Genomic DNA, 250,045 nt, shown 5'->3' with positions numbered 1-250,045 from the left:
ATATTAACTCAGATTTTATTTATCAGCGATTCGTTTGGCCGATCTTACCCTTCTTCTCATGAACGGAGATAAGGTAAAAGATTTATTGGAATTTGTAAAGAAAAAGTTTTCTGGAGAAGAGCTGGACGTAAGTTTGGTGCAAAGGAAGCTTACCCTGGTGATGCTGAAGTTTCAGAAACTTTGGCGAGCAGCTGGAAGGAAACGTGAACGATTTTTGAAGATCAATGACGCTTGGCTTGGAGGAGAATTTATTGTCGATGTCCTTTCGCCCTCAAAATCATTCGTTGGTCGTCCTTCTAAGCCGTTCAAAGATGCACACAGAAAATCAAAGAAAAGCAGGGTTCAATCTCTTCTTAATCAATTTTCGGCAGAAGAAATTTCGTTTGCTGCAGAAACATCTGTAGCCTCCGCAGGGTTTCGTAAAGCCGGCAAATTGATAGGAAAAATAGCACAAAACCCCGAGACGGCAATCGAGCTACAGCGTTCAGCAGATCGATCAAAACACGGATTCGAAGCTCTTACAGCAGAGGAAGCTCTTGCATTCTTATGCAAAAACGAGTTTTCAAAGGCTCAGTACATGAACATCCGGGGGAGTGTTGTGTTGTCTACGCCCGTCGGTAACTAGAGCGTCGGTGCCCCCACTCGACGCCACATCACTGCGCGCCACACCTGGCACTGGCGAAGGGATCGGCTGCGATACCAAGGATAGACAACAAACCAATCAGACAAAAGAAGATACTAATTACATGATATAGTGAAGGTCTATTATTAAAATTTAAATTCGTCCTATAATCTAGTGCTAAAACCTAAGTTAATCTATCTAGTGTTTATACCTTGACCGTAAATACTAAATTCAAGGTAAGGTGAGGTGTACCCGCATAAGCGCGAACCATAAATTGACCTTACCGATAATGGTTATAAATTGTTTATAATCCCTGCTAAACTTCAACTGAAATGGTTATGGAACTTTACATGAACGTTTAGTGATAAAGTTTTAACCTTAAGTATTATAGTTTTTTGGAAGTGGACCTTACAAATAATGGGTTGTTAAGAACCATTACCATTCAAAATTCTTGTTTTCTCCATACATTTTCGGAAAGAAAACTATACTAAAACCTTTTAACTTATGGTTTGAGAACATTAATGGTAATGGTTATGGTAACCAGTAAGGTCCATGAATGGTTTTGTAACATCGATCAACTTTATGTGGAATATATCGCGAATTGGTTGCCTGTAAATTACTGATTACCAATTCAAGATATATTTCACGTAAAGTTGAGTGATAATACAAAACCATTAATGGACCTTACTGACTACCATAACCATAACCATTAATGTTCTCAAACCATAAGTAAAAACGTTCTAATATAGTTCTCTTTCCGAAAATGTATGGAGAAAACAAGAATTTGGAATGGTAATGGTTCTTAACAACCCATTATTTGTAAGGTCCGCTTCCAAAAAACTATAATACTTAAGGTTAAAACTTTATCATTAAACGTTCATGTAAAGTTCCATAACCATTTCAGTTGAAGTTTAGCATGGATTATAAACAATTTATAACCATTATCGGTAAGGTCATGTGATGGTTCGCGTTTATGCGGGTAGTGTATGGGAAAAGATCGATTTGCTAACAGATTAGTGTTCTTACAAATAGGTTACAACTACGGCTAGAAACTAAGGAGAAATTAGTGCTATACTATAAATACTACAAACTACTGCTAGATCTACACAAGTGAACGGTAAGAAACAAGCATTAAACCCGGGATCACCCGTTTACTTATAGTACTTTATTTACTTACCAGCTAAAGCTGCACATAGCTAGGGATGCTCAAGAAGCATTCGGAGTATTATGTGGAAGAGAAGTTGAATTGCTAAAAGTAGGTTGATTAGGGTAATTAATTTCACATATGTCTAATTTATTAATTAATTCCTCTAGGAATTTATAACCTCCCTATTACTCGGTAATAAACGTTAATGAATTCGGCAAATTCAGGCGACATCCGCAACTATTCTTCCAACAGTGTGTACTGTCAGAAATTGACATCTTCCCGGTGATTCCGGATATCCAAAGGACCGTTTTCTGGCCACCTGGTAGCAGAATCAAATGGAGATGGAATATTTCATCTATGCTTATGATTGTATGCAATTTAGAAAAATGTGCGGATCTCTAGGTCTACTTTCAAGAATAGGCCACCCGGTACCAGAATCGATATGATCATGGCATATTCCCTCTATGCTCATTATTGCATGCAATTTAGAAAAAATCTCTTGGTCTACTTTGAGGAATCTTAATTTTCATAGAGCCAGCTATCACGGGTTTTCCCGTTCCGCTTGGCCAACTACAGATCCAATCGGTTCACTGTCTGTTCTGTTTGAAAGTAGATAGTCATACAATAATCTTAAAATTTGGTAACCTAATTGCTGAGAACCAGTCATGTCAACATGCATCGACACGCATTTTGCTCAGGGCTTTTCCGTATTTATCGGTTCCGGCTGGCCAACCACAGGTCTAATCGGGTTTCTTCCTGTAGATAGCCAGACTTTGTGTATGGTGGCTGAATCATAACGATTGATCATTGCATTGTCGAGAACCAGCCATTTCAACATGATGCTTGCAGGCTTGGGTTTGGACAATTTTGCCAGAATCCAAGTGACAAATACAGTAGCACTGCGCTTGAGCGAAAGTGGAAGCAACGCATAGAAAAATGAGAAAATACAAAACCATTTTTCTCCTGAGATTGGAATCTTTGCTATCCTCATAGCGGTCGTACGGGAAAACGGAAGAGTTGCCAATCTTTTTTTATATGTTGTCTTGAATCATACCTAACATTACAAATGTCATTTGTTATGGTACTTACCACAGATTCAATGAGATAATCTTCGTTGAACTGGTTGTACCCCGAACTGCTAACGACTTGTCCAAGGATATCGTGGGCCATTTTCATGATCTGCGCATCTATATGAAGCACTGAAGCATACTCTGCTCTTCCATTCATGTCCTCCGCACCCAGCGTAGAGTTTGCTTCGTTCACAATTGCGTCTAGCGCTTGAAGTGTGTCAGCCGAATCCGCCGTTTCCACCTGTCGGCTAACTTGGCATGCTTTTTCTATCAGTTGCTTGTATCGATGAATACGCTCCGAACGGCGTAATATTTTGGAAGTTTCTTGCTGATGCGCTAGAATTCTGCCGCTTCCCTCACCATGCTGGAAGCTCACAGAAGCAGATGTACTTGCTTCTACTTCGACGGTGGTTTCCACCGGAGCTGATTGTCGACTTATTATAGATGCATCCTTTTGTTGACTGCTTTTTTGATTACGCACTGAACGGGTCCCCTTTTTTGAAGCTTCTTGCTGATCCATAGCAATTTTGCCACTTCCCTCACCGTGCAGCAAGCTAGTAGAAGCTGATGCTTCTACTTCTTCAATGGTTTCCATCGCTTCCACCGGTGCTGATTGTCGGTTTGTTTTAGATGTTTCCTTTTGTTGACTGCTGTTTTGATTACGCACCTTTTTGGAACCTTTTTTCTGAGCCATTTCAATTCTACTGCTTCTCTTACCGTGCTGGAAGCTCGTAGAAGCGGATGTAATTGCTTCTACTTCTTCAGTGGTTTCCACCGGTGCAGATTGTCGGCTTGTTTTAGATGTTTCCTTTGGTTGACTGCTGTTTTGATTACGCACCGAACGGCGCACCTTTTTGAAAGCTTCTTGCTGGTACTTGGCCGTTCTTGCTTCTACCTCTTCGGACGTTTCCGTCGCTTCCACCGGTGCTATTTGCTGGTTTACTTGATCCATTACTTGATTCCTATTTTGGATACGAGTCAAATGGTGTACCTTTTTTGGGCGTATTTGATGTGATTTTGTGCAAATCTGTGAATGCTTCAGCATATGTAGGGAAACTAACGGGAACAAAGCAATTTTATTGATCGGTTTGCTATGATAAGCACATGTCTCGTTATCAAGTTGCAGCTGCACTTGAGTGTTGGTTTTGTTTGAACAAACTGTTTCATTTAATATCGCGTAGTTGTGGATTGTGCCGTAAAGTGCCGTAATTCTACACACCTACCAGTTTCACGCAGTCTTGGAAAAAATGTACAATGTGGATATCTTGAGCTGAGCTGAAAATGCCACTAGTGTAGGGAAAAATATAAATTTAGATATTATCTCAATACACTACAAAACAGTGATGGATCGCTCTTTTGGGACTTTTTCAATACTAAAATAAATAAAATTATAACTTAAAATCCAGTTGAATTTTCAGTTAATCCACCTTAAAAAGGTACTTTCTTATCAAAATCTAACATTTCCGCACTGTAGAGCCATATTCTGTGTTTTTACTAAAGGTTCACTCGAGACAGCTCTACGGGGCGGGAGTTTTGAGATAGGAAGATTAATAGCACTAAACTATCCAATTTGAGATGGGTTAGCTGAAATTGGATTTACCGTAAGCATTCTATATTAATAAGTAATGAAAAAGTCCCAAAAGAGCGATCCACTCCTGCTATAAAATGTGAGTAAAATGTGCGAAGTTAGGTGCTGCGTGAAATTAGGGCACTTCACGGTAACTATTCATCCTGAGTGCCATTCTTAACAGTATGTACCTAACTATGCGCGCAAGAATTGCACATGCACTCGATCAGAGCAAGATAAAATTGAATGAGCTCAACACTGTACCAAAACACCATCCTCTGTTCCAATGAAACCTCAGACCATTGAAATCGAAACATCGAAATCGGTTTTACGAATGATAGCTGCAAGCGGATGACGGTTGTTTTGTAACCATATCACCGGGTTATTCTGCGTGGCGAATGAGGTGAGACGACAATTGGGTTCTTTAAGGGTATTGAGGTAAATACATATTCGTAATCTGCATTAAAAATGGAACCCAAACCCAAAATTTTATCAATTTGGGTACACTGGAACTATTTTAAATAAGTACGATTACATTTTCAAAAATCACCTTATTAGCGCCCCTCGGTGTCACTTTGTATGGGAGCGAGCTGTCAGTTTGTTGGTTTAGCGTCAAACAGTGAAGTTGTTATTTTGCTTTAAATCTTAATTTAAAAATCGAGATGAAAGTGTGTGGGTTCGAAAAAAATATCGCTGTGCTCAGAAAACGAATCTCTTTCGGATGATGTATAAAAAACAATACATTTTTCAAAATTAAAGAACCCAATTGTCACCTCGCAGTCACATGACTCTTCTCACTCTATTCCGACAGTCGACTCGGGTGACGTGAGAGGTTCATTCTTAGGTGAGTTGCAAAGTGACTCGGTGTTCATTCGCCGAAATGGCAGTTTGCTTTATTTTTCGAAAAGGGCCTACGCAGTTTTTGTAGGTCCATTTATTAGTTTATTTTTTTATTATTTTCTTAAACATAATCCGCGTATGTTCGAAATCATGCATAAAAACATCATTAAAATGGATTGAAAATATTCGGACCGTGCTAGACCCTTTCAGTTTCAGCTGTTTGTTGTTTTCGATTGCGAGCGAAGATGTTTTTCCAATCGTGTTTTTTTTTTAATTAGGTTTCAGTGTAATCCTTCATTTACGAACCACACCAGCGGTTCGTAAATCGAAACAGACGTAAAAAAAAACATTATTTGGAATTTACTTCATAAAAAAGTTTTTGGAAAATTTTGTAATATGGGTATTTTTGGAATCCGGGTGACGTGTAACGACCGGAAAACCATGTCTGAGGGCCTTCTGAAGCTCAATATGGCGGCTTCCGGTTAGTGATAAACTGAGAAATACTCCCAAATTACCCACAATTTTGTTATTTTTGGAATCTTGGTGACGTGTTGTACCGGATATCGATGTCTGACGGCATTTTGATATTCAAGATGGCGGCTTCTGGTTGGAAAAATAAACCTGGAAATTCTGTCAAACACCCCACAAAATTGGTATTTTTGGAGGGACCTGACATCGATGTCTGAGCCGTTTTGAAATTCAATATGGCGGCTTCCGGTTTGGAGAAAAACTTGGAAATACTGCCAAATTACCCGCAATATGGGTATTTTTGAAATCGGGGTGACGTGTAGGAACCAGACATCGATGTCTGAGGCCGTTTTGAAATTCAAGATGGCGGCTTCCGGTTTGGAGAAAAACTTTAGGAACTCTGTCAAATTCCCCTCAATATGGGTATTTTTGGAATCTTGGTGACGTGTAGGGATCGGAAATCGATGTCAAATGCTTTTTTAAAATTCAATATGGCGGCTTGCGGTTAGAGAAAAACTGGGAAATACTGCCAAATTACCCACAATATGGGTATTTTTGGAATCGGGGTGACGTGTAGGGACCTGACATCGATGTCTGAGGCCGTTTTGAAATTCAAGATTGTGGCTTCCGGTTAGAGAAAAATTTGGGAATTCTGTCAAATTCCTCTCAATATGGGTATTTTTGGAATCATGGTAACGTGTAGAGATTTGAAACCCATGTCTGACACCTTTTTGAATTCAATATGGCGGCTTCCAGTTGAAGAAAACTGGGAAATACAGAGGGGCTGTCAACTTGTGTATTTTCGATTCATCTATCCGACTTGAAAATGTGTATTTTGTATTTTTTCGTATTTATGTATTTTTAAGTTTTGTGTATTTTTGTATTAAGGTTAATACACAATCATTAATAAATGTATTTTTTGTGTACAAAGTATTTTCGAGGTATTTTTAAGTATTTTTATTAGGGTATTTTAGATTCAGCGTGTTCACATTTACGAATTTTTTGTTTATTTTCCGATGTGTGTATTTACAATTCAGCTGATTTATGAAGTTGATCGCCCCTCGGGAAATACTGGAAAAATAACCACAATATGGGTATTTTTGGAATCTTGGTGACGTGTAGGAACCGGGCGAGGGGGACGACACATCTAAATCTTAATTCTAGATGCTCAAAAAATCTCACACTAGCGAATCAATCTTCGAAAAATCATCTTTCATTTCTCGCATCTACTTGTATCGTGCTTCATCTTTTTGCAGGAAATATTCAAAATCGACATAAATCTTCCTTCTATCTACTCAGCGTGCGTGCAGCTAGCCACAGCAAAACACAATCTTTTCTGCATCGTAGATAGAGTCGTCCCCCTCGGAACTGAACATAGATGTCTAAGGCCGTTTTGAAATTCAAGATGGCGGCTTCTGGCTAGAGGAAAGTTTTCGTAAAATACCTCTTACTATGGGTATTTTTGGAATCGGGGTGACGTGTAGTGACCAGAAATCCATGCCATTGATATCCAAGATGGCGGTTTCCGTTTAAATAAAAACTGGGATATTATGTCAAATATAGTATTTTAGGAATCTTGGTGACGTGTAGCGACCGGAAACTAATGTCTTTTTTAAATTCAAGATGGCGGCTTCCAGTTACATAAAAATTGAAAAATACTATGAAATACCCCTCAATATGGGTATTTTTGCAATCGTGATGATGTGTAGAGACCGGAAATCCATGACTGACGACATTTTTAAAGCCACCATACGTTAGAGAAAAACTTGGAAAGTCTGTCCAATACCCCTCAATATGGGTATTTTTGAAATCGGAGCGACGTGTATGGACGAAAAATCTGCCTGTATTTTTCTGTTTTTTTGTAACTGTAAGCCACCATATTGAATTTCAAAATAGCATCAGACATGGTTTCGGACCCTACATGTCACCCCGATTCCAAAAATACTCATATTGTGGTGTATTTAACAGTGTTTCCAAGTTTTTCTTCTACCGGAAGCCACCATATTGGATTTCAACATAGCGTCAGACATGAATTTCCGGTCTCTATATATCAACACGATTCCAAAAATACCCATATTGAAGGATATTTTACAGTATTTTTTATATTTTTCTCTAACTGGAAACCACCATTTGGATTTTGAAAAGGCGTCAGATATGGATTTCTAAACTCTACACGTCACCAAGATTCCAAAAATACCCATATTATCGAGGGGGCGACACATCTAAATCTCAATTATAGATGCTCAACATATCTCACACTCGCGAATCAATCTTCGAAAAAATTTCTTTCAATGCTCGCATTTACTTGCATCGCGCATCATCTTTTTGCAAGAAATCTTCAGAATCGGCATCAATCTTTTTTTTATCTACTCAGGGTGCGCGCAGCAAAATACAATTTTTCCTACATCGTAGAAAGAGTCGCCCCCCTCGCATATTGTCGAGTATTTGACGGAATTTTCAAGTCTTTCTCCAACCGGAAGCCACCATATTAAATTTCAAAATAGCCTCACACATCGATTTCTGGACCCTACACGTCACCAAGATTCCAAAAATACTTGACTATGGGTAATTTAGCAGGAATTCCCAGTTTTTTTCCAGCCGGAAGCTGCCATATTGGATTCAAAAAGGCGTCAGACATAAATTTCCGGTCCCTATACGTCACCCCAATTCTAGAAATATTCATATTGAGGGGTATTTGACAGAAAGTTTTTCTCCAACCGAAAGCCACCATCTTGAATTTAAACATGGCCTCAAATATCGATTTCCTGTTCCTATATCCTAATATCAGTTTTGTGGGGTATTTGACAGAATTTCCAATTTTTTCTCTAACCGGAAACCGCCATCTTGAATTTCAAAATGGCATCAGACATCGATTTCCGAACCCTACACGTCACCATGATTCCAAAAATACTCATACTGTGGGTAATTTGGCAGTAATTCCAAGTTTTTCTCACACCGGAAGCCGCCATATTAAATTCAAAATGGCCTCAGACATCGATGTCCAGTCCCTACACGTTACTTCTATTCTAAAAATACTCATACTGTGGGTAATTTGGCAGTAATTCCCAGTTTTTCTCACACCGGAAGCCGCCAAATTGAATTCCAAATGGCCTCAGACATCAATTTCCGGTCCCTACACGTCACCCCAACTCTAAAAATACCCATATTGAGGGATATTTGACAGAATTTTCAAGTTTTTCTTCAACCGGAAGCCGCCACATGTTATTAAAAATGGCGTTAGACATGGGTTTCCTGTCCCTACACGTCACCCCGAATTAAAAAATACCCATATTGAGGAAGCCGAAGAAATTATTGGCTGGAAACAATAAAAAAGTTGATTGAAACAAATTTAGAAGTAATAAATTACCGAAAACCGCAACCATCGCTTATATAACTCCAAGGTTTTCCATCCAGTCGATAGCAGCGGAGGTTACGACTCTTGTCACTTAAAATCGTCACTTCAGTACGACTTTTGTCACGACTGTGAGAATAATACCACAGACAGACATACAAATTAGTACCATAGAGGTAACTCTAAGACCACTGGGTCCCGAAGAAAATCATTATTATTTTTGGCTCACTCAGTACCAGAACAACGGTCCCAAGCAGTCCCAAGCTATTTCACTCACCCCTGCATGTTCTGCATGAATCCACACACCCCTGATGTTATCTGTCAAACTTTCATAGCGAATCAAAACAAACATAGTGTAGTAATAGAATTTCAACTAGAATAGGGTACGTTAATCGTTTGCTTGGGACCAATAGGCTACTAAAGTGGTGAGCCAATTTAAAATCGTTAGTTTCGTATTGATTGTTGTTAGTACCGTTGTACTTCTTTAATCTAGTACCTCAAAACGCACAGTTTGTGGTACTAGCTTAAAGCAGTACAACCAACAATCAATACGAAACTAACGATTTTAAATTGGCTCACTCCTTGACTAGCCTATTGGTCCCAAGCAAACTATTAACGTACCCCATTCTAGTCGAAATTCTACTACTACAAAATGTTTGTTTTGATTCGCTATGAAAGTTTTAAAGACAAAATGAGGGGTTAGTGGATTTTCCTATGTTTCGAGGGGTGAATCGATTAGCTTGGGACCGAAGAGAGTACTAGAGCTGAGCCAAAAAGTGGAGCACGTTTCTTCGGGACCTTCTGGTCTTAGAGTTACCTCTAAAGGGTGATACGGTCAAAATTTGGTCAAGGGAAAACGCGTGTAAATCGGTAAAATCGTTTATTTAAAAAATCAAATTAAATTTCTTTTTCAAGTTCAATTAGTATAAAATTCAGGAAAAATATTCAGTTAGGCTTCCGCTTTTCCAAATCCGAATTGCCGGGCCTTACGCTTGACCCCTGCCATCAGATTTTGTACAGCCACCTTGTCCACCTTCTTCGCCGCAGAAAGCCAGTTTGCCTTGAACTGCTGCTCGCCCTTAGCAGTTTTTTTGGTCTTCTTTAGGTTCCGCTTGACAATAGCCCAGTATTTCTCAATTGGGCGGAGCTCTGGCGTGTTGGGAGGGTTCTTGTCCTTGGGAACCACCTGCACGTTGTTGGCGGCGTACCACTCCATGGCCTTTTTACCGTAATGGCAAGATGCCAAATCCGGCCAAAACAGTACGGAACAACCGTGTTTCTTCAGGAAAGGCAGCAGACGTTTATTCAAACACGTCCTGGCTGTCGACAAACGTTCCCCAAACACTTTAATTACATTTTTAACGGTTGATTTGGCAATTTTTAGCGATTTTGCCAACTTTGCGTGCGAGTAGCTCGGATTTTCGCGATGCGCGAGCAAAATTTTGATACGCTGCTCTTCTTGCTTGGACGGCATTTTGACAACTGAAGAGTGAATTCCAAAATCAAAATAGGAGCAACATTCTACACACACACACCTTCAAAATGAGGGGTGTTCAGGTTTTTTTAAATGCAAAATTGAAAGAAATACGTCAAGTTGATATTGACCAAATTTTGACCGTATCACCCTTTATGGTACAACGGTAGTACAACAGCGAACTTTGTATGTCTGTACAAGGTATAAGGTGAGAGTTCATCGGGTTCATCCCAAGTGACTTTTCTCACCTCACTCGCCAGCTGAAATCGGGTGACACGAGTGACTTCAGTCACCTCACCTCATTCGCCACGCAGAATAACCAACAATCAATTCGAAACTAACGATTTTAAATTGGCTCACTACTTGACTAGCCTATTGGTCCCAAGCAAATCGATTAACTTACCCCATTCTAGTATAAATTCCAGTACTACACTATGTTTGTTTTGATTCGCTATGAAAGTTTGGCAGATAAAATGAGGGGTTCGTGGATTTTCCTATGTTTCGAGGGGTGCATCGATTAGCTTGGGACCGAAGATAGTACCAGAGCTGAGCCAAAAAGTTGAGCTCATTTCTACGGGACCTTCTGGTCTTGGAGTTACCACTATGGAATAACCCTGAATATTTGCTCCATGAGGCCGGTAAAGCACTCCTCGTATTTTCTCATGAAAATACGAGAGCTTCTAAGTGCTTTATCCTTAAGATCTTTTGTCATCACCTTTGAATGGGTCCCATCTCATTGCTCGATTACAGGCAATGACAAGGCGGACTAGATAATTTTACTGGAGGACGCCTAGGGAGGCCTGTGGCAATTTTTTGTTTTGATAAACTACGGTTAAATAGTAAATCTGGAACTGTCATTCAATCAAAAGGCGTCAAGACTATTTGTTAATTTATTTTCCTGCTGGATAGATTTCCACTACGTCCCATAAATACTGCAAATAATGGCGTACCTTACTATTATTTAATGAAAAGAAAGTTCTCATGCTAAAAAAATCATATATATCATCAACTAAATCTCAGACATACTTACTTACTTATCCTGGTCCGACATCCCTCAGGATTGCACCTGCATCACAATGTTACGCCAATTCACTCGGTCCGTGGCTGCTTGTCTCCAATTTCTTGACCGTCCCACACTTCCAAGATCCTGCTCCACTTGGTCTAACCACCTTGCTCGCTGTGCTCCTCTTCGTCTTGTACCGGCCGGATTCGAGGCAAACACCATTTTTACGGGATTGTTGTCCGGCATTCTTAAAACGTGTCCCGCCCATCGTACCCGTCCAGCTTTCGCAACTTTCTGGATACAGGGTTCGCCATAGAGTTGTGCCAGCTCGTGGTTCATCCTTCGCCTCCATACCCGCCAAAGATGGTCCTAAGTACTCGTCGTTCGAAAACACCCAGTGCTTGCAGGTCCTCCTCGAGCATCGTCCACGTCTCGTGCCCGTAGAGAACTACCGGTCTTATCAGCGTCTTGTACATGGTACATTTAGTACGGAGGTGAAGTTTACCCGACCTCAGGGTCTTGTGGAGTCCGTAGTAAGCACGACTTCCGGCAATAATACGCCGACGAATTTCTCTGCTGCTGTTGTTATCCGACGTCACCAATGATCCAAGGTACACAAATTCATCCACCACCTCGAACTCATACCCGTCGATTGTCACGTTTCTGCCTATGCGAGCCCTATTCCGCTCGGTTCCTCCAGCTAACAGATACTTTTTTCTTCGACGTATTCACCTTTAATCCAACCTTCTCTGCTTCACGTTTCAGCCTGGTGTACTGCTCCGCCACGGCATGAAACGTTCTTCCGACAATGTCCACGTCGTCAGCGAAGCAGATGAACTGGCTGGAGTTATTGAAGATCGTGCCCGCATGTTATAGCCCGCACGTTTCATAACACCTTCTAGCGCAAGGTTGAACAGGATGCAGGAAAGACCATCGCCTTGTCGAAGTCCTTTGCGAGTTTCAAAAGAGTCCGATAACGCACCCGATATCTTCACGCAGCACTGTACACCATCCATCGTAGCCCTGATCAGTCTGGTCAGATTCCCGGGAAAACCGTTCTCAGACATAGACAACATTAAATTCTAGGACTTTTAATTTAAATTTTTTAAACTTTCTGGCTTTGAAATATGGCTATGTGCACATAGAATAAATATATTTAAGACGTTGGGAAATGTTCAAAATATATGTCAATGAAGAATTCTTAAAATTCTGAAAGTTAAAACAAAAATAGTTTTGAGATCCCACACCCATATTTTTTTCAAGATTTTGTAACTAAACATAGATATCTCTTATACAGATTGTAAGTATAAATTCTTCGATTTCAAATTTAAATAAACGATCGCGTAATTTGATCAAATATCATAGTTTTAAGACTAAGAAAAAATTTCAGATCCTTCCTAGGCAGGGATACCTATTTTCACTGATTAAAAAAATATTTACGATTTGGTGATTGAACTACGTGAAATGCAGTCAAATCTTCTGAGAGACAAGGGGCTTTAAATATTCTCCCTACCCCCCCCCCCCCCCTATTATATTATTATTGTTTCTTAAAAATGGTAAAGCTTTTACAGAAAATAAAGGTCACGATTCAATTAGCGATCAACACTTTAAAAATTTTCTTTGATAAATACGTTACTATAGTCAACAATTGACATAAATTATTAGGTATATCATCCTTACCATTACACAGGAATTTCGGAAACAGTGAAGAGACAAGCTACAGTAGTACTTATTTCACAATAAGACTGAACATCTCATTTACTCCTTCGACGACAACGTTAACTAAAAACCGACTGACTCCGGAAAATACGTCACATGAAACAGCTCTGTCAGTATAACACGTATGCATAAAGCGCTGTTATTGTAGGTATTTGCTAGTTCTTCCTAGACACGGATTTCTCGTATAAGAAGCTTGAAAGACTGCTCAGATTAGACACAAATCGACATTCCTGTATCTGTCCATGTTGTTTTATCATTTTTTTTTCTAGTCACGATTCACACACACTTCTCTCCATTTAAATAGCATTATACACTCAGTTTCCTGATCCTGAATTTGATTTTGGTTTGATATCAGAATAGCCAAATATCCGTTTCGATCTTTTTTTATCGCATACAATCCCTTCATTTTACCTTCTCTGTAACTAAAAGATCACTATTGGGTAGCGTTCAGTCATTTGCCCTATGTTTTATAGTATGCGTCTATTTCGAGAGTAACATAAAATCTTGTAATAACTGAGAAAAGTACATTTTAGGTTTAGCGACTTTGTTTGGGTCTTAATACCATTGTTTGCTTGCTTCACATGCATAGTTTTATTGTATTACAAACACAATAAATAATAAATATTCATATGGATTTAAGTAGATTTCCGACGATAATTACACTCTGCCATCGTTCACACAAAATGATACTTCCCTAATTTATCTTTGTGTGTGTGTGTTTTCTGTATAATTAAAATGAAATTATAGATCTCATCAAGAAGGGCACAGCTACTAACAAATTACCACGCGGTATGCACAATTAGGTTAGCCTTAGGTTGTTTGGATCGTTATTTTTCTGGAGCTTCTTCTGGATCGCTGGGTACTTGTCCAGCACTTTGGTGAATTGTTCTGGAAAGTAAAAATTAAAGAAAACTGAATGAAACGCAAAGAGGGGCTTCAGCCAAAGTGCGACTTACCAAACGAAATTTCACCCAAATTTTCACTATCCGCCGTCATGAAGATGGCATCCACTTCTTGGGGATTGATCAGTACTAGGTACTTCAGTGTATCGTAGAAGGACTGTCGAGAGACCTTCCCACGATCGCCGTAAAGCTGGAAGCATTGAAATGGAATGGGTTAGTTATGATAAGAATGTAATTGTAAACTCTTTAAAGGCCGCTCGATCGTCTCCAGGGCTGTTCAATGCTATATACGGACTACCGCAGCGCAGCGACTTCGAATCGAAGAAATTGTCGGTTTGACGGCGAATGTAGTAAGTGGTAGTAGGAGAGGAACGCAGCAAGGGCCTATGGTACCGTATTAACAACAGACGAAAGTTCTACCTAGAGCAGCTGGCACAAAGGGTACAACCAAGAACCAAAAATCAAAAACCAAAATAACCATGAAAACACCACAATTACTTTAAAAAATCTATTAAAGCGACTTATAAAAGATGAAATTCATCCCATAGCGTCTATGAAGCTGACAGCACCCTCTAAGATTTCAATTAAACTTCCTGGGTTTAAAGACGTAGTCTACTTAGGCAACTTCGACATACTTGTTTGCAGACATGCCAAATTTGTTGATAGCAAAACTTGTTTTCTATAAAAGTGACCATCTTGCAATGTATGGACAACGCATTTGCTTGGCTCCACAATCCCAAGGCCACTCGAGAACCAGGTTGCGCAGTGCGTCCAGGCGTTAGATGCCTCCCCTTGTGCCGTCCCTCCAGAAGAACGGATTACAGAGGAACAAATTTGCTCAGCGCTGAAATACAGTAAGAACATGAAGGCTCCCGGGTTTGACGGAATATTCAAACTAGCGTTGAAAAATCTCAGCCCGAGGGTCCACTCGCTGCTGGCTGCCATCCTCAACAGATGCTTGGAGCTGCACTACTTTCCAAGCATTTGGAAGGTGGCAAAAATCATCCCGATCCGCAAACCTGGGAAAGACCCTTCACTACCGTCAAGCTACTGACCGATTAGCCTGCTCTCAGCGCTGAGCAAGCTGTTCGAAAAATTGATCCTCAGCCGACTGAACAAATGTGTGGAGGAACATGACATTCTTCTTCCGGAACAGTTCGGGTTCCGTAAGGGGCATTCCACCAATCATCAGCTAGTGCGGGTGATGAATAACATCCGAAGTAACAAAGCTGTATCCAAGTCCACAGCCATGGCCTTGTTAGACGTCGAAAAGGCGTTTGACAATGTCTGGCACGACGGACTTATTTACAAGCTTTGTAACTCCAACTTTCCACCATACCTTGTGAAAATCACCCGTAACTATCTCCAGCAAAGGTCGTTCAGGGTGTCGTTGAATAGTTCCCTTTCGGGACAATTTCCGATCCCAGCAGGTGTTCCGCAAAGGAGTCTGCTGAGACCACTGCTTTACAGCATCTACACGTCGGACATCCCTCCTCTAGGAGACGGTTGCGTGTTCTTCCTGTTTGCAGATGACACCGCGATAGCCGTCAAGGGTAGGATGCCTCGTGAAACTACGAACAAGCTCCAACGATGCCTTGACACCTTTACTGATTATGCCACCACGTGGAAAATCAAAATCAACGCCTCGAAAACCCAAGCGATCATGTTCCTTCACAGACAATCGCCAAAACTTAAACCGTCTCCCTCCTGTACCGTAATAATGGATGGTACAAGGGTCGAGTGGTCCGCTGATGTTACTTATCTCGGGATGTTGTTCGATGAGAAGCTCCTGTTCCGCTCGCACATAGAGAAAACCCTAGTTAAGTGCTCCGCGTTGGTTAGGTGTTTGTATCCGCTCATTTGCCGCAGATCCCGCCTCTCAAGGCAAAACAAACTGGCTGTCTACAAACAGATCATAGCCCCCGCGATCTTCTATGCCGCCCCGGTGTGGGAATCGTGCGCTCAGACCCACAGGAACAAAATCCAGGTTGCACAAAATAGAGTGTTGAGGATGATCCTAGATCGTCCATTCGACACAAGAATAGCAGACCTCCATCAAGAGGCAGAAATTCCCAAAGTAGATTCCAAAATTGAGGATATGACAACCAAATTTATCCAAAAATGCAATCTTTCTGAACATGCTTTAATAAGCAATTTGTACATAGTAGGTTAAGTGTATATAGTAGAGTAGGTTAGCGTCGTTCCATTTCGCTTTATTTCATTCCATGTGCTAAATGACGTTTGAGCAATTTTTAGTTTGCTTTGTTATGCCGATGTGTTTTAAGTTGCTGGATGAAGTATGCGACAAAACATTTCTTAGGCAGTAGAGACCTCTATGGTAGAGATGAACTAGCCTAAGGCTAAAAATCTCTTTAATAAAGATTAAAAAAAAATCTTAGGCAGCTGGATATTGAACTGGTATTGATTGTTCTAATAATCTTCTTTGTTGTTAGGTATATCAAACGGAATTTTCAGTTTAATTTTCGGAAATAAATTCGCGACGAACTATAAGCTATTTTACGTGACGTCTTGATGACAGTTCCTGGCGGGCCACTCGAACGCGCTCGAGGCATTTTTAATTGTTTACGTCTGATGTTTTTTTTTTGATTTTGGTCGTGGTATGTCAACAAATCGGCCCACTGGTAAACGTCAAAATAGGTAAACAGAAAAAAAAAACAGCTGACTCGAAACGTCTCGTAAAATGCCTTATTGTGCGTTGTATCTTGCTTGGGTTTTTATTTGCAACTGACAAAAACAAAAGAACATAATGCTCGGGAATTCACTTGCGCGAGAGACTGGTTGGTTGATGTACTCTAAATAAAACAATTTACTCTAAACAAACTCCCTAATTTGAGGCAGGAGCCTCAATATCTTAAGCTTTTGGCAGCGGTACCAACTTGTGGATCGGTCGTTGGTATTCAGACTATCCTCTGCGAAGTGTGACAGTCCTCAGAATACCTTGACGATCCGGATGGACCGCGATAATCCGGGCAAGCTCCAACTGTGCTGGTGGAGTGTTCTCATTCTTTACTAGAACAAGTCTGTTGATCTGCAGGTTATCCTCCATAGATTGCCACTTGGTTCGTGGTTGCAAAGATGAAACGTATTCATTTCTCCAGCGCTGCCAAATTTCTTCTAGCTGCTTCTGACATATCTGCCAAGAGTCGAGTCGATTAACGATTAACGGGTACGTCGGCTGCCGAATGATGAAATGCCCTGGAGTTGGAAATGGCACACAACGGTCTTGAATTTAGGCGGGCTTCTCCTTGGGAATAGTACACAGATATTCGAAGGTTTGCGGTCCACGACTGAGCACTGCGTTTTGACACTCTTCACTGCCACCTCCCACAAACCACACATGTGGGGTGCGGATGGTGGTATGAATGTCCACTTGATGCCTACGTTCGAAGAAAAGCGGCTTGCTTGAGCTCTAAATTCATCGGATTGGAAAAACTCCTGCATCTGGCGATCAGCACCGATGAAATTTGTCCCATATATTTTCCACTTTCGTGGGTGCGATGATAAACATTCTAGTACTATTGTTGAGTCCGACCAAGCATGCATCTGCAGATTGAGAGCAGAAGAGATCTTCTTCATCAGCGTCGTCAGGAGCACAGCAGCATTCAACTCGAGGCGTGGTAATGTAATTTGCTTGATAGGTGCTACCTTGGTTTTAGCGGCGATTAGTGTAACTCGTACTTCCCCGTTCGGATCTACCGAACGGCCATAGACTACTGCGGCATATGCGGACTCTGATGCGTCTGAGAACCCAACAAGCTGCATTCTTCCTTCGTGATTAACAATCCAACGGGTGAATATTGTTCTTAATTATTTTTTTTTTCAATTGCTGCGCGAAGTGGGTCATCCCAGGTCAAGTCGTACTACCAGAGCTGCTGGAACAGGATCTTGATTTTGACGATGCACGATGAAAGCCACCCGAAAGTATCGAACAGCTTCGATGCGTCCGTCAGAAGCTGCCGTTTGGTGTTGCTGCTATCAATGTGTAGATACACCTTGAAGTCAAACGAGTCTTCTCTGGGTGACCAACCTAAGGCTTTAACAGAATCCGAGTCATTTGTGAACTGCAAAGGAATTGGGCCATCTCTACTATCTGCAATGTCCTCGACGAGTTCTGGTATGCATGCTTGGCATGCACAGCTGTACACACCAACTGCTCATTTGTTAATAACTTTTCACTCAGTTGTTGAAATTTAATTTTCTTTAAAGTAATTGATAGATTAGGATCATAGTTTACTGTAGACATGCAAAAGAGCAGGTAAATCTTATCATTTGAATCAACACCAATGAATGTTTACTCTTGAAGTCCGAGATGTACAGCGAGCTTTTTTCACTTCATTTTTGCAATGCAAAATCAAATACAGTTTATTAGGGTTTTTGATCTAATTTCCGTCCTACTAAGGACATCGCGCACTTTACTACGCTTTTTGGAAAGGGTTTGAACAAAACACGGAATGTTTTCATCAAAGATAACTTCTAAATTTATCCACCTTTCCATACGTACCGTTGGATTTGATAAAGAGTCAAACATTGTTGAGATATTATTAAAAATCTAACACTGCTTCTTGCTTCTAAATTCGTCCTACGCGTTTCAATTCCGTCCAAACGCATTGAAACGCCATTAGATTTTCTTCGTCCTACGGATAAACGGAGTAAAAGGGGATGCGCTAGGAGCGCTTCTTTTGTTTTGAGAACAATGAGCATAAATATGCATACAATGCGCTCTAATAGGATTTATGTTGTAGCTAATGAACTAACGCATCGGAACAAACGTATTATTGTTTTGTGCATTGTGAAATCATTAATATTATTGATGATTTTTGCTCGATAGAACGGAAATAGGCGATTACGACGAAGTAGCGCTCTTCCCTACTAGAATAAAAATCTCCTTTTTACAAATCTATAAGAAGCTTAAACTCTATTCTATCGACTGCTTTAAACAGAACTATGTTTCGTCAACTCTGTGAAAAGTTATTAGCAAATGAGCAGTTCGCGAGCAAAACTGTGTATGCCAAGCATCCTGGTATGTTCGACGACCATTTCCTAAGGACAAAAATCCAGCATGGCTTAGAATTGTTGAGATTTCGGTGACTAATTGCTTTGCTTCTTCTAGAGTGTCAGCACCAGACATCAAATCATCTACATTAAAGCCTTTGAGGATTCTTTCAGCAGCAACCGGGAAATTTGCAGCACTATCTCGAGCGGCTTGTCGAAGAGATTCTGCAGCTAGATATGCATCACATGATGTCCCATACGTAACGGTAAGCAGGCGAAAGTGTTGCATGGGATCTTCGGGATTCTTCCTAAACACCACTCGAAGGTAGCCCACTTGATTATCAGCTACCCATACTTGTCTATACATCTTCTCTGCATCGCTTATGAACACTACTGGATAACTACGAAAGCGAGATAATACATCCAGCAAGTTTTCAGTGTTATTAGGTCCAATAAGCAATCGATCGTTGAGTGAGATTCCCGATGAACTAACACATGAACCGGCAAAAACGACAGTCGTTGAGCTATCTTCATTGTGCACAGCGTGCGATAAATAGAAACATTCGTTCGGCGGCTTGTCGATTTCTTCGTCCGGGACAGGTTCCATGTGGCCCAAACGCAAATACTCCGACATAAAGTGTTCGTACTGCTGCTTAAACGTCGGATTCACCAAAATTTTTCGCTCCATGGCATGGAACCTCTTGACGGCTGCTACTAGCGATTCTCCTAGCGCAGTTAACGTTTCGTCAAATGGTAGCCGAACCACAAATCTGCCAGTTTCATCTCGGTTGTGAGTCGTTTTGAAAATCTCAGTAGCACGGATCTCATCAGCTGTGAGCACCTTCTGCGACGGAATTTCTTCACTCTCCCAAAACATTCGCAGCGATTTGTCGATGTTGACATCGGAGTCGACATTGAGGGACATACAATGTGTTTGAATACAAGCCCCACCTTCAAATCGTCCAGCTACCAGTCAGCCAAACACCGAGTTCTGTGCTACTGACAATCCATCTTCATCGGTAATTTGACCCATTCGGAACATAGATAGGAACAACTCTACTCCGAGAATGACGTCAATTTCTCCTGGTTTCCAAAAGTTCGGATCAGCTAACGGGATCGCTTGCAAGAACATCATTCGCTTTACGTCGAAAGTCTGACATGGCATAGTTGTAGTCAAAACATCCAGAAAGTATGCTTGGGTAGTCAGGATTACTTCATCGTTGAATCGAGATGACAGTTCCACATGTACTATCCCCTTGGTAGTACCAGCTGCGTCACCTGCCACCCCAGTGACAGCGAACCTGGCATTGCTTCGGTTGAGTCCGAGACGCGTCATACAAGCTTCACTGATCAGCGACGCACCGGAGCAGGAATCGATCATGGCTCTCACTATCTGAAAATAACCACTCTTACCTCGAATCGTAATGAGTGCCGTAGGTAGCACCGCAACATTGGTAGGCGGCTGTGTCGGAAGTACATCCGCTTTGAAGCTCGAGACCTCATTGGTTGAGCGAACTTCCTATACCGCTGGCTCTGAGGCCGGTGAGCTGCATGCCGATTGGATTGACGGCGCTTGCACTAAACGCACTGAGCCATTGACTTCACTGAGGCAGTTGAAGCACAGCCTTGACTTCTGCACTAACTCCCTACGGTCAGCGACGCTTAAGGCTTTGAAGGAGTTACACTGATAGATCTGATACTGTTTCGAAGAGCACTTCGGGGACAGCTGGGGTGCGATGTGAAAGCTTTGAAACTTCTTCTCTATCGGCTTCGCTTGATCCTTCCGAATTTCCTCTTTCGTAGCTTCCGGATTCGTAAAGATCTTCCGCGTGAACGAGGAACATGTCTCAAGGGCATCAGAATGGTTTTCGAGGAATTTCAGGAACTCTTGAAACGTAGGATTCTGCATATCGACGATTTTTGTGGCCCACTGAGAACGTGTTTCCTTGTCGATTTTTTATTTCCAAAATGAGGTGAATGAGCCACGGGTCACGCGATTCGTTCTTGGCACCCATAGCACTCAGTTGTCTAATAACTTCGTCGGATGTCGTTACTAGTTTCCGAAGGCTGCTCGGGTACGTAGATGACACGACTTGTGATTCCACTAACTTGTCCCACACTTGGTTGTAATTCGCATCCGTGATCGCAAACGAGCTCACCAATGCCTTAGCTTCACCGTCAAGGTATGGAACGAGATACTTCAGCTTTTGTGAGTCACGCATTGTCTCCTTGTCGTGAATGGTACCAACAAAAAGGTCCTTAAAAGAGCGCCAGTCCTTGCGGTCACCCTTAAAGATAGGAATGTTGATTGGAGGGAGTCGTACGTTGAGCATTGGTTCAGCTACAGTGGCACGAAGTGATGCGCTTGTCAAAAGTCCCCTAGCTGGGCAGTTACATACTCGTTTCGCTTTCTGCAGCTTGGTTCGACAGGAGCAATCGTTGCGTTTCCAGCAGTGCCGAAACTGCATGCCGTAGATTATTGGTTGGTTCCTCAAACGTGTCATCACTACCAACAGAACCTTCCTCCATCTGCGAGTAGGTACATTTGGCTTCATAATATAACTCCTCAAATTCAGTCCGGTAGTTGAAAACCGATGAAACTGCTTCCAATGACGGCGTTTTGTCTTCGATTTCACTCAGCACGTCAAAAAAATTGTTTCCGACCTGTTGCAGCCGATCGACGCGTTCCCCAACCTTACAAAGTGGAGGGCTCCGGCTATGGACGCGTTTCGCCGTATTTAGCTCTTACTTCATCTTCTCGAAGAGCGAGTTCCGCTTAATCGTCAGTTCTTCCATTGTCAACCGTTAAATCGTGACATCCGGAACCGAAGGACCCTAAAATGTTGTTGCATCAAACGCAATTTTTAGTTTAATTTTCGGAAATAAATTCGCGACGAACTATGTTGCGTTGTATCTTGTTTGGGTTTTTATTTGCAACTGACAAAAACAAAGGAACATAATGCGCGGGAATTCACTTGCGCGAGGGAGTGGTTGGTTGATGTACTCTAAAACAATTTACTCTAAACATTCTTACACGACTGTAAGAAGATTATTAGAAAGATGCTGTACTGCAGATTGATCAAGGATAATGCTTCTCATCATCAGCATAATCCAAGGAATCACAAATGTGATATCGGACTTGTTAGTGTTTTCCATGGACTTGAGTGAGAATTTAGAACTGGTCAGCAAATCGCTGGGTCCCGTTGAAGAGTAAAAAAAGACAGTTGACACCGTTTTCAACCAGAGGTTTCACAGACTGAACACTAGACAACAGACAATACACAAGACCCAGTAGACCAGTAGGGAAATGTTGGGGTTGCGAAAAGTTCCACCGGCTGGAGCGGGAATCGAACCCTCACTTCGTGGCACTCACAATCAGAATTGGTAACAGTCAGTTGGGTCAGTGACGTTTGACGAAAACCAAAAATAAATTGTATCGATAAAAACATCATCTTTTTCATACACCTTCGTCAGTGACGAAGAGAGTCCGACAGTAATCACTAAAAATATCTTACGTACTCTTCAACGAGTCCCAGCGATTTGCCAACCAGTCGAAAACACTCACTCTTAAATCACAAACAACTCCTCACCCATAAGTCAATCACTAACAAGTCCGATATCACCCAACGACTCCCCATCGTCTCCAAACTATTCATCGTCGCAAACCAACGGTGCTCCGTATTTTCCAACATATTCATATTCACCCATAGCTCGCTCGTACTTTCCAAGCTCCCCCAACTATTCACGAAATGTCCTCTGCATACCGAGTAGCAAAACTTACTTTCTTTATAAGTTCAATCGTTTAATTTCCCATAAAGTCCGTGATTCATGATTCATGACTTCAAATAGCTTCAGTAGAGCTCTCTAAATTACACTAAACATATCCGAACTGTTCTGCATACATCAAATAAGTTCAGAGAAAAGTACAGATAACTTCAGAGAAGTTCTGCGAACTTCAGCAAAGCTCTGCTATCCTTAGAAAAGTCGTATGCGTTCTGATGAAGTCTGCCCTACTTCAGAGCGGTTTTACAAACTTTCGAGTACTTGTACCAATTTCCTGTAAACTTCAGAGAGGCGGTGCATAATGCAGATATGTCTTAATGTGACATGTGAAGTGACATGTCACCTCAACCTTAGACATGATACTTGAAGGTCACTAGATTAAACACAAAGGTCGCAATATTCTGAGATGTTCTCAAAAATGGTTGACTTTCGAAGAACTTCTTTAGAGTTTACAATACTTCCTTGAAGATCGCAGAACTACTGCGAAGGAACTTTAAAGAGTTGCTATGCAATTTATGAATGATCTGATAACTTCAACGGAAGTTTTTTGATCTTAAAAAGCAGTTCTCTGAACTTCAAGCGAAGTTCTCTGCAGTTCAGGCGAAATTCTCTGAACTTAAAGGGAAGTTCACAGAAGCTCACAGTCCAATGAAAGATTCACAGAACACATAATTTCCGGTAAAAAAAAATCTGAGAACTTCCGACGAAAAGTTTACAGATCTTCCCTGAAGTTCAAAGTACTTAAAAAAATTCTTAAGTTTCACTGAACTTTCCTAAAGTTCAACGAAAACTTCAGAGAACTTCCGACAAGAAGTTGGGAGAATTTCCGGTGGGAGGTTCAGAGAACTTCTTGCGAGAAGTTTAGAGATCTTCCGACGATCAGTTCAGAGAACTTCTGATGAGATGTACAGAGATCTTCCGAGGAGAAGATCAAAGGACTTCCGGCGAGAAGTTCAAAGCTTCCGAGGAGAAGTTCTGAGGACATCCGACGAAAATTTCAGAGAACTTCCGATGAGAACAAAATTTTCGACGAGAGGTTCAGAGAACTTCAGAGAAGGCATTTACAGAATCTCCGAGAAGAGCAGAGAACATTCGACGAGAAATGTAGACAAATTTTGTGAACTACTGACCATACATACCGAGAACTTCCAACTACGTTCACAGTACGTCCGATGAGAAGTTCACCCAAAAGAGCAGCATAATCACAAGCATATTCCATGCCGAATAGGCAACAAGTTTCTTGGCAAATATGGAACATGCAATAGGTATAAAGAGAGAGAGAAAGATTAGTAATTTCCATTTAATTCAACTACCTTATTTGCTTATCCTTGACAGATACGCGTATTTCGTCTACAATGTGCAGACTTCTTCAGTGTCTTGTACTGAAGAGTATTAGTACAAGACACTGAAGAAGTATGCACATTGTAGACGAAATACGCGTATCTGTCAAGGATAAGCAAATAAGGTAGTGGAATTAAATGGAAATTACTAATCTTTCTCTCTCTCTTTATACGCCCACATTCATCAGGATGCAATAGGTGATAATATTGGATGCTGCGGAAGAGTCCGTTGTGGTATATCATATTCTTGCCGACACTTTCAATCACTTGCTGCTTACTCCCGAATAAGTTGCGTGTAACTTTTCCAAGGAAATAATGGGCCCGCGGAAGGACGTTCCTATTGGGACTTCTTCTTCTTCATTCCTTTATTTAACGTCGGTCTCTGTTCCGCAATCTAGTGCCAATCACCGACGGACATCGATTGCCATCCATTGACGGCAATCGAATGTGCGGGAAGGCAACTTCCACACCTGCGTAGGATATCGCACCCATTCAAACACACATGTGCCGGGAATAACGGCTTTACTTCCCTTCCGAAGGAAGACGTGACCAGAGATTTTTATGCCTCAGAAAAATCCCACCGACCCCGGTGGGATTGAACCCAGACCCATTGGGGTGTTAGAAAGCAGTCACGCTTACCACTACACCACCGGCACCGGCCTCCTATTGGGACCAAACCGTAACAAACCTTATGGTAGCTGCAGTCGGAACAGCTGCAGCGAATCGAATTCCACAAACATAAACAGAAGAATGCCAGAACTATAAGACCAGATTTTTGGTACCAAGCAAATCGGTTAACGTACCCCATTCTAGTAAAAATTCTAGTACTACACAATGTTTGTTTTGATTCGCTATGAAAGTTTGACAGATAAAATGAGGGGTTAGCGGAATTTCCTATGTTTCGAGGGGTGAATCGATTAGCTTGGGACCGAAGATAGTACCAGAGCTGAGCCAAAAACTAGAGCTCGTTTCTTCGGAACCTACTAGTCTTAGAGTTACCTCTATGATAATACTTAGCAGCTTAGCAAAATCGAGGATAATTCGAAATTGGCGTATTATACTCGATGGAGGGAATGAGTGAATTATCAAAGTAGTGAAAACATACACCAATGTAGAAGATTTCTAACCCAGCAAAAAAAAAATCAAAATCCAGGAAAACTGGTTTTTAAAAACTTTAACACAGTTTAGGACATTTTGACAGTGAGCATGCAAAAGGGCCTAACTTCGATGATCGATTCTCTTCAACGATTTTCTCTTTAAATTGCTACAGCTAAGGGAAGCAATTTTCTGAAATTTATCCAATACAGTTCTGTAACACGTTGTATTGACTATCAAAAGCAAAATCAAACGCACCGAGAATTGTTAATACAAGCAAGTTATTAACAAAAGAGAAAACTGACGAAGATAATCCATCCGCCCTCAAGCATGCTCAGTGCTCACTGTCAATTTGTGACTTGGTCAGGCTGAGATTTGACCTTTAGCGTGTGAGGAGACATGAAGGCTATCCACTAGACTGGACACATCCTGCATTTTCATTTCCATTGGCACACATACCTCGGTTGCCAGAGAGCGTCAGACGGTGGGATCAAGAGCGACATAGGAGTACGAATCAAGAAGACCTGGGCCTGCTTTTGTGAGTTTACGAAACATTCGGAAATCAAACCGGACTGGTCAACGCACCAAAATCCGAACCTGTGAGACCGTGGAAAAAACACGTACCTGGAACAATGCTCTGACATAGTTCAACTTTGGTGAATACAGTGTGATGAGGAACAACGTCATCAGCAGATACTCCCTAACATCGATCACGTCCATGCTGCGTTCAGGCTAAAATGATAGAACATACGATCACCATCAGCAAGTTCTGTTGCATTTAATGCTTAGCATCCACAACATACCTTAACAAATATTCGGAAGAGCTTTTTCGTCGAATCGTTATCGACTGCAACGTTCAACCGTCTGGAAAACTCCTCTATCGTCAGGTAACTATTCTCGTCTGTAAATTTGGTATCGTCTGCTAGTATTTGCTCTTCGATGTGAAGCTTATTTAATCTGAAATTTAAAATTTTGTAAACACCACGCTGCTGTTACGCCTTAACATTATCATAAGAACCTACCCTAGTTCCTTCCTTAGTTTATCGATGTCGGTACTAAATGCTGCATATGGCATGTTAACATTCTTGACGAACGTCATCAGCTTACAATCGTCGAACGTGTAGTCGGAAACGGGAATGCCCAACTCCCGAGCCATCAGATTCCGTACGTTTCGTGCGTACAGTTTGGGATCCTTCTTTTCCTCCTCGCTGGGGTGATAAACGGGCATGAATTCAATCTCGCAGAATGTGTGAAATTGCGTTAGCGTTCGCCACAGCAGTTGTAACCTGTCGAACAAATGTAAAACATCACTAAACAATCCTATAGCGACCCTGCGAAGAGCTCTTCTTACGCGTCCGGTCCCTCCCAGGTCCATGTTACGGTGTCAATCTTGTTTGGGTACCGCACCAGTACCGGTTGAATAGGAACGCCCGGATAGAAGGCACCCGGTTTGAACTGGATCAGCGACGTCCGATTGGTGCAGGTTCCCTCGGGGAAGATCAAGATCTGAGGCCAGTCTTCCTTGGAGTTGGCACGTTCGATAATCTCCTTGATGGTGGTCTGCCGAGAATTTGGGTCCTCACGGCACACGTAGATGGGCTGCGCGTAGTCGATTAGCTCTGAGAAGTTTTGGGGTTTGAGATTGTGTTTGTGTGAGAAGAAAGAGGTACATTAGAATTCAATCTGTAGAGGTCAGGGGTGTCGCTTAATCTCGCTTTTTACCTGTGAACAAAAGTCAAAATCTGATCAATGTTTCTATTCAAATCGCAAATCGAAATAAATGCAAAATTCACATAAATTTCTAGATTTATTGATATCTTGTCGCTACAAGCAATAATCGGAGATTCATTAACGATTTGAGACTTAGTTCCTAGATAGATTGAGGATAGGGCGACGCCACTGGTTTGCATGAGGTAGGAATAATAGGAATACAAGAATCTAGCGGGCAATTTTAGCGATGATTTTTTAGGGAATACTTATTACATGGTTAGAGAAAGCTTCCCGTTCTTTTCAGATGAAATTTACGGAATGCTAATTGATAGTAACCTTTCGGTTTCTATTACCATTTAGAACCATTTCGAGAACACCATCGAGGACTGCTATTTGATTAATTACTTGGGATGAATGGTAATTTGGTGTTCTGAAAGCTGAAATTCATTTTTTTTCCGCTGGACCGTCGCTACACTCCTCTAATTAGAAAAAAAGCACAGATATAAACCGAAGTAGCTACGCAACGGGATAAAATGGCAAAATCAAACTTCAAACTTACAAGGTATGTATTGTTAACTTTTAAAACAAATCGAATGGAGATTCAAGTTTGAAGGCTCCGCAGAAGTCTTTTGCGATGGCAGGACACGCTCCAAAGCTCTTCAAGAGTTTATCAAGAGTTTTTCAAAGGATTTCTGGAGACAATCCACAGGACTTCCAGTGTAAGTCTACAACACACATAAAGTGAGTCCAGAGCACTGCTGTTATTTTTCGTATCATTCAATTTACCGCGATCCGACAGATCCGTCCAATCGATTTTATTCAACGTATTTTTTCATCCCCATGAATTGAAGATTCGTGCTTAATAAATAAATGCCCCAAATAAGTTTATTGCTACAATACTGAGGCACAAATGTATGTGGTTATTTCAGGAAAAACCTTCCAGATCATTAGCATACGTATTTTCAACTTTATTCGATGTAATCTTCTCCAAACTCTGATCCGTAGTTTCATGCTATTAAATATTTGTTTAGGCTATTCAGGCTGTATTCCATTTTGTGAATTTTCACTTAAATTTGACAGATAGAAAATGTTTATTTAAACCTGCTATAACCCGAGGGGGGCGACTTTATCTGCGATGTAGGAAAAATTGTATTTATTTTGCTGTGATTAGTTGCGCGCACGCTGAGTAGATATAAAGAAGATTGATGATGATTCTGAAGATTTCTTGCAAAAAGATGATGCGCGATACAAGTAGATGCGAGAAATGACAGAAATTTTTCGAAGATTGATTCGCTAGTGTGAGATATGTTGAGCATCTAGAATTGAGATTTAGATGTGTCGCCATCCTCGGTATAACCAGACTTAAATTTGACCGACAAGGAATCAATTTTTATAAACATCTTTTCGAAAATCGAACGATCAACAACAGAGGGATTTTCGAACATAATAATTTATTTTCGAAGTGTCAAATTTAAGTGAAAATTATCCTAATGAAACACAGCCTTTTCTCACCCCAATGGGTCTGGGTTCAATCCCAGCCGAGGTCGGTGGGATTTTTCTGAGGCATAAAAATCTCTGGTCACGTCTTCCTTCGGAAGGGAAGTAAAGCCGTTGGTCCCGGCCTTTGAGTGTTGCATGAATGGGTGCGACATCTTACGCAGGTGTGGAAGCTGCCTTCCTGCACATTCGATTGCCGTCAATGGATGGCAATCGATGTCCGTCGGTGATTGGTATTAGATTGCGGAACAGAGACCGACGTTAAATAAACACACTTAGAAAAAATCACCGACTTCGGTAATTCATTTACCGAATTCTCAACAGCTGAACGGTCGATAATGTTTTTGGTAATCGAGAACATTACTGAAAAATCTGTAAACTGGATCAGCAAAATTAGCTGTCAAATTTACCGAACGATCGGTAACGTTTACCGATGTGCATTGCTTAATTTGTAGTCGATTTTACCGGAGAACTGTAATTTTGAGGACGATATGCAAATCGAAAATTACCGAGTGATCTGTAATTTTTTAAAAAAGGTCACCGACTCAACAGTAATTTGCTTTACACACTTAGAAAAAATCACCGACTTCGGTAATTCATTTACCGAATTCTCAACAGCTGAACGGTCGATAATGTTTTCGGTAATCGAGAACATTACTGAAAAATCTGTAAACTGGATCAGCAAAATTAGCTGTCAAATTTACCGAACGATCGGTAACGTTTACCGATGTGCATTGCTTAATTTGTAGTCGATTTTACCGGAGAACTGTAATTTTGAGGACGATATGCAAATCGAAAATTACCGAGTGATCTGTAATTTTTTAAAAAAGGTCACCGACTCAACAGTAATTTGCTTTACACACTTAGAAAAAATCACCGACTTCGGTAATTCATTTACCGAATTCTCAACAGCTGAACGGTCGATAATGTTTTCGGTAATCGAGAACATTACTGAAAAATCTGTAAACTGGATCAGCAAAATTAGCTGTCAAATTTACCGAACGATCGGTAACGTTTACCGATGTGCATTGCTTAATTTGTAGTCGATTTTACCGGAGAACTGTAATTTTGAGGACGATATGCAAATCGAAAATTACCGAGTGATCTGTAATTTTTTAAAAAGGTCACCGACTCAACAGTAATTTGCTTTAATATTGTTCCAAGGTGGCGGTCACTGCAACCCATGCAAAAATTTGGCTGCAGTCGTGATCAATAAGCTAGTGTTGCAAATTGCACCACCAATGAATAAAACCGTTGGCGACGATCTGAAAACTTCAGTTTTTGTCGGAAAGATTCGGCGCTACACTGAAAACAAGGAAGCATTGGAAGATCGTCGCCAACGGGAATGGAACTTGGACCGACAGAAAAAAAAAACAAGCAACAACATCGGCCATCTGTAATCGGTATTTATTTAGATAACGAAAATTAATTATTTACGGAAAATATCTACGATTCGCTCATCTTGGTGTTGCATAACAGCCTCCATAATTTCACCTTTTTTATTTTTCACAAGCATGAACGCTTTTAATGTCGATCGAAAATAACAATATGGTGGATTTGACGTTTACCTAGACCGTTACCGAACTCAGTAACGGAACGCTTTGTTTACCGAAACTTCAGTAAAATATTTCACCGAAGTCAGTGATGAAGCTGATTTACAGATCTGCCGGTAAAAATGTTTACCTTTTTCGGTAAATTAAAATAAAATTACCGAAATTCGGTCATTTCATTTACAGTTTTCAGCAATAAAGCGAGAAAATACCGAAACATCTGTAATTTTTAGCATTACCGATCTAAGACGGAAATTTTTTTTTACCGAACTCAGGGTCTCTGTTTAAGTGTGAAGGAAATCAGAAGAAGAAGAAGAAGAAGAAGAAGAACACAGTCTCAAACTGTGTTCCATTTGGTAAATTTTCACTTAAATTTGACACTTCGAAAATAACCTATAATGTTCGAAAATCCCTCAATTGTTGATCTTCCGATTTTCTAATAGGTGTTTGTCAAAATTGATTCCTTGTCGGTCAGAAATAATTCTGGTTCAATAGTAGGTTTATTTGAAAATTTTCCATCTGTCAAATTTAGGTGTAAATTCACCAAATGGAGCACAGCCTCAGAAAGAAGTCGTCCTTGTTTTGGTGATAAAACATGTCTTTTAGGTATGATATCAGTATTGAGTCGTTCCACGCCAAATGACGAAGCGATCAGATACGATATTCTCCAATTTGCTTGAAACACATTTGTGCTAAAATTTCGTCATTTTGAATCATGCAACTTTTCATAATGGCCTATTTGACATTTTTCAATAAATCGTAGCACGGAAACATCACTTCAAATCGAATTGACGTCTGAGACAAAGTTGTAAGAAAAAATACATTCTTCTCGGAAAAATATCCACGGTTATTTTTTTTTTCAGTAATTTTGAGTAGAAAATAAAAAAAAGTTATGAAAACTTAGATCACACATTTTTTTTTGTTCAATATGTTTTATTATTTTTAAATGAAAAATGCAAACTTTTTAAGTATTGATAATCTTGGACAGTTGAAATTTGTTATCAAAAGTTGTTGCTCTACGATTTATGTCAATTTTTATAAAAAAAAACAGAAATAGTGAACAAGGACATTTTTTGGTATGTATTTTTTTCTCAGAATTACAAAAAAAAATACCGTGTTTATTTTTTCTAGAAGCACTTTATTTTTCCATACAACTTTGTGCCATGCGTCATTTCGATTAGGAGTGACGTTTTCGAGCTACGATTTATTGAAAAATGTCACATACGCCATTTTTAACAAATTTGCAAGACTCAAAATGACCGAATTTTAGCACAAATGTGAATGATTGCTCATAACAAACAATTATGAAAGTTTCATGCAATCGGAGAAGGACGAGTCAAACATTGAGTTCTGTTTGCTCTTTAGTCTGGAATTGCTCGACTCATACATCAAAACCTCTGAACTAGTCTCAACAGATCCCACTAGTCCCAGATGTTCCCAACGAGACCCATGATCTCAATGACTAGCAAGACCCCAAGAGCCCTCTGGACTTACCCCATAATGCATCTGAACATGTTTCACACGTCTATTGAACTTGTCCCATAAGACCTCTGGAGTTGATCTACAAGGTCGATTTAGTTTATCTGTGTGGTTTGTATGATCCATAAGGCTTCCATGCAAACAAACAAATCGATGAAGATGATTCATGAAAACATAGGAATTGCAAATTAACCTATGAGGCTTCTGCAAGATCTCCGTAGTTACATAGGTACATTAGGTTTTCAAAGTCGATCTATAAAATCTCTGAAGCTAACACATAAGGCCTCTAAAGCTAACTTATAAGCCAAAGTTGAAACAACAGATCGCTAGAGTTTGCTCGAATAAGCAGATAGTCAATAAGATCTCTGAATATAATATACAAGGCTTCGATCCAAATATTCCTTTGCAAACCAAAGATGATGATAATAATGCTCTTGAATCTCTGACTACTTCTATAGTTGAAGCAAGAGCTGCCTCAGTACCAAAATGCGAGGTTAAATTCGATTCAATTATAATAGGCGACGATCTTCAGCTCTTGATCCGTTTGAAAAATGTCCGTATGAGGCAATATCAAAGAACACGCGATCCTGCCATGAAAGTTATCTGGTGGGATTTGCAAAAACAAATTAAAGCGTGATTCTCTGCCTTGAGGAACAAAACCTTGTGGAAGCCCACAAAAAATAAAAAATAAAAACCCTCAAAAGCCTATTCCAACGCTTAAAGAAGGTGGTCAAATTTAGATCACAAATTCGGTAAAAAGATCAGAAGCTTGCTAAGCAATTCGAGAGTTCCCATAATTTCAGTTTGGGTCTTACTAGACCTATTGAGAAGCAGGTTGCTCGGGATTATCTGAATATTTTCTCCCGGGAAAATATTTTTGATGATTACTGGGGGACTGATTTGGGGACTAAAAAGTTTCAAGATATGAAAGCTCCAGATGATGGTGGAATTTTCTATATTCTCATAAAAAAAAAACTCTCACAAAGTACTTAGTCTTTCTTGGTAAACTATTTAACAGATGTTCCAATATGACATACTTTCCTGATAAATGGAAAAATGCAAAAGTTGTTCCGATTTTGAAGCCGGATAAAAATCCAACAGAAGCTTCTAGTTACCGTCCAATAAGTTTGCTTTCTTCAATAAATAAACTTCGCTTCGCATCAATACGAACTCGATTTTTGCAGATGAGCAGTTTGGATTTCGCCATGGGCATTCAATTACTCATCAACTCTTAAGAGTTACCAATATAATTCGTTCAAACAAATGTGAAGGCTGATCAATTGAAGTTGCTCTTCTAGGCATACAAAAGACATTCGACAATGTTTGACATAAAGGTTTGATTGCAAAATTGAACAAGTTTAATTTTCCACTCTATATTATGAATTTAGTTCAAAATTATTTAACTGACCAAATCTGATCGACTACCTGTTAAAGCTGGAGTTCCTCAGGGTAGCATTCTTGGGCCTATATTGTATAACATTTTCAGTTCGGACCTCCCGGATTTGCCTCAGGGTTGCCACAAATCTTTGTTCGCTGATGACACAGGCATTTCCGCTGAAGGAAGAAGTCTTCGTGTTATTTGCAGTAGACTGCAGAAAAATTGAGATATTTTCTGATAAATTGATTCATCTGAGATGCTGCAAAACCTGATCTTCAGTTGAAAAATTTAATTTTTTATCCTGTTTGGCGCACAGGAATATTTTTGTTGAGAAAAATGGAAAAATAGAATAATGCTTTAGTGGTTATGATCTTCCGGATTTCTTATGTGTGACTGGTTTAGATGCAAATCAGATCTGTGGAAAATTGTTGAATAAGACAATTACCGATGGAAATTGGTAAATATGTTTTATTATTTTTAAATGAAAAATGCAAACTTTTTAAGTATTGATAATCTTGGACAGTTGAAATTTGTTATCAAAAGTTGTTGCTCTACGATTTATGTCAATTTTTATAAAAAAAACAGAAATAGTGAACAAGGACATTTTTTGGTATGTATTTTTTTCTCAGAATTACAAAAAAAAATACCGTGTTTATTTTTTCTAGAAGCACTTTATTTTTCCATACAACTTTGTGCCATGCGTCATTTCGATTAGGAGTGACGTTTTCGAGCTACGATTTATTGAAAAATGTCACATACGCCATTTTTAACAAATTTGCAAGACTCAAAATGACCGAATTTTAGCACAAATGTGAATGATTGCTCATAACAAACAATTATGAAAGTTTCATGCAATCGGAGAAGGACGAGTCAAACATTGAGTTCTGTTTGCTCTTTAGTCTGGAATTGCTCGACTCATACATCAAAACCTCTGAACTAGTCTCAACAGATCCCACTAGTCCCAGATGTTCCCAACGAGACCCATGATCTCAATGACTAGCAAGACCCCAAGAGCCCTCTGGACTTACCCCATAATGCATCTGAACATGTTTCACACGTCTATTGAACTTGTCCCATAAGACCTCTGGAGTTGATCTACAAGGTCGATTTAGTTTATCTGTGTGGTTTGTATGATCCATAAGGCTTCCATGCAAACAAACAAATCGATGAAGATGATTCATGAAAACATAGGAATTGCAAATTAACCTATGAGGCTTCTGCAAGATCTCCGTAGTTACATAGGTACATTAGGTTTTCAAAGTCGATCTATAAAATCTCTGAAGCTAACACATAAGGCCTCTAAAGCTAACTTATAAGCCAAAGTTGAAACAACAGATCGCTAGAGTTTGCTCGAATAAGCAGATAGTCAATAAGATCTCTGAATATAATATACAAGGCTTCGATCCAAATATTCCTTTGCAAACCAAAGATGATGATAATAATGCTCTTGAATCTCTGACTACTTCTATAGTTGAAGCAAGAGCTGCCTCAGTACCAAAATGCGAGGTTAAATTCGATTCAATTATAATAGGCGACGATCTTCAGCTCTTGATCCGTTTGAAAAATGTCCGTAGGAGGCAATATCAAAGAACACGCGATCCTGCCATGAAAGTTATCTGGTGGGATTTGCAAAAACAAATTAAAGCGTGATTCTCTGCCTTGAGGAACAAAACCTTGTGGAAGCCCACAAAAAATAAAAAATAAAAACCCTCAAAAGCCTATTCCAACGCTTAAAGAAGGTGGTCAAATTTAGATCACAAATTCGGTAAAAAGATCAGAAGCTTGCTAAGCAATTCGAGAGTTCCCATAATTTCAGTTTGGGTCTTACTAGACCTATTGAGAAGCAGGTTGCTCGGGATTATCTGAATATTTTCTCCCGGGAAAATATTTTTGATGATTACTGGGGGACTGATTTGGGGACTAAAAAGTTTCAAGATATGAAAGCTCCAGATGATGGTGGAATTTTCTATATTCTCATAAAAAAAAAACTCTCACAAAGTACTTAGTCTTTCTTGGTAAACTATTTAACAGATGTTCCAATATGACATACTTTCCTGATAAATGGAAAAATGCAAAAGTTGTTCCGATTTTGAAGCCGGATAAAAATCCAACAGAAGCTTCTAGTTACCGTCCAATAAGTTTGCTTTCTTCAATAAATAAACTTCGCTTCGCATCAATACGAACTCGATTTTTGCAGATGAGCAGTTTGGATTTCGCCATGGGCATTCAATTACTCATCAACTCTTAAGAGTTACCAATATAATTCGTTCAAACAAATGTGAAGGCTGATCAATTGAAGTTGCTCTTCTAGGCATACAAAAGACATTCGACAATGTTTGACATAAAGGTTTGATTGCAAAATTGAACAAGTTTAATTTTCCACTCTATATTATGAATTTAGTTCAAAATTATTTAACTGACCAAATCTGATCGACTACCTGTTAAAGCTGGAGTTCCTCAGGGTAGCATTCTTGGGCCTATATTGTATAACATTTTCAGTTCGGACCTCCCGGATTTGCCTCAGGGTTGCCACAAATCTTTGTTCGCTGATGACACAGGCATTTCCGCTGAAGGAAGAAGTCTTCGTGTTATTTGCAGTAGACTGCAGAAAAATTGAGATATTTTCTGATAAATTGATTCATCTGAGATGCTGCAAAACCTGATCTTCAGTTGAAAAATTTAATTTTTTATCCTGTTTGGCGCACAGGAATATTTTTGTTGAGAAAAATGGAAAAATAGAATAATGCTTTAGTGGTTATGATCTTCCGGATTTCTTATGTGTGACTGGTTTAGATGCAAATCAGATCTGTGGAAAATTGTTGAATAAGACAATTACCGATGGAAATTGGTAAAATGTTCAATGACAAATTCTTTAATTTGCGTGTGTAAAATCTTTATTCTGATGGTGTCAAACGGTGTGGTTGACGTTTCCTCTCAAACTCACCTGGCGCCACGGGACTGACATCAAATGTTTCCACTATAGGATTTCACAAATTTGACAATACCCTCTTAACTGGTCTATAAATTTATGGCCCATAGCAAACTTGAACAACACATACAAACCAACCAGTGGAAACAAACGATTTTAAATTGGCTCCCTACTTGGCTAGCCTATTGGCATAGAGGTAACTCTAAGACTAGTAGGTCCCGAAGAAACGTGTTCAACTTTTTGGCTCAGCTCTGGTACTATTTTCGGTCCCAAGCTTATCGATGCACATCTCGAAGCATGGGAAAATCCACGAATTCCTTATTTTATCTGTCAAACTTTCATAGAGAATCAAAACAAACATAGTGTAGTACCAGAATTTTAACTAGAATGGGGTACGTTAATCGATTTGCTTAGGACCAATAGGCTAGTCAAGTAGTGAGCCAATTTCAAATCGATAGTTTCGTATTGATTGTTGCTATTGGTCACAAGTACATCTATAAGCGTACCCCATTCTAGTCTAAATTCTAGTACCACACTATGTTTGTTTTGATTAGCTATGAAAGTTTGGCAGATAAAATGAGGGTTCGGGGTTCGTGGATTTTCCTATGTTTCGAGGGGTGCATCGATTAGCTTGGAACCGAAGATAGTACCAGAGCTGAGCCAAAACTTTGAGCACGTTTCTTCGGGACCTTCTGGTCTTAGAGTTACCTCTATGGTGTTATGCCTTGTTCAAACTACAGAGTTATAACAACCGGTGGAAACTAACGATTTTAAATTGGCTCACTACTTGATTAGCCTATTGGTCGCAAGCAAATCGATTGACGTACCCCATTCTAGTAGTTTCCACCGGTTGATACACTGCTAACGTACCGCAATAATAGGATTGTTTCCCCTATAGACCTTTCTGACGTTTATAACACGCACACTTGCGTAATTCCATTTTCAAGTGTGAAGTTTGTTATCCTCACTTTCGCTTCAGCCAAAAATGTTGGTTGTTATTGTTATCCTCACTTTCGGAACATCAATACTCGTGCGCATTGAATGGACTATGGATAGATTTGTCTGTCATAGAATACAGGATAATTAGTGCTCTAGATCACACTGTTGGTAGTAGCAATACGGATAGGAGCCTAGCTAGACAATACTCGTCGAAACTACGGGAACTATTGGCATAGAAATACACACGCACGCACCAGCGCGCACACTTACTTCCCAGATTGGCATCCGCATTCCGAACCAACGGGCAAGTCAGTCCGGTCAGATAGATGATGACAGCGTCCAGAAAGGAGCTGTGCGGCGAAACCACCAGAACCGGGGCTTCCGAACGGGTGGCCTTCCGTCCGCGGATCGCAATGCCGAGACCCGCAAACGAGTACATTGCAATCGCACACTGGCTCAGTAGTTGTTTTATTCGTCTGTTTTACATACACGGGTTCATGTCCATGTTGATGGTTGACGTTCAGGTCGTCCAGGTCCGGTTGGTTGGTGGATGGTCCAAGATGAAGTATGACGTGTTTTGGTTTATTATTATTTTATCATGGTGCATAATTGGATTTCGAGGTTAATTTCGATTTCAGAAGGATGGAAAATTAGAAAGAAAGAAAAAGAATAAGAACAGTGATCATGATTGAGCAGACAATGGTATTCATGGGGATAGATTTTGATCAGAAGTAATGGATACATTCAGAAGCGGGAAACTCTGCAAAGCTTGCTGGGAAGGAACGGAAGGAATTGGTATTTGTACAGAGGTAGAAAGTATTATGTTTCTTTAAAGGGAATGTTAAGAAATAAAACAAATAAACGCAATTGATACAATGAAAGAAAGTTTTACGTAATTGGAACAACAAAGGGGAAATTTGCAACGAATCGGGAAAAAAAAGGCCAATAGATGGAAGGAAAGACTCGCGAATCAGCGGTATTTACAGATATGCAAATGATTTGCAGAGGAAGCCGAGAATAGGAGAAAATACTTTGTCTTTTCAGGGTAACCTGATAAGGACGATGCAAATAGAAAAGTAGGAGAAGTGAAATTGCAATAAATCACAATGACTAACGGAATGTTAGTAGTGCTATGCAATCCTGTTTGCGAGGTATGTATGCAATGGAAAGTGTATGCTCGTATGTCCGCAATGTTCTCGTTCTAGTTACGTATATGATGGCTTCGATATGTGGTGTTGGGTGGGGATAGCGTCGTTTCATAATTGAGGAAATCGTGGTACGGGTCAGTTGTGCAATTTAATGCAGTTATACCGCTTCTTCCTGCTCAATAATGAGGTCGTTAACAGGCTACTAGAGATCATAAAAGTCAAAAAATTGCTGTGTTCTTTCAGTGGAAAGTAGTCGTTTTAGTCAACCTTCGTCACAGTTTTAGTGTACATGCACCGTTCCATACTCCAGTCAGTCACCATCAGGTCCGTCTTAAACTAGTATCAAAATAAATAAACTCAAAATAATAACTGTACCTCATAGATTAGTCACACTGGCGATCGTTGGTAATTGTTTATATGTACAGGATGATCATTCCGAATGGATGATCGTCAATCGCTTTACCAAAATATATACAATGATAAGTACCATAATTTCATAAATAATGTCTGTAATTGATCGTGTATCATCGTGATGACCGGTAGTTCGAACATTACTCGCTCAATTTCATCCTAAAATGACCTAAAATTGCCCACCGTTCGTTCTGTAATATTTTCCACCTAAGAGCTAACGCTATCAAAGCGCGCAGCAGCAACCTACTTCCAAAGAATGGGAGCGAAGCGGTTTCGTACTTGGCCACCACTGCCGACGGCCCGAACAGGATCACGCAAATCGAATCGTAGAACGCGGTGTGTGGCGCCACGCAAATCACCGGAGCCTCCTTTGGCGATGCCCGTTCGCCCTTTGTCCGGATGAGGTTGAACGAACCGAACAGGAACAGTGCTCGCATCACTACCGCGGTTACGTGGCGTAGCTCTCTAGAATGGGGATAGATAGCGATAACATTGCACAACATTAGGGGAGCTTGGTGGAGCTTGGTTTTGATGATTGGTAATGAGCGACTTAATCCTAATCGAATGAGTTGCTTATTTTATCCATTGATTGTTTTGTGTACAACTCATACTTTAGTCATGTCTAGTTTCCTGAAGCACAGTTGGGTATAATTAGGTTTTCTGAAAAAAAGCTGTCTGACATCGGGTGAAGATTGTGATGCGGTGGCATATTTCTAAGCTTAAATTAACATTAACCTGATCTAATTCACATAAAATTTATCAGCAGACGTATTTATATCAGAACTACTATTCAATCTTGGTTAATTCAACTGTTTGATCCTACGTATAACTTGGAAATGTATCTCCTACTATGGCAACTATTTTAAATTCCAAATATGGGAAAGATTTACTCAAGTGTATCGAAAACAGGTTAGCATTCGTCGTAATTGATTAATTAACTGCTAAAAAAGTAAGCTAACTTAGCATAATAAAGCATACTCGCTCTTAGTGGTATTTACCTGTGACATTGTGTTTAGTACGCTTTGAAGAATATGTAAAGCCTGGTTAAAAGTCGCATTCTGCGAGATTTAAGCTGACTTTGGCGTGAAAGGAATGGATGCTAACCAATACGCCGGGGCCGTCCCCGAGCAAATATAGTATGCGAAAAAGTTTAAGCGAAATTCGAAGGATGTATTTTGACGGATGGTGAAACATACATCAAAATAAATTATCTGGCAACTGGTTGTGAGGAGGTCCCCTCAAAATAAAAAAATAATTTTTGCAAAGAAACTTATTATTTATGATTTGGCAAGAAATCTGAAGCTTTTGACTCAAAACCAAGGTTTTCATCGCATATTGCACTATAACGTCGAATAACTACATGCAAAGAGTTCGCAAAATAGGATTTTACCGTTCATAAGACAGCACAAGTGCGAAGTTATGTGTTAGCGTGTGATATAGCCAGTTGGGGGGCCATGCATTAATTATTCCCCCTTGAAGCGTGACATAATAGATGCATTACCCCTTGTCACTACCGAAAACCAGTGCTAGAATAGTGATTGGTGATGTCTATTTGAAAGCTTGCTGAAAACATAACTTGGACGCATTTAAATGCTGCATAAAGGAATAAGATAAACGTTTTGGCAGTCTTGAAAGCAGATCACGAGGGATTCCCCTGGTGTTTGTGCAAAATGAATTTTCTTATTTCATGTATCATGGCCTACAACTTTGAAACGCATTGATCAAGATATATCGAAACTGTGTTATCTGAAAAAAAAAACAAAAAAAAAAACAGAAATACAGTCATTTCTTCGATTTCCTATGGGATTTTTGTCCTATAACTCAATAGTTCAAACACTCGATGGTCCGATATCGAATTGTGGAGAGTTCACTGGATTTAGTATATTAATTGAAAAATCTTTAATCGTTTTTCCTAAAAATTACCAGTAATATGAAAGTTTCCGCTATTTTCGTGATTGAATATTTAAATCCGCGACAAACCCGCGAAAATCGCGAAATCCACACCTGTTGTAACAGTCCTGTAAGTGTTTTAGTGTTTCTCTCTGTTTATCCTTAATGAAGGATATAATTTCATACTTAACGTTCGTGATTCATCATTCACGTTCAGATTCGAGTAGAAGAAATGTAACAAATTTACAAAATAACCGAGAGATTCCAGATCTGAGAGGGCATAGTATATAAGGTCTAAACATACAAATTCACCCTTCCAAGGACTAGTGGAATCGTAGCTTAATAGAATAGAAAATTAGGCAGAAGTACGATCTTGAAAGGGATATGTAAAATCCTGGACGAACCAAATAAAAGTTTTACATAATTATAAGTTGCTAATGCAACGCGTAGACGTAAGATCACTTTGTACAAATCAGTGTTGGCAAAATCATCAATCAAATAATAATTTTCCGCTCTCATAAGCTCTCAATATCACGTGTGACATGTATGTATGTATGTAAGGTAGCCACCATCCCTTCGAAGATCTTGTCTTGTATGCAGCTCCACTTAATAGCAAGATCAATTTGAGCTACCGATCTGAATTCACAATATCGCTGTATGAAGGGCCAAAAACGGTGGGGTGGACCCGTAAGCAGAGACACTTACGCGAAATCCACGGGAATTTAAGAATCTCCTTCCAACGATACGATTCAACAAATCGAATAACGCAATTCGCAATACTTATTAAGCTTCCTACAGGATGGTTTGTTAAGAAGGGCGCGTCAATCTCACTGAAACTGTTGGAGTAGAATTCACACCATCACAATCGAATCGGTAGGATAAAGAAAATGATAGTGTTTATTCCCTCCTAGACTCCGGTTGTCATACCACTCCAATCGTCCAGTTTCAGGTCAAATGATACCCTGATGCTCCCTCCCAACCCAGTATTTATTTATATATATAGTAAACATATGTAATGGAGAAATGAAATATATCAGAACATTAAAATACGTAATAATGAAAATACATTTATATGGATAAAAAAAGCTCTCAATATCACGTGTGACATTTGAACAAAATATAATGCTTGATATTGATTTTACATGCTCCTTTGATATTGCAGACTATTCACTACTTGCAAAAATCAAGCTGAGAGTTCACTCGACACAAACATTATTCCGTTCCACATCGTTTTCTTAGAAAGAGAAAGTATAGTTTGCTATCTCTTTTTAATGTTCACCGATGGCAAACACGAAGGGACTGCTGCCAGCCGTGATGGAAGTTTCGGCTCCATTCGGGTGTAAAGCAAAAATCATTAAACTCAATCTCACCGCAGTTTGGTGAGATTTGCAGTTGTTGAATTTTGTTAGCTTGATATTCCGAGCCGCGATATCACAGCTTGCAAAATCAACCGCAGATGTTTGCTTGTTAATTTTTGTCTACGAAAATCAAGCGTGATCTTGGGCATTGGTGAGATTTGGTTTTTTGATATTTTTCCAACACTGGTACAAATTATGGGGATACAATTAAGTTCGAAGCTTACTCCAGGTTCTTCATTGAATCCGAAAAGACTATCGATATCTAGAAATCATCCCCCTACTTATCAACACACATTATCGATCTCAGTTGATGTACATATTTATGGTTCCATCTGAGACTCGAGTAGTGCAGGCTGAGGCTCGCTCAGTCGAGTTGTTCGAGTTGCGCGTTTGTTCGCGTCGTAGTGTCGGTCGCATCGTGTGATGGGAAGGCAGCGCTCCCGGAGCAAGCTCCGAAAGTGGAGAACAGTGGTGAAGGTAGCTCGTGCGTACCTATCACAAATAGGTACGCTACTCTTCCCACCGATGTTGGGAATGCCCCACCAGCGGAGGTGAAGCGAACGAAGAAAAGGAAGAAGAATCAGGGCCAGTCCGACGGTGCGAGTGGCCGCGACACCGTGACGGAAGTCAGCAACATCGGTGATTTCGGCGTTACCGTCGATGATGAAAATTCTGCCGTCCCGAGTGCTCCACTGGTAGTGATGAAAGTGACACTCAGCACGCTCATTGGATCTCACATCGCTGGGCGTTGCAGCTAAATGCAAGCTGAGCAGGATCGGCACCAAGCTGATGCTGTGTACCAAAGCGGAGTATGAAGCAACCGTGAAGTACCTGAAGGAATCCAGGGCGGAATACTTTACACATGACAACCCCGGTGAGAAGCCCTTCAAGGTAGTCATCAGGGGCTTACCTAACTTCGGCCCTAAGTTGATCGAAGAAGAACTCAAGGGCCGTTACAAGCTAGCCCCAATCGCAGTCTTCCGGATGACGAGGCGAGACGAAAACGTGAAAACGAACCCGGATTACCTTTTCCTGGTGCATTTTCAGAAGGGTACGGTGACGCTCAATGCGTTGAAGGCCATCCGCTCCATACCGTGGCGGCCGTCACGACATCACCCAGTGTCAGCGTTGCCTGTATTTAGGGCACGGCACCCGAAACTGCTACATCAAACCGCGCTGTGGAAAATGCGCCCAAAACCATGTCTCCTCCGAGTGCGTTGTCGACGAGTCGGAAACGTGCAAAAGCGCCAACTGTAGTAGAGCTCATCAAGGGTCCGAAAACAGTGCCGCAAACGCGAGGATTTCAAGCGGATCCAAAAGCAGGCGTCCACAAGAAGCCAACCAGGACAGAAGAAAGAAAACACTCCGGCATTCAGGGTGGAGGACTTCCTGCCACTTTGTGCTACGCAACACGGTCAAGCAAATCCACGGGTGCAATCCGGCCCCCGTCAAGAAACGTCTGTTGCCTCACCTGGACAAAGCTCTCCATCCCCTGGATTCTGGAGACAACTCGATCCCGATCTCTTCTCTGCGGATGAGCTGATGAAGATTTTCGTTGACATGACCAGCGCTCTTCGTCAGTACCGCAATAAGCCCGAACAAATCCAAGTGCTCGTTCTCATTCAGTATGGCGTCTAAACCATTAGCTATCGTCACTTGGAACGCTTCCTCTCTGCGAGCTAAAAATTTCGAGCTTGCTCACTTCCTCCGCAAGCACAATATCGCCATGGGCCTCCTAACAGAGACCCATCTCAAATCCGGCGACAGCTTTTGGTTGCCTGATCACAACACTATCCAACTTGATCGCACCGACTCCAGGGGGTGGTGTTGCCGTCATCATCAAGAAGGGGATCAAGTTTCACACCCTGCCCAACATCCGCACTTCTATCATCGAGGCCCTTAGTGTGGAGCTGGAATCACCAACCGGAAACGTCCTGTTCATAGGCGTGTATTGTCCTCGCCAGTGTGCGACCAGTAACGGACTAATGATGAAACTCAAGAACGACCTCACCACTATCACTCGCACGAGCTCCCGATTCATTGTTGGGGGCGATCTGAATGTTCGTCACGAAGCATGGCGCAACTACCAATGGAACCAGAACGGTAGCCTATTATTTGACCACTCGCAGCATGGGCTGTATATAGTGAAATTTCCGAATGAACCGACATTCATCTCTCCGACGAGAAACCTTTCCAAGCCGGTGGCAATCAACGATTTAAGCTCCAACCACCAACCGGTGGTGGCTGAACTGGGCTACAACGTGGCCCTTGCTCCAAGCCGGCGCAAGGACTACCACCGCGCAAACTGGGCCTAGTTTGGACGCGTGGTATACAGACACATAACCCAGACAACCAGAATGCACGTATATTCAAAGTAGTTTCTGTGATATACAAACATATACACAAACAAACAAATCGTATAGAATGCAAAAAAAGGGCCTATACCTACAAAAGTGGAGGCCATATACGTGCCAATTTTAGTTTCTTTTTAAACGAGTTGATTTGACATTATACACCATTTAATCTGTAATAACAAATTAAATTTGAAAAGCCTTACGATGTAATCCGATTTAATTTGTGATACAGTACGATGGAAAAATGATTCATCGCACATAAGTCGGAAATTTGCATTCTATACGATTTAACTTATACACAATGCGATGTATGTCATACTTATATGCGATGTTGACTTAAACTCTAGTTATTTACGATACTGTCTGTACATTGTTATACGACTTCTGGTTGTCTGGGAATTGACAACCCGCCGCTTGACACCGTGGAGTACATCGACCGAGCGTTGGAGGGACTCCACCAAGCCATAACCGTGGCTGACGAGGCGTGCGCCCGAGGAGTTCCTGTGAGGGGTAAGTTTATTGCCTTTGATTCCCACACTAAACTCTTCATTCGCCTGAGAAATGGTCGTAGTCATCAGTCCCAAAGAACCGGAGATTCATATTTAAAGATTGCTTCCAGAATGGCCTCACTCCAAAACAAAAGTTTCGGGCGGCTCGTCCAGAATCTGCTCCAGACCATTCTGGAAAGTTGTCAAGGTCCTAAAGACGCACCCCAAACCCATTCCACCACTCAAAGATGAATATGATGACGATCGGCTCATAATCACCCCTCAGGAGAAAGCAAATGCTTGGCTCTAACATCCAAAGTCCGCTCGAAGTTCAGGTTGAGCAATGCGTACTCAACCTTGACTCCTCCTTTTGTGCTATTCCTCCGGAGGATAGAATCACAGTGGAACAGATTTGCTCAGCGCTGAAATCCACCAAAAGCATGAGAGCCCCCTGGTTCGACTGAATATTCAACCTAGTGTTGAAAAATCTCAGCATGAAGGTTCACTCTCTGCTGGCCGCTGTCTTCAACAGATGCTTGGAACTGCACTACGTTCCAAGTATCTGGAAGACAGCGAAAATCATACCTATCTGCAAACCCGGGAAGGACCCAACGCTAGCTTCAAGCTACAAACCGATCAGCCTCCTTTCAGCGCTGAGCAAATTGTTCGAGAAACTTATTCTCAATCGTTTGCTCAATTTTGTCGAGGAACACAACATTCTCTTACCGGAACAGTTCGGGTTCAGGAAGGGGCCCTCCACAAATCATCAGCTAGTACGGGTGATGAATAACGTCCGAAGTAACAAGGCTGTATCCAAGTCCACAGCGATGGCATTGTTAGACGTTGAGAAAGCGTATACAATGGCCTTGTATACAAGCTTTGTAACTTCAACTCAAAGTTGCAAAATCTCACGATTGTCACGAGAGCGTACCAAATCCCGACTGGCTTGTTGAGCTATCTGACAATCCTTCGAAAGAGTGACGTTCATATCTGACATTCGGAACCTGAGTGTTTACTGAGTAACTAGATGATGCGACGTCAAGACTGAGTGTGACACAGACAACAAGTAATGATTGTTGTTGTTTGGATGATCGTGAGCATCGTTTTTTTTTTAACAAATTGGAGAACTTTGAGATTTGGACGTATTTACTTTTGTAACTAAACACGCCAATCACCGATTTCTCGCAAATAAAATCACAATCTCGAAACCATACACCTTAATCAGGTAGAGGAATGATTCCTATATCGTGTGGTATTGTCTCCTTGCGAGATATACGTGGAGGCGAACCAGCCTAAGGCTGAAAGCCTCCTAAATAAAGTTAAATAATAATAATCCTTGCGAGACAAAACTTTTATTTGCGAGAAATCGGTGATTCACGTGTTTGGTTACAAAATCAAATACCGTAACTTTAATAGTATAATGTAAAGATTAAATTTACTCGCTGCGCTTTTTCCAAATTAGAAACATTGGTTCCATAATGTAGCTTAGGGTATTTCCGTTGATACCGTATGTAGTTTTTATATAATATGTGTTACATATTTTAAAAACATATTTATAAACAATTTTCATGTTTTTTACCTGTTTGAAAAAGAACTCAAACCATCACATATGAAATGTATTATTGATATTGCCATCACACATTCAATGTTGTATTCTTATTGCTTAAGATGTTTTCTGATTATATACTCATTCAAAGTTTCATATTTAAAGAACTAAATTGTTTGAGTTACACCCATTGTTTTCTACATTCATCGAGAATTATCAAAGTAACCCCAAATCAAAAAACTGAAGTTCGGTCACAAAACTAAAAATATAGTACAAATGCTATAATTTCCGTTTAACATATTACTAACGAATTGACTCTTCGATCTTCAGTACTTGTTTTAAAATAAAAAAAAAAATGAAAAACATTCATTGCTGTAAAAAATATTTAGAATATACTTCAAAAAAACTATCAATGTTACCCCGTTTTACGGTATGTCCAATTATTGACACAAAAACGAACCAGGCTTCAAAATTATCCGGATAGGCATGGATAATATAATTATCCGGATGGACCTATCCAGTGGATAGAAATAAACAGTCTATCCCTATGTACATTTCTTTCCCTCCGGATAATATCCAAGCAAACAATAATCTGGATAATTTTAACTTTTATCTATTATTTTTCTATCCGGATAGTATCCTGAGTACTCCGAACAGCTTATATTTGGAAAAGGGATGTTTGATATCAAATATGTACCCATAAGTATGGGTATTTTTGGAATCGGGGTGATATAAAGTATAGAGTCCGGAAATTGATATCCGACGCCATTTTTAAATCCATTTCGTTAAAAGAATGCCAAAAATTGATGTTTGACGCCATTTTGGAATCCAATATGGCGGTCATTGGGTTTCTGAAGAAGTGACAAATACCTATCAATATGGGTATTTTCGGAACGGGGACGACGTGTAGATGCCAAAAATTGATGTCCAACGCACTTTTCAAATTAAATATGGCGGCCATTGGGTTCAGAAAAAGTGGTAGATACGCTACAGTATGTGTATTTTCGGAACGGGGACGTCGAGTAAATAACGAAAATTGATGTCCGACGCCATTTCGGCCATTGATTTTAGAAAAAAGTGGCTAATATCCTACAATATGGGTATGTTCGGAACGGGAACGATCGGTAGATGCTGAAAATAGATGTCCCGACGCCATTTTGGAATCTAATATGGCGGACATTGGGATGAGAAAAAGTGGAAAAAAAATCCCCCAAATTATATAGTATTTTTGGAACGGGGACAACGTGTGGATGCCAAAAATTGATGTCACACGCCTATTTGGAATCCAGAATGGCGACCATATCGTATAATATTTTACACTTTTTTTCTAAAATAGATGGCCACCATCTTGCATTCCAAAATGGCGCCGAACATCGATTTTCGGCCTTCACGAGTCGTCCCCGCTACGTTAATACCCATATTGTAGGGCATTTCACAGGTTTTTAAAAACCAATAGCCGCCATCTTGGACTTCAATCGGACATCGATTTTAAGCCTCTAAACATCTTCTCTTATCCAAAAATATTCATATTAGGGTGTTTGAATTTTTTCAAAACCAATGGCTACCATAATGGATTTCAAAATGGCGCCAGGCATTGATTTTCGGCATCTACACGTCGTCCCCGTTCCGAAAATACCCATATTGTAGCGTATTGCCCACGTTTCGTTAACAAAATGGCCACCATAATGGATTTCAAAATGGCGTCGGTTATCAATTTCCAGACTCTATACTATACATCACCCCGATTCCAAAAATACCCATATTTATGGGTACATATTTGATATCAAACATCCCTATTCTAAACATAAGCTATTCGGACATCCGGATAGGAAAAAATAATGGATATTATCCCTGTCCACATTTTTTTTTTGCTATCCGAATAATTATATAACTTTTCTATCCGGATAATTTCAACTCGAATATTATCCGTTTTAAAATTTCCGGATAAGGATAGGTAGAATATTCAATGATAGATTGGATAAAGGATAATGGATAGGGATAATTTAGATGCCTCAGCAACTCAGCGCTGCACGACCTGATCAAAGGCTCCCCTGCGTTTAAAGACACCCCGTTTTACGGTAACTTTTTCTAATAACCATTGATAAAGCAGAATCCTTCAGGAGATATTTTTTTTTTGTTAATTACTTTATTTGTACAGGCTCAATCGAATAAACTGGGAGATATTAATCAATGAAATTTATATTTTCCTTCAGTTTCTTCGTGGGAAGGCCACACAAACTCTGCGCTAGAACCGGAGACTACTACTGGAAAAATGAATGTCACGATTATAATCAATGATAGGTAAACGAATGTCAACAATACTACTGCTGAGATGACACTCACTAAATTGAAAAAAAAAATTTGCTGCTGAGATGACACTCACTATGAAGAAGAGTGTGTGCTGTTTACTGATTGAGTGGAACGGTGAGCGACCAACTTTCATTGTCAACTGTCAAAAGCAACTAGGTACGTTGCTTGAGTGAGCATCCTATTCGAGATTGATACAATAAAAAAGGTGACTACGATCAGTCTTTTCGTGAGTACTACAGTGACAGGTTTCAAGACTGCTTTAACTTTCCTTTGCATCTTGTTAAAATCACCCGTAACTACCTTCAGCAAAGGTTGTTCAGGGTATCGTTGAATGGCTGCCTTTCAAACACGTTCTCCATCCCAGCAGGTGTTCCGCAAGGAAGTCTGTTGGGTCTTTTGCTATACAGCATCTACACTTCCGAAATTCCTCCCTTGGGCAACGGTTGCGTGTTATTCCTGTTCGCAGATGATACCGCAATAACCGTCAAGGATGCCTCGCTCCAACGATGCTTTGACGACTTTACTGATTATGCCACCACGTGGAAAATCAAAATCAATGCCTCCAAAACACAAACAATCATGTTCGTCCATCGGCAATCACCCAAACAAAAACCAGCTCCCTCTTGTACTGTAATCTTGGATAGCACGGGTTGAGTGGTCCGCCGAAGTAACATATCTTGGTATATTATTTGATGAGAAGCTCCTTTTCCGCTCGCACATAGATAGGGCAGTGGTTAAGTGTTCCAATTAAGTTAGGTGCCTGTATCCGCTAATTTGCCGCAGATCTCGGCTCTCTAGGGTGAACAAACTGGCTGTTTAAAAACAAATCATTGCACCTGCGATCTTCTACACAGCTCCGGTGTGGGAATCATGTGCACAAACTCACAGGAACAAAATACAGGTAGCGCAGAACAGAGTATTGAGAATTATCCTTGATCGTCCTTTGGATACCCGTATTTCCTACCTCCATCAAGAGGCTAACAATCCGAAAGTAGATATTCAAATTAACGAAATACGGAACAAATTTATGCAGAAATGCAATACAGAACATGCTTTGATAAGAAATTTGTATAATATAGTAGTTTAGGTGTATATAGTAGTTGTAGATTATTTGTAAATAATAGTTTTAAGTAGTCTCCTTTTTCAATTTCAAACAAACCAATCCCACCAAGGTGATCATTCTCTAAACAGTTCTGATAGGACTAGAAACTGTAATTAATAATGATTGAAATTGCAAAATAACAAAAGATGAAAAGACGCATCTGTGTCACTTGATAAATCATACATGTAAACCATACAAATACAAGAAATAAAGATCATTTAAAGTGAAAAGGATACAATTAAGTTTGAAGCTTACGCCAGGTTCTTCATTGAATCCGAAAAGACTATCGATATCTAGAAGTTAACACTTCTCTCTTTGACCGGAGAGAAACGTAGCTCCTAGGCGTGTTTTTAGAAACGTGTCTCAGAAAGCAAAAGACTCTCTAAACCACAGAAGAAAGTAGCTTTTGGCAGCAACACATTCCAAAAGTTTGCCTTTTTCATAAGCATTTTTTAACGAGAGTGAGAGCAATGAGGACTCAAGAGTTACGATGTGAACTGCAAAGTAAAGTTGTATTATTGTCATATTATTTAATTATTTAAAAAAAATGTGAACTCGCAAACAAAATTGTGTTTGAGTGTCGGCATTAAGAAAAAGGCTGTCTTAAGAATGCAATTGTTTTAATATTGATTATAGAACCTCGTATAAAACTGCTTGCTGTACTATTGCGGTGGACACTACCGGCAACAAATTAATCCATTTTATTTGCTTTTATTTTAATCAATCTATGTAGATAAAAGTGATGTGATATTCAATTCTTATAGTTTGAGTTATAGTTTTGTTAGAAAAAGGTAACAACAGAGACTGAAAAAAAAACTAAATTTGTATGCTTTACTCGATGTTTCCTAGTAGCAATAAAACAAAATTCTTTTCCATTATTCCTGGTAGAGTTTGCCATTCTACATTCAAAAATTTTCCTAATAAAAGTCCTGATTTCAATGTTGCCTGTATCTTTTTTGTGGATATTTATTGCTTTCAATAATTTCTAATTATAGTGATCAACAATACAACTGTTTTTATTCTCCTGATACGTACACACAATGTCACAGTTAATGTTCCAGTTCCTAACCGGAAAAGTCAATTGGAAATCTTATTTCAGAAGACAATCTAAAGGCAAAAGCGCAATTTGACCTCACGCTTTCATTTTCTATCGCTATTCAGAAAAGAAAAACAGAAGAAAGTAAAAGTCGAACGACATCTTGACCAGTGTGAAAAAAAGTTAGGCAAAACACAAAGAAAAGAACATACAAAGTAACACAAAAACAAGCCAAGCAAGCCAGTATTAGTAAACACAACACCCGCTGAAAACTGTTAGTAACGGTAAAGAAATTAGCGGAACGGATTAAAGGGTTTTTGATCGAGAAATAATGTTAGTATAAAAAGGAACAAAATGCAAAAATCACTTTCAAGAGGGGAGGCAGCAGAAGGTATGTAGGTGTAAATATAAGCGTAACAAAGGAGAGATTTGAATCATGACGGCAGCTCAAAAGTGCTTCAATAAAGAAAGTTATGCTCTTTGATCTTTGTCTCCTGCTCGCGAAGGCAAACGGTGAAAATGCATCCCCGTCTCCGGTGTCGATAATCGAATGTCGGCGCCAGAGATAAGACTCTGATGGCTCAGGTGGAAGTCTTCTGTATGTACTTTGTTATCAGCTGTGTAGTGGCGGTGAATAGGGCAATTAACCGCGAGCTCCGCGAATCGTGATAAGAGGTTTGTGTACCGAATGAAGCAATGCACTTCAATGGATTAACAAATGTCACGGTGAAAGTGTTACTAATATGTTTGCGGAGTCAATCGAGAAAATTCCTAGTCACCGATAGATAAGTATTTTAACGCCTCATTGTTGATGCAATAAAAAAAGAGTCTTATCACGAGTCGGCGTGAGCTGATAAAAGTTCGTCACAACATAAACGGAATATCAGCCGTCCTTATCTCGCAAAGCAAATCCGCATTTTGGGCTAACACGTTTTTCCGCTAATCAAATTATGACGCCAAAAGTTGACTAACCCGGGTCGTCAACCTTTGGACCGAGCGAGTTTGGCGTGTTTCTCAGCTCAACGGAAGGTAAAGGAAATTGCCACAAAAAAAAACAAAAATAAAATATGTGTTCACACTACCATATGGTATACTTTACCAGGATGTATCCACGTTTTTGCCTGATTTTTTAACAGTGTTTGTACTTTATCTGAAAAAAAAAATTAAACATAACCCCCGAATATTATTGCAGATTTGAAAAGTGTGATACATTTCCTATAAGAATTGATCAAGAGTTTATGATTTGAGTAGCCCAAAATGATAACGTTTTGTACTTCTAAACTACTCTACTCAATAACTACTCACCAAAACTCTTGAATAATTATTATAGGGAATTTAACACACTTTCCAAATCTGCATCCAGTTATAGTACAAAAACTGGCCAAAAAATATTCAAAAATCGTGGCAACGTCACATAATACTGTATCTATTATACAGCCCATCACACAACAAACTCATCGCTAGCTCCCATTTATTCACCATCCACATTGGACGTTATCGATTGCGTTTGAAAAAAAAAAACTTCACACGAGTTACGTCGTTCGGTCGAAAAAAATTTCAAGTTCAACCTTTGATCAACGATCTGGCCACGCGTTTCTGTCTGTTTATTATACCCCATGACGCGAATTTGGCACCACGAGCGACGCTACCATTTGGTTGTTGTCGTTCACGGTCGATGAGATTTTCGCAGAGAGAGCGTCACTTCTACTCAGATGAAAGAAAAAAAAATTAAAAAACCCAGTTTTTAGAAATTTTTCTTTCGTCTGAGTAGAAGTGACTCTCTCTCTCTCTTTCTGAGATATACACAGCAAAAAATTCTGAATTTCACGTAAACTTGTATTTCAATTCAAGCAAACGATTTATGATGCAAACTTATATGATATGTGACGCTTCATTTATGTGCATCACATTGAACGGAAATTTACACTACTTTTCGAACTGTGTTGGTTTTATTTGAACGTTGGAAAAAGGAAAATAAGACCACTAAAAAAGGGTTTAGTGTAAGCGAATTCGCCATTAGTCTCATCGGCCGTGTTGTCTTCATTCAAATGCCTTTATTATCAACATGCCATTTTCGATGTGTGGTTTCGCTTCTGACTACATTCGAATCCCAACCCTCTCTCTAATACGGAATAGACGTATATGTATTTCGACAGCACCCATGAGAAGAGCAAGCAATTGGTTCAGTGTGTTGGAAGCGCGCGATCACGCCACATAATGAGCTGGCTTTGTATTAAGGGAATGCGCGACCTACGCCGCAAACGAATTTCGGGCTTTTTTCTAATTTCATTCATCCACATCAACAGAGCTGGGCATGATTTGGGATCAGATGAGTCATGGCAGGGGAAGTGCAGCATTTCTGGCCGCCGAGGTCGTTTTTGTTGGATGATTAAATGAGTGCAGAACTGCAGACTGCGTACAAAGTGCATTGCTCTTGTTTGTTTGGCTGAGTTGAAAATATAACAATAGGGTTACGGTATGTAATGTGGGTCTAGTCCTTTCATTCGGCCTATCACGCAAATAAATAATTAATTAAGGAATATTACACAAAAAATAAGGAAAATATTGATCACTGATGATTGATAAATGTGTACCACACACAAATCAATTTATATCACAACATTTCAATACATTTTCAGCTCTCGTAAGTAATAAAACTGGTTGAGAATATCACTCTGTTCGGAGTTTTTAGCCGCCATGACTTCTAAGGTTAAGATGGGAAGGTTGCACTGACGATCATCAAATGGCCTGATTATGGCATTTATTGAATGGAATTACCTGATAATACACACTAGACGTAAAACTCACAGTTACTGTTTGAATATTTTATGTTTATTTTAATTGTTTAACAACGTTTTCACAAGTAAATCATGGACCCAACTTTAGGGACACATTTCTTTTCTATGTTCCTAACTTTGGCCCATGAAATTCATTTGACAGCATATAGCAATAAGAGTAACGTCAACAATGTGGTTTGCATTTGGATGATAAGGAACGAACAGGAAGGGAGATTTTTTCTGCCAAATCTGTATAATGAACATCACAATGTTTTGATTTAGATATTCTGCGGTCGAAAGACGATAAGCGAAATTTTTAATTTTTAATTTTTAACTTGAGTGATTTAATGTAGTTTTCGTAAAATTTTCTCTAAGAAATGTTTTGAGGAATGAAGAGTATTAAGTTAACAGTGATAGTGATAAAAAAAAATACATAGAGCATTTCTAGCTCAAATCGTTAAAAAAAATGTCAATTTTGTCTCGACCCCTTCTGATTTGAATGAAACATTGCTCACGTGTTCGCTGCTACTAATGGTTGCATTTTTCATTTAAATATGATTTTTTCCTCCAGAGTAACTTTTGAAAAGGGCGTATAAAAAAATGGATTATTTTTTTTTCAAAAAATCATAACTTGAAAATTATTGATCTGATCAAAATGGCATATGAGAAAAAGTTTTAGGTAGTTAAATTATCTTTGCGAAAAAAAATACACTGAAAGAAAAACTTAGTAAATTAGTATTTAAAAAACGTAAAACGATGATTATCTCAAAACACCCCCCCTTCGATCTTCATAATTTTTTTTTTCAAGAAAATTGATGGAATACCCTTAAATTTCGTGAAAAGTGTATGCTGGTAACTTCCTTAAAAAGAAATCTATAATTTTTTAAATTTTTGTTGATTTTTACAAGTTGATGAAAATGCATATTTTTTTGAAAAATAATAACTTATTTGAATTCTACGCATAATTTTCAATAACTTTGCATATAAAAACTTTTTTCCTAAGTCCAGCCGTTCTCAAGTTAATGCGAATTAAAAAAATATAATTATAACAATTTTCAACATTTTAGGCCATTTTCAAATGTTCGTTGAGATGTCTAGCAACGAGATTTTATTTCATGATTGTATATTAAAAAACAAACAATTCATTCTCAGATATGGTAGCTGTCAGACTTACCCGTTTCTATCTAGAGGCAGCGGAAGAGAAGCACGTTGATGTGGTCAAATGAAAGATTTGTTGAGATAAAAAACAGTATATATTTATTATTTTATTTTACAACTCATATTATTTGAATACATTGAATAATTTGGGTGTATCGTTTGAATTAGAGAATATTTTTACTGCAATTTGGTTGTTTGAAACTGGAATATAGCAATGATATTTTCGAGTTCCAGGAATTGGTTTCACTTTCTTAAAAATTGGATTAAATTCCGTGTCAGCCTTTTTGTATTCTTCCGTAGAAACATAACAAAATGACATTTTTGTTTGAAGATCTTCTTTACGACTATTTGCCCAGTTGTTTAGGGTTCGTTATAGGGTGCTCGTGTTGCTTAGCTATACTTGCTCTGGTTGCCATTCTCTTAAGGGTACCGCCAATCGCATCACAAGGACCTTTGCCGTGTGAAGTTGCAAAAAAATGCCATTCAATTTCTACATCTACATCTACATCTGACATAAAAATACACTTTTGGACTGTTATTTGCAACTTTAAAAATTCTAATAATTTTGAGATAAACAACTGAACTGCTACTGTGTCATGCTTTGAAATTGATTTAGGTAGAGGTTTACAACACTTGAAATTGTTATCCATCGTAAAAAAACTACTTGCTTTTTAACTTGAAACGCTAAGAGAGATGAACTGAATGGAACAGGTGAAGATCGTCCCAATATATATATATATATATATGTAGCAGAATAATTACAATGTTGACATTATACCTATCTTCATTAGGTACAATTGATTATAGCAAACTTTTTTAGGTGTGAGTGTAAGAAGCCTCCACGGGGTGCTTTTTTATGTAGTTGTGATATCGCGGGATGAGATCTTAAGGCACAATATGGTATACGTCAGAGAAGTACCTAGATAATTTACCTCAATTACAGGTTTAATAACATATTTGTTTACCTGTTTATGTTTTGAGCCTCTGTTATGACATACACAATTCTATCCAGGTAAACAACTAATAGAGGACAGAAAAAAGGCACATGAGTGGGTTTGTTGATTATTTGGGTATATTTGAGAGTATTTACTTATAAACTTGTTTCTTTTCCGCTGCGTCTAAATAGAAACGGGTAAGTCTGACAGCTACCATATTTGAGAATGAATTGTCTGTTTTTTAATATATATTCATGGAAAAACATCTCGTTGCTGGACATCACGACTAACATTTGAAAATGGCCCAAAATGTAGAAAATTATCATAATTATTTTTTTTAAATTGCATTAACTTGAGAACGGCTGGACTTAGGAAAAAAGTTTCTTTATACAAAGTTTTTGAAAATTATGCGTAAATTCCAAATAAATTACTATTTTACTAAAAAATATGCAATTTCACCAACTTGTAAAAACCAACAAAAATTTCAAAAATTATAATTTTTTTTTTAAGAAAGTTACCAGCATACACTCTTTACCAAATATTAGGGCATTTTTTCAGTTTTCTTGAAAAAAAAAATTATGAAGATCGAAGGGGGGGTGTTTTGAGATAATCATCGTTTTACGTTTTTTAAATACTAATTTACTAAGTTTTTCTTTCAGTGTATTTTTTTCCGCAAAGATAATTTAACTACCTAAAACTTTTTCTCATATGCCATTTTGATCAGATCAACAATTTTCAAGTTATGATTTTTTGAAAAAAAAAATAATCCATTTTTTTATACGCCCTTTTCAAAAGTTACTCTGGAGAAAAAAATCTAATTTAAATGAAAAATTCAACCATTAGTAGCAGCGAACACGTGAGAAATGTTTCATTCAAATCGGAAACACTCATGACCAACCGGTTTGCGTTTTGGGCTGGAAATGCTCCATAAGAAAACGTTACCAAGAGCGTTTTTTTTGAGAATCAAACAGGATAGGACGAAGTTGCATCCATAAATAGACCCAATTTGGGGACAATAGACCGATATTACATACATTTCCCTGGTGAGTTTTTGTCTTAAAAAAAGTAAGTTTTTCAACTTTTTGCGGTTCCTGATAGCAAACGACATGATAAGCATATCTAAGCATACCATTTAGCAGTAGAATATCGTTTGCAGGTAAATTAATTGATGAGTTATGATTAAAAACGTAATCTATGGCTGCATATTAGACCGAGGTTAGGGACGTATACCCTATAATAACAATATATATTTCCTCAAGACATCACAAGTCTAAATGCGAGATTCACGAGATAATGACGTTTGACTGTCTTTTCACAGTTCTGGACCACTGTGCGCGTCGTGACTTTTATCATTTCACCAGTCAACTCTCGGAATAACCCCGAATAATATCTCAGGAACTACGAAAATAACTTTTGTCGTTGAGTCGTTATTATGTAAAAAATGACGGGGAACACGATGGTACCATCAAATTGAAAATTAAAATATACTCAATCTAAGAAAGTTGTGTTTGAAGTTTTCAATGTTTTCGTTAGTTAAAAATATTTGGCAAAACTGTTTTTTATTTTTTTTATTTTATTATAATCACTTTAACGCTCTTGGGTCATTCGTGACTTGTCCGGGAGTGAGATTTGAACTCGTAACTTTGACGTGAGAGGTATGGATGCTTACCATTACGCCGGGGTCGCCCCCAGCAACACTGTATAGTTGCATACATAGATTTCTTTACTAATTCTCGTATGAAAACTGTACCCATTGCTATCCGTAGCATCATCCATCCGGAGATATTAACAAAAGAATGAACTGCATTAATGAAAATCACGAAATTAGAAAATGCTCCCCTTGACCGAGGGGTACTCCGATCATCACGAAAATTCTATTTTTAAAATATGGAGTTGAATAAACTTCCCCTCCGAATGTGGTCCAAATTGGAAGAGGTTAATTTAAATTTTGCATTTTTTTTTCCGGTCACTTGACGCGGAATGACCCATATAGAGTACATTTTAAGAGTTTCCTGAAAGGAATTCCTAAGTGGTATGCAGACAATTAAGGAGACTGTTATGAACTAAAAAAAAACCACCAGAATCGTAATATTAGTCAGGGGAATTTTGGTAGCAACTCTGAACACATCTTGGGATAATTTTAAGCAAATTCTTGAGAAATTTATTATTAATACATAATTTTCCAAGTCTCATTCCTCATTGTGGTGGTCATGGTCACGCCGTGATCCACCTTTAGCCGCTTTCTTGGTCCTGCTTGCTGCAGGGACCAAGTGCCACGCCATCCGAAGCAATAATGAGCAGAGGCAGGAAAGCAGCGCTGTTTTATATATTTTCTGGTTCAAGCAGAATTATGTGCAACCATGTGGTATTCGTTTATGATGACTGGGTTTGGGGAAAACGTTCAATTCATGAAAACAGTGATAAAACTATCATTTGCGCATTTTTCAAAAGTTTTTTGATTAAAAATTGAAAAAGAATTTATTTCAGCAGATTTGTTAAGTAATATCCTCTCGATTGGCGTATTTGGAATTTAATTTTATCTATAAATGACAAAGTTACAAGCTTTCAAAACCTAACACTATTTAACCATAGCGGCACCGGTGGTGTAGTGGTAAACGTGATTACGTCTCACCCCCAGCAGGCCTGGGTTCAATCCCAGTCGGCACCGCCGGGATGTTCTGAGGCATAACATCTCTGATCACGCCTTCCTTCGGAAGGGAAGTAAAGCCGTTGGTCCCCGATTCATGAGTTGATGGGTCGATATGTAGGGTCCAGGTGTGAGAGCTGCCTCCCTGGCGTCGGTAGCATTGGTGCTCAGCACGGAAAACAAGATCGACGGAAAATAAATCAAGGAAAAAAAAAACTATTTAACCACACATATTTTTTCATTTGCACCCCAATATAGTCGACAAAGACGTAGTTCTACGCCAAAAATATATACATTTTTTTTGGTTTTGGAACATGCACTTAAGCACATAATTTGAACTAGCTCTGGACCTAACAGCTATAATACTTTAAGAAATTTTCAAGAATCTGGTGTCAAATTCCATGCACAGTTTTAAATACTCGAGGAATTTTATTATAATTTCTAAGGACTCATCCATGGCAAAAAAAATCATTCGGAAAAACATCAAATGTAATCGGCTTTCGAGGTAGTTTTGAGGAATTTTAGATTTCATGAGAAGCCTTAGTTTTGAGTAGAATTAAAAGAAACCCTGAATTGAGTTAAAAGTAAATTTAAAGGAAAAATGGTAGCACACTTCTTGTGAACTTCACCGGAAAATTCCAGGGGCATTCTGAGGATAATTTCATAAAGTTTGTGGGAAAAAAATAATACGGAGCACAAGTCCTTGGAATTTTTTGAAAATACTAAAAGGAGGATTACAATTAAATGTGAGAATAACTCCAGAACATCTTCAAAAGGATTCGGAAAATGAATTCAGGAGAGTTTGCCAAACAAATTATGAGAAGAAATCTAAGGAATTTCTGAGGAGAAATGCCTATAAATTGTTAGGAGGCTTCTGTTCTTTTCTGAAATTCTCAAAACATTTCTAAAGTTTTTGCAGTTATCATGAAGCTTGTTGTACTGCGCTGAATTTAATTAAAACGTCCTAAAAATGTTCAAGCTTCAGTGAACTTCTGAACTTGTGCGAAGACATCAAATGATCTGAAAGTTATCGGGAAATCTGGGAACTGCTTTAAATTCCCGACTAATTTTCTTAAACTAATGGAAATGACCTCCCCTGAAATTCCTCCAATTTTCGGAGCTTACTAAACTTTTTTCAAATGCTTCCGCATTTTGCTAATGTTCATAAAATTTCCTGAAGTTCGCGGATCTCATCTTAAGCTCCATAGATTTCTATGAAGTAATGTTTCTGAAGACCACGGTCCTTCTGTGAAGTTTCCGACATTTTTTTAAATTTCTGGAACTTTTGTGGTCCCGCAATTTTTATGGAATTAGAACGAAATATTTAATATAGTTCTATGATTTTCACTGAAATTCTCAAGATTTTTCTGAAGTTCATAAACTTTCCTTAAATTATCGACACTAATTTAAAACTTCTTCAATAGTATAGACTTTTCTGGTACCTAAACGATTACTGAATGTCTTTTAAGTTCTCTAGACTGCCCTGAATTTATCAGTAGTTTTTAAGAACATGCAACATTACTGAAATTAATTGATTTGCCTTGAAGTTTCCCTGAACTTATCTATGCTTATCTGAAGTTCTCTACATTTGTTTAATAATCCAGCAAATTTTCTGATAGGGTAGAGAACTACTTCGGCATAATCGCTTATTTTGGGCCTATCGAGCAGAAAACTTCGAATAAATCCATGATTTCAGAATTAACAAGTCAATTATGCGTTTGGTACGATACTTTAGTTAATAAGCTACGGAACGAAGCCAATGATATGAAGGTTTGCACCCATTATTCCAAAAACAAAAGAAGCGCTCCGACCGAATCAATTTTTATCTTCATCCGATAGGCCGAAGTGAATTCATAAGCGTTTCAATGCGTTAGGCCGAGTTTAGAATCCGTAGGCCGAGTTTGGCGTCAAGAAGCAGTGTTAGGCTTTTGACAATATCTCAACGATTGATTTCTCTTAATCAAATATTACGGTACATACGGAAAGGTAAATAAATTTGAAAGCCATCAGTAATAATAACATTCCGTTTGGTGCTAAACTGCGCTAGATTAAGCAAAACTAAGTACGGGTTGTGCTTAATAGGCCGGAAATGGGGTAGTTAACCCTATATATTCATAATTCCCTGACGCTTCTGACGTTTTTGGATCAATCATAGAATTCTTGGAATACCCTATAATTCCACGGAACTTCTTGTTAGTCGCTGCAAATTTGCTTAAGTTAATGGGATTATTCTGAAGCTATCTGATCGTCCTCGAAGTACTCGGAACTTCGATGAATATCATTAAACTATCTAAAAATATCTAAATTTAGTTCTCTGGATTTTTTATAATTTTTTTCAATATCTTGAACTTGTACATGGAATACGAAACTTCACGACATTGAATATTTTTAAATCTTGGACTTTCTTACTTGGAAGACTTAGGTAATTTTATGCAGAAAAATGTGTAGTCATCCTGTATATAGAGAAAGACGATTAAACGTCACAATGCAAAGAATAATCAATCTTAAATTCACGCTAAAAAAGTTGAAAATAGTGACTTATTACAAGAAAAAGTGACTTAATGACTTGGCTTTGAAAAAAGAGACTTTTTAGTGACTGACTTGAAAAAAGTTACCAAGTCACTAAAAAGTGACTTGCTACCAGCCCTGTTAATGCTAAATTTCAACTCTTAAAAATTTTAAAACCAAAACAAATCTTTAAAAGCTGGGTTAACAATTGTTTTTTTGCAGCTGAATTCCGGACATAAATTTTATCGAAGAAAAGGAAATTTCTACATATACCTAAATATGTAGATTTTCTGCTGCTGGTCTTAATTTCGATCAAGTAGCAGATTTTTTGTTTTCAGAATATCCGACCCTCGAATCATGCAAAAAAATCCTCGGTTCCGAAATCTGTAAAATTTGGCCCAGCTCTTGAAGGTCCTATTTCGTTTACAAGTGTATGAATCTTAAGATTAACCTAATTCCCTACAGCTTGGTAACCAGTAAATTCCGATTAGCAATTTCCCGGTTTTTCCCAAAATTTTGGAAATATCCCCGGTGGTGCATTATACACTAAAATTAAGCACAAATCCGAGAGACGAAGATATAAATAGGTTAAGTGGGTCATTACTAAGACAGCAGCATATGTCCTGGGTTTTGGGTTTGAATCTGGGCTCGAATTTTTCCAAATTTGTCTATGTTTTAATTACCTTTACAGGATTTTATTAGAATATTCTTAAGCATTTGCTTTGGAATCATTTCCTTCATTGAGTTTGTTTCAAAATTCTTCTAAAATAAGTTTGAGGTTCTCTTGTGGATTCCCTAAAAAATGAATTTATAGCAGTTTATAAATTCTCTAAGGTTTAATTAAAATTTGCCGAACTCTATTTATAATTCCCAAACATAAAAATTTCAAAAAAAAAAAAAATCTCTAGAAATTCGATTTGTAATGCCCTTTGAATTATCATTGAAATTCCCATAAAATTATTCTCAGAATTCCTTTGGAATTGTACCCTCAAAACTCGATTGTCTTGGTATTTTTTACGGATCCTGGGACCTTCTTCACAATCGACTTGGCATTTTCCACAGAGCTACTTAAAAATTCTACTCTGAACTCACACAAGTGACTTGGAGTTAAGGTCTAAAATCTCTTAGAGTTCTTTCCAAAACTCCATTTAATTTTCTCTGAAATACCTTGGTGTTATTTATTTATTTATACATCACCGTCTTCGACTAGCCGTACAGACTGAACTATTTTACTTATAAACTAGAAATTACTACTAATCCTATTTCTGAAAACGTTTTTAGTCAAGTTAAAATCGAATTCGTCACAGACAACATTGAACAAGCGAAGACACAAATCAAAAGGGTTGTTGTAGCCGTAGTTTGTTCTGTGGTATGGGACTGCTATTAAAGCTGAGCTCCGAAACCGTCGAGTATCCTGTTGAGCGGGATCTGTGCGAGAATGACATCGAAAATAAATAGCCGCTGCATCGTTACTCGTCTGACAGATAGTGGTTCCAATCCTATGAACTTGCATCGGTCAGAATAAGGAGGAAGATTGGTCGGATCGTTTCAAGGAAGTTGTCTCAGTGCAAACCGTAAGATCCTTTTCTGCACCCGTTCGATCGCGAGAACATCGGAGCAGCGTACTCCAGAATGCTACGAACCAACGAGCAATAGAGAGTTTTTAAAGCGTGGATGTCGGTGAACTCGGAAGCGTGGCGACGGATGAATCCCAGCACAGAAAAAGCTTTGGCAGTGGTAATGCTCACGTGTTCGTTGAATCTGAGCCTCGAATCGATGGTAACGCCAAGGTCACAGATGGACGACATACGTTCCAATGATGCAGTTTCCATTCTGTATTGATGAAGAATGGGGTTATTGCAGCGAATGAAGGTAATAACTTTGCACAGGTCATTTATAAAAATGTTGAATATTAATGGTCCCAGAACGCTTCCTTGGGGTACACCAGACGTGATTTTGAAAGTGCGGGATCGAGTTGAGTGGACCGCAACATATGCAGTACGATCGCACAAGTACGAATATATCCACTCTGTAATCCAATCTGGAAAACATATGTGCTTCAGTTTTTCCACGGCTAGAATGTGCGGTACAGTATCGAAGGCTTTCGCAAAGTCAACATACACCGCGTCAACATGCCGCCTCTCTTCTACTTCGCGGGACAGTGCGGTGACGTAACAAATGAGGTTCGTTGTTGTAGAACGATACTTCATAAAGCCATGCTGACCATCAAATATGATGGGAGACGCTACGTTGTATAGAACGTTGTGCACCAGTCTGTCAAACACTTTGCTGAGACAGCAAAGTATAGATACGCCGCGATAATTTGTCACCTGATTACAGTTGCCAGATTTGTGAATAGGAACGATGCAAGCAGGTTTCCAAGATGTCGGAAAGGTACTTTCGTGAAGTGACCGGTTGAATAAGCGAGCAATTGGGTTCGCTAGTTCTCTTGAACAGTTTTTCAGCAACAGGGGTGGTATTCCGTCCGTTCCAGGTCCTTTTTTGATGTCAAGCTCATCGATGACTTCTACTACTTCATTTTCGGAAAACTGAATAACGGGTAGGTTGATGTTGTGCGAAGGAACGAGAGCAAAACAATCACGCCTTGGTACAGGTGACACTTTACTAAAAACGCTCTCGAAGAAGACGGCGAAAAGGTTTGCAGCATCCACATTTGTATTAGCCTGGGCATCATTGAAGGTAAGGTTGCATGGGATGCGAGAAAATGCTTGCCGCTTTTTCACGACATCCCAGAAGCACGATGGGTTTTGTTTTACGCTGTCCTGGATCCTGAGTAAGTAGTTATCGTACGTGGATAATAGAATTGTTTTGTACTGCAGCTCTACTTCGCGAAAGTAATTACGGTCGCTCTCAGACTTCGAAAGGAAGAAACGGTGACGTGCTTTCTTTAGGATGTTACAAAGATGCCGTAGTTCGGAGGTCCACCATATCTCTGACATTTAGTTCAAAATCTAAAAATTCCTTTGAAAAAAAATCTAGTCTAGTCCAAGAGTCTTAAAAATGTCAAAGATCCAAAATCTTATTTTTTCTTCTGAAAAATACATTAAGTAACGGTTTACTGGGGCCTCCCTTAGCTCAGTCGGTAAAGGCACAGCTACAAAGCAAGACCATGCTTGTCAGTTCCAACTTTGTTTACTCAATTTTGGGCAGCCCTACTTTTGACGGATATGAGTAGATCCTACTCAAATTTGTTTAGAAATAGCGTGCAGCTTCTATCGTTGTCAGTAGCTAGTAGAGCAATTCCCTACGAATTCGCAAATCGGTTTATTTTTGTATTTTTTGATTTGGTTGAAAATTTGCGGAAACGTTCCTTATGACCGGCAATGCCATTTTGGATTTTCATATCGCCAATTTGAATCCAACCTTATTTTTTAAAAGGGCATATAGAAAAATATCAAGTTTATCTTCCGAAAATTTTTACTTGAAAACTGTTTGTCCGATCGGTTTGGTGTCTTGGGCAATAATACAGGGAATAGATGAGACTATTTGAAAAAAATATACACTCTAAAAAAATTTACCCAATTGTTTTTTTTATTTGAAATAAAGTTTTAATAACATTTTTTATCAAAAAAAGGATTTTTTGTATTTTTTTTTGTTGATATGTTTTAGGGGACAAAAATGACATCTATCGCACTATAGGTCAAGATGGAGAAATGATGGACAAAAAAGTTCTGATTTATAAAAAAACTCAAGTTTTTGGAAAAATATCCAAAACTTGGTTCAATTACTGTTCCGACTTTATATATTAAAAGTACACCAAATTTACAATAAAAAACACCTGGGTAAAATTTTGCTAAGTCGCACCGTTTTCGAGATGCAGCGGTTTGAAAGTAGATATTTTTAAAATGTTGGTAGTTTTTGGCCATTTTTAAATGTATTTCGCGGTTCTCTGGTTCCGAAAATATTTTTTTTCCGAAAGATCAGAAAATTTAACAATGAAAATGCTTTTCTGATCTTCTCAAAAAAAAAAATTGTCGGAACTGGAGAACCACGAAATACATTTAAAAATGACCAAAAACTACCAACATTTTAAAAATATCTACTTTAGGACCGCTACATCTCGAAGACGGTACAACTTTGGAAAAATTTACTCGAGTGTTTTTTATTGTAAATTTGGTGCAATTTCACTATATAAAGTCGAAAAAGTAATTGGACCAAGAATTGGATATTTTTACAAAAACTTGAGTTTGAAAAGAAACAACATAACTTTTTTGTCCATCATTTCTCCATCTTGAGCTATAGTGCAATAGATGACATTTTTTTGTCCCCTAAAACATAAAAATAATTAAAAAAAAAATACAAAAAAATCTTTTGTGAGAAAAATAGTTTTTAAGATTTTATTTGAAATTAAAAAAAAAAAGTTGAGTAATTTTTTTTAGAGTGCATATGTTTTTTTTTTTCAAATAGTCTCATCCATTATCTGCAATATTGCCCAAGACACCAAACCTATCGGGCAAACAGTTTTCGAGTAAAAGTTTTCTAAAAATAAGCTTGATATTTTTTTTCTATAGGCCCTTTTCAAAAATAAGGCTGGAATCAAATTGGCGATATGAAGATGCAACATGGGATAGTCGGTCATAAGGAACATTTCTGGAAATTTTCAACCAAATTAAAAAATACAAAAATAAAACTATTTGCGAATTCGAAGATTTCATTTTGACGTAAGAGGAAGATGAGACAATAGGGGGACTTTTGTGAACCAATTTTCTGTCAAACGCGAACCAGCGCCTGATTGGTCGGGCAAACGTAACTATTTTCTTTTATTTTGACAGTCGACTGCGTCGCCTATAATGAAATAGTTTTCGTACGATCGTTTCAGCGAGAGAAGAAGAACATGTCACAGACAAAAAGAAGCCAGTTGTCTCCTCTTCCTCTTAGATTTTGACATATTTTCTGCTTTCCGCGTTGCAAACGTTTAGACGCAGTAGATGTTTGTTTATCACCATTTTACGTAAAGTTTGTAATACATCTGCATTGAAGCGAGCGTTGAAGTAAGTCTCCTCTTTCTTATTTTTGCAGTACATGTCATTGATTTTGATTTTTCCAGACATGGGAAGGGCAAAACGATTGGACGATGTCGAAAATGGCCAAATCCGGGTTCTAGCAGATTCTGGTCAATCTCATCGTGAGATTGCTCGGAATTATCTGAAAAATCCAAAGGAATGTGGTTTCAAGGTACGGAACAAGGGGAATTCAAAATTGACAGCCAGACAAAAAGGCGAAATTCGGATCGAAGCACTGCAAAATCACTTGAGTTGCCGCCAGATTATTACCAAACTCGATCTTCCAGTGCACAAAAGTACCGTTAGTCGCGTACTCAATGCGTTTTCGTACATAAAATGAACAAAACCGAAATTTACATCCCAGCATAAAGCCAATCGATTGAAATTTGCACAGAACCACATGCACTGGACTAATGAATGGAACCACGTATTTTTTTTCTGATGAGAAAAAGTTCAACTTGGACGGTCCTGATCAGTCTTGTAAGTGGTCACCGTAGTCGACATATTTTCTGTGATAATCGACTGCCTTTGTTTCCGACACTTGCGAAACAAGCTATCAAACTACAGTACCAAACTAAAATGTCATATGATAGACTCTGTCATACGACACTGTTGCCGAAGACCGTCACGAATGTATGTATTTTAGTTTTTCTCATAATAAGAGCTGCGGATGTTGTGCTTGTGTGAATTCTGAAAATAGCAAGCAACGATGACCTAGTAACAACATTTCTGATCAGAAATGGTTTAATTTACACTAAATTGAGGAATTAGAAGGAAATCACACATGTTATATGATAGTAATTTGAAAATTTTCTTTTTGCTCGAATGTTGTTCTACCGTTTGTGTTAGGTAAGAGAGACGACGGTAGAGCATAAGAGTACGAATAAAAACAGACTGTCGCGCATGACAACGAAGCGAGCGTCGTAAAAAACGTCACCAGTGTCAACCCCTGGTCCTGATTGCTACAGCCATTATTGGCACGATTTAAGGGATAAAAAGGCCATCTGATCCAAGAGAAATTTTGGAGGAGGAACGATAATGGTATGGGGTGCATTTTCCTACTTACTGCGAGCTCCTGGAACAAGTTTGGATTCCGTATTTGAAGGATTATCTGGAGGATTCGGCTGATTTCAGCAGGATAAAGCCTCAATCCATGCATTACGCTAAACAAAGGCCAGCTTGTAGTCCGGATTGTAACCCTATCGAGAACCTTTGGGAATAATGGCATCAAAGGTTTATGCAAATGGACGCCAGTTCAACACCGTGAAGGACCTAAAAGCGTGCATAAGAGAATGCTGGGAGCATATCGACGCTCAGATAATCCAGAATCTTGTAACCTAAATGCCCAAGTGAATCTTCGATATAATTAGGAACAAAGGAGGAGTAGGGTTTTGATCTAATTTCTGTCCTACTAAGCACAACCCGCGCTTTACCTCTCTTTGCTGAACGAGTTTAAACAAAAAATGGAATATTTCTGTCAAAGATGACTTCTAAATTTATTCACCTTTCCATTTGATTTGATTTGGATTTGATAAAGAATCATAAGTTGTTGAGATATTGTTTAATATCTAATACTACTTCTTGATTCTAAATCCGACCTACGAGTTTCGATTCCGTCCAAACGCATAGAAACGCCATTAGATTTTCTTCGTCCTACGGATAAACGTAGAAAAGGGGATTCGCTAGGAGCGCTTCTTTTGTTTTGAGAATAATGAGCGTAAATATTCATACAACGCCTCTAACAGGATTTATGTTGTAGCTAATGAGCTAGCGCATCGAAACAAACCTATTATTGATTTGTGCACGGTGAAATCATTGATATTATTGATCTTTTCTGATCGATAGAACGGAAATGGGCGATTACGACGAAGTAGCGCTATACCCTACTAAAGAATCAACAGCTCATGAAAAATTTGAATTTATTTTACTTTTTCGAAAGTGCGGCTAAACGAATGCAACACTTTGTTTATTTTTTTATTTTTTGTTATGAACTTTTCAAGAAGAACTATTTTTGAAGAAACTATGTGACTTGTTTGAGCTTGAAGAGAGAAATAAAATAAAGAAAATCCGAAGCGACTTGGATTTAATTTCAAAGAGAAGTTGGTGCGGCTAAACGAATGTATCGCATGGTATAAACGTTTTCCTTTCAAGCGTTCCGATCAAGCTATTGTCACGCCACCACTTAACTGATGTTCGCAGGTCCAAGTTGCGACTTCCGACGTTAACATCTCCACTGGCGACATAGGAAACTCAAGTGTTGCCAGCGAAAACGTCGCAGCAGGTTTCAGTCGCATGCACAATTTATCGCAAGCGGTTTTTTCTTAATTGCTGGCTGCTTTCTGTGTTTGGATTCCCCACTCATAAGACATAGGGGAAATGCAGGTAACGTCGGCCTAAGTGTCCCTAATTTGGGCCCATACATAAATTCAGAAATTGACTAAATTTTCAATAGCAACCAAAAATATCCATTAGTAACCAATAACGCGTTCATCTAGATAAAATTGATAAATAGCAGATTTTTAGCGATGGGCCCAATCTTAGATCCATAGGCCAACATTAGAGACATTTCCCCTACTTATTTTAGTTGCTATGCTAAAATCTTCCTATCAAAGGCTTGATTTTGTAAGTACCGTTTCAACACCAGGAAACTAGAAAAATATAATCCCAAGCAAACAATAAGCATCTATCTAGCGCTACGTTCAACACAACCTTCCCAAAACAACCCCGCCGCTAAACTGTTCCATTCTTGACATTGACACTGCATTTAGTCGTTTTCAATGCTAGGGACACCAGCACGCTAAAAAGTTGAGAAATTACAATGCAGCACCACAAGCACTAACTTGTTGCTCAGTTTTACTCAGAGAACAAAAGTCAACGCCGGGAGAACGTTATCGTAGCGTCTACCTTATACAGAGAAACACATGCTGCTCAGCTCAACCCTGCCGCAGCGAGCGTATCGGCCGATTGTGATACTGGGCCGCTTTGAATGCATTGGATGTGCTGTAGAAGAGAGTCAAAGGTTCGTTCGAACGCATGGCGTGACGACCGTACGATCGTGCTATAACTGCCGCAAACTCGTTTACGGTTACCTACATGTGTGTTTATAATTCGTTTAACAAACTAAGTGTGACTGATAGGAGAGTCAGATGACCTGCGGTCTCAGGCGGGGACAAATTGGTTTCACAACAATGAACAAACGAAACCATAATGATCAATGAGAATTTTGAGTTTCGCACGTTTCTTGTTTTGGCAAATTTGAGCTGCTGTCATTATCATATTGGGGAGCACCAGTTGAGTGGGTTAATGACGGGGTTAAGTATTAGTAGTAGCATAAAACATAACAAGTTATGTGAAAGAAACAGTTTACTAAAAAATACTGAAAATCTTCGGAAAGGAAATGATTGAACTTATAGCAAGATGGCAAAAATTACTCACCGTCTCCATCCGGACAGAGGTTTCGTCATTAACTCTTCACGGGTTACTCCGTATAGTCCAATTGTTGCTAAAGTCCACGCTATCACTAGACAGACTATGATGAGTATCACTCGAAATGGCAACAGGAATACTGTGAGGAAGGCGGTCTGCAAAAAAATAAAAGAAACAGTACGATGAATCCATCAATCAATTTAAAAATAAGTTAAATTCATACCAAATATTAAAACAACCTCAAACAGGTGTAATATAGAAAATGTTTTAAACTAGATCAAGCAATACCACAATGCACAGTGGTCCAGAATGCAGATTTAGGTGGAATGATATGTTTTGAGCCTGAAATTGGAACTTTAGACTAAAAGTCTTTTCTACAAAATTGTTCCTTATAGTTAGGGCCTCATTTTTATGACAATGAATTCTAGGGTGGTTCCTATTATCATTAAAATAAAAAATCTAACTTTTTTGTTTGAATAAATTAAGGTATACATTCTTGGGCAAAGTTATAGCTGAGCTAATTTCAAGCAACTTTGTTGAAAATAACTTTTTTGTATCTCTTAAATTGGCCGGTTTAGAGCTATTTTCTTGAATTGAGTTAGGGTGGCTCTTAAAAAATGTACTAGCACATTTTATATAAATTTGTCATTAGAGTGGTCCTATGAAATCCATCTTTTGCCAATAACTTTTTTATTTGAAAATTCTCATGAAAATCATCTTCTAGAGACTTTTAAAACTCTTTAAGACGAATGTTTTATACCTGGATTTGTTGCCTGTATCTCTTCTAATAAAAAAGATATATCCAAATATAGTAAAAAATATGAATAAATTCAAATTGATTTTATACGAGTTTAAAAAATAACATACCTCCATTTTTTTTTCATATTATTGAGAATAACAAACACCCTTTCATATGCTGCAAAAAAACTTTTTTTTTTGTTTGCCCTAACCAGAGATATTAATATTTGAAAAGTGCATATTTTTAGTATACAAACGTCAATAACTCTTGATCGGCGAAAGATATTGACAAGCTTTGTGCAGCAAAAATTTGCGCCTTCTTAAGATCTAAAAGTTATCTGAAGACACATTTGCTGAGAAATTCGAAATAAGAAAAATAGAGCAAAAAAACTGTTTTTTTAAGAGCCACTCTAACTCAATTCCAGAAAATAGCTCTAAATAGGCCAATTTAAGAGATACAAAAAAGTTATTTTCAACAAAGTTGCTTGAAATTAGCTCAGCTATAACTTTGCCCAAGAATGTATACCTTAATTTATTCAAACAAAAAAGTTAGATTTTTGATTTTAATGATAATAGGAACCACCCTAGAATTCATTGTCATAAAAATGAGGCCCTAACTATAAGGAACAACTTTGTAGAAGAGACTTTTAGTCTAAAGTTTCAATTTCAGGCTCAAAACATATCATTCCACCTAAATCTGCATTCTGTACCACTGTGCAATGGTAAGTGCGGATGATACTAAGAAAGTCTTGAAAAACCTAGAGACCAAAATCAAGTACTGATACTGGAGTAGCTCTAGAGAATTCTTAGACTTAATTCAGCAAACCAAACACAAGTTTAATTTCCAATGAATAAACGACTGAATCTAAAAGCATAACCAAAAGTACCGACCGATCCAATTCTAGGTACTGAATTGTGAGGTCTGTGAAAGGGAAAGCATTATTTTTCCACGACAGAAACGCCCCGTTTTCTTATGCAAAATAATCTTATGCACGAGCACAAAACGCACGAATTTTGTTTTATCGCAATTGGGGAATTTACGTATGTTTGTCAATCTAAGCAGCGTCCACACTCCAGTTAGAAATTGACTCAGCGTCACGCACACATACACTGTGTTTATTAATTTACATATATTTGCTGCTTACTGTTCAATCCATTACAATCGACGTAATTGTCCAAATATGGTTTAAAACGTTTTTACAAAGCTCTCAACTTCTCAAGTGAGTGTGACTTTCGTGTATTCTCGCGTTGAGTAGTGACGCTCTCGCTGAACCTGCCATGGGTAAAAAATCAAGCGGTGGCGCGATTGCCGGCAATCCCGGGAAACTGTCTAGGCCTGAAGACAACAGTAACAGTGCGACAGCTGCGAAGAAGCTGATTGACAACAATCGGTTCTCCGTTCTGAAGGACGGTGCCGAGCCGGTGACGGAAACAACAGGACCGCTGAAGAAGGACAGAATGCCACCCTTCTACGTTAAGGGCTTCCCTCCCGGATTGCGGAAAAAAACAAACTTCTACATCACGAAGGGGATCTGGTGCACCATCAAGCTGTGCACGGAAGGATACAAACAACATTACAAGGCCATGCAGACCACGCTGGACAAAGCACAGGTGGAGTACTTCTCCCACGACATCGAGGCTGTTAAGCCGCTCAAGTTGGTCCTGCGAGGACTATATGCCATGGACACAGCCGATCAGCTGCGGATTCAACCAATGCTCGAAGTACCTGCTGTTCGGGCATGGAACAAAGAATTGCCGTATGGCCAGCCGCTGCACCAAGTGTGGCAAGCAACACAAAACCGACACATGCGATGAAGTCCTGCCCGAAGCGCGCCAAGTACATCGAGATCCGGAAGAAAGCATCGACGAGAAACCAGCCCGGCCGCAAGAAGCTGCCGGAAATGAATGACCAGAACTTCCCACCGGTTCCACGACTACCGATTATAGTAGTGCTGGCACCACTGCCACTCAATAAACGATTGGCTGCTGCTCACCGTCGCTTAAGTTCAAACCGACGGAGCCCCTGCAAACTCAGGTCAACAGACGACAGCTGCTCCACAGCCGTCACTGGCGTCAGGATCGCCCGTCTCTACCGCAGCCCGAAATCAACGATGGTTCTTGGTTCACCGCAGCGGAACTAATGATCATCTTCCTCAAGATGCACGACATTGCCAACACCATCTAGAAAAAATCCGACCAACTCCAAGCTGTGGCCATGCTTGGCATAAACAGTTTTGGTCACGGCTCATTTGCTAATAACTTTACACAGAGTTGACGAAACATAGTTCTTTTTGAAGCAGTAGATAGAGTTTGAGCTTGTTATAAATACATAAAACAAAGTAGATTTTAATCCTAGTAAAAAACTGTATTTGTTTTTGCGTTGTAAAAATTAAGTCAAGAACAACATGTGAAAAGGGCATACAAGCTTTTTGTTAACAGGCCCTCTTGTAGGCCCTCTTCTCGCCAACCGAGAGTCTCCCACGCAAACTAACAATATCATCGGAAAGGGGAAACCTCCCCCTATCCGACGATGTTGATGGTTTGCGTTGGTGTCATATGGGTGGCGAGAAAAGGGCATAAGAATGTTTGTTGCCGGCTGCTACCCAGTTTCCAGCTGAAAATGATTGAAGCATTGGGAGTGGAAGTCTCCACACCCGTCGGTCCCGTCACCATCATTGCTGCCTACTGCCTGAAACAAGCCAACGCTAGGGATGGATCCGCTGCAGACCTGCGGAGGGATATTATCAAGACAACACGACGCCGTGGAAAGTTCATCATCGCTGGCGATCTGGACGCCAAACATCAAGCTTGCGGTAACCAAAGGCGAAATCAGAACGGCACCATCCAGAACGACGACCTGCAAGAGGCCCAGTACACCATCCTGGACCCGGACGCTCCAACTCGGCTGAGCCGGTCTGACGTGCACTCCATCATCGACATCTTCGTCAGCAACATGGAGAACATCTCCCAATCGGTAGCCCATCAAGAGTTAAGCTCGGACCACTTTCCGATGGTGCCGAGGTGGGCTCCTCTGTTAATCGAGGTTATGCTTCTCGTCGGAATTACCATCGGGTAAGCTGGGATCGGTTCCAACAAGCCATCGATTTCGGCGCCCCACTGGGACAACTAATGACATCGATAGATCTCTGTGCGCCGTCGAGGACGCGATATTCCAGGAACAACGCGTGCCAGCTTCCAGACGGGTGAGTAATTCTCTGAACCTTGATCAGAATACTAAAAGCCTAATCAGACTCCGTAACGCCATGCGTAGGCAGTACCGTCTAACTGAACTTATAATTCAAAAATAGTGGAACTCAGAAATGAGAACTTTGCCAATAACATCCGTACCCTCCCAGATTGTGCAAAATCCTTTTGGAAACTAACAAAAGTCCTCAAAACTAAACCGAGGCCTATTCCAACGCTGGTTCCACTGAATTGTCCCGACGGTTCAGTGGTTCACCTGATAGCACCTTAAGAGAAGACTGCCGTCAACATTTCGTCAGATCCCACAATCTCCCACAATCTCACCATCCCTCACGAAGCTAAGGTTGCTGAAAATGTAACCAATCTCCACCAGGTTCCTCACATGTTTCCCGAGAAATCCGAGATCACGGCTGACGAACTGTTATGGTTTATATCAAAACTTCCAAAAACTTGAAGGCCCCAGGTTTCGATAACATTCTGAATCTGGAGTTCAAGTACTTGAGTTCCAGATTCTACAACCATCTGACTTGGCTACTTCCCCTCGCGCTTGAAGTTAGCTAAAGTCGTCCCCATTCGGAAACCTGGGAAGGATCCTTCCTCTCCTTCAAGTTACCGACCCATCAGCCTTCTCTCAGGGTTATCCATGCTGTTCGAAAGATCTCAACTTGTTACTCGAGGAATAGTTTGGCTTCCGGAAAGGTCGCTCGACCGTCCACCAGATGACTCGAATGACACACATTTTCCGACGGAACAAGTCTGTTTCGAATTGGATGTGTAAAAAGCATTCGACAATGTTTGGCACGATGCGAATGGTCTATAAATGGCAGCAGTATGGTCTTCCAATCTTCCTAGTGAAGATAATTAAAAACTACCTCTCGGACAGGACATTCAAAGTCTCTCTCAATAGCATCACATAGGATGCTTTACCCATCGGTGCGGGGTTCCACAGGGAAGCATCCTTGGCCCCATATTATTCACCTTCTGTTCACCTCCGATATGCCGGCCGGATAGGGAGACCTGATGGTGGATCGCTGTCTCTGTTCGCAGATGACACATCCATCATATTTAAGGTTAGGGTCAGCGGAGCTGTGATCGCCAAACTTCAGAGAGGCCTAAATGTCCTGTCAGTATATTTCAACAGCTGGAAGATCCGTATCAACGTAGCAAAGGCCCATGTCATCATCTTTCCTCAAACCAAATCACCCAGACTTGTTCCGTCTGAGAATAATAACATCAACTTGAACGGCACAGTGATGGAATAGTCAAAAGAGTTAGTGTACCTCGGCCTTACTCTCGACAGCAAGCTGCTTTTCAGGGAACACATTGACAAAACAAAAACCAAATGTAACATCATTTGCCGAAACAATCCTAGTCGAGGAGCAACACCGCGCATCAGACTTTTATTTTTCAATAATTTCACATAACTGTTATTCCAAATCTTTCTCATTCATTTTCAAGATGGATGTGTAAGGTATGCTTTGGTGCAATAAAACCACTGAAAAAGCGCGTAGAACTTTAGAAAATGTTTTCAAAAAGGAAGCTGACAAAATCGGGTCATTACTGTAATATATTTAGGTAATATATTTTTTGTATTTATATAATTGGCGCAAATATTTTTAAAAAATATTGTATTTTGACAGGATGACGGCATTCCCTCGTCCAAAGATGTCCATGTCAAATGCGACATCTATACACTTAGAAATTATTAACGACGTTCGGTAAAACTTTAACCCTCATTTCAAAAGCTGTTTCACTAAATTTTAATTTCAGAACACTCTCAGTCTTGTTTAAATAATCGAGTCTAGCCATTGCGTTGAAGTTTTCCTTGTTTTGAAGTCAGTTAAAATGCCAGATTTTTACCGAACAGTTCAGCTGTTGAAAGTTCGGTAAACATTATCGAAGTCGGTAATCATTTCTAAGGGTGTATGCAGACAACTGCGATGGCTACATCGTTTTCAAGAATTGGAGCATGTGTATTAACGGTGATTACGAGTACTGCTTCCGTGTGTTGGTTGAGTCGTATCCGGTGCTAAATGTCAGTTGTCGCCCTTGCGACAGCTTTTTTATTTATTTATTTGCTTCCGCTTTGATGGGTATCGGAACACTTACGACGACCGGTGAAAAATTATGCGCAGTCTTAAATATTTGTTTCTTTGTTATCCTTTCGGTTGCACAACTTGCAATAAGTTTGAAAGAATTACCTTCGCTCGTTGGATAGACAGATTGACGTGTAATAAAAATCGATCAAATTGCATTTAATAAAGGATATAAACATCAATTGATTCTGTTAACGGACCAGTTCCCTACATTTCACTGTTTTTCAGTAAAAACTACCGAAAGAACTGTAATTCTTGGCAGCTGACGACGCTTCTATTCTTACACCCTCCCCATGGACATGGAGGTTGACGGTACTGAAGCAAAGGGTTATGTTTAATTTCTTTATATTTGCAACGATGATGATTTCCTATAGTGACACATATCACCTTCTTAATGCTTCAGTATGCCTCAAACGATTAATTCTTGGTTGTTAATAGAACTTCCTTGATGCAATCGGCTGCATTATGCAGACTGAGCAATTCTGATTATAGTATCAGATTTGTTCTGTATACAGAGGGACTGGGAGGGCTTATTAAAAACTTCTCACTAATAAAGTAATGATCTTCTTGTAAATTTTGCATATAATTTTATTAATATATTATTTTATTTAAGCATAGTATTTTTGTTACAGTCAATTTGCATTAGCATATGATACAAGAGATTTAATATTACTTGCTCATTTTCGCGCAAAATAATCAATATTTATTTTACTTGTAATTACCTTTGAAAGTTTTTTTTCAAGTTTTTTTTTTTTATCTGAAAATTTACCCAGTTTGGTTAGAAGTTTCGAAGCTAACGCATGTCCACAGGCCTAATAGAAAGATAGGCAGAACAAGTGTATCATTAAGAATGGTTGCATGCAGGGTTGCTTCCACTCACTTGCTATAGATGAGTGATTTTCGGAGTTTTGAATTCGTTAGATGTTGTAATGGAGATTTGTGCTGTTGGATGCGGGTGGAGATTGGAGGGCGGGTGTTTGACGCATAGAGCCTGTCAATTTCGCTTTCAGAGTGTCGCAGTCAGCGGTTTTATGATTCGTGAGCGCTCGCGATTCGTAGAATCGTTGATTGTGACTACAAGTGGATTTGACGGGTTTTGTGTGTCGGACGCTTGCTTTTTGGCCTCTTCTTGTGTCTAATATGTGCAGAGTATCATTATAACGTCTAATGGTTTTGAGATTCCTGGTGGCGTGAAATATATTTGTGAGAATATCTTTTTGAGATTTTAGCAGTCACGTTTTGTTTGTAGTTTATATTTTATTTATTTCATGTAATTATCGTAAATTATAGTTATTCAAAGCGCTGTGGATTATAAGATGCTCGATGACCCTCGAGGGATCGATTTTGCTTACTGAGCAGAAAATCATGGATTTAACCCCAAGCTCTTCCACAGCACAATAAATCGCCACCATCATTTGTATATTTTATATTGAACATTAACCTCGGAAACTATTTGCATATCAAGCGAAAACGTAGTCCTGTATAGTGTATTGTCGCGAAGCGTTATGGTTCTGAGATGCTCGATGTCCCTGAGGGATCGTTTTTGTTTACTGAGCAGAAAATCATGGGTTTAATCCCAAGCTCTCCATCATGACTCTTAAAATTCCTTATCACTAAACAAAATTAATATGTTCTTTCGATAGCCGGCTATCGAGAGATTAAATAAACAACAAATAAACAATACATACTTTTGGTTGCATCGCCAACTTGAGGTGAATCCTAACCGAATACCCTACCCAACCCTCCAACTCCGTAGCACTTATGAGGGTGTCGCTAAGTCGGTGGCCTCTCGTTAAGTAAGTACTACATCAACATTTCCTTCCCTATCCCTAGTTATGGTAAAGATGGGCGTGGCCGGGAATAGCGACAGTCATGCTTCTGTTACTCTTGTTTAGATTGGAACCAATGTTTACTCCTCAGCATTATTCCTGAAAGTAGTCTACCTGAGAATTTCAGAAGAGACGTGAGTGTCGCTAGTATCCAATCTACGAAGTATATCATAACAACGCTAACGCTAACGCTAACGCTAACGCTAACGCTGACGACGCTTCTATTCTTACAGATGTTTTACAGTACAATAAGTTTTACCGATCTTCGGTATTTAGTGATGAGCTAGTTGGTATTTTTTGACAGTTGAGTGTACATTGCATGTTTGCCGATCGTTCAGTAAACCAAACTTTTACCGAACTGATTACCGAGTGTCCAGCTGTTTGAAAGTCAGTAAAATGTTTACCGACAACTGTAAAAAAAAACTTGGTTTGTATCAAGCCGTTCCATTGCATAATTTTTCAAGTAGGAGGGACTTACAATGCTAATCGTAAAGCATAAATAGTCTAGTTTTTTTCCAGTGCTAGGTTCTGAAATTTGTAATCTGTTATAGATAGGGGAATTACTTTTTTTTCCAAAAGACATAAAACGCAAATCTTTAAACAAAACAGTGATAGGGGAAATGGTTCTAATGTTGGCTAATCGCTAAAAATCTGCTATTTATCAATTAACGCGTACTAATGGATATTGTTGGTCGCTATTGAACATTTAGTCGATTACTGAATTTATGTATGGGCCCAAATTAGGAGCATTTAGGCCAACATTACATCCATTTCCTCTATTTATTAATTTTCTTTTTGCTCAATCGGTAGACGAAAGCAGGGTTGCCATTGAATTTTCATTTTAAAATTCCCGGTATTCCCGGTTCAAATCTCAAAATATTCCCGGTTTTTAATATTTAGTAGCTGCAATATCTTGTTATTTTTGAATTACTTACAATCAATTTGAATATTTTTTTTAGACTCGAGTGTAAAGCGCCAGAATATACAAATTACCAGAGTCATGGATTTTTTAAAGTCGTATAGCCGAACGCTATCGGACTGAATGGGTCATTATACTGACAGAGAGATTATATTAAGAAATTGTTTTAAAAATCTTGAACTTAGCTTAGCAAGCTTATTTTTTAAAGTTTCGTGATCTGTACTAATATAAATCTTAAAAACAAATTAAATTTTAAAATCAATTTTAATTTCTACACAGATAAAAATTCTGAATTTTAATAGTGATGTAATTCATTCACGTAAACTTGTATATCATTTCACGCAATCGTGCAACTTGTAAACAATGCTGTTTACAACAATAAGCTTTTATATACAATATTTGCTACATTGCATGAAATGTCTCAGATCTTTACATGATATATAATTTAAACTTATATGATATGTGACGCTCCATTTATGTGCATCATACTGAACAGAAATTTACACTACTTTTTCGAACTGTGTATGATTCTAAGACTTTGACGTGTGTAAGAGTCTTGTATCTTATAAAAATATATCCTAGATTTAGCATAAAAACGAAGACAACACATCAAGAAGACTGGCAAATCTTCCATGTTCTCATGCAAACGCTATGAGACAGGTACAATCGCGTAATGTGCCGCTCAAAGGTAAATGCTTCGAACGAATTTGATAGCAAAGATTACAACCTCAGAAGAAGGGTTTGTGTATTTGCTCATTTTTCTATGCATTGCTTCCACCTTCACTCAAGTGCAACGCTACTGTATCTGTCGCTTGGATTCTGGCAAAGTTGCCAGTCTTCTAGATTTGTTATCTTCGATAAAAAGCCATTTTTTTCCAACAACGAACTGAGAAAAACAGTCGAAATGTAGGATTTTGAAAAAAAAATTCATATGTTTTAGGTTTTTTATTTTCAAGATTCCAGATTTGGAAAAATACAGTCGCTGGAAAATTGTGTGGTCTTTGAAAAATGTTCAGGGTTCTAATAAGAAGATTTTTTTATAGAATTTTGAAAATTCAAGACAAGAATCCTGAATTAATTCGAGGATTAAGTCCTGGCGAACTCTTAGAAAATTTACAAGATAGTTGTGGGGAGAACTTCAAGGAGAACTTCAAGGAGAATTCCTCGGTGATTCTGAAGAGAATTGTATGCGGATTGTGAGGAGAATAGCAGTTGAATTTTAAGGAAAATTTAATAAAGAACATGGATTTCTGATAAAAATTTCAAAGGAATACTGAGAAAGATTCACAAGACAACAAAAAGCAAGACCCGAGAAAAATTTAGAAGAAATCGTGTTCTGAGGTAAAAAAAAAAGAAAAATGCTGAAAATTTTTAAATTAATTTCTTATGAAAGTTTTACGAAATAACGCTTCAAGAAATCACCTGAAGAAAGCCATACCTTCATATCTGATTGCAATTTAGGTATTCGCATTTTTATGAGGTCCTGAATTCAACCAAGTTCTACGAAGTATGAAATCCAAACATATCACGAATAATGCACGAGAATTAGCGGCGCCGGTGGTGTAGTGGTAAGCGAGATTACCTCTCAATATCTCAAGAAATAATTTCTAATCCCAACAGCTCTACTTTCAATTACCATAGAGCTGATTGGGAGCAATATCGAACATTTATAGAATATACCTTTGATCCAAATATGATGTTAATTGTGCTCTTGAATCCCTAAAAATTTCAATAGAGCTTCCACGGTACCAAAATGTGAGTTTAAATTCAATTCAATTGTAATAGACGACGATCTTCAGCTTTTGATCCGTCTGAAAAATGTCCGTAGGCGGCAATATAATAAAAACACGCGATCCTGCTCTGAAAGGTATGTGGTGGGATTTGCAAAACAAATTAAAAAGCGATACTCTGTCCTGAGGAACGAAAGTTTTGAAAATAATGTTTCGAAATTAGAGCCGAGTTCCAAACCCTTTTGGAAACTCACAAAATTAAAAAAAAAACACAAAAGCCTATTCCACACTGTAGTCTTTTTTTTATATTCTTTTGAAGTTTCACTTATGGAACACTAAAAAAAAGTTTAACTTAAAGAAAAAAATCAATTTCATTGAAAAAAAAAAGTGGCAAAAGAGTGCCCACTTCATTTTGGCTCCAGAAAAAATAAATTAAAGTAAAAGAAAAGTTAATTATTGTGTCCTCTTTTAGCCTTCAGGACCTAATGCAGGAGCTTCGGCATACTCTCCACCAGGTTCTAATCTACCTCATCCCAGGTGCGCTGCAGGGCTTCAAAATAGTTATTTTAATTGGTAACACCAGTTTTGTCAACCCTGGCATCGAAAATCATCCACAAATTGTCGATGGGGTTGATTTCCGGGCTTTGTGGAGGCCATTGATGGGACAAGACTGGAAGAAAAACTTGGTCTTCGTGGCACTATGCTTCGTGTCGTTGCCCTGCTGAAATACGAACTTCTCTTCAAGGCCCGTCTGGATCAGCGAAACCTCTAGACTTTCCTGCAGGTTGTTGATGTAGGAATCTGTCGCCATCATCCCGTCGATTTTCACGAGGCTTCCCACTCCACGCCACGAAAAACATCCCCAGACCATCACATTTCCTACTCCATGCTTCACCGTGCCTTGGATGTGGCGCTCCTGAAGCTCCTCACCCGATCTGCACCACACACGAACCCACCGCTTTCGGTTAAACAGTCCGAATTTTAAAACAGCAAAAAAAAATGTTATCTTCCATTTAATTCCACTTAATTAATATTGGTTTCCATGACAGAATCATATTTCGACTACAATGTGCATTCTTCATCAGTGTCATTCAATTTTGATTCGTCCGTCCAGAGAACCGTTTTCCAGAACTCTAGGAGCTTATCAGCATGCTCCTTAGCAAACTTCAGCCGTTTGCCTTTGTTTACCTTGCTGATAAATGGGCGCTTCCGGGCAACTTTGCTATTCAACCCCTGTGCCAGTCCGACCGGAAACTGATAGCTGAAGGGTTTCCTGGATCTCGCAGACAGTTACCTTCGGGTTCTTCTTGCCTTTGCGTATGATCTTGGTGTCCGTTCTCGCATCCGTTTTGCGCTTCCTCCTGCCACCAGGGCTGGAGTGTAGTGTTAGAATTTCGACTAGAATGGGGTACACTTATAGATGTACTTGGGATCTCGGATCAATAGGCTAGTCAAGTAGTGAGTCAATTCTAAATCGTTAGTTTCCACCATTTGGTCGAGCTGTTTGCTTCAAAACATGTCAATGGAAATGGATGTAATGTCGGCCTAAATGCCCCTAATTTCGGCCCATATATAAATTCAGCAATCGACTAAATTTTCCATAGCAACCAAAAATATCTATTAGTACCATCAAAATGACGCGTTCATCTAGATAAAATTGATAAATAGCTGATTTTTAGCAATGCGCCCAATCTTAGATCCATAGGCTCCATAGGATCCATAGCCATATCAAAAAAGGCTACAGTGTGTTTACTTTTATTTGAACCAAATAAATGAGAGAAATTTAAAACATGATGTAGTGGGCACTTTATTTTGCCTATCAGTGTACATTTGTCCGGTACTGTATAGGGTAAACGCTTCTATAGTTGCGGTACATCATAACCGTTAGGTTCCTATAGTTGTGTATGGAGAGTCCATTCACAAGTATGGGAACCTAACGCTTCTAACGTACTGCAACTATAGGAGCGCTTACCCTATGTATTAATTCATCCAACCGGCGACTGAACGGAGTAAAAGTTGTTAACTTTAAATTCAAATATTATTCGTTTACATTTGCAGTTCTTCTTCCATACCTAGCACCGGCGATACAACGTGGATCGCATTTAAAATAAGAAGATGCTTTTGTCTTGCCTTCCCCCAAAATAGATTCCACATCACTTCAGTAAACACCGAACACGTATCGTTCCCGTTAACTCGAACGGCATATGATGGATGATTTCATTCTTAGCGATACTGATGATTTTTGTATGCAATCAAATGATTATTGAACCTTAAGGGGTAATTTCACTCATAGGTAGCAGATCTTCAAAGTGTTAAGGCTTTAATTACTTTTTATTTAGTTGATATGGATAACACAAAACCACACTACTACACATCAGTCATTGTTATTCTACAAGCAGAAATATAAACAACAAACAGCAACTAACAGAGGAGATTAACCTTCACTGCTTGCTGTGTCAAGAGGAACAAGAGAAAGTGTTTCACAGTCTCATGCACTTTGCATACTACAATTTTTGGCGTATGCGTTTTACGTAATACTTATAAACATTGCCTGGTTGAGCCACCCAGCAATTGCTTATTTAGATAGCTTTTTTGTCATTGCATACTGTACATATTAGCCATGGGCATCGCTGGTGGTGGTAGTAGTTGGTAACAATGTTTTACATTTTAATATGGTGTGCGGAGGGTTGCCTGTTTTGAAACGCGCGCGAAATACAACCGACTGTACGGTTGGGTGCATTTTGTCCGATTGACACTTTTTGCCTACACCAAGAAGTGACCAGTGGTGAACTGCCTTTCTTGCGAAATATGCTGCAGCAAGCATATCCATCTCACGTTCATTTTAAATTGCATCATATTTCAATAATATGATGATTGTTGATGTCGATTCAAACCAACAGCAGACATTTTAAACGTGTTACTGATGTGTTTTCCATGTAATTCAGCATTTTTTTGCCCCTGAAGGTCCTCGGAGTCCTTATAGAGCTTTACAATATATGTTTTGCTTCAATTAATTTCACCAGAAAGGTCTCTAGACATGACTTTAAAAATCACTGAACTTCACAATGATGCTGCACCGCCATAGTATTCGAGTAGTATGTAGCAATGTAGCATCTTCGAAACGTGTCGTAAAGTGAATCAGTTTTATGGTTCGATTTAATGGTTCGAATGAATATGAATCATACATCAGTTTAAAACAGAATCAATACCTTAATCCATATCACATCCATGCAGTAAAAAAATCTTGCCGAGCGACCTAATTCAATCTAGATGTTAACACTTTAAAATAAACATAGGATTGTTATAGCAGTGTGGGAGGTCACAGCTCATATAAAACTTCAGCAGCAATCGTTCATAACGTGCGCAAAAAAAAAAGGTTTTTAGAGACACCATAAAATGTGCTCCAAATGACTCTGCAGTTGGACACAATTGCTGCATTTTCCGCAGAACGGAACATGAAACCCTCCTGTAGTTTGCCCGGCACCAGAGGATGGTATAGAGAAGAGGAAAAATAAACAAAAGTCTCTTTGATTCTCAAACGCTTCTACAGTTAGCACAGCAGGGTGCAGCATGTTGGTAAAAGATCCGAATGACTCTTAAGAAAGCCCTTTTGCTTCTTATTCAGAGTTGGGAATTACCGGCAGGTTTAACAAAACCGGTAACACGATGCATGGAAAATCAAAGCCATTAAAAGATAATGATACTTTCGGTATGAAAATTGATATTAGTTCTATAGTTACGTATACTTAGCTCATTTAATATAAACATAATTTTATTTCACTTCATTTTTCGAGCACCCAAATCATATTTATATAATACGGCTATCCCGGCGGAATGCCAGTTTACCAGCCCTACCAACCAATCAGATGGTGCACCTTGCACGTCTTCATAACGTGTATATTTATTATACAGTTTGACTCATTTCTGTGCTGAGCTGGGCTGGAGTGGAGCTCTTTGAGTACACATGCACTCATGCGGTTGTGTTGAACCGTTCAAGAGAGCTGTTGACGGATGTGTATTTCGCAATTTCGGCGAAAACCAGACCTTGACATGGCTGTATTCTGCTCTCTGTTCGTGTGTACTAATCAGGGATGCCAGATTTGAAGACATTTCATGTTTTGTGAAGTCATTGAAGACATATGTGCACACAATTGATGTTTCTTTTTTACAAGATAACATTTTGACTTCGCATTTCAAATAGCTTTTTAAACACGGTAAGCAAAATCGTAGCCTGGTTTCAAAATAGATCGAGGAATTTTATTTTTATTTTTATTACCCAAAAGTGACGGTCATTCGTGACTGGTCCGGGTGAGATTTGAACTCACCGGCGCCGGTGGTGTAGTGGTAAGCGTGACTGCTTTCTCACCCCAATAGATCTGGGTTCAATCCCAGCCGAGTTCGGTGGGATTTTTCTGAGGCATAAAATTTTCTGAGGCATGGTCACGTCTTCCTTCGCAAGGGAAGTAAAGCCGTTGGTCCCGGCCCATGTGTGTTAGAATGGGTGCGATATCCTACGCAGGTGTGGAAGCTGCCTTCTTGCACATTCGATTACCGTCAATGGATGGCAATCGATGTCCGTCGGTGATTGGCACTAGATTGCGGAACAGAGACCGACGTTAAATTGTAACCTGCGTGTTACAATTTATCCCGTTTTGTGTAGTTTTGCCGCCGAGTGTAATATTGTCGTATTTTACACGAGTGTGTGCCGTGTTTGTTATGCTTTGTTTTTGTTGTCATCGCACGGCCGGCGACATACTCACCACTATGCCTTCGTGAATAATTTTAACTTGTAAATTTTGCGCGTTATTTTATTTATTTTTTGTTGTTTGTAGTTTAGTTAGATAGGAAAAAAATTATTGTTTTAGAATGTAGCGTGTCTCAAATAAAATTAGGTCCCGTTTCTCCTCCCGCTGCAAAAGAAGGCGAATCAGATCAACAGCATAAAAAGTCGAGCGCGGTTGCAGGAGCGATGGCGGTTTTGTTTTGGTGTTGTGACGCTGTGAAAAAAAGGAGGAACAGTTCGAACCACGTAAGGAACACGACGCGTTTTTGCCCCGTCCGGTGATTTTCCGCGAAAAAGGAAATTTGTGCCGTTAACCGTGGCGCGCGTCAGCTGGTCGATGTATTCCCAGCACCGTCGGGAGTGAAACAAGTGGAGTTCCCCCGAAAAGTGCCGGCCGTGGTATCGGAACGAGGAACAGTAGAGTGTAGGATCGCCTTTGCTGGGAAGCTAATCATTAAGGATCTTTTCGCTTCCCCGGCTAAACGACAAGGATCCGGAATACGCTCGCCGTTCTCGCAACAAAGGGTAAGCCGAACGAGCCAGACTCCCCTTTGTTGCTAATAGTCAAGGAGAGCGAGGCAGGTGGAACCGAAGGAGCGTTCCCCTGGATAGTCCACTGCGGTGGCTATCAGGACCGTCTGCGTGGAGTAGATCGGTTCGGTGATTCGTCACCATCGTCGCCGGGGGGGGGTTCCGAAAAAGGAGCCTAGCTCATCCCCCCCGCTAAAAGTAAAGGACGGCTGCTAGGCAGCCAAAAGTGAAGAAGAAGAGGGTACGTTGGCACAGTCCGTGCCGACGTGAACGTGCTTTGTAGCAGCAGAACCGCCGCCATACCGTCGAAGGGCCCCACCGACCAGCAGCAGCAACAGCGAGGAGGAGAAGATAAGTAGCGAATAGACGTCTAAAATTGCATTTCCTTTTGTTGTTTTGTCCCACCCAAATCCGAACGTCTTTGGGGGAAGTACCCTTGCTCGAGGTCGCCCCGCCGGGGTAAAATCGGGCCAGCTATAGGCTGGCAGGTAAGCCGTAGCTTACAAAATAAAGGAAAGAAAAAAATATACATTCGTCCCAGTAGTCAACTCGACACCTACAACAGCTTCTTGAAATGGCAGGCCTCATGATACGACTTTAGTTATGGGTGATTACAACCGATGAGGATGTCTCATGATTATTACATTTCAATGCTTCATCTGAACAGGAACTTGCTGTAGTCGAGTCCTTACTGTCTACAGGACTTAAGGAAATCAGCAACCTTCTCGACCTAGTGCTGGTCAGTGATTCAGATCCTATTGAGCTATTTGAACCACATCTGCCATTTTGTAAGTTGATCGACATCATAAGCCGTTAGTTTTGCAAGTTGCTCCAGGGCTGCTGAAAACAAGTATAGTGCGCAGCTTGCAGAAGCCGAGTACAACAGTTTGCATGTAGTTTGCTTTCGTGAGTATATCGATAACCTCCAGAGTGGCTTCAAAGAAAACGCATCTGGACTTTCGTAAACGCTCGCAAAAGATCAGCTGGTATTCCGGCTAACGTCACCAACTGTAATCGAAGCCCCTCCACTGATGCCACTTTTGCAAACATCTTCGCTGATTTTTTCCGAAGCGTTTTCGAACTCGATCAAACTCCTCCACAGCAGCAGTACATAGACCAGTTACCGAACTACAACGTTGGTCTGCAGCAGCTTAACTTCAGTCATGATGCTATTTTCAAAGCCCTTTGCTCGGTGGATGCGTCGAAATGCCCCGGTCCGGATCGTATTCCATCGTATTTCATCAAAAATTGTTCAACATAGATTAGAATCCCAATTGATGTGTTAGTTGTTGGCGAAACGTGGCTAAAATCAAATAATTGTGTTTTATACAAAATATTAGGATATAACTCTGTATTTTCTTGTCGTGATACGTCGTCTGGTGGCTTCGCTATTTATGTGAAAGATGGATTGAGTTTTAATGTGTTGAAAGACGTTACAACTGACGGCTTTCATCTTCTACATCTTGAAGTTAAGAGAAATGGATTTTATTATGAAGTGGTTGGTTTATACAGACCGCCATCTTTTGATTTTAACCGGTTCCATGATGAATTTGAAAACATATTGTCGGTTCAAAACACGCGTTCTCGTTTCTTCGTTGGTGATATGAATATTCCCATCAATTTATCAACTAACAATGTTGTCGTTCGGTATAAAACCCTATTAGAATCCTATGATTATGTTTGTTCAAATACATTTGCAACTCGACCAATTAGTAAAAACATCTTGGATCATTTTGTATGTAGTAATGATGATTTGGGAAGCATAAGAAATGATACTATATTTACCGATGTGAGTGATCACTTGCTAGTAGTTTCTTCCCTCAAAATTAAAAGACCTAAAGAATGTATTGTTTTGACTAGAAAAATTGTTGAGAAAATCAAGCTAAATGATCTTTTCCCTCGTTTTTTGAACGATTTCGTTTGCAGTGATGATGTGAATGAATCAATCAACACTTTAACAAATGCATACAATGAATCACAATGTACGAAAACTAAAAGTGAACAAGTCAAAATGAAATCTAAACATTGTCCTTGGCTCAATTACTACGTATGGCAATGGATAAAACTTAAACACAAATGTCTTAAAAAAGTTAAATAGTATCCTCACAATAACAACTTAAATAATTTGTTGAAACATTTGTCTAAAAGAACAGATGATGCCAAAAATTGATGTAAAATAGATTATTATAAAAATTTGTTAGAGAGTACTTGTCATGCCAAATTGTGGAAAAATTTAAACGAGATTATGGGACGTTAAAAACCAGTGTCTCGTTTTGAACTTAATAACAATGGTTCAAAAATACCCTCCCCTTGGCTAGTTTTTGCACCTTGCTGTTGGTGGGCGGGCTTAATTTCATGCTTTATAGTGGAGTGTTGGAGACGGTCGGTTTATGGTCGGCGTTGCTGGCTCATGCCGCGATAGAATGGCGCCATGGGCAGGCAATGAGGATTACTAAGCTTCCCCTCTCTGATAAACCACTGCATGAGAGAACCAAAGATCTAGTCCAGCAGTGATAGTATCACACTTGTTACTCCTTTAATTGAGAACCGCGTCGTAGTACGCTTACGTATAGGCACTGACGTTGGGTGTGATACTGGCGGGTTTTGCCCCAAATCACTCTTAATTTATTTAGTTTTTACGCAGATAGATTTATTTGGGTTTGCAAAGGAATTATACTATTGAAATATTTCAAAAAGTGCCCAACGGTGCTCCTTCTATTTGCGTGACAAGCTTTCATTGTTGTTTTCATTGAAACAATGTTAAACATCATTTTTGTACATGGTATTGTAACTAATCTTATATGTGCTTCATTCTGATTTGGGATAAGTGTTTGAACTAGGGTTCGGGATTTCCACTGTGGCGTGCTTCTATTGTGACATACCCATACGTATTTTGTGGCGCGACATAGTGGAAGCGTGTGAGCATAGTTGGAGCATATACCCTATATAATTTAAAAAATCAGCTAGGAAACTAACTTCAAAATGAAGCATTTTATTCACATGAAGGTGTTACCTGGGTCGAACTAAGATATAATAAGAAGGTATAGGCTTAAATCAAAAGTACTTGAAACACGTTTAATTTTAGATTACAAGCACAAGTGCAGGTTCTTAATAAAGCATGGGTTATGATTGATTAGGTGAATTAGAGCTTTTAATAATTTATTAAATTAGACTAATGAGATATCATAATCATCAAATGAACTTAAATAAGAAACATCAGAAAGTCTAATGACATTAAGTAGATTAACAAAAGAATTAGGATACCCGGGTCCGCTTAGGGAGGCAACAAACCTTTAAAGATGTAAAATAAATCTTCTTATTTAGTCTTGAACTTTAAAAAGAAAACGCAGGCAGACCAATAGCATTAAGCAGATTAACAAGAAGATGAATAGTTTAGGAAATTAGTAAAAGTAGAGGTATGTGACAATTAATAGCTTTTAAACTTTTGGAGGTGTTGTATTCCCCTGAGCTTGTTGTACTCGATTACTATATTATTCTATCAATACGCGAAATCTCTTATATATGCGGTTAAAGCACTTGAGTTAACTTATTTCTTAGTGTTCAAATACTTACATTTGTAAACAGCAGTCAATGTTAATCTATGAATTAAACCCTACGTACAATCGATCTTTCCTTATGTGATATTAACGCATGTTTAACTTTTCGCGGCTGTCGGAATCAACGCGCCTACGTCTACGGAGCTTACGCAGAAGTGATTCGCAATGCGGTAGAGCTAACCAAAAGTTTTTTTGAGCTTCTGTAGTATAGAATTTGTTCGGTACGGTCGCGAAATCTTGAAATGATTGATACGTGCGGTAAAATAACTAAATTGAAACAAAGCTCAACAGTAAAATAAGTAGAATATTTAGTGAGGAAACCAAAATTAATCAACTTGCAAACATAGGCTATCACATTTATTTTGCTGGCACTCTTTAAATGCCTTTTTTTCTCGCTTCGGTTGTCTCGCACGGCTTTCGGAATTCGCGCGGTTTTCGTAACTTACATAATTTAGATATTTCGTTCGAAACGGATTTACTTATTCAATCGGTTTACTACGCGGATGTATCTACGCGCACACGTCACAGCATTTTTTCTATTACTATCTTGAATCAATACATACGGAATCCAGTGTTCAAGCGGCCAACATAAGCCAGTCCTTCTGCCGTATTGTCAAAGAGAGAAGCAAAATTTATTCAAATGGGTCAAGTCTTGAAAACTAAACTTTTACGCAACTCCAGGTTGATACCCAAAAAAAAACCAACGGTTCAAAAATATCTAAAAATTCTGAAGTTTGTGAAATTTTCAATAATTTCTTTTCCCAAATTGGAACCAACCTTGCTGATAAAATACCCAAAAATAACTTTAATCCTTTGAACAACGTTACTCGATTGGAACGTTCTGTCTTTGTGAGACTTGCAAATGTGAATGAACTGACAGGAATTATAAACGTGCTGAATGTAAAAAAAAGCAGTGGACCTGATAATTTTCCTGCTAGTGTCATAAAAAGTAATGCAACTAAATTTTCAGACATTCTTGTTCACCTTTTCAATCAAATACTAGTACAAGGTACATATCCTGAGTGTTTCAAAATAGCAAAGGTAACTACTATATTCAAATCCGGTGACTCGTCTGATCCCTGTAATTTTCGACCTATCTCTACTCTTTCTGTTAATTTTATGAATCAATATGATATTCTTTACAAATTTCAATACGGTTTCAGAAAGGGATGTAGCACTTCTACAGCCATAGTAGAACTGGTAGAGTACCTATCTAGTAAAATTGACAGTAAATGCGTTGTTGGTGGCCTCTTTATTGATCTAAAAAAAGCGGTTGATACTGTGAACCATAGCATTCTTTTGCAAAAATTAGAATACTATGGATTACGAGGTGCAGCAAATGGCATTATTCGAAGTTATTTAACTAATAGGCAGCAATATGTAGCTATCGAGGATTCAAGAAGCTCTTTGCGAACGTTTAATATTGGTGTCCCTCAAGGCAGTAATATTGGCCCTCTTTTATTCCTTATTTACATAAACGATCTTGGGAATCTGTCTCTTATAGGAATACCAAGGCTATTCGCTGATGATACAGCAATCTTCTACCCAAGTCAAGATACTTCTTCCATGATTTCTAGCATAAGTGATGATTTGCGAATTCTCATGAGGTTTCTTGATTCAAATTTATTATCTTTAAATTTGATAAAGACTAAATACATGTTATTCCATTCTCCACGGAAAAAAATTCCTCCAAACTCGAATCCGTCTGTTGGACAGACAATTGTCGAAAAGTGTTAAAACTCAAATATCTTGGTCTAGTTTTAGATCCTGTGCTCTCTTGGGGAAGTCATATTGAACACATTCAAAGTAAAGTTTCATCACTTTGTGGTTTAATGTACCGAGTTAGACATTTTGTTCCTCGTGGTGCAATCCTTAAATTTTATTTTGGGTGCATACACTCGCATCTGCTCATTGTATGGGGCCATGCCTGCAAATATAAACTTAAAAAACTGTAAATTTTGCAAAACAGATGTTTAAAAATTGTTTATTCACTTTCACGGTTATATTCTACACTACTTCTATACACTAACGTCATGCAAAACGCTTTACCAATACGAGGGTTGTTTGAGCTACAAACATGTTTATTTATTTATGATATAATGAAAAATCCAAACATCCATCATAATTCGATTTTACCTTTCAATTCTGATGGTCACAACACGTGATATGCAAATAATTTAGTGAGAACTAGATGTTTCAGTAGTATTGGTCAAATGCGAATATCTTTTTACGGTCCTTTTGTATATAACACACTGCCAGAGCGATTGAAATTGATCAACAACAGAATGTTATTCAAAACCAGTTTAAAACAGTAATCTGTAGTACCAATGCGTTATTAATCTAAATTTGTATCAACCGCAAAAAAAAATCAATTACACTCTATAAATGTTATACACGTTATTTTAAATATTGTTAAATAGTAAATGTAACCATCTAAAAAAAGTATTTTATTTTCGTTTTTCTGGGATCCCTTTAAAGGAACATAGTTCCATTGCCCCGTAACGTGGGTAGATCACCTTTTCGTGGTACGTTACGGGATGTAAGATCTGCCACCGATTCCTAGTCCTGACTACTTCAAACTAGGGGAACAGGATTTTTCAGTAATCCAAGGAACACATCTTAGTCCTTGTTACTTTTTTATGCCTTGTTGATAGTGACAAGACTCGGCTTTGTCTACCGAGGATGATCTTGGAACAAGGCAAACAAATGAGTTAGTTGTCTTCATATATGTGATTCCTAATCTTCTCTTCGTTGTTCCCTAGTTTGAAGTGGTTAAGACTAGGGTTCTGATGCATGGTCATTATCGGTGTCATACCTTAATTTTGTTGCTAAGGAATTCAATTTTGACTGACAAAGGGGCGCGCCTTTGGAGGGTGTTTCAACACTCCGAAGAGTATAAATAGCGGGACCTTTCAATTAGAGTCGGATCCTTGCGATAAATGCAAGAGTGGCAACTGTAAAAAAAAATCGAATACTTCATAATTTCTCAATAGTGATGGAGTAATACGACATGCACTAAACTAAGGACACGGGATATACTACAATAGATCACCAGTAACGCAGTAGTGTTAGGTCCCGAACAGAAGAAAAAAAAACATAGTTCCACTGGGCTTCCCTTCTTTATTTAGTTTTTGTTTAGCGTTCATCACTTTCGTGCACACACCAATGAAACATATGTTTATTTGATTGTAGGTATTACTATTATTTTTTTGTATGCCTTACTTTATGTTTGAGATGAGTCCACTACCAGGGGGCTCAAAAGAGCTTTTTGGTGTGGGGGTTAGTGGTGGGCCATTATTAAAAAAAAGCATCCCTATAAAATAGTGTAATTTCATGTTTTTTTTTTGTGGTCCTTCGAAAATGTCGAACAGCAGAATTGCAACCAGATAGTGTAACCCATGAACCAAAAGCGGTGCGATCCTAATTTTCATTGCCATTATTGGATTCTTAGAAGCTTGCAACAATTATACCGATCATCTTCAAGTCAGGAAACATTCACAGCGTGAAAACTACCGACCTATCTCGATCCTTAATTGTTTGGCCAAAATTCTTGAAAGTCTTCTGCATGACAAGCTGTATCTAGCGGTGCAATCAATAATCTCGGAGTTCCAGCATGGATTCATGAAAAAGTGCTCGACGATGTCGAACTTGATGTTCTACACAAACACTCTTATTGGTAGCATAGAAAAGCGTCAGCAAGTAGATGTCGTTTACATTGACTTCTCTAAGGCTTTCGACAAAGTCCCTCGTGACATCGCTATCGCAAAACTGAGCCGCCGTGGGTCGTTTGCTGTTTATAATCATATCTACGAGACGAGTTGATTCTATTTAAGATCTTGGACTTATCTTGGATAGCAAACTTAAATTCAACAAGCTAATATGTACTGCTCCTTGGTTCGTAGCGTTCTTGAATATGGAGTACAAATCTGAGCTCCATATCATGCTGTGCACATATGCGCATCGAAAGAATCCAGAAACGTTTTGTCAGATTCGCCTACCACCATACGAACACATTTGTGCGCTTATTGGACTGCAAACACTATCGAGTCGCCGAATGTTCCTGCAGCAGTGGCGTCACGTGAGAAAATTCACTAGTTGTGCACCTATTTTATTTATATTTTGTCTGTAACAGTAGAAGCCAATTTTGACGTATTTGTTGGATCGTATCGTTGGAAGGAGATTCTTAAATTCCCGTGGATTTCGCGTAAGTGTCTCTGCTTACGGGTCCACCCCTCCGTTTTTGGCCCTTCATACAGCGATATTGTGAATTCAGATCGATAGCTCAAATTGATCTTGCTATTAAGTGGAGCTGCATACAAGACAAGATCTTTGAAGGGATGGTGGCTACCTTACATACATACATACATACAACAGTAGAAGCCAATTTTGATGCATAATAAAAAAAATGGGATACCTCGGAATGGGCGTGACCCTCCAGACATTCTGAAATGGGTTGCTGGATCTGCAATAGAGCTATCACCTTCTAACTCCCGGACTAAAGCTGTCTACAATGACCATAAATGCGACATTGTAGAGAGAGTTCTTCCATAATAACACTGCCGGCCAGTGGGGGTTAGATTGAATACACACATAATAAAAAAATGGGATACAAATCTTTCGACGGGGGTACCTGCATAAAAAAATAAACAAAATGATAATGGAAAACAGTTCTGCTACCAGTTTTGCTTACTCTTGCATAGAAACATTGATTTTCTTTTTAAGTCTCATGGTTATGATATTTGTCATCGTTACTCACTGTTTCCTAAGCAGTAGCGTAGAGTTGACGCCAATTGCGATTTCCTCGAAATGCTCCACTTGCCGCGCAATTTCCTCGAGCATGTCACAACCAACAATTTCCACTTGTCCATTTTCGGCAAAGTTCCGCGTTATGATTTTACCATTTCTTTTACATGTCGTTTTCAAGTTGTCGTGGGACGTCCATTCTCGCAATAAGCATTTATTCCTCCATGGATCTTCTGACAAACGGTCTTTTCAGGAGGTCATCAACAATATCCTGTTCCATGATTCCTATTTAATTTTGCACTATGCCATGAACAATATTCCATCAATGCGCTGAGGCTACTGAATGAAACGCAGACATGGTAGTGAGAAAATTTAAAAATTTAAAAATTCGATGTGTGCGTGTAGGTAGGTATACATCGAATGACGGCTCTCCAAGATTCAATCAATTCAGAGAGAAACTCAATTGCGACGTTGCCTATACGTGCCAATTTATTCTCTTCTCTTTAAACTGTGCAAAGATAGAAGTGCACAAAATAAACACTAACACAGCGGTAATTATGTTTACAGGACTTCAATACATATACAACTGATCTGGTTGTAAATACGAGCGTTTCTGGTGCACAGGCATAAGTGCTCAGATTGGGAGCAGGGCATCTGATCGTTCCTTTTTTCTAGCGAACGGCAGCAGCAGTATGAATTCAATTTCACCACTCCCTTATGTGCGGTACTTTGTATACCATTCAATACCCCCACACTACGCTTTGCATTCATACATGCCGATGCACAGTAAAGCGAATAGATACCAAAAAGCATTCCCACTTTCTCTTCTTCAAAATCCTCTCCCGTACAGTCGCTCCCTTTCGCTCTGGTTTCATTCCCATTTTGATTTCATTCGGGTTCCTTTTTTCGTTTTGGGTTGGGAATGTCCGAAAAAACAGTCAATGAACGGCATTCATCGAGCAAAGTGGTTGGTGTTTGATGCTAAAAAATAATATGTTGGTTTGAAAGAACAATGTTTGGTTTTTGACTAACAACATTCAAGAATCAATATGATTTTTGTTTATCAGAATGAGAGTATTTGAATGAATCTCTAGTGCCTTTTCATATAGGATTGTTTAATAAATTTTATTTTTATTAAATTGTCAACCTATTAACTTCTACCTTTTAGAAATTCATCATAAATACATTCGCACGGATTTCAGACCTTGCACTCAGCATGCCACGTTTACTGAGCCAGCTGTTCAACAGGATGAACTGGACAGTTTTTTAGCGGACATGTTTGGAGGCTGTCTAGCAGGTTCAAGCGGAGACCCGAAATGTATCCCAAACAAAACGCTTCCAGAACAGTTAAGTTGGATGTGTTGGATGTTGGATTGCGACAATCACACCATGTCAACGTTTGGGAGTACTGGGTACAGAAGAAAATCATGCAAAAGGATCTCTTTGAAGCAGCTGCTGTAATTTAGGCCGTTCCATCGATGCAAGTATCAGTGGAACGTGCTTTCAGTGCTCTGGCGTTAACGATTTTAGATCAGCGCACATCCTTGGGTGAAAACACTCTAGAAGATTTGCTCACTATCAAAATAAACCAACCAACTCAAATAACAGAAGTAATGGAATGGTGATGATTTAATGAACTTCAAGGCAACGTGCAATCATTTTTTAACAAGCAGAGACATAAAAACCTAAGTCTACTCTACTTAGGTTTTTTTATTTCTATGCTTGTTAAAAATGATTGCACGTTGCCTTGAAGTTCATTAAATCATCACCCTTCCATTACTTCTATTATTTGAGTTCAACAAGTAGTAGAGTAGATGTTTGGGGCCTCCCTTAGCTCAGTCAATAAGGAGCAGCTACAAAGCAAGATCATGCTGGAGGTGGCTGGGTTCGATTCCCGGTCTAGTCTAGGAATTATTCGGGTTGGAAAATTTCTCGACTTTCCTGGGCATAGAGTATGATTGGACTTGCCACACAATTATACTACTGCAAAAATGGTACAGGCATCGGAAGCGCTCAATTAATAACTGTGGAAGTGCATCTAGAACACTAAGTTGAGAGCACGAAATAAGCTAATATGCGATAAGCAATAAGCTTGAAATGCGAAGAAGAAGAAGAGTAGATTTTTTGACTTATTAGTGTCATGCCGAGTTCTTATATATCATCATCGTATGACATTTGACGAGTTTAGTCACGTTAGCTCCGTAAATATTAATATTTTAATAGATTTCTTGAGTTCTAAAATGGTATCAAACATCCATTTCCGACTTCTATAAGTTGCGCTGTTTCCGGAAATATCCATGTTGTATGGTATTTGCAGATTCATAGTGTTCTAGTACATCGGAAGTCGTTATCTTGTATTCCAAAATGGCGTCGAAGATCCATTTCTGGCATCTACATTCTGCACCGGTTCCAAAAATATCCATATTGTATGGTATTTGACGAGTATTCATAGTGTTCTAGCATATCGGAGGTCACCATCTTGGATTTCAAAATGGCATCGAACATCCATTTCTGGCATCTACATTCCACACCGGTTCCGGAAATATCCATATTGTAAGGTTTTTGACGAGTATTTATAGTATTCTAGCATACCTGAAGTCGCCATCTTGGATTCCAAAATGGCGTCAAACACCCATTTCTGGCATCTAAATTCCGCACCGGTTCCGGAAATATCCATATTGTATGATATTTATCCAGTATTCATAGTATTCTAGAATATCGGAAGTCACCATCTTGAATTCCAAAATGGCGTCGAACATACATTTCTGGCATCTACATTCCGCACCAGTTCCGGAAATACCCATATTGCATAATGTTTGACGAGTTTTCACAGTTTTATAGCAAACATAGGTAGCCATCTTGGATTCCAAAATGGCGTCAAACTTCCATTTCCTGCATCTACATGTCACACCGGTTCCAAAAATACTCATATTGTGTGGTATTTGACAAGTTTAATTGTTTGCCTAATCGTGCGGGAGTCCTTCATTTACGCGAAATCCGCGTCGCGGATCGCTGTTTTCCAACGCTTAACCCGCGTCGCGGATCGCTGTTTTCCAACGCTTAACCCGCTTAATATGACTGCCGATATATAAAAAAAGATATCATCGAGATGAATCGTATCATACGTATATATTCCAAGCGCTGCTATTTCACACTGGAAAGGAAAATAATGTGTGTGCGAAATGCTTCCGTGCGGTAGCCGATAGGTAATCCGTCTGAATTTACAGCTCCCGCAGTTGGCGATCAACTTGACCAAAGCAGAAGGAATGAATTTAAAAATCGGCATCTGCAAAGCAACTGCACAAAGCACAATGCAGCGTAGAAAGGAAATCTGACTGTTTTTAGATCCCATTCAGTGCGACTGTTTTTTCATCAGGTTCAGTGAATGCCGATCACTGCGAATGATGAATGCGAAAAATGTACAAGTTCATGCAGTCACAGGCAGAATGCGTTCCCTCTTCAAGCCCTGATTGGGAGAACTAAGCATGCGGTGGCTTTGGTAGAACGAAGGCATATTTTCCTTGCTTGTTTTGTGTCGCTCATTCGCCATAGAAGCCCAAAAAGAGTGTTGTCTGCACGTGATAAAATCCCAGCGTGCCCAGCAACAAGATCGCTATGCCTCGCTTCTGTTTTACGTACATTTCTTTCAGTGGTAGGTAAAACAGAGGTTGAGCAGCGATGTGGTAAACAATTCAGCTACTATCCAGTGATGTGGTGGATGATTCAGTTACTATCCATATGAAACCAATAAATAGGGCGGACAAAAATGGTTTTAATTGAGTATTAAATTTTTACCTCTTAATTATTATGAAATATAAATTTTACTTTTTGAAAATTCGAGACTGTGCAGTGCACGAGGTGCACATATGGACGAGACGCCACTGTCCTGCAGAGATTTTTTAATTATTTTTGACATGATTAGTAATCATATTGACTGCAGTAGTGTGCTGCGGGATATCAACTTCCACGCTCCAGTTTGTCGTCTCCGCAATACGAACCTCTTGTGGACTCCTGGACACCGTACTGCTTATGGCTATAATAATCCACTCGACAAATGTTGCACACTGTTCAGTGATGTGTGTGATACTTTTGATTTTATTATTAGTAAACTCCAATATCAAAGATAGTGATAAATAAATAAATAATATTTATATAGGCCGCCCTCCGATTCAAATACCCAAAAATATGAGCCCGTGCAAAAAATGGTAAAGATTGATGAAGGCTTAAACGTCGCGGGAATTGTTTAAAATTTGAATGGGAATTACTTTGGAGGGTTTTTTAAAAATCACTTATATCGCCCTAGCGTTAGTTCTACTGGTTCAAATTTTGTGGAAATGTAATTTGTTGTTGCTATGACAATGACCAAAAAGCCTGTTATTGTTACGATCAGCATATCAAGAAAGATATAAATGCGAAAAAAAATACTAAATAGGGTACATGGACAGATGAAATGTGCAAGACAATAGCACCAATTTCATCACAACAATAACAGGCTTGTTGAGTGTTCACTCGGCTGTCGACAGAAGCAGACCACTCTCTGTGTGTTACGCGATCGTCTGTTTACTCGGCAGCAACCATTGTGTGCTCCTCCCCATTGTTGTTCATCAGCAGTTCTTTCAGTCGATGCGTCGTCGATTTTGGAAAGGAACCGTTTCGTGATGAATGTGTGACTGCTGACCTCATTTTGCGTCCATTGCTGCAATGGAAGCGCTCTGACCCCCGTTGGCGAATTTGCCATACAATGAAACCACTGGAAGCGGCTCCCGTTCTGGTGGAGGAGGCTTATTTGTTTTGTACCTTTTGACTATAGTTATAAAATGTATTGTAAAGTGAACAAGAATCCTCGGCCCTGTAAAGTTAATTCGGTTGAGCCTTATCAAATAAATTAATAAACAAAAAAATAACAGGCTTGTTAATCATTGTCATAACATATCAAATTTTGCCGTCGTTTGGAAAACTACAACCAAAGTTGTAGCAATATAAGGGAAACTCAATAATTTCCCATAGCAATTCACCAAAATCTCCATACAAACTTCAATCCGTTGGTGCGACCTCTAAACCTTCATCAACCTTTACCATTTTTTTGTATATACTCATATTTTGGGGTATTGAATGGAACTAGAGGATGGTTTATAAGAAATGTCATGCATAACATTTAATAACGGCACAAAAGCATTTGTAAACAAATTTTCTAAGGCCCTATACGAGCGAACCAAAGTACGCCCATCGTTTGTAATATTTATATACAGGGTGAATGGTAATTCGTGTTACACCCGAAAAGAGGTGAAAGTAGACCACATTTGGTCGAGAAATTATTCCTTACCAAGTTATTGAGCAATTAACTGATTAAAAGTGCCTCGTTTTGTTCAGTTATTCATAAGCTATCTAGCAATACCTTTCGTTTGATATTTTGATCTTTGAAATCGGCCCAGTGGTTCAAAAGTTATGAATGTTTTACACCGCGTCCCTGCGCTGACTACATAGTTTATCGACACTGGGTCCCACCCTCCACTCACACCGATATTTGAAGATGTTTTTTTCCTACATTGATGAGATGAAGCCGTTTCCTAAAAGCTTCTGGCACCCCTGCTACTAATGGTACGATTCATTTTTTAATCTATGCTATGACTGGTTGACGATTATGACGACGATGGAAAAGCGGAGAGTCTTGAGACAAGGCGTTCAAGCAATGAACGGCAATTCTCCAGAGCGAACGGAGATGATGCGCATGGAGACTCTTCTTGTTGTGACGGAAGCACATACACATTGAAACGTGCGTTGCTTTGCACTGCTGCTGCGGAATGAAATACGCAAAACAGCTGCTGAATCTGTAGCTGGTTGGTTGTTGTTATTGTAGTCAACGGTGTCTGGTTTTGTTTTGAGATCCACTGTATCCGCTCCGTTGTTTCTCCTCTTATAATGTTATATATGTAGGGCAGTGTACTGGAAGGGTGTTGTATTTCTGCAACAAAATTATACAGCGGCCCGTCTACGCCCATCCCATCCGATTGGATTGATCGGTGGCACTACTGGGGAAAATGTATGCAATAGAGTGCTTCCCATTGGATGGGGGAAGGAGGTGGGGTATTGTTTGCGAACGGTAAGTTGGGGCTCACGCGATCGGAAACGGCGTCGTCCAAGTTTTTGCGTTGCGTGTTATTATGTGTGGATGTACGTACAACGCATATATTTGATGGCGAAGGGGTGCAGCTGATCTAATAAATTGGCGGACCGACACATTCATTTTTAGAAATAATGACTAGATTCAACGTTTTTTTTTGCCAGTTTGCAGATTAATCATGTTATCACTTTTCACTGTTTTGTAACGTGTACTAAAAAGGAGTTTCAAAACTTCTAGCACTTGGAAAATTTTCAGAATTTATACATGTTTGTTTTTCATTACTTGGATCTCCAGCGGTTACAATTCTGACACTCATGAACATTTTCGAGACATACACACTTTTTTTTTTGCGGAATCACGGCATTTCTTTATCTTTCTTTCTTTAAATTTTAATTTAGTTATCCAATAAAAGAAATATATAGCACAGACAAACAGACATAACACATTGAATATTTCTCACTGTAAAACTTCGTCGCTAAAACATTACCGCCATCTGTTGAGTACACTGTGGTGGTCAGTACGCTGAACAGATGACGGTAGTGTGTAAACGTCAAACGCAAGGATATTGACTGTGGTGGTACTACCAACTAGAAACCATTTAAATTGAACGTTAAATGCGTGTTCGATGAACAACTTGCGAGTGTTATGTCTGTTTGTCTGTTATATTGTATATTGATCTGCTTATTCAATCGCATTTTATTTACATCCTACTTGGATTGGATGTAAATGAAAATGCGGTTGAATAAATAGATCAATACACAATATATTGATAGACAAAAATGGAAATTAGTTGCAAGTAAGCAGAACTTTATAAACTCTGTTCCAGTTAGTATTTGGGCGTTCCTTTCAATTACTGTAGCGTTTCTAGTTGTCGTCGTAGCAAGAAACTATTGACAGCGTTTTGAGGTGGAGGCGAGGGGGACAAAAGTTCCAGATTTATTCAAATTTTGCCCAAAATTACTCTAAAGTTTGATTTATTGATTTTTAGTCGGAGAAATCCATTTTATCGGATTCATCCGATATAATCGTGCTGAAATCTCTAAAAACAAATAATATCGATTTGTATCGGTCACATCTCTTATCGGATCACATCTCTATAAGTATCATGACATGTAAAGATGACAGCCGTTTGTTAATAAGAAAGGAACGTCGTGAAATCTCAACCAACAATTCAAAAAGGCAGATCAGCTTTTGTAATTAAATCTTGTAATGATCTTTTCGCAAATCGAAGCTCGCTTTGCCAAATCAACAACACCGTCGGCTTGGGAAAATTCACTCCTATCCGATGGTGGAATTGGTTTGCGTATGGGGTGCTTCAGTTTGCAAGATAAGGTCATTACAAGTTTGCTGATCCACTCTTTAGTATTGTTGGTTGATAAATCTGTTCGAAAATCGTATGTTCAAAAATCATTTATGGTCATTCCTCGAAGAGTCCACAAATTGCCTGATGATGGCTGAGATGCCCTATCACTTCAAGTGCTCTAGAACACAAATTTCGGGCACAGTTGTGACATCACTCATGAAATCGGAACTCCCTGTTTGCTGCATCAAATGTGAAGTTCCAATTTCTTGTATGTTGTATGATTTGTGGCAGCTGTGCTCTTGAAATTGTGAGGTGATAGTATAGCGCATTGCACACATTATAGGGAATGCGGAAACGCCTATGTCACGAATGGGAATTCTCGGATATCTCCAAGGTCATTACTGATTTCCATCACTACCTCAACAGACCTCCCCAATCTTAGGCATCCGGTGAAGATCAGCATCGATGGCACCTATCGTTTGGTCACATTTGGCCATCAATTCTTTTACCAAATCTCCGGGCAAATAACATTGCTTCCAGAGTTTGAACATGCAACAATCACAAAAGCAGATGCTCAAGAAAGTGACAGTTCACATCACATAGCACACTAAAAACAACATCAGCATAATGCTCGATAATTCTACCACATTCAAGATTATCGATCAATAGTGTATGAAATCGGATAATATCGGCAAGTGCTTGTTATTATTCATTACGAGTAGAATTTAACTTAAAACATCGAAATTTTGAAGCAAATTTTATAGAAATCCGTTACATGAAATGTAAAGCGGATTGCTTTCGTCCTCCTTGGCTGGAGGGATTGTTTATTCAGTTGTGAAAATTCCATCACTTCATTCAACACGCACTCACGTTGAAAACGTACGAAGAGTTGATGATTTGGCAAGGCATCTGCAGTTGTGGAAAGAAAACAAAGGTTTTCATCTCTGGAGTGACTATAAATGGACAACTTTACAAGGAGGAATGTCTCCAGAAGAGTAGTACCGTAAAGTTCTGGTCCGACTTAGCCAGCTGCCATTACAGCAGGGATGTAATTGAATGTTATACGCAGAATAATTTCGATTTTATTGAACAAATATCAATCCACCAAATTCTCCAGATTTTCGTATCATCGAAAAATTTTGGGCATTTATCAAGCATAAATTGAAGATATTTGGCAAAACAATCATAACACTATCTGATTTGTAGAAGTCGTGGAAAAAGATGGCGGATATGGTTGCCAGTTCTACTGTGCAAGACATAATGAGAGGTATTTAGCGAATAGTTTAAAAAAATCTTCCTATTTTTCCCTTAAATCTAAATATCTAAAAAAAAACGTACAAAATGATACCCTTAGAGATTTTGTACATCATTTCCTCTCGGATAAATGACCCATTTTATGCCACCAAATTCTAAACGGAACAGACTTTAGTTTCTACGACCTTCGTCTGTGGCAACAAGGTGTCTGTCAAAAATCAACAAATTCGTAGCAAGGCTACTTTAATTATTGCTTCTACTGTTATTGGACAAGGTTTTTTTTTATCCAATACGTTAATTTAGTAAAAATGATGTCTCAAGTGAACAGTTTTCCGAACAAGACGGAAAATCTAATTCATTTTTTTTGGTAAGAAAGGAATTGGAAATGCTTTTGCTTTAAATAGTAGTTGACATGATGCTGTAAGCCGTAATCATAACCTGGTACCTACTTGCAAAACAAGTAAATTATACTATTTTTAGGTCTTGAATGTGCATGAAACGAAAAAAAAAGAATCTTATGCAGGGTTTGCACCACTTGAATTTTTTACATCTTCTTCCACTTCAGTTGGCGATGTACTTCCTTCATTTTTGAAGTAGGACTTCGTCTGTGATTTCTATCTGGGGGTAAACTTTGTGAAAACCGAAAGTGAAACATGTAACGAAATTATGAAAGATTTTGAACGTTAATAATTCAGCTGCCCCAGCTGCCAATTTCAATAATTTTATCACCAAAGGATCAGAAATATGTCTACGTATCGAAAGTAGCTTACGATTGTTGATTTTCGACAAGAAACTGTTGTAAAAAGTGATAATGTCAAGCATTATCCAATGTATAAATAAACAATGATACTTTTATCACTGTTTTCATAAAATAAAGTTCTTCCCAAACCCAGTCGTCATAATCGAGTACCACTTGGGTGCATATCATTCTGATTTAACCTGAAAAGATATAAAAGAGCGCTGCTATTTAGCCTCAACTCATGTGACCCACCAGGAGCTTAAGGAGGAGTAGCTCCATTCGAAGGCAATACCAGCGTTCTGGCTTGCCTGTCTTGAAGACCCACTGTAAACGCCTAACAAAAACCATCCAAGCTAGGATGGTGGACCTCAGAAATCAAAACTTTGCTAACAGGATCCGCTTTCTCTCTCTCTCTCTTAGACTGGGCAAAACCCTTTTGGAAACTAACCAAAATCCTTAAAAATAAGCCAAGACCCCATTCCACCACTGACCCCACTGGATAGTCCCGGCGACCCAGTGGTTCATCTGATAACTCCTGAAGAGAAGGCTGCCGTGATAGGTCAACACTTCGTCAGCTCCCATAATCTCGGATAAAACATCGTCAGCCCTAACGAAGCTGAGGATGCTGTAAACGCAACCAACCTACATCAGATTCCTAATATTTTTCTCGAGGAATCCGACATTACGGCTGACGAACTGTTGGCCTATATCAAATCATCTAAAACATGAAGGCCCCAGGTTTCGACAACATCCTGAATCTGGAACTCAAACACTTTAGTTCCACATTCTACAAACATCTGGCACTGATTTTTAATCTGTGCCTCCGACATGGCTACTTCCCCTCGTGTTGGAAGTCAGCTAAAGTCATACCCATCCGGAAACCTGGGAAGGATCCGTCCTCTCCTGCAAGTTATCGACCAATCAGCCTTCACCGGCTCGGTTTTCGGAAAGGTCGTTCGACCGTCCACCAGCTGACTCGAGTAACAAACATTATAAGATGGAACAAGCATGTTTCGAAAACATCTGCCATAGCGTTGTTGGACGTTGAAAAAGCGTTCGACAATGTCTGGCATGATGGCCTGGTGTTCAAATTGCAGCAGTACGGTCTTCCAATCTTCCTAGTGAAGATAATAAATAACTATCTATCGGACAGGATGTTCCGAGTCTCTCTGAATGTTATCACATCGGATGCTTTCAATATCGGTGCCGGGGTTCCACAAGGAAGCATCCTTGGCCCCATTCTATTCAACCTGTTCACCTCTGAGACTGATATGCCAGCTCTCCCTCTGTTCGCAGATGACACATCCATAGCCTACAAGGAAAGGGTCATCGGAGCTCTGACTGCCAAACTTCAGAGAGGCTTGGACGTCCTGTGTGAATATTTCAACAGCTGGAAGATCCGTATCAACGCGGAAAAGACCCAGGTCATCATCTTTCCACACTTTAAATCTCCCAGACTTGGTCCGTCGGAGAATAATAAGATCTGTCTGAACGGCACAGTGGTGGAATGGTCGAAAGAGGTAGTCTATCTCGGCTTAACACTAGACAGCAAGCTGATTTTCATGGAGCACGTTGATAAAATGAAAACCAAGTGTAACATCTTGATAAGATCCCTGTATCCACTCATCAACAGGAGGTCTACCCTGTTCCTGAAAAATAAGCATACTGTCTACAAACAAATCATCCTTCCCTTAATTGAGTACGGTATGCCAATCTGGGAGAGTTGCGCCAAATGCCATCACCTCAAACTCCAAAGGATCCAGAACAAGATCCTTAGGATGATCCTGAACAGTCCCCCGCGAACTAGAAATTCTGAGATCCACCTCCTGGCTGGAAGTCAGACATAAGAAGAACGGAGAGTTTTTATCCTGTCTGAGATCAACTCATCAGATCATACGTGATCTAGCACGTTAGGCTAAGTTATACTCGTAGTCAGGTAGGTTATCACTTTTTTTTTCAATTCAAACATAGCACCCTCCCACCCGGTTGTGATTTACTAGCTAGAGCGCTGCACTGGATAATTGCGAATATTTGGGAGGAGGAGATATTGCCGGAGGAGTGGATGGAATCTACTAAAAGGGCGACAAGTTGGATTGCTGCAACTACCACGCGATCACACTGCTGAAATTCGCCGTAGCACGAAGTTGACTATCAGCTTTTGAACGGAGGTGTTGCGTAGCATCTACGGTGGAGTGTAGATGGATGACGGAACGTGGAAGAGGCGAATGAACCACGAATTACATCAGCTGCTGGGAGAACCATCCATCGTCCACATTGCAAAAATTGGGCGACTACGGTGGACTGGGCACGTCGTAAGAATGCTGGGCGACGACCCAGTGAAAACGGTTCTGGAAAGCGACCCAACAGGAATAAGAAGAAGAGACGAGCAGCGGGTTGGGTGGATCCATCAAGTAGAAGGCGACCTGTGGACCCTTCGCAGACTACGAGGCTGGTGGCGTGTGGCCATGGATCGAGTAGAGTTGAGACGACTTCTTCGGACAGCAGAGGACATTAAGGCCTTAGCCTGATTGGTAGGTAATTACTGTTCAATTCTCACGAATGCATATGGAAAATAATAATTATTGGCACACGGCTGGTTTTTTTTTCTATAATTGTTTATTGTTTATTGTTGTTTTACATCAACAGGCTGGATGAAGCCCCAATGATTTTAACCTTATCAACCATGGTAAAAAAAATACATTCAAGCATGGTCATAACATAAAAAAAAACATTAAAAAACGTATATCTTATAGTCAATATCTTAACTCCTGCCGGCGAAAAACAGAAGAAAACTTTCGACGAAGCACATCACGGGAGAGATGAAAGTCGAAAACAGATGCAACTCTGTTGAATGTTCTCTGCAGTCCGCAAATCGCACCGTACGCTCCATAATTTGTGCGACGTAGAGGCAGTCTTAGCATAAGGTTATTACGAAGCGGTCGGGGTTGATCATTCAGGTCAATTTGCCTCAGGATAACCTCACAATCTGTCCTTCCTTGTAGGATATCGGCCACGGTTAGGGCTCTGTTTGTGTTTCTTCTAGTCCGGAGAAGTACTAGGTCGATAAGTTGACAACGGCTTTCGTAACTTGGTAATCGAAACGGATCGTTCCAAGGCAATCTACGCAACGCAAAACGAAGAAAGCGACGTTGAACAGATTCAATTCTCTCGGCACCGTTGTTGTAGTTTGGGTTCCAAACCGCTGAACAATACTCAAGCGTCGATCGAACAAGCGAACAATAGAGAGATTTTAGACAGTAGATATCAGTGAAGTTTTTAGCTATCCTAAAAATGAACCCTAAAGTTCTTGACGCCTTATCAACAACATATGCACACGCAAACCAAAAATCTATTACAATGAATGTTAGTTCCGTTTCCTATCATCCTCTGTTCATGAACATCGCAACGAATGTTAGAAATTGACCATGCAGGCGATGTAATGGTTTTTTGTGTTTTTTATTTCGTGTTCCATCTACGCTTTCGACTATACCAGTAAGTTTGTAGAACGACGTACATTGTAGAACATTGTAGAACGACGCACACACTTGTCTCGAATCTCTCCAGCAGAAAAAGCATACGAAGTCGAGCATTTTTATTTCGGGTTCAATCTACGCTTTCGACGATACCAGTAAGCTTGTAGAACGACGCACACACTTGTCTCGAATCTCTCCAGCAGGAAAAGCATACGAAGTCGTGCATTTTTATTTCGTGTTGCATCTACGCTTTCGACTATAGGTACCAGAGGGTACCAGTAAGCTTGTAGAACGACGCACATTGTAGAACATTGTAGAACGACGCACACACTTATCTCGAATCTCTCCAGCAGAAAAAGCATACGAAGTCGAGCATGCGAGAAAATGAGCGCTTCATGTTTGCTTTTAGGCTGACCATATTCAGAAGCATGGAGAGAGCAGTGGAGAAAGCACAGGTCTGATAGTCGCAACGTCCGTGGTTCGAGTCCAGTCGCCAACCTTTTTTCTATTTTTTTCGACATAATTAATTTCACTCACTAATACAACTCCACATTTTTCGGTCTCCAATTTTCTTACATCGGACCGCAGCTAGGTATATCGCATCCTCGGTTCATGCGGTCTCCACTTACATCCTCTGATGATGAATCCCACATAATTGTAAGCGAATCTTACATCCACCGGTTGGGTGCAATGTGTTGCTTGAATGAAAGCTGCGAATCCAAGATCACACCCAAGTCTTTCACCTGATTCACGCGTTCGATGGTCGAGCCAAGCAGGTCATAGCTAAATATTATCGGTTGTTGTTTTCGTGAGAACGTAATAGCGGAGCATTTGGCTGGGTTCACTACCATTCTGTTTAACCTGCACCAACTAGCGAATACATTCAGTTGACGTTGAAGAAAGTGACAGTCAGCAATGGAGCAGATTCGTAGGAAGATTTTGAGGTCATCTGCATATGATAACCGAGGAGCTTCGATGACCAGATGCACGTCGTTGAAGTACAGTATAACAATTAACGGTCCCATGTGGCTTCCCTGAGGTATACCTGATGTGGCGAAGAAGCTAACTGATCTGCAATCTCCTATGGCAACTTTTAGTTGCCGACCGGTAAGATATGATCGAAACCAACTCAGAAGATTACCGCATACACCGAGCCTGCCGAGCTTAGCAATCGCAATAGCATGGTTCAACTTGTCGAATGCTGCGGATAGGTCTGAATAAATAACGTCCGTTTGAACCCAATCCGACATGCTTTCGGTTATATACGATGTGAGACACAGCAGATTGGTAGTTGTAGAGCGGCCGACAGTAAACCCATGTTGATCAGCACTCAAATACTGCTTGCAATGGGACAGCAACGGTTCCATAATCACTAGCTCGAATAGCTTCGAAACGGAACTTAACGATGTAATTCCTCGATAGTTATCCACAGCTCGTTTCCTTCCTTTTTTGTGGACGGGAAACATGTGCGCAAATTTCCAACAAGATGGAAATATGCCACCTGAGAGAGACATTCGGAACAGGCGAAGAAGCGGAATTAACAAGCTAGCAATATGTCTCTTCAAAAATACAGATGGAACTCCATCAGGTCCAGGGTTGAAGGATGACTTGAGCAGAGTCGCGGCCTTAGAAATCATTTCTGCATTAACATCAATTGCACCCAGCGTTTGATCGTTTACTGGAACGTTCCTGGCAGCCAGGTTAATATGGTCGTCAGTTAGTGTCTCATTAGTGAATACACTGGCAAACTTTTCGGAAAAAAGGTGGCATATATCCTGAACAGTGGCAGCAACTTCTCCGTTGAATTCCATAGACGATGGGAGGCCGGATTCCCTGCGTTGCTCGTTCACGTAGTTCCAAAAGGATTTCGAGTGTAGCTTAAGTTTGCGCTGGATGCCTCGTTGGAAACTTGAAAAGCATTCACGACTGACTCGCTGGTACATGTGATTCAGCCTCACATAATGTAGTTTCAGAGGAAGCGTGCGATACTTCGTAAATCTTCTCAATGCTGCTCTCTTGATTGACTTCAACCTACGTAGCTCTCTCGTCTGCCAGGGAGAGTGAGACACTTTGTGGTGAGTTCTTTTCGGGACGTGTCTGTCAATGACATATGCCAAGACATGTGAAAAGGTTTGCGCTGCAGCCTCAACGTCATCTGGATCAAGGATGTTCTCCCATACCATGCTAGACAATACATCTATGATGCTACGGTGGTCAGCTTTACGGAAGTCATAAGAAACCGTAGCAGTATAGTTGCCGAAATCACGCACGAGTTTGTCCTCAACAGTGACAATTAGAGGAGGGTGATGTGGAACTAGCTTAGTTAGTGCACAAGGAGCCGAGGAAATTGATGGAGCCCTGTCCTGTGTGCTCACGGAGCAGAGGTCCAAACTACGACCATTTTCGTTAACTACATGGTTAATTTGAGAAAGCGTCGCTGCGCTGTAGTTGTCGAGAAGGCTAATAGCTCCTGCGTGAAATGTAGAGCTATCAGGATCTGGATACAGGAATCCGCTAGGAGATGGACTCCACGAAACGCCTGGCAGATTGAAGTCACCAAAAATGAATATCTCATCAACTGGAGTGGAACTTTCGACAACTGTGAAAACTGACCGACAGTGAGTATCGATGAGTTCATTGTCGCGGACTCGATCAGGTGGAATGTACAGAGCGCATAGAAATAGTGTGCGATCACCCAGATTCATGGCTGTCCAAACCTGCTCCACATTGTTCCATGGCCTTTGCCTCCAACCCGCTACGGACAGCTACAAGGACACCTCCACCAGTAGATTTACGGCTGTTGTTAGGATTCCGATCGCAACGAAAGACCTCGTAGTCAGGACCGAAGACTTGACTGGAAAGCGTTCGATAATCGAGCCACGTTTGCACAGGACAATAATATCGTAGCAACGATCCGATACAGCTAGGCGGTACTCTTCAACATCAGAATTCATTCCACCGGCGTTTTGGTAGAAGATCACGACGTCCTACTTGCGCCAAGGAATCGAACGACTGCTCTCCCTGGAAATCACAGATACATCAGGCAATAACTGACCATCATCAAGTCTCATTGGATACTCGCCATAGTGAGTGGGTCCTTTAATCCTTTAATGTTTTAAATCTATCAGTTTTGCATAATTCCTATAATTCTTCTACATGAGAGAAATGTCTTAACTATATTATATATGTATTTAGTGAAATACTTCAAATTATATGCTTCATATGCATACTAAACTGGTTTGAAAAACAGAAGTAAAATAAGTATTCCATTTTAAGTATATTCAACGTTCGCTGAGCTGTGTCGAGTTTTCATCAACTAAAGGGCATTCGTTAACTAAAATGCATATCATGTGTCAAACCAGATAATAAAAAAAATATTTGAAAGACATCAGTGCTCATCCGGTTCATGTCAACAAATTAAAATTAAATTTTGACAGATAAATATCCATTAACTTAGTATTTGTAGTCACAGATTTTTAACTTAGCTTACGTCTACAGTATTCAAGCAGCTTAAAGTTAATTTCTTGACCTTCGCTCAAGTCTTAATCCTGGTTTAACTAAATGGGTACATTGGTCCTTAGCGATATTGGCATTTATATGTCACTTACACTCCGAACAAGAAGCCTTCGGTAGAATGTGTAAAGGAAAACTTTCAATGTTTGAATGGATGAATTTTACACTCGATCATTTTCAAATGTTACAGAAAATGAACAGTGAACTATTGGCTCCGTAAAGCAACTTCAATTGGATATTCCAAATATACGATCTAGCTATTAAGAAAGTTGCCCCGGAGATGAACCAGCCTGCGGCTGAAAATCTCCTAAATAGAGATAATAATAATAATAATATTAAAATAGTTCTAACATGTTTGGAAATGTTGTTTTAAAGCAATATTGCGTATTTAAGGGTTGAGATGTTTCATCTGCTCGTCGAGTACTGATGCTTCTTGTTGAGCAGTTGAAAGTATTTTTTGCCTTTTTAGTCTCCAACTCCTTAACATTTTGGGCAACTTTTCGTTTCCTTTTAGCATCGCTGTCCCTATCGATAGTCTCCTGTTTCTTCCTGTTGATAGCTTCCTTGTACCGATCGTAGGAGTTTTTGGCGTATGGCACAAGACTTCTCGTGATTCCGACTTTCGTCACGCCTCCAGCATTCAATATTGCATTATGAACAATGCGACAAGACTTTCTTCTATCTGGTTGATCACCAAGCACTCCTTATTTACGAAAAATCCCCCTTTCCAGTGTGGCATTTCCATGCGACAATATAAGAATTTTCGTGACGAAACCCATCAGGTTTGGAAAAATCTTTGCCAGCAACATTCATAAGCCTCATCCACAATCTGTCCAAACGTTCCTCACTTCAGCGATAATATTTCATCATTTCCTTAAAATTAAGAGCATCGCACAACTTATTATATTTCATCTTAATTTTGTCCGCTTCCGTACCATTAATATTATCCCTCTCCACTAGTTGTTCAAGACAAAAATTCAACTGCTTTATAGCTGTTTCAGGAGAATTCGATATAACAGCAGGGTCCAGGCAAGAAACATATCTGGTCAAAGGGGGATGACAATGGTGATCGGTCTTGCATTGTACGAAGAATTGCTACGTAAAATTCTTACAGTTCTGTCGGGAAATTAGGAGGTTTTTCTCCGACACTATGTTTTTCCCTCACAGGACTTTCAACCGCAGCATTCACAGCAAATCCCAGCTCAATTTTGGCTGCCGGTAAGAAAGAATCATCAGAAAGTTCGACACTTATGAGCGATTTGACATTCACTTTCGAAAGCGCCGGTTGGACAGATTTATCCATAGCTAGTTTAATTAGATTTGTTAATTCAGTGAAAAGAAAAGGCACCGACATACATGTCCTGGCTTTGCTTAAAACTTTCCGGTTTTTTTTTCCTGGTAAAAAACATTTCCGACATTTTCTTGGTTTTCCTGGTTTACTTGCCACCTTGCTATAACTTTGACCATCATTTCAAAAGCTGTTTCACTAACTGTTAATTTCAAAACACTGTCCTCCTTGTTTAAATAGTCGAATTGTCATTGTGCACACTTAGAAATTTTTACAGAAATCTGTAAAATTTTACCGAAATCTCAACAGTTCGGTAAACAGTTTCGCAGATTTCCTGTAATTTTTCACAAATATCTGTAAATTTTTCACAGATATCTGTAAATAATTACAGGAAAACTGTAAAATTGTTTACCTGTTGAGATTTCGATAAAATTTTACAGAAATCTGTAAAATAATCTTAGTGTGTGGTGAAGTTCTCCTTGTTTTGAAACCTTAAAACTGATTCATTAAACTGCCAGATTTTGAAGCTGTTGAAAGTTCGGTAAAAATTACCGAAGTCGGAAATCATTTCTAAGAGTGTACACTACTTGTGCATCACCTGTTGTACCATGTCGGTCTATTTATGTCGGTGAAATTTTTCTGAAGTTTAGTGGGCATCATAAGCTTTTGATAGAGGCATCGTTGAATGTTTGCCGAAATAATGTAAAGAAATATTATCGAAAATTGAAGTTATGAAATGAACAACAATAAATTAAGTCAAATTGATACAATAACTCACCTTAATTTTATCGATAGGATCATCCCAGATCAGCTTGTGCACGAACGGATTCACATAGTGGAGCTCTTTGGGCTGCTTTTGTATATTCTGCTGCTGCTTCTTCGTTGCCACCGCAGCTCTATTACCTTCATCCGGTTCTTGCTTTTGCACTCCATTCCCCGTTGTAACCGTCTTCGCCGTCGACGGTGGCGGCACTGATTCCATGTTGTTTATCTTTGTGCTCATTCACCGATTCTTCTTCTATTTATCGTGTTTATACTACACGCGTCTTTTCTAGCGGTACCGTACCGCGTGTTGCAACGTAATTCAAAATTCGACCCTCAGCACAGCGCAGACCCGGAGATAGCACGATAATTCCTTCGGTGCTGCAACGGATCCGTAATAACACTCCCTTTTGCAGGTACCCAGATGCACTTGACAGTGTTCCCAGTGAAAACTTTCACCTCACCCAGAAAGCTATTTCCTAGGAACTCCGTTAACCGAGTGCACTAAAACTTGGTAGGTAAATCAATTTCGCAACTGCTTCACTTGTATTATGTATTGAATTTTTTCTCTCTGCTTCCACTATTTTTTACTTAATCGCACATCATCAGCGGGCATTATTTTTTCACTTGTGTTTCATTCCGCACTCACTCAGGTTAGACCGCAAGAGACCGCACCAAGCACATCAGCAGAAGAGATCCGCCGCAAAGCGAAGAGGAAGAAAAATTTGCGAAAAAAAAACCTCTCCTTCTTTATCCAACCAAGAAGACGGCTCCGAACAAAACGATAAATTTCACGAACACCATCGCATTGCGAAATACTCGACCTACGAAGAAGACGAATTTTATTGAATGGACATAATATTTTTTGCAATAACTGCATTACTTCACTCAGCGATCGATCAATAATTGCTATGCTTTATAAAAAGGTCCGATATTTCTCCTTGTTTCCAACACCCCGCTAATCAGCGGAAATAACGCAGTGAAAATAGTTTCCCAATTTTCACCCGAAAAAGAAGGAAATTGATTTTTCACTTTTCCTTCCTTTTTCCCAGAGCTCTCTCCTGCCAGCAAAACAACACTGAACTGAACTGGTACGGAAATTCACTTATGAAATTATCCACGTCCGCAAGACGCAACCGCTCGAAGTCAACTACCGTTGGAAAAGGACGACTACGGTGGTACGGACGGATGGAACGGACCGAAAATCCAACCAGCTGCTGCAAAATGGTTTGCTCTTCTCTCATGAAGCGTGCGAGTGGGAGACTTGGGAGAGCGAGAGAGTGTGTTTGAATCGCAACACAGCCGCACACTCTCGTGTCTCGTCTTCGCACGTGTATGGAATGTATGCTAGAGGAAAACCCTCCCGATTATTCCTTTTTTCCCAGTGCGATGTGGGAGGCATATGGGTGTGTGAGTGCCACTGCTCGGTGGCAGGGTTGCCACTTTTAAATCTGTATTTTTTTTCAGTAAAAAATCAGTAAATCTGTACCTATCTTGATGCAACAAATTTCGACGCAATCGACGAGCAAAGTTCATGGAAAATGTTTTCGTAAAAGAATGTTATGGGCATATATTTCCAATTCATCGAAAAAATAGCATCGAAACTTATAACCTCATCATGCTACTAATGCTGCAGTTGTTACAAACGGAATGTCGCAAATTATCGTGGAATCACCACCCTGTGTGCCTGCTCAAAACTGTTCGAGATTATCATAAATGATGCTCTGTTCGCGTATTGCAAAAATTATATCGATACAGAACAACACGGCTTTTACTCGAAGCGCTCCGTGTCCACGAACCTGGTGCAGTTTACTTCTAACTGTTTGCGATGCATGGATTCAGGATGACAAGTCGATGCTGCATATATGGATCTAAAAGCTGCATTTGACGTCTCGTCATGTACGTTATTTTTTTTTTATTAATTACTTTATTTGTACAGGCTCAATCGAATAAACTTTACAGAGCCGAGTTATCATTTTTGGTATACATTATTGATTTCTTATATTTAAAGTTAAAGGAGACTCGCGGTTGTCTCGAGGTTAGTGGGGATTTACATTTTTTTTTTTGATGGGAAAAGGGAGAGGGAGGTTTGAAATGTGGTTTACGATACAAATATTTAATTAATCCTAAAACATGAACTAATTTCTATTCATCTTGAAAACAAACATAAAAAAAAACCCACACGTACAAAATACAAACTTAACACAAGGTTAATAAAACTTACAATCTAATGTTAAAATTCTTAAAGTAAACATATATGAGTTTCATAAACTCCAGATCGCGTCTAGCCAAAATATCCCGAACTGGAACATTAGGTTGTCTACCTCGAGCCCGAAGGGAATCGTACAGTTCAGATCTGACTCCGCGATGCTCAGCACAAGACCAAATAATGTGATCTGCGTCCTGGTAACCTTGTCCACATTCACAGAGATTGCTGTCCTTCAGCCCAACACGGAACAAGTGAGCGTTTAACGAATAGTGATTGGACATGAGGCGAGACATCATACGAATGAAGTCTCGACCCACATCCAACCCCTTGAACCAAGAACTCTTCGACACCTTAGGGATGATCGAATATAGCCATCGTCCCAAACTCCCTTCACTCCACTTATTCTGCCAGCTGACGAGTGACTGTTGACGATAAATGAAGAAAAATTCATCGTAGGCGATTTGTCTATCGTAAATATCGCCTTCCATAGCGCCCACCTAAGCAAGTGAGTCAGCCATCTCATTGCCCGGAATCGAGCAATTAGATGGGACCCATGCAAAGGTGATGACAAAAGATCTTAAAGATAAAGCACTTAAAAGCTCTCGTATTTTCATGAGAAAATACGAGGAGTGCTTTACCGGCCTCATAGAGCGAATAGCCTCGACAGAACTGAGACTATCCGTAAAAATAAAATAATGATCTGGTGCAAGTGAGGCGATCGTTTCTAGCGTATAATGTATTGCCGCCAGCTCAGCAACATATACGGAACAAGGAGCTTGAAGCATTCGAGAGGCGCTATGAAATTCGTTAAAAATACTAAAACCAGCGGACGACTCTATTAGTGATCCATCTGTGAAGAACGATCTTGCGGAATCAACTTGGCCAAACTTTGCAGCGTAAATTGACGGAACAATCATGGAACGATGATGTTCTGGGATCCCACGAATCTCCCGCGTCATAGATAAATCAAAACTAACTGAATTGCCGAAGTCGGAGAAGCATACACGATGAGGATTATGCTGTGAAGGGCTGACACCCTGTGTTATGTACACGTAGTACAATGACATAAAACGAGTTTGAGGGTTCAGCTCAAGAAGCTTTTCAAAGTTTTCGATAACCAGTGGGTTCATTACTTCGCAACGGGAGAGGAGCCTGAGGGACAATTCCGAAAACCGATCCGATAGTGGCAACATCCCCGCTAACACTTCTAGACTCATCGTATGAGTCGAGTGCATGCATCCTAACGCGATACGAAGACAGCGATACTGGATCCGTTCCAGTTTGATGATGTGCGTTTTAGCCGCCGACTGGAAGCAAAAACTACCGTACTCTAAAACCGATAAAATCGTTGTCCGGTACAACGTTAGAAGATCTTGCGGATGGGCTCCCCACCACGTTCCGGTAATTGTTCGGAGAAAATTGATCCTTTGTTGGCATTTTCGTCTCAGATACTCAATGTGGGATCTCCAGGTGCATTTTGAATCGAACCAGACCCCAAGATATTTGAAGGACATAGAATGAGTGATCGGTTTACCCAAAAGTTGAAGCTTTGGTTGTGCTGGGCTATGCTTCCTAGAAAAAACGACCAACTCAGTTTTCTCCGTGGAGAATTCGATACCTAGCTGAATAGCCCAAGTAGACAAATTGTCTAAGGTATCCTGTAAGGGTCCTTGCAGGTCGACCCCTTTGGGCCCTGTCATAGACACTACGCCGTCATCTGCAAGTTGTCTCAACGTGCAGTTGTCACTTAGACAATTGTCAATTTCTCTGACGTAGAAATTATACAAAAGGGGGCTTAAACATGAGCCCTGGGGGAGACCCATGTAACTAAATCGAGAAGCTGTAGAGTTTCCATGAGAAAAGCTCATATGTTTCTCTGACAGCAAATTGTACAAAAAGTTATTAATTAATGGAGAAAGGCCACAAGCGTGGAGTTTGTCTGAAAGGACTTCAACGGATACTGAATCAAAAGCCCCCTTGATATCCAAGAACACAGAAGCCATTTGCTCTTTTTTAGCAAAAGCCAACTGAATTTCTGTGGAAAGCAACGCGAGACAGTCGTTCGTTCCCGTGCTTCTACGGAATCCAAATTGAGTATCTGAGAGTAGGTAGTTCGTCTCAACCCATTTGTCCAAGCGAAAAAGGATCATTTTCTCCAACAATTTTCGAATGCACGATAACATCGCGATGGGACGATACGAGTTATGATCTGACGCGGGTTTTCCAGGCTTTTTAATGGCTATAACTCTCACTTGCCTCCAATAATCCGGAACAATATTGAGCTCCAGGAACTGACAAAACAAGTTCAACATGCGCCTCTTAGCGACGTCTGGGAGGTTCTTCAACAAGTTGAACTTGATTCTATCAGCCCCCGGAGCCGAATTGCCACACGAAAGGAGCGCGAGTGAGAGTTCCAGCATTGAAAAAGGCTGGCTGATCTCGTCTACAGAATTCGTCGTTTCGCGAGGAATCATCTGAGCCGGCACGGAATCAGGACATACTTTTCGCGCGAACTTGAGAATCCAACGATCTGAGTACTCCTCGCTCTCGTTGTTCGAAGACCGGTTACGCATCCTTCGCGCCGCGTTCCAAAGCGTATTCATCGACGTTTCGCGCGATAATCCGTCCACGAATTGCCGCCAGTATCCGCGTTTCTTGGCTTTGATGAGGCTCTTGAGTTCGCGTTCAAGAGCCGAGTACGCTTCGAAATACACGGGTGTCCCACGTTTCCGGAAAAGCTTAAACGCGGCGGACTTTTTACGATAAACCTCAGTGCATTGGTGGTCCCACCAAGGGGAAGGAGGTTTCCTACGCAAAGACGTTCCAGGAACCGGCCGAGTTTGAGCTCGAATCGCGCTGTCCAAGATCAGATTGGAGAGGAAGTTATATTCCTCCAACGGTGGAAGCCCTTCTACCGACGACACGGCTTCCTCTATCGCGGTCTTGAACGTTGTCCAATCGATATTACGGGTGAGGTCGTACGCGACGTTAACGGATTCCGACGGATTGAACCCACTGGCAATCGAAATTTTGATCGGCAAGTGATCACTACCGTGGGGATCCTGGATCACATTCCACGTGCAATCCAACGATAATGAGTTAGAGCAAAGTGTGAGGTCTAATTTACTTCCATTCGAAGATGGTCCAGCCAAACGTGTTACTTCTCCATTGTTAAGAATTGTCATATTGAAGTTATCACAGAGGTCATATATAAAAGTAGAACGGTTGTCATCATACAGTTCCCCCCAGCCTGTACCGTGGGAATTAAAATCTCCCATAATCAACCGTGGAGCAGGAAGTACTGAACATATATCTGAAAGTTGTTTTCGATTAACAACGGCTCTAGGAGGAATATAAACAGAAGCAATACAAAGGCTTTTACCTTTAATAATAGCCTGACATGCGACAACTTCAATACTTGTAAATTGTGGAAGATTCACTCTATAGAAAGAATGGCACTTTTTGATCCCCAAAAGTACCCCTCCTCCACGTGAATCCTCACGATCCAGTCGAATAATGTTAAAATCATAAAAAGGAAGATCTATATCTGAAGAGAGCCAAGTTTCACAAAGAGCAAATGCATCACAATCATTATTGTGAACTAAAAACTTAAAAGAGTCTAATTTAGGAATAAGACTTCGACAATTCCACTGTAGAATAGTGATCAAATCCCCGACCTCGTTTGGAAAATTATCCATCGAAGGAAATGATTGCTGCAATGAGGGGCCACTTCAATGTTAATTGCTTCAAGAGGGTCTTCACAGTAGGAAGCATTGCCAGAACAATGCTTTTGAGAGGATCAGAAATATTCAGGTACTTGAGAATATCGTCCACAATTTTATCAAATGAGAACAACCCAGATGAAGAAGGGGCTTCTGTTCTTAAAAATGGGACATCAGGGGTTTTGGATGTCCCCGGGAGAGGTGGAAAATCCTGGGTATAGTCAGTTCTTCTGAATCCAGGAGGAGTAGAAACTTCCTTTTTTCCACCACTCCTTGATTTGGGCAAGCTGATTTGGGGTTCTTCATTCTCAACTTTCCGCGAACGGATGCGTTTTCGTTTCAGTGCTGAAAAACAGAAAGAAGTTCCCTCCTCAGCCAAGTCAGAGTCAGTCTCGTCATTTGACAAAAGAGAAAAGGGATTTTTGTCGTTGGTCGATGGCGTGGCCGTCTTAAGCATTTCTGCAAAAGACTGCCGGGAACGTTCCTTAAGTGAGCGTTGTAATTTCTCCCCGCGTTGTTTGTACACCGGGCATGACGAGATACCATGAGGAGTTCCCTTACAGTACACGCATTTTGGTGCGGTAGCTGCACAGGTGTCATCCCCATGCTTCTCTCCGCATTTGGAACAGCGTGCCTTGCTGCCACAGTGGGAGGCCGTATGTCCCAACTGCTTACAGTTTTGGCAGTTCATGACCCGGGGAACGAACAAACGCACAGGTAGTCGAAGTTTTCCCAGCTCGATGTAGTGAGGAAGGGCTGAACCAGAAAAGGTCACACGGAACGAGTCTGTGGGGGTAAAACTCTTTTTACCCTCGCTGACAGATACTGAGCCCAGTTTTTGGACATCCAGTATCTTCACCGGAGGAAGCAAACGGTTCTTGAAACGGCCAACCGCCTGCTTCTCCAAGATCTCGGGGGTCAGACTCGCTTCGGTGACCACACCTTCGATCTCCACATCACGAGCTGGGATGTAAACTCTATACTCGAGCGTGAAGAGCTGGGAGGCAGCAATCTCATTAGCCTGCTTCAGGTTAGAGACGGAGACACGAAGTTTATTGTGCCTAACCTTCGTGATTTCAGTCACGGCCGAGTATCGCTTCGTCAGATCATTAGTAATTTGCATTACATTCAAAGGTTTGTTTCTGGGCTGAAAGTAGACAACCCATGGGCCAGTCGAGTCATCTGGATAGGCTCGCGATCGGGGGTTTATCTGAGCCTGTCCTTTGCCAGACTGAGACGATGAACCAGGGAGAGATGACGTACGTTTTCGACCCTTCTTGCCATCGCGTGGCAAAGTGGTGTCATCTTCCGACAAAACGTCCATTTCGTCTTGCGACAAAATGTCCATTTTGCCGTACTAGTGGGAGCGAAAAACGCTCTACCACTGAAACGATAATCACTCGGACACAATACACAAAAAAAAAACTACAAACACAGAACACAAACTTAAAATTTAACTGTGGGCGAAAGAGAGAAACAAGAACAAAAACTTATCTGATAATCCTATACTACTACCACCGAGCGTTTAAACGGCAGCAGCGGAGCGACGCGCAGCGTGGATGATCTTCGATCAGCGTGTGCGGGCGGTCTTCGTTGGTGTGTGCTTATGTGAGGGTCGGCACTCAGCTGAACATACGATGATAGATGAGCGGTGTAAATGCGTAGGCAGATGCTGACACTCGATGACGATGATCCGTGTGCAGGTATGCGTTACCACGCACCAATGGTGCGCAAAATGGTTGGCGAATTGGCAATCGCAAAAACAATTTTCCTTCCGATGATGCCGAAAACACACTTTCTTCTCAGAAAAAACTCACTTTTAGTTAATTATTTAGCTGGGAACTCTAAGCGAGAAAAAACTGACAATTTAAATCAAGCGAATAGCGAGAAAACTTCCAAAATAGCGGAGCGCGAACTAAGTCGACCGTACTTCTTGCTAGGACGCAGTGGAATGGTCATGTACGTTATGTACGGGTTAAGATTGGCGCGTCATTCCGTCTCGCACGCTGAGCCGGTCAAGTCGCATCGGTCTCGTTGTACGACACTAGTTTTTGAGTTTTTGAGTTTTTCCCCACGCGAGGGTTTTTTCTCGCCAAAGTTAGTTGGCATAGTGTTAAGACAACTAGTGCGCGAGTGAGGAAGCCGTTAATCATACGCCGAGCGCTTTGATTACGGTCCAGCTTTAACATCAACATCTGTAAAATCATCACCACTATCGGCCCATTGATAGCAACAACGAAAGCACGTTAAATTGCCTACCGAGGCGAAAGAGGCATACCAGCTGCAAGGCTATCGACCCAACAGCCGTTGGGGAATACAATAGCATCACACCAGTCATCTGCCGCCTCAGTGCAATAGGTATACCGTGTCGCTTTGTTTTCACCAGTATCGCATCTCCCCGCATGGTCCAGTATTAGATTAGGCTGGGTCATAATTAGGGTGATCCAAAATCTTGTAAATAGTATATATCTATAATTTTTTTTTCTTGATTTTTTTTTCTCGTACTATTTTTAAGTAGAGTATAGTTAGGGTGATCCAATTTTTTTTTCAGTATATATATATATTTTTTTTTCTATTTTTTTTTTCTTGGTTTTTTTTTTTGTTTCTTTCATATTACTCTTTAGTAGAGTAAAACTATATCAATTTTTTTTTTTTTGTTTATTTTTGCATTTTTGTTTTTCTATTTTTGATATTATTTGAAATTACTGTAATTATTTGTAAAATATTTACCAAAAACACCATTGCGGCGATATTTAACCGCAATGGATGAAAATGATAAAGGCGGGGGATGGTCGCTTTCCATCTCAGACGACGAAACTCTTGATTCCACCTCACACGAAAGTCTCGAGGAAGTTGTGGAAATGGAAACCCTTGACATTCCAGTTGACTCGCTCTCCAGCAAAAATACTGGAGCATATCCCAAGAAAAGATATCGCCCACAACCCTCTCCCCCACCATCTCCTCCTCGTCCACCTGCACCCCCCACACCATTGCCCCCGAAAACCTCTGCGCTCCCCCGCCTAAAGGCTTACCCAGAAGCCTCGAAAGGCCCATGGGTTGTTTTTTTCCGGCCCAAACAAAAACCTTTGAACATTCCGAGGATCTCTAAGGATCTAACAACACATTTTTCGGCCGTTACCGATATTTTCAAGGTAACACCAATAAAACTGCGCGTTACCGTTGATGACCGGAAGCAGGCTAACCAAATTGTTGCGTGCGAGCTTTTTTCATTGGAATACCGAGTCTACATACCCAGTAGTGAGGTAGAAATTGAAGGAGTGGTCACCGAAGCGAGTTTGACTAGTGATGATTTCTTGGATCCCGATTCCTTCGGAATCTTTAAAAACCGTGCCCTGCCGAAGGTGAAGATATTGGACTGCCTTCAAATGCAGTCAGTATCCGTAGTAGGCTCCAAAAAAACGTATTCCTTGTCAAACTCGTTTCGTGTGACCTTTTCGGGTTCAGCGTTACCTCACTACGTCGCTATTGGCAAGGTTCGGCTGCCTGTACGTCTGTTTGTACCTCGGGTAATGAACTGCTCGAAATGTAAACAACTTGGTCATACATCGGACTACTGCTCGAACAAACCACGCTGCGATCAGTGTGGCGAGCAACATCAAGAGGGCCCTTGCGGTGCTCCTCCAAAATGCGTGTACTGCAAGGAAAGCCTGCATACCCTGACTGACTGCCCGAGGTACAAACAGCAGGGAGAAAAACTTAAGCGGTCTCTGCAAGCTCGCTCCAAGAGAACACTAGCAGAACTCTTGAAGAATACCGCTTCATCTTCCCAGACCACACTAAAAAACAGTAACACGTTTTCCATTTTGCCAGTTGATGATCTAGACTCTGACTCAGAGGGCGGTGAGGGTAGTCCGTTTGTCTTTAAAGGCAATACGAGAAAACGAGCAAAAAAACACACCACCGAAAAGCCTCGTAAGGCCACTCGTACGGACCACCCTCCCACCTTGGAAAAATCAAGAGGTAACGGAAATGCACCGAAACCCATTCCACCGGGTTTTCAACCTTGTAATTATGACAAGAACTTTCCGTCACTTCCAGGATCATCTAAAACCCCAGATGTCCCAGTTTTCGGCCAGAAAAGCAGCTGAATAATCAGCAAGAACATGCCCCCATGTTCACGTTTTCTGGTATTGTGGATAGCTTCTTCAGTATATTCAATATCTCTGACTCAACGAGGAGCATTATTAATTTAGTGCTGCCAATGGTGAAAAATCTTTTGAAGCAACTAGCTTCTAGGTGGTCCTTCCTTGCATCGATCATATCCTTTGATGGATAATTCTCCGAATGAGGTCGGGGATATGATCTCTGTTCTTCAGTGGAACTGTAGAAGTCTTATGCCAAAACTTGACACATTTAAATTTTTAGTTAACAACTCACTTTCTGATGCATTTGCCCTTTGTGAAACATGGCTCTCTTCAGACAACGATCTTGCTTTCCACGATTTCAACATTATACGCCTTGACCGCGCAGATTCGTATGGAGGGGTGCTTCTGGGGATCAACAAGCTCCATTCCTTCTATAGAATCGATCTGCTTTCAGTGACAGGCATTGAAGTAGTTGCATGTCAGGTTAATATTCGAGGTAAATGCCTCAGTATTGCCTCAGTATATCTTCCACCGAAAACCGCGATCTCTCGTCAAAGTTTCGCGGATATCTGCACGGCTATGCCGGAGCCACGGTTGATCTTGGGAGATTTTAACTCTCACGGTACAGGCTGGGGGGAACTGTACGACGACAACCGCTCAACCTTGATATACGACATGTGCGACTTCTTCAAAATGACAATTCTGAACACCGGGGAAGCAACACGAGTAGCCAAACCTCCAGCAAAAATAAGCAGATTAGACCTCTCACTTTGTTCGAGTTCACTATCGTTGGATTGCTCGTGGAAAGTAATTCAAGATCCCTACGGTAGTGACCATTTGCCAATCAAAATTTCTATTACCAATGGTTCATCTTCTACTCGCTCGGTCGACATCGCGTACGATCTTACGAAAAACATTGACTGGCGAAAATTCGCGTCCACGGTTCTTGATGCCAGTCAATCGGTTGACGTACTTCCTCCGCTGGACGAGTACTCCTTTCTCGCGCGTGTCATCATCGATTGTGCGCTGCGAGCACAGACGAAACGTGTTCCGGGTGTTTCCGTCCGCAAGCGACCTCCCACCCCGTGGTGGGATAAGGATTGCACCGATGCGAACAGCGAGAAGTCCGCCGCGTTTAAACGCTTCCGCAAACACGGTAAGGTCGGGGATTTCGAGCGGTACACCGACCTCGAGAAAACCTTTAAGGACTTAATTAAAGCAAAAAAACGCGGATACTGGCGTCGGTTCGTCGATGGTTTGTCGCGAGAGACTTCCATGAGAACACTCTGGAATGTCGGCAGGAGAATGCGAAACGCGTCATCACCGATTAATGAAGACAAGGAGTACTCGGACAGATGGATTTTCAGCTTCGCGCGGAAAGTTTGCCCGGATTCGGTACCGGTTCAAACCAACGTTCGTGATTGTCCGTCGGGTAATAACGAAGTAGATTCCCCGTTTTCGATGGTGGAATTCTCACTTGCTCTCCTTTCATGTAACAACTCAGCTCCAGGAATGGATAGAATCAAGTTCAACTTGCTCAAAAATCTCCCAGACGTCACGAAGAGACGCTTGTTGAACTTATTCAATCAATTTTTGGAGCACAACATTGTTCCGGATGATTGGAGGGAAGTAAGAGTTATCGCCATTCGAAAACCCGGTAAACCCGCGTCGGATTATAACTCGTACCGTCCCATCGCGATGCTGTCCTGTATACGGAAATTGTTGGAGAAAATGATTCTTTTTCGTCTAGACAAATGGGTCGAGTCGAATGGTTTACTTTCAGATACGCAATTTGGATTTCGGAGAGGCAAAGGAACGAGCGACTGTCTTGCGTTGCTTTCAACTGAAATTCAACTGGCCTATGCGCAAAAACAGCAAATGGGTTCAGTTTTCTTGGACATTAAGGGGGCTTTTGATTCTGTTTGTATCGATGTCCTTTCGGATAAACTCCACGATAGTGGGCTTTCACCAATTATGAACAACTATTTGAGCAACTTGTTGTCTGAGAAATATATGAGCTTTTCTCATGGAAACTCGACAACTTCACGAATTAGTTACATGGGTCTCCCCCAGGGCTCATGTTTAAGCCCCCTTCTTTATAATTTTTATGTAAAAGACATTGATGGTTGTCTTGATGAAAATTGCTCGCTTAGGCAGTGCACCGGACCTGCAAGGACCATTGCAAGATACCTTAGACAATTTGTCTACTTGGGCAATGAAGCTGGGTATCGAATTCTCTCCGGAGAAAACTGAGTTGGTTGTTTTTTCTAGGAAGCATCATCCTGCACAGTTACAGCTTCAACTAAAGGGTAGAACAATCACTCAAAGTATATCTTTCAAGTATTTAGGTGTCTGGTTCGATTCCAAAAGCACGTGGGGAAAACATATTGCGTATGTGAAACAAAAATGCCAACTAAGAATCAATTTTCTTCGTACAATTACCGGAACTTGGTGGGGAGCACACCCGGAAGATCTGATCAGGTTGTATCGAACAACCATCTTGTCGGTTCTAGAGTACGGTAGCTTCTGTTTTCAATCCGCGGCGAAAACACATATCCTGAAGCTGCAACGGGTTCAATACCGTTGCCTCCGAATCGCGCTTGGCTGTATGCACTCGACGCATACGATGAGCCTCGAAGTACTCGCGGGTGTTCTCCCACTGACAGATCGTTTCGCGGAACTGTCCTTCCGGTTTCTTATCCGTTGTGAAGTAATGAACCCATTGGTAATAGAAAATTTTGAGAAGCTGCTCGACAGAAATCCTCAAACAAGATTCATGAGTCTCTATTACGAGTACATGACGCTGGAGATTGGCCCTTCTTCATTCAATTCCTCTCGTGTTTGCCTCCAAGACTTTTATAGTTCCTCTGTAAATTTTGATCTGACCATGTTGCAAGAAATCCGTGGAATACCAGATCACCATCGGTCGATGGTTGTTCCCTTAATTTTTGCAAACAAGTACCACCATGTTAGTAACAATAAGAGTTTTTTCACAGATGGGTCAACTATAAACGCTTCCACTGGATTTGGAGTATTCAACGAATTTCATAGCGCCTCATATCAACTGCAAAAACCCTGTTCCGTATACGTTGCGGAACTAGCAGCCATATTTTACGCAGTAGAGCAAATTGCCTCACTACCATCTGATCACTATTTTATTTTTACTGATAGCCTTAGCTCGTTGGAGGCTATTCGATCAATGAGGCCGATGAAGCACTCCTCGTATTTCCTGACCGAAATCCGAGCTAAATTGAGTACTTTATCTAACTGCTCCTATACTATCACCTTAGTTTGGGTCCCATCTCATTGCTCAATTCCGGGTAATGAGAAAGCGGACTCGCTAGCTAAGGTGGGCGCTATGGAAGGCGATATTTTTGATCGACAAATCGCCTTCGCGGAATTTTTTTCAATTACCCGTCAGCACGTCCTCACCAACTGGCAACAAAAATGGAATGAGAGTGATCTGGGAAGATGGTTACATTCTATTCTCCCACAGGTGTCGAACAAGCCATGGTTCAAAGGATTGGACATGAGCCGTGACTTTATACGTGTCATGTCAAGGCTCATGTGCAATCACTACTCGTTAGACTCGCATTTCTTCCGAATCGGGCTCGCAGGCAGCAATTTGTGCGCTTGTGGTAGTGGCTATCACGATATCGACCACGTACTTTGGTCATGCACCCTACATTGTGTTGCTAGATCCGAGTTATCCGCATCCCTCAGGGCCCGAGGAAAACAACCTATGCGGCCCGTTAGAGACATCTTGGCGAGCCGAGATCTCGATTATTTTAATTTAATTTATGTGTTTTTAAAACGGATCGATCTGAGGATTTAGTAGTTAGTGTCATCTTGTGTTCCCCCAAGTTGTTAGCTGCCCATCGGTGTACCCCCATGTTTGTCTTTTTCGTCAGTTGGTCGCTTAGTTCGAGATAAAAAGCACATTGCTCTCCAAACCTTGTGTTCTCAATCCCTACCCTGCCATCCATTTGTAACAATTTGTTACCCCTAACCTCGAGATAGCCGCGAGTAATCGGCCCCCGCTTTACTAACGTTAGTTTTAAGAAATTTTGTCATCCAAACAATGAATATCGGCTCCGCAAAGCTACGGCAAATGAGCCTGGAAAAATAAACGCATTATAAAAAAAAAAAAAAGATTGGCGCGTCGGAATCGGATGTTTTCTCAAACAATTGGGTTCTCTAAGGGTATTGAGGTAAATGCTTATTCGTAATCTGCATTAAAAATGGAACACAAACCCAAATTTTCATCAATTTTGGTACACTGAAACTATTTTAAATAAGAACGATTACATTTGCAAAAATCACCTTATTAGCGCCCCTCGGTGTCACTTTGTATGGGAGCGAGCTTTCAGTTTATCAATTTATCAGTTTAGTGTCAAACAGTGAAGTTATTATTTTGCTTTAAATCTTGATTTAAAAATCGAGATGAAAGTGTGTGGGCTCGAAAAAATATCGCTGTGTTCAGAAAACGAACCTCCTTCAGGTAATATATTAAAACCGATAATTTTTTTTTTTAATTAAAGAACCCAATTCGGGAGTTCCGCAAGGCAGTAACCTAGGACCGCTTTTCGATCTTTTTAAACGACGAACGTCGCCTTTCTGATACCATCAGGATGCCGCGTTTTTTATGCAGACGATACAAAAATCTTCAAAATTATTAAAAGTCTCTCGGACTGTTGGGATCTGCAGAATATGTTAGGTATTTTTGCTGACTGGTGCTCAAGAAATTTGATAAGTCTAAGCATCGAAAAATGTAACATTGTTTCCTATCACCGAAAAATCTCGTGTAGAGCACATAAAGGATCTCGGCGTTACCTTGGACTGCAGACTCACTTCAAAATTGCCGACGCCAGCTTCAAACCACGCAAAGAGCGATGTAACTTTAAAATGTATCCCGGCTTCAACATTGTCCCTTACGGTGGATGCATGAAGACCTCTTCCTTGAGTACTCCATTAAGAAAAGCTGTTTTAACGTCAAGATGTCCGAAGTGGTAACTGTTGTGTACACAAAGTGCCAGCACAAACCGTATGGTAGGAAGACGAGCAACTTGTACATACGATTTCACGAAATCTACTCCACGTTTCTGTAGAAAACCACGAGCCACCAATCGTGCTTTGAATTGTTTCGACTTTCAATCATCTGTTTGAAAACCCACTTTGAGCTGATGACCTTCACATTTCCAGGATTCTTCTCTACCATCTACGTTCCATTCAGCTCCAATGCTTCCACATCGGACTTTACAGCTTGTATCCACTGAACTTCATCCTCTGGACCACGAATATAATGATACAATAAGAAACATTCAAGAGCCATCGCAACATTCGCAGAAAGATCGTACTCTCCGGTTCTCATCCATGTAGGTTGTCGGCGACTCCGTTCTGGATTCTTAAGAACTTCCAGCGGCTATGACTGCTGTGCACCCTCCAAGAAGTCATCGTTCATATCATCCGACATGCTCCCAACTGACATGAATTCCTCCGGTTCTTGGTACTTATTGTCAGCCTCGTTCCTTTGGAATACCTTTCTTCAATTCATTGAATTTGACACTTCGCGAACAGACATTTTTCTATTTGACGGTATACCAAAGCCTCCAGCAGTTCACTCCAAAGCCAAGAAAAACACATTCCATTGCGCGGTCATCGAGTTTCTTCCTTTGTTCCTTCGGTACCATTGCAAACGCCTGACAACCGAAAATCTTGAGAGTCGAAAGATCCGGCATCCTCGAGAACCACGCTTCATATGGTGTCTTTCCCTGTATAGCGTGCGTCGGGCTCCAGTTGGTGAGATAAACAGCGGTGTTGAGTGCTTTACCCCACAGCCTTTTATCCTGATCAGCATCGACTGACATCGCCCGACGCCTTCATCTGCCTGCTGCGGTATTGTATTCTCCGCCGTTGTCACACCGTAGTCGCTTCATTGTTGTCTCAAAATATGTCGTTGCCGTTGCACGGGATTCAGTTGGTGAGATAAACAGCGGTGATGTACTTATATTCGTCGTAGGTGGCGGGGGTAATCGGACCGTACACGTCACTGTGCACGAACTCAAGCGGTTTTGTGGCTCTGGTTCGTGTACCACCGAAGTGTGCTTTCGTCTGCTTAGCACGTGCGCAACTCTCACAGAAATCCAGCTCTTCCGACAGCGAATCTCCAATACCAATGACCATGTCTCTTCTGAAGATGGCTGGAGGGACATCCGTTCCGCCATAGGTAGTACTGCTGCAGCGGCACTAGGTACTGCGATCCCGGACCGAAGAAATGACTGGTTTGACGGCGAATGCAAACTGTTAGTAGAGGAGAAGAATGCAGCACGGGCGAGAATGCTGCAACACCGCACGAGACCAATACAGACAAGCGCGGAACAGACAAAACTCGGTTTTCCGAAGGAAGAAGCGTCAGCAGGAAGACTTAGATCGCGAGGCGATGGAAAATCTGTACCGCGTAAACGATACACGGAAGTTCTACGAGAATCTAAATAGTTTGCGCAAAGGCTACGTGCCGCAAGCCGATATGTGCAAGGACTTGGACGGTAACCTTCTAACGAACGAGTGTGAGGTGATTGAGAGGTGGAAGCAGTACTATGACGAGCACCTTAACGGTGATGCAGTAGCAGTAAAAAACGAAGGTGGCACGGCAACAGACCTTGGAGAACGCGCAGAAGACGACAGGCAACCGGCCCCTGATCTTCAATAAGTTGAGGAGGACATCGGTCGGCTGAAGAAAAACAAAGCAACTGGTGTAGATCAACTACCAAGTGAGCTATTAAAATACGGTGGTGAAGCACTGGCTAGAGCGCTGCACTGGGTAATTGCCAAGATTTGGGAGGATGAGATATTACCGGAGGAGTGGATAGAAGGTGTCGTATGCCCAATCTACAAAAAAGGCGACAAGTTGGATTGCTGCAACTACCGCGCGATCACACTGCTGAGCCTACAAGGAACTCTCCCAAATGCTATGCCGCCGTCTGTCACCATTTGCAAGAGAGTTCGTGGGGCAATACCAGACGGGATTCATGGAGTCCCCGCGCTACCACGGACCAAATTTTGAACCAAATGCCGCGAATACAACGTGCCCACATATCATTTGTTAATCGATTTCAAATCCGCATATGACACAATCGATCGAGATCAGCTATGGCAGATTATACACGAGTACGGATTTCCGGATAAACGGACGCGATTGGTCAAGGCGACGATGGATCGAGTGACGAGCTTCTTGACTTCGCCGATGACATCGATATCATGGCACGGAACTTTGAGACGATGGCGGAAACGTGCATCAGACTGAAGGCTGAAGCTAGGTGGATTGGACTTGTCATCAACGCATCAAAGCCAACATACATTAAAGGAAGAGGTTCTAGGGAAGACAATGTTAGCCTCCCACCCCGAGTTCAAATTGACGGTGACGAAATCGAGGTGGTCGATGAGTTCGTGTATTTGGGCTCATTGGTAACTGCCGGAAATGATACCAGCAGAGAAATTCAAAGACGCATATGACAGGGAATCGTGCCTACTTTGGACTCCGGAGGACTCTCCGGTCGAATAAAATTCGCCGCCGCACGAAGTTGACTGACTACAAGACGCTGATTAGACCGGTGGTCCTTTACGGCCACGAGATCTGGACTATGCTCGTGGAGGACCAACGCGCCCTTGGTGTTTTCGTACGGAAGGTGTTGCGTACCATCTACGGTGGAGTGCAGATGGATGACGGAACGTGGAGGAGGCTGAGAAGTGCCAAAACTCTATAATAATAATAATAATAATAAAAAGTATGGATTTGTAGAATATCCAGAAAATAACATTTTATTGTATCAATGAGTATCAGCGGCTACTTACTGTTACATATGCCCATATAACGTTTAGCTTAAGTAAAAATTCACTAGATTAGACAATAGATTTGACACATAACGACAGTCTACGCTTTTGCTACAACATCCCATCACTTTGGTGCTACACAGAAACTACTGCTGCTTACCAATGTACGGAATGAACTCACGACCAAATTTGACGTTTAAGCGGTGCTCGCTTAACTTTAGAAAAGGACCTATCGACTTTATAAACAACTTGTCAGACCCTTTTCACGTGAACCAAAGAACGACCACACAAACCAAGAGCACTATCGGAAAGGAGACAATTTACCCTACCCGATGGTGTTGTTGGTTTGCGTGGGCGTACTTCGGTTCGCGCGAAAAGAGCTTAACAAGTGTTGTGTACAAATGTTGATGGGCCATTTTTAATTTATATGTTCATTTTTAGTAAACACGGCACCGCTTAAACGTCAAATTTGTTCGTACACTTCATTCCGTGCATTGGTCAACTGATTCCATTATCAATTTAAATATTCCGATCAAAATTCCACACTGATTGATTCCCTTTGGTTCACTTAGTTTTCCGTATCCTGCAACGTTTGCTTCATGGCTGCTTCAATGTGTTCCTCAAGCTTCGCAGTATCGCTCAGTGTCGGATGCCTATAACCCTCTAGGAAGTAGCACGTCAGCCCTCTGGCCTCGGTAAACTCCTTCGGCATAAACGAGGGATCTCTCGCTTTAAGCTGGAAGTCATATCCCGGATGTTTGATGAGCCATTCCTTCGTGGTTGGGCTGCAGTTGACCTTGCAGGCTTCGCTTCCCGATTCGAACTTGTTTGCAATGGTTACATTGTGTCCGAACAGGCAGTAGCGTGGCATTTTTCGCCCAACGACTCCAGTCAGGACCGTCCCGGTGTGAATACCGATGCGCATCTGAAATGATCGATAATGTTTAGTACTTACATAACTAAGATGAAGATGCAGAGCCATAAACTCACTCTAATATGCTGTCCATCATGCGTGTTGTACAGAGAGCAAGTTTCAATCATCCTCAGAGCCATCCATGCAACCTTATGAGCGTCGTAGATGCTCGCACGATGCAATCCACTGGCAACGCAATACGCATCACCAATCGTTTCCACCTTGTACACATCGAAGAATCCGCAAAGTTCATCAAAATGCTTATACAAACACTCCAACATGTTGATCACCATGAACGGCGTTGCTCTGGAGCAAATGCTAGTAAATCCAACTATATCGCTGAACAGCATGGTGACGTCCGAATAAGTCTTAGCATCAATATGTGCTCCAAGCCAGAGTCTCTCGGCAATATCCTCGGGGAACATCAATTGCAACAAGTTGACATTCTTTTTTCTTTCTTTGGTAACCGCGGCATTTGCTTCCTCGATCGAACTTTTCAGTTTGTCCATACGGCGACGGAGACCATCCTGAGCTCGAGCTTGCTCTCCGACTAGGATCACCTCTCTAGTTGCGTCGTGAAGAGGAATGTCGGAGATGAAGAGACCGTTGCAGGTCAGTCCTTCCAAGCCATCCAGAAAAGGAGATCCAACAAACAGCAGGGAATTGGACTCCGGACAGAAGACCATCTGTCCTTTGATCTCCAAACCTTTGGCGAAGAAATCCGGACGCCCCGGGGGAGCACGCAACGAGATCATGAAAGGCGTATTCGTACGGCGGACGATCTCTCTGAAGTTCAACGATAGTCCACGAGGGCGCTTGAAGCGGAAGTAGGTACATGCCGAAAGACCACTGGTCGCCATGTAGTTCTTGAACAAACGGCTAAAGCCTTGGCCAACCTGAACCAAATCCAGGTTTTCATCCATTATGAAATGCCAAGGAAACACCTTGCAGAAGAAATCATTGTCCATTTTAAGATCTTTTGTGTCGGAAGAGACGCTTTCACGCAAGGTTCCAGCAATCCTGCTATCGGCAACGAATGGAACAACCTGTTCTTCCAAATCATCCATCTTGAACAGATAACGATACCGGGGAACATCTCCATCCAACGGTTCCATATCGATTTGCGGATCGTGGTTAAACAGTCGACGGCTCAAGGCTTGCAGGCAACCCAGCAGAAGCCATGCCAAGACCGGTCGTTCCGAGGTAAAGATCAGCTCACCTTCACCGGCACAGACGAACCCAGTGTCGGAGATGTCTTCCTCCTGGAGCTTGAGTACGTCGTAGACTCCGTCCAGTGATCCGAGGAATTCCTGCAGATTGGAACCCAAACACTTGAAGGCTCGCTCGATAATGCCCACGCAGGCGGTATGGATGAGTTCTTCGCCCAGCAGGACCAAGATGTCGCAGGCGGAGGATTCTGTGGGAATTGGATTTGTTGAATTTAATATGTTTCGATTAATACATACAGAGCATTTGCGGTCACTAGTTTGAACCTAAACTCTGACACTTCAGCTGATAATTGATTGAACTACTTACCATCGATTTGATTTAAATTATCCTGAACATCCGCCAAATAGTCATAGTGGGGATAGATTGACAGCGAAATACGATCAGATTTCCTACAAACAAAGATAATATGCTTACAAACGTAACTACCCGGGATAGTCATTCCCAACTGTATACCAACAAAGTCCACCCCACATACCACCCACTACCGTCAACGGAAAACCAAAACAAAAACTTCGCCACCAGCACCAATATACTCACAATTTCGTCAGACCGGGCCACCTGTTGCAGTGCTTTCCAATCAGTGACATCAGCGCTTCGTACAAGTCCTCATTCTGGGCCATCCGAAGTAAAGCCGAACCGAGGACAAACACCAACGAAGGCAACATCAGCAGTACATCGGAAAATCCGAAAGAAAAAAGGTCAACTCAATCGATTGGTATACTGCCCGCAACCAGTCGCAAGGGAATGGAAAAAATGGCTGCCGTGGGGAAAAAAATATTGGAATCCTTACCGACGGAGCCGTCAGAAGCTGGATGGCCGCATTGAGATGGGTCAGGGTGAGCGCATCGTCCGGAATTTCACTCAAATCCTCGTCCAGGTTCCAACCGGATCCTTCGGCGAGCGAGTGCTGCCGATGCAGCATTTCCGCCGGGGCATGTCGCGTGAAAGGACAGGCCATCGTTTGCTGTCAAGCGATAATTTGTTTTTACTTTGATTGACTTTCATACGCTACCAATGATTCGAATTGTTTTCCCGTTCTGGGAGGATAACTTTCAAATGTAGGCAAATTATCACTTTTAAATATCTTCCGATGGCTCATAATCACTAATTTATTTATATGCGTTTTACTACCTAATTTGGTGGAAATGTTCCCTAACTGTTGGTGTTAAATCGTAGAAAATATGATCAAATAGAAGACACTTGCACTTACCTTGTGTTGGCAATAAATTTAAAGTGAAACGGATAAGCAGCTACTAGGATTACTGCACGATTTGTTGCATTGGAAAAATTTCCACAGTTATCAATGCAGGAAACGAAAAAAACCTAGTTTTGTAAAAGCAGATTGATCCACCTAACAGCCTAGTGGTGCCTTTGGGGCAGTAAGTTTTGAATAATTATTGCTTCAATTTCCTGTAACTGAGTTATAACTCGCCAAGCAAAATGTCATCAAGGTAGATTTATAACATGCTTAGGCAGCTCAGCCTGGCCAGTGTTTAAATCTGCAGTATCAAAGCTAATCAATAGGTTTAGCTGACCAAAGGTCCTTTTCTGATTAAAAATTGGATTTTCAGGCTATCACTTTGTCAGTCTATTTCTTTTTTAATAATTACTTTATTTGTACAGACTCAATCGAATAAACTTAACAGAGCCGAGTTATCATTTCCGTTATACATTATTACTGTCTTATATTTAAAGTTAAAGGAACTGGACCGAGTACTCACGGTTGTCTCAAGGTTAGTGGAGATTTACAATTTTTTGGATGGGAAAAGGGAAGAAGGAGGTTTAAAATGTGGTTTACGATACAAATATTTAATTAATCCACATGAAATTATTTCTATTTATCTTGAAAACAAACATTGAAAAAAAACACACACGTACAAAATACAAACTAAACACAAGGTCTGTCAAGGTGAATCAAACTTACAATCTTATACCCCGTTCACATTACAGCCTATATCACGTAATATAGGCTGTCTTGCAATGAGCACTCATACAAAGGATTTCCAGTGAAAACTAGATGTATGAGTGCTCATTGCAAGACAGCGTATATCACGTGATATACGCTGTAATGTGAACGGGGTATTAGGTTAATATTCTTAAAGTAAACATATATGAGTTTCATAAACTCCAGATCGCGTCTAGCCAAAATATCCCGAACTGGAACATTAGGTTGTCTACCTCGAGCCCGAAGGGAATCATAAAAATGTGATCTGACTCCACGATACTCCGCACAAGACCAAAGGATGTGATCAGCGTCCTGGCAACCTTGTCCACATTCACAGAGATTGCTGTCTCCCAACCCTAAGTGTCCAAGTGATTGGACATGAGGCGAGACATCACGCGTATGAAGTCTCGACCCAAGTCCAACCCTTTGAACCATGCAAACTTCGACACCTTAGGGATAATTGAATGTAGCCATCGTCCCAAGCTCCCTTCCCTCTATTGGTGTTGCCAGCTAACGAGCGACTGCTGACAATAAATAGAGAAAAATTCACTATAGGCGATTTGTCGATCATAAAAGTCGCCTTCCATAGCGCCCATCTTCGCAAGTGAATCCGCCTTCTCATTGCCCAAAATTGAGCAATGTGAAGGGACCCACGCGAAGGTGATGATGAAAAAGGGCACGGATAAAGCACTAAGCTCTCGTATTTTCAAGAGAAAATACGAGAAGTGCTTTACCGGTCTAATGGAACGGATAGTCTCGACAGAGCTGAGACTATCCGTAAAAATAAAGTAGTGGTCTGGAAGAAGTGAAGCAATAGTTTCCAAAATGTAGTGAATTGCTGCCAGTTCAGCCACATACACAGAACAAGGAGCTTCAAGTTTTCGAGAGACGCTATGAAATTCATTAAATACACCAAAACTAGCGGACTCCTCTATTAGAGATCCATCTGTGAAAAACGTTCTTGCAGAATCAACATGGCCAAACTTTGCAGAGTATAATGAGATTGCTGTCTCCCAATCATAGGACGATGATGCTCTGGAATTCCGCGGATTTCCTGCGTCATAGATAAATCAAAATTCACTGAATTGCCGAAATCGGAGAAGACTACACGATTGGGAATATTTCTCGAAAGGCTGAATTCCTGTGTTAAAGTCATAAAACATGTTTGAGGATTTAGCTCCAGAAGCTTCTCAAAGTTTTCGATCACCAGTGGGTTCATTACTTTGCAACGGGTGAAGAGCCTCAGAGATAACTCTGAAAAACGGACGGATAGTGGCAACATGCCCGCCAGCACTTCGAGACTCATAGTATGAGTCGAGTTAGTGCATCCTAACGCGATACGAAGACAACGATACTGGATCCGTTCCAGCTTGATGATGTGTGTTTTAGCTGCCTACTGAAATCAAAAACTACCATATTCTAGAACCGATAAAATCGTTGTCCGGTACAACGTCAGAAGATCTTGTGGATGGGCTCCCCACCACGTTCTGGTAATTGATCGAAGGAAATTGATCCTTAGTTGGCATTTTCGTCTCAGATACTCAATGTGGGATCTCCAGGTGCATTTGGAATCGAACCAGACCCCGAGATATTTGAAAGACATGGAATGAGTGATCGGCTTACCCAAAAGTCGAAGCTTCGGTTGTGCAGGGCTATGCTTCTTAGAAAAAAAATGACCAAATCAGTTTTCTCCGTGGAGAATTTGATACCTAGCTGAATAGCCCAAGTAGACAAGTTGTCTAAGGTATCCTGTAAGGGTCCTTGCAGGTCGGCCTCTCTGGGCCCTGTCATAGACACTACGCCATTTTTTTTAACTCTTTATTTGTTTCAAATTCAAAATAAATTACATTTCATTTTAACCTAGGTGCTCCAGTTACTACAGTAACTTACCAGCCTTAATTGTTATGATATATATCTAAGTGTTTTTACATTGTTCCTGCCTTGGCAATTCAGTATTTTAAACAGGTTTTTTAAACCTGCATGTCAGTATAACAATTGAAATCTTAAAACTAAAAACTTACACTAAATCTTATCTAAGTATAAAGAGAATTAATCGTTGCAATTGAGGATTGCAACGATTTTTGCCTGAAATTATTAATTATTTTGTTGGACATTTGTTCTAAAGTCTCAGCATTCGAAATTCTATGTACCTAAGTAGTACTGTGCCAGGGAGGCAACTTCAAAATCATCTTCAGAACTTTGTTCTGAATCCTTTGAAGTGCTTTTTTCCTGGTAGACAACTAGACCATATTGGCACAGCATAAAGCATGGCCGGTCTAAAAACTTGTTTAAATATTAGAAGTTTATTCGTCAGGCAAAGTTTGGATTTCCTGTTTATAAGAGGATACAAACATTTTATATACTTGTTACATTTGGCTTGAATGCCCTCAATGTGATCTTTAAAAGTTAATTTTTGGTCAAGTACTAATCCAAGATATTTCACTTGGTTTGACCAGGAAATTGGAACTCCGTTCATAGTGACTAAAGGGTGATACGGTCAAAATTTGGTCAATATCAACTTGACGTATTTCTTTCAATTTTGCATTTAAAAAACCTGAACACCCCTCATTTTGAAGGTGTGTGTGTGTAGAATGTAGCTCCTATTTTGATTTTGGAATTCACTCTTCAATTGTCAAAATGCCGTCCAAGCAAGAAGAGCAGCGTATCAAAATTTTGCTCGCGCATCGCGAAAATCCGAGCTACTTGCACGCAAAGTTGGCAAAATCGCTAAAAGTTGCCAAATCAACCGTTACAAATGTAATTAAAGTGTTTGGGGAACGTTTGTCGACAGCCAGGAAGTCTGGATCGGGGGGAAATCGAAAACCGGAAGCCGCTGAGACGACAAAGAGAGTTGCCGGTAGTTTCAAGCGAAACCCTAACCTCTCTCTCCGAGATGCCGCAAATAAGCTGGGTGTATCGTCTACAACCGTGCATCGAGCCAAAAAACGAGCCGGACTATCGACTTACAAGAAGGTAGTGACTCCAAATCGCGATGATAAACAAAATACGACGGCCAAAGCGCGATCCCGGAGGCTGTACACGACGATGCTGACGAAGTTTGACTGCGTGGTAATGGACGACGAAACCTACGTCAAAGCCGACTACAAGCAGCTTCCGGGACAGGAGTTTTATACGGCAAAAGGAAGGGGAAAGGTAGCAGATGTTTTCAAGCACATGAAACTGTCAAAGTTCGCAAAGAAATATCTGGTTTGGCAAGCCATCTGTACCTGTGGCTTGAAAAGCAGCATTTTCATAGCTTCCGGGACTGTCAACCAAGAAATTTACGTGAAAGAGTGTTTGAATAAACGTCTGCTGCCTCTCCTGAAGAAACACGGTTGTTCCGTACTGTTTTGGCCGGATTTGGCATCTTGCCATTACGGTAAAAAGGCCATGGAGTGGTACGCCTCCAACAACGTGCAGGTGGTTCCCAAGGACAAGAACCCTCCCAACACGCCAGAGCTCCGCCCAATTGAGAAATACTGGGCTATTGTCAAGCGGAACCTAAAGAAGACCAAAAAAACTGCTAAGGGCGAGCAGCAGTTCAAGACAAACTGGTTTTCTGCGGCGAAGAAGGTGGACAAGGTGGCTGTACAAAATCTGATGGCAGGGGTCAAGCGTAAGGCCCGGCAATTCGGATTTGGAAAAGCGGAAGCCTAACTGAATATTTTTCCTGAATTTTATACTAATTGAACTTGAAAAAGAAATTTAATTTGATTTTTTAAATAAACGATTTCCCCGATTTACACGCGTTTTCCCTTGACCAAATTTTGACCGTATCACCCTTTATGTGACTACTACTAGGTTTCAAAAAGGAAGCTCTAGGCTTATGTGGAAATATTATAAGTTTGAGGATATAGAAAATTCCATCATCACTTGGAGCTTTCATATTATGAAACTTTTGACGTAGGACTACGTCTTTGATTTCTATATGGGGGTACACTTTGTGAAAACCGAAAATGGAACATGTAACAAATAAAGAAAGATTTAGAACGTTAATAACTCAGCTGCCCCTGGTCCAATTTTAATAATTTTATCAACAATCGATCAGAAATATGGCTACGTGCGAATGTTGATTTTCAACAAGAAACTATTGAAAAACTGGTAAATGTCCAGCATTGTCCAAAAGCGTCGAATTAACTAACAAATCCACCAATTACCTACATGCATATGCTGCTTCCCCAGCACAGTCGTCAGAGAGTAGTAAGTAGACGAATAGGGAGGACGGAATTGTGTAATATTTTGCACACTCATCGCCATACTCAGAACCACACGCTCCCAACGACCACACCACTGTGTGGTGGTGTTCGGTCGTCGAAATTAGTAGCAGCAGTAGCAGTGCTTTCGGTGCTTTCGTTGAAAATTGTTCTCCAGTAACAACGAAAGGCTGCCTGCAAGCAACGAGCAGCAGAGCCCACATAAGCAACCATCAAAGGAGAAAGAAGCTGCACCGCTATGCTATGGATCGAAATCAGTAGCCTTTCGTGAGTCGATGCGGGTCGGTCATCAATGCCAAGCGTGTCACCCTCGCTTCAAACGACATACAGCTCGACAGCCGACAGATTTAGTAGTCACGTTTTGTTTGTAGTTTATATTTTATTTCTTTCATGTAATTATGGTAAATAATAGTTATTCAATAATAGATAGTTCATCCATATATTCGTACCTTGACGCGAAACGCTGTGGATTATGAGATGCCCGATGACCCTGGAGGGATCGATTTTGCTTACTGAGCAGAAAATCATGGATTTAACCCCAAGCTCTTCCACAGCACAATAAGTCGCCACCATCATTTGTATATTTGATATTGAACATTAACCTCGGAAACTATTTGCATATTGCGAAAACGCTTTCCTGTATTGTCGCGAAGCGTTATAGTTCTGAGATGCTCGATGACCCTGGAGGGATCGTTTTTGCTTACTGAGCAGAAAATCATGGGTTTAATCCCAAGCTCTCCGTCATGACTCTTAAAATCGATGATCACTAAACAAAATGAATATGTTCTTTCGATAGCCGGCTATCGAGAGATTAAATAAACAACAAATAAACAATACATCCTTTTGGTTGCATCGCCAACTTGAGGTGAATCCTAACCGAATACCCTACCCAACCCTCCAACTCCGTAGCACTTATGAGGGTGTCGCTAAGTCGGTGGCCTTTCGTTAAGTAAGTACTATATCAATATTTCCTTCCCTATCCCTAGTTATGGTAAAGATGGGCGTGGCCGGGAATAGCGACAGTCATGCTTCTGTTACTCTTGTTTAGATTGGATCCAATGTTTACTCCCCAACATTATTCCTGAAAGTAGTCTAACTGAGGATTTCAGAAGAGACGTGAGTGTCGCTAGTATCCAATCTACGAAGTATACCATAACAACGCTAACGCTAACCCCATTCTTATAATTCGGAAGGAAATCCTGTGAGGGGTGAATTGAATACACTTTAATACCAAAATGCACAAAACTTAAAAATTCATAAATAACAAAAAATTCAAAATACACCTTTTAAAGTCGAGTAGATGAATCGAAAATACTCAGTTGACAGTCCCTTGGATTCTCTTCATCAACGCTTACAAATAAAAAAACGGAAAGGGTTAAGATAATTGATGATTGATCAATTAAAAGAACTACATGTTCACATTTGTTCCGTCCACTAGCGGTCCTACGTCAAGCTTCCGTTCGTGCCCCTAGGCACAGACCCTTCTACTTTTTAGTTATAGACCTTACTTCGTCCAAATCAGTCCCCCAGGAATCATCAAAAATATTTTCCCGAGAGAAAATATTCAGATAATCCGGAGCAACCTGATTCTCATGAGCCTTGAAAATTATGCTAAGGACTGTGATGTTTTTAAAATCTGTAATCTTGGAAAATACCTAGGAAAGAACTCAATGTCTATATAATGAATATGTGTCTTCGTTCCAGGTTCTTGGAAATTTCTCCAAGTATAATTATTTTTAAGTTATTGAGCTTTTAATAAAAAATATATATATTATTCAACAGGTCAGATCAATTGAATGGTATTTCCAAAATCTACCGGAATAACAATGATTATCGATGACTCTATAATAGCAATAATCCATGCAAAGTGAAGTCAACATTGTGCGATTGCGCCATGAAGGCAATCTCATATGTGTATCGGAATGTTTACATTCCATCCTTGCTACAGTAGGTCACGCTCTTTACCAACACGTTCAAATGTTAGGAACAGGCAGCATCTACTACTTTGAATCTGTCGCATATGGCATTTTTAGCGATGGGACCAATCTTAGATCCATAGGCCAACATAAGAGCCCCTATAGCCCCCTATAGCACGAATCAGCAAGCCGAGAAAAACGCGTTTTAAGTTTGCATATATGAAGTGTCTGTTTGTTTACATTCATCTGCTGCTTGCTTCTCTATCCATTCCAATCGACAGAATTTTTCAAAACGTTTTGAAAGCGTTTTTACAACGCTCCAAACTTCTCAGGTGAGTGTGACTATTGTCGGCAGCCTCTTTTTCTTCGGCAACCTTCCCATTAGAACTGCGTGTTAACCAGCTGTTCTATTATCGGCAACTCGAAATCAACCCCATTTTGTAGTGCGTATGCTTTATTTGAAGAAAAATGTAGCATTACTGGATTGCTCGATCGTTCAAATATAATCAGATTGAAGCTGAAAGGCTAAACAATCGTTTGGACACATTCAGGGAAGTGCGTTGATGGGAAAACATAGTGAAATTAACGTTTAAATTTTGGTTGCCGAAAACAGTCAGTGGGTGCCGAAGCCAACATTTACCCTAGTTAACGTATTCCATTGGAAAACTCAGTTTTGACAAAAATGCAAAAGGGGCCGACGTGCGATGAGCGGCAGATCAGTAGGGCCAACTTTTACCCTTTTTGGTCCAAGTCATACCCACGCCTATCGATAGGCAACACTGCATACACAAACACTTTTACAAACACACGAACGATGAAATCAACTCAAAAGGGAGGTAAATTTGTCTCAATTTCGCCAAAAGTAGATTAGCTCACAAAGTGAGTAAAATTTTCCGAGCTTTTCCAGGAAAAACTTCTCGAATATGAAAAAAACCGATGAAAATTTTACTCTGTCTAGGAAAGTTACTAAAAAACTGAGTGAAACCTCCCTCGATTTTCCTCATATTCGAGAAGGCCACCAGGCGCCTCCATCCATTAACCTATTCGCCTCAAGTTCACCAGCTGATGGATAGAAAATACCAGACACGGCTCTTGCTCTGCTGGAACGCCTGTTCTTCTCTGCTGAGCGATGTTTACATTCCCATTGACTCTGTCCATGTAACGCATACATACCTGTGTACAGCCGAATACAATCCACAGCATAGCAGCCACAGCTCCGACAGTCGCATCCACCCACTCACCAACTACAGCCAGCAGTCGCAGTTAGTATCGGTGGAAAAGGGGCAAAGAAAGGACTTTTGTTTTTGTTTGCAACATTTCCTGCTTGTTCTTCGCAAAGCACGTCTACCCACTAGAAAAAGTTCAATTTGTCGCATTTCCAGTCGTCTAGAGCGGAATACTAAAGCAAACAAAGGCGTACTGTTCCGAGCATAACTTTAATTAATAGGATATTATTTGAGTCGCCGTTTTCGGGTAGGATGGTATAGAGTGGAGAAAAAAGAAGTTACTTTTTATGAGGACGAAAGTGACGAAGAATCTATCGATTTGTGGTGGTTGCCTCCACTGTGCCGTTTTAATCTGAAAATTACCAAATTCTAATATTAAAGCATAGCCAGGGGTCGGTGACCATCGAGAGCGAGTGGAGTGATCAAATTTGGCAGGCTGGTTTCCTGGTGTTGTGATTGATTATCCTTTGTATGGCGATATCACCAGCACCTTTGGATACGATGAGCATCGAATGGAGACGCATGGTAAGTGAGTTGGAAAAGGTTGGTGGGTGGTAAATTGAAAGGAGAGGACTGCATATGTATCTAACTAGTTCTAGTTGTTTAGAAAACTGTGGCGATGCAGGGGTGCATTGCAGATGGGTAATAATCGATAGGTTTTCGTCGTAACGCAAATGGATGTACAAGTTCTAATGTTTAGGACAAGACGACAATGGTAAATAAATACAAGCATGCTATATCTATGGTTATAAAGATAAACGATAACAGTATCGTATACGTTGAGTTATTTACGGGGCCACCGATAGTTTAGTCCAGGCCTGTCCAACCTTTTTAAGCTTGCGTTTTTAATGGCAGTATCGATGTTCATGCTGCATTTTTGTCTATTTCTCCTTCATTCTGAGCTAAAATTAATAATGATGAATAAAATTGGACTAGAATGCTATAATGCTGAGAATCAGAGACCACATCCGGCAAGGCACGTTGGACAGCGCTGGTTAGTCAGTAAAAACGATGTGCTCGATTCCCGTCTTCAGCATAGTTGTTTGTATTAACATTTACTACAACTGCGGAAGACACCTTCTCTCTATCTCGACTTTTGAGTCTCACTTCTAGGAGGATTAATCAAGCAACAACAAGTGTTAAAAGGCGGGGCCATAAATATTAATAAACTTCTCTTAACATATTACGTACGGGTGTAACATTGATAGTTTTTTCATTTATATTTTTTACAGCAATGAATGTTTTTCATTTTTTTTTTTTTTTTATTTTTAAAACTAGTACTGAGGATCCAAGAGTTAATTCGTTAGTAATATGTTGAACGAAAAATAAAGCATTTGCACTATTTTTTTTAGTTTTGTGACCGAACTTCAGTATTTTGATTTGGGGTTACTTTGATATTGTTCGATGAATGTAGAAAAAATGAATGAATAAAAAGTTATTAGTTATTAGTTCTTTAAATATGAAACTTTGAATGAGTATATAATCAGAAAACTTCATAAGCAATAAGAATACAACGTTGAATTTGTGATGGCTGTATCGGAAATACATTTCATAAGTGATGGCGAAAAACACGAAATCTGTTTTTAATGTTTGTAAAATATGTAAAACATAGGGGAAATGGATGTAATGTCGGCCTAAATGCCCCTAATTTGGGCCCATACATAAATTCAGCAATCGATTCAATTTTCAATATCGACCAAAAATATCCATTAGTACCATCCCAATGATGCATTCATCAAGATAAATTGATAAATAGCAGATTTTTAGCGATGGCCCCAATCGTAAATCCATAGGCCAACATTAGAGCTATTTCCCCTACTATATAAAAACTCTCAGATAAAAACTATATACGATATCAACGGAAATACCCTAAGCTACAATATGGAACCAATGTTTCTTATTTGGTAAAAGCACAGCGAGTAAATTTAATATTTATATTATACTATCTAAGTTACCCGCATTATCAAAGATACCCCGTTTTACGGTACCTAAATTTAAAGGTTTTGGCGTAATCTCACACGATCACGTATGTATTTGATTTCTAATAGGTCAATAGATCAATGCATATCCCTAAAATATGAGCTGATGATGATGATGATAGTAGACTACCACTTATTGTAGCAAGGCGCCTGCACATAGCAATGGACTGTTCTTACTACATGACTTGATCAAGATTTGATTTCTTAACATACTCATCATACTCCTGTATGATGGGCCAACAACGGTGGAGCGGACCCGTAAGCAGAGACACTTACGCGAAACCCGCGGGAGTGATAGGGAATATTCTTCCAGAAGTAATTGCATACTCTATCCACGAAATGTTAGCAACAGGGAATTGGCATTCTTACTCTCCTCATCCAAATCGCTTCAATCGGGTGCCCAGATGGTCCCCCCCCGAACCCCGATATATTTTTTTTTTTTTATTGGTTGAGCAAGAAGCACCCAGCTGGAGTCTTTGTTATATTTGTAACGAGCACAAAATTAACTAAAATCCCAAAATTTCTCAAACTTACACTTCTCAAGACATTAATCATAAACGGCGCCGGTGGTGTAGTGGTAAGCGTGATTACCTCTCACCCCAGCAGGCCTGGGTTCAATCCCAGTCGGCGCCGCCGGGATGTTCTGAGGCATAACATCTCTGATCACGCCTTCCTTCGGATGGGAAGTAAAGCCGTTGGTCCCCGGTTCATGAGTTGATGGGTCGATAGGTAGGGTCCAGGTGTGGGAGCTGCCTTCCTGGCACGTCGGTAGCATTGGTGCTCAGCACGGAAAACAAGATCGACGGAAAAAACAAACCAAAGGAAAAAAAAAAAAAAAAGACATTAATCATGTTTTTTTTTGTATTCCATGTTTTCGGTCATTGAACAATGACAAATATTTAGAGACCATTTCAAATGATTTTTAAATTAAAAACAAAGCAAAAGAACTATTTTTAAATGACGCCTACAGCTAAGCGCCTTGTATGCAGGGCTGTCATCTGATCCCTCAATGCGCACAATGTACTGATTTTCTGAAATATACAAAGTGAGAATCAAGCAAATACAAAGTTGGCTAGTTTTTTACCCTGCGCAAGTGTAAAGCGGACTTTTTCTTATTCTTTCACTCCAACGCAAAACCCCATAAGTAACTGTCAAGGCGAATTAGTTGGAAAAGAGCATGCGAAGTAAATGGGAGAACCACACACTCTTTGTCGAGTGTTGTGAGATGCATACACAAAGTTGCTTTGCTAACGCTCTGAGGTGCTTTCCAGCCCTGCTTGTATATACAGGGCGGACTCGATTATCCGGAGTCTTGAAAAAAAAATCACTCCGGATAATCGAGCCCTCCGGATAATCGAGCAATCAAAAAAAAATTTTTTTTGGTCTTATGTGGTCTCATTTAATGTTTTTAGTGGTCCCATTGAACGCTATTGAAGGATTATGGAATCGGACCACTGGTTTTGTAGATATGGCCGGAAAAAGTTCCGGCGTTTATGGGCCATGAGGCTAAATTTGACTTGAAAGGAACAAAACCCATTAAGCGACACATCAAATTAAATCAAAATTCGATAACCAGATCAATGGTGGAAAAAATTTAGTACCTTGGACCATATACACACCTGAAAATTCTGAATTTTAGTGGCGATGTAAACATCCATGCATGCAAACATTAATACATGTAAATTTCCTTTTCACGTAAACTAGCAGCTTGCAAGAAATTTTGCAAACTAAAGTGGACAGTTGCGTACAATATATAGAATATTGCATGGCATGTCTCATAAATTTACACGATCTATAATCTAAACTTGTATGATATATGACGCTCCATTTATGTGCATCATAGTAACGGAAATTTACACGACTTTTTTTTAGCTGTGTAGGCCACTTCCGGACAAGTTCCAGGTGCCCCGGGAAAGTGACCGGACCGGACTTGGATAGTAACCTATCATGAGGCACGTTAAAATACATCAAAATTCGATAAGAAGATCAATGGAATTGAACCCATGGACCATCCGCTTGAGAAGCGAACGTGTAGCCAACCACGCCATGGGACGTGGCTACCGTGAAGGCACCATATTTGACGCGGTTCCTAACTTAATATTTTTGAAATGTTAACATTGTAAATATTAGTTCCGGTGCTCTAGGGATGATAGTGTAACAATTCAACTGATGAAGCGGCTGCACATTTTTATGAAGGAGAAAGCGTGACGAACACCACTCTGGATGAAACTGCAAACATTTCTACAGCAGATGACAAGATGAGGAGTACGAACCAGTTCCAGATCAATCAGCGCTGAACAGTATTGACACTATCATCACATGGGCTGATGAAAACCAATTGCCGTTGGAACGGCAGTTTTTACTTCGTGAAATCAAGGGAACTATTCTTGATAAAATAGTCAATAAGGATTGATTTATGATCAAATTTGCAATTCTCTTTGTTTTTACTGAATCACTTTACTGATGAACTACTGTTTTTACTGGAATGATGAATAAATGAATTGAACTACAAAATAAGATAAGAAAATTGATATAAATTTTCAGGTATGAAGCCACCAAAAGACCAATTCTCACGAAACCCCCCTTTAACCCTCCGTTACTCGCACCAACTTTTATAACACGAGTACTCGCGCGGAATGTACAACAGTGTGAGTTTTCCATTGCCATTTTGCAGCCGAGCTACCAATCGATATGAAACCAACGGGTATTCATTAAAAAACATGTTTTTAACTAAACAAGCTAAAATTTTATCACAGTTAACCCGAAAAAATGCGGCTAATAGAGAAAATATGAATGGAAACCGCGTAATCGGTGTCCGTACTACGTGGGATTTGACTTAATTGGTTACAACATAGAAAATCTCGAGATCCTGACCAGATAGAAAATTACTGTCTTCGGCAAAGTTGTTCTAGAGATCATAATCTCTTCGCTGGTGGAGAGTAGTTCAGAATTTTCTCACTACCTTGCGCTAGAATACATGTGAAATTATCGCATGTGATATATCTCGAGATCATGACCAGATAGAAAATTACTTTCGTCGACAAAGTTGTTTAAAAGGTCAAGGCCTTTTCGTTGGTGGACAGTTGTTCAGCGTTTTCTCACTTTACGGCACTAGTTTACATGTAAAATTTCTCGCATATATAAAATATTTCTAGATCCTTACCATATAAAAAGTTACTGTCTTCGGCAAAGTTTTGCAGGAAGTCCAGATCTTTTCGTTGGTGGAGTAGTTCAGAAAATTCTCACTTCGTGGCGCTAGTATATACATGCAATGTTCGCATATACAATACCTCGAGATCCTGAGCAGATGGAAGTTACTGTTTTCAGCAAACTTGTTCAGGGGGTCAAGACTTTTTGGCTGGTGGACAGTAGCCTAGAAATTGGCGCTAGTAAACATGGCGCTAGTAAACGTGTACAATTCTCGCGTATGCTAAGCTCGAGATTCTGAACAGGTAGAAAATTACTGTCTTCGAAAAAGTTGTTCATGAGGTCAATGCCTATTGTTTGGTGCACAATAGTTCAGAATTTTCACACTACGTGGCGCTAGTATACAAGCAAAATTCTCGCATGTAAAATATCTCGAGATTCTGATCAGATAGATTTCTCTAGTGGACAGTAGTTCAAAATTTTCTCACTACGTAGCGCTAGAATACACGTGAAATTCTCGCATGTGGTTTGTTTCGAGATCCTGACCAGATAGAAAGTTACTGTCTTCGACAAAGTTGTTCAGGAGGTCATAGCATTTTTGGCTGGTAAACAGTAGTTAAGAATTTTCTCACCACGTGGCATAGATGTACACTTCTCGCATATGCTATATCTCGAGATCCTAATCAGATAGAAAGTTACTGTCTACAACAAAGTTATTCAGGAGGTCAAAGTCTTTTGGCTGGTGAACAAAAGTTAAGAATTTTCTTATAAACTCTAGGCTTTAAACTCCTGAACAACTTTGTTCAAGACAGTAACTTTCTATCTGGTCAAGAACGTGAGATATTTTATATGCGAGAATTTCACATGTATACTAGCATCATGAAGTGAGAAAATTCTGAACTACTGTCCACCAGCCAAAAGACCTTGACCTCCTGAACAACTTTCTATCTGATCAGGATCTCGAGATATAGCATATGCGAGAAGTGTACATGTATACTAACGCCACGTGGTGATAAAATTATTAACTACTGTTTACCAGCCAAACAATCTTGACCCTCTAAACAACTTTGCCGAAGACAGCAACTTTCTAGCTGATCAAGATCTCGAGCTATTGAATATGGGAGAAAGGCACGTATATACTAGCACCGCATAGTGAGAAAATTCTAAACTATTGTCACCCAACAAAAAGATCTTGACTTCCTGAAAAACTTTGCCGAATACATTTACCTTCTATCTGGTCAGGATCTAGAGATATTTTATATGCAAGAGTTTCACATCTATAGTAGCGCCGCAAAGTGAAAAAACTCTGAACTACTGTCCACCTGCGAAAAAGCCTTGACATCCTGAACAACTATGCCGAAAACAGTACCTTTCTATCTGGTTGGAAACTCGAGATATTTTATATGAGAATTTCACGTGTATACTAGCGTCGCGTAGTGAGAAAATTCTGAACTATTGAGCACCAAGCAATAGGCTTTGATCTCCTGAAAAACTTTGTCAGAGACAGTATTTTTCTATCTTGTCAGAATCTTGATATATTCCATGTTGTAATCAATTAAGTCAAATCCCACGTAGTATGGTCACAGTTTTCGCGGTTTCCATTTACATTCCTATTATCCGCATTTTTTAGGTGTTTACTTTAATCAAAGTTTAGCTTGTTTAGATCAAAACAAGTTTTTTGAGGAATACTCGTTGGTTTCAGATCGATTGGTAACTTAGCAACAAAATGGCAATGGAAAACTCATGTGTGTTGTACAAAGTACAACAGCGCGAGTAACGGAGGGTTAAAGGCCCTTTGGAACATTTTTTTACGGATCTTCAAAAATTTTGTTTGGTTGCCATTCACAGCCCCCCCCCCCTCCCTGAAACGTGCCGTAATTAGTGAACGGACCATCATGGGATTCAGTTTTTGTATATTGTTGTGACACATGGTATGTTTGATTCCTTTCAGGTCAAAGATAATCCAAAACCCCTTAACGCCGGATTTTGTAACAAAGGCACACAAACACTTAAATATAGTTATTTCCCGATCTTGTCAGACTGAGTCGAACGATGTATGTTACTCGTCCTCGGATCGAAAGTCGGTTTTTCAAGCGGTTTATGAAAAATAATTTGCAAGATAGGTAAAAAAAATATGACTCCGGATAATCGAGCCATTTTCTCCGGTTAATCGAGCCTCCGGATAATCGTGTCCGGCCTGTATTCATTTTTTTTATAAATCTTACATAGGCCCCTTTCACATGTTGCTCTAGATTTGAAGACGTTCCCCGAAATATGATACTGTGCTAAAAATCGCACAGATTGATAAAGGTTTAGAGGTCGCGCAAATGGTTTGAAGTTTGTATGAAGTATATGGTGAATTTGTATGGGAATGTTTTGAATTTCACTTATATTGCTTTAATTTTGATTCGAATTGTCCAAACTAAGCAAAAAAAAAAATGGTTGTCATGACAATGATTAACGAGCTGTTATTGTAGTGATGAAATCGGTGTTGTTGCCTGGCACATTTTGTAATTTTTTCGTATATTTTTTTTTTAGTTGCTGCCAAACTCACCGTTACAACAACAGGCTTGTTGGCCATTGTCATATTATGAGCATGAGCATGATTGACCGCCCACGGTTGTTACTGTGGTCAGATCAGCTGTAATCACACAGAGAACCAATAGACGATGCTTGGGACTAGAATTCATCCACAATGTTTAAAAACTGGTGATCTCAAACTAGGCAATACCAGCGCCGACCGCGTCCTAATGCAGGTCAAGAAAGGAATGGGTAGTAATGTGTTGATGGGACACTCGCTTTCATGGAAGCCAAGGAGTCTTCTGCACTTCCACGAAGATTCACTGGGATGTTGGGTAAGATGGTTTAGTTTGCAGCAGGGCTCGTTTTGGTAAACGATAAGATGAATTAATGGCGTAACGATCACATAACGCGAAAGAGCTTGGGATTGAACCCACTGTTTTCTGCTCAGTAAGCAAAAACGTTTGCCACTAGAAAAACGAGCTCCTTTTTAACCATCGAGTTGCTGTTATTACCATGTATTAACCCATAAAAGCACAGATGCCATGACCGATTAAATTTAATTTTTTTTTAAACATCATTCCGGTGAGTGGTTCTTACATCTTTTGGGTGGTACTCTCCCCAAGCTCCTCCATATTTGTTATATATTCAAGAATATGTTGCCACGGGGGTGTTTTTTTTTTCAATCCTTATCATATATTTTATGAATCATTGTCACAACATATTATTTCTGTCGTGAAACTCTCGAAAATGATAGAGAACAATCATAAGACTCCAGGTCTACCTTGGAATCGGTTCCGGATGTTCTGGATCCATATGGTCAAATTTATCATCTATCATAACCATATCAAGCATCATATCAAATCGCATTTACTCGACGAAATATGACCAATGACACTTAAAATGACAACCATAGATCAATATGGCCACCATAGAACCGGTTCCGGTTCCGGTTATTCCGGATTATGGTTCCACATTAGTCTGGCTCACATTTATATGGGGGTATTTTTTATCAGTTTTTTCAATGAACCAAAGCCCCTAGATTTGTGCCATTAAGTTAGAAAACCACTCTGTGAAAATTTCAGCTCATTTGAATGTATTTTGATTTAAAATTTATATGGGGATATTGGTTGAAATGTATGGAGAAATAGTATTCATTCATTCTTTCGTGCATAGAACTGGTTCAGCAAACTCGATAAAGCTCATAATGTCAGCACACGTAGCTTAACCTATAAGGAACAACTTTGTGTCTTCAGCATCACGATTCAAGTTAGTATTATGGAGATATTAATTAATTATGTGCATTCTGCTCGTATATTGTAACAAAATACAGGCAGCTTATGCAACGTATCAACTACACGGGAAAAAATCCGATTCAATTTTCATGAATAAAAAATCATAAAATGAAAAAACTTGCCATCCCATGAAATCGTAACAATGATTCATGATTTCGTCATGGAAATTCATGATTTCATAATGCAGTGGAATCAAGACCGCTACAAGCGTTACACGTACTTGGCAAACCGTTTCCATAAACCGCAGTACATAGGTATCTCTTATACGCCTTTTGTCTTCCAACTTATACAAGTGCTGATAGTCTAGTGGTGAAAGTATGGGTTTAGTGATCTCAAGGTTCTTGGTTCGAATCCAGTCTGATGCTTTATTTTATTCTTTTTGCATTTTTTGGTTAAAAGTTAAACCCATGAATTTAGCTCATGATTTCAACTCGGATGATTCATGATTTTGGGAATATTTGCTGCGTTACGCAAAAGTTGCTCATGATATCATGAATATTATTCATGGTGTATTTTCATAACATGAAAATACGCTGTGTTCATGAAATCATGAGTCATTTTTCTCATTTCGGAGATCGGATTTTTTCCCGTGTAGATTAGGTTCCTATAGTTGTGCATGGAGACTCAATACACAACTATAGAAACCTAACGATTCTAACGTACCGTAACTATAGGAGCGTTTACCCTACCACTAACAATAAAAGTTCATATTTTCCACAGGCCAACTTCCAGGCTCGTGCGATAACCATGTTTCAGCTCTTTTTGACGTTACACAGGCTGGCGTGTTTGGTTTAACCCAGGCCTGCTGGGGTGAGAGGTAATCACGCTTACCACTGCACCACCGACGCCGCTAACTGTCACTTCTTATCAACTGCAAATTATGTAATAAAGTAATATTTGCCTTGCACAGGGCTGGTAGTGCTGATGCGATAAAATAGTAGTGACTTTAGTGACTAAAATTACGGAAATAGTGACCAAATAGTGACTTGTACATACTAAATAAGTACCGTAAAACGATAGTTTGATAGTTTTTTAAAGTATATTCTAAATACTTTTTACAGCAATGAATGTTTTTCAAAGTTTATATTTTTAAAACAAGTACTGAGGATCCAAGAGTTAATTCGCTAGTAATATCATAGAGGTAACTCTAAGACCACAAGGTCCCGAAGAAACGAGCTCAAATTTTTGGCTCAGCTCTGGTACTATCTTCGGTCCCAAGCTAATCGATGCACCCCTCGAAACATAGGAAAATCCACGAACCCCTTATTTTAACTGTCAAACTTTCATAGCGAATCCAAACAAAAATAGTGTAGTACTGGAATTTATACTAGAATGGGGTACGTTAAACGATTTGCTTGGGACCAATAGGCTAGTCAAGTAGTGAGGCAATTTAAAATCGTTCGTTTCGAATTCATTGTTGGTAATATGTTGAACGAAAATTAAAGCATTTGCACTATTTTTTTTTTAGTTTTGTGACCGAACTTCAGTATTTTGATTTGGGGTTACTTTGATAACTAAGTGGAACTCAAACAATGTAGTTCTTTAAATATGAAACTTTGAATGAGTATATAATCCGAAAACTTCATAAGCAGTAAGAATACAACATTGAATTTAGGTTGGCTGTATCGGAAATACATTTCATAAGTGATGGTTTGAGTGCTTTTTCAAAAAGGCAAAAAACACGAAAATTGCTTTTTTAATATTTTTGTAAAATATGTAACACATATTGTATAAAAACTATATACGATATCAACGGAAATACCTTAAGCTACAATATGGAACCAATGTTTCTAATTTGGAAAAAAGCACAGCGAGTACATTTATTTTTTTTTATATTATACTATCAAAGTTACCCGCATTATCAAAGATACCCCGTTTTACGGTAATCATTTATATGGTAACTTAGAAATTCAAATACGGTTTGATGTTGAAATAAACTTTTTATGTCATGGAACTTAAAATCAAATTACATAAATTCCTCTAATTCACTCGAATCTCACAACGGAATCTCCTGTGAAGAGCATTTGAAGTGATTTGAATAATTTACTTTTGCTTACGTTATATATGACGACTAGCAAATAGTAATTCCCATTTTTTAATGATCTTGCGTTTCTTTAAAATTTTTATTTATCTATGTAGGTAGATAAATTTGATAATTCGCTGAGAACTTTTCACAGAATGCCTTTATTATATTTTAGAATGTTAATTGTTTGCAGAACAATCATCAAAATTCTTGGAAAAAGATTATTTTCTTAGTTGGAAATGCTTAACATCAAATATCAGAATTAAAGTGGACATTTTATACGATAGATGAGAAGATGAAATAAAACGTTGATAGTCCCGTTGTAGTACGGCAGTGTATAATTTGTATATAGAAAGTAGAAAGCGAACAACAATTTTGAAGAAGGTACGATTCGGGTAGAGCGTCTCCTTTGCCAAGCTCATCCGTTAATGAGCAATGGTGAGGGGTATTTCTCCCTGCCACCACTGGCAAAAGGGATGATCGCCGATTTGCTCATGTACCTCCGATGTTCGGAAACAGTTATATCGATTGTTTCACACTCAAGTTGCCATCTGACGTAAACAACTACCCGATTCGTACCTTCCTCAAAATTGTCTTTTGCTCGCTTTTTACTTTGTCTATACTATTTTCACACTGCCTATCAACTCTATAATTTAATCTCCTCATTTATCTTATAAAATCTCCACTTTAAGTCTTATATTTGACGTTAAGCATATCCAATTATGTATATCAACAAGTAATAACACATGATTAGTTAAAGAAGATCATTTTCGATTTTGTATTGATTCTTCTAGGAACTCCCTGAAGGCTCTTTCAATAAATCCATTTTAAATTTATGTGAATTCACCTTAGAATTTCCATGCAATTAACCTTAAAAATTTCAGAAATTTCAGCTTAGAATCATTCCTGCATTCAATTGGAAATTCAATTCATATTCTTCTTAGAATTCTGAAGCATTTCCTCAGAATTCTCAAAACAAAAATCCGTCACAGAATAACTTTGAAACTCTTCTCAGAATTCCTTTGAGATTGTACCTTCAAAATTCGATTCCATTGGAATTCTCGGAATTTAAAGGGTGTCCACGATGAAATTGCCACACTATGAAATTGCTCTAACTTTTTAACCGTTGGGTAGAATTTAATGAAAATTTGGGTGGATTTAGTTCATAGTGCATTATTTACATCCTGCAAGTTTTAAAGTCCTGTGATCAAAACTCGCGGAAATGGAGTCGAAAGAACAGCTCGTGCGTGATAAAATCTTGCGCATTCATCACGAGAACAAGGATCTCTCGCATCGTTCCATCGCTAAAACGTTGGGAATCGCGAATTCCACGGTGTCGCGAGTGATTAAGCGGTTTGAGGAACGGTTGACCACCGATCGGAAGCCCAGAAGTGAAGGAAAAAGTATTCCGTACAACACCAAAAATCACAACCGCGTAGTTGGGGCCTTCAACCGAAATCCGAACGCCTCCGTTAGGGATGTGGCTAAGAAGCTGCACCTAAGCCGAAGTTTTGTCCAGAAGGCCAAAACTAAGGCTGGGCTTCGAACGTTCAAGGTACAAAAGGCCCCTAATCGCGACGAGAAGCAGAACAAGTCCGCCAAAACCCGTGCCAGGAAGTTGTACCTCAACATGCTGACGAAAGTTGAATGCTGCATCATGGACGACGAAACATATGTGAAGGCCGACTTCAAACAGATCCCCGGCAACCTGTTTTTCACGGCCAAGGATAAGTTCAGCGTTCCAGAGCATGTCCGCACTCAGAAGATGTCCAAATTTGCGAAGAAATTCCTGGTTTGGCAAGCCATCTGCACGTGCGGGAAGCGGAGTGCACCTTTCGTGACCCAGGACACGATGAACGGACAGGTGTACATAAAAGAGTGCCTCCAGAAGCGACTGCTTCCTCTCCTGAAGGCCCACAACGTCCCAACAATCTTCTGGCCGGATTTAGCCTCATGCCACTACTCCAAAGACGTGCTGAAGTGGTATGCGGACAATAAGGTCAATTTCGTGCCGAAAATGTTCAACCCTCCCAACACTCCGGAGCTCCGCCCCATCGAGAAGTACTGGGCGATTATGAAGCAGCACCTTCTTAAATGACCTAAGGTAGTGAAGACAGTCGAGGAACTGAAGAAAGTATGGGTTTACATGCAAAAAACGGTTGATTCACAGGTTGTGCAGAATCTTATGGCCGGGGTTAAGGCCAAGGTGCGGGCATTTGCGTATGGACTGTAAATAAAATACGAGTAAAATGGTAAAATGAAGTTTAATAGTTATTTCTCAATCCCTGAAAATTTGATGGCAATCGGATGAAAACTCGAATTTTGCGAATCAATTTTGTGTGTGGCAATTTCATCGTGGACACCCTTTATTTCGATAAAAAGTTCGGAATTTCAAATACTTTTGGGATTTCAGAATTAATTTTGAATTGAGGGGGTTTGAAGAAAAGGGGTGTAAGTGACTTTGATCGATTCTCTTCATCGAATTTCTCTTTCGTTAATAAATCAGCTGCAAACACATTCCTTGATTCTCGTGCCATTCTGGATGCTAGATGAGGACCTCCTTTATCAAACTATGTGACAGAAATAGCGCAAAATCTGTTTATAAAGCTGTAACTATCAAAAGAGAAAGTCGATGAAGGTAATGGATCAAAGTCACTTACACCCTTTTCCTTCTAACCTCCTCAATTCTTATTAGAATTGGACCTAGAATCCTTATCCAAACTTTATAGAATTCTTCTTAGAACTCTTGTTAAATGCAATCTCAATTATATTGGAATTATTTCCAAAATTGTTTCGGAGCTGAATTTTGCGTCTCTAATAATTTAAACAATAATGTCGCTTTTGATTATTGTTTAAATTATCAGAGACGCTCGTATGTGTTAAGCCAAGTTTAACATATAGGTAAACCTGGCTTAAGATTTAAGCAGAGATGAAGAAATCGGTCTTCAAAGCAAGTCTGTACTTTGGTATTCTCCTCTGATATATCTTGGTGTTATCCCTAGAATCCTGTAAAATTATCTTAAAATTTACTTTGGATTTTCTAAATTTTTTAATCATCCATTGAAAATCTATCACTGACAAATACCTTTGGAAAGTTTTCAAGGTTTACAATTTATTTTCGGGCAAAGGAGGTATATTTTCTCCGATTTTTAATCAAAATTGAAGACATTTCCGAATAGTTTTCCTGGTGCTCTAAAGTTTTGCGGTTCACTGGCCACCATGGTTAAAATTTTAAATTTTTTAACAGACATGTATATTTTGTTAAAACTACTGTAGACTTTCTAAGCCCAAGTACTCAATTAAAACATTTTGTTGATATTTTAAATTTCACTCTATTTTAGTAGTGAAAAAGTGACTTTAGTGACTGTTTTTAGGGAAATAGTGACTTTAGTGACTTTGACTATATGTTTTAGTATTACTTCTACGTGAAGTCAACGATTTACATAGTTGAAGATGTTAATTTCAAATAACAGACTGTAGTGGTAATTTTTATACGATAGATGGAGTAGATGAAAGCATAGAGTTGATAGTTCCGTTAGAGTACGGCAGTGTGAAGATTGCATATAGATATTAGAATAGCGAGCTAGGTCAACTTTTAAGGAAGGTACAAATCTAAAGTTTTGCGGTTCACTGGCCACCATGGTTAAAATTTTAAATTTTTTAACAGACATGTATATTTTGTTAAAACTACTGTAGACTTTCTAAGCCCAGCTTCAATTCACCAAATCGATGCAACGAAGAGACTGCTGGCTTTCTTTTTCTGTTAAAGTCGAACAACTTCGTAGCATTCTAGAACCTCAGTCGACGTGCACAAACAAATGTTCAATCGCTTGTCTCTCTTTCTTCCGTTGCTCCATTGGTCTTTCTTTCAAGCTTCGGTGAAACAGACGAGCAAAAGAGCGCTCGATTTTGATAGTTTCGTCTTTCATGAAACACATGGGTTTCATGACATAAATGACGGAAAATGAATATTTTAAGCATAAAACATTTGAAGTTTCCACGTAATAGGTATGTTTAATTTATCTTCCATCCACATATTTATCTAAAAAATAACGAAAACGGGACATAACGCATATTAAACAAATTGAAAGAGCGGTGATAAATAGTGTTCGTGAAAGGTATTGAACGTCAAAATGAGGTTTCGTTTAACTAAAAAATCGACGTTCCTTACATTGAAAGTGATGAGCAAAGCAACGACGAGAAGATCTACAGCCAGCCAGCCCTGATCGTTAGTACCCTTCGAAAAAATAATAATAAAGGGTGTATTCGATAAAAATGGCACACATATATTTACTCACCTAAATTAAATCAATTAGCAGATTTTCTTGAAATTTTCAGGGAATGAAAAACTACTAATCAGTTATGATTTACATTATTTTTTTTTAAATTCAATTTCGTCTCCCATCCCGAATGCCCACACCTTCCTTTTTCACTCCACCCATCAAATTTTAAACAATAGATATTCCCAGTGTTTGTTGTTTTTACCCAAATTTTCTTCAACTCCAGCTCTGTTTTAATAGTTTTGGGATGTTTGCGTAGTTCCTTCTTTAAAATTGCCCAGAATTTTCCAATTGGGCGAAGTTCCGGTGAATTTGGTGGGTTCCTATCTTTTGGCTCAAAATTGACTCCGTTGGCTCGGTACCCTCCAACACGTTTCGAGCATAGTGGCCGGATGCTAGATCACGCCAAAACAGAGTTGATCCTTTGTGCTTCCTTCTGAATGGCAAGAGCCGCTTCTTGAGGCACTCTTCCGTGTAAATCGCACCGTTGATTGTACCGGAAAAGATGAAGGGAGCGCTTATTTCATCACATTCACAAATCGCCTGTCAGACCAGGAACTTCTTTGCAAATTTCGATAATTTCTTCTTTCGAACATCCTCCGGAATATCGAACTTAGACAAAATATTCTTGCCCATGAGGTTGACGTCGACCTTGACGTAAGTTTCCCGTAAAGTTTCCGGGCGCGGGTTTTCGCAGTGATGTTTGCTCTTCATTCCAGTTTGGGGCTTTTGCACCTTATAAACATGTAACCCAGCACGTTTCGTGGTTTTCTGCACAAAACCGACTGACACCTTAAACTTTTTAGCGACATCTCGAATTGACATGTTTGGACGGTGCTTGAACTGTGTGGTGTGGCCATTTTACTGTCCATTGAACCACTTTTACGACCACTCCCTTCCTTCCTTCGGGAACTCAGACGCTCCTTGAAGGTTCTTATCACAAGAGACACAGTTGTTTTTTTACAATTCCAAGCTTTTTAGCGATCCATCGGTGGGACGCCTCTGGATTGTGATTGTAAGTGCACAAAAATTTTTCACGGAAAATTTCTTGTTTCGACGACATGACTGGAAATACTGTACACAGGGGGAAAAAAATTACCCTAAATTTAAGTTCTTTTTACTTAATTTTGGGTAATTTTGAGTTTTGCATCCCACTCTCACTTTTTGTTGTTGTCAAAAACGGAACGAGAGATTCGACTTTCTCATGACTACTAGTAAATAAGCTACTAGTGAGTATATGAGATATTCTCAAATTTGAGTCAATTGAACTCTATTTTGCGTAGAAAATACTCACGAGTAAGTAATTATTTTTGCCGTAGTCAAATGTAAACTACTATAAGCGGTTTACTGAAAATTAGCTTATTGAACGGAACATGGGAGATGAGTGAAAAGAACTTTGTATAATGTTCTTCGAATCGACGGCAGTAAGAAGTCAACCTACCCTACTTCGATCGTACACAGCAATCTGATCGTTTCGATGAGTGACGAACCCGCAGTCATCGAGCACCCATCGTCATCGTTTTTGTTCGTCATGTATACGAAGCCGGCTAAGTAACGAAACTATGGAGAGTCTCTCTCGGATTTATTAGTTGTAAGATAGTATGTATAAAGTTGTGCACACATTAAAAAATACATATCAGTTTCCATAAATACGTCCATGAGTTCAGTCCAGTTTGATTGTCCGCTTAGCCAGAGAAAGCCGGTAACACGAGGCTCCACTAACTAGAGGAGCCAGACGGTGTCGACGTCTCGTACATAAAAAGGTCCTTCGAACCGGATCGTCTGGTTGAAGTGGATTGCTGATTGTTCATCTGGCACCAGTTTCGATAGAGGAATACATGGTAGGTGGATCGTTGAGCTAGAGCAAAGCGCGTGTAATTTATCGAATAGAATCGTTTTTCGCCATTGTGACCCTTACTTGCCCTTTGTAACTCGAACACAACCATCGTCGTAATTGTTCCTTGATTACGATGGCTGCCTCCATTTTGTCGTTCCAAAGAATGCTTCAAGCGCTGAAACAACGTGCTACGAAAATTTTGACCTTCGTGACCTCTTTCAAGGATGGAGAAGATCTATTGCTACTTGAAATCCGCAAACAGGGTCTTGACGAAATGCCTGAATCTTTTTTCGAGACCGAGACCAAACTTTACGGCCTAGTCAAGGACGATGAACTTTCGGTTATCGAAACGGCAGGTGAAGAATATTACGATCTGTTAAGTGAGATTAATTATCAGATCACGAAAAAATTGAAACCCCTTTCGATCCCCCAAGATATAAAGACCTCTCTCGACACCAGTGTTTCTCAAAAGCCCTTACCTGATTCTTCTATCAAACTTCCGGAAATTACGTTGCCACATTTCAGTGGACATTACGAGCAGTGGATCTATTTTCGGAGTCAGTTCAACCTGCTGGTCCGGCGAAACGAATCCCTCAACGATCAACAACGTCTGCACTATCTTCAATCGTGTCTTACTGATGAAGCAGCGGCCATCGAAACTCCGGAAGAATCCTTTTCATCATTGTGGAAGGCTCTCGAGTCACGGTACGAGAATCTTCGGTGGCTGGTCGATCGCCATCTTGCTGAAATCTTCCAGCTGAAGCCCATCCTAAATGAATCCTCTTTTGCTCATCGTGAACTGGTGAACGTCGTGCAGAAAAATCTCCGGGCCTTGTTGTCGTTGAAGCTCAACCTCGATTCACTTTCGGACTCAATGGTGGTCTACGTCGTCGCATCTCGTATTGATAAGCAAACTCATAAGGACTTCGAATCCCAAATCGTCGGTACAAATCTGGTCAAATGGCAGGAAATGGTCGACTTTCTGCAAAATCGTTGTCGCGTTTTGGAAAATTTGGAACAGGATTACAAACCATCGTCTCGACCCAACATTAAACCTATCGGCATCAACCAACAACCGAAGGTTTTGGTCAGTTCACGTGAAGATGATTCGAAGAAGAGGTTTGGTTGTTTCCACTGTATGGGTAGCCATTACATCAACGAGTGTCGTTCTTTTTTGGCCAAGTCTGCATCGCAACGCTTTCAGCGAATCAAACAACTTCATTTGTGCGTCAATTGTTTTAGCAACCGCCATATTGTTGCTGAGTGCAAAAGTAGCTCATGCAAAAACTGTGGACAACGCCACAATACCCTTCTCCATTTTGAACCCAAGTCATCGAACCCTTCCAACAGCGCATCGATAAACAACTGCAATTCGAAGGTTTGTGGTAGCAACAACGAACAACAAGCTGAACCTGAGGCTGGTCCAAGCCGTGTCGGATTGTGTGTTACCAGAATCATCGACTCCAATCAGCCAAGTTCTCCAGTCTCGATGGAAGCGCCCGGACCAGAGGCGTTTCATATTCCGAGAGGAGAGTCAAACTCAAAAACGATGTCTAAAAGGGTTCAACTTCTCGCATCCAACGATCAAGCGTTGTTGCATACAGCTATCGTGTACATTCGTGGTGGGAATGGTGAGCTTCAACAGTGTCGAGCAGTATTGGACTCCTGCGCGATGTCTACGTTCATGACTACGGCCTGTGCGCAGAAGTTACGTCTCAAAACCTTCTCTTCAAATGTCTCGGTTGTTGGGTTCGGAGGAGCAGGCAGGAAGATTGGAGAATCTATTGTTGCAAATGTGAGGTCAAAAACAGCTTTCTTCAATTCGATCTCTGAATTTCTCGTTACTCCCAACATAACAACCAAACTTCCGCTACAATACTTCAGTATAAGCAATTGGAAAATTCCAGAGTGGATTGATCTTGCCGACCCTCTCTTCAACCATACGGCCCAGGTGGAAATTCTGTTTGGCATCTTGGATTGGGACAAAATGATGTTGAGTCACACCTACAAACTTTCGGATGGTCAACCAACTTTTCGTCAAACCGTATTTGGCTGGGTTGCTACTCCATCGTGCAAGCGCTTCCGGTAACCAACGAGCAGTTAAACGAACAACTCGTTAAATTCTGGCAGCTGGAGAGCTATGGTCAAGAACGAATCTACTCTACCGACGAACAACAGGCTAAAGATCACTTCATGTCGACACATCATCGTGACGAATCTGGTCGTTACGTTCTCGCTCTGCCATTCAAGGACATCGACACGGAACTGGGGGATTCTAGTCACATGGCTCATCGAAGATTTCTCCTTCTCCAAAAGAGATTGATGAAGGATCAACACTTGTACTCAGAATACCGAAAGTTCATGCAAGAGTACATAGACTTCGGACATATGGAAAAGGTCAGCACATTCGATCCCCTCGAGCCTCCAAAGGAAACGTGCTATTTCATCCCACATCATGCCGTTCAAAGACCGGAAAGTAGTACGACGAAGGTTCGAGTAGTTTTCGATGCGTCGGCGAAAAGTAGCAATGGATTATCGTTAAATGATCTTCTATTAGTGGGTCCAACCCTTCAGCCCCATTTAGTTGACATTCTTCTTGGTTTTCGAGTCCACAAGGTCGTCGCAACAACAGATGTTTCGAAAATGTTCCGGCAAATGCTTGTTCGGAAGAAAGATCGTCGATTCTTGTACATTCTGTGGAGATCCAGTCCCGAGGATGAAATTTGCATCTATCAACTTGCTACTGTGACGTACGGCACAGCTTGCGCACCCTAGCAAGCCACTCGTACGTTGTTCCAAATATGTGCCGACGAAGCCGGAAAATTTCCATTAGCTGCAGAATTTAGGAAAAAGTCTGTGTATGTCGACGATGCATTGTTTGGTGCCGAGACAGTGGGGCAAGTTTTGGAGATGAGGAGACAGTTCGAAGGCATGCTGGCAACGGCCGGATTCGACTTGCACAAGTGGTGTTCGAACCGTGAAGAAGTATTGGCGGATCTTCCTACCGAAAAACTGGAGCAGAAGGTGCTGTTCAGTGAAGAAGGGCGTACAAAAACACTTGGGAACCCGCTCAAGACATCTGTAGTTTCGAGATCCCGTTATCAGCGTTCAGCGAAGGAGTTCCCACAAAGCGGAAGGAACTGTCCGACATTTCCAAATTATTCGATCCGCTTGGTCTCGCCGGACCAGTACTGATGACAGGGAAATTGTTAATGCAGGAACTATGGAAACAGAAGCAAAACTGGGATGAAGCGTTGCATCCAGAACAAGAACAGCTATGGAACGAGTATCGACGTCAAGTATACAGGATCGAAACTGCCAGGATCAGTCGCTGTGTGCTTCCTCTCGAGAATACGAACTGTGTCGAGCTATTGGGCTTTAGCGATGCCTCCAATAAGGGCTATGGGGCTTGTTTGTATCTCAGGTCACGAAATGTCGAAGGTCAAATTTCAATAAAATTGTTGTGTTCGAAACCGCACGTCGCACCTCTCAAGGCTAATCGATCCACGATTCCGCGCTTAGAACTTTGTGGAGCCGTTCTGCTCGCTCAATTAGTCCATCAAGTATCACGATCCCTACCAGTTGAAATCAACCAAGTCAGACTTTGGAGTGATTCAACAATTGTACTCAGCTGGATAAACACCTGCCCCAGCAAACTAGACGTATTCGTTTCCAATCGAGTCGTCAAAATTTTGAAGTTCACCGAACCTGGTGATTGGTCTCATGTGGGTGGTCACGAAAATCCCACAGATTTGATATCACGCGGAATCATGCCAGACGAACTGAGAACAGCCAAACTCTGGTGGAAAGGTCCACCGTTCCTGAAGAATCCCGAAAACACCTGGCCAAAGGACGTAGGACAAGTCCCTGAACAACATCTTCCCGAGCTGATGTCAATCACTGCGTTGCCTGTGGTGGTTGAGAGGTTCCAGCTATTCGACGACTGCAGCAGTTACAACACTATGGTTCGAGTCATCGCACTGATCAAGCGGCTGTTTCAAAACCGCAAGCGCAGCCCAGAAGAAAAGCTCTATGGAGAGTTCACCGACCAGGAGAATCGGCAAGCCATGCTGACACTCGTTCATCTCGCCCAGTTGGAATCCTTTCCGGAAGTATTCGCCCAATTGCAGAAACAGGTAACGATAAAGAACAGCTCGCTCATACCACTCTCTCCCTTCGTAGACCTCAACGGTGTCCTCAGGGTCGGAGGACGCCTGGCGAAGAAGACCTGCTCGTTCGACCAGAAGAACCAGATGATCCTACCGCCAAGCCACCCCTTCACCACTGCCATCATCCGTTCGGTGCATAAGCTCAATATGCACGCAGACGCTTTAACCACTTTGTGCGCCATCCGAAGGGAGTACTGGATCATTCGTGGGAAAAATGCCGTCAAGAAGGTCATTCGAGAGTGTATACGATGCTCCAAGAACAACGCACGCCCAATACAACAGTACATGGGCGATCTTCCAGTCTGTCGTTTGGAGGGAGAGTACCCGTTCTATCGTGTTGGCATCGATCTCTGCGGCCCAATCTCGATCAAACAACGCAACAAACGATCGACCGTCGTTCATAAGGGCTGGATTGTGCTTTTCATTTGTCTCGACACAAAGGCCATCCATCTCGAAATCGTCAGTGAGCTGTCCACCGGAGCATTTATGGCAGCTTTTGATCGGTTTGTCAGTCGGCGAGGCAAACCAGCAACCGTTTGGACCGACAACGGTACAAACTTCGTCGGTACAGCGAACGTACTCGACGAATGGAAATCCTTCTTCGACAGTATCGACAACCAAGACGGCATTCGACGAGCAGGTAACGAAATTGAGTGGCGATTCAATCCCCCAGAGGCTCCGCACTTAGGCGGTATCTGGGAGGCGAACATTCGACAGACCAAATCCTTGCTGGTGAAACACACAGCAGGCGCAACCCTTTGTTTCGAGGAGCTATCAACTGTATTGGCACGTATCGAAGCGGTGTTGAACTCTCGGCCTATCACACCGCTATCCGTCGACCCAGAGGACTTCGAGCCATTAACTCCGGGTCACTTTTTGATCTTCAGACCATTGACAGCTATCGCCCGTCCGGAAGTCAGCGTTCGAGTCAAACATCCAAGGTCGCGTTTCGAGCACATCACCCAAATCATCCAGCACTTTTGGGATCGCTGGAGTTCAGAGTACCTATCGTCACTACAACAAAGGTACAAATGGCACACACGGATTAAAGTCAAGATTGGACAACTTGCGCTAATCAAGAAGGACAATTTGCCAGTGCAAAAATTGTTGCTTGGTCGAATTATCGAATTGTTCCCTGGTTCTGATGGAGTAACGAGAGTGGTCAACGTCAAAACCAAGAATGGAATCCTGCGAAGACCTGTTTCGAAACTATCCTTCCTTCCAATCGATCCAGAACAGACAGTTGGAAGATCCACCTTCCAACGGGGGGAGGATGTTTAATGTTCTTCGAATCGACGGCAGTAAGAAGTCAACCTACCCTACTTCGACCGTACACAGCAATCTGATCGTTTCGATGAGTGACGAACCCGCAGTCATCGAGCACCCACCGTCATTGGGCACCCACCATCATCGAGCACCCATCGTCATCGTTTTTGTTCGTCATGTATACGAAGCCGGCTAACAGTAACGAAACTGTGGAGAGTCTCTCTCGGGTTTATTAGTTGTAAGATAGTATGTATAAAGTTGTGCACACATTAAAAAATACATATAAGTTTCCATAAATACGTCCATGAGTTCAGTCCAGTTTGATTGTCCGCTTAGCCAGAGAAAGCCGGTAACACGAGGCTCCACTAACTCGCGGAGCCGGACGGTGTCGACGTCTCGTACAACTTAATTTTGGGTAATTTTTCGGTTCCGTGTATCAATAACTATGAAACATGACAGATGTAAACAATACAATATGAATACGATTTACTCAAATTTTCAGGGTTTTTACTCATACGATTCAAAAGTTACAGAAGATTTTCGGTGTACCATTTTTATCGAATGCACCCTTTAATGTACCATCTTATGTTATTTATGTTCTTGGTAGTATAAATTCCGAGCATTTAGTGAACATAATAAAACACCCTTACATTCTGCAATTCTATTGAATAAAAACGGCCTTGCTTTTCTGAAACATTCTGTTAAAACATTTATGCATTTTACTTTGAAAATAATTAACATCCAAATCCCAATAAAAAAATAGGGTGCACAGAACGAATTACCATGCAATACATTTCATTTGAGGTTTTAATTTTAATTAAGAACAGTAATACTGAAAATAATTCTTATTCTGAGTATTTCAAAACAGTTTTAAGGAAAATTTCTAATGAATTCTGGTGATGATTTTTAAAAAATTCAAAACTGTGTTCCAAGGAAATTATGGGCAGCATTTTAAAGAATTAATGGGAGTAGAATTAGTATAACTAAAAAAAGAATTCCTATCGTAATTCCAGGGGAATTTCAGGAGAATACTAAGTCCATGCTGAGGAGAACTCCAAGTGAGGCTTTCTGGAGTATTTTTCGGGGAATTGCTAGATTTTTTTTTTTTCTTCGATTTATTTTCCGTACTTAGTACCAATGCTTCCGCCGCCAGGAAGGCAGCTCCCACACCTGGACCCTACATATCGACCCATCAACTCATGAACCGGGGACCAACGGCTTTACTTCCCTTCCGAAGGAAGACGTGATCAGAGATTTTGTGCCTCAGAAAATCCCAGCGGCGCCGACTGGGAATGAACGCAGGCCTACTGGGGCTTACTTACACGCTTAAATAAGCCGGACATGGAGGGGGAATTAGGGAAAAGATTGGGGAACGTGAGAGGTTTTCAAGTTTCAATACTAGCAAAAATATTTGAAATATTGCGAACTTGAAATTGACCAAATGGCATTCTTCTCATTCTGGGGCTTTGGAACTTTGAATAGTTTCTAGTTCTTGTTCTTGGAGCTCAAAACTTTAATGCTTTAATATTTTATGAGATCTTAAAATTACGTAAATGTCAACCATAAATTTTTATTGGTTTGGATTGAAACATTTATCTCTTAAAACTGATCCCATGTCTTGAAATCGTTTGTGAAAAATTAGATATTTTTTACCAAAAAATTACATATTTTTAACGCAACTAGAAAACAGCTTTCTTATAAACAAGGAAATTAAAGATTGCGCTCGAAAAAAATGCAATACTTTCTTTTGTGTATAACTTTTTATTGCATGGGTAAAAATTGATGAAATTTCGAGTAAAACTAGTTTATTTATTTATTTATTCCTTCGTCTTCGATATACTCGTTCAGACTGCAACTTAATCTAAATTTCTAATTCTAGTACTAAACACATTTTTGCTAATGTTAAAGTCAAACTGATCATAAACAGTGTTGAAAGCACGTATACAGGTACTCAGAGGGTTGTTATGTCCATAGCTTGTTCTGTGATGAGGTACGTAAAGCGCAGCGTGAGTTCGAAGTGAACGAGATGGAGCGTAGAAGTTGACAAGCTGACGCAGCGCAGGGCAGTCGATGCGATCCGTAAGAATGTCGAAGATGAAGATACGCTGCAATTTCAGGCGTCTGGCAGACAGCGTTTCCAAGTCAAGTAATAAGCAGCGTGAGGTATATGGAGGCAGGTGTGTTTCATTGTTCCATGGTAGGTGGCGGAGAGCAAACCGAACGAAGTATTTCTGAACTCGTTCTAATTTGCTGGCTAGTGTAGATTGATACGGTGTCCAAACAGGTGCGGCGTATTCAAGTATGCTTCGTACCAATGAGCAAAATAACGCCTTCAAAGCATAAGCGTCGGTGATGAAGGCTGCATGGCGTCGAATGTATCCTAGGACAGCAAAGGCCTTTGCAGCTGTTGTAGAGATTTGTTCGTTGAATCTCAGTTTGCTGTCCAATATAACACCTAAGTCACGAATAGAATCTACACGTTCCAGGGCAGAGGGCCCGATCTTATAGCTGTATTTCAACACAGTGCGGCAACGTGTGAATGAAATCGCTTTACATTTTTTTATGTTAACGTTCATCCCGTTCTCTTCGCACCATTTCAACAATTCGTCAATGTCGTTTTGTATGGCAGCACAGTCCGAGACCGATGCAATTACCCTGAATAGTTTAAAATCGTCTGCGAAGAAAGATTTGCCAGACGATAAGCGGAGACCGAGGTCATTGATGTACAGAATGAAAATAAGTGGTCCTAGCACACTTCCTTGAGGTACTCCAGAGGTTACGTCGAAAACTGATGACTCTTCAGTCTCGATTTGAACAAAAGCTTTGCGATTTGTTAGATAAGATTTGAGCCACTCAATGATCCAAATCGGGAAGCCCATGTGCAGAAGTTTCTCAGTGATATGGATGTGTGGTACGGTGTCAAACGCTTTAGAGAAGTCCACGTAGACTGAGTCAACCTGGCTACGAGCCTCGACTTCGTGGAACAGAGTGTTTGTGTAGCACATCAAATTGGTCGTTGTTGATCGCCGTTCCACGAAACCATGCTGGAACTCGCATATTAACGGTCTAGATGCATTGTACAAAAACTGGTGCACCAGTTTCTCGAAAACCTTACCGAGGCAGCAAAGTATCGAAATGCCTCTGTAATTTTCTACTCGATTTAGATTGCCAGTTTTGTGGATTGGCACCATTTTAGCAGTTTTCCACATGGTTGGAAATTCGCCTTTTGATAGCGATTGGTTAAATATCAAGGTTACGGGCGTCACTAGTTTTAATGCACAAGCTTTGATAATGGAAGGAGGCAATCCGTCTACACCTGCTCCCTTCGAAACATCCAGGTCGTTCAATAATTTCAGTACCTCCTCTGGAGAGATACATACAGTAGGCAGGTTCACGTCGTACGATGGCACTCGCTGGAAACTTCCGGGAAGAGGAATCGGTGGAGAAGTACTGAACACACTTTTGAGAAAGTCAGCGAATAGAGTTGCAGATTCACTAGGTGTTGCAGCTGTCACTCCTTCATATTCGACATTGCAGGGAATGCGTTTGTTTGCTTTGCTGTCCCTGACGAACTTCCAGAACGATGCGGGGTTCTGCTTCAAGTTTGACTGGAGATTGTTGACGTATGCTTCATAGGTCGATGCAAGGAGTTCGTTGTAGCTGCTTTCGATGTTACGGAGGTTGTTCTTGTTCTCGTCTGATCTCACACTGAAAAAACGATTACGAGCCTTACGAAGCCTGTTGCGTTGTTGACGTAATTCCCCTGTCCACCAGGGTTTTCTGTTTACCGCGTTGGAAGTGCAGTGACGGCGAGGAACAACCTTGTCAAAGATCCTGTGCAGTTTATCATAGAAAACGGACACAGTTTCGTCTATCGAGGGTCGATTCAACAGTGAGAGCCAATCAACAGCCGAAAGTTCGTTATTCACTAGGTTTACGTCACATCTTCTGAAGTCTAGATAGGTTACACCCATTTGAGCGCTGGCGTGATTCCTCGTAGTGTAATGAGTATCGAGTCGTAGGAGAAATGGCTTGTGATGGGGGTCAATTTTCAGGAGCGGAACTGGAGGGTCAATTAGCTCAATATAGTCCGGAGCGTTAGCGAATGCAAGATCGAGAGTCCTGCCATTGACGTTCACTAAAGAGTTGATCTGAACCAAACCCCATGCAAATATCGGCTCGGTAAGCGCAAGTTCTTGTTCTGTTGAGGCGTTTGATGGTAAATGACCATTGATATCGCCATCGAAGCGCCAGCAGAGTCCGGGAAGATTATAGTCGCCTAACGCTAGAACAACGTCATCGTCTTGAAGTTTATCGCAAACCTTTCGGATTGCGTCGGCGTGAGCAGAGTACATTTCAGGACTGGAATTTGGTCGAAGGTATATTCCAAAGACGTATACCGAACGGTTTTTTAGTTGTAACCGCACAACGGTCTGCTCAAGCTGCTCACAGTCGGCCACTGATACTGCGCAGCACTGATGACTCGTTTTGACGGCGATTAGTACACCACCACCCCTCGATAGTTGGCTCGTAAGTTCACTACGATCGCATCTGAAAATTGCATAATTTGACGACAGTTCTCCATCCTTTATGTCTTGTCGCAGCCAAGTCTCTGTTAGCACGATAACATCGTAGTCGCAGCTCGATAGAAGCAATCGCAGCTCGTTCGTTTTGGTACGCAGGCCTCTTACGTTTTGGTAGTAGATGGATGTAAACTGATCGGTTGAATGGGCATCGTCGTCAATACTAGCAATCGCGTCATTGTCACATGCTGCACGTTCGCTGAAACTCGGAGAACCATTATGCAGGGAACAAGTTGAGAGAAGTGGATACTTGCCTGACAGTGCAGGCTGGAGGACCCCTTCACCTGACCCAAACACAGGGCCGGGACGACTGCTGAACGATGGCTGGATGTGCTCGACTGTGATGGGGGGCTCGGGGTCCTCCAATGTACTGAAAAGTAGGCGTCCCGGATGTTGTTTGGTAACATTGGAGCTCGTTATCACGGCTCTTGGGAGTGTTGGATGATGACAGTTGTCCGCTAGGCTCGCATTGCTGCGTTGTGCTGAACTGGAGGTATTGAAGCTGCGGGATTGAAGATTTTCAACGTACGAATTGTTCATGTCGGAATGGTACTTGCCTGAGAGGGCAGTTTGGAAGACCCCGCCTCCAGAGCTGAACACAGGGCCAGGACGACTTTGACGCTGGTCGTTGGACTCAGGATGCAGCACGACTGTGTCAGACGGATGAGGGTCTTCCTTAGAGCTTGTTACGATGCGTCCTGGGATGAAAGAGTGGTCTATGATGATTTGTGAAGACGGGCAGAGGGTCCATTTTTTTGGTTCGGCTGAAACATGCGGACTGTTATTCCATCAGGCCAATACCACGGATCGCCGACTACTCCCGATACTGCTTTGCAAACGGTCACTTTGAAAGAGACAAATGAAAGGTCTTCCATACTCTTTCCTCGGGGAACTAGCTTGATGATTTTGAGTTGAGACGAATCAACATTAGAGATGTCCTGGACATGCTGCTTCAAGTCATTCTCATTTTGTTCTGGTGCGAAGGGAGTCACGTAGAAAGAAACCATGTCGTTCACGTTCTGGTCTTTCTTTGCGATTCGCAGGGATGTGATGCTCGGTCTGGTATTGCTGCCAGGTTGTATGCGGGACCTTGTGCTATCTACTGCAGAGTCGATGCGAGACCCATTGCCTTCGTCATGGGGATCGATGTTGATGAGGGGAGCCGGATTGTCGACGGTCAAAGATTTCGGTTCATGAGTTGGAGTGGATTGCGTTGAACCATTCAAACGAGATGCATTATTGCCAGCAGGTCCGGAACTTGAGGACGGTTGGCTTGGCAGTATCCGCACCCGCTTGTTGGAACCGATCACGAACTTTTCCGTTGGTTGAGCAATTGTGGAGCTGATTTCGTCGAGTACCTCGAAGAATGACGTCTCTTCGCAAGACCTTGAACGATTGATAGGATCTTCCGAAGTGTCGTCAAGAGTAAGTTGATCCAGGTCGTGTAGGAAAGTTGATTGGTGTGTTTGCTTCGTTTGTTGTTGTTTGCCGTAGATTGTTTTGTTGATTTTACGAAGATTCTCACCATAATTTCCTAGCCGAGTGTCCATTGAATCTGTTCGTATTAAAAGCTCGCGGAGGGCTTTCATAATCGTTTTTTCACGGTCGTAAACGGCAGGCTCGAAATTTAAGCGGCAAGCGTTGCAGAACCAATAGAGTCCAACATTCGCGGTCCAAGATGCATATTGAACCTTAGTTAGCCCTATGCAAGTGTGATGGAATGTCGTGCCACACGTTCCACTGCACGTTATTACCCTACCCGAGTTCAAGGGTCGCGGGCAAACCTGGCATGTATCCATTAAGTGGCGACGACGAAAACTGCTTTGTTCCAATCCTCCGCAATACGACGGTAGTTGGGAAGCGCCAAAATGTAGGCTAAGTTCGTGTATGGTCAACGTGTACGCTTCCGAAGATTGTTGAAAGATGGCGTTTTGAACGAAAAAGCTCGAGCGTAAGTGAATGAGCGAATGCAACAAAGGCGAGTCACTGGACTGGTGTCACAAAGTAAACACCGTGAAAAGTCAGGCACGGTTCACTGTCACTATTCACTATCGCTGGTATGGGAAGGATCAACCATCAGGACATACACAAATCCTTTGTCAATAATTAACAGTGCACAAAAACATACAAAAAAAACAGTTTAAAATTTCGTAAACAAACACCGGAGACCGACGACCGAGACGTGTTGCGAGATGAATTGTTTACATGTGCAAAATCTCGTCACTATCTGTCAAGTGGTTATCGAGATGGCTTCCAAGCAAGAAGTGCTTCGACAAATAAATATGAGAGCGGTCGTGGAAAATCCAGGCCAGTCCCACAGGTGGATCGCGAAAAAGTATGGAATCGACAATTCAACCGTGTCCCGTGTGATAAAATCGTTCAAGGAGACCCAGACGACCCAGCGGTGAACTGGCAGCGGAAGAAAAGCGAAGACGGCCGACCCCGTGAACGCAAGGAAGGTGAGGGATTACTTCAAGCGCAATCCGAACCATTCGAATCGGGACGTCTGGTTCGTCCAGCAGACCATGAAGCGGGCCGGACTTCATGTCTTCAAGGTAAGAAAGACCCTAACCGAAACGATAAACAGAATACGGTGGCAAAATCCAGCGCCAGGAAGCTGTAACGCGAGTGATTGGTGCAGTCGAAATGCATCGTAATGGACGATGGGACGTACATTAAAGCGGACGCCAAGCAGATCCCCAGCCTGGAGTTTTTCGTCGGCAAGTCCCGCCTAGATGTTCCGGAGAAGTTCCGGAAGAAGAAGGTCGGCAAATTTGCCAAGAAGTACTTAGTGTGGTAGGCGATCTGGGGATGCGGCAAATTCTGCAAGCCCTACATAACGCCGGCACCATCAACGGCCAAATATAAAAAGTGTTGGATAGCCGGCTTACCTCCTTCGATGTGTAGTGGCAGTGGAGCATCCGTGCCGACTCCAACACTGTTGTTATTGGTGCTTCCTTTGGGTTGCGGGGAATCCAAATTGTAGCTCGTATAGGTAGTATTCCGCAGGGATAATTCCAGCGAGTCTTCTTCCTGTCAAACAAAACACTCGAGGCTTGGTGAAACACAGTTTACAAAACTACATTTATTATAACACACTAGTCTTCTTTACAAGCAAACAATTTACTACAAATACTTAAAGGATAACAAATTTAAATATTCATCCCCGATGGGATGTCCAACCGTCCTATCCGGTGACCGAAACCAACCAACTCTCGTCTCCTGATCTGACCATCGCTTGACCCGTGACCGCGTAGACCAAATCTCCCTCTCACGTTCTCCGTCCGATCGGTCCAACTTCGCTTCGAACAGTTCTGTGCTCTTCGTTGGTCATCTCAGCTGCTGCTCGATGTCCGCCGACCGTAAATACTTAGCTGATGATGATCGCTATCCCTTACGTGTTACGTACAGGACAATAGACACATCTCGACTCGTAGCCTATTCACTCGTGTTTTGTTGAAGATCAGCTGTAGCAGCGATGGTGATATTCCAGGGTTGTAGTATGCTGGGGTCTTACTCTCGTACATAAAGAAGAATACCTCCAGAAGCGCCTGCTGTCCTTCCTTCGGTCCCACGAAGGTGACACTCTGTTTTGGCCGGATCTGGCATCGTGTCATTACGCGAAACCGGTGATGGAGTGATACGAAGTCAACGATGTTGTTTTTGTGCCGAAGGAGGCAAATCCGCCAAACTTGCTAGAACTTCGGCCAAAAGAAAAATTCTGGGCGATTATGAAGGGCAAGCTCCGGAAAACAGGGAAGGTCTTCAGAAACGACAAGGATTTGAAAAAAGAGTGGATGAAAGTGTGTAAGAAAGATGGCACAAGTGTTGCACAGGATTTGATGGGTAGCGTTAAATCCAAGGTGCGGGCATTTAGCTTAGGAGAGGAGGTTAAATAAACCAACTTTGCAATAATATATGTGTTGATTTGTTCCCTGAGCGTTTCAAAAATATCCGACTTAAAATGAATGTTTGGTGATCATTTTTGTCTGTTGCATTTTGTCGAGTACAGTCTTTATCCGAAAAGTTTTGGAAAACCCTGACAACTCAAGAAATTTTATCAAGCAAAATGAGTAGACACCCTGCATAAGAACCATTTAAAATATTACTTCAATCTAATTTGAATTTAATAATTTAATAAATAAATTCACCAGACACGTGACGAAGGCATAAGGAACCCCTATAATTTCAAATAATCTTGATAGATTAACAACTCTTCATTAATATTGACGGCAAGATTTGAGTTTGAGTATTGTTCTTATGCTTAACCGCTTTAGCTTTACGGAGCTGATAGTTCATTGTTCTTTGTTTGTAACAAAATTCACTTAATTCTATGTCTAGTAGGAGTTGGGCCGAATACTCGCGGCTTACTCGAGGTTAGAGAGGTACATTGTCGAAGGAGTATTGTTCTGAAAGTTACTGATTTGTTACAAGTTCTCAACATCAATTTGGTTAACTTTGACGTAACGTTATGATAAAATGCGTGTCGATACTGTGCCACAGCATGAATTCCTCGACTAGTGGCACACTTCAATGAGTACAAAGTTCATTTACTTAAGCAACTTTGCAAACAAGTTGTCCTTGAAAAAATCTGGATTACGATTTGAAACATAATAATGATAAGACTTACAGAAATTCGGTCAGAGAGTAAATTGTAGAAAATTGTCTAATCTCTTATTTAAATAATATATATATACCTTATTTGAAAAAAAAAAACTTTTTCTAGAAAGCCAACTTAACTATCTACAGAGTATCAACTAATATCAGAGGAGGTGCTCCATCGACCTAATTTTATCGTACCCACCCCAGCTTACAATCATACGCGTTGTGCACACTGAGCATTCACGATTCAAATGAATTAATTTTACTCCTACCAACGCGGAGTTTTTTCGCTCTCCATTCTGTCTGCTCCATTATTACCGGCCGTGCCGTCAGTCAGTGCGTTGTTACACGTTGCACTGCATGGTTCACTAGCAGTTAGTTGCCGAGAGTGCGGTACTTTACTCAGTCACTGTTTGAAACAAAGCATTGTTGTTCAGTTCCTACAAATCGGTTGAGATTGCGAATGAACTAAAGTGCATTATCGCCGCATCGGGTGTATCGTACCAGTGGTTGTGTGATAGCGAGATGATGTGCTAAAAATTGTTGATTGCTTATCATCCCTTCGGCAATTGGAACCTGTTGAAATCAATTAACGCAGGCGAGCGTAGGTCATTTGAGCAAAAACTAAGAAGCGAACCAGAGAGACAGCAAAAAACGAAGCAGTGATCTTGAACTTCATAGAATACAAATGCTCCGCGGTGGTATATTTTGAACCAGAAGAAGTGAAGTCAGAATCGACGCAAGGAATTCATTGAAAGAAAAGTGGCAAATTCGCACAACATTGTGCGTGTTGAAAGTCTAAAAATACGGTGTGCGCGATAAAACAGGAGGTGTGAGTGTGACATTGCGAACCACGTAAACAGAGATTTGCGGCATCAAAATCTATTGCATCGGTGCCTACTTAGTGGCCGGTCTTATCTATCCGAACCGAAAGCTGATTGATCGCTGCGTGGGATAATGGCGCGCGTAGATATTGGAACAATTGTGAGTTTGAAACTCAAGCTGTAATCTTGGAATCAGGGTTGCTTCCACTCACTTGCTATAAAAAAGTATTATTCGGAATTATGCAATCATTAGATGCAATAATTCTATGTTGTACTTGTAAGTAACAAGAAGAAGTAGTAAAGTATGTGTTTTACTCATAAAACCTGTCAATTTCGCTTTGAGAACGTCACATTCAGCGATCTTATGATTCATGAGCGTTCACTCAGAGTGAGCGCTCACGAGTCGTAAAATCTCTGATTGTGACGCACTGAAAGCAATATTGACACATTTTATGTGTCAAACATTTTATTCATGACCTCTTCTTGTAACTTACAAGTACTAATTAGTATTACACTGTATCATGATTTCATAATTCCGGAAATCATTTTTTTATAGCAAGTGAGTGGAAGTAACCCTGCTTGGAATTTTGGTTTAATTCTTCAGCTAAGCCGAAGGCGATAATAATGTTTTTGTAAACGGTTGAGAGCTATACGGCAACTGTAGCTAAGATGATTATGGAACACGCAAAAACGAGCATGTTTTGGTTTGATAAAAGCAGAACCGGTCAAAGGTTGACTGATTATCAAAAAAATGAGCATATTACGTGCCAACTGGAAATTCACGCCGGCACTCCACAGTTGCAAATAGAGAACTTTCTTAGTTTATACTCACTGGCGATATATGCGTAACTATCCCATCCCAAGCAGTGCTGATAAAAATCCTTTCTTCTACACTCAATTTAGCTGAATATGAAGAAAACCTTAACAGATAGACCAACTACCTGCATGAATTTGAATTTTGATATAAACAAATTCCCTTGATCTAGGCAACCTCTGAGTATCAAAAATAACATTTGTTTTTCTTCATTCGTGGCTGGATTCTCATTATCGCCTCTGTTGTTGTAGATATTGATATTCGTCTTCATCTTGGTCGGGATGATATTGAGGATCAAATGCAAAATGATTATTTTCATTTTAAACAAATATAGCGCTGAAGAACGTGGTTTTTAGACATAAGTCGACGGCAAATTATTGCCTCAAGCTGAACTGATGATAATATCGATGATTAGGGCAGTGTGGTCGACAATATTCAAAATAATCATTTTGCCCAAAATTTCGTTGATTATTTTGCTTTTGAGGATCACTTCTGATTTTGACAATTTTGGGTTTGATAATCGAGCACTGGTGAATATCAACAAACGCGTATTCGTTGATGTATAATAAACTCATTTGTTCATTTCGCTCGTTTCGTAACTACGAAGATGTTCAAAACAAACGCAATTCATCGACACTGGGTTGAAGCGCTACTCCTTGCGTGTGATGGTAAATGATAAAAACAGACACTGATCCCAAGTAACAATTTGGACACAGACAAACAGATATAACACATAGACGAAAATTCTTCAAAAAATATCGTCAATCGTATTTTGCATGCGCACTAGCACCATCTCTCATCCACATTCCCAAGCATTGTTTTGCAACCGGAACATCCCTCGTTCATGCAATTTTTTCACTAGTTGCTTTTCCCTCGTTCTGTAAGCGCGTCAGCTATGTTGAATAAAAACAAAACAGATGGAAGTCAGTGATGTCGGTTCTACGAAATTTTCCATAGATCTATAGAATTTATTGAATTCTGAAGATATACGGATCCGTAGGAAAAATTCGCAGAAGCTAAGACTTTTTTTTTTAGAGATTTATTTTGCTTGTTTATTGTGCTTTTTCTTTTGCTGGAAACAAGTTTTTAAATGAGGTAATGCATCACTTATTAGTGCCCTTTCTAAATTTAGATGTATCAATGTTATATGTATCAATCAATGATATTCATGGTGAAGTATTGAACAACAATAACTGGTAAAAGTTGATAGAATATTACAGTCATCAACATGATTTGTTCTCGAATTCTGTGTACATCGTACTACGTAATATTAGGAACGGAATGACTAATGTGCAGCAGTTTTGATGTAATATTCAACAACTTTTATTATATTCGTCAGATGTGGTATGTGTCTCCAGTGGGATGACTTGACCTCTTATCAGACGTGAAAAAAAAACTGGCATTACAGGAATGGAAGCATTGCATGATTTTCAACAACCAACAGTTGAATCAAGCTCAAAAAATAGTTTCGACTTGAAATCATCTTCACAATCGTCCCAGACCCGTTGTTGGATGTAGAGAGAGGGTCTTCAAACCTGCACTAGCAGGCAAGTACCACGTTAATGTTGGATTGCCTCTTCCTGATGTCTGCGCCAGTGGTATTGTATGCAACTCTTAACCTTCCACCACGGCTCCATCGATCGACAACGCATCTATTGCAGTTAGCGCTGTAAACGTAGCTCATCTCCTGCGCATATACTACAAGAATGTTCAAGGACTACGGACCAAGGTAGATTCGTTCTTTTTGTCCGCTAACAAGTGCGATTATGATGTCATTATATTGACGGAGACATGGTTCGATGACCGTTTATACAGTGCTCAACTGTTCGGGAATACCTTTTCGGTTTATCGCATGCCTCCAACAGTGCAAAAACCCTTGGTGGAGGTGTCCTAATCGCTGTTTCATCTCGTTGGAACAGTTATCCAACATTTTACGAGCGCTCATGGCCTCCACAACACGGTTGAGTTTCTGGTAGGGAACATATGATTTGAAGTTTGGCTTGTGTCGTTTGACCTGTAAACGATCAAATTACATCGTTTATACGTCAATCGACATAACCCAAACATCAAATCGAATTTTCCCTACCAGAAACTCAGCCGGATTGTGGCGGCCATCAGCGCTTGTAAAATGCTGGATATCGATCCGACACCTGTTTTCGATCCTCTAGAACAGCTGTGGGTTAGAATCACTATGCCAAGTGGAGTTATTAGTAAAGGCGTGATCTATTTATCTCCTGACCGCCGCAACGATGTCATTAGTATTCAGGACCATGTGAACTCTATCGGTGCTATTATCCAATTTGGAATTCAGTGACTATGCTCTGCAGCTCGGAGATTATAACCAGCCTTTGCTCCGGTGGAGTAAGTCGTACAATGGGTCTTTCCAGGTTGAACCTCAATCGGTTCTATCGGCTGCTAGTTCGACGGTTTCGCTTTACATGGCCTCACGCAGATCAATAGTGTATTGAATAGGAACGCTCGCTTTCTAGACCTTGTTCTGTCTTACGAAGCTGCTACTCTGGCATGCACCGTTTCGGAAGCCATAGAACCAACCGGTGGAAACTAACGATTTAAAATTGGCTCACTACTTGACTAGCCTATTGGCTCCAAGCAAATCGATTAACGTACCCCATTCTAGTCGAAATTCTAGTACTACACTATGTTTGTTTTGATTCGCAATGAAAGTTTGACAGATAAAATTAGGGGCTCCTGGATTTTCCTATGTTTCGAGGGGTGCATCGATTAGCTTGGGACCGATGAGAGTACCAGAGCTGAGCGAAAAAGTTGAGCACGTTTCTTCGGGACCTTCTGGTCTTAAGAGTTACCTCTATGATAGAACCATAGAGGTAACTCTAAGACTAGAAGGTCCCGAAATAACGTGCTCAACTTTTTGGCTCAGCTCTAGTACTCTCTTCGGTCCCAAGCTAATCGATTCACCCCTCGAAACATAGGAAAAACCAATAACCCCTCATTTTATCTGTCAAACTTTAATAGCTAATCAAAACAAACATAGTGTAGTACTAGAATTTCGACTAAAATTGGGTACGTTAATCGATTTGCTTAGGACCAACAGGCTAGTCAAGTAGTGAACCAATTTAAAATCGTTAGTTTCGTATTGATTGTTGATAGAACCTCTGATCTTTCTTGATGCATAGCACCCTGCTTTAGACGTCCTGATGAACCTCCCAGCGCCAATCGTTTTTGAGGATTGTTCCGAAAATAATCGTAAACTGGATTTCCGTCGAGCCGACTTAGTTACGATTAGTGCTGCTGTTTTCGGTATCGACTGGCGACCATTAGAATTAGCTGGATGTGTTGACGATGCCGTTGAATATTTCATTCAAATGATTTGGGATATCATGGTTGAATTTGTACCTATTGCCCGCCCCGCACAAAAGCCACCGTTGTCTAACGGTCACTTACGTCGGCTGAAACGGTATAGATCGGCTAAATCGCCACGAAGATACTACCAAAATTGTTTGTACATTACGAAGCAGGAGTTCAACCGCACAAGTAACGAGTATAGGAAATGCAACAGATTCCTGTATCGACGATATGTCTTCCGTACGCAATCATCTCTTCGCAGAAATCCAAAGCGTTTCTGGTCGTTTGTAAACTCTAAAAAGAACGAAGTCGGTTTGCCATTGTCAGTTCATCTCGGTGAGCAAACCGCTGAATCTGAACGGGAGAAATGCCGCTTTTTTTGCTCAACATTTCATGAGTTCGTTCAATGAATCTTCGGCCTCACCAAATCAAGTCACGATTGCTATAAGCGATTCTCCAACAGATGCATTTGAGCTCCGTCCGTTTCACATCAGTGAACATACCGTCAATCTAGCTATGCAAAGGTTGAATTCTGTCCGTCATTGTGAGAGCTGCCAAAGTGTTGACCTATTACTGCAGCCTTCTCTACAGGGGTTATCGGTGGAACGATTCTGCGGTATTAGTGGTGGAATGGACCTAGGCTTGTTTTTTAAGGATTTTGGTATGTTTCCAGAAATGCTTAGTACAATCTGGGAGAGAGCGGATCTTACTAGCAAAGTCGTTATTTCTGAGATCCACTATCCTGGCTTGGATAATTTTGGGAAGGCGATTGCAATTGGTCTTATGGACAGGCATACCAGAGCGTTGGTCCTGCCATCGGATGGTGTTACCGAGCTTATAAGGTCTTTGGTAGATCTGTCAAGGTTCAGAGTATTGCTCACCTGTCTGGATACTAGCACGTGTTGTTCGCTGGTCCAGGATATTGCCTCCTCGATGGATTGCAGACACCGGTCACAGTCTTCGGACGACTCCGGTTGGACATCGTAGGCGATGGTTGGGTCGCCGCAGGGTTGATATTGATCCCAGTTGACACGCTGGTAGTTGCGCCGTGAAGCTTCGAATCGGTTCACTGAGGAACCAACTTCGGACACCACCGAGTGGTCCGAGCTGTGTCTCTGGTAGGTGATAGGTTGAGCGATGAAGATATCGATGGTAGCGTGAACACCGGACCGATTCAACCGGGTGGGAGTGTTCAGACTCAAGATGTTGTACTGCGCTTCCTCTTTGTTCAGGATGGTGCCGTTTTGATTGCGCCGACTGTTGCCCCAAGCGATGTTTGGCGTTCAGGTCGCCAGCGATGATGAACTTGGCCCGCCGCTGTATTAGCTTGACAATATCTCTTCGCAGGTTTGCTGCCGACCCATCTCTGATGTTGACTTGTTTTGGGCAGTATGCCGCAATGATGGTGATGGGGCCAACGGGAGTAGAAACTTCTACCCCGGAGCTGGTTCGATCCAGTCTCACAAGCCTACAATCGGGAAGGAAGATGTTAATCTCGGACTTCAGGTGCGTTTCGGTGATGATGGCAATATCGATGTTTCGTTCGTTAAGGAGTTCAACTAATTCGATGCGCTTGCTCCTGACCCAACAAACAACGGGCGTTGAATAAGAGCTTATTCAGGCAAAAACATGCTTCTTCAGCTAAAAAATAGCTTATTCAGCTGTTGATCAACTCAAATTGTTTGTTGGGGAGTGAGCAAGCATTCCAACGTTCCTGACGTCTTGAGTTTTCTGGAGTTTTAGGCACCCCAGCTGTTGGCGGGACCGATGCAGCACCAGCAAAACGGTTGTTGAGTGGAAATGGCGGAAGCATCGGAATTTGGCGCCGTTGGAAGATGGCAGGAAAGTTCTGCCCGTTATTTTCTGGCACCTTTCTACGGCCAGGTTGATTATTCTTAGAGGTTTTATCACCGACAAACCGGTATGACACTTAATTCTGACTTATGGCCGAAAATCGTAAGCGGCCGAATTTAATCCGAACTGTCAAAACCATAGAATTTTTTGATCTAGATAAAAATAATTTGTCCAGAATATATCAGACACGAACCAAGTAATAACTTTTGCATGCGGGCTCATGGCTTAGCTAAATATTTCCTGCGAACATGGAGCCAGATGTCAGTAGTGTGCTTTGGTCAGAAATTTTATTGTTTTTAGTATGGTCATTCATGTCGGTTTGTCGGTGGTTTTATTGCCGATAGCAATGAATTCCGCACGCTTTTGGCATGTCTTGCTGGTTGCCCGATGTGCTGCACCACAATTGGCACAATTGTGGTCTGCTTCCTCCAATAATTCGCAGGCATCAGGTGCGTGTTGCTTGCCACAATTGTTGCAGCGGAAAGCCATGTGGCAGTTTCTCGTTCTTTGCACGAACAGCATGCAGTTCGCGCATTGGGTGACATTAGGGTGGACTGGCTTGTATCATAGAGGTAACTCTAAGACTAGAAGGTCCCGAAGAAACGTGCTCAACTTTTTGGCTCAGCTCTGGTACTCTCTTCGGTCCCAAGCTAATCGATGTACCCCTCGAAACGCAGGAAAATCCACGAACCCCTCATTTTATCTGTCAAACTTTCATAGCGAATCAAAACAAACATAGTGTAGTACTAGAATTTCGACTAAAACTGGCTACGTTAATCGATTTGCTTGGAACCAATAGGCTAGTGAAGTAGTGAGCCAATTTAAAATCGTTAGTTTCAACCGGTTGGCTTGAGTCCATATTGCTTCAATTCATCCGACAGTGTGACCAACCGATTTAAAATTGGCTCACTACTTGACTAGCCTATTGGTCCCAAGTACATCTATGAGTGTACCCCATTCTAGTCTAAATTCTAGTACTACACTATGTCTGCTTTGATTAGCTATGAAAGTTTGACAGATGAAATGAGGGGTTCGTGGATTTTCCTGCGTTTCGAGGGGTACATCGATTAGCTTGGGACCGAGGAGAGTACCAGGGGCCTTCTGGTTCTAGAGTTAGCTCTATGGTTTTTCTGTTTCAGTACCACCTCGACGGCCTTGTGGTTCATCGCTGGTACCGTCAGCTAGATGCCTTCAGTACACATGTGCATGGTGCACTTGAGAGCTTTACCAATGTAAAAGTAGAGTTTCTCCCGCAAGCCTTCCGGGAATCTTTTTACGAAGAACGGTGGAACTTTCTCCATCTTTTCCACCTTCGCTTCATCACCGTTTTCCAGGATGGCGTAAAGGCCCAAGCGCAATGACAGCGGCAGCGGAAAAGCCCGATATGAGTAAGCCTACTTGTCGGATTGAAAACTAGTTAGAATCAAATCGACATCGGTTAGGCTTCTCGATGTCACTTGTGACTACTGTCAAACTTTCCGTTTCCGTTCCGCTTCCGTCCACATTGCGTTTGGGCCTTAACGATTGTTGGCCGAAAGCTTCTTCGATGCCAATTGTGCACTGGCGGTGTCCAATCGGGATCGTTTCCCGTCCGTAATAGCAGTCGTGTCAACGGTTTCCCCATGCTGGAGTCGTGCGATGCTTCACCAAACACCGCGAAAAAGGAGCGCAAACACTATCACAACCAGCGTTGCCAGGTCATTTTCAAAAAAATCTCGAACAGGTAAAATATAAAATCTGGAAAAATCTGGAATGCTAAAAAAAATCCTCTTTTTAACATATTGCTATTGAAATCAAAGTGATGTGCAAATCTCCGGTAACAATGGGTCAGTATGATCATCTGCAATTTATGTAAAGTACTAGAATGGTTATAAATTACATTTTTAAATAAATTATATAAAGCAAATAACTTGTTAGCATTGCTAAAATCATCCAAAACTTGGAAAAGTATTGACACGGTGTGCCCAAAAAGTTCAAATATCCATTACGCAGCATTTCAAAAATTGAGTTAAATGTGGGTAACAACAGCAAAAATATGGTTAGAATTTGTTTTTAAACTGTAACTTTTTTTTAAAAAAGAATGAGATAAAAAGAATCAAGAAAATGTGATGGGATGGATTTTGTGAACTAATAGTCGATGTAGTCCTTACTATTTGATGCAGTACCACAATTTAATGATTTTATTAGTTCTAAATAATTCTAATATTACTCTGAGGTTCATCAGATTTACAGTTTAATTCTTGACATCATACAACACACAACACCCAGCAGACCAGTAGGCAATTTTATTTTGGAGCAAAATTCACCGGGCTGAAGTGGGAATCAAAGCCTAACATCGTGGAACTCACACACAGTTTACCTAAACTACGGGTAACTCCACTATTCGCATGACCATTATGCCAAAGAATAATTTCATTACGTTAGGGGAAATGTTGGCTTCGGCAATACCTTAACCTATTATCGTCAGGGGGTAAACAAAGTCCTAGAGCACTCAAATTTGGCCAATAGTTACTCTGAAACACAATGTATCCACATGCCAAAATTGAGCTCTCAAGGACGTTGTTTACCCCCTGACGATAATAGGTTAAGGTATTGCCGAAGCCAACTTTTCCCCTACATAAATTAAAGTATGATAGCTTCATTTTTGAAGTCTCAGGATCTTGAAATGATTCTAAATTCCGGAATTTATATTTTTCCTGCGTCCCAAATCATGAATGTTTTGTTAGTCTGAATTTACTTGGAACTCTATACAGGATATCTTCGCTTTTTTTTAGTTCAATTCGAATCATCCTAGAATTACAATATATTTCTTTTCTATATTCCCCTAAAATAATCTTGAAAATATCTAAACTTTTCCAGTAACATTCTAAGAGTTCTTAGCATTACCTCTTGTAGTCTCTTATAAATAACTCTCCAATCCCACAACTCCCTTAAATTGGTAATAATTCCCAAGAATTGGCTCAATTTTGTGTCCATTTTTCTCTATGAAATTCTTAAAATATTCTTAACAATTTCCTTGGTACACTCTTCAGAATGACCATCACACTCTTCTTAGGCATATCCGATAATTTCCTTTAAACTGCTTTGTAGGTAAGGTCAGAATTGTTTTGAAATCATTTTCAGTATTACCTAAGTACTCAAGTACTTTGTCAAAATGGGTTTGAAAGTCTCCCAGAAATTGCGCTTAAAATTTTATTAATATTAATCTCCATAGAATCATTGGGCAGATTTCCATTGAAATTATTCTCACGATTCGTATCTGCATACTCCTTAGGTATCATCATAAGAATTTTCTATGATTTCTCTTCCGGATTGTATTTCCTTTATTGACAAAATCTCCATGCAATTGTCATCAGAGTTGACAAGACAATTGACACCGTCTTCAACCAGAGGTTGCACAGACAGAATATTTAACACTAGAAGGGAGTTAAATATAGAGTTAAATCCACTAGGGAAATTTTCAGATTGCCAAAATTTGCACCGGCTGGAGCGGGAATCGAATAGTCACTTCGTGGCACTCACAATCAGAGTTGCGACCTATCACAATCACGATCATCAAACAGCTGATGGTAGTAACGATTTGTACATTCCTATCAATGTGCTCGTCGAAGCTCTCTCCATGACCATCCATCAAGTTGAAGAAAGAAGTACAAAGCAACTGGTGAATGTCGTCTTCGGTTGTGATCTATCACAATCACGACACTCATCTGTGCTCGTTTTGAAGCAGTTGCAGCTTTGCTTGCTTATGTGAGTATGTTGGTGAGTGAGCCCAACAGCTTCCGTTTAATGTTGCCTGCTTTGTTCGTAACTCACACAGTCGCGCCTGCCGAGACGGACTTAGAATGCGTAGGCATTGTTTTCATTTTCTTCTGTCGTTTCGCTTTTTCTCATGATCGTACTTCAGAAGTCTTCAATGTTTTCGTTCTGTTTTTCATCATCAGCAGCGAGTGTAACATTTTGCTTGTGAGCAGCGACCATTACTGGTGATTGTTGTTTGCCATGGCTCTACCTCTCACTACGTGACAAAACGTTCTCTCAGCGATAGTCGGTTGATGCGTAGACGAGTGTCACGTAAGTGTCATGATATTTTGCATCACTGCTCACAATACGCCTAAATGATGGGTGACACCGCACGACCCCCAAGCCCACAAAAATGGATGTAATTCTACTCAGAAGTAGCTTGAAATTCTCCTTTGATTTCACAAAGAATTCACCTCACACTTAACTGTGAACTATTTTCAGAATTACCTTAAAATTCCAATAATGTCCAACGTTGATGGCCGATGGCCTTTAATAATTAAAGTAGCAAGTTTGGCTTTTTATTTTTTTTACGTAGGACTACGTCTTTGATTTATATATGGGGGTACACTTTGTGAAAACCGAAAATGGAACATGTAACAAATTAAGAAAGATTTTGAACGTTAATAACTCAGCTGCCCTTGGTCCAATTTCAATAATAATAACAATAATAATAATAATAATAATAACAGAAATATGGCTACGCATCGATAACAATGCTTCCGAATGTTGATTTTCAACAAGAAACTATTGAAAAACTGGTAAATGTCCAGCATTGTCCAAAAGCGTCGAATTAACTAACAAATCTACCAATTACCTACATGCATATGCTGCTTCCCCAGCACAGTCGTCAGAGAGTAGTAAGTAGACGAAACAAGTCGAAGTGGCATTCGCCTCCGATCGTCGGGCGCGTGCGAATAGGGAGGATGGAATTGCGTAATATTTTACACACTCATCGCCATACTCAGAACCACACGCTCCCAACGACCACACCACTGTGTGGTGGTGTTCGGTCGTCGAAATTAGTAGCAGCAGTAGCAGTTCTTTCGGCGTGTGGCATTGAAAATTGATCTCCAGTAACAACGAAAAGCTGCCTGCAAGCAGCGAGCTGCAGAGCCCACATAAGTAACCATCAAAGGAGGAAGAAGCTGCACCGCTATGCTATGGATCGGAATCAGTAGCTCTTCATGAGTCGCTGCGGGTCGGTCATCTATGCCAAGCATGTCACCCTCGCTCCAAAATACATACAGCTCGACAGCCTCATCCGTGTTGAACACCCAGCTCAGAATTACTCAACCATCACTACAAAACGGTCCTTTTCAGTGTCATCAAAAATTTGTTTAAGAGTATTATTTGGATATTGGTTAAGGCCATCAGTTCCCGCAAGCAGCTAGCTATCAAGGCTCAACCTATCTATAGAAGGTGTGGAATTGTAGGCCTGAATATATTGGTGCAATTAGTTTTTCCTCGGCTTTCATTCCGCACGATTCGTTTCTTTCGTTTAATCAATCACCCTTGTAGTGACGTCAAAAAGATTGTTTCAATCGGCGCTTCCATATGAAATTTAATGTGGATTATAGAATTTTTTGTATGTTACCAAAATTTATGAATGGTTTGCCACTAAATGTTGATATAAATTATTGATTATTGAATTATCGCACTGTATACCATGAAAAAGCAGCCTGTTTGTGAGTTTTTGCCTGTTTTCAAGTAAGGAGTTATCATAAAAAACAAATCGCCAGCTGGTATTTCCCAGCGACTTTAAAATAAATAAAATCAAACAAAATCATCATACAGAACTAGCTAGGATTTGTTTTACTTCATATTTCACAAAATTGCTTTCGAGTGTTAAGACATCCTCTCCCGCAAAGTTTACATTTTTTCCTCTACCAACACATACATCAGGGCTTGATAGATCTCCACAGGATCTATAGAATCCACGCAATTTCAAAAAACTTAAATGCACAGCATTACGAAAAGAGGTCAGGTTTCGACCAATAGCAGATAGATTTTAATTCTAAACAAGCCAAACGATTGGAAATTTAACTACCAATCTGCTAAAATGAACACTTAGTTAATTTTCAATAGGTCACTATTTAAAAATACCAAATGTCCAACTGTGGCAATGGTGATCAAAATTATCACCGAATGTCTGAAAACAGCGCATTCCCTAACACAGACTTAAAAATCGAATTCGATGCGGTCTCATTCATTCAATCACCGTATGTGGTGGTGTCCAGTGCAGCAGCAGCAGCAGGAGTGCTTTCAACAACAACAACAACGAAAGGCTGCCTGCAAGCAGCGAGCTGCAGAGCTCATATGAGTAACCATAGAGAAGGAGGAAGAAGTCCCACCGCTAGGCTAGGATCGGAATCAGTAGCTCGTCGTGCTCAGCTCAGATTACTCAACCATCACTACAAAACGGTCCTTTTCAGGACCACCATAAATTTGTTAAGAGTATTATTTGGACATTTATCAAGGTCATCAGTTCCCGCAAGCAGCTAGCTATCAAGGCTCAACCTGGTCTCTATAGAAGGTGTGGAATTGTAGGCCCGAATGTATTGGTGAGATTAATCATCGTCCGACCATTTTCCAGAACACGCTGGAAGGAAGTGTTAAAAATCCATATAGAATTTGAGAGAAGTGGGAATAATTCGCTTTGGGTGTATATTCAGTCCCCAGAAAGCCAATAAAATCAAATTTGTGAGAAAATTAGCTCTCACGAGTTCAATCTCTCGAAGTCCCTCCTTTTTTACATATTCTGCACAAACGATACTTTCCGCCCCGCCCCATTCATATAATTCGAAAGGAAATCCTGTGAGGGGTGAATTGAATACACTTTAATACCAAAATGCATAAAACTTAAAAATTCATAAATAACAAAAAAATCAAAATACACCTTTAAAGTCGGGTAGATGAATCGAAAATACTCAAGTTGACAGTCCCTTGGATTCTCTTCATCAACTTTCTCTTTGAAATAAATACTAAAAATTTGATACGCTTACAAATAAAAACGGAAAGAGTTAAGATAATTGATGATTGATCAATTAAAAGAACTAAATGTTCACATTTGTTCCGTCCACTAGCGGTCCTACGTCAAGCTTCCGTTCGTGCCCCTAGGCACAGACCCTTCTACTTTGTATTAGAGGGTAAATCGATTGCAGTGATATTTTTAAAGCAACATGTTTAAAAAATCTGGGAAAATCTAGAAATATACGTGGTCTGTCTGTGTATCTGGCAAGACGACTAAAAATCTGGAAAATCCAGATAAATCTGGAATACTGACAACGCTGATCACAACGAACATAGCGAACAACTCGAGAGAGCGAGTAGAACCTGAACTGTACTGATTGACAGTCAAGCAGATAATGAATCGTGAGACGGTTACCTACCATGAGCGCACAAGTTCTTTACCCGTGTGCAAACATCTGCGCATACACTTGGGCACAACACCGGTACACCCGAGTGTATTGCGTTAAATGTTCCTGAGAACAAGATTGTACGCATGTTCAAGCCGAACATTCGCTTGGATTTTTGTACACAAGCTCGACATGGTACATGTTTTCGTGAAGACTCTCCATACAACTGTGAAATTTAATTAGTTAAAAGACTGTGGACTCAGGGAGGGATTACTGATTATTCGTTGGTAATTATTTTCACTAACAAAGATTTTTCCCCATTTCAGGCAAATGTCGCTGCACCTCGGATGTTGCTCTTCTTCGTCACTTTCATCCTGTACTTTTCGCTGATTGGCCTCACCGAACGAAGCACCATAGAGTCTACCATTCTAAAATGTCTGCCCATCGTAAGTCTATGGATCTTTGTCCTGCTAACCGGGTTCAAACTGAAGAAAAGGTGGGGAACTCTTTAACATCCACTTCCGTGACGTCAGTTAACGCAATTCTCTTGCAATTTCAGCCACCGCTATAAGCACCTCATCCTGATCGGGTTGATATTCTCCTGCTCGGGTGACATCCTTCTCAACTATGACCTGTTCGAAGCCGGTATGGCCGGCTTCGGAGTGGCACAAATCTTCTACATATCAGCGTTTGGATTCCACCCGGTGAAACCATGGTTCGCTCTTCCCCTGTACGGTTTGGGTGCGACAGCCGTGGGTTTCATGTTCGACAATCTGCCACTCGTCATCAAGATATGTCTTCCAATCTATGGCATCCTGCTGCTAACCATGTGCTGGCGTTCGCTGGCTAGGATCGATTCTGCCAAGGTAGGCGTAATTCAGGTATGTTTTAAACTTCAAAATTAATCGCACGAATTTTTCAATTCCAGAACATCCTCCGAATGACCTGTGGAGTTGGTAGCATACTGTTCATGATATCCGACAGTATTATTGCGATCGACAAGTTCTACACCCCGATTCGCAATGCCCAGGTTGCCATCATGGTTACGTACTATGTGGCCCAGTTTGGAATTGCACTGAGTGTCATCGAGCAATCGGGCCCAGCCAAAACTGCCAAATCCTCCTCCTCCAAGCAAAGCCAAAACGGTATGAAACAGAAAAAATCCACCTAAGAAGAAGAATGATTCGCAGCGCCATCTATTCGTTGACCATTCAAAACTTACACCTACACACAAACGTCTGTGGAAAGGCATGCATGAACACACGCACACGTACATACATTTGTAAAGTTCCTGGTGTGTGGGCCCCTTTTGTGCATTCATCATCCGGACGCGAGAAATCCAAATAACATTCGTTTCTTTCTTTTCCCCTTTGACCGTAGATGGAGTAGAGAATGGTATTGAACCATGATAGTGTTAAAATGTTTAAATTTAACTAGAAAACAAATCAAAATTATAGACTGTGATCTACTATCTTCCCTCGAACTTTGAGGATCAACCACCAATCCAAGTGTTTGTGAAGCGGCGAGAAGTTGTCGGTTTGGGATTCAAATGCCTCTCAAACATGGTGTTTTGTTTCAACTGTTCTTGGTAAAACTAGAAACGAAACAAGAAACTTAGAAATACAATGCAGTTGTCATCCCTTAGATGTTACCTTTAACCTAGTTCAAGGAAATTGTATCAAGAAAAAAAAAGTAGACAAAATGAGACTGTGTATGTTGTTTTAGAGGTTAGAAAGTTTTACTCTTGATGAAAGAAAAATATAACTTTAATGTTCCTGAAACTACGAAAAAAATTTCGTTTGATGACAGCCTCCACCGATTTGAACAAGGAATTTCTTTCGTTGCATACCAATAACGAACTTCAGAATGCTTTAGTTTATTTTAAAAAAAATCAAATATTGTTTACCATGTTTAAAATATAAACTTCTCACTTATCTATCAATACCACTATAAATTTTGATTCCGCGCATTAACGCTCAAAGACCGGAAGGAACATGAGTTCTACGTTTGCGAAGAAGTTGAATCATTTCGCTACAGTTAGTAACACTACCTTAAACTTACTCAGACTATTTACAGGAATTGGAAGATCTTATTGGAAGATGCCTGTCGAAGGGAATTTATTGTTTTAACCTAACAAAATGCAAACGATTGCAATCGATAAACTATATCTAAAAGATAATAAAACACATGATAGATCATAACCTCTTAGAGATTTTCTATTCTGTAACAGTACATGTCTCCGTGTCGTTTTTTCTAGCTACGATACTACATTTCTAAATTTTGTTATTTTTTCTACTCAATTTGACATATTATTGGCACATTGTTAGTCTCTGTCTAGATAGGGGGTGTAGTGTACCGGTTCACTGTTTATAGCAAAGCTCAGAGCTATGAGTAAAAGAGAACATTCTCATTCTCTATAGAGATGGATACCCTCATATCTGAAATAAAGTGAGTCTTACTTCTGATGCTACCTAAACCTGACGTGTTTTTAACTGATGGAGGACCACCATTTAATGCGTTGGAATTCGTTGATTTTATGAAAAGGCAAGGTATAATAGTTCTCAACAGTCCACCATATCACCCTGCCAGTAATGGGCAGGCGGAAAGAACAGTACGCATAGTTAAAGAAGTTATCAAAAAATTCTTGCTAGATTCACAAAGAAAGTTTCAGTGGAAGAACTACTATGTTATTTCCTTTTGAATTATAGGAACAGTTGTCTTACTAAGACTGGTAGATTCCCTTCGGAACATCTGTTTTATTAATAAGACAACTGTTCCTATAATTCAAAAGGAAATAACATAGTTGTTCTTCCACATCTTGAAACATCCACATTGACGGGCACTGGCGTGCACAGGGTAGGGCAATTGCCCCACCTTTTATAAATAAGATTATTTCCACATTTACAAAATTATGATATAAAATAACTTGATTTCTTGATAACTTGATCTGAAGGTTAGGTTAGGTTATCTTTATTAGCGAGACTTTCAGCCAGAGGCTGGTTCATCTCTTCTTGATTGGAAGGTAAAATAACTTCATTTCATAATATAAGGGCACTGAAAACCTTTTATTGCGTCAATTCCTTGGATATGGTGCCTGAAAATTGCACCACAAAGGTGCATGAAGGGGCAAACTTTAATGAAATGTTTTGGTCAAAAACTTGCACCACAATGGCATACAAAAAAATTCTGGAGTCATTTTTTTTTCAAGCTGGTTCATGGAGGGTTAAAAGAAGAGGGTAAATTTAAGGTTGATAAAATCCACCTTCGTGGTGGTAAATCGATGAAAATGCTTTTTATTAAATATTTCTGGTGTAAACATATCATCAAGGTGGTGCATGGAGGAAATAATCAAAATGAATCACGCCAAAAATTTTGAGGTGAAAATTTAACTAAAAATTTCTGGTGGAAAATTCGCAACACTGTGGTGAATGTAGAAGCAAGGTTTATTCATTTTTCTGGTGCATAATTTGCATCGTTCTGATGACTGCAAGCTTCATTGAAAATTTATGGTGGAAAATTTGCACCATTCTGGTGCATGAAAAGGCAAAGCCTGAAAATTGCACCACAACAAAGTTTTTTTTTTTTTAATTCTTTATTTAAGAGATTTTTAGCCTTAGGCTAGTTCATCTCTAACACCACAACAAAGGTGCATGGTGAAACAAACTTCACTGACAATTTTTGGTGCACCGTTCTGGTGAATGGAGGAGCATGCTTTTTTGAAAAATTTTGGTGCAAAATTTGCATTGCTCTGATAAATAAAATGAACAGAAAATTTCTGGTGGAAAACTTGCACCGGTCTGGTAAATGAAGGCACAAGCTTTATTTGAAATTAAGCTATATTGAAAATTTCTGGTGGAAAATCTGCACCGTTCTGGTGCACGGATGGGAAACCTTTTCTTAAAATTTTTGGTATTAAATTTGCATCCTTCTGCTGAATAGAGCCACGAATGATTGGAGGGAAGCTGCTTTGCTGAAAATTTATGATGGAAAATCAGAAAATAGAGGCAAGCTTTATTTGGTGGACAACCTGCAACATTCTCATGATAGGAGAAGCAATCTATATTGAAAATATCTTGTGGAAAATGGAAAAAATGGATTGGAGAAGCAATTTTTATTTTAATGTTCAATGGTAGAAAATTTGCATCGTTCTGGTCAATTGAAATTTTCTGGTGTAAAATTACCTGGGGCAAGTTTGTATTGAAAATTTATGGGGTAAGATTTGCAACAATCTGCAGCATGGAGGGGCAAGCTGAATTCAAAATTCCTGATGTAAAAATTGCACAGTTCTGGTGAATGGAGGGACAAGCTTTATTGCTTGTTTTTCTGGTAGAAAAACTACAACGTTTTGTTGAATGGACGGACAACTTAAACTTAACTTCCGAAAAGAGCCTCAAGAGTATTGAGTTCTGGGGACAGTTCCAAAAGAAAAGATTTATGGGGCTGATTTCATAAAATTCGGCGAATTATTTCTAGTGAATCCTGCAGATAGTTCCAAGATAATTTCGAAAGTAATACCGAATGAATCAAATTTTGAATGAAATTCCAAAGGGATGTTGAGGAAAATTTCAAGGGAATTCCGAGTATAATTTCAAGTTTATTATGGGAAGAATTTCTGGAGAATACATAGGAAATTCTTCTGAAACTTTAGGGGAATTTCAGTTCCAAGGTGATCTGAGAAAAAAAAGTTCAAAAATATTCCGAGAAGAACCTCAAGGATATTGAATTTTCAGGACAGTTCCAAAATATTTCTAGGAAAAATTCCAAGAAAATTCTGCGGATAATTTCTAGTGCATCCTGCAGATAGTTTCAAAATAATTTCGAAAAGAATACCGAGAAAAACAAATTTTGAGTGAAATTCCAAAGGGATTTATAGCAAAATTTCAAGCGAATTCCGAGGATAATTTCTAGCTCATTCCGGGAAAAATTTCTGAAACTCTACAGGAATTTCAGTTCCAAGGTGTTCTGAGAAAAAAGCATGTAGAGTTCTAATACCCCGTACAGACTATGGCTTATATCATGTAATATAGACTGCCTTGCAATGAGCACTCATACATAGGATTTCCAGTGAAAACTAGATGTTAGTTTCCGTGTTCGGTAAATTTTACCGAAATCAGAACAGCTGAACGTTCGGTAAAACTTTGACCTTCAATTTAAAGGCTATTGAATTTGAAAATAATATCAAAACATGTTCAACCTTGTTTAAATGATCAAATCTTGTCATTTTAGTGGAGATTTAGTTTCAAAGTAGCTGAAAAGCAATTGAATTGAATTGCATAAATTTTACCGAAAAGTTCAGCTGTTCAGATTTTGGTAAAAATTACCGAACACGGAAACAAACATCTAGTTTTCACTGGAAATCCTATGTATGAGTGCTCATTGCAAGGCAGTCTATATTACATGATATAAGCCATAGTCTGTAAGGGGTATTAGAACTCTACATGCTTTTTTCTCAGAACACCTTGGAACTGAAATTCCTGTAGAGTTTCAGAAATTTTTCCCGGAATGAGCTAGAAATTATCCTCGGAATTCGCTTGAAATTTTGCTATAAATCCCTTTGGAATTTCACTCAAAATTTGTTTTTCTCGGTATTCTTTTCGAAATTATTTTGAAACTATCTGCAGGATGCACTAGAAATTATCCGCAGAATTTTCTTGGAATTCTTCCCAGAAATATTTTGGAACTGTCCTGAAAATTCAATATCCAAATAACCGTATTCAAAATGACATTGCGGAACATTGCGAAAACCTTGTGAGGAAAACTAGTGGCAATCATTGCAGATGAGACGAGCGATTGTGGCCACCACGAGCAGTTGGCGATTGCCATCAGATATATTGATAATGATCGACCGACGGAAACATTCGTGGGTGGGTGTTGAAAACAGACGCGACGACAACCTTCAATACCATTGCTGAGACAGCTATGCAGATTTTTTGGGAGCAGTTGATGGCAGTATGTTTTGACAGTGCCAGCACAATGGCTGGCAGCACTGCTGGAGTACAAGCCAAGTGCAAGGACAAAAACAGCAATATGCTTTTATGAAGAGCTTTGAGTGTGTTGGTTTATTTAATTTTAATTCCGTTATAATTGCTTAATATAAATAAAATTAGCTACGCACTTTGGAGTACTCCCCATCTCCAGATCAAAAGCACCATAGAAAAAAAAATTGCCCCTTCTTAACAAGATTCCTGTGCACGCTAGTGTTGACGGTATACATAAGAACATAAGAAGATTAATGGTTTTGAAAGACTTTGATTAGAACTTTATGCAAAAACGCGACGATAGTAGACTCAGAAAGAGTAGATGCATCTGTGCGACAAGAGCAACTCTTTAAGAAGCTCCAGATTTTACTTGTCATTGTTTCGCTAGGGTTGTTGATAGTGCAACTTTCAACTCATCCTTTAGCCACTTCAGACTTACAAAGATATCAATCCGCTACCAACGGTGGAGATTTGATCCTGTTCTGTTAAGGAAGTATCAACAGGAACTCATACGGCAGAAGACAGACGCCAAGGAAATAAACGAGAGATTGGCTGCTTCACTCAAAGCACAAGAGCAATTGGTTGAGGACTTATTGAAGCCTGAACCTTCAACAGTTAAACCCGTTAGCATGTCTGCTGAGAGTTGGGATAACGCTTTGGCAGTTCTGTTAGATGAGGCGGTCTCTGGAGAATTGAGCAAAACTGTTGTTGCTAGTCTCACTGAGTTCCAGAAGGCTTATGAATATAAGGGCTTCGACGTCGAGAAGATCCGGATGACCATGGTTTCCAGGCTACAAAAGATCAAGGCTGGTTCCACAATTTATATCAGCAAGGATCATGAAATCAACATCCATGGGCCGGCTAACTTTGGAGCGGTTGTTAGTTTCTTGGTTGCACTGTTCAACCTAAAAGGGAATAATTTGGATTCTATCAGTGATGCTAAGACTAGTTTCCAGGCTCTCAAGACTAATCTGGCTCTTCAGTCCAAGGTTAAGGTTTCAAACAAGGCAAAATCATCTGAAACTCTCACTCTGGCTAGGGTTGCTGCTGCTTTGCTATATTTTCAATTGATTGAGACTCTCTCCCCTCAATAAGTATAGGCTCTCACCCTGGTTAGAGCAACTAGCTTTGAGTCCTGCGGGAATTTCAAAATTGAAAATAGCAAGGTTTCCAACTTGCAGTTGGTCGAGTACTCCTTCGCCCGACAAATAAAATAAATTGTTAGCAGCGATAGCGTTCCTTCGCACGTGTAAATCGATCGCGTCGTTAACAGTACTAATCTCAGAACTTCTCCTCAGACCTATTCTGAAGTTCTCCTCAGAATTACTTTGAACTTCTCCTCAGAACTACTCTGAAGTTTTCCTCAGAACTAAGTTCTCGTCAGAACTACTTTGAAGTTCTCCTACAAATTACTCTAGATCTTCGATGAAGTTTTCAACATTTTCCTAATTTGATACTAATTTAAAAAATACTGTAGAAAATCAGCCAAGGAAAGACATTCACATTACAGGGTTGCTTCCACTCACTTGCTATAAAAACATATTTTTCGGAATTATGCAATCATTTGATGATAAAATGATATGTTGAACTTGTAAGTACCGAGAATAGGGTTTAAAGAATGTGTTTGACTCATAAAACCTGTCAATTTTGATTTCAGAACGTCACAATAAGCGATCTTATGATTCGTGAGCGTTCACTCAGAGTGAGCACTCACGAGTCGTAAAATCGCTTATTGTGACGCACTGAAAGCAATATTGACAGATTTTATGTGTCAAACACATACTTCACGTCCTCATCTTGTAACTTACAAGTTCTAATTATCACTATACCATCTCATGATTTCATAATTCTGAAAAACATTTTTTTACAGCAAGTGAGTGGAAGTAACCCTGTTTCACAATAAAGATATCCAAATCTCATAGCTTGATAAAACAAAAAATCACAATCCGTTAGAAAATATCTGCACAAAAAAAAAAAAAAAAAAAAACAATAGCTGCATCTGATCATTCCACCAAAAAACACACGCACAAACACACAGTCTTGTCACTTCAGTACGTTTGATTAATAGCAAAAACAAGAAGTAAATGATAAAACAACCGTAAAAACTTCTCACCCCAACGGCATCAATCGGTCACGCCGAGGTGCACCAACTGCTGCATACACCGCTGCATGTACTGCGGATCCGGAAACATCGAATACTGCGTCTTGTGTTCGACGCTGTTCCAGAGGACCACATCCTCCCGGCCGGTGGTTGCCGAACGGCCAATCGAAAACAACAACCGCCGATCGAAGGCGATCTTCAGGTAGCGCAATATCTTACGCCCCAAAATCCCATCCGGCAGGAAGCAGGTCCGTGGGAATCCAACGGCAAAGAAGGCCCTTCCTGGATGAGGATGTTCCTGGTTCTGGATGCCGGATGCAATGCTGCAAGTGCAACGGGTGTTCGTTATCGCAGTTTGAGGGAGGGAGATAAGGAAAAAGCAAGCTTACTTGTACGTAATTTGAATGGTGTTTTGGCCCTCGTGACCGGGAAGACTTCTCGGTATGACGATCCATGACATGGTTCCCGGTGGTTGATCACCGATCTTTTCGCCATAAACCGACATACAAATCGGGCATTCGATGTATAAGCTCTGAAAAATGTCCATGAATCATCAAGTCCTTCCTACCAAATACCACTTCCCTACCTTCTGATTTTCCTTCTGCTGCCCCAGAATCAGTTCGTTCAAACAATTCAGATGCATCAGATGCTGACAGCGCGACAGCGAAACCGTCGGATTGTGGTTGTTGTGTCGTAATTCCTCCATGCACATCGGACAGGGCTGGGCATGTGGCCATTGGGGTGGCTCAACCACCCGCACGAATCGCGAAATCATATCACTAGCCGGATCCACCCCTGGAAATTGAAGCAGTTTGTAGTACAATACAGGTCGCCTAAAACATGCCCGGTCAATCTTACCGACAATCGCTCCGGGAATGTTTTGCTGCGACGATGCGGACGTAAACACGTCGTCACTTCCCATCGAGCAGTCCAGCAGATCGGAAACCGAGCCAAGATTGTTACTCTTCCGGCCAGTGCTGTCCTTGCTCTCCTGGCTGAGGTAGGTGGAAACCGTATCCACGCTCGGTCTCCGACCTGAATTGATGCTGGACGAATCGGTTTCGATCAACGATTCTCCTCGGCTACGGGATTTGCTCCGTTGTCTTTGGAATCCCATCGAACGACTGTTCGGATGACTCCGGATTGATTGTTGATGGGAGTTTGATTGGAATTGCTGCTGATGGTGATGTGGCTGGGTGGAGCTGGATGGACCATTATGTTGAGGATAGTCGGGTAGCTCTTGATGCTGGGAATGCTTAGTTCCAAATATGTTCAGATTGTGCAATATTTGGCGAGCCAGATTGGTTGGTGTGACTGGAACCATGTCGATTTGTTTGCTAACTTTGAGAGTTTTGGTGGGCCGCTTCTGCTGGTTGGCACATAACACTGGCTGAGATTTTGATTTCGAATGAAGCTGCGTAGTGGATTGCTGCGAACTGGATGTGGACGAGCAAGAGCTCACACTCGAGGCCACTTGATTTGGTTTTGGGGGAAGACTTGGAGCAACCAAAGAGGGCTGAGGGGTTGCAATTGTCTGTAGATTTGGTAGCTTTACCAGAGGATATGGAGCCTGCTGTATCCTTCGTATACTTCGGAGCGGTCCATTTTGATGGCGAATTTGCGTGAGATTTAAGAAGTTTATCGTATAGGGTAGAGTAAGGAATGTTTTGGTTAGATCTATCGTTTGATCACCTCGCGCCCAAGCTTCTTCTACTACGCATTGGACTTCCATGGTGTAGCTGTGCCAGTCGTTTCCGGATGATCCACACCACTCCCATTTGGTTCCTTTGCCAGCCGGAGAGCTTGGCTTGTAGAAATGTCTTCGGACATTGGTCACGGCGAACTCTTGTTCCTCGCAGCACTGGGTCATAGTCCGAACATTGACGTAGTATTGCTCCAGGGAAGGATCTGCATCGCTCAGCAGAACACGGGTCAACTTTTTCCCGTGGGCACGTTCCAAGTGTTGCGAGACGGCTGGACTGTAAGGCAGCCATTTGGCTCCCCGAGATTCAAACTCCCAAACTACGACCGCATGACCAGAATTCGTCATTCCGTCAACCTACTTTCGGCCGTGATTAACTATATCTTAACTAAATTTATGGCACACGACTTATGCTCTTTCTACTGCCTACACTGCTGCTGCTGCTGCCACGGGGCGCTCCACCACTAGACGATCGCGTACAGCTCAGAGTCCGTTTTCGCCATAGCGCGCTTCAACAATTTACTCCCGAAGAAATTGGATCTTGTTTTCGACACAGGATGTTCAATATTAGAATATATCGTTCCTCCTCTCCGGCAGATTGCACCGAGTTCATTCAACCTCCCAATAATATGTATCTCGCCAAACACGGACGAAGGAAGCAGAAGAGAACAACACGAACAAAACGAGAGCACTTATGAGTGCGATTAACACTGGGCAATTAAAAGCCTCAAATCCACCATTTAATAACCACCCTCCGCTTCGGCTAAATAGCCCACGAGCCCACTTGTTGTTAACATCATCGACACTGAGCACGATCCACAGCTTAAACCACCATCGAAACACTTGCACCGTACCTCTCTCCAAACAATTATCATATTTCGCGCATAAAATTTGCACTTTCAAGCCTTATTGAACCAGAAAAATGGCTCCAAACTAGCAGCAATCAGCAAATCAGCTAACACATCTACCCTAATTTTAATTGACTTCTTCGAACCTTCTACACAACCACTGACACTGACTGCTGCTCAACGACTACCGTACTGGAAAGTGTACAAAAAATCAAGATGGCGAGATTTATTTCTCATTCACACCGTACTCACTTTGCCTACATTACCTACAAACGTCTACCTCCGAAAACCCACTGTGATTCACTTGTCCAGCGCACCTCGGTGGGTTCGAGCATCAACAGAACGCAGATCGCATGAATGAAGCAGAATCCCTTCTCATCTCACTCACGGTGATCATTCACTTGTTTTGATGGAGATCACAACCACCTACACATCCCATATGGCACACGCACACACACACACACACACTGCGCGATCATTGTGAATGAGGAAAGTAGTTTACATGCACCGACTGCATCCATTGCATGATGATGCCAAAATGCACGCACATGTTGGTGCGAGATGTGATTTTTTAAATGGACGCACCCCTCCTCAAACTGCCCTGCTATAACTGTATATGTATGTAAATATAGAGGCAGTAGGTGTGAGTACCATGCCGTCGTCGTCGTTGACGGTCGCGCAAACCCTTCGCCTACTTCTTGAACGCAACAGTTTATGCTGCTATGTTGGGCTCCCGTGAACATGATTCTTTGAACGAGGTATGGGTAAGCTAGGAATAATGGTGAGCTTTATTTTTATTTTGACCGAGTTGCATTTCTTACTTGATTGTATGCGGGATCAGCTGCGATTGTGTGCAACGAGTTGGGTCGCGTTTAGCTGTTATTTTCTTATTGGAGAAAAAAATTGGTATGACGACTGAAACTGTTTTGCTAAAATATGAATCTTATTGCATTATCTTAAGCTGGGGTTAGATTATTATTATTATTATGTATCAGTAACATAAGACATTAGTTTTTTTTATAATCGTAACATTTGTTTTCCGCGTAAAATATGCGACGCGTATACTAATTCAAGTTGTTATAAATTCATTATAATTATAATTTGCATTAAATACAATTCCATTGATTTACCAAACATTTATGTTTAGTTAAAGAACTCAATACATCTCCTTAGAACTGCTAAACTGTCTATAATTGCATATCTGTCCCAAATGGATTTTCGTAAATATTGAGATAACAACGCTATCCACTATTGATTGGCATCTACTTTCATATTATGTGATAAAACCATCGACTTTTATAATGAAAAATGTGAAAACAACATCAAGTCAGTTTGTACCATCAAGCAATGTAATCGCATATCAGTCCCATCCCGAAATTCAATCGTCCGTCAAGTTACAGTTCCTCTTTTTAAATTACCATATTTTTCGCTGATATCACAGAATATGCAAGCTAGTGTAGTGAGTGTGCTGGGATTTGTCAAATTATGCAAATTGGTTACGTTCGGTAAGTCTGATGAAGCAAAATCGCCAAACTTGTCGAATGTTCACAGAATCGAAGTTGAGAAGATTATCGAGGATCACATAGGTTTTTTTCTGGATACGGAAAATTTGATGGACAAGTATCGTTGGAGGTGGACCATTCCGTTCCACCCTCAATCCAGCCTCCTCGTCGTGTTACAATCACCAAGAGAAGAAAATTAAAGAAGGAATAGGAATTGATCGTGAAGTCGACCATGAAGTTGACCAGTCACACCGAGTGGGTCAGCAACATTGTAATTGTGCAACGGGGTGACCCGGAATCTGTTAAAAGTGTAATTTGAGTAAAGTGCAATTGATAATCACCTAGTTTCTAATCACCGTGTATCACTAAACGTCAGAATAAAATTCTCTCTTGTCTTTCTTTTGCTACGCAACACACGTGTTTAGTTTATTCTCTGTCCGAAACTGGCTCAATATTAAAAGGTTATGGGCCCAGTATAACCATAGAGGTAACTCTAAGACCACTGGGTCCCGAAGAAAATCATTATTATTTTTGGCTCACTCAGTACCAGAACAACGGTCCCAAGCAGTCCCAAGCTATTTCACTCACCCCTGCATGTTCTGCATGAATCCACACACCCCTGATGTTTTCTGTCAAACTTTCATAGCGAATCAAAACAAACATAGTGTAGTAATAGAATTTCAACTAGAATAGGGTACGTTAATCGTTTGCTTGGGACCAATAGGCTACTAAAGTGGTGAGCCAATTTAAAATCGTTAGTTTCGTATTGATTGTTGGTATAACCGAGTGTTAGATTTTTTCGTTTTGGAACCACAAAAGAAATCGGTCGGTAGTGCGCGATGGACGATGACGCAAAAATCATCAGATTCAGGCCTTTCGACGGAACAGGCTTCAACAATTGGAGCTTCCGGATGCGTGTGTACCTTCAGCAGCTGGAGGTGCTGCATTGTGTAGAGAAGGCGGCTGAAGAAGAAGATTTTTTGGCAGAGTCCGGCTGGTGCAACGGCTGAGGTGCAAGCGGCAAACGAAGCAAGAAAGGCTGTGCGTATCAAACAGGACAATAAATGTCGTTCTGTATTGATTCAGGCAGTAGTGGACAGTCACCTCGAATATGTCAAGGACAAAGAGAGTCCCAAACAGATATGGGATGGTTTGCATGATGTGTTCGAGCGAAAAAGTATCACCAATCGCTTTTTGCTCAAACGTCAGTTGCTAGCTATGAGGTTCTGCGAAAACGATCGGTTGCAGGAGCATTTCCTGCATTTTGATCAGCTGGTACGCGAGATTAAGGGAGCTGGAGCAAAGATGGAAGAAGAAGACGTTATCTGCCATCTTATGCTGACAATGCCTGAATCGTATGATGCCGTTACGACCGCAGTGGAAGCGATGTCGGAGAAGCTGACCATGGATTTAGTGCGACGTAAGTATCTCGACGTGGAAGCCAAGCGAAAAGGCCAGCGGCATGAAACGAATACGGAGGAAGCAGCGTTCGCGGGAAAAAGGAAGATTGAAGTGCTTTGCTTGTAGGGAATTTGGCAATAAGAAGGCCCAGTGTCCGAAATCCGGTGAAAATAAAAACAGTGGCCAGAAGTCCGGTAAGAAGAATGTGGTTCAGAAAGCGAATGTCAGTGCGAAAACGGTGTCGTTTGTGGCTGCTGACATTGGACCCGAAACAGCAGCAGCTGGTAGAGTGGTGGATGTCAAATGGTTTTTGGATAGTGGAGCCTCCGAACATATGGCGAACGATAAATCATTGTTCGGGAGTTTGGGAAAGTTAGACCAGCCAGTGATCATTCAGACGGCGAAGTTTGGTGTTAATTTGCTCGCTCACTATAAGGGACGTGTCGTAGCTAGTGCTATCGTAAACGATGAGAAGATTCCAGTGAATATGGAAGACGTCTTGTTTATTCCGAAGCTGTCTTTGAACCTCCTGTCGCTGCGACGGTTGGAAAATACCGGAAAAAGAGTCATTTTCTTCGGTGGGTGCGTGACCGTCGAGGACAACGGTGAAGTTGTGGCCACCGGAAAGCAGCTGGGACGGCTGTACTGTATGAATCTCGTTTGCAAAGGTAAGAACGGAAGTGCGCTAGTGACGGGAAAAGTGAGCAAAAAGATGGAACTGTGGCACCACAGATTCGGCCATCTCGGAAACGATAATTTGTTGAAGCTCGTGAAGAATAATATGGTCGAAGGTATGTCGGTTGAAGGTGCTTGTGAAGATTCCTTGAAGTTTTGTGTGAACCGTGTATTGGTGCGAAACAGACGCGAGAACCGTTTCATACTCGAACGGAAAAGCGTACTGGCAGGCCTCTAGAAATCGTTCACAGTGATGTTTGCGGTCCTGTCACACCAGTGTCGTGGGACGGGAACGAATATTTTGTGACGGACGACTTCACACATGTGTCGGTTGTGTTCTTGATGAAGTCCAAGGACGAAGTGCTAGATAAATTGATGGAATTCGAAGCGGTAGCCACCGCCCAACTAACAATTTTAGCTGCAGACTAGCTTATACAACCGAAAATTGCCTTATGCAGCTAATTTTTGTCTGTATAAGCTGATCTACAGCTAAAATTGTTTGTTGGGCGCTCACTTCGGGACGAAAATCGCTCGTCTCCGTTGTGATAACGGTGGTGAATACAGTGAAGAGATTTTGTAAACAAAAAGGTATTCGTTTTGAATACACAGTGCTGTATACACCCGAACAAAACGGTGTTAGTGAAAGACTAAACCGTACGATAGTGGAAAAAGTGCGTGCTATGCTGGCCACGAGTGGTTTACAGAAGACCTTGTGGGGTGAGGCAGTGTATACCGCGGTTTACCTCATGAATCGGAGCCCGAGTGTCGCGGGTAATGGAAACATCACATTTTTTTGTGCATGTCCCGAAACCGTTGCGGAAGAAACTGGATACAAAAAGTCAGAAGGTGATTTTTGTCGGGTACGCGCCGAACGGTTATCGATGCAGGAACGGGAAGAAAGTGTTTGTTTCGCGTGACATTATTTTCAACGAGTGCAATTTCGTAGAACCACAGGTGGAAGAAAAGCTTGCTGAAACGGTAGTGATCATAGATCGGCCACGAAGTGTTCGTGTTCCAGTTGAACCGGATGAATCGTCGGATGTTTCTTCAGAATCCGGTAGTGAAACCGAACCTTTTGGTTCGGCAGAAGAAAATGGTGAACAAGACGATAATCCCGCGGGAATCAGTGGTGTTCGAAGAAGCCATCGGGTGGTTGTTCCACCGTCATGGCATAACGATTACGAAGTTGACATTACGGCGTTTGCGCTCAGTGCTGAAAAATTCGTGGAGGATATATCCTATGGTATACCATCCGATGTGGAAGTCTTGAAAACGCGTAGTGATTGGCCGATGTGGAAAAAGGCTATTGAAGAAGAACTCGAGTCTTTGGAGAATAATGCAAACTGGAGCTTGGTTGAGCTACCCAAAGGAAGAAGAGTGATCGATAACGAAGTGGAACGAGCGTTTTCACGAATTTATGAGCAATATGCAGTTCAAGAGAAGTGAACATGACTTTTTTTTTTGTACTTTTGGTCGGTAAATGGCGTAGTGCTATACGTAGTGATATACGTAGATGATATACTTATCATTGGGAACTCTGAAAAGGCGATTCGTGGGCTGAAGCGGAAGCTGTCTGCTGAATTTGAGATGCGAGATCTACAAGAAGTAAGAAGCTTTCTCGGCCTGAACATTCTCCGTGATCGAAACAAGGGTATCATGGTAATTAAGCAAAAAGTGTACGTAGCCAGTATCCTTGAACGATTTGGAATGACCAACTGTAAATCGTCAGCGATTCCGATGGAGCCACATCTGAAGCTCGAGAAAGGGAAAGATGCTAAGCAGTTTACCACGAAACCTTACAGGGAACTTATCGGCTGTTTGATGTACCTGATGGTAACTTCGAGGCCGGATATCTGCGCTGCAGTAAACTATTTTGCTGGGTTTCAGTGCTGTGCGACGGATGAGCATTGGGTTCATCTAAAGCGGGTGTTACGTTACCTGCGAGGTACGAGCGATTTTCAACTCATGTATCGTCGACACGATTCGTCGAATACTCTTGAAGCGTTTGCAGATGCGGATTGGGGTAACGACCCCAATGACCGACGTTCGGTATCGGGGTTTGTGATCAAGTTATACGGCTCGACGGTTGCATGGGCAACAAAGAAGCAATCTTCGGTTGCACTGTCGACTACGGAGGCGGAGCTGATGGCGCTCTGTCTTGCAAGCTGTGAGCTGATGTGGATAGCGAACTTGCTCAGATCAATTGGACGAAAGGTTTAAGTACCACTCACAGTGTTTGAGGACAACCAACCATGCATTGCTATTTGGGCAAATTCATTTCAAATCCTACAAACCCTAAGAGGAAGAGGTGACAATTGGCTTCTTCCTCTTTTATTTCTATCTCTATCTCTATCTTTATCTATCTCTATCTTTATCTATCTCTATCTCTATCTTACGCACATGAAATTGGCCAATCAGGAGCTGGTTCACGTTTGACAGAAAAGTGGTTCATTTTCGCCCCCGTATTGTCACCTCTTCTCTTAGGACAAACCATAAACTGATTTCGGATGTGGTTCCGTGGCAGTAGACGAAAGTCGAGGAGGAAGAGTTCAACCAACAATCAATTCGAAACTAACGATTTTAAATTGTCTCACCACTTGACTAGTCTAGGTCACAAGCAAATCGACTAACGTACTCCATTCTAGTATAAATTCCAGTAGTACACTATGTTTGTTTTGATTCGCTATGAAATTTTGACAGATAAAATGAGGGGTTAGTGGATTCTTCTATGTTTCGAGGGGTGCATCGTTTAGCTTGGAACCGAAGAGAGTACCAAAGCTGAGCCAAAAATTTGAGCACGTTTCTTCTGGACCTACTAGTCTTAGAGTTACGTCTATGCTGCTACTGAACGAAATTACGCCCAGATTAAAAAAGAACTGTTGGCAATTCTTTTTGCGTGTGTTCGTTTCGACCAACTTGTGGTTGGAAATTCAAAAACAAATGTGAAACCCGACCATAAGCCCTTGATCAGCATTTTTCGCAAACCTTTACTGTCTGCTCCAAGAAGATTGCAACATATGCTGCTCAACCTTCAACGTTATTGTCTGGTAATTGAGTTCGTCTCAGGAGAGGAAAATGTTGCAGCTGATGCGCTATCCAGTGCACCATTCGATGACAAAGCAGTGAAGGACGAATGCAACAAGCTGCAAATTTACAAAATGTTTGAAGATGTCGAAGGTTTGGGACTTACCAAATTTGTCAACGTATCGGACCGTTGCTTAAACGAGATCATGGACGAAACGGCGAGGAATCCTTGCATGCAGAGCATCACAACTTTTGTTCAACAAAGCTGGCCTAGATCTGCTAATCGAGTACCAGACGGAGTCCGTGCATATTTCGGGTATTGGTTCGCAGCCAAATCCACCCATGATTAGTCATAAAATTCACAGGTATCCTTTCCAGTTGATCTCGATGGATGTTTTCTTAAGTGAGCTCCGTGATCACAGTTAGAAGTTCCTGGTCACTGTCGACCACTATTCAGATTTCTTTGAAGTGGATATCCTTAAGAATCTGACACCAGAATCGGTTATAGCAGCCTGCAGTAGAAATTTCGCTCGACATGGAAAACCACAAACTGTGTTGATCGATAATGGGACAAATGGGAAAATGAGAAAGTTTGCATCGGAATGGGATATCGACCACATCACTTCAGCTCCTCATCATCTGCAGGCAAACGGTAAATCGGAGGCAACCATGAAGATTGCAACGCGTTTACTGGTATTCTTTTGCATTGGAGAAACATTCAATTGGCTGCTCGTTTGTTTTCTCGTTCTTCACATTGTGGAATTCCAACATCCGGGGCCAAATCTTATGCCGAAAGTTGTCGAACATGTTCCTGAATCAATTGAAGAAAGCAGAAGGAAGATTACGACAGAAAATCAAGAAATCTACCTGAGCTACAGACTGGATCTGCAGTGTACGTGCAGATGAATCCGGATAATTCCATACAGTGAACGCCTGGAACCGTTGCAAATCATTTTAGTGATCAATCTTACACAGTTAACGTGAATGACAGTAATTATCGTCAAAGTTTAATACACTAGGAGCCACATAAGGATCCCGAATCGTCGCCAGAAAACTTCACAACAAACACAGTTCGATGCCATCGGAGGGAGAAAATGAAGATACAAATTACGGTTCACCAGTTGAAAGTTCTCAGTCGGTTCTAAACCTGAATTTTCAGCACAAGTCATCATTTTGTCTTCGATGCGTTGATGGCAAGTCCAATCCGCCTAGCTTCAGCCTTCAGTCTGATGTGTAAGAGTTTCTGCCATCATGTCGATGTCATCGGCGAAGCCAAGAAGCTGCATGGACTTCCTGGATATCGTGCCACTCATGTCTATCCCAGCTCTTCTGATCACATTTTCTAACGCGATGAGGAATAGCAGACACGAAAGTCCATCACCTTACGGTAACCCCCTTCGAGATTCAAAGGGATTCGAGAGTGTTCCCGATACTCGAACAACGCACATCACTCGATCTATCGTCGCCTTGACCAATCTCGTTCGATTGCGTCGAATGCAGATATGAAATCGATTAACAAATTATATGTGGCTACGTTGTATTCACGGCATTTCTGCAGAATCCACGAACTCTCTTGCAAATGGTGACAGGCGGCGGCATAGAATTTGGGAGAGTACCTTGTAGGCGGCGCTCAGCAGTGTGATCGCGCGGTAGTTGCAGCAATCCAACTTGTCGCCCTTTTTGTAGATTGGGCATACGACACCTTCCATCCACTCCTCCGGTAATATCTTCTCCTCCTTATCCAGTGCAGCGCTCTAGCCACCGTATTTTAATAGCTCACTTGGTAGTTGATCTACACCAGTTGCTTTGTTGTTCTTCAGACGACCGATCTCCTCATCAACTTCTTGAAGATCAGGTGCCGGTAGTCTGTCGTCTTCTGCGCGTGCTCCAAGGTCTGTTGCCGTGCCACCTTCGTTTTCTGCTGCACCACCGTTGAGGTGCTTGTCATAGTACTGCTTCAACCTCTCTCAATCAAAACGCTTCGTATGTGTCAGTCACCTAAACCCAAGAATTCAGCATCCAGTTTAATCAACAGTCGTCTAAAACGGGTTTCTTGTATTTCATAGAAGCTGAAGGACTATATTGTAAAGTTATGTGCAGATGGCAAGGCAAAAATCTATGTTTAGATTTGAATAGTTTAGAATTTTATTTCTGATGGAATCTATAGTACCTTCAGTGTTTCCTTGACTAAGAAAAATTCAATGATTATTTTTATGTGTACCACACTTGAATTTTTGTAATGTGATAAACAAATGGTCGGACACATAGTTCTTATCTGAACACAGAAAATTCATGTGTAACCACACATACTATTCATTTGACTCATAAATTCCATGTGTACTTCTGAGTGGATTCTGTTTATGTGTGGACACATGAAAATCATGTGGAATTAAACATGAAAATTCGCCAATAACAATGTGTCAAATTTTATGCGTGTACTTTAAGGTAATTTTTACTTCTGTTTGGGAATTTTTGGGCGAATGAGAACAACCCAAATTTATTTATTTATTTGTTGTCACTCACCTTCGACTATGTCGCACAGACTACTACCAACAATCAATACGAAACTAACGATTTTAAATTGGCTCACCACTTTAGTAGCCTATTGGTCCCAAGCAAACGATTAACGTACCCTATTCTAGTTGAAATTCTATTACTACACTATATTTGTTTTGATTCGCTATGAAAGTTTGACAGATAACATCAGGGGTGTGTGGATTCATGCAGAACATGCAGGGGTGAGTGAAATAGCTTGGGACTGCTTGGGACCGTTGTTCTGGTACTGAGTGAGCCAAAAATAATAATGATTTTCTTCGGGACCCAGTGGTCTTAGAGTTACCTCTATGCTACTACCAACAATCAATACGAAACTAACGATTTTAAATTGGCTCACCACTTTAGTAGCCTATTGGTCCCAAGCAAACGATTAACGTACCCTATTCATAGAGGTAACTCTAAGACCACTGGGTCCCGAAGAAAATCATTATTATTTTTGGCTCACTCAGTACCAGAACAACGGTCCCAAGCAGTCCCAAGCTATTTCACTCACCCCTGCATGTTCTGCATGAATCCACACACCCCTGATGTTATCTGTCAAACTTTCATAGCGAATCAAAACAAACATAGTGTAGTAATAGAATTTCAACTAGAATAGGGTACGTTAATCGTTTGCTAGGGACCAATAGGCTACTAAAGTGGTGAGCCAATTTAAAATCGTTAGTTTCGTATTGATTGTTGCCCTATTCTAGTCGAAATTCTAGTACTACGCAATGTTTGTTTTGATTCGCTATGAAAGTTTGACAGATAAAATGAGGGGTTATTGGTTTTTCCTATGTTTCGAGGGGTGATTCGACAAGCTTGGGACCGAAGATAGTACCAGAGGTGAGCCAAAAAGTTGAGCACGTTTCTTCGGGACCTACTTGTCTTAGAGTTACCTCTATGCTACTACCAACCGGTGGAAACTAACGATTTTAAATTGGCTCACTACTTGACTAGCCTATTGGTCCCAAGCAAATCGATTAACGTACCCCATTCTTGTCGAAATTCTAGTACTACACTATGTTTGTTTTGATTCACTATAAAAGTTTGACAGATAAAATGAGGGGTTCGCGGATTTTCCTATGTTTCGAGGGGTAAATCGATTAGCTTGGGACCGAAGAGAGTACCAGAGCTGAGCCAACAAGTTGAGCACGTTTCTTCGGGACCTTCTTGTCTTAGAGTTACCTCTATGCTACTACTAGCTACGTTCTTAATACTATTTTTAAAACAATTTTTAGTTATACTAAAATCAAAACAGTCACTAATGTTGCTGAAAGCCCTGAGGCAGAAGCTAAATGGGCTGTTGTACCCGTAACTAGTCCTACATCGTGGAACAGTAATTAAGGTCGAGTTTCTAAGTTGACGATGAGGCACATTGATGGAAACTTGCTGAAGTTTAGTTATCTCATAGCTTGCTTGAGTTTAGTTAACTCATAAATCACTTAAAGTACAGGAACTCAGCGATGAGTAAATTTGCCTTACGTTTCCCAGGGTTTTCCAGGACAGCAAATCCCGAATATGAGAAAAGTAAAGATTAAATTCACTCAGTCTATTGGATCTACTGCTAGACTGAATAAAATGTTCGTCAATTTCCTCATTTTCCGGCAGATTTTTGAGGTTTTTCACAGGAAACCATGAGGCAAATTTACTCATCGCTGAGTTCCTGCACTTTTGACGATTATGAGTGAACTAAACTCAGATTTAAGTCGTTCTCATTCGCCGTGAAGCATACCTTCTTTCGCTGCTTTCCGCAATGAAAACGTTACGCATGATGTAAGCAACCCCTAGGGACTGTCAATCTTGTTTTGTTTGGCTTTTGATGCTTCTTTATTGATTGTTGCGTCGCTGGCTTGACTTTGCTTTGTACGCGAAATTAATTTCTATCGTTGAGCATTTTAGTGAAAACCCAACTCAGTGTTATTTATCAGTGAAAATGGAGCCACACGATAGTGTAACAAGTAAGTATTAAGCATACAGGTAATAAGTGACGATATTCAAAGGTTTCACTGCAAATACAGCGTACGGAAACGTCACCCTGGACGACTTTTGTCGCCTTTGCCTGCAGCAGTGTGGAGCCCGATGCATGCGTCCCTTGCGGGGTCGCTCGGTCAATTTCGGCACCGACAAGGTATCTATCCCGGATATGCTGGTATATGTTTGCGGTATGCCATCCAATTTGACCGATGAACTTCCGCAACGCGTTTGCAAGACGTGCATAACTAGGCTGGAGTCAGCTTACCTCATCTGTCGCGACTTCAAGGAGAAGGAAACAATTTTGGATCGATTCTATATGAACGGATTCGTCCTGCAGAGGTAATTGCGAACTTTGGGTAAAAGTGGGAACTTTTTAAAACCTTATTCACCACAGGTTGGTTCAGTATGAAAAATTCCGGTTCGATTCTGACGAGCACGAAAACGAAGCTACTATGGAAAAGTCAACCGAAATGGAAACCAACGAAAATGACACAATGCAGATAAGGGACGTCTTTTCAATGAACGTATCTCAGTCTGGGATGGAGGAAGAGGAGTTTTCAAACAACCAGATGGTCCAGCCAACGGTCGAGAAATCTACAGATGACTGTTCTGATGACCAATCTAAACAAAGCATTATCGAAATCTTTCCTCAGAGTTCAATTGTGTCATTAGATACGGACTATGATTCTGATGATTCCGGTGGGGTTAGTACTGAATCCCCACAAAGCTACAAGAAAGCTAAACCAACTACACGAAAGTGTGTAAAGCGCACCGTAGCAACCTCGATAATACCGTTACATCCGGAACCAGATGGGCTCTTCCATTGTGTCCATTGTCCTCGACGATTCTCCCAGCGGAAACATTACATGGAACATCTGAGTGGACATCGCGCTTTGATGGAGGAACGCTACAAATGCCCTAACCCCAAGTGCGGAAAATGTTTTAGGAAGAAAGATCAACTTAATCGACATACAGCGAACTGCCGGCGCAGAACAGAAGATGCCGCATAAAACGATGAAATGATGCTGAAAGTACCTAGATTAGGTGATGTTTAGTATGTAAGTATCGTTGGTTTGATGTATACGTAAGCCTACGTTTGCTGATGAGTGTTAAAAAAAAAAGATCCATGATCTTTGTACAAGCAAGTATTTAAAACGCATCTATTAACAACTTGCCAATCGCCTAAATCGCATCATAAACATAAAATTTGCCAGATGATCTCTACCAGTAAATATAAGTTAAGGAAATTATTCAACCATTTCTGACATGAATCAGTACAAATAAAATTGGAATGGGTTGTAAGCGTCCAATGCTGGGGGATGACGTGCTGTCAAATCAGCCTACTGATCATTCTTGTATGAAATTGGTTCCAAACTATACAAACCACGTAGGTTTCTTATGGCTTGTTTACATTTAGACCCAGAGGTAAGCGACGAGTGTTCGTATTTGACAGCCACATCCCACTCTGGTCCAATGTTCATTTTTGCAGTGTTTAGGTATACTTTAATCATTTCCTTCGGTAGCTCATACGAACAATTCAATACACGATTGAAATAATACTAGTACCAAAGCAGTTCCGCTAATCGGTTTTAGCAGAAGGTAAAGAAAACAAATAGTGGCCATTTAACAAAACTTTTTCAACCATTATTTTGAATTCACTATGATTTGAAGACTGTACATACATAATGGTTGTTGATTTGCCATTCATAAGACGGGTTTTTTTTTTGTGTAGCGTGTAAATTGTCTTAGAAGCATTTTTTGTCTAAAATACATACCTAGTTTTACCAGAAGGTTTAATTCTCACTAAAGAAAGCCATGTTATAAACTTTTATAAAGAGTATTTACAAAAAACGTAAAACAGGATGTCGAGAATACCTGTTTTCTTACGAAGTACACATTTGTCCACCATAATTCGAGTAACTGCCCTGCTGACGGCATTCCAGATGCCCTAATCTCGACACATTTCGTCGACTATATTCTCCACGTAAAGGGCAAGGAATCCGCCTTCGCCTGGGACAGTCAAAGTCGTGCTCCAGTGTTTCCTTTACATTTCCACACTCCGTGCAGAGGTGTGGCATTGCTTGTCCGAACCATGATCAGATATGGATTGCGTCAGGAGGAAGTTTACCTCTCCATGTTTTCTGTTCACCCAGGTCGAGAGATTTGGTATTACACTCGATTGGTCATCTACCGCTTTCCACCGTTTCCCATTCCTGTTGCCACTTGACCATCGACTTTCGATCGGTTCGGTTGCCAGCATTTCCATTTCTTCTAGCGTCTCGCCTGTTACAGTTAAGACAATCTCGATACCTTTGGGCGTCTTGAGCGTCAGCACGCCGTTGTACATCCCGGTCCAGATCGTGATCGCCATGATCCTATCCTGTCTCGTGAAATAACTCCCCACAATCCTGCATAAGTAGTCAGGAGGGAGCCTCATCCGTTTCTGTTTGGATGACTTCTCGGCTCTCCCAAATACTGTCCGAATTGCATCCACCGTGGATCTTCATTTCCGGAATCCGGTATGAATTTTAGGCAATCCATGCTCATTTTCCGTACATTTCGTCAGCCTGTTGAGGATAATTCTTTCCAGTAGTTTTCCGAGTGTATCCAGCAAGCATACAATAGGCCTAAAGAATGCTGGATCCCCCGGATGCTTCCCTGGTATGGAAACAACACTATTTTCTTTATCTTCCATCTGTCCATCTGTTCCTCATTGGAAACTGTGGGTACCGTTAACCAAAAAGTTAGCGTAGTTAACCGTTAATAACTATTTCAGCGAATTAACTACGCTAACATTAAAACGTTAATGCTAAAAACGAAATCAACGGGGTTAACCGTTAACGTTAACACTCCGAACACGATGCCTCCGAAAAACGTGTAACGGCAAATTTGCAATGACATATCTTTTTCCCTTTCTTGATGAATTCAAAAAATGCGGTACCACTAGAATTCCCAGAGCCTATAGATTATTTTGATTGTACGTAGGTTGAGAATAGGGTCGTCTTATTTTCTTAAAAGCGAAAAGTGTAATTACACGTTTTTTGAAAGGTGTGTTTATGGATTTTGCAAGTGGCTTAAGATCTATAATTTTGATTCATGAGCACAAATGTTCATAATAACCCAGAATACAGTTATGGTTCCTAATTTGGGGTCGAGACGGATACGTGGACACGTATGGTTATGGGTTCGTGGGTACATCACCTTTTCGTGGAACGTATCGTGGGTACATCACCTTTTCGTGGTACGTTACGTGATGTAAGATCTACCACCGATTCCTAGTTCTGACTACTTCAAACTAGGGGAACAGGATTTTTCAGTAATGGAAGGAACACATCTTAGTCCTTGTTACTTTTTATGCCTTGTTGATAGTGACAAGACTCGGCTTTGTCCACCGAGGATGATGTTGAAACAAGGGAAAAATGAGTTATGTGATTCTTATCTTCTATTCGTTGTTCCCTAGTTTGAAGTGGTTAAGACTAGGGTTCTGATGCATGGTCATTACCGGTGTAATTGTTTAATTTTGTTTAGTCAGATCCTTGCGATAAATGCAAGAATGACAACTGTAAAACAAATACGAATACTTCATCATGTCTCAATAGTGATGGAGTAATACCATAGAGGTAATACGCGCTGCATGGTGAGTGAGTTCTGAACTAAGAGGGCAATCATGCGATAGGCATTGTCCATCCGAATAACTTCCTGAATACAGAAACCTGTTTTCTGGCCGTGTTGTCAAGTTAAAACATGGAATTTTATGCAAATTGCACACTGAGCTTGACTATCCAATATCCTATTTCTAGCCAAAATGGCAAGCTAAATACACTGAAAACGAATATTACTTAGAGAATGAGTCTCTTTTGCTGATTCGTATGGAGAAAGTGACTCACAACTGAGTAAAAGTTATTCACTCTCTGAGTTAGTTTCGTTTCTAGTGTGCAACGCAACGAACACCCCTGTTTATAACTCCGCAGCCAAACGATGACTGCAGTTAAACTTTCTACGTTTCGCTTACTTAAGCATTTGGATTACCATTCTATGCCCCTTCTTTCTTCTGTATTTAGCTGATGTACTATTATAGGTGAATGAATAGAAAAAATGCTAGGATTTCCACGCTGGAGCCGAGAAGTTTGAGGTCCACCCGTCCAACGTGCAAACGCTGAATAATTATGAGGCTTCGGCTTGTGTTGGCTGTGTAAAGGGTGAGTACCTTGCGGTCGAAGAAAATGTATGAGAAATTTGAATGTTTCCATATTTCTTAATTTTCAGCTATTTAAATATTTAACATTTATTTTGTGTGACATACCACACAAATTTTACTGCTGAATACATCGACATACAAATTATCAAAATCCATTGATTATTGGCCAAGTTATTAGCATTTAATGTCTGACCAATTTTCGTTGCATTTCCCTGGATTGGAACCCTTCCCGAAGACGTAGTCCTACGTAAAAAAACTAATCCTAACGCTCCACAGTTTTTTTTTCGGAGCCGCTTGGAACTGTGATATAAGAAAGAATGTGTGGTCGTGACACTAACGTGGATCCGGATGACATTGGGACCATCCTCCAGAAGATCCGGAATGTCACGACCCCAAATTCATCCTTATATCACAGTTCCTAATATTAAAAAAATATGGTTACTCTACATGACAGTTCTTCATAGTTGCATGAAATTCAAAATAAAATTTAGTCGCAAAAAATCATACGATTATTATGAAGTTTGAACGAATTAAACTCTCAGTGTACATATTGTTTCCTATGTACAGATTAAAGAGACGAGCGGTGGTAGAAAAGGCACGCATTAGTGATTCATTACTACGTTTATAAACTTGTTTCCAACAAAAGAAAAATCACACTAAACAATCAAAACTTGCATCTGTTTTGTTTTTATTCAACACAGCTGACGCGTTGACAGTAAAGCCCTCTAATTAGTGTAGGGCTTTAGTTGACAGAACGCGGGAAAAGTAACTAGTGAAAAAAAATTGCATGAACGAGGGATGAGCATCGGTTGCAAAACGATGCAATTGTTGATCCGTCTTGATCACTTCAGACAAAGCAGGCCCTTCCGACGAAGTTATTGTTCTTGGCGATATTAACTTACATTGCATGGACTCCAACCCATCACGGAGGCAAATAAAGTTAAGAATTTCATAAGGCTCGACTTATGAATGACACATCTGAATTTCATAAGCGTGACTTATTAATGAATTTCGTCTAACATGAGGTAGCTCTTATACGCCTATAACCATCTTATTTTCCCAAGCGTTGAAAGACGGGTGGTCAACGCACAGGCCTCGTAATCTCAACGTCCATGTTTCGGTTCTAGTCTACGGCGTTTTATTACTTTTGTGTCAACATTATTTTTCATAAGTCAAATCAGTGAAATTCATACTGATTTCTTGTGGCTATGGAATTGTTACGTCTATTTGCCTCAGTGTAGTGGTTTCTTTTGTCCTGATCACGAGGGTTCATCTTTTCATGTAGGAACCATCCAGCTCCTGAACAGTTATAGTAACGCAATTCTGTCACAAATCAATGGCCTGTTGAATGAAAACAACTGCTCCCTGGATCTCTGATTTGTGAGTGCTCGTGATACGGCACCCAACCTTTAGTCAAGGAAGTACATCATCACCCTGCTTTAGTTATCGTGATCGAAAATAATATTGTCCATGATTTCACCAGCACTCCAAACGCTGTGTCATATGACTTCCGTAGAGCTGACCATCGCAGTATTGTCCATGTGCTGTCTAACCTAGATTGGAAGCATATTCTAGATCCTGTAGACGTCAACATTGCTGCACAAACCTTTTCTCACGTCTTGGCATATGCCATTGACAGGCACGTTTCCTAAAAGATCATCTATATCGACTCTCGCGTCCCGTGGATGACGAAAGATTTTCGCTCGTTGAAAAGAACTAAGAAGGCTGCTCTCAGACAGATTGACTAAATTCCGCACACTGCCGCTGAAATGCTGCTATATTAGACTCAACCGCGAGTATAAACGGTTAAGTTTACTCTGTTTTCAACACTATCAAAGGAGGATTCAACGGCGGCTAAAATTACACCCGAAATCCTTCTGGAACTTCGTAAATGAGCAATGCAGGGAAGTCGGCTTACCCGCTTCCATGATTTTTAATAGTAAAACTGCTGGCAATCAACAAGACATTTGCAACCTGTTCTCAGCCAAATTTGCTAGTGTGTTTGAAGACGCTAATCTCATTACTTCCGCGGCCAGTAATGTTCCTTTGGTCAACCAAACGTTCAGCGTTGTCGATGACACTACAGATACGATTTCTAGAGTAGAATCTAAACTTAATACTTCAGCTAAGGCTGGACCCGATGGTGTTCCGTTGATTATTCTTAAAAAGAACATCACTTGTCTTTTAAATCCACTGCGCCGCATATTCCAGCTCTCTCCTTACAGCGGCATCTTTCCGTCTTGCTGGAAGACTGCGGATATGTTTCCTTTTCATAAAAAGGGAAGCAAACGCGACGTAAACAACTACCGGGGAATTACGTCACTGAGTTCTGTATCAAAACTTTTTGAATTGGTTGTCATAGAGCCCTTAATACCATAGAGGTAACTCTAAGACTAAAGGTCTCGAAGAAACGTGCTCAACTTTTTGGCTCAGCTCTGGTACTATCTTCGGTCCCAAGCTAATCGATGCACCCCTCGAAACATAGGAAAATCCACTAACCCCTCATTTTATCTGTCAAACTTTCATAGCGAATCAACACAAACATTGTGTAGTACTAGAATTTCGACTAGAATGGGGTACGTTAATCGTTTGCTTGGGACCAATAGGCTAGTCAAGTAGTGAGCCAATTTAAAATCGTTAGTTTCGTATTGATTGTTACTAATACCCCGTTCACATTACAGCCTATATCACGGCATAGGCTGTCTTGCAATGAGGACTCATACATAGGATTTCCAGTAAGACAGCGTATAAAGCGGCTACCCTAAGGAATACCGGACGTTGCGCATTGCAAGCAATATCTAAGTATAGATCAACACGGATTCATAACTGGGCGTTCCACAACTACGAACCTACTGTGCTAATTAAGACACAGACAGCTCGGACCCAAACGGACGTTACACAGATCTTACGGCAGCCTTCGATAAGCTGAACCACGAAATTGCGATCGCTAAGCTTGATAGACTAGGGATCGGTGGAAATCTTTGTAGATGGTTTCGTTCATACCTCACGGAGCTCTAACTGACAGTAACTTTGGGTTCTTGTCGCTCAGCAAGCTTCTGCGCAAAGTCCGGTATACCTTAGGGTAGCCATCTGGGATCATTGGTATTTCTCCTTTACTTCGACGACGTTCACCATTTTATCACAGGGCCACGATTATCGTTTGCAGACGATCTGAAAGTTTTCCTGTGCATCCACTCACTCGCCGACTGCCGTTCTCTCCAAAATCAGATTGACATCTTTGCTGACTAGTGTTGTCTAAACCGACTGGTGGTCAACACAGCTAAGGGTACAATCAAAGTAATGAAACAACCGATTATTTTCAACTACAAACTCCAGAACTCTTGGTTTTGTCTTCAAGATTACTAAGAACTTCACAGACAGTTACTGCTTGAAATCGCTCTATTGCTCTTTCGTACGATCTACGTTGCAATACTGCTCTGCGTTCTGCAGCCCGAACTACAATAATGGGGCCGAGCGAATTGAATCTGTGAAACGACGTTTTCTTCACTTCGCGCTCCGTAACCTGCCTTGGAGTTACCCACTTCGTCTTCGAAGCTTCGAGAATCGCTGCCAATTGATCAATATCGAGCCCTTACGTATCCGAAGAGATGTTTCAGAGCCTTAACCGTCACCGATACTTTGCAATGAAGAATCGACTGCGAAGCAATTCTGCAACAAGTGAACATTAATGTTCAACCTCGATCACTACGCAACAGTCTTGTGCTAAGACTTCCACTTCTTCGAACTAATTATAGCTTAGGGAGCACTATGCTATTTACGGCTTGCAGCGAGTGTTCAACCGAGTACCGTCGATGTTCGATTTCCACTTGACACGGAATATGCTTCGCCGAAGATTCTCTGCCTTTTTTGCTGACCAAAGGCGCTTGACGCCCATCAGCTAAGTGTAAAATTTTAGACGTCTACATTGTTAGTAACTTGACAATGCTTTCCTTGTTATTTTCGTTTGTAACTGTAGTATATGTAGTCTGTAATCTGTTGTTATTTTTACAACACATCATTGGGACTATTTCTAGTCTGTTGATGCAAACATAACAAATAAACAAATGCTTAGGAATTTACATGAAGAATTTCTTCTAAGAGTTATGTCTGTTTGTCTGTGCTTAAGCGCTGTCCAGACTGAGCAGTTATAACATGTTATAACGGTTGTCAAATAATTGCAACACAGAAACCACCATCAAGATTGCGCTGTAACATGTTATAACCATAGAGGCAGTGGCGTCAACAATCAACACGAAACTAACGATTTTAAATTGGCTCACTACTTGACTAGCCTATTGGTCCCAAGCAAACGATTAACGTACCCCATTCTAGTCGAAATTCTACTACTACACAATGTTTGTTTTGATTCGCTATGAAAGTTTGACAGATAAAGGGGGAGGTAGCTCATCGATTCTTCCGGTTCGCCTCCTAGCATCGTGCTATAAGGTACCAGGCGATAACCAGGGTAGTTGATCGATAGCTCGATGACGTCATTTCGTTGGCGTCTGCAATAGGAAATTCTCATAGCAGGCGTTGACGATGGGACGTTGTTGAGTTATTGAATAGCAACTATCGTGGTAACTCACCGATTACCTGTCGATCTGCCAAATTTGGAAAGACGTCTGCATTGAATTGTCTCATATAATAATATTCCGCCCACTATATCACAAGAAATTGCGAGTAGCTGAGTGGAATGGAGATAAGTTAAGCATTGGGTACAGGACCAAGTCTCCCCTGGGTGGTGCCAGAAGATGAGCGCAATAGAATCATCAAGTTGCCATATGGCACGGAATGAGACTATTGCATGGCTGGGTAGTCAAAGTCTTCCATTCGTTAGTCATTTCAGGTGGATTAGAACAGGTTTAGGTTTAGGGTGGGCGTTGGCCAGATTTGGATTTTTCAGATATAATCCTAAATAGGACCTAGATTATTTAATACACTAGTAACCTCAACTTCTGTCACAATGTTTCATTGTGACTAATCAACACTCACTGGGTAAAATATCAAATTTGCGGTAAATTTGAAAAAAAGGGAACTTAGAGTGTAGAGCGCACTGCCCACTGGACGATTCTGAAGCCTGGCCAAGTGAGTAGGTTACGGGTTTATTTGATTGTACGTCATTTCCAAGTTATATAAAGATACATTCATACCATTGACATTTTGTATTTGAGATAAGACAGAGACAGGATGCGGAGGACCCGCTTAGGGGGAGCGTAACCCATGTTATGGCTTCCATTTATTAAATAGTACAGATAGACTGGAAATGGGTTCATGGTGAGAAAATGTACCATATGGTGCCCGTTTACTGATCAAAATTAAATTCAAATCGTCAGGCCCTGCCCTGTAATAAGGGGATTGACGATGATTTGTCAAGTTTCATTTTGCATTTGCATATAATTGTAAGTTTAGGTTTGCTTTTGTAGTTGTAAGATAGATAGTTTGGCTCAATTGAAACATTGAGTTGTATAAACTTGACGAATCATACCTCTAAAATAGTAGTAGTTACAGTGCCGCATTATCTAACAACCACTGCCTGCAACTAATGTTGGAGGGGTCAGCAGGGCTGATTACGGATCAAAACTAACATAACTCTAACACTGAAATGATCCCGAAACTAACGCTCATTCATTGCACTTTGAGTCATAAAGTAGTTTTATTTATTTTCCTACTAATCTATCTACACACTTAGTTTTTTCTACCGAGCTCGGCTGTGCGGGTCTCGGTGGGGAGGGGGTTTCGCTGAGATCTCGGCGGGAGTGACATTTGATTGCTGAGTCTCGGATAATGCCTTTTCTAATAATCTGCCTACGTTTCTTTTCTTTTTTATCTACTTCATCCCTTTTTTATTTTTCTGCTCTTCTTTCCTCTTCTCTTCGTTTGTTTTGTTTGTTTACATATACCTAATACTAATACCTCCTTGTTTTCTCTCTAATTTGTCTACTATGTCCCACCATCACGATGAGAGATGAGCTACCGTACATGGTACACGCTCATATACACTCCCAAAATAGTATGCCGCAAGTAAGTATATCACAGAGGCAACTAAAGATCCAGAAACGAAAACCGATAACGCTGAAGATAATGAGCTGTGGTGATTTATATGACTAAATAGTATTATTTATTTATACTAACCTAAACACAACGTGGGGTGACCCAAATCCAAACGATCACTAACCAAAATATTAGACTTATTTTTTTCAGCAGCACTACACCAGCCAGCAAAGTTCAACAATCCATCGTTGCTTATGCCTTTGTTGTCGTTTGGAACCAGTTTTACGAGGTAGGCGACGATTGTGCGTATTTCTCGCGTAACTTTTGAAAAGAGCCTATTTATAGCCTGAACAATACGTAAAGAGAAAATTGAAACATTGAACGTCGCTCGAAAGTGGAACTTAATGAAGGCCTAAGTACTTTTTCGTAGTCTTTAGTTTTCGGATTTGAAAGATCGTCGGTTACAGTGGCCTGCTTACTGAGCAGAAAAACGCGGTCCCAGGTCCTTACATATCAAAGAGATTTATGGTAAAATCGCTTGTGTATCGTGTATTTTGCGAAACTCGTTGTTGTCGTTGGTTCCGGGTTTGAATGGATACAAAAATTTGAGCAACGGTATTATGTGATACATATGAGGGGCTCGGTGGCCTTAGAGCAACCGTTTTTGCTTACTGAGCAGAACATCATGAGTCTAATCTCAGGCCCATCCACATTCAAGATTCGTCAATCGTTTTATTTGTTAATATGACTACATGGTAATAACAGCAACTCGGTGATTAAAAAGGTGCTTGTCTGCCTAGTGGCAAACGTTTTTGCTTACTGAGCAGAAAACCGTGGGTTTAGTCCCAAGCTTCTTCGCGTTATATGATCGTTAGGACATCAATTCAGCTTATCGTTTACCAAAACGAACCCTGCTGCAAACCCAACCCTCTTATCCAACATCCCAGTGATTCCTCGTGGAAGTGCAGAGGTGTTCTCGGCTTCCATCAAAGCGAGTGTCATGTCAACACAATCCTTCCCATTCCTTTCTTGACCTGTGTTCGGGCGCGGCCGGCGCTGGTATTGCCTAATTTAAGATCACCAGTTTTTACACATTGAGGATGATTGCTAGTCCCAAGCATCGTCTATTGGTTCTCTGTGTAATTACAGCTGGTCTGGCAATAACAGAGTAGCAACCGTGGGCGGTCAATCAAGCTCAAGCTATGAAAGTTTGACAGATAAAATGAGGGGTTAGTGAATTTTCCTATGTTTCGAGGGGTGAATCGATTAGCTTGGGACCGAAGAGAGTACCAGAGCTGAGCCAAAACGTTGAGCACGTTATTTCGGGACCTTCGTAGTTTCGTATTGATTGTTGTTATAACTCTGTAGTCTGAACTAAAGAGCCTGAATTTATATATTATATATATATAAATTCAGGCTCTTTAGTCTGAACGTACTATTAGGTAATGAGCGATGAACTGAAGTGCAATAAACAATATAAAACTGCAGGTACTATTTAGGTACTGGAACACCCACCCTACTTATGGGCTGTTCATAAACTACGTAGAAAGTTTAGGGAGGTTTAGGATCGCCGGAGGGTTGACAATTATCCACGGCCCATACAAATTAAAAAAAAATTGTATGGACAATTTTCTACGCAGGGGGAGGAAGGCCCAATCCCAAAAAAAAACGTCTACGTAGTTAATGAACAGCCCATTAGGATTTTTCTTTTCTGCTCTACGGATAAGTTATCATCTACGATGGCTTTTTTTTAATCATTTTTGTATTCATTTATACACATCTTTTGATCGAACATTTATGTGGAGGCATTCATCCGCTGCCTTTGCAATCTGTATACGACTAAAGATTACATTTTGTGAGAGTGTCAATGTACGGATAGGTATCTATTGTTCATCAATCATGACTATATGCATTCGTTAGGCATAATGTGTATGAGTAATAATAACCAGTATCGCAACCAGAAGTAGGTTCTGCAGTTGCTTCATTTAATGGGTAAAAGGATTGTGTATTCGATTGTTTTGCCACTGATATCTGTTTCAGAGTGTTTGGGTGTTGTGGTTCCGCTATTGTGCTCTTGATTCCTATATACTGCAGTTCGTTTTGCATTCGATCATCATTTCTTAAGGTCTTTCGCTAACTATGTAAAAATAGTGTAGAAGTCTTACGTCATAAATTACTATTAATATGCTGTATAAATTTTATACAAAGATAAACATTTACACGATTTTCGTTCGTTTAATAATAAGTAGTTTTCGTAACTAGGGTAGAAAGTTTGCTCTTGCAATAAAACCTCTTACTTAACTCAGTGCTATCACATTAACACTTGTTTTTGGGGTCTATTTACATCACATCTTATATTCTCCATCGAATCTGCACGGAACAACGGTGAACAGGAAAATGCTAATATATATGTTCCTTTGTTTTAAATCGTGACTCTAATTAATAAGGCAACTGGAAATGTAGTTAAGGTATATTTGGACTTGTAGGTTTGCGAAACCAAATTAAAAGTACAAAAAATGAGCTAAAATCGAACGGAAGGATAGCCGTATCCTTCCAGGTCAAGGATCATTGGAATTAGATGTGGGGAGAAAAAAAAATATGGACCAAAGCAATGTTCCGTGACCGTGGAGGATGGTTGCAAATACTGGAATAAACAGTTGTTGATGATGGCAGTGAACATTTACTTCTATGGGGTTCTTTTCAGTAAGTACCATTGGAGCTTGGTTTTAACCTTTCCTAAAACTCAATAGAGGGCAGTCATTTGCGTGTGTTGTTTTGTGCCGTTCATCGATTTTGTTTTGAGATCGAAAAGTAGTTAGTTTTTTTTTTTGTATTACCATTATAATAGAATGTTTTGTATGACGTTTCATTAGAAAACTTTCATATTGCACCACCGTGTTGAATGACGTGTTCTTCCAGTGAAATTTCTTCTCAATTTGATTAACGTAATTTACATGAAGGGATAAGTCCCTCTACAAAATATACTACTTATGGCTCGATTTCCTATAATCTATTCTGCTACTAATTTCAGCGTGGTATTGTACATAACAGCATTGTTTTTCGTATCAATATTTATCAATACTACATCTAATCCGTTCGGAAAGAAGTTCTCCTTCTAAGTAGATTTTAAATTAATCGTCAGTATCGACACAGAGCAGTCGACTAAACTAAATTTGAATATTCTACAGTAAAGAATAAAAAATCAGTCCCATTTTTGATTATGCTTCTTCCTGTTTCGAGCAAACCGCCAACCAATCGATAGATTGGTTGCGTCCCGAATCGCTCGCATTTTCCCAATTAAAAACCAAAACTAAAAAAAAACTGGTTCCACTCACCTCGCTGTCTCGCAGTCAGTCTATCTCTCGCGCGCGCATCCTCGGCCTAAATTTTCAAGTGTAAAACTTTTGTATCACAAACAAGTTTCCTACAGCTACCTCTGGCATAAATCTCCACCGCCCCCAGCGGATCCTATCAGGACAATTGATTCTCGCTCTTGCTGCCACTGATACCATTGATGCGGCCGGCACCGACGATGGCCACTCCGCCGTTCACCATCCCGGTGCCGTTGCACCTGGCTTTCAGCTTCGCGCCCAGCTCGTCAATGATCCCATCGCAGGACGAAGGTCATACGAATGAGCTAAATCCGGGCAGCGGCGCCCGTGATCGGGCCATATTGTTCATAATAATCTGACCTCCGTTGAGGCTCATCACTGCGGACCCCTCCGGTTCCGAGTCCGTGTAGCTGGAATAGTTTCGCACCGGTTTCTGACGCTTCCAGGATTGCCGCAGCGAATCGTTCACGTTCGCGTAGTGATTCACGAACGAGTGCGGATCCGAACGGACGCTCTCGTTTTCACTTTCCGAGGCCTTTTTTTTAAACGAAAGAGGAATAATTAGATTGGAAAGAAGTTGAAGCCAGCTTAAAACCTACCTGTGAATCACTGGAGCTCACTTCGGACGGCTTCTCCGTGACGCTGCTATCGTCCGGATTTTCATCGTAGCATTTTAAACTTTCTTCGTCGCTGTGATACGCGACGGACGCCGGCGAAGGCCTTGGCGGTGACTTGCCAAGGGACGCCGCAGCTGCGGCAGATGTCTGTGGTTTCCTACCGCCCAGTATCGTACCGGTTCGCCGTCCCATCGTGCCGGTCCCGTTCAAGGTGCCATTGTTACTCGTCACTCCGTGACGTGAGCGGTATAGCTCCAGCGCTAGCTCTTGCCGTTCGTCGATTGACATCGCCATCGACTCCTCCAGGGTCTTTTGTGCTTCTTCTGTAAAAAGTAATGCAGATCATTCAAAATTTGACCATCATCATACATTTTCAAGACGACACTCACGTTTATACTTGTAGCTTTTGCTCTTGACGCAAAGCACGGCTATGACCATGATGATGATGATGATGGAAGTGGCCGCCAGCGCGACCATGAACCACGTCTGCCGGTAGAATGGCTTCTGCTGCAGGTAACCATACTCCAGGTACAGCTTCGACGGAGTCAGGATGGCATCGTCCGAGTAGACGGGACAACTGATCCCGTACCGGTTGTAGGCGATCACGCGGAACTTGTAAGCCGTCGACGGCAGCAGGCTCTGGAAGCTGACGGTGAACTCCTGGATGGGACCATTGGTGGTCCGAGCTACCGTTTCCCAGCGGGTGTCGTCTGGTTAGAAGGGTTTGGAAAGTTAGTGATTTGGTGGTATTATTTGAGATTGCTTTACAAAGGAAAAGGACATTCAAATGGAACAATAACGGCAGAATTTCACAGATTAAGCATGTGGTTATTTTAGACATAGGTATGAGTTATGCAATATTGCTGTGAGCAAGTTTATGCTAAAATTGGATTGCGTGTTAGTTTTGAAAGTACAAATGAGAAAAGAAAAGAGTTAGCTTATAGAGTTATTGTATGAAACAAAACCAGTCCCTGGAAATATCCTAGAAGCCATCTCTAATCCTCTTGAAATAATAACTCATCATATTGCGTTCGGGAGAGTTTCGTAATAAGAAGGATGCCGATTCATCCAAGAGCAGTGGAGACACCACCTCGAAGAAAGATGAAAACAAAGCTGTCACCCCAGAGCAGGGTGAGTCGAAACCAAAACAGACGAATAAATTTAAGCAAACTGTTGTCTTAAGGCCCAAACAAAAACAGTCAGCTGACGTCACCAAACTAGGGGGCTGTTCATTAACTACGTAGACCGTTTTTTTGGATTCTTGACCCCCCCTCCCCCTGCGTAGACAATTGTCCATACAAAAAAAATGTATGGTCCGTGGATGATTGTCACCCCCCCCCCTAAACTGTCTACCTACGTAGTTTATGAACAGCCCCTAGACGTTCGCAGTAAATTTAATCCTGTTTCCTATGCTGTTAGGGATATTCGCCGTCGAGATAACGGTGAGGTGGTCATCAGATGTGGATCTGATGCACTTGCTACCGAAACGGTGCGTGTGGCTCGTGCAACGTTCCCAAACAAGTACGAGGTTAACATTCTGAAACCACCAAGAGTAAAAATTGTTGGCATTTCGGACGATACTGACAGCAGTAATTTATAGCGAATTCGTTTATTATTCAGTTCCAACCTGGATCGGGTATCAAGATTGGGTCTGCTTATTTTCTGACAAACGTCAGTTTGCTCGTTTGTTTTTAAAACCCAGCTCAGGTTGAGGTTCGCGCTGACAAAAAGTTCGGTTTCGCACTGGGTTGGAACTGGTTCCAACCCCGATAATAAACGAATTCGCTATTAGTTGATCTGATAAAAAAACAAAACCGCCTACCTGATCTGGCTGAATTGAAGTTATTCGAACACAGAAGATCGAAAACGCGTCTGGTGCTTCGTATATGGCTGTTTTGGAAACCAATGTTGTAGCTTTTGAATTGCTGATGAAATCGCGATACGTAAATGTTGATTGGGAACGTTGCACGGTTTTTGAAGTCGTTGATGCTATGCGTTGCTACAAATGTTCGCAATTCGGCCACAAAACATCTACTTGCCGTAACGAATTATGCTGTCCTAAGTGCACCGGAAAGCACGGCGTCCGTGAGTGCTCGGCGCAAACCGAACTCTGTGTCAACTACAAGGATAAAAATCTTCATCGTAAGCCAAATGAAGATCTATTCGACGACGCACACTCTGCGTGGAGCAGCACCTGTCTGCTACACAAGAAACGTTTGGAAAATGCTAAGCAGCGTATATACTACATCAGCTAGCTACCAGAGGGATATGTTGATGTGACCAGCAGAACAGAATCAAATTGTCCAGGTAAATCTATTTCAAGTATATGTCCTGCTGAAGCAGGATTGGATCCTACACTTTTCAATAGTGCATCAAACTTTCAGCATGGTCCATCACCATTACCTCAAGTTGCCATCGAGTCCACCGAAGATGAAAACTGTTTTCCCGACGTGGGATTACTAAGGAGCTAGAAGCAGATCGAATGTTAACGGAGGCCGCCACGTCTGACATGCGCGCGGATCCGACGAACGATGGTCTCACCGTCCAGAGAGAAGATGGTTCTGCTTCACACCGAAACTCAACGAATGACCCCACTCAAAAACTTTGGTTTCAAATGAAGAAAGAATTTTATGTTTGATTCGTCTATGAACAATGATGGCAAGACGATCATTTCTATAAATGAAATAATTTGAGTCCTTCTTAACCTTAACCTTATCTTAACATGGAGTTAGATTTAAGCATATCAGAAATCATGTCAATTAATGATTTCTGTAAAATTTCCATTTTAAAGGGTTATACGGTCAAAATTTGGTCAATATCAACTTGACGTATTTCTTTCAATTTTGCATTTAAAAAACCTGAACACCCCTCATTTTGAAGGTGTGTGTGTGTAGAATGTTGCTCCTATTTTGATTTTGGAATTCACTCTTCAGTTGTCAAAATGGCGTCCAAGCAAGAAGAGCAGCGTATCAAAATTTTGCTCGCGCATTGCGAAAATCCGAGCTACTCGCACGCAAAGTTGGCAAAATCGCTAAAAGTTGCCAAATCAACCGTTACAAATGTAATTAAAGTGTTTGGGGAACGTTTGTCGACAGCCAGGAAGTCTGGATCGGGGGGAAATCGAAAACCGGAAGCCGCTGAGACGACAAAGAGAGTTGCCGGTAGTTTCACGCGAAACCCTAACCTCTCTCTCCGAGATGCCGCAAATAAGCTGGGTGTATCGTCTACAACCGTGCATCGAGCCAAAAAACGAGCCGGACTATCGACTTACAAGAAGGTAGTGACTCCAAATCGCGATGATAAACAAAATACGACGGCCAAAGCGCGATCCCGGAGGCTGTACACGACGATGCTGACGAAGTTTGACTGCGTGGTAATGGACGACGAAACCTACGTCAAAGCCGACTACAAGCAGCTTCCGGGACAGGAGTTTTATACGGCAAAAGGAAGGGGAAAGGTAGCAGATGTTTTCAAGCACATGAAACTGTCAAAGTTCGCAAAGAAATATCTGGTTTAGCAAGCCATCTGTACCTGTGGCTTGAAAAGCAGCATTTTCATAGCTTCCGGGACTGTCAACCAAGAAATTTACGTGAAAGAGTGTTTGAATAAACGTCTGCTGCCTTTCCTGAAGAAACACGGTTGTTCCGTACTGTTTTGGCCGGATTTGGCATCTTGCCATTACGGTAAAAAGGCCATGGAGTGGTACGCCGCCAACAACGTGCAGGTGGTTCCCAAGGACAAGAACCCTCCCAACACGCCAGAGCTCCGCCCAATTGAGAAATACTGGGCTATTGTCAAGCGGAACCTAAAGAAGACCAAAAAAACTGCTAAGGGCGAGCAGCAGTTCAAGGCAAACTGGCTTTCTGCGGCGAAGAAGGTGGACAAGGTGGCTGTACAAAATCTGATGGCAGGGGTCAAGCGTAAGGCCCGGCAATTCGGATTTGGAAAAGCGGAAGCCTAACTGAATATTTTTCCTGAATTTTATACTAATTGAACTTGAAAAAGAAATTTAATTTGATTTTTTAAATAAACGATTTCACCGATTTACACGCGTTTTCCCTTGACCAAATTTTGACCGTATCACCCTTTAGGGGCAGTAATGCCAACAATCAATACGAAACTAACGATTTTAAATTGGCTCACCACTTTAGGCTCTGAACCATTTGGTGGATTATTTTAACTTTTAGTTAAAATTTGACAGATGGAAAGTTATCGATGAACCCTGCTATCCGAGCTTTGCTATTTCTGACAGACAAGAAGTTAAATTTTGACAACCGTGGGTTGAAAACCGGTCGATCGACCGCACGGGGATTTTCGAACATAGAAAATAACTTTCGAAATGTCACTTTTAACCACGAGTTAAATGTAACTTGGCAAATGGTTCACAGCCTTAGTAGCCTATTGGTCCCAAGCAAACGATTAACGTACCCTATTCTAGTCGAAATTCTAGTACTATGCAATGTTTGTTTTGATTCGCTATGTAAGTTTGACAGATAAAATGAGGGGTTATTGGTTTTTCCTATGTATCGAGGGGTGATTCGACTAGCTTGGGACCGAAGGGAGTACCAGAGCTGAGCCAAAAAGTTGAGCACGTTATAACGGGACCTTCTAGTCTTAGAGTTACCTCTATGGTAATGCTTCCTAAGTCAAAATTGTCAAAATTTCCGTTAGAATTACGTTGGTTAGTATTTTGATTTCTACCCGATGCAATAGCAGCATAGGCAGCTCCATTAACTCGCTGAACATTGTTAGCAGCGAGGGGAGTAGGTACAGATGAAACATTTGAAGCAGGGGTGATATTTGTACCTACGGGTACGAATGTAGAATTTGTTCCTCGCTGACCGTTGTTAACAGCAGAGGAATGTGTACCAGGTCGGAAACGTGGAGCGTTTCCTACCTGTCGCTTAGCACGAGATTGTAGGATCGCTTTGCGAGTCTTACATTCCCAAAAATTGGATTTGTGGTTTTCACCACAATTTGAACATTTAAATTTATTAGGATCTTCCTTCACAGGGCAGTCGTCCTTTGCGTGAGAGGAATCACCACAATTCATGCATTTAGCTGGCATGTAGCAATTTTTAGTTCCGTGACCCCATCCCTGGCACTTACGGCACTGGGTGAGGTTTTGGAGATTTCCTCCAGTCTTCCTGAAGTGTTCCCACTTCACTTGGACATGGAGCATAAGGCTAGCTTTTCTAAGGCCTTAAGGTTGTTTAGTTCACTAGACTTGAAGTGAACTAAATAAAAATCATTAGAAATCCCGTTGCGCGAATCGCCAGGACGGGATTTCATTTTCATTTTGATTACTTGTAGTGGCACAACTCCAAGTAATTTTGCCAGTTCATCTTTGATCTGATCCAGGAATTCACCACTGGGCAGTCCATTCATGACAACCTTGAACACACGTTCAGTTTTGGTGTCGTAAGTAAAATATTTGTGCTGCTTCTCAGTAAGATACTTGAGAAGACATTTAAATCCGTCCAATGCTTCAGCCAATACACGGCATTCACCCCAACGTCCAATTTGTAGTGAAAACTTAACTTTCACGAAGTTCAAAAGTTCCATGCGAAGAGCATGGAAATCGGAAGTGGTTATCACAATAGGGGGATTCTTTTCCTTCTTGGCATTAAGCCGGGAAAGTTTACTACAATTTTTTTTGTGGATGATGGATCATTCTCATCATCCGTGAGCAAATCAAATTGATTACTCAAATTAATTTCATCAGAAGGGGGATCAAGAGTTTGCCCCTTTCTTTTGCGTTTAGGCGTCATGGCGGCAGTAAATTTTTATCCAAATCGACTTCCAAACAGATTACTATAAGAAGGAATTTTCCAAATCGATATCCAAGAAGGATTACCTCGGGTAGGGTCCAAACAAGGATCGAAGAGGAATAAGAGTTGAACAAGGTAGAAATTTTACAGGTTGAGCACTGAAAAGTGTTATACAGTGTGAAAAGTGTTGTAGCGTTAGGTAGTAGTAACACTTCCTTCAGCAAAAAGCAAATAATCCGTTTTCGGCAGTCAAAAGATGAGGGCGGAGGGACCATAATCCACGTGCTTGTTTACGACCGAGGTGGGGAAGGCAAATTCGCACTGTAAGAGCTTTGTGGTCTGTGAACGAACATACGTGTGTGGCAGCACTTCGCAAATGCTCGCAAAGCCCATAGCTTATATACATGCGATCGAGCATGGATGCCGCATTGTTCGTAACGTATGTGGGTGCGGAGATGGTGGGATATAGCAGACCCCCTTCACTCTTTGGAATTTATAGAGACAGATAACAGCGCCAAACGGTTTGTGACGAGACAACGTTGAACTGCAGCGTTGGAAGAAAACACGCACACCAACAACACGAAAATGTACGAACCCACAGAACTGAGCGGACGGTACAGCGCAAATCAAAACACGAAGCGGTGTCATCACTCATCGTCATCATTCAGCTTCGGCTTCTTCCGTTTGCGTTTGCTATCACCGACGTTGACAAATACTTCCTACGTTATAAAATAGGAAAGTAATGATTATTCCAATGTAATTTTTGAATAGAATGCATGCTGCGTTGGCCAAAGAAGACGGCGTATTTTATTACGTTCAGCAATGATTTCGATACGTTGCATTTCCAGTGGCTGGGGTGTTGGAATAATTCTTTAGAGAGAGTGAATGCTTTTCCCATGTTTACTTCTATGCTTATTAAGATTCTTTTGAGCACCAGCTCCGCAAATCAACAATTACTATTAGAGATTTGCATCTTACTGATACCGGTGGTATATTGGAAACTCTTTCGCTCGAAAGTAAAACATATTACAAGCACATCATGATGCGCGCTTGGATGTGTGATGGTTTTCTCAAGTATTCCTGTTGCGTATAAAGTGGTAAAGAATCTTGCTATCGCAATATAATGATGATGACTTCGAGGATGATATCGTCCTCTTTCCTCGGCTGATCATCAACTTCCGCATTGACATCTGTCATGCTGACACCTGTCAGTTATTGAGCCCAGGTGGTAAAGTTGGCGGGGAACTCCCAACAGTTTCAATGTGCACTCAACAGATGGTACTGCGATCACATTCGGGTGGTAATTATATGCCTTGTATGAGGAATTGATTAGTGGGATATCTTGTTAATTTGATATCTTTGGATATAGCTTCAGCCACAGGTCTTGAAGCCAGTGCTGTAAATTTTCATATCATTCGATTGAAGATGAACCACTACAACCATTCAATCTCATTCCTAGTTGAACACTCAGTCGGTTAACAACGTCCCGGTCTCAGTCGCGCGGCATCTAATTTTTTTCGGTGTTTTTTCCGCCCGAGCGGTTTTTTCACCCCCCCATTGGGTGCCCCAAGTGACCAGTGTGCAACAGAGGAAGTGGAATTCCATGGGCCGAGCCCCTTGGAGTTGCCATCCAGCTTTAATCCACCCCGGTAATCCATCCGGTCGTCAAGTCATTTTATCATCATCGTGCCGACCCACCAACACCAATCATCACCACCAGCAGCAGCAAACGGACCATCTAGCTGCAACGGCTGATAGGTTGTTTACAACCGGCATAAGTATTAGACAATACATTTTGCAAGTCCATTGCCTCCCTATTGTAGTTTAATTTTGCCTCGTGGCGCGTGACTCTGTCTCTCACCCCTGGTAGGGGAGTATGGGTCATAGTGAGACAACTTTTTGCAAGTAGATATAAGTTTTTTTTTTTTTTGTTTCGATTTTTTTTTTTTTTTTTTTTTGATTTGTTCGTACGTCGGGCAAAAAATTTAATTACTAGTAATTAAAATTAATTAATTAGTGAAGGTTTTATTTTTTTTCCTTCTTAAGTGGTTGCGCACCGCTTTTGCGCAACACTTATGGCATCTTCCGATGCCTACGTTACGCGAACCAGATACTATGAACCGTCTTCGAAAGGACCATGGGTTGTCTTTTTTCGGCCCAAAAATAAACCTTTGAAAACTCTCGACATAACGAGAGATTTGCTGCGTAAGTATCCGGGAATCTTGGTACACAAAGAAAGATTCAACAAACTGCGTGTAGAAGCACCGACTTATGATGTGGCAAATAAAATTGCTGATCACGAGTTGTTTAGTGTTGAGTACAACATCTACATCCCTTCTCGAGATGTGGAGATAGAAGGCGTGGTCTCCGACGCGAGTCTGACTGTCGAGGACTTGAAACATGCCTCGGGAACTTTTAAAAACTCGACATTCGCTACCGCGCTAGTGAAGATACTGGATGTAAGGCAACTGCATTCAGCATCTTTGCTAGACGGTAAAAAAGTTTATAAACATTCAGACTCGTTCCGGGTGACTTTCGCAGGTTCTGTTCTCCCAAACTTTGTTAAAATTGATGGTGCTTTTTTTCCGGTGCGGTTGTTTGTACAGAGGGTATATAATTGTACCAACTGCAAAAGGCTGGGACACTCGGCCAGCCATTGCGGCAACAAAACTCGTTGTGGCAAATGTGGTGAAAACCACAAAGAGGATTCTTGCCACAAAGAATCAGTAAAATGCGCTTACTGTGGCGAGAATCCTCACCCCTTGCAGGAGTGCCCGATGTACAAACAGCACTCCGATAAAGTGCAGCGTTCAATCTCTGGACGCTCCAAGCAGACATATGCTCAAATGTTGAAGGCTGCATCAGCCGTCCAAGATGCAAACCAATTTTCGGTTTTGTCAGTTGAAGAATCGGACTCTGACTCATCCGATGAAGGTGATTCTACGGTGGTACACGCACCTTCAAAAATAGACGGTTCCTCAAAAAGAAAATGCCCCTCCCCGAAAGTGCGCCGTAAGAAAACTAAAGTCACCTCCAGACGATTGCCAAATTCCCAGGGTAATGGGGATGAAAAAACAAAACCGAAGGCTCCTGTTGATCCAAACCCTGGATGCAGCAAGAATTTTCCGCCATTGCCCAACAAAGATAAAAAAAATAAAAAAGCTGCTCCTCAAACTTCTCAAAAGAAATCCAAGTCCGAACGAGGTTTGCTAGCTTTTTCGGACATTGTGGAATTCATATTAAACATGTTCAACATACAAGACCCTCTAAGAAGCTTAGTTTCTGCCTTGCTTCCAACGTTAGAATCATATCTTAAGCAATTGACTGTTTCATGGCCCCTCCTTGCATCAATCATATCTTTCGATGGATAATTCGTCGAACGAGGTTGAACATATGATCACTGTGCTACAGTGGAACTGCCGTAGTCTAGTGCCTAAACTAGACTCGTTCAAATTTTTACTTCACAATTCTGATTGTGATATATTTGCTCTCTGTGAAACATGGCTTTCTTCCGATAAAGAACTCAACTTCCACGATTTTAACATTATACGCCTGGATAGAGACGATTCTTATGGAGGAGTACTTTTAGGGATCAAAAAGTGCTACCCTTTCTACAAAATTTCCCTTCCTGCTCTATCCGGCGTCGAAATCGTTGCTTGCCAAATAAATGTGAAGAACAAAGATCTTTGCATAGCTTCAGTATACGTTCCACCAAGAACCTCCATTAGCCGTAGTCAACTCTGGAATCTAGTTTCGATTCTTCCATCCCCAGTATTAATTCTGGGTGATATGAACTCCCATGGTACTGGGTGGGGCGATCTATATGACGACAATAGAGCGGCTATTTTTTACGATTTATGTGACGATTTCAATTTGACTATTTTGAACACTGGTGAAGCGACACGTATAGCAAAACCTCCGGCTCGAGAAAGCCGACTCGACCTATCTTTGTGTTCAAGATCGCTATCATTGGATTGTCAGTGGAAGGTTATCAATGATCCCCATGGTAGCGATCATTTGCCCATCATCATTTCAATAAAGTGTGGCCCTCACTCTGCAGAACCATCTCGGGTTCCATTTGATCTTACAAGGAACATCGACTGGCAGAAATATGCAACGGCGGTGGCAATCGGTGTCGAATCAATAGATGCGCTTCCACCATTGGAAGAATATCGATTCCTAGCCGATTTGATTTACAAAAGCTCACTGGAAGCACAAAAAAGAAAAGTTCCAAGTGCACCCTTTAAAAGGAGACCAGCCACACCTGGTTGGGACGAAGAATGCACAAAATTGTATGTAGAAAAATCTGATGCTTTCAAAGCTTTTCGTAGACACAAAACCTCCACTTACTTCGAGGAATATTCAAAGCTTGAGACAAAGCTGAAACAATTAATCAAAGCAAAAAAACGCGGTTATTGGCGCAATTTCGTCGAGGGACTCTCACGAGAAACCTCCATGAACACCTTGTGGAGGGTGGCTCGCAACATGCGTAACCGCTCATCTTTCAATGAGAGTGAAGAATACTCCAACCGATGGATATTCGATTTCGCTAAAAAGGTCTGTCCGGACTCAGTTCCAGCACAAAATATTCTTCGAGAAGCGTCTCCTAGCGGCGGCTCTCTGGATAGACCATTCTCAATGCTGGATTTCTCTATGGCTCTTCTTTCATCGAATAACTCCTCACCGGGAAGCGATATGATTAAATTCAATCTTCTGAAAAATCTCCCAGATATCGCTAAAAGACGCTTGCTAGATTTATTCAATTCCTTGCTAGAAAACAACATTGTACCGCCTGAATGGAGACAGGTCAAAGTAATAGCCATTAAAAAACCTGGCAAATCAGCGTCTGACCATAACTCATGCCGTCCGATTGCTATGCTTTCGTGCATTAGGAAATTGTTGGAGAAAATGATCCTTCGGAGACTCGATCACTGGGTCGAATCAAATAACTTGCTATCAAATACACAATTTGGGTTCCGCAAGAGCAAAGGAACAAACGATTGTCTAGCGCTGCTTTCCACAGATATTCAACTGGCCTTTGCACACAAGGAGCAATTGGCTTCAGTATTCTTGGACATTAAGGGGGCTTTTGATTCAGTTTCCATTGAAATTCTGTCAGACAATCTGCACAGATGTGGACTTTCTGGAATTTTAAATAATTTCTTGTACAATTTGTTGTCAGAAAAGCAAATGAACTTTTCCCTTGGACAACTGACAACTTCCAGAATTAGCTACATGGGCCTGCCCCAAGGCTCATGTCTCAGCCCTCTTCTTTATAACTTTTATGTCAAAGATATCGACAACTGTTTGGCAGAACAATGCACGCTAAGACAACTTGCAGATGACGGTGTGGTTTCCGTAAGAGGTCCACATGCCGTGGACTTGCAAGGACCATTGCAAAATTCCTTAGATAACTTGTCTTCTTGGGCTATGAATCTAGGGATCGAATTCTCGCCGCAGAAAACTGAACTGGTAGTGTTTACTCGAAAGCGGTACCCAGCCCAAATGCATCTTAATCTTTTGGGCAGAAACATTACTCAATCATTGTCTTTCAAGTACCTTGGGGTCTGGTTTGATTCAAAGTGCACTTGGAATACCCATATTAAAGGGTGATACGGTCAAAATTTGGTCAATATCAACTTGACGTATTTCTTTCAATTTTGCATTTAAAAAACCTGAACACCCCTCATTTTGAAGGTGTGTGTGTGTAGAATGTTGCTCCTATTTTGATTTTGGAATTCACTCTTCAGCTGTCAAAATGCCGTCCAAGCAAGAAGAGCAGCGTATCAAAATTTTGCTCGCGCATCGCGAAAATCCGAGCTACTCGCACGCAAAGTTGGCAAAATCGCTAAAAGTTGCCAAATCAACCGTTACAAATGTAATTAAAGTGTTTGGGGAACGTTTGTCGACAGCCAGGAAGTCTTGATCGGGGGGAAATCGAAAACCGGAAGCCGCTGAGACGACAAAGAGAGTTGCCGGTAGTTTCAAGCGAAACCCTAACCTCTCTCTCCGAGATGCCGCAAATAAGCTGGGTGTATCGTCTACAACCGTGCATCGAGCCAAAAAACGAGCCGGACTATCGACTTACAAGAAGGTAGTGACTCCAAATCGCGATGATAAACAAAATACGACGGCCAAAGCGCGATCCCGGAGGCTGTACACGACGATGCTGACGAAGTTTGACTGCGTGGTAATGGACGACGAAACCTACGTCAAAGCCGACTACAAGCAGCTTCCGGGACAGGAGTTTTATACGGCAAAAGGAAGGGGAAAGGTAGCAGATGTTTTCAAGCACATGAAACTGTCAAAGTTCGCAAATAAATATCTGGTTTGGCAAGCCATCTGTACCTGTGGCTTGAAAAGCAGCATTTTCATAGCTTCCGGGACTGTCAACCAAGAAATTTACGTGAAAGAGTGTTTGAATAAACGTCTGCTGGCTTTCCTGAAGAAACACGGTTGTTCCGTACTGTTTTGGCCGGATTTGGCATCTTGCCATTACGGTAAAAAGGCCATGGAGTGGTACGCCGCCAACAACGTGCAGGTGGTTCCCAAGGACAAGAACCCTCCCAACACTCCAGAGCTCCGCCCAATTGAGAAATACTGGGCTATTGTCAAGCGGAACCTAAAGAAGACCAAAAAAACTGCTAAGGGCGAGCAGCAGTTCAAGGCAAACTGGCTTTCTGCGGCGAAGAAGGTGGACAAGGTGGCTGTACAAAATCTGATGGCAGGGGTCAAGCGTAAGGCCCGGCAATTCGGATTTGGAAAAGCGGAAGCCTAACTGAATATTTTTCCTGAATTTTATACTAATTGAACTTGAAAAAGAAATTTAATTTGATTTTTTAAATAAACGATTTCACCGATTTACACGCGTTTTCCCTTGACCAAATTTTGACCGTATCACCCTTTACGTATTTGAAGCAAAAATGTCAGCAGAGGATCAACTTTCTCCGTTCAATTTGCGGCACATGGTGGGGTGCTCATCCGGGAGACCTCATAACGCTTTATAAAACAACTATTCTCTCTGTTCTAGAGTACGGCTCTTTCTGCTTTCTCTCGGCAAGAAAAAGTCACCTAATAAAATTGGAACGAATTCAATATCGTTGTCTGCGTATTGCTCTAGGCTGTATGCACTCGACGCATAACATGAGTCTCGAGGTTCTGGCAGGAGTAACACCCCTCCAGAACCGTTTCTGGGAGCTCTCTCTCAGAATACTAATCAAATGCGGAGTGACGAACACACTTATAATTGCTAATTTTGAAGAAATTCTTGGGCTGAACACACAATCTCGATTTATGAGAATCTACCACCACTACATATCATCAGATATGTGTCTTCCTTGTTATACTCCAGACCGTGTTCACTTCACCAATCGCAGTTCCTCAATTGAATATGATCTGACCATGAAACAAGCAACTCATGGGATTCCCGATCAACTTCGACCTATTATTATCCCACGTATTTTTACTGAAAAGTACCAACAAGTCAATTGCATGAAAAGATATTTTACAGACGGGTCCCGTCTCAATGGATCCACTGGCTTCGGTGTCTTCAATGAAAACTCTAGCGCCTTCCGCAAACTTCAGGAACCTTGTTCCGTTTTTGTTGCTGAGCTGGCAGCAATCAACTTCGCATTGGGGATGATTTCCAATATGCCCACAGACCATTACTTCATCTTCTCGGATAGTCTCAGTTCGATTGAGGCTATTCGGTCGATGAAACAAGGTAGGCACTCATCTTATTTCCTTTCAAAGGTAAGGGAGCAGATGTGTGTGCTGGTCGAAAGATCATATATGATTACCTTTGTATGGGTCCCCTCACATTGCTCAATCCCAGGCAATGAGAAGGCGGACTCTCTCGCAAAGGTGGGCGCGCAGGAAGGCGAATTGTATGACAGGCAAATTTCACACGATGAATTTTACCATTTAGTGCGTCAGAGTACCTTTTCGAGTTGGCAAACCGATTGGGACACTGGAAATCTTGGACGGTGGTTACATTCAATTATTCCTAATGTTTCTTCGAGAGCGTGGTTTAAAGGCTTGGGCTTAAGTCGTGACTTCATTCGCGTGATGAGTAGACTTATGTCCAACCACTACTCGCTAGATGCTCATCTCAATAGAATAAACCTCGTGGACAGCAACATCTGTCGGTGTGGAAACGGTTACGATGACATCGAACACGCAGTTTGGCAATGTACGGATAATGACGCCGCCAGAGAGCGACTTTTGAATACCCTCGAGGCCCAAGGAAGACAACCCTATGTTCCTATCAGAGACGTGTTGGCAACCCGTGATCTCTGCTATATGCAGTCCGTTTATGTTTTTCTTCAAATGTCTAGTATAAGAATTTAATTCCTTTTGTCTTTTGTCTCTCTTTATTAGTTTTTGTTTGTCTTGTCCCCCCGTCTCGATGAGTCTCATCGTCGCCCACTGGTCACCCACCATAGCCGGTCGAACTCCGGACGAAGCTAGAACAGCACTACCGTTCATACTGGCGACAACGCTCTGATGAGACAACGAAACCCTACCCCAAGCTCCTCCCCTGATCCTATCCTTCGAAAATGTACCCTTCTAACCTCGAGTAAGCCGCGAGTAATCGGCCCAACTCCTACTAGACATAGAATTAAGTGAATTTTGTTACACACAGTGAACAATGAATTATCGGCTCCGTAAAGCTAACGCGATTGAGCCTCCCAAATAAACGAACTAGATAAAAAAAAAAAAACCATTCAATCAATTCTGTGTAAACGAATTCTCACATGACCATAATTTGAAGAGCCCCTTTCTCATTCGAAGCTCATTGTCACTGTCAATTGAGTCACTCAGTATCATTTGATATACGACAGTGGAGTATGGAAGAAATCCAGGAAAATGGTTCCGAACAGACAAGTCGACCCGATGTCGGATCAATGTAAGGCTAATTTAAGGTCGATGTCGACCCAATGTCGTGTTAATGTCGGGTCAATTTTGGGTTTATGTCGGGTCAATGTCGGGTCAACATCGGGTTGGGGTTTGATAGAAGTCAGGTTGGTGTCGGGTTGGCTTAGCTTTTTCGCCGGAATGTCGACCAGAGCTCCGTTTGTGTGTAGGTTACACTCAATCGAATGATATATAGCGTTTCTCAAATGAGAATGATCCATGCCTTCGTCAAATGACTAAGCAACTGATATCGGAGGAGGTCCCCTTTGATAGCGAATAGCTACTTTTCTCATTTTCATCAAAAATGTTCAAATGATTTTGAGAATTTACAGCACTGCTTGAAGCTGCAGCTGCCGTGCCTGGAGCGCCGGACTTGTGTTTGTACTCGTGAAGTCTCTCGGGAGAAGCACTGTTAATCTGTTTCGTTTCCATCGGACTTGCCACTAGCAGTTTTGCGATCCACTCCGCCGCTAGCAGGGGGCTGTTGAGGGAGTCAACGACCCACTGTCCGATGGGGGAATCGAAGCCGAGGTAGAGGCTAGCATGGGGAAATTCTGTTCGTTGCGCATCGGTGGTAACAACTTCTGTTGTCTGTGGGGAATTGGTTTCGGTGGCGGCATGGTAGCCGGGATGACCGAGTTTGGTTCGAACCGAGGCCGTGCAGCTTGGTTCGAAGTTGTTTTGTTTTGATTCGCAATGGAAGCGATTTGGTTAGAGTGTGTGTTGGTTTGGTTCGGAGTATAGTCGGCTTGCAATGTTTTTTTGTGAAGGCATCTGCGTTCGACTTTTGTACGAGCAATTTTTAATTCTGCACGCAAGTAGCCCCGATTTGAATGTATTCACGGCAGTGTCGGCATCTTTGTAGCTGCCCGAAATACGATATATTCGTCACTTCACCGTCGATGGTGACCCACGACTCGATGTTACGATTCACTTTCATTTTCGCTATGCGGGCACCGGTCGAAATACCAGGGAAATCGATATCGGCTCCACATAGTTGCTCTCGTACTGATATGACGTCACCATACCTTCCGAGAAAATCGGTGATTTTTTGGTCCGACACCTCGGACAAACCTCCACTACTCCATCCTCCAGCGTGATCCTTAGCGGATATTTCTTTTATTTTTTTCCGTCGACGCTACTGTCGTGTTGGTTGTCATGTTCCTCGTTGCGCCAACTCTAGTTCGACGACTTTCACGAACGAAACACCGAGGGCTCTGCTGTTCTGTATACGTTGCACTTCACCTTGTTTCAGACCAAGAACGGTCGCACAGAATTAGTGGACTTTGGCAAGGTCCGGTTTCTTCGGCACATACGATAAAGCAATACGAAAAAACACAGTTAACACTAGAAATTAGTTCGTGTTCGACTTCCACGATCGATAGCATAAACGTGTCAGAAGTTGAGCGCTCACTACTAATTGCCTGAACCACGCGTAAAGATCAAATCGAAACATTGCACGTTGCGTGAAAGTGGAACTTAATAAAGGCCTAAGTACTCTTTCGTAGCTTTTAATTTTATGATTTGAAAGATCGTCGGTTGCAGTGGCTTGCTTACTGAGCAGAAGAACGCGGTCCCAGGGTCCTTTCATATTAAAATTGTATGGTAAGATCGCTTGTTTATCGTACATATTGTAAAAAAATTCGTTTGTCGTCGGTGCCGGGTTTGAATAGTTATAACAACTTGAGTAACGGTATAATATGATTTGAGGTGCTCGGTGGCCTTAGAGCAACCGTTTTTGCTTACTGAGCAAAACATCATGATTCTAATCTCAAGCCCATCCACATTCAAGATTCGTCAATCGTTTTATTTGTTAACATGACTACATGGTAATAACAGCAACTCGATGATTAAAAAAGAGCTCGTCTGCCTAGTGGCAAACGTTTTTTGCTTACTGAGCTGAAAACCGTGGGTTAAATCCTAAGCTCCTTCGCGTTATATGATCGTTAGGACATCAATTCAGCTTATCGTTTACCAAAACGAACCCTGCTGCAAACCCAACCCTATTAATCAATATCCCAGTGATTCCTCGTGGAAGTGCAGAGGTGTTATCGGCTTCCATCAAAGCGAGTGTCACGTCAACGCATTCCTACCCCTTCCTTTCTTGACCTGTGTTCGGGTGCGGCCGGCGCTGGTATTGCCTAGTTTGAGATTACCAGTTTTTACACATTGAGGATGATTGCTTGTCCCACGCGCATCGTCTATTGGTTCTCTGTGTAATTACAGCTGGTCTGGCAATAACAGAGTAGCAACCGTGGGCGGCCAATCATGCTCATGCTCTTTGGACGCGCCGTGTTGCTGTGAAAGCAATCGTAGCTTATTGAGTATGCATGTGTTCGAAGACTGTGCGTAGACATAGATGTGGTGTTTAACTTGTTCGCCAATAGGTTCATGCTATCACTTCTACTTTTCATCGCCGATTTGTATTCGGAACGCAAACCCTGCTGCAAGAACTGACTCCACTAAGTAGCGATAGACAACGTCGGGATCAAGCACCCAGGTTCTGCGCCGATAAAGGTATCGGTACCCTTCAACTTTGAAAGATTTAATATTTGTTATTTGTTACTAATTTACTACCACTATTCGCATAAAAGTCCTGTGGATTTCCCATCTACATGGGACTGTTATGCGAATAGCGGCAGTTTAGATATGTTGTAAGCAAAATTATAAACATGCGACGATTAGTTTTGAAAAGTAAATTTTGTATGCATCATTACTCCCAGCTCAGGCATGCCAGATTTCAGACACGGAACATCGTTTTTCCATTTCCTGGCATACCTGTGAACGTTCTACATTTTTTTTTCTGGTATAGTAAAAAATGAGTTAACCCAAACACGGAAGCACAGTGCACATATGAGTGAAAATAATAAACTTGCAACGCAAAGGAATCAGTAAAATGACAAATAAAAATGTTATAAATGCGGGATGCTATGTCAGATAACGTTTTAATCACGTGCCATACCGTGAACAACAACAACAGGTTGGGAACGAAAGTGAGATCTAAAAAAAAACGAGCACGAGACAACACGAAACGCAACATAGGGACACCGCAGCTGCATTTGTTTCGCTGCTGTTGTGCATGCGATGCACTTTCCAGCAATACTTACAGTTGTAGAAGTGCTCCATATCTGGTGGTTGATGTTTCAGTTCATAAATTTTCCCGCGTTATTCGAAAGGGATAACATTAGCAACACGCCCACGGAGGTAACGTAATTGATGATTTCCCAACCACCATAAAATACCACCCGAAAGTAAGGTTTGCCCGGTTTCGAATGCGACGGAAAGCAAAAGTGGGTGAGAGAAAAGGGAAAACGAGAAATAAGGTTTAAACGTTTTGCTACTGTTTGTTTGTTTTTGGGTGAGGAAAAACTGACCCGACGCCTAATAAACGTCTTTCCAACATGCAATCGTTTACCCTAACACCTCCTTCGCATAAGTAAACACTCTGTCTAGCACTTGTTTAAGCTTGAAAAGGGCGAATTGACTCACCTCGCTTCTTGGTTTCAATGTAGTACCCGAGGATGGGACCCTTTCCGGATGGCCCATTGATCCATGACATGTCGACGCTGGCCTGAGATTTGGACAGCTGTAGATCCCGCGGATACACCGGCGAACCATCCTGCGGTCCGGTCGTAACGTTACCACTCACTGCCGGACCGTAGTCGATTGTTTGGGCACGCACAGTAAAGGTGTAGGTTACCTCCTCTTCCAGATTCTGAATGATCAGGCTTGTGCCGGATACCTTCTGTTTGACTTGTTTGCTGAATTCTATGAATCAATAAAAAAAAAAGCTAGATTATACCCCACAAAACCATCCCAACCAAAGCACTTACTTTCGTTATCCTCGGTAGTCTCATAGGTTACAATGTACCCTAAGATTTCTCCGTTGCGCTTCTTCGGCGGATCCCAACTGACCTTCAAGCTGTTCATGGTGATGTCGGAAAAGGACAGAGCAATCGGAGGTCCCGGTAGACCCTGCAAGGTCTTAACCGTGATGGGAGTCGATCGAGGGCCATCACCCGCCGGATTGAACGCCAAGATCTGTATCCTGTATTCGGTGTACTTATCCAAGAAAACCAAACTGTGCGATGTGTACGATGCAGGAACAACCTCAATCTCCTCCTCATGCTTTCGGCCTTCTTCCAACTCTTGGGGTGAATCGGTAACTAAGTAGAAGATCTTGTACCCCAGGAGCTCTCCGTTTTGCATGCTCTGCTGTGGAGCTTTCCAGCGAAGGCGAACTTCGGTGGACGACACCGGAGCGCCCTCGATGCCACGGGGTTCTCCGGTGGGAACAGCTTCCCCAACGTAAACCGCCACCGGTGGCGTCGCTGTTCCCGAGCCTTGCGAGTTATACGGTTGAACGATGATTTCGTAGTTTCGGTCCTGGGTTAAATCTTTCAGTATGGCAGACTCCTGTTCGACTCCCAGGACGTCTAGCTTAGGAGTGCTTTGCAAGGTGGATGGAAAGTCGGAAACCGGTTGATACAAGATTCGATAGCCTCCGGTGGTAGAGTCCCCATTCCACATACTCTTTTTCAGTGGATTCCACTGAACTCGGACGCTGGTGGTTGTTATCGGGACCACCTTCAGCCCTGTAATGCCTCCCGATGGAGCTGCCGGCAGTGTTCGAACTTCGATGCTTTCCCTGCTGAAGGCCGATGGTCCGATGTCATTCGTTGCTTGGATGCGGAATTGATAGAGGGTGTGCGGCTTAAGACCTACGGCAGTGTACGAAGTGACGGCAGGATCGACCCGTTCAGGGATTACGGTCCAGGGACCTTCATTCTCTCGGAATTGTACGGTATAGTAGCGAAGTGGCGCAAACCCATCGCGTCCAGGTGTCCAACTGAAGGTTATCTGTTCGGCTTGAACTTGTGATCTGGAGATCGACGGTGCAGAAGGAGCTTGCGGAATCTCCCGGTTGTTGGTGGTGTAAACTAAAACAGCTGCAGTTTTACCCCATCCAAGACGTGTTTGCGAAGTTACACTGAACAGGTAATAACGTTCTGCTAGCAACTGCGTAGCACGGAATGTCCTATCCGATGGAGGAAACTCGCGACTAAAGTTCAAACTTTGAGAACCGTTTAGCAGGTAGGTCACCTTGTAAGCCAATATCTCCCCGTTGGGTTCCTCCGGTACATCCCAAATAATTCGCGCCATACTGAAGGAAACATCCGGGAAGGACACATTCGACGGAGCACCCGGAGTATCTTCGAATGTTTGAACTCTAACCGGAGGCGTACTCAACACTCCATCTCCAAGGCGAGTGTACGCCAGTACCTGGATGTCATACTGCACAAACTTCTTCAGCTCGGTCAAAGTCGTCGTAAATGTCGAATTATTCGGAATGGTCTTGTGTAGAATCTGCGTCCGTCCGGCAGATCCGTAGAACACTTTGTACCCTTCAATTTGACCGTTTCTATGTTCCTTGGGTACTTCGGTCCACTTAACGACGATCGTTGTCGACGAAGTCGCGTTTGCCTCCACTCCCAACGGGCCGAATGAAGGAACTGCCTCTCGCGTCCTTTCGAAAGCATGCGGGCTTTCGTTGGATTGTCCCACTTCGTTGACAGCACTCATGAAAATCTCGTACACGGACCACTCCTCCAAACCATCTAGAACGTGCGAATTGGCCGTTGGATCTTCAATGATCACACTAAACGGCGCGATATTGGCTTTTTCGTTGACATTCCGATAGGTGATGCTGTAACCTCGGGGATTTCCGAACCATTCAGTTTGTTGCAGCGGAATCCAGCGAACTCGTAGTTCGGTAGCACTCATGGCGCGAACCGTTACATTGAATGGTGGATGCATTGGTCGGGCCTGAATTGTTTGGAAGTCTTTGGTCGGTTCGGAAGGTTCCGAAGATCCTACCACGTTCCAGGCGATGATTCGGAGCCGGTACGGTGTGAACGGAGTAAGGCCGGTTACTGTGAGCGTAGATGCGTCAGGATCGTGGACTTCGTAGATCGTGAACCAGGTCAGGTTTCGTGCCGTTTGACCTTCCACGGTCCATTTGGTGATGGATGAGTTCCCATCGAATCCCGGAGTGAATTGAATCACAACCGAGAAGGCTTCTATGTTCGATAACGCTAGCTGATAGGGAGGATAAGGTAGAACCGGTTCAACACCGGACTGAATCGTTGCCGTCCTTGGTAAACCCTGCCCGACTGCGGTGGATGCCGTTACTTCGAACCAGTAGTGTGTAGTTGCCATCAGGTTGACGATTTTCAAAGAATTGGAGTCCGCACTCAAGTTGAACATTTTGAGCGTATCTGGTTGATCCTTGATTTGGTACTTGACCTGGTACCCAGTAAGGATTCCGTTGATTTGCTTCGGTGGTGTCCACATGACTGTGACTTCGCGATCGGATACGTCGTCAAACTGCAAAGAACTAACTTCATCTGGAACGTCCTCTTTGGTTTTCACTTCCACCGGGAAACTTCGTTCTCCATCGCCGGGATCCGTGAAACACAGAACTGTAACGTTGTAGTTGGTAAATTTATCCAATCCGGTCATGACCGTATCCTGCTCTGCCAGTGGGTCCAGCAAACTCGGCGGAACCGTAATCGCCTTCGCTTCCGTTTCGTGTTCTTCACCATCGATAATTTCGTACCTCCAGGCTTGAATCTTATACCCCTGGTTGATACCGTTGATCTGCTGTGGATTAGGAGGTTTCCACCAAACCCGTATCGCTGTGGAGTTCACTGGGCTGACGTGCACGTTTGTCGGCGGAGCTTCCGGTACGCCTTCCCTCGTTTTGATCTTCGCCCCATCGGTGTAAATGCCAACGCCCATGTTGTTGTAAGCGGCAATCTGAACAATGTAGTCCTTCCAGGTGATCAATTCTTGGATCAGGTAGTTTCGCTGCGCTTCGTTGGTAATGTTGCGATAGTTCCACGGGCTAGCGTTGTACCCAAACAGGCGATAGCGGATGATGTAGCCTAGAATCTGGCCATTCCGGTGTTCCTCCATCGGAGGCTGCCATTGGGTTATGATTTCCGATGAGGATCTAGCTGATCCGACGAATCCCACTGGCGGGCCGGACGGCGCTATTTGGGAAAAGAACAATGATTGATCAGAAGTAGGCTCAAGAGTTTAAAAATTCACTTAGGATAATCTAAATAAGGAAACATAAAACTGAAATCTAAGCCAGAATACACTCGTTCAAACGTCATGCTCAACTTACGAGAAGGAACTCTCCTCCTCAGTTCATCTGTTACGTTCAACATTCAACGCGCGCGTCAAGATTAGAAAGGTAAATTAAATTACGAAGTTAACACACTAGCGATCTTTAATTCTAAGCAGCACCGATTTGGGCCTTGTGTTTAGTTACCTTCCTGCGGCAGTTTGATCACGTTGCTTGGGTCCGAAGGTGATCCTTCTCCTACACGATTTACGGCACTCACTCGGAACTGGTACGCCGTAGCGGCTTTCAGGTTTGTCAGCAATACCCACCGAGATCCGGCCGAAACGTTGCTCAACTCCGTTACCCAGTTCAGCAACGGGTCTGGCAATGGGCCTGGAATGTCTGGTATTAACCATCTGCGTGCCCGCGATTTTAAAGTAGTCAAGACTTACCTAACTCAGGAACTTCCCTACGCTGGATGATGAACTTCAACACTGCGCTGTTTCCATCGAACCCGGGAGTCCAGGAAACATTGATCGCCCGATGCGTTGCCGTATTCAACCGAACGACTTGGACATTGGTCGGAGCAAAGGGCAACTCAACAACGCTCAGCCTGGCCGAACGAGTCTCGTTACCACCGGGGGACGTCACAATACAGCTGTATTGACCAACGTCCGACGGACGCACCTCGACAATCTCCAATGTACCGTCGGCTTTCACGGCAACCCTTTGGCTGTTCTTGATCGGCTGCCGTCTAAGAGAAGGAAGCAGTTTATGGTTGGGCAAAGGAGTTATGCTATCTCGTGTAACATACTGTGGTTCCCGGTACCAATCGATGTTGAATGGAACGGTCGGATCGGATGAAACCCGGCACTGCAGTGCGGCAGTATGTCCCAGCAGAACCGTAGTGTCCGCCGGCGGTTGAACGATCTGTGTTCGTACTGCAAGGAGGGAACGGAAGGTAGCGTGTGAAGAAATTATGCGATCGGAATTCCTTAATGTTTCATAGGGCCACAAACACACGCAAAGCCAAACTTACCCATAACACCGAGGTAGGCCTCTTCGGTGACGATTCCGGCTTCGTTGGCACGGATACAGGTGTAAAGACCGGCATCCGATTCTCGCACGTTGGAGATCAACAGATCGCCCGAGTCGAGGATCTGTATTCGACCGGACAGTTCGATACCTTGCGATTCTGATTGTCGACCACGGAATGGGGAACACATAACACGGCGATGGGTGGGGTTTGTTATCGGGAAATAAAACAGGTCATAGTTAGATGAGGGTTTGAAGCGTGAATGCGGTTTGCGGTGCAGGTACTTACCGTTGAAGACCCAGGTGATGTTGGGAGTGGGAGCGCCCACGGCTCGGCAGTGCATGGTGGCATCCTTACCGTCCAGGACGGTTAGATTCGTTGGTGGCATCTCCATGATCGGGAGGGAAGCTATCAGGGAGAATCGTCAGAAAGTGTTAGCGTGCAAAAATGTATTTGTTTTGAGGTTATGTGACACATCGATTTCTATGGCTAATTAGTGCAGTTAGTCTATTGGTGAACTTCCATGCAGTGAATGACGGAAATATGAATCTAAAATAAATATTAGTAAAATGGGTTCGTTTAGGGATGTCCGGTTAGCATTAGTATTAACATTGACAAAGGACCAAGTTGTACAAATTTGTAGGAGGTACGAGTCCTAGATTTTTGTTCGAGTGCTGTATACATCCATTATCGTTACCTCATAGGTAGCAATTTGGGATTAATCACTAGCTCTTAGATGGAAGTGATACAACCTCCAACGATCGACAACTACCCTGGACACGTCCTTGCAACTGGTGGAAGGAAGAATTGGTAGTTCGCCACTTACTTAAGAGCGACGCAGAGAATTCGACGACCTAAGTGTCACCATGGTGACCAACAAATCGCTATTAGCAATTTTCCTGTTATTATTATATTAAGTTGAGAGCCGCCGTAAAGTCCCAGTGGGATCGTAAAAGGCCCAGGAGGAAGAAGAAGAACATTGAAAATTCTCTCGCAACTCTAAGCAGGATTTCGTTGGATGTTTCTCAAACATCTCCTATAGAATAATTTCCTTTCACAGAGTTCTTCTAAAATGAATTTAAGATTCTATCAGGAAATCACTTGACAATTTCTTTCTACAAATTCTCATGAGAACATTTACAAAAAAATCATGTATGTCGTCCATGGATTCTCATCTAATTTTAAAGTTTTTTGTAAGAATTCACTGAAGCTTCTATCCACGTTCATGTTAACTTCACAATTGTCTTAAATTAAACTCAGAATTATTTTGGAGATCTCCTCTAAGTTCTTCTTAAATGCACTTGAAATTTTCCTTAAAATTCTTTAAACCTCTGTTCGAGATGAAATTCTTCGCAAATGAATTCTTCGCAAAATTCCTTTGGAATCGTATCCACAAAATTTGATTCCATCGGTATTTTTCACGGATCCTGGAATCCTTTCAACAATTGCCATGGAATTTTCCACAGAGCTGCTCAAAAAAATTACTCTGAACTCTCACAACTTGGTGTTCTAGTCTAAATTATCTTAGAGTTCTTCCCAAAACTTTCTTCGAAAATTTCTCTGAAATACTTCCCTAGAATTTATTTTTAAATCTCCTCAAAACTGCCTTGTAAAATTTTTTAAAATTCTCTTAATAGTTCTTAAAAGGGTCACCAGTTCTAACCACCAAGACATCACTGAACATTTCACTTGACGTCGTGAAAGTGGGGCTACTCACTGAGTGGGTCAAATTTTCCTCAAAAATCTGCTCGAATATAACAGAAATCGAGAAAAATTTACCCAGCCTACACAGCCGATAAAAGTTATATTTAAATTTTTAGTTAATCTCATTGAAGTGTACTAGTGTATTCATAAACTTTTTTTTTCCTTTATTTGTTTTTCGTCGATCTTGTTTTCCGTGCTGAGCACCAATGCTACCGACGCCAGGGAGGCAGCTCCCACACCTGGACCCTACCTATCGACCCATCAACTCATGAACCGGGGACCAACGGATTTACTTCCCTTGCGAAGGAAGGCGTGATCAGAGATGTTATGCCTCAGAACATCCCAGCGGCGCCGACTGGGATTGAACCCAGGCTTGCTGGGAGCTTACCACAACACCACCGGCGCCGCTACTCATAAACTTAAAAGACGTAATTATATTTTATTCGTTATCTTCTATTGTGAGAGAAATCCTACTCAATTTTGTGTAAGTCTCATCGGCCCTGTACGGCGTCTAATGACAACCGTCACATCCCCAGACGATCTGAGGCAAAACGTACAGGTCGTCTCTCTCTGTTCTCTTGATAGTCATAGCAAGCGAGCACGTGATTGGTTGACAAATGATTAATTGCTATAATATATATATACCAAACAAATCTTACATCAATTCTGAATCAATGGGTTTGGAAAGAATTTAAATCCATCAATAAATGGCCAAGTTATAAGCGTTTAAAATCTAACACTATTTCAATACACAGTTTTTTGAATTGCACCCCAGTATATCCCACAAAGACGTAGTCCTACGTCAAAAGCTTCCACAAATGTGGTTACTGCCTCATGGGAACTTATCGGACCTGATTCTACTTCTATCTGATCGGTAGTAGATGATGCGCGTATTAGGGTTTTGTGATGATCTAAAAAACAGACCCAGCTTTTCGTGATGTGAAACGTAACGGTCTATCAGCAGCCGGAAAGAGTTGGAACCGGTGTGGAACATTGTTAGAGACCGTGTATAGAGGATGATGAGTATGACTTGTGTGAGTTGCAGCATTATTTGAATTAAGGGTACTATTGGGGTCTGATTAACTGTCTCTTACTGTAGAGCCCCCGTTAGAGCCTGCATTTCGGATTTAAATCTATAAGTTAACTGCTGGTATATGCAATTAGAGGATGTTCCTGAAATATACTGTTAAACAACACGTAACGTTGTACACAACTTCAATGACAGTTGCCCAGCAGTGCTCCCATTTTATTTAATGAAAAATCCAATGCCTACGAGATTGTGCCGAAGGTTGCCGGTGCCGAATCTATTTTCGCTGCTTTATTCTCAAAAATCAAATTGACTTCAAGGGTCCTGAACCACAGGCAAATAGACGTAACGCTTTCCCCTCAATTGTCGAACACGCATTTAACGTTCATTTTAAATATTGTTAGTTTCATGAATCTCCCACCACAGCGCTGGCATCGGATCACTTTGACGTTTCAATACATTCTCTCGAACTTGCTTGCAACATTGTTTGAGACATTGGCAAGCTAGTTTTCTTCCAGAAATAGCTCGCGAGATGTCGTTAGTGAGTTATGTGACGATATTTTAAACGAAGATTTATTTAAAGAGCTACGTCTGCTTGTCTGTGTTAGAACCTTTTTCAAGATCCAAAATTACTTCTTTTTTTTTAAGAAAGAACGACGTTTTTTTTCAGATTTTTCATCGAAATTCGCGGGGTTTTCCCGTTTTCTTCCAGGCGACTTGGAATTCTCGGCTATTTCCCGATCTCCCGGATCACTTTACGAGCTTCTGCTCGCTGAACAATCAAATAGTGCGCTGAACCACCGAGCCCGTCTAATTATGTTTATGAATGTCCGGTTGTCCCAAATAATCGATCACTTGTTAATCAATAATTATTTAAATTGATAGTAATTGAATTAATAGACATATTTTAATTTTGACAAGGGGGAGAAAACCGCCACAATCTGTCGAACGATAAATATGTACACCTTACTTAATTATTTTTAAAATCTCGATCATCGGTGGCGGTGACGAAAATCTATGAAAATTCTGACCACGTGTAATATACCCGACTAGAACATACACATCAAGCTGAACATTGCATTAGGTCCTAAGTAACATTGGTCGATTCTCTTCGTCGACTTTCTCTTTCGTTAATAACTTGAGAACATAGCCGTTTCTTGTCGTACTTGTCGTATTAGATGAAAGCATAGATACATAGGAATATCTTTACATGGCCGTGGGGATACAAAGAGCAAGCCGACGAAGAGAATCTGTCAATATTACTTAGGACCTAATGCAATGTTCAGCTTGACATGCCATACCATATTTCTCGCGCAACACGAGAAAAGGGCCTATCATTGTTGATCGGTTCTCTTCATCGATTTTCTCTTTCGTGAATAACCCCACCACAAATGAATTTTCCATTGAGTGTGTTGTTTCAGGCGCAAGCTAACATCATCTTTTGTCGAACTGTGCTGCGGGCTTAGCGAGAAATTCGTTTATGTAGCCGTGTTAAACTGAAGTCGATGAAGAGAATCGATCAACGAGGATAGGCCCTTTTCAAATGTTACGCGAGATTAAAAAAAAACGGAGCTGGATCATTAAAGGTAGTGCTTCCATTTCCCGGCCTTTTATGGTGACCCGGGAATAGGGTAACAGTTAATGGATTTTCTCGGGAATTACATAGGGTAAATTATGGCTTCGGCACCCATTGACTATTTTCGGCAACCGAAATTGAAACGTTAATTTCACTGTATTTTCCCATCAAAACTCTTCGCTGAATGTATTAAGCCGATTCCTTACCTTTTCAGCTTCAATCTGATTACATTTTTACGACTGTGCAATCCTGTTATGCCATATTTTTCTTTAAATTAAACATACACACTACAAAATACGGCTGATTTCGAGTTGCCGATAATAGAACAGCTGGTTAACACGCAGTTCAAATGGAAAGGGTGCCGAAGAAAAAGAGACTGCCGACAATAGTCACACTCACCTGAGAAGTTTGGATCGTTGTAAAAACATGTTCAACCCGT

At 41.0% G+C, this 250,045-nt stretch overlaps 7 protein-coding genes across 15 annotated transcripts in view; 3 read left to right on the top strand and 4 right to left on the bottom strand.

The window, feature by feature from the left end:
• Nucleotides 1-13,299: 13,299 nt before the first annotated feature.
• Nucleotides 13,300-112,709, bottom strand: LPCAT (lysophosphatidylcholine acyltransferase). 4 transcript variants are annotated; one of them, XM_065228699.1, is made up of 10 exons: nucleotides 112,663-112,709; nucleotides 111,595-112,402; nucleotides 69,005-69,150; nucleotides 38,684-38,901; nucleotides 26,747-27,014; nucleotides 26,418-26,681; nucleotides 26,199-26,352; nucleotides 26,020-26,127; nucleotides 14,219-14,354; nucleotides 13,302-14,150 (listed from the first exon to the last, which is right to left on the bottom strand). In XM_065228699.1, the coding sequence occupies exons 2-10, from the start codon at nucleotides 111,817-111,819 to the stop codon at nucleotides 14,062-14,064; spliced, it is 1,608 nt and encodes a 535-aa protein (XP_065084771.1). In that variant the 5' UTR covers nucleotides 111,820-112,402; nucleotides 112,663-112,709; the 3' UTR covers nucleotides 13,302-14,061. The 4 variants fall into 4 exon arrangements, with proteins under 4 accessions (XP_065084772.1, XP_065084771.1, XP_065084768.1 ...); XM_065228696.1 differs by having other exon boundaries at nucleotides 112,462-112,691; XM_065228697.1 differs by having other exon boundaries at nucleotides 112,611-112,679.
• A 16,722-nt stretch (nucleotides 112,710-129,431) lies between these two features.
• On the bottom strand, nucleotides 129,432-132,877 carry Gycalpha99B (guanylate cyclase 1 soluble subunit alpha 2). Its single transcript, XM_065228731.1, has 6 exons — nucleotides 132,799-132,877; nucleotides 132,379-132,552; nucleotides 132,126-132,199; nucleotides 131,895-131,977; nucleotides 130,436-131,775; nucleotides 129,432-130,370 (listed from the first exon to the last, which is right to left on the bottom strand). The coding sequence occupies exons 2-6, from the start codon at nucleotides 132,544-132,546 to the stop codon at nucleotides 130,014-130,016; spliced, it is 2,022 nt and encodes a 673-aa protein (XP_065084803.1). The 5' UTR covers nucleotides 132,547-132,552; nucleotides 132,799-132,877; the 3' UTR covers nucleotides 129,432-130,013.
• Nucleotides 132,878-160,880: 28,003 nt separating this feature from the next.
• LOC135706997 (uncharacterized) lies at nucleotides 160,881-163,601 on the top strand. The gene is made up of 3 exons (XM_065228716.1): nucleotides 160,881-161,016; nucleotides 161,721-163,164; nucleotides 163,442-163,601. The coding sequence occupies exons 1-3, from the start codon at nucleotides 160,881-160,883 to the stop codon at nucleotides 163,599-163,601; spliced, it is 1,740 nt and encodes a 579-aa protein (XP_065084788.1).
• Nucleotides 163,602-173,070: 9,469 nt separating this feature from the next.
• On the top strand, nucleotides 173,071-188,344 carry LOC135707012 (lysoplasmalogenase TMEM86A). Its single transcript, XM_065228730.1, has 5 exons — nucleotides 173,071-173,574; nucleotides 186,890-187,059; nucleotides 187,123-187,429; nucleotides 187,492-187,708; nucleotides 187,944-188,344. The coding sequence occupies exons 1-5, from the start codon at nucleotides 173,548-173,550 to the stop codon at nucleotides 187,970-187,972; spliced, it is 750 nt and encodes a 249-aa protein (XP_065084802.1). The 5' UTR covers nucleotides 173,071-173,547; the 3' UTR covers nucleotides 187,973-188,344.
• A 5,736-nt stretch (nucleotides 188,345-194,080) lies between these two features.
• On the bottom strand, nucleotides 194,081-197,590 carry dx (deltex). Its single transcript, XM_065228667.1, has 4 exons — nucleotides 195,501-197,590; nucleotides 195,229-195,437; nucleotides 195,032-195,174; nucleotides 194,081-194,965 (listed from the first exon to the last, which is right to left on the bottom strand). The coding sequence occupies exons 1-4, from the start codon at nucleotides 196,690-196,692 to the stop codon at nucleotides 194,665-194,667; spliced, it is 1,845 nt and encodes a 614-aa protein (XP_065084739.1). The 5' UTR covers nucleotides 196,693-197,590; the 3' UTR covers nucleotides 194,081-194,664.
• A 10,592-nt stretch (nucleotides 197,591-208,182) lies between these two features.
• LOC135707011 (uncharacterized) lies at nucleotides 208,183-210,063 on the top strand. The gene is made up of 3 exons (XM_065228729.1): nucleotides 208,183-208,290; nucleotides 208,351-208,645; nucleotides 208,701-210,063. The coding sequence occupies exons 1-3, from the start codon at nucleotides 208,266-208,268 to the stop codon at nucleotides 209,314-209,316; spliced, it is 936 nt and encodes a 311-aa protein (XP_065084801.1). The 5' UTR covers nucleotides 208,183-208,265; the 3' UTR covers nucleotides 209,317-210,063.
• A 10,216-nt stretch (nucleotides 210,064-220,279) lies between these two features.
• The window catches only part of sdk (sidekick cell adhesion molecule), a 362,757-nt gene continuing 332,991 nt past the window's right edge, over nucleotides 220,280-250,045 (bottom strand). For 2 of the 6 annotated variants that reach the window (XM_065228671.1, XM_065228672.1), the window contains exons 6-16: nucleotides 245,588-245,707; nucleotides 245,303-245,458; nucleotides 245,078-245,204; nucleotides 244,716-245,017; nucleotides 244,471-244,656; nucleotides 240,965-244,186; nucleotides 240,621-240,899; nucleotides 240,239-240,259; nucleotides 222,834-223,154; nucleotides 222,427-222,767; nucleotides 220,280-222,362 (exon numbers count right to left, since the gene is read on the bottom strand). In XM_065228671.1, the coding sequence (XP_065084743.1) occupies nucleotides 222,120-222,362; nucleotides 222,427-222,767; nucleotides 222,834-223,154; nucleotides 240,239-240,259; nucleotides 240,621-240,899; nucleotides 240,965-244,186; nucleotides 244,471-244,656; nucleotides 244,716-245,017; nucleotides 245,078-245,204; nucleotides 245,303-245,458; nucleotides 245,588-245,707 (5,318 nt within the window). In that variant the 3' untranslated portion in view covers nucleotides 220,280-222,119. The remainder of the gene's footprint in view (nucleotides 222,363-222,426; nucleotides 222,768-222,833; nucleotides 223,155-240,238; nucleotides 240,260-240,620; nucleotides 240,900-240,964; nucleotides 244,187-244,470; nucleotides 244,657-244,715; nucleotides 245,018-245,077; nucleotides 245,205-245,302; nucleotides 245,459-245,587; nucleotides 245,708-250,045) is intronic. The other 4 variants (XM_065228676.1, XM_065228673.1, XM_065228674.1 and 1 more) reach the window with 3 other exon arrangements.

Source organism: Ochlerotatus camptorhynchus, unplaced genomic scaffold (assembly GCF_037179485.1).
Source record: "Ochlerotatus camptorhynchus isolate MF236.1 unplaced genomic scaffold, CSIRO-AGI_Acam_v1.1 ptg000300l, whole genome shotgun sequence".
Lineage (NCBI taxonomy): Eukaryota > Metazoa > Arthropoda > Insecta > Diptera > Culicidae > Ochlerotatus > Ochlerotatus camptorhynchus.
Note: the sequence above shows the minus strand (reverse complement) of the source record. Positions and strands in the feature narration are given on the sequence as shown.

Excerpts from the sequence above, each read along its gene's own strand:
- LPCAT (XM_065228699.1), bottom strand. The coding sequence starts at position 111,819 with ATGAGCACAAAGATAAACAACATGGAATCAGTGCCGCCACCGTCGACG. Across the intron at positions 38,902-69,004 it reads CCTCTGTCCGGATGGAGACG|AGAGCTACGCCACGTAACCG; the intron begins GTGAGTAATTTT and ends TCCCCATTCTAG. Across the intron at positions 14,151-14,218 it reads TTTGGGTGAAATTTCGTTTG|AACAATTCACCAAAGTGCTG; the intron begins GTAAGTCGCACT and ends TTTACTTTCCAG.
- Gycalpha99B (XM_065228731.1), bottom strand. The coding sequence starts at position 132,546 with ATGGCCTGTCCTTTCACGCGACATGCCCCGGCGGAAATGCTGCATCGG. Across the intron at positions 132,200-132,378 it reads AGCTTCTGACGGCTCCGTCG|AATGAGGACTTGTACGAAGC; the intron begins GTAAGGATTCCA and ends CGGATGGCCCAG. Across the intron at positions 130,371-130,435 it reads ATGATGGACAGCATATTAGA|ATGCGCATCGGTATTCACAC; the intron begins GTGAGTTTATGG and ends CGATCATTTCAG.
- LOC135706997 (XM_065228716.1), top strand. The coding sequence starts at position 160,881 with ATGAGGAGACAGTTCGAAGGCATGCTGGCAACGGCCGGATTCGACTTG. Across the intron at positions 161,017-161,720 it reads GCTGTTCAGTGAAGAAGGGC|ATTTGATATCACGCGGAATC; the intron begins GTACAAAAACAC and ends AAAATCCCACAG. Across the intron at positions 163,165-163,441 it reads CTATCGTCACTACAACAAAG|TAAGAAGTCAACCTACCCTA; the intron begins GTACAAATGGCA and ends AATCGACGGCAG.
- LOC135707012 (XM_065228730.1), top strand. The coding sequence starts at position 173,548 with ATGGCGCGCGTAGATATTGGAACAATT. Across the intron at positions 187,060-187,122 it reads GGGTTCAAACTGAAGAAAAG|CCACCGCTATAAGCACCTCA; the intron begins GTGGGGAACTCT and ends TTGCAATTTCAG. Across the intron at positions 187,709-187,943 it reads CTCCAAGCAAAGCCAAAACG|ATGGAGTAGAGAATGGTATT; the intron begins GTATGAAACAGA and ends CTTTGACCGTAG.
- dx (XM_065228667.1), bottom strand. The coding sequence starts at position 196,692 with ATGACGAATTCTGGTCATGCGGTCGTAGTTTGGGAGTTTGAATCTCGG. Across the intron at positions 195,175-195,228 it reads AGCAGAAGGAAAATCAGAAG|AGCTTATACATCGAATGCCC; the intron begins GTAGGGAAGTGG and ends GACATTTTTCAG. Across the intron at positions 194,966-195,031 it reads ACCATTCAAATTACGTACAA|CATTGCATCCGGCATCCAGA; the intron begins GTAAGCTTGCTT and ends TTGCACTTGCAG.
- LOC135707011 (XM_065228729.1), top strand. The coding sequence starts at position 208,266 with ATGGAGCCACACGATAGTGTAACAA. Across the intron at positions 208,291-208,350 it reads GCCACACGATAGTGTAACAA|CGTACGGAAACGTCACCCTG; the intron begins GTAAGTATTAAG and ends CTGCAAATACAG. Across the intron at positions 208,646-208,700 it reads AACGGATTCGTCCTGCAGAG|GTTGGTTCAGTATGAAAAAT; the intron begins GTAATTGCGAAC and ends TATTCACCACAG.